The sequence below is a fragment of the Acomys minous genome, assembly GCF_964271855.1.
Source record: "Acomys minous genome assembly, chromosome: 12".
NCBI classification, from domain to species: Eukaryota; Metazoa; Chordata; class Mammalia; order Rodentia; family Muridae; genus Acomys; species Acomys minous.
In genome coordinates this window covers 49,171,188-49,459,545 of record NC_140493.1, presented here as the reverse complement: position 1 = coordinate 49,459,545, position 288,358 = coordinate 49,171,188, and the positions used below count along the sequence as shown (strand labels likewise).

General features: G+C 43.7%; 1 protein-coding gene and 1 long non-coding RNA gene across 7 annotated transcripts; one reads left to right on the top strand and one right to left on the bottom strand.

The window, feature by feature from the left end:
- Positions 1 to 55,837: 55,837 nt before the first annotated feature.
- KHDRBS3 (KH RNA binding domain containing, signal transduction associated 3) lies at positions 55,838 to 212,179 on the bottom strand. 5 transcript variants are annotated; one of them, XR_014773343.1, is made up of 11 exons: positions 211,993 to 212,179; positions 161,021 to 161,139; positions 142,064 to 142,180; positions 137,823 to 137,969; positions 130,954 to 131,093; positions 126,389 to 126,584; positions 105,315 to 105,397; positions 65,791 to 65,849; positions 64,015 to 64,163; positions 62,582 to 62,637; positions 55,838 to 56,109 (listed from the first exon to the last, which is right to left on the bottom strand). XR_014773343.1 is itself a non-coding variant. In XM_084751233.1 (9 exons), the coding sequence occupies exons 1-9, from the start codon at positions 212,078 to 212,080 to the stop codon at positions 64,072 to 64,074; spliced, it is 1,041 nt and encodes a 346-aa protein (XP_084607359.1). In that variant the 5' UTR covers positions 212,081 to 212,179; the 3' UTR covers positions 63,561 to 64,071. The 5 variants fall into 5 exon arrangements, 4 of the variants coding, with proteins under 4 accessions (XP_084607359.1, XP_084607362.1, XP_084607361.1 ...); XM_084751233.1 differs by lacking the exons at positions 55,838 to 56,109; positions 62,582 to 62,637 and having other exon boundaries at positions 63,561 to 64,163; XM_084751236.1 differs by lacking the exons at positions 55,838 to 56,109; positions 62,582 to 62,637; positions 211,993 to 212,179 and adding an exon at positions 211,813 to 211,948 and having other exon boundaries at positions 63,561 to 64,163.
- LOC311580058 lies at positions 164,283 to 188,483 on the top strand. Of its 2 annotated transcripts, none has more exons than XR_014773344.1 (3): positions 164,283 to 164,845; positions 172,751 to 172,858; positions 185,512 to 188,483. It is a non-coding gene; the product is annotated as an uncharacterized lncRNA (long non-coding RNA). The 2 variants fall into 2 exon arrangements; XR_014773345.1 differs by lacking the exon at positions 164,283 to 164,845 and adding an exon at positions 170,069 to 170,316.
- Positions 212,180 to 288,358: the final 76,179 nt, after the last annotated feature.

The following is a 288,358-nucleotide window of genomic DNA, read 5'->3' as shown; positions in this document are numbered from 1 at the left end:
ATCAAAAATGGATAAAATACCTCTATTTGAAACCTGAAATGCTGAAACTGCTAGAAGAAAACATGAACAGTGCCCTACAAGATACAAGTATAGGGATGGACTTTATGAGTATAATTCAACTAGCCCAGGAATTGAGGCCTACAATTGAAAAATGGAATCTCATAAAACTAAAAAGATTTTGTACAGCAAAGTGAACAATAAACCAAGTGAGAAGGAAGCCGAAACAGTGGGAAAGAATCTTTGCCATATATACATCCATTAAAGGATTAAAACCTAGAATATACGAAGACCTCAAAGAATCAAGGAGACAAACAACCTGATCAAAAACAGGCTATGGATCTGAACGAAGTGTTCTCAAAAGAAATGTATAAGACCCAGGAGAGGGGAACAGGGTGAAAGTGGGAGGGAGAGAGGAACAAGAGGATACAGGTGACGGGATAACAATTGAGTTGTAATCTGAATAAATTAATGTTTAAAAATTTACAAAATTTTTAAAAACTGCATTTAGATTAAAAAGAAATATCTTTAAATGTGTTCAACATTCTTCGTAATCATGGAAATTCAAATTAAAACTACTTTGAGATTACTTCTTACCTATTCTTAACGGCTGAGATCATAAAAGCAAGTGGTAGCAAATGATAACAAGTACAAGTATGTGGGGGAAGAAGAAGACCCATTCACTGCTGGTGGGATTGCAATCTGGCACAAACTAAAGGAGTCTCTGGGCTCCTACTCCACAAACATCTTCAGCTATGTTTGTTGTTGTCTTACACAATACCAAAGATATAGAAGCTATCAAGATGTCCATCAACTGCTGAATCAGTAATGAAAAAGTGGTCCATGCACACGATGTAATTCTATTCAGCTGTAAACAAAAATAAAATCATAAAATTTGCAGAGAAATGAATGGACCTGGAAAATATTACACTGTGTAAGGTAACCCAAGCCCAGAAATATAAACATTGCATTATTTTCTCTCTTATCTATGGACCAAACTCTTTTTCACTTAACATTTGAACACTAGGATAATTAAAGCTTGAAAATGATAGCATCTTGCTAAGTTGATATTTTATATGTTTACATTGGTTAGAAGTAGTCAACTGTGTTTGTTTCACTCAACTTACATTACTATAAAAAGAGATAATCATTCCCTGAGTCTGCCTTTTAGGTGTAGAAAGTGGGGCTCAGAAAGTCATCTGCCCAAAGCCAATTGACAGCGTGTGAAAGAGCTAGGATTCCCCAGCCTATTCCCACCTGAAGGTTAAGTAGGCAAATACTCTGCCTTTCTGCCTTAAGAAGTGGTATGTAGGCATGATGTCTGCCACATACATGTACTGCCTGATTCCATCCTAAGCAGCATGGGAAGCACACTAAGCCCCTTAGCACTACCGCTGGAGGGAAGGGAAATAACCTTGCTGCCTCCACCAACCAGGAATGATAAAGATCAGGAAAACAACCCCTACAACCACTCTGCATCCAGTCTCATGTGACCCATGGATTAAATTTTTTGTTGCATTAGCCTCCGTGTCCTACCTGGATTATAACTAAATTTAGAGTCGAGTCTGCTTGGGGAAAGTCCCAAGCAATTGGAGACCCTCACCTCTATACATGGAGACCCTCACCTCTATACATGGGAGTCAAATATTCACACTCAAATTTCCAAAATTTGCCTATGGCCACATTTCAAGCTAAGTGAATTGCCCAGAAATAGAATCTGCAAGCTGGTACATCTGTCTCTGATTATAGTCTAATGATTGCAAGAGGTGCCATAACCCTCTCAACTTTCCAATGTCTACTCTATGCCTTTACAACACAGCTTTGCAGATCCTCCTACCAAGAGTTGGCATTTATTACTCACATCCTAAATCTAGCCTGGCATGTGATATGATATGATCTGTGGCATGTAGTAAAAATTGTCACACCCTGTTTTAAGTCCACACCTGGCTGATGGGAAGAGAGAGATAATGTGGGAAATTGAAACTTGTCCAATCTTAGGCTGTGCTAGTTCTACCAACTAGCCAACTGATCCCTGTACACTAGTCCAGGTCAGATTAGTAGGGTATGTGCATGAAACACATCTCATCACAGGCACTTGCTTAAGCCCAGGAAAACCATTAAGAAAAGACACTGGATCTTTAAATCATTAACAGTAATTAATTCTTTAACATGTAGTTTGAGAGATTGGCATCATGGCTTAGTTGGTATAGTTCTTCATACCTAAGTCCAGTTTTCCTTAATTACATTTTTAAAAATCTGGGCATGGTGAAATCCTAGCACTGGCAGTACAGAGACAGGATGATTCCCAGTGTATGTTGGACAGACAGATGGCCTAGTGAATTTGTTGCATTCCAAGCCAATGTGAGACCCTGTCTCAAAGAAAAAGTTGTAGCACCAAGGAAAAGACACTTGACATTATCCTCTGGCCTCTGCCTCCCACATACACGCATGCACACATGTGCTCACACATAGAAGTAGACATGCACACATATGAAAATACACACATATACACAGACACACTGAAAACATGTGGTTTATAAATGCTTGTTATGCATGAAAATCTTACTGATACAACCTAGCAAACACCTTGGGACCTTCAGATGCTAACCCCAGGCCAGATGTCCACACACCATTGGATTTATTTTATTATCTAATCTATTTCATTTCTCATCAAGAGCTGTACTGTCTCTTTATCTCCTTGGCTCCCACATGAGGTCTTTGCAGGGATGTTAGTTGGTTTGGGCCTAACAGGTCATGATTTCCTAAGCCCTGAGCTTCCATTGGGGAAAGCACACGAAAGAATATACACTCCTACCTTGCAGAGGACTACTCATCCCTTGAAGAAAATCAACCAACAAGTGATTGAGCCCTCTGCTTGGTGTAAATTTTTACTACTTGATTAAATAAATATCCATTCTCTCAATACACTTGTGTTCAGCTTCTTGGGAGTACACGTCTAGATTGTCTGGGGAGTCCCAGTGACTAAGCTCTGGGAAGATTAATGTTAAGTGGATGATGGACATTTTCTGATGCACAGACAGCACAGGATGTAGAGTCACAAGCTAAATTCAGCTGTCTAAATAATATGAGGTCGAGAATTTCATCAGGTGGATGGCATAAGTGAGTGATCAATACTGCTGTAAGACACCTGCATGAATGCATGAGTGACCGGATGTACAGTATATACAATGGAAATTATCTGCCTATCTGCATGAACATCTGAGTGCCGAGTAGTAGAGGATGGTAGATAATCCCAGTTCCCCCATGCTACGCTTTCGTAGCATGCTCCCTGGGCTCAAATGAGATCTCTTCATTTGCCATACTTGTTCCTTTGTCAAAAGAGCAACATCCAAATGTCATGAGACCCTACTCTCTGGATGATCACTCGCAGACACTTAAACGATACCCGGCAGTCAGTACTTAAGGCCCGGATCAGGGCCATGAACCCCCGAGAGATGGGAAGGTCCTGTCTCTATCAGCCCCAAGGAAGGAAACTATAGTGAGAGCCAAGCCAACCCAGACAGTAACATTCAACAAAACCAGAGGCTGTTGACAGTCTCAGACAAACATGCGAAGAAGCTGTGATCAAAAACATGCTCACCTTATTTGCCTGGTAAAGTCTGCTCTGTTTTGTGCTTGCCTGTATCTTCTGTATTGGTTCTCATCTGTTATTTTCCACTTTTCTCTCTCTGTGTTTCTCATTTACTTTTACCACAGTCCATGGTGTTTTTCCATTATTTGGCTGCACAGGGCAGTCCTGAGTGTTCTAACCTGAGACCTCCAGTGACCCTGACTGAATAAGACGACACAAGCCTCTGACTCCAGCTGCCTATTAATTTTGGTCCTTCCTAGGTGGCCAGCTCAGATGCCCACCACATCCCTGACCTGGAGCAGATCTTCAAGCACTACTCAGCTTTTCCTTTGTCTTTGAGATTAGGCATAACAGGCTTTGAATCTTGGTTCTGCTGCTCATTCAGTGGTATTGTCAACTTCTTTACCCTCTGTGGGTCTCATTTCTTCATTTGAATAAGGAGACAATCAGATCTGCATCACTGAGTTCAGGGTTATAACTGCTTTATGAGGATTCCTGGGCCTTGCATTTAAATCAGCTTTTGTTCACATCCACATATAAAAGAAGATCTGCTATTTGTCTCTGTGACTGACTTATTTCATGTAATCTAATGCAAGATAGGACAGAAGGGAGAAAGGGCGACCAGATAACAAGTATCAAAATACAGTCAGAATAAAGTAGTGAACTCTGGTTACAGAATACAATGAGGAGCACAGTCCATGTCCACTTGTCATGTGAATTGTGGACAGCCGAACAGAGGTGCTCAGGGCTCCGAGCTCAAAGCAGTCGTGGTAATGGTGTGGACGTATTATACCGGTCTTATCAGTATATCTAGTATAGCAAATGCCACATCTGATATCATAAATATATCCAATCATACATGGGTCAACATCCTTAAAAGGAGATGGAAATATTAACTGCCCTGATTTAAATTATTACAACATATACAGAATGGTAGATAAAAATGATGGTAGATGATTGATATATAGATAGATAGATAGATAGATAGATAGATAGATAGATAGATAGATAGACAGATAGATAGAATTGTGTTGTACTTTAAACTTGTTTGTACCAATAAAATAATAATTTATAAATATTTAGGCCACTGTAATTCCAAAGAAATCTGCTGAACATTCCATAAGGTTATAATGTACATCATTTTGAAAATTGTCATGTGTTGTTTCAACTCATTGAGAAGCTGTCTTTTAAAGCAAGGCCATGTATTTGTCTCAAAATAAGCTCCAAGGACTCTTGTTTGTAGATTGGCCAGTCCACCTGACTCTATAATAGGGAGAAGATAGCAAGGAAGTAGCTCAAGAATGAAAGCACCATATCCTTGAAAACAGCTAGAAGTAAACCATTACAGAGGTCATTGTAGTTCATGCCACATGTAAAGGTGCCTGCAGTGAGGACGCGAAGCTAGAAGTTCAGCCACAGGACCCTCCTCCACAAAGAGACAGCGCAATCAGAAACTCCAGTTGGATGTATCAACTGCCTTAGTTGGAGTCTACTGAATGTTTTTGTGAGCCCCCGATATTATAATGTTACATTTCTGGTATTATTTGTTGTCTTACTTGGAGGCTCCAAGGAGGCCCTCTGCTTTCCTTCTGGACTCTATTTACGGAAACCATCTAGATGGCTGCCTTAAACGGCTTCCCCAGGCAGATGCTGCTAGATAGTTTAAGTCTGATTTGATCACGTTTTACTGTCTGTATGTCTTTCTATCCTGCTATTCTTTCTTTTTAACTCACTGTATCCTTAATAAATTCACTCATTCAAAACTTTTTAGAAAGGCAATTAGAGATCATTCGTAAGACTGACTGTTCACAACAAAGGGGCAGACTATTGTTGTTTTATTGTTCTTATTATCATTCAACCTGAAGTATGAACCATGCCAAGGCTGAGAATCTCTGTCCTTCAGCTCTTAGTCTACATCACATTCCCTAATATAGCCCAACTATCTATCATTTACCTTCACATTTGCCACACACTAACACATACTAGACAAATGAATCCATGCATAGATGGATGGAATCATTTTTCACTTCTAAGATTCTGTCATTTGAACTAGATACCTCTGTTTCAATAATGAAAAGATAGTCACATAAATGTTAGGATAAAACTCAGAGCTAAAAATACAAAAACCTGTGTGGGAAAGTGAGAAAGTGGACAGCTGTGTATATCATATGATTAAATAAAAAGAGAATATTCCTTACAACTGAAATGGCTCTATTCAAATAAGTAGCCTTTCCATTGTACAGAGATCCACCAAAAAACATCTTAAGGTACCATTAAGACCTTGTTAGTATCCAGACTGGCAATACAGATGAGTATTCAGATAAAGAGATGTTATCTGAAGCCTCAAGTGGTTAGTATAGTTATGAGTTGAAGATTATGAACCAATGTCTCAATGTGGCAGATAGGCACTCTTGATTGATTAGTGATACCTGTATGGACACAAAAAGGGCTTTAAATCACACATGATGCACCTACTGACATTACTGTAGTCACAACTGAAGACTTGAGTCACGCTATCTAGGATTGGCTTACCAAGAGAAGAGTGTTGTCTTGTATGGGTCAGTCTGTGTGTCTAAAATTCCATCCATGAAATGTATCTTTGTTTCATTACATGGGTGACATCAGTCAAGTCTGTTATATGTAATGAAAATGGTTATTGCTACCATGTGATTGAAATGAGATGTTCTATTATGATGGTGTTTGTTAACTTGAGTTCCAAGATAATATCTGGCCCTAGGCATTTTCTATGTTTCAGATTTTACAGTGGATAATAAGGTTACATTTGGATAGCCTCCATGCATCTCTGTGTAATGTACTATGTGGCAGCTTATGAGGTATGTATGTTGTTGATATTATGTTATTGAGGAGAGAAGTTATAGGTCACTCTCTAGGTTTATCTCAATGTTCTAACTCTATATATCAGGTGGGTAGTGTTTTTGATAGTAGAGAGTTTACTGAAGACTACGTTACTAGTGTAATTGGTTCCTTTCTCTAATATACATTAGATTGCTCTGATGACAGAGACAAACTTATACATTAGATTGCTCTGATGACAGAGACAAACTTTCATTGCTAAAGTGCATACAAAAATGAGCTGTCACAGTTACCTACCCACTCAAGGGGTCCTAAAGTGGTACTTCAATATTCACCCTCTTGACCCTTAAATCTGAATTGATTAATGGCTAAAACCAATAGAGCACAGAAAGAGTGACATCCTATATCTTCTGAGGCTAGATCAAAAAAAGATATTGCAGCTACCTCTTAGAACATGCATGCTTGGAGAAACTTTCTACACAAATAGCTGGAGACCTTGAAGCAGCCATAATGGGAGAAAGTCCAGGTATCCAAGTGGAGAATCCAGAGGAAGAAACAGGCACAGTTAGTCTCCAGATGTTTTGTGTCTCACAACCCAGGTCACTATATAGCTGCAAAGGTCACCACAATGCTTAGTGTAGTAAAGTGCTCAAGTAGCTCAATTCCAGATGCCACATGACTACAAACTATGGAAGACAAAGCAAGAGCCACTAAGGGAACTATTTCAGGTGAAGCTCACAAAACTGTGAAAAATAACAAATGACCATCCTAATCACAGAGGTGTGGAGTTTTAGGTATTGGGACTGGAGTCACACTGGCTGTGGCGTATAAGACAAGTTCGAAGATGTGGGGGTAGATGCTTTCATTTTCTAAGAGTGCCATAGCAAACTTCCGAAGTTTGGGTGATTTAATTAGAAAAAAATATTTATGTTTGACTGTTCTAGAGGCTATAACCCAATAGTAAGGTTGGGTGTTTCCTTCTCAGAAATGTAAGAAACAATAGATTCCATCTTGCCCTCCTTCTTCCACATACCTGCTAACTGCCTTGGTGTTCCTGTGCATCCAGAACATCCTCTGTCATTCATCACGTGGCATTCTCTGTAGATATGTGCCCATAGCCAAATTTCCCTTTTTATAAGGGCATGAGATATGCTAGATTAAGTGGTACTATGATTAGCTCATTTTAGCTTGATTTCTTTTTTCTTTTTCTTTTCCTTGTATAGCTCACTTAGTAGAGCAGGCTGGCCTTGAACCCACAGAGATCCATCTGTCTCTGCCTCCTCGAGTTCTGGAACTAAAGGTATGTGCTAACATGACCAGGTTAGATTACTTTTCTTAAAGTATTATTCTTACTAATTCCTTGAGACTTTCATACAATATATTTTGCTCATTTTTCACTATCACTCCTCCCACTCCCATGTGATGAGCCCACCCTTTCATACCTACCCAACACCATGATCTCTTTTTTATTTTATTAGGTGAGTCCTATCCGTGCTCCTCAAATACTCTTGAATTTTGGGGGGATGCCCTAGGAGTGCTGGTCAACATCCGTACCCTTAAAGAAAAGTAAATCTCTCCCTCACTCAGCAGATATCAACTTATAGCTGCTCAACTATGGGTAGAACTTTATGCCCACCCGCCTCCTCCATGCTGGGATTTTTGTCTAGCTTGAGTTTATGTAGCTCATGAGCTTACAATCTCATCCTCCACCTGTGAGTTCATATGTACAACTTCCCTGATGTGTTTGGAAACCACTGTTTCCTTGTACGTCATGCCCTGTCTCTGGCTCTTCCAATCTTTCTTCCCTCTCTTTCCAAGTAATCTCTGAGACTTGCCATGTAGAGATATGATATATATGTTCCATTTAGAGCTGACTATTCTGCAGTGACTTTTTCTCAGCCTGGTGGTCAGTTGTGTGCCTCCATGTTGATTGTCATCTATAATCAAGAAGCAGCTTCTCAGCTGGGCATGGTGACGTACGTCTTTAATTCCAGCAATTGTGAGGCAGAGGCTAGTGGATTGCCATGAGTTCGAGGCCAGCTTGGTCTACAAAGCAAGTTCAGGATGGCCAAGATAACATATAGAAACCTTGTGTCAAAAAACAAAACAAAAAGAACAACAACAAAAGAAGCAGCTTCTCTGATGAGAGTACACTTCCTAAAAACTAAGAAGCCTATTCATTGAAAGATATCTGTTAAAAAGTAATAAAAGAAACTATAGCGTGGCAAAATCAATATGACACATATAGCTGAGAAAAATGACTCATATTCAAAAAATATACTGGAGATAGGTTTGTAGAGTGGCAGAGTGTTTGCTTGGTATACATGAGGCCCTGGTTTTGAGCCAAGACAACACACATGCACACACACTATCAAAATGTTTGTGTAGCTTCTACAAATAAAAGACTCATCAATCTATTTTAAAATGTACCCAAAAGCCAATAACCTTAAGAGACTGCAAGCTATGGAGCATCTATACCTCTCCTACACAGTCATGGGTGCATATATTAGCTCTGCAATTACTCAAAATAGAGAGTTTATGACCTAGAAATTCCCATTTTTACTTTTTTCATAAAAGAAGTTAAAGATTTATACCCACCAAAAGACAGGTCCAAGATTGATCATAACATTATTTATAACCATTCAAAGGTGGAAAACCCTAAATACCCATCAATAATGGAATGAATAAATCATCTTAGTTATCTAATACATAATATTGTAAGATATAGATATTGTGTCTATGCTAATGCATATGGTGGATTATAAACATACTTCTTGGTAGAGGTTTTAGTAATGAAACATATCTACTAAGCACCTAGGTTGGATTTTCTCCATAGGGATGTCAGTAAGACCAAAGACAAAGAGTGCACAGAGTGTTTTCTCTGTCATTTCATTCATAAGATGTTCGAGAGCAGGTGGCAGTCACTTGATGGAATACTTAAGACTGTCATTCCTTCAGCTATCAATAGACATGCTACCTGGAAGAGTAGTGGTTGGACACTGGACTCTTCTCTATCATTATATGCAAGTTATAAGTGAAAACTCATTGTGGAGGGTGGTTGGTGTATGCCCTAATGAGGAAAGAGGTAAGAGGTGGTGAGCCTAAAGGGGAGGACAAGAGAAGTCAGAGGGATAAGAGTACAGGAAAGTAGTATTAACAGTCAAGGAGTGGTGGAATGAGTAAGGTTAGAAGCCACCAGATGGAAAGTGATGGAGGAGGGCGGGGCTCAAGGCTCAGTCTGATTGCAGCAACACAGGAGCAAAGAGAGAGATGAAGGGACCAGCCAGAAGCAAGAGCTGTCCTAAGCTCCAAAGGATGGGTGGGAATTTGTTTGGTAGGACAGGTTCTGAAAAGCAAGACCTGCAGGGCCACTCATGTCTCCTGGCCCGTTGTGTCCAGGCTAACGAAAGGGTGTTTGTTTGTTCATTTGGTTTTTTGTTTTGTTTTGTTTTGTTTTGTTTTTACCCACTAAATTCCTTCTGAGTTTTGTGGTAACAGTGAAATGTAATTTAAAAAAAAAAAAAGAAAGAAAAAATCACTGTGTCTATCTGGCAGAGGTAAAAGAGAAGACCCCAAAGTAGAAAAATAGCTAGTCCAGTCCAATCTTCCTTCCAGACAGGAAAGGAGGGGGCGGAAGGTGGTGTGATTGTGTTGAAAATGCACGCTGCTACATTCTTTCAGGAGCAGCGCTCTCTGAATCTGAAACCCACTTTATCACAGCTGTCAAAACAGACTCAGGCAGTACATAATTTATAACCCTGGGGTGGCAGCCAGGGGGAAGAAGCCTAAAAGATTGGTTTATTTTTCTTATTAATATTTATTGCCTACGAAACAACTCTACCCCCACTGGACAAGAATATGGGCTTAATTTGAAGCAGATCCATTTGATTTGCATGTTTGAGCCTGTGTCTAGCCCTTGGAGCCTCAACATAGTTAAAACAGTTAGGTGACACCTCTTCATCACAGGCCACAGAGCAGTGAGCGAGCTGGGAGCTGAGAATATGGAGATATTGTCCTAGCTATCTAAATTTCATACAAAAACTTGTCTACGACCAGGAAATGGACAGGTAAAGTTCAGACATCCCTTCAGAGTACTGGAAAGAGACTTAAAAGTCCCACCCAGCACAGATGCTCAGAAGGACAGAGTAATGTGGCCCAGCTGCACATTGAAGGGCTGATGGGACTTACATGAAGCCAAGAGAAGGAACAGTATTTGCAAAGTACAGAGTCAGGCAACTTGGGGGATTTTTCTCTCTTTAGGAACATTAAATATAAACATATATTCATATATAAATACTATATATACATGCACACATATGTGTATAATTTAAAGAATTTATAATTTTAAGAATAACCCTTTCCATTGAGACTGGGTATGGGTGTTGGTGGGAAGGAAGAAAACAAGGAATAACTATTGTTCATCCCTTTGAGAGGCCGCATACCTGTTGAGTCAGAACTGAAGCATGCTTGAACCCCTGTGTCTACATGACTACCCTGTGAGACAAAGTTGGATGGGTGCTCTTTACTCCCATCTTCTGATGCCTTCCTTACCTGGTGTACTTACAAACATGTTACTTAGAAACTATGATGTTTTGTGAACAGAAAGATCCCTTGGCTCTGTCCATAGGCTCTCTAAACCTAGCGCAGTGAGGGCAGGTGCTATCATGGCACAAGTGATGAGTAGGGACTCTACAAGTGAGCAATTGATGGAAGATACTAGCTTAAGGTCTACAGGACATGGAGTCTGGTTTCAGACTCCAGGCTCTTGAATCCAAAACCAGTTACTATGCTCTTTCAACACATTCTTGTCCAACTGTGCGTCAGTCTTGGTTATCCACCCCAACTTGACAGAAGGAAAAAAGCTCGAGGAAGTGCTAGCAGACAGTAAGACCAGAGTCAGCAGCTGTGGAGTCACATACTGTCTGTCTATGTGGATACAGTTCTGTGCCAGGCACCAGGCTCCAAACTTTGGTGTCTTGCTTTAACTTTTTTTCTTCTGCACTATCATCATAGGGGAGGGGAGTAAGGTGAAAATGGAAGGAAGGGAAGAATGGGAGGATACAAGGGATGGGATAACCATTGAGATGTAACGAGAATAAATAAATAAATAAATAAATAAATAAATATAAATAAATAAATATCAAGGATAGTACTGTGATAGCAGCTCACAACTACAGGCAGATAGCGTGGTAGCACGTACTCACAGAAACTGGTTGGTGCTTGTCTGCCCAGTTCAGTTAGAGAAGTGGAGAGGGAAAAAACACAGGGTCCTGACCAAACACAGAAAAGGAAGGAGGAGGAGAAGGAGGAGGAGGAGGAGGAAGAAGTTCCCTCCTAGGACCAACCTGGCGCAGAGAATCTATTCCGGAATGCTCTTTCCTCCATTTACACTGCTTCCTTTTACCTTTTTTTTTTTTTTTTTAATCTTTTGTGTTGCCAGGAGTCCACACGCTAGAGACGACGCGGCTTCTGCTTTTAGGTGTGGTTTTTGAGAAAGGCTTTTAGGATGTTGTTTTTAAAAATCTTTTCTGGGAAAACTTACTCCCAGAGAAAAAGATATCTTCTCTCAGAGCAAGAGACTCTCGGAGTGACAAATGGATCGGATGCTGCTGACTTCCAGGCGCCCTGTCAGGGCTCTCAGCCATGCTACAAATCCTCCCCAGCCCCGGCCAAGAATGCTGCACTGGGACTGTTAGCCACTCTCCCTGTAGAAAGCCAGGAAACAGAATTCCAAAATTGGACAGAATGTGAGGGTCAAGCTGGAAATGAATACAGCAGGGATAGCAATGGAGCCTAGGGGTAGGGAGGGGCAATCCGGAGCTGCAGCTTCCTCCGTGCTGTGCAACCTGCTGTAATGTGCTTAGTTGTGTCTCTAAGAGAACGTGTTCAGGTCCTGACCTCCATGAGCACCTACGAAGATGCTCTCACTTGGAAATAGTCTTTGCCAAGGCAATTAAGCTGAGAAATCTCAGTATGAAATAGAATGGATTGAAAGTTGGTTCTAAATCCAATCAAAAATGTCTTTATAAGAAAGGAGGGATGCATTTTGAGACATGGAGAGAAGGCCTGTGGTGAAGGAAGCAGAAATTCAGTGTGATGTATCTGAAAGCCAAGGAAAACTGGGGCTTGCTGGCAGCCAGCAGGTGCCTGGGGAAAAGCCTGGTGTGCCTTCTCCTTCAGAGACTGTGGGAGGATCCAACCTCACCAGCGCCTCCAACCTTTTAACTGGGAGAAAATGAGCTTACATTGTTGTTCTTTGTATTAGTTTTTTTATTTTTACATATATATTTATATTATTACACCTATATAAAATAAACTACATACAGCAAGAAGAACCACAGAACACTCAGGAACTACATTCATGTTACATTCATAGTGTTTTTGGCTGTTTGTATTTAGCAATCTTGGAAACATTTTCTTATCTCGATGAGTCTAAAATTCTAAATGTAATGCAGTATCTATGACATCACATCTCTATCACCTTAAAACATCTATTTTAACCTAAAGACATCTTAACCCCTAAATAACTAGGTTTAACTGTGAAACTCAACTATTTGGTCTTCAACCCCATCCGAGACTTGAGAAGGAGTAAAATTAATTACCTGAGCTTACATTGTTTTAAGCCACCTGGTGTAACCTGATCCACCAGGCTATGAAAACAGTTCCAGGGCTTTTTGAGGCTCCAAAGTAAGAGGAGAGACAGGAAGGAAGGTGTTGGCTCTTTAAGAACAAATTCTGTTTCTCACCCCCACCTGCATAAGAAGGGGAGCATCACCAAACTCAGGAGGCCTCTTTCCTCACCTGCAGGTTTGCAGGGCTCACACAGCCCTCAGGAGTCAGCCTTGCCTCCTTGTGCCTGCTTTGAAGACACCTTCACTGGTAGGTGAAGGAGTGTTCTGACACTCCAAGGTGTGAGAACAAGCCCTGGTCACAAGCCCTCTTCTATGCTGGAGCTGCATACCTTCCCTTCTGCCTCCACGAGCCACGATGGAGTATGGAATAAAGGATGCAGGATGTGACCCTGCCCACAGTCAGGAAGGAGATGTCCTGTGTGGTCTTGCTCTCCTTACCCTCTTCCTTCGTCTAGACAAACTAACTCGAGCAGATAAAACAGCTGCAGGCCCAACAGCTCCTAGATCCCACGGTCCCAGGCAGTGTTTTCCTGTCTCTGCCTACCTGGGGTCCCCCATGACACTTGTGATGCTTCTGAGCTTTACAATTCCAGGAAAAGATCCTGGAAACCTACAGAGTCATACAAATAGATGAAGCCTGTCTGGGTGTTGAGTGCTTCACGCAGGGAGCTGTTTCCCTTGGAAAGCTGCATAGTTCATGCTTCTATGTGTTTGCAAGTTCTGGTCCCTCCTCCGGGAACTCTTCTTCATCTGTATTTTTCAGCCTCCGTGTGCAACTCAACCTTGGACTGCTTTTCTTTTGTGCCCCTGTTCTGGTGTCTATGCCTTTTTATTATTAATAATTTATTCTTGTTACAGCTCAATGGTTATCCCATCCCTTGTATCCTCCCATTCCTCCCTCCCACCCATTTTCCCCTTACTCCTCTCTGCTATGACTGTGCCTGAGGGGGACTTCCTCCCCCTTTATATGATCATAGGGTATTAAGTCTCTTCTTGGTAGGCTGCTATCCTTCCTCTGAGTGCCACCAGGCCTCCCCATCCAGGGGACATGGTCAAATATGAGGCACCAGAATTCGTGTGAAAGTCATATCCCTTTTTACAGATCTCCCTGCTGACAGGTAAAGTTAACTTGAAGAGTTCTTTTGGCCAAAAGCACATCTCAAAGAAAGATGGGTCAAGGCCAGGAGCCACATCCTATGAGGACACAGCCTTGGCAGGTTTGTGCTAGGGTGGTGAAGGAAACAGAGATAGGAGGGTGCATGGGATGCAAGCCTGACTTTTCAGAAGCATGAGATCCCCAAAGTGTTCTAACAATTCCAGGAAGCCACATCAGGCCACAGAGCAGAGGACAACGGGTCATGAAGGGCCCACCCCCAATAGCTATATCTATAACACAAGCTCTACACCTAAGGCTCAGGGAAAATTGTAAACAAGGGGTCAGAAAGATTGTGAGAGCCAGTGGTCCAGGTCTTCAACTGCAGGATAGTGTCTTCTAAAGAGAAAGAGGAGGAGGAAGAGGAGGAGGAGGAAGAAAGGAAAAGAAAAGACATGAAGTGGAGGGGAAAGGCATGAAGAGGGATGAAAGGTCCTAGGGATAAATATGATGAAAATATGTTGTCTGAAATTCTCAAAGAATTAATAAAATATTATATTAGTAACAAGAGACCAGACCTCCCCCTGGCTGAGCAGGAGATGCTCAGGGTGCGGGAACAGAAGGACCTGAATGATTATAGAGCATTGATGGAAAGTCAGGACCTGGGACTCCAGCCTGCTCACTGGTGAGTGGTTTCATTCTGACACAACATCGCACACTCACGTCTGCCTGTCTGTGGCTGCTTTTCTGATTAAATGGCTGAGCTGAGCAGTGGCAGGCGGCCTCTTGACCCTGACTTCAAGGCTGCAAAATTTACTATCTGGCCTTTGACATAGACGCCTTGGCAGTCTTTGTTTTTAAAGTAAACGCAAATACCCCTTCCATTTACTCCATCTCAGGGGAGGACTTACAGCTTGTGCTCCTTCGAGTGGGAGCACAGTGTAAGAGCACCTCCCATCAGGACACCTTTATGGTGGGGAACTTCCAGTCCAGGTACTTTTAGGTGGGAGCTTTTAGTGTCCACCTTCAGGTCGTGCTCACACATCCTCAGGCTGATGAGAACTCGGCTATGTTTTCCTTGTTCTCTCCAGTGAGACAGGATGTACAGCATTCAGTAGCTCCGTCAGCTCCAAGCTCAGCCCCACTCTGAATCTCTGCTTCCCCACCACTGGCATTGACTCTCCTTCATATGCCCAAGCATGGAGTAGGCCTGGTGAGTAGAGCTCCATGACACCCATTTCCCCATTCTTGGCTACAGAGGCTGAACAAAGGTCAGGAGAAACCCATAATTTCCAGGGCAGCCAGCTCAGGTTCCTGCCAGACACACCTGCAGGTGCTTCCCAAGCAGGGGGATAACCAGCATCTCCATTCTACAAACACCTGTCACTTGCTCATCTCATATGTGTCTTCTGAACACCCACTGGGTGTTAGAAACTGACAGCAGGACGTGGTTACACAGGGAGACCCACAGAGCTTGTGGACTCACGGGGAAGCAACGCTTAACAAAGCAGCCCTAACCCAATATGAGTGTGGTGCTGAATTCCACTCACCCCAGCATTGTGCCTGTATTTCATGTCAGAAAAAGACAAGGATGTAGCCCCACTGGGTTGCCCATTGTTACTATCAGTGCTCTGACCAGCCCTCCGGTGTCTTAGCTGCTTTGCTGTTGCTGTGAAAAATACCGTGGCCAAGGGAACTTAAAGAGGAGAGAATGTATTCATTGGGGCTACAGTTCCAAAGGCATAAGGTACCATCACAGCAGAGAGGCACGGCAGCAGGCAGCTAGAATAGGAAGCTGAAAGCTCACCTCAGGAAGCAAAGAAAATTGAAAGCGGGATGAGGAGGATGTAACTTTCAAAACCTGCCCCTAGTGATGTACCTCCTCCAGCAAGGCTGCCCCACCTATACCTGCCCCAAACAGCACCACCAAACAAGAAACAAATGTTCAAATACCCAAGCCAATGGGTATTTGAACCTATCTCTTTCATAAAACAGCCCCTGGACTGCATACTGAAATCAAAATTTGGTACAGCCAGGTAAAGTGGGCCCTCCAGGCACTGTGAAGGGAACAACAGAGAGAGGTAACAAGGCCCAGCTGTGGTCAGACTTGCCTCCAGTGAGGACCATTGGGAAATCTATGGAAGAGGAAAAGGATGCAAACAGAGAGAAGGAGGAAGTTTCCGGTGGCAAGGCAAGTGGGGAGGGGAGCCAAGATGAGATGAGGTGTGGACCATGGCCATTTGGACATTCTGCTGCCTCAGCACCAGTCATACCTGCCCTAGGCTGTATCTCTCAGGTTAGAAACTAGGACCTAGTCTCCAGGCCCCTCCCTGAAGTAAGAAAGGAGCATGTGACCTAGCGCTACCATCCACACACTCTGGAATGGTCCAGAGATGGCAGGCCTGGATCATATGGAGAAGAATTGAAACCCATGGTTTTGTTTCTTAAAGCCCAGATCTCGAAGTCTAGTTCCTCCCACTTTCCCTTCCCTTTCACCATGTCCATCTCCTCCCTTTTCTCTCAGTGCTTTCTCTCCCGATTGCTCCTCCACAAGATGTTATTTGTATGATGTACAAAAGCTTTGAATGGATGTGGTTCCAAGATGACTCATTCATTTCTCCAGATTCAATAGATAACGTCAGTGGCCTCAGTGGAGATGTGGATGGGAGGAAAGTGGTCAGACACATCTACGCATGGCCATCTCACACGTGATCCAGTGAGAGTGTGGCCTGCTGGGAAACATCCCACAGAAGTCTGCATGCCCATGGGTGTGGGAGTCAGCAGGGTACAGGACATCCATTAAGGTGATAGAAGTGCAATAGAAAGAAGCTACCAGGCCTTGGAAAATACCAGCTCATCTCCCCATAGGAGTCCCACGGTCTTCAGTGGTCCTGGTTAGTGTCTGCATGCTTTTATCTATACACACAGAGGTGCCACACATACAAATGACTTAACAGTTTGCTGACCCTCAAATCCAAGGTAAATCATTTTTTTGGTTAACATTGGTCACCAGAGAAAAGAACTATAGAGAGTGAAATATAAAAGTATATTTTTATGCCCCATAGGCAGGTTCAAACTGAGGTAGAACAGAACAAATGCAGCTCTTTGGTACAAAGAGCCGAAACAAATTAAAGCAATAAATCTAGGACAATGACAAAAGCCAACTTAATAGGACATTCCAGCAAAGGTTCATTTGAACAGAACACACCACACACACACACATACACACACACACACACACACACACACACACCATACCAACAGAGACGATGTACAAATTACATACATAACACACAACACAGACTATATACATAACATACACACATACAGCATACAAACAACACAACACACAAAACACACATATACATCAAACACACATACCATAACACACATATCACCACATTTTTCTAGTATGTGCATGTATGTTGTATATATATAGTTTGTATATGTGGCATGTGAGACTTGTGTATATATGTTATACATATATATATGTGTGTGTGTGTGTGTGTGTGTGTGTATTGTGCATATAGTCTGTATGGTCTCTGTGTGTTTTATCTAGTGTTGGGGGTATGTTTGTATATATGTTGAATACGTATGTTCTCTGTGTGCTGTGTGTATAGTCTATATGATCTGAGTGGTGTGTTATGTATGTATTTTCTATATGATTTCTGTTGTGTATGGTATGTGTACCTATGGTACATTTTTGTTCAAATGAACCTTTGCTAGCAACTATTAGTTGGCATTTTTCAGTGTTCCAGATTTCAGTGTTCCAGATAAATATATATATTTCAGATATGCACAGATGACACACATGCCTTATATTCACATGTATCATAAACACACATAACATGCACAGTATTCTCATACACATGCCATACACACATTAGACATGTATGCCACATATACCTGTGTACATAATACATACTACACATACACATACTGTACACGCACCATACTTCCTTTGTGTACACACAAAATACATGCATACATTATGCTTACCACCATATACATAACACAACACATAGAACAGATATTACATATACATACCACACATGATCACCCACATACATACTGTATACCTATACTATGCATTCCACACTCCAAATACACAAACACCATACATGCCCATCACATAAACCCTATAAATACATACCATTTACCATACATGCACATATCACATGCATGCTGCACACACACAGCTCACATGTCTGTCCCTGTCACCATATCACCAGAGCTCCAGGAGGCAGACAAGAGTAAAGAACAACTGGGTGAGTCAGAGGAGTTGCTTATGATGTGCACAAAGTGTTGCTTGTGATACTCACTATGCGTTTTGTTTTCTCTCCATCACTGAATAATGCCTGAGTCAGTTTCTGCTCCCTACAGAGGACTTTGTGATGATAACTTTGCGATACACCACAGGCACAAGACTCTTAAGAGGTAGCTGTGACTCCCCACTTCATCAGTGCATGGCGTGGATCCTTTACAAACACCAGTGTTTTCACCATCACCATCACTTTTGACTATCCAAAACTTGATTAACAGCCACAGTAATAATAGTTGTCATTGCTTCTCAGACTTTGGGCTTAGGTCAAGTACAGCAACTGTTAATTCTCATGAACCCATATCTACAAGGACTCGATCATGAGAAAAATGCAGTGAGGTTCCAAAAGGCGATGACTTGCCCAGATCAGCTGCACAGTTGTGCATTGCCTCACTCTAGAGCTGCATCCATGTTGGTCCTGGTCATGGTTGTGGGCATTTCCTCAGCAGGTGGCAGTAAAAGGCTTAAGGGTCAGTGCTTTCTTGGTCACAGAGACTTGCTGCTTAAGTTTCATTCTGTATCCAACATATTACACCCTTTCTCTGCAGAATCTTTCTTCATAGTGCCCTTCCTCACACTGTCCCCAAGCAGGGCCACCTTTTGAGGAACAGTCTGAATAGCAAGCATTAGAAGAAGAGTGTGGGTACAGCTGTCCACTGCCTCTACCATGGGTGGGGCAACATCCTTCATGTGCGGGCAGCCTGGACTATAGCTGTGCTTGGAATCAGTTGATAGACCCAAGAGGTGAGGTTTATGTGTAGAACCAGTGTAAAGGACTAGAATTGGCTCATATGAGCCTTATCAAGGCTTGCACTCTGATACGTGTATTCTTTTTTGGACAGGGAGCTGCCTCTGCTTAGTAGGAAGAGAATCTTTGGTTAACTCACAAGAAAACCCCAGACAAATAGATGAGCTTCTTGGGGGAGAGAGAAAGGAAAGAAAAGGATAAAGCAGAAAGATAGGAATCCTTTTATTCAGTCTGCAAGCATGGCTTGTCAGTAAAGAGATGCATCTTATGAGTTGCGGATAGAGTTCAGTTATAGAGCACTTGCCAAGCTAAGCTATCATGTATATGTTAGTAAATTGGTCCCAGTTCCATAAAATGAGTGCAGAGAAAGAGGGGTGGGGTGGGGGTAATGGTCATATTTCCAAGGTCCTACCAACCACATAGATCCTCTATAGAGTGAGGTTGATGGTGTCTACCTCCCATGTCAACAAGAAGTTCACAACTTATCACTGTCCCCAGTACTTCATTAGAACATGCATGTCAATCTGGGACACCAACAATGGACAAAACAGTGTAGAAGAAAGCTGTTGGTACAGATGGCCCTTAGCTGCTTCAGGGCCCTGATGGGAGGCTCAATTAAAAAAGACTTTCACTAGGGTAGCAGCATAGAGTTCCCTCGGAAGATCAGATGAACTCAAGGAAGCAAGCGAACCATTATGCAGTCATACTGACTGAGGTCTGAATTGAATGGAATCTGTCTGCACATCACGAGCTCCACCCAGCACCATGTGACCTACTTTCCATGGCCCTGATGTTGCTTGGCTCCGGGATCCTCTGTACCCACGTAGACCCCTCTCACCCTGACTTTTTTACATGTCCATTCTACCAGGGAGAGCTTTTGTGCCATCTTTATCTTGCCTTAGTTTGTAGACAAACAAGTATCATTTCAAGTCCTTCCTCCATCAGCTTTTGGCTGATAAGTCACACAGAAAGGGCCCTTACACCCTGGATTCTTTTCCCACCGCACAGAGACCAAGCAACCCTTTCTCCAAATTATCAAAATAGGACTAAGAGGTTCGGCTCCGCTCTGTGGCCGGTGCTTTGAGGAAACCCGTCACTTCCTTAAGCCCAATTATTTGTCTGGCAGAGACATTAACAGCCAATAAAAATGGGCTTTAAAAGTGTTACAGCACTACTCCATGCACAGTTAGCACTCGATAAGCCCTGCTGCCCATGTGACAGGCATGGTCCAGCTAATCCTACACTCTCGCTTAATCCCCTTCTATTTGCTTCTCAGAAGATTACTCACAGATGACAATATCTGAGCATTTATTGTGGACAGACTCTGATGTATTTACAAGCATGGCCTTCGCCTTTGACATGCTAGATTTAAGGGGAGAGGAGCTCATAGACAAAGAGTCACTACCCAGCATGAAAATGATCTCCCAGCTACTGCCTTCATGGTGTTATGTAACAAACCACTTCCTAAGCCTCAAACTGTCATGTCACTATAAGCACTGTTGTCACACATCAGGTCCCATGGGCTGGCTATAGAGGTAGCTGAATTCTCCTGGGTATCATTCATTGGCTGGCTGAAGGCTCTAGATTGGAAACTTGTTAGTGCCAGTCTCTCTTCTTATCCTCCTTTGACCAGCGGTTTCCAGAGCAAGCTCTCCTCACTGACAGATAATCAGAGCTCAAGAAGGTGGATTCAACCAGGTAAGGGCACTTGATACTCCACAAAGGGCTTGTCCTGTCATCTCAGTGCCATAGGCTTGAGTCCAGGCTGAAGGTCTATGCCCATTGTATCTACTTGTGATGAAGTAGGGATACAGAATAAGGATGTGTCTAGACTGTGCCAGCTCTCATAGGAGTCTTGACTCACAGGCAGTCATAGATGCAATGGACACAGGGGACACAGGAATGAGAGCCCAGACTTGGGTTTAAAAAGCACATTTGAGAAGGGAGGAATTGGAAACAGAGGGCATTTGTCATGGACCGTCCAGGTGCTCCATGGGTCCCACCCTGAGCCATTGGAGGAAAAAGGAAGAGAACATAACTGGATCACGCACTCTAGTGCTTCCAGCTGGTCCTGAGTGCTTTCCAATAAATGAAAATAACTCCCTGAGGTCACTTGATAACATTGGTGAGAGAGGTCAGGAGGGCAAAACGATTTTTCTAAGACTCCATTAGTGCAGATCAGACGACCACCGGGATGAGCTTTGGCTTTCATTACTCACCAGCATGGGTTCCCCAGGCTCCTGAGGACGGCTGCCCTGCAAATGCAAATTATTAGTTGCCATTTGAGAAGTCTTAATTATCTGGATCCATTGGAAACTGTGTCAGTTATTTGAAACCCAGAGGTCGATCGCTCAGATCAATGCTGGGCCATTAAGGCAACACACAGTCGATAGAAACATCCCAACTCCCTACGCAAAGCTCCGGATGCCTGAGGATCTTCGTTTTCTGAAAAGAGAACAGAAAACTTCAGTCGGACAGCACAAGCACTAAGGAGGCTGACCCGAACAACCGCAGTCCTCAGGGGGACACAGAATTAGATTAAGAGCTTTCATTTCGGTTGCTTGGAAAGTTTTTCCCTTTATCCCTTGAAAACTTGACCAGCTTCAAAGTGAGCCAAACCTGAGGGGTCTTTCCACCATCTCATCACCACTGCAGCCCGGTGGAACCACAAAGCCCTGACAGAGAAGAGGAAGGTTGGGCACTGTACGTGATGCTGTCACCGCTTTGCTGGAAGGCTCCAGTGCTAGAGGGAAATCAATCATGATCTTGCCCACCCTAGATGTTCCAGTGTGACTCAGGCAAAATGTCACCAAGCATGTCCCTCGGCTGATCCCCTTCACCTCTATCAGCAGGATATCTGGAGCACAGGGTAAATATTTAGGTGCCAGTGTTAGTGTTTCTTTTTACAGAAACATCCACACGGCCATGCTCACTCATGCTCTCAGCAGAACCTGTCTTGTCTGCCACCAAATCGTGTCCTGGATCTACCCCCTGGCTCCTGTGGCCTTTGCTCCTACCATGGCCCAGATTCCAAGAGTCTCTTTCAGGAAGGACATTTGCAGGTCTGGTTGTTCTCCTGTGTTGCCAGCCCTATAGAGTGCAAGCTCTGCACAATTGCACACCCAAGCCACTGTCCAACATGAACTAAAGGAATTCAGCACAGTGGGTTCATCCTTGTCTCCTGAAAAATTGTGTTTGAGGTCATATGCTAGGTACTAGCAATTGTCACCTTAATTTTATCTTCTGTGCCTTTTAAATGGGTAAGTGACCTAAATCTGGTGACTAAGGTAGTCATTAGAAAAGGAGGCAAAGACATATCAGAGAAGGTCATGTAAAAACTCCAGTGGAGACTGAGGCAAAGGGCCTCTAGGACTATATGCAGCCAGCAGGAAATGGAGAAACACCCTTTCCATCAATGTACTGTAGTGGCCTAGACATACTAATTACTGACTCTGTTTCTGTTAGCACCTCAATTAATCTTCTTTCCCCAGAATATAAACCTTATAATACTAGAGATATCATCTATATACTCCAATTTAGGGTTGGAGAAAATGGTTCAGCTCGTTATGGTGCTTGCTGCCAAACCTGACCACCTGAGTTCCATTCCCAGCAGAAGTAGAGAACCCACACTTCTGACTTCCACATGCATTCATGGCATGCACACCCACACCCACACCCACCTACTCACACACACACACACACACACACACACACACACACACACACACACACACCACATTTATATATAAAAAACAAATAAATAGTCCACATCTATCACATTATCAGTGAAGTCAAGCCTGGTTTACACTACGGCAAAATGATATGTGTGGATAATGCCATAGAATCACTTTGATACCCCTTTCTCATCTCTGAGGACATTAAACTAACATGTTCACCTACAGACTTGTCTTATGACTGGCAGGACCAGATTATAGGAAAATCCTCAGCAAAGGACTTTGCACTATGGTCCTGCTCCTTCCAGTCCAGGCATCAAGCAGACAGCTGTGAACAACTGGATAAATAAGGACCAGTGACCTCACAAGACCTTTCAAGTCTCGTCCTTGTACTCAGTGGGAAACCCTCAGATCCTTACCACTGCAGCACACTCCATACCTCCTTGCTTCATGCATTAAACTGTTAGTAACCCATTCAGTACCCAAAGATGCTCTGGACTCATTTCATCAGAGATCTGGTAGTCTGTACAGGAAAGACATGAGCCAAGGAAAGGAAACCATATGGATGATATTAGCTGACTGATCACACACAACTTGGGGAACTCAGCAATCATATTCTGGGTGATATGAGAACACCATGGATACCCTAACCAAGGACATGCTTTTGCTGAGTGGATACGGCAAGGTGGCAAGGAAGAACAGTACACAGACCAGGTAGGAAAAGGTAGAGCCTGGATATGATGTTATGGAGAAGCCCAGGACTCTCAGGACATGAAAACAAAGAGCAGAGTGACCAAGGGAAACTTTCCCAATCACCCACCTTCTGAGGTTCAGTAAGGAATCTAGCCTGACAGATTGAGTTGCTCCATCAAGGCCCCAAGCTCCATTTTTCTCTCTTTGAACCAGCCGAGCCAAGCTTTCTAAACTGCCTCTCCCCAGGAAAATCATAGGAGTCTGTTATTCGTGGAGGAGATGGCTGATGGCCTGGGAGCTATCCCCAAGTTCTCCTACAGTGCCTACAAAATAGCAGTCATTGCTGCCTGTCGCTTGGGTGAAAATATGGCCACATGTATGGAGTTGATTTACTACCAGAGGAAGGGGCATTAATCCAGCTACAAATTCTCTCTGCTAGGACATGAGGTGGTAAATTACAGCTAGCTAGGCAGCAGCTCCAACTCTGTAGGGTGTGTGTGTGTGTGTGTGTGTGTGTGTGTGTGTGTGTGTGTGTGTGTGTGTGTGTGTATGTATGTATGTGTGTGTGTGTGTGTGTGTTAATAAAGGAAACTCTTTTAGTTCTTAACCTATAATCACATTTCCAGATCTAAAAACCATAGCAGATGATGAGATTGTATAAACACAAAGCATAGAAATGCCTCCTCCTGGCCTTTACTGACACTTGAAAACACAGTTAATTGAGTGAGCCCTTTTGTCTGTAGTCAGGACATTCCATGGTTTTGAGTATCATAAGAGAATTAACTCAACCAGAATAATTTATAGAACACCTATTGCATGCAAGGCAGCTTTCTAAGAACAAAGTGTCATGATCTCAGCCATTAATATTATTACCTTTATAACTTACTGAATACCTTTCATGAACTGAGCACATTACACACATATCTACACATTTTAAACACCTCTGGAAGGCTGTCTTTTATTTTCTCATCTACTGAGAATGGGCCACGGGCTTGCAAGAGATAAGCTGGCTGATTTTGTGTACCAACTTGACACAAGATAGAGCCATCAAAGAGGAAGGACCTTCAATTGAGGAAATGCTTCCATGGGATCCAGTTGTAAGGCATTTTCTCAATTAGTGGTCAATGGGGGAGGGCCTAGGCCATGGTGGGGGTGGTGTCTCCCTGGGCTGGTGGTTCTGGATTCTATAAGAAAGCAAGCTGAGCAAGCCAGGGGAAGCAAGCCAGTAAGCAGCACCCCTCCATGCTCCCAGGATTCTGCCCTGTTTGAGTTCTGGTTATGAGTTCCTCCAATGATGGACTATGATATAGAAGTTTCAGCCTAATAAAAGCTTTCATTCCCAACTTGCTTATTGCTCATGGTGTTTTTATTACATCAATAGAAACTCTAACTAAGACACTCGGCTTTTCATTACATCATACATATTAGATCCAGGTCTCAGCGTTTATAGGTCTCCTGACATACTGAGGTTGGGGGAGTTTCTGCTATTGGTTGTGTCCCTCTGTGTGACCCCTCCCCCCTCATTCAGCTGAACCAGCACCCATCAGTCCTCTACTTGTATGGGTTCTAGAGAAGACATAACAGGGTTTTGCCCCACGTCCCTTCTATCCTTTTATGAGGGTGAATCTCATGTGCTAATTAGCTGATGAAACATCCTTCTGAGAATGTCCTCAAGGACAGCTCTGTGTGCTTGGAAGAGGTGAGTGTTCATATCAGAAGAGTGAGCACAGATGACCACACGGCAAGCCTTTAAAGAAGTAATCAAATGAAAGCTAAGGCCATTTGAGGTGGTCTTTATTCCATCTGGTTGGTGTCCGTAGAAAGAGAACATAGCCAAACACATGTACAACAAAACAAAACATAGAAGATGGAAGAATGGAACCATGTGATTAATAAGCCAAATAATACAATATGGCCTGCAAGCCACTAGGTGCCAGCGGGTGTCAAGGAAGAGCCCTTTTGGTCTCTGAGGGAGAGCGGCCCTCCAAACATTTTGACATTGATCTCTAGCCTCCAGAAGTATGAGGTAGTTTATTTAAGGCACTCAGACAACAGAATGTCTTACAACAGCTCCAGAAAAGTTGCAAGAGACCAAAGCAATGTTAATATGTTCACATTATAAACACCACACATCCAATGTACCCAATTTACAAATGACAGGTGAGACTCAAAACTGTGTCTTCTCCCCTGTGGCTCATAAGCTAGAAAGTAGCAAGACTGTCTGTGAAAAGAGCAGAGCACTCTGGACCCCTCAAAAACACTGCATCAATACTTTCTGAGATCCAAATAGTTCTTAGCCTTCTGAATTGTGAGATCCACTCTACGAGGGGATGGCGTGGCCAAGTCAGTGACCCACTGGCTGCTTGTTGAGAAGTCACTGAACATTCCAGTTTCCTATTCTGAGAAGGGAAGAACAGATGTTGTGATCAGTACTGTAGCATGGAGTGATCAAATATCACTGGGAAAAAAAATAGAACACTAAAGAGTAAGTAGCCAGTGTTTTTCTGCAGAAGAATGTGCAATGGGTTGTCAGAGGGAGAATGTCTTTTGCACACAGTATTCTGTGCATCTACTGCACATACTCAGCAAGCACTCTGGCCATCCCAGAATTATCTTCATGGTCCATGGCCGGAGTCAGTGGAGTGGTAGGGATGGGTATCTGCATCCCAGTGTAAGTACAACTTGCACATTCCCAGGCTGCTGGCTGTAGAGTTTCATAAAGTAGAGAGGAAGAGGAGAGGAGAAGAAGGAGAAAGAGAAAGAAAGGGCAGGAAAGGAGCAGGGAGAGAGAGAGGGAGGGAGGAGGCACAGAGACTGAGACTGAGAGTCTAGCCCAGCACTGGTTCCCCTAGCAGCAAGATGAGCCTCTAAAGATGGAATCAAGCAATCCATCAAGGAGGAAATTAGGACACTAAAGGAGGGAATTGAAAATGAAGCTGAGACTGACAAGGAAGTAGATGAAGTATGAAAAGAATCTTTCTTTTTATGCATTTATACATGAGCACATCAAAACTATCACATCTAAGAGAGGCCATGTTTCCATTTGCACATGAACTTGTAGCAGTAAAATTCAATATGAAGGTTGCAATGGCAACGATGGTATGGTATCCAAGTGTGCCCTGAGCCTGTGCTGCAGATATATGTGTGCATGTGCACACACACAAACACACCCAGAGAGAGAGAGAGAGAGAGAGAGAGAGAGAGAGAGAGAGAGGGAGGGAGAGGGAGAGGGAGGAGAGAGAGGAGAGAGAGAGAGAGAGAGAGAGAGAGAGAGAGAGAGAGAGAGAGAGAGAGAGAGAGAGAGAGAAGAGAGAGACAGACAGACAGAGACACAGGGAGACAGAGAGAGAGACAGAATATGTGAGACAGAAATGGAGACATATAGAGAGAAAGGCAGAGAGAATACCTTGGGAAAACCATTGGTTCTGTGAGTTCTGTTTTTAGGGGAGGCATCAAGGATTCCCAGTGAAATAGGTATGGGGTCCTGCTAAAAAGTCCATCATCCCCTTCAGCCAAGCATGCCACCATTATTTCAAGGCTATTGCAATGCCCACTGAGACCAAAAGCAGAGTAGAGACCTGGCTCTGGCCTCCTGGCTATCACCCAGGCTCATGGCCCACTGTGGCCTGTCCTTGTAGCTCCACCGTGGGTCTGTCTTTCTCCCTATGCAGCATCCTGAGCCCCTGAGACACGAAACTTGTTACAGCATGTCACCTGGTCCCCACCTTGCACAAGTGCACCAAGGGAGCTGAATACATGAAAGAGGCCAGCAGAAAAATAATTGCCAGGCTGAGAGACTCGATAATTGCCCAGTGACTGAAGTCTGCAGATGCAGGAGCTTTGGAGTTCAGTTAATTGATGTTCTTGACATGGGCTACGAAACAACACGGCAGCCTGTAGTAATGATTGCAGGGCTCGCTAGTCCCCACGGGGAAATGTGAGCCTCTGTTTCTAACACCTTGATGTGTATAAATGTAAACCCATCCCCCTCCCAGCAGCACAGCCAGGAGGTTCAATTGTGGACCTTTGTCTTAACGGCACTCAACTGGAGGATTATTTGTGCTTCTTTAAAACGCGCTTCACGATACACATACCAGGTCCTTTGCCCTCTTTACTTGGTTACTGTTATTGCTTTTGAGCTGTCCAATCTCTGTACCATTTTGCCCATTGCAGCACTATTTATAACAGCTGAAACATGAAAAGAGTCTGTCAGTAGATGAATGGACAAAGAATTGTGGCATATATACAATGTTGTTTCCGCCAACTATGTTGTAAGACTGTACTGTATTGCCAAAGATGCCACACACTCTAGTTACAGGACATGGCAAAATCATTCTAAAAACTATGGATAAACCTCTTCCCTGCTAGGTTGCATTCACAGTGCCAGAAGATGCTGTGTAGGCTGCTGTGGGGAAAAAGGCAGCAATATTCTTACCCAGTGTTGGACTCTGTGTGCTAAAATACTGACCCATCAGGCAAGAGGCGCTCACTGCTGCAATAGTGCCAAGACTGTTATAGGGCACCCCACTGTTCTCTGATCAGATTGTATGCCTGCTCCATAGGAAGGATTCATGTTTAGTACTATAAATCTACTCAAAAGCCAGTGACTGGGAGACCATTGGCTCTAGGGGAGGAAACTAGGGCTGTTCTTTTGCTAAATGGCCATGTTGTCAAACTGCTCTCTAAATATTTATGTTTATAACCATAGACCTGGCTGTTCTTAACCATAGTAGAGGAATTTCTTATTGCAGTGGGCAGCAACTCAGTGCAGAGACTCATAACTGGTCAAAGTGCTCATAATGAGTGACTAGGGGTGTTCAGTCCTAAGCAGGATGTCTTTATCAACCTCCAAGGCTCAGGGAAGATTAAAAAGGAGACAGAGAAAATAGAATAGTCAAATATGGTGGCACACACATTTAGGACCATCTCTCAAGAGGCAGAGGTGTACAGATCTCTGTGAGTCCTAGGTCCACATGTTACTGCAAACACATGGTGCACAGACCTACATTTGGCAAACACTCATACAAATAAAATATCAAAAATTAAAATAGAATAAAAACAATGCACAATTCATCTCATTTTAGTGAAGCCCATATGTACATGGGTCAGGGGGCATAGATGACAAAATGAACACGCCACTCAAGGTCTGTTGCTTTGCCTTCTCCATTGCCTATCCGGTGGCAATAACTCCTCACTGAGCAGTGGGGTCTCAGGAGCTTCGGCCATGGCTTGGTCTATATAGCAAGTTGCAGGCCAGCCAGAGCTGCATGGTAAGACCTTGTATCTAATGACCGAGAGGAGCTGGGCAGGGTGGCGCATGCCTCTAATCCTAGCACTCAGAAGGCAGAGGCAGACAAATCACTGTGAGTTCGAGGCCAGCCTGGTTTACAAAGTGAATCCAGGACAACCGAGGCTACACTGAGAAACCATGTCTCAGAAAAAAAGGCATTTATTAATTATTAATCAATGCATTAAAAGGAGTGTGTCAGAGGATGGTGAGGAGTGCTATGAAATGGCTGTTGCACTCATAGACTCACAGTGGCTGCAGTTGCACACACAAGACCTACACAAGATTGAACCCATCAAAACTCCAGCATAGATGAATAGATTTCAAGGGGATTCATCAGTAAAGAAAAAACAACCCCGTGAGGAGATGTGCACATTAACTAGACACTATAATCACTTCACAGTGCACCATGTGTTAAAACATTATGCTGCATTCCTTCCATTTGTGTGTATGTGTGTGCGTGCAGGAGTCGTCTCCCAGGTAATTCTAAATCTACTCAAGTTTATTGCAAAATCCACTGCCACACAGAGAAGTGTTAATCACCCTCTTCTTCTAGAAACTACTAAAGTCCATGGCTATTGGGGAGTGATGTTAGGGTCACACCTGAGTTCTCAGTGTGACATAACCAAAGCACCATCTCAGATAGCAATTTCTGCCAATCCAGCTGCCATCTCGCTGTGGTGGAGCCCATTCTGTTTCTTGAAGTATCCGGGCAGAGTGAGGAGACTGACTCTTTGTTGGTTGTCTCATAGACATACTACTGAATCAACCAAGAAGCAGAAGACCTTCAGGGGTGTCACCAGACTCCACATCATGTATGTCCACTAGAATTCTAAACTCAGGTGTTCATAAATACAGCTTTCTGTTCTGCTTTCCCTTGGTCTCCGTATAAAGACGGCGTGTTCTCTAGTATGCAGAATATTGAATGGCACATATTCCAAAGACCTGCTTTGTTCAAAGGACCCCTAGCCTATGCCCTTCTTGTTGAAAAAGAAGAAAATGAGACCCCTGGGGAGAACCGTCTTGATTTAATCACCAGTGAGGAGTGCTGGAGCCTTCGTACTTACATAAAACATAAGCATGGGAAATAAGAAGCCAAGAGCCAAGGCAGGAACACTTCTACCACTGATTTAACTCTTCTGCCTGAGTGTGCAACACCTGGGGGGTTTGGGAATTTATCTATTCTTTCCTTCAAAACAACCTCAAAGCCTAATGGCTCTTCTCAGCACCCATTCACCATTTCTCATGTTTCTCCCTCAACAACGAACCAGCCGTGCATAGTGTGAACCCACTGTTGTACCTGCTACCAGACCTCCCAGGACTGGAGAAGAGATTCAGAATTTCTGATCTGGCTCTGGGAAGTTCCTTCTGGGTTGGTTGAGTGACACTAAATCTCTCTGTGGCATCTGCTGACCTGTCCAGCCGTGAGCTTGACCAGAATGCCTCACTTCCCCAGGCACCTAACTTTCTATGAGGTGTGTCATCATCTAGGGCCCCTACTGGCGATATCTCATGTCGATCAATAGCTTACATGTCAATAAAACTAGATGACAACAGAGAAAGGCTCGGTGTGCACTACTTAAAAATATCTTTCAGTTTTGATGATTTGGTACATGTGTACAATAAAATAGGACGAGCTATCCCATTTCCTCCTTGCAGCATTTCACATGTTCCCCCAGCACTGCTACCACCACCTACATGCTTCTCTTTCTCAGTTATTTATTTTGGGGGGGGTGTTGTTATTGTTTGATAACCCACAAAGTCCAGTTAGTGCTGTCCATATGCACATGCTCTTTGAACTCTGCATTCTGATAAGCAATGTCCTACTGGCAAAAAACAAAAAACAGGAAATGCCTTTTATTGGTTCTTTGGGAACACAAGCATTACTTCTGCCTCACACCCATTTATACCAGTGTGTCACATATGAGCACACAAGTCTTTCCATAGATGCAGTGATTGCCTCCCTGTGGTTCTGAGTTCAGGCTAGCTCTCTCCACCAGGACTGTATCCCTGGCTACACAGAGAAATCTTCCTTTAAATGGTGACGGCAAATGATGCAAGCAGCTGTCTCGTGTGTTCAATGCACTTGTCAAACTTGGGAAGAAACTGGAAGGCAGTGCCCAAATCATCCTTTACATGGCGGTAGCTGCTGTACCCTGATGAGTCTGAACTGCATGTTATAAGGTGGGATGCAGGTAGAGAGGAAGGCTGACAGGCAATTCTCTGTGAAGACAGAGTTCCACAGGATTGGAATCTCTCCACTCCCCGTCTGCCTTAAGTGTGACCTAGAAACAGAAAAAACCCCGCAGAGAGGCAACAGAAGCTTTTGCTGCTCCCACCTCAGCCCCAAGCACAGAGAACCAAAGTATCCCCTGGGGTCCATAACAGCATGTAAGCGCTTTCACGTGTTCATATACTCGATTATTATATTTAGTGTACTTTCAAAGACCTTGAATTAGTTGGCTGGTGTTGAGATAACAAAGTACTTTCGACATGTTTCTGGGCATGTGAACAAATCAATACTTTAAAAATAACTTCCAGTCAAACAGAGTAGAAATGTTCATACATTTAGATCCATTAAGATCCGGCTACTTTGTAATTAATTTTTTTTCCTAACAAAATAACTAATTGTATATCTGTAGGCTTTCACACACAAAATTATGACATTATTGTTTATAATAGAAATAATATTAAATTCACAAAATTCTTTGGTTAGTAAATTTATGACACATCCAGTTGGTAAATAGCATGCATGCAGTACCAGCGGTTTACTACATATCAGTTAATAGCTGGGGTATGAAACTATGATTAAGATCCAATTAACTCAATGAAGATGCCTACATGGACACTAAAACTGAATAAGAAAACATTCCCAAATTCTCATGGTTATTTCTATTTAGGAAGATGTTACATAGTTCTCTCCTCTTTCATACTTTCCTGACCTTCAAAAAGAGACATCTATTGTTTCCAAAATGAAAATCAATCACTTAAGCACGATGTCATCTTGTTTTATAGAAACCTGAAAAATTGCTGAAAGAGCTTGTCTTGCCTTCCTTCCCTCACAGAAGGCTAGAGCTCTGATTCTGAACAACATGTCCTCCTTCCCAAGATAGATTATATCTCCGAATCTCATCCATGTTCTCAAAATCCTGTGGGTTCTTGATCTCTGAAGAACTGGAAGCATTTCTGACATTGCTTGGAATAGGGTCCTCTCTTATCCAAACACTATAGTGGGAAACATGCTTCCTCCATGAGCACTGCTTGGCCTTGTAGTCTCCATTTGCCTGTGGAGGGTGTGCTGGAAAATACCAAAATGCCCCTTCCACTCTGAAGAATTTGCTGCCTGAAATGCTGAATATGTTGTAAGCTGATCATCCTTGTGGTGGTTTGAATGAATATGGATATGTCCATAGGGAGCGGAACTATTAGAAGGCGTGGCCTTGTTGGAGTAGGAATGGCTTTGTTGGAGGATGTATCTCACTAGAGGCCAGTTGTAGAACTGCCAAGCCAGTTGTAGAACTCTCAGCTACCTCTCCAGCACCATGTCTGCATGTGCACCGACATCCTTTTAGCAAGGATGATAATGGACTAAACCCCTGAACTGTAAGCCAGCCCCAACTAAATGTTTTCCTTACAAGAGTTGCCATAGTCATGGTGTTCTTTGCAGCAATAGAAACCCTAAAAGAATCCTCTTGTGGAATTATATTAGTCAAAGAAAGCTAGCTTGCCCGTATTCAAGGCATCTCCTTGGCTATTCCACATCCATTAGCAAGTCACTGGTAGAAACACAAAAGCACAGATCCTCTGATTCACCTCTAAACAACCATGAATTACTTGACTTGAGACTTCCAGATGGAATAAAGGCTCAACGTGGCTCCTTCACCCAATGATGAATCCTTCTTCTGATACTTAACACCATAAATGTGACCAGCAGAGCAACTACTAATAAACTTTTCACATGCTCCGATCCATCCTCAAGTTGTCTTTCCAAAAGAATGCCTCGTAGTACCTGCAGGCCCTTCCCATCTCCTCCTGAGATGTTGGTACCAAGGGCCCCATTCTGTGTGACATTGATTTGTTCAGTGTCACCACGTTCATGCTGGAGTCCTGACCAGTCCTGACCTCATTGGAGAGTCGGATCCCTACTCACAGCCCCAGTGACCTGTGACTCCCCTACTGGTCCTTCTGTGCTCATTCAATGACATATTTTTTACAAGCTCTTACAACTAAGCAAATACCCTGCTAACTTCAGGGAAAGAGAAGACAGGTGTCTTTCTTGTTTCCTTAGAATTTTCAGATCAGTAGAGGAAATAAACATTAATCAAGTTATCACGTAAATCCCTACATATTAGTTTGTGTGATATGAAAATACTAGTATTAAGACAGTTTAACTTATATATCCAGTAATTTGCTTTGGCTCAATGTGAAAATTATAAGTTGTGTTAAAGTCCTATATCTTATCTTCTCAACATGAGAAATAAATCAATACTAACAATTTTCTCTATTCATTATTAACATTTCCCCAGTACTCAAACTAAACATTCTATCCCGTTTTCCTGTTTCTTTCCTCCACTTCTGCCTTTTTCATTAAAAAAAATAAATAAAATAAAGCCATGTGTTCCTTTAAAACTCTGATTGGATATTGACTTTCTTTCCTTTATTTACCTATATCCTGTATGCTGCAACTAACATTCAGAGTGAAATTTAAAAGGGAGTTTGGGAATTAAAACCCAAGCGAAGCAAAAGAAAAAGCTCAGTAAATAAATGTCCAAGTGTTCAGGCCCATTTCTACTGGTGTGCTTTTTACAGATACTGTTTGGAGTTGACGGATGACTTCCTGTTTGCCCCTGCTCATCCCAGATCAGTTTAATGACCATGTACTGAAACCATCAGAAACATAAGCAGGACTGTGTGGTGACTACCCCCAATACTAAAGTCTGTTTCCAGGAGAACAACTCGCAGAGGTCTTAGGGGACTGCCCAGCATGTTTGTGTGAGAGACATGGAGACATTCTTGGAGAGGCAGTGAAGATGTGTACAAGAATCCATAGTGAATGGGCAGCGTGAGGAAGGGTGAGGCAGAGAACTGGTAGGGGGTAATTGCCAATGGTCTTCTTTGGAGAAGAAACTTCTTTCCCAAATTGGTACCAGCTTGATTCCTTCATGTCCTATTTCTCAGATGTGTGTTGACTTCAGCAATACAGTCTTACTATAAAATTATGGAGGTCAATCAACAGAAATGACAATGGGCACTAATGCTTGGGAAGGTCTAGGGAACCCCCTCTTCGCCACAATGCAAAGACAGATAATACATATCTGGCACTGGGATTTTTATCTGATAGTCGGTGGTGTCTGAGGAAGCATTGTCCTCTGTTATAGGTTAACTCCATTTAAATTCCTTTATATATTTGAAATAAAAAGCACGTATATTTTTTATTGTAGTAGATGGCAGGTTGATATAGAGACATAGTACAAAATTCAAAGTACTGAGAATAAGCAATTACCAGCGCTCAGCCAAAGGTGGGACATCTATAACAAAGCACCTACGACCAACACCAAAGACTCAGGAAACACTTCCGAAAATGAGGCCGACAAAAATGTAAAAAATGAGAGGATGGAAAGGGATGTTGTTCAATGTTGTCCTTTGGACATGATATGGCTACTATACACATGAGCTGGCAGCAACAGTGGTTATCTACATAAGGCTTGTATAAGATCAAGCCAGTTAAAAATTCCAACATGGGTGGGAGAGATCCCAAGGCCCCATCTCAAGCTAGAGGACTATTGGCAGCTGATGGCTGTTGGGGATAGAGAGTCATTTTTCCTTAGTAGTGCAGGCACTGTTAAGTTCCTCATGACCCAGTGTCTGATCCCAGGCAGCATTACTTGAACTCAGAGGGTCAAAAACTAAAAAGACAGCTCCATGAGTGGAAAAAGGAAGGACACCAAAATTAAAACAACTAAAATAAATAAATCCTTATAAAAAGAGGATATCAAGTTGAAAGGAAGATGAGATGGAAAACCCTTGGGGAGAGGAATGGCAGGAGAAGAATAATGGGTGGATATGCAGAAGGTAAATTTTATACCCGTATGAAGTTTTCAAAGAATAAATAAGCATAAAACTTAAAAATACACAAATTTACTTAAAATAAATATCTGAACAAATAGCTATATGTATCCAATGTTATTTATTTTATACACACATATACGCATCCATCTTTTGGAATAAAGAAAGAAAGAAAGTGCAGAGGTCATGAGCCTCAGAGAGGCAGGTGCTATTCCACGTGTGTTGAGTTTCCAAAGGCAGAGCTCGAGGAAGGCAGTGACATAAAGGGAGGAGAGGAGAGCGTGGGCCTACTGATGGAATTCACAGGTAGTGGGGATTCAAGCAGGCCTCTAACCTTATTTGAAATGCCCAGATCCTGCCTACTTGGGCAAGAAATGTGTCCGACATATTTCTGTTAAGACAGATGCCGATGGCAAGGGGACTTAGGTTTGTTACTTTTCTTTTGTTATGATAAAACATCAGGATGAAGGCAACCTGAGGAAGAGGGAGGCTGCTTTGTCTTATGGGTCCAGCCAGAGGGAGTAGAGTTTATGGTGGCAAAGTGGAGGAACCAGAAAGTGGCAGATATGGAAGCAAAAGAAAGAAACTGAGGCCAAAGCAGAGAGAGTGAGCTGGAAGTAGGTGAGGTGTTTTCTTTTTTTTAACTCTCCAAGCCCACTCAAGTGTCATACTTCTTCTAGTAAGGCCTGCATCTCTTAACTTACCCCCACCGCCACCTGGGGACCAAGTATTCAAAGGCTTAGACTATAAGGGACATTTGCCATTCAAACTATCACAGTGCTCGATCCCCAGTTCTTGGCTAGCTATATATCCAGAGACTATCCCCAGCTCCCAAGAGAGAGCTTCATGGGAGTTCCAGAAGTCAGAGCTACCTACTTCTATTTTCTTATTTAGATTAGTATATTATGGTTCATCCACATAGTAAGTATGCAGTAAATTTTGTGCAGAAGAGAAAATGATGCATGGTAGTTAAATACATCATCTCAGAGGAATGTCAAATGCAGACACCTTTAAGAAAAATGAGTTACAAAAAAATACTGACAAAGGTCTAGCAGGAGCAACCTCTGTACAAAAACATGCACTTGCAAAAGATCTCCTTCATCCCCCTCCAGAAGAGAAGAGGAAACACAAGAAAGAAGCACACAGTACAGAGCCTTGATCCTTACTTTGTGAATGTGAAATGCCCAGAATGCTACACGGTCTTTCACTGTGCACAAACAATGGTCTTGTGTATTGGTTGCTCCACTGACATCTGTCTCTCTACGGGCAGCAAAGCAAGGCTTACAGAAGGATGATCCTTCAGGAGAAAGCACCTGAGCCAAGAAGACTCAGAACCACCACCCAAACACACCTGGATATATAATAAAGATCACTAACAGGGGCAGATAAATGGTCCCACCATCAACCCTCCATCCGACACGCAGATAATAGCTACAGTGGGCAGTAGGCATAGGAGTGCAACTAAACAGGACAGTCAGGAGCATGAAGCTAGCATTCGACTGGCATGGGGCTGAAAAGGAGCTACTACTCAAAAGATATGAGAACAACTGTTTTCTCTGAACTGATTTTCCAAAATTCTCCAAGTTTTAAATAATTTCCATCTTGTCACATGCTATTGGTGAAAAATATTGCCATAATTCTCTGAGTTAATGAATCTTACTCTTACATCCTGCAGTGAACTTCTTGGAGGTTCCTGCTTCTTGGGCACACACCTAGGTCCTTCTGATGCCAAACAAAGGCCAGGCTATTTCCAGTTTGCTGCACGCTGTGCAATTGTACAATGCGATTGTCCTAGGCTTCCATTGTTTTCTTTGAAATGCTATTCACAGGTCTGCATTAACCTGCTGGCAACCATATTTTTAACTTATAAAAAGTATACCAAGATGTGTTTGAAGATCTTAGTTAAGTATTGTCAGAAGTGATAGATCTGAGTCCTCGTATCTAGGTGGAGACCCAATATTCACATGCTCAGCCATCCAGTTCAGAGCATAGGGGAAAAGCTGGGCACCTCAAGCACAAGGCTCCTGGTCTCTCAGTGGCCTAGAGAGTAATGGAAGAGAGAGAAGGCAGTCCACAACAGAGGACAGACAAGGGCAAGCAAGGGGCTCCAGGCCTTGAACTTGCCCAGGTGACAACAGTAAAATCTAAAGGGTTGAAGAGGCAGGAAAAGCTGCAAGAAAGAACAGCTAGACAAGGAAGAGTGTGATCAAGGGCAAAGAAGTGCATAGGCTTCAGTGCCTGACAAACTGTGAAAATGTATATTGCTACCTCTAAATCACAGAGTGGGGAGAAGAGCCTCAAAGGGACCAAGAAACCACACCATCCACGAGATGCATTGTCACCTATTAACTCTTTGTCTTCTAGAACAAAACGTTGTGTCATCAACTTCTCCAGCTCAGAGAACTTTGGATTTAAATCGCACTCTGCTACCTGCTTTTTTCCCTTATAGATGCCACTGCATGAGGCTTTATTAACCTTCACAATTATGTGGCCCAATTCCCCAATAAACCTTGTTCTATCTAGCTGTCTGTCTATCTGCACAATCCATATATCCATCCATCTTATGGGACCTGTCTCTCATGACAGCCATACCGACACAGTCTAATAAAAAGGCTGAGCCCAGGCCTACAATAACATCAACAAAGTCCAGTGTTGGAGAGGGTTGGCTTAAATGCTTGGGAAGAGCCCCAGACATAATATCTTCTTCAAAGGAAGTCATCATCTACAGGAGAGAAGTGGGCGCAGAAAGGGTTCGTGTTGTGATAATGGAGTAACTGGGCTCCCAGTAGAGGCCTTGGTCCATCTGCAGGTATCCCGTAGCACTAAGCCCTGGAGAGTCAGGGAACTGGAGAGATTGAGTTTCTGGATGAGTGACTAGCCTTGCATCCTGTCAGAACCGTTTGTCAGCTGAGTCCCTTTTGATGCACAGTCCCTCCATGTTTCAGTGACCTCAACTGGATAAACAGCTGATGGTAGAACCGTTTCAACAGTTTAAAGGAGCTGCAAGCTGGAAGCATCATCACCTGCTTGGTGTTCCCAGAAAAAGGCAAGGTACACTCACCTGAGCAAAAGCCTAAGGTTGGTCTGCATAGACAATGGAGGAAAACTGTTCTCCCTACCTACCCTCATCCTGGTCTCATATGCTGCTTTCTCAAAGCTTAAACTTTTCTTAAACCGGAGCCCCTTGCTGATGAGCTAGCCCATAACCATCTACATCTGACCACTATCCATCCAGCTGCGGATAGACAGGCGACTATTATCCATCCTACAAGCCCTTCAAGGTATCTTAGTTGCCTAGAGTTAAAGCTGCCCCCTCCACTCTTTGAGGCCTGCTTCATGGGTGACCTGATGGGGTTGGGGAAAGGCGATTCAGACAGAATTTCACCAGATCTCAAGGCCTTGATCCAACTCCCCGCCCTCAAGCTCAGAGTCAAGGGCTGGGTCATCCATCATCATTACAACCTGGTCATCCTGCCCTCTGAGTCACTGCCTGGGAAACTTCTGCAAGAAGCCAGACTCCAGTGCCCGGATCGATTCTAAGCCTTGCCTGTTGTTTCTAATCAGAACAGCGCTGCCTGACAACAAGTCCACTCTTCTCCGAACACATGGGGCTTTCTGAAAGGTGTGTGGATGATGATGAATTAGGGCTGAGGACCAGCCTAATGAAGCCCATGTGTCTTCATAAGCTGAGACTGGAAAAGTGGCTACAGATAGAGCCTGGGGAGGGGGGCATGGTTGTGTAGCTCCTTTGCTGGGCACCGAGCATACACTGAGCTGGGCCTTTGGTAAGGAATGTCGTATGCAGTCTTCCAGTGCATAATCAACCAGGGAGAGTGGGAGTGTGGGGTGATAGGGAAATACAGAGATGGGGGGATGGGATATGAATCTGAATCTAAGATCCCCACATCTTCCTTGTATGAAAAAGGATGTTATGCTTGACACATAGCATAATCATGATCATGTGAAGAAATTCAAAGACACTCTTAGGTCAGTGCTTGGTTTATAGTCAGGGATTTAACTGACTTAACAATCAACACAAGGCTAACACAGGCTTTGGGCACACACATCTCTCCCTTGCGTGTACTTTTTCTCTCCATTCAGTTATCAAGGCAGATGTTGGATATGATCGTGTGAGCTTTGACATTTGGTTCTCCCATCAATCTTGCAAGGAAACAGAATTAGTAACACATGAATCATGAAAAGACAAGCTCAAAAGTGTGAGGTGATCTCCCCAACTGTGCTGTGGTAGATACACCTATGGGGACAACTGAAGCATCATTCATGAGCGGCTAAGGCTGAGGATCAACAGTAAGAAACAGGCTCATTTTCGATATGCAGACAATGTACTTCAGCAAAAGAATTACTACTACCACCATTCCACCATATTAGCGACATCCCAGATGCTATCGTCTAAATACAGCCTTAGGCACATTTATGATTAGAGCGCAAGGAAACTTCAGGTCCTGTCCACATGTGCAATGGGAATCATAAGTGATCTCATACCCAACTTCATAAAAATCACCAGTGAGATGCTGTGGAGGGTCATCGGTCTTTGGGCCTTATGGTACCTTTGTTTCTGTAGGTTGCAAGCCAACCTCATCAGGACAAGCCCCACAAATGCACTTCAGTGACAGTGGCTCTGCTCTTCTCTACTCTGGAGCAGTTACCCTGCCTCGTCTGCTCCGCTGCTATTTTAGAGTGCAGTGCAGCTCTCCCTGGGAGCATGCAGCCTTTGTCTATGAGAAAGCCAGCAGGAATTTCCCTGCACTGGGCCGATTCTTGTGTTTCTTTCCTGCTTTCGGTCTCTAGGCGATTTTGAGAAGTCTGAAGCTAGTTTCAACACGATGATGCTAGAGGCAGGCATACTTGAGTCCTGAGCCATTGTTCAGGACACTGCAGTTTGGAGGAGGGGAAACAACAATATCACACTTCTAATAACTGGTTTATAAGTCAGCACCAGCCCCCTGTTCATATTCATATTTTCTCTCCCCATCTGTCTGTCCTTCCATCTTTCCCTCTCCAAAAATTCATCCTTAGCAGTATCCCAGATGCTATTGTCTAAATGCAGCCTTAGGCACATTTATGATTAGAGCTCAAGGTCCTGTCCACATGTGCAATGTGCAGAAGTAACCGCTGCTGAGTACTCTAATATACCTTCCACCTAAGACTCTCTTTGACCCTGGACCAGCAACATCAATCCTATCAGGCTCACTAAAACTGAAGTACTGGAGTGTGCCCAGCATCCTGTTATGACAAGCTCAGGTGATGCTGATCCACCTGAATTTGGGGATGCATTTGCTGCCAGAAGTGATTATTGTGTTTCAATCTGGTGACATAGTAGCTTAAGTTGTCATCCTACAGGAGAAGAGGTGTGTTTGGGTTCATGGTCTCAGAGGGATCACTCTATAGTTGCTTGGTTCTGTTGCTCAAGTCTGTGTTTAGGCAGAGAACCTCTGGAGGAAGCTTAGGGTGGATCATCTTATAGCAGGTAGGCTGCAGAGATGGGGCATTCCTCCAGTGATCTCTATCTCTCCCATCATGTTCCCTCTCGTAAAATCCTGCAATCTCTAAACAGCACTGCTTACCAGTGATGACTAAAATCTTCAGCATATGGCCTTTGAGGGATACTACAATGTAGAGGAATTTTAATCTAGCAACATGTCTGCTCTGGTCATATCCAAAGGCCTTCCAGGTCTGTGTGATTGGCTGGAGTGCAGACAGACCCTTAGTACACACTTTTAAAGCCAGATAATGACACCTTATTGAGGGACAGACAAAATGACAAGTCAGAGAAAGATTTGACAGAGTAAGGTACACTAAACTCTCAGGAAAACATCACAGAAAAGAGAGACTATTTAAGAGAGTGCAAGAAGAGGCAGTTGAGTTGAGTTGAGAATAGTCAGTTGGCAGTGAGTTGAGAATTGAGAGACAGTGCAGTGGAGTTGAGCTCTTGCAGGTCAGTGCAGATCAGCAGAGGCAGTTGATGCCAGAGAATAAGAAGGAGCCAGACGATTAGAACAAATTTCCAGAGTTAGTTTGAGGTCAAGCAGAGCAATTCAGTCAAAAGGTGAGAATTTAATCAGTCAGCTTGGAGAGGAGTTTGAGTCATAACAGCTGAGTTGAACCAGTCAGCCAGAGTTCAGAAAGAGCTAGAAAGCATGTGTTTATTCAGCAGTAAGCCTCTGAGGTAACAATTATATCTGGAGAATAGAAATACTTTTATGCTAAAACCTAAAGCATAACACATGCCTGGTGGTCCTCACTTACCTGTGGCTTCTCCTGAAGCTGAGCTTAATGTGTTTCCCAGCATCCCACCACCTCTCTGCTTGCTGACTCTAAACTTCAGTGTCAACCAGGGGTTGATAGCATGTATTGGGGTTCATACTCTTATGCCTGTCCATGCAGCCGTGGCAGGAATTTACTCTCTGTAGCTTTGCCTTACCCTCACAGCCCTGTTAGTTTGTAAGCAATGTTAGTGGTTTATCCATAGTGCTTGATCTTTGCCTAGGCCAACTAAATATCAGGCACACATGGCTAACCTGGATATGACTTCTTTGAGACACAGAGGCAATCTGGAGATGGAAACCACCTACTAAGGGCTACAGAGAAGTCAAACAAAAGAAGCAAGATTTCTTGACTGGGGTGAGGCTCCATTAATCTGGATAATATTGTGGGAGCTAAGACCTGCCTGCCTGCCTGCACTGAGATGCTCATCTCTGTTATGAAATGTTGGCAGGTCCCTTAAACTCACCAAGGTTCTGTTTCCTCGTTGGAAGAAGCATACTGTAAATTCCACCACCCCCAGAGGGATACTCATTCCCAGGAATCAATGAATGATCAAACATCAGACATTTGTCCCAATCTTGGCCAAAATTCAGTGTTCTCTGGACAAGCAACATCTGACACCCACACTATGAACAGGAGATATTAATTTGTTTGAACCTATTTTTTTTTTGAGTAGCCATGAGCAGGATCAGTGAAGTAACTGTCAGCATCAGGGGCTTGGCCAGTGGTCTGCACAGCATGAGAGAGAACACATTCACTGTCACTGAATAGTTTCGAGCTCCCCCCGAAAACACACCGAGGAGTCAGCATGGAGGAGTTCCAGCACAGCTAGACTGGTTATTGTGTTAACTCTTCAGCTATAAACGGCTGGCCCGATCCCAGTCCTGCTGAATAGAAAGCCTTCCAGACCAGAGCCCAGGATGTGCCTCGGAGTACCCTGCACAGCTGGCTGTGTTGTAGTGCCAGCATGGAAAACTCTAGCAGTGTGCTGGGCTAGGACCTGGATCTGGAGTGAGGGTGTGAAATTCTGTCTCCAGGGGGCTTCATTAGACTTTCAATTTTAACACTCCCTCCCCCTGCCATCTGCCCAGCACCTCACCTTTTACAAGAGGGGTTTCTGCCTACCCCAAGGTCATATGATGAAGGAATATCAAGTGCTTGGCACAAAAGCAGCCTTACAAAGCCTCCCTCTTTCTCCTCCTCTACCTATCAGGGGCATTGGAGGCATCCATTCTTGACACCTTGTCACCAGAGTCACCAGAAAAGCGTGTGTTGGAAACTGGTCTTCCCTGCATCTCCCCCGAGGTCACTCTGGGATGAGGGGGTGGGGGTCCCCGCCATCCTCTTGGGCCATTCCACACCTCTCCTCCTCTCATGATGCTCATGGAGCTCAGAGGCCTTAGGTCTCAGAATCCACCATCTACTCCTCCCACAGCCTCCTGTCTGCCTCCGTCTGCCTCTGCCTGCGGAGATGCTCCCAAGGCTGGTCTCAATTATCTTAACAAGGCAGACAAATCTACAAACTGCAGTATGTAAAGTACTAGCAGTCACCTGTTCTCTGGGGCTTGTATCCCTACAGCCCACCATGATAATTGAGAAGTGCTGGGCTAAACAGCTAACGCCTGCTGGAGAGCATCCTCCTTAGTAAATCGCAAGCCTCTGAAGGCAGCTGCAGGCATGGCACTGATGGCCAGCAGTAAAGGGGGCAGGGCCCAGGGACCCTGAGTGGAAGCATCCAGGTGAGAGTAACATTCACCCCTCCTGTGTTACCTCCAGGTAGCTTGGAGCTAGATTAATAGCTCAGAGGCAGAAACAACCTCAGCCTAAGTGCTGTGTATGCAGATATTTTTTTTCCTCTTTAAAATGATCTTTATTTTACAGAGTGTTTTTTTGTTGTTGTTTCTTTTATATGGGTTTTAATATTGTAAGACTTCTCAAGTCCTTTCTAAGGAGAAGACAGAATATAAATGATAAATGAATAAACATATAAATAAATAAAGAAGATATAAGCGTCTTTTCCAAAGCAATTTTTCATTTCTTCTTCCTGTCTGTCACTCAAGAGAAACACCCTGACTGTTGTCAGGCCCCTTTCATGCCCTTGTTCACCCCTGTATAGGAAGCTGTCTCACCAGGCCCTGGCATACAAATGTTGTAGATATGCCTCAGCAGACACATTAGATGAAAGGGGGCTCTGAGTTAGCAATGAGACTGTCCCAAAGGATGTGGCCCTCATAATGGGGTGTTGACAGAAGGATTAGATGTGGTAGAGACTCCAGGGTCCCCAAGTCTGTGCTCTACAAATCTTGATCAGCCCTCAGACATGCCCAAAGTCAAGAGAAGCTAGAGACCAGTGTGACTTGGGTAGAACGTGAAAAATGACATCGGGAAGGAGACAAGAGGCCTTAGGAGGTTTTGCTTTGTCTCCCACCAGGGTTTTCCTGGGTGGGTCACAAGTGAGGCCATCTCTTGTCAATATGGAAGGGAGGGAACTTAAAGACAGGGCTGACAGTGGGGGAGAGGGGACCATGAGGGAGTAGAGGGACTGGAGGAAAGTGGCTCAAAGCCCTGTATCAGTGTACGACAAAGGATGCTGTCATACCATCCCCCCCCCCCCATACACAGAATTCAGTCAACTCTGTGCCTTTGGCTTTGATCGTGACTCTTCATGAAAATTCTTGAGCACACCCTGGAGTCTTACTGAAACGTTTGGCATTCTGTTTAGCAGTAGTGATTTCCCAAATGTGGAGCTAAGTACTAAGACACCCTCTACTCATAAGCAGGGAACTCCATGAAGGACCCTCCCAGAAAGCTGCGAGGCCTTTATCTGACATTACATTGGTCCCCAAGCTTGTATCGGGGGTCTCAGAGCAGGGTGGGTCCCGTAAAGTGCACTGCTTCTTGCAGGCTTGGGTCTTCCAGGGTTTGGAGAGGGGGTGTATCTAGAGTGAGTTCTAGAGCACAAGTTCCACACGTGTGGGTGGCCCCAGTTTTGCCAGCTGTTCCCACTGGTAAGATTTCTTAGAAAAGGACACAGGCTGGAAGCCCCCCTCCCAGCCTGTGCAAACCTGCATCTCTTCATAGCTTCTGAGTGGTCAGGCAGGTGATGCAAAAACTGCAGTTCTCCATGTTCAAGGTCAGAACTGACTAAAAGCTTTGGAGTCGATGCTGTGGGGATCAATGCAGCATCTTCCACTGCAGTGGTTGTTGGTGTTCAAACAGTAGCCATTTTCTATTTCTTTCCAACAAGGGACTATTTCATGAAGATTACACACCCCTGTAAAAAACTACACTGTTGAGCCTCCCTTACAGCCAAGAGCGGTTGTTGTGCATAGCTCAAGAAGAAATGAAACAAAATGTCAGACTTCTAAGAAGACTACATATGGGCAGCTAGCTGGCTTTGCAGGGATGGGCCAGGCAAAGGAGGCAGAAGCAATGGCCAGGACTCTAGCATCGATCCTAGCCCATGAAGTAATTTACCAAGATGAACAATCTCATTGTGACTGATGATCTGTCACACTACCTTTGTTGTAGCTGACTGTTCACCACCAGCCCATCTCCAAGGCTTTCCCACCTGCTCTTCCATGTGACCCTTATATGACTCCGAACTCACTCTTTCATAGCTCATTCTACACATAAGATTGCAGAGGCTCCCAAAGGTGACATGGCCTCTGAGGCACTAGGGCTCATCTTGAATTGGACTTGTTCTTGAGGTTGAGCCATCTCAGTGTCAACTTTGTTCTCCTCCTCCTGAGGGACATAAGGTACAGGGGACAAGTGCTTTGTGCCAAGACTATCCCTGGGCCAAAAGAAGACTTGCTTTGCAATCTGGTCAGATCCAGTTTTGATCCACAGCTGCTAGGGGGCCAGGTTAGATGCCTACTTCATGACCCCTGCCATGACTACCCACCTTCCCTTGGCCTCATAGTAGGACTCTGTGCCCAGCAAAGCTGACCACTGCATCTAGGAGAACCACAGCTTCACAGACCTGTACTGTTATTGTTTATCCCTCATAGGCATCCTTCACTTGACCATATGGCCTGAGGCTACAGTCAAGTAGCAAGGTGTGCCCTTCCAGCACAGTTGCTACAGCGCTGCAGCACAGCCAATGATGGCAGGAGCTGTTGATGCTCTGGCCTATACTTCCCAGGCCTCTCACTGACCACAGGGCAAATTTTAGGTCCTGGGCATAGTAAGGGGCCTGACCAATCCTGGCCCTCCCCTGTTCTACAGTGTGAGTACTACCATTTCACTACACACACTTGCTCTTCACCAGGCACAGTTCCCTCTGCTTGCTGCTTGGATGGTGTTTCCATCTTCCCTACTCTCCTCCACCTGCCAGCTGGAGCTCAGGTCTCGCCTCTAAGATAGTTTCTCTTCCTGCCTGCCCCCATTTTATACTTCCTATAACCCTGAAAAAATCCTTCCCTGCGGGCTGATGGAGTGTTTCTGTGTTCCTCTGCACACTCTGAAGGAAAATAAGCTTTTTAATCACTTTCTTTTTCTTTTTCTTTTCGTTTCTTTTTTCTTTTTTTTTCTTTTTTTTTTTTTTCTTTTTTTTTGCCACCTTGACTATTGAACTGCTCAAGGGCCTGTTTCAGGCACATGGCCACTAATCTCACCCTCTGGCTATATGTCATTTCTTTAACCTCAGTAACCTTTCCACCACTTTTTTTCTTTCTCTTCTATCCTTCTGCATTATGATATACATTGCCAGAAAGCATACTAAATCCTTTAGTGGAGGTGGGGGGATGGTGAACACCAAACACAGAATTCAGTCAGTTAAAATCATAAAAGTCCACCAACTTCTATGAATTCAATTACACCACTAATAAGGGCAATAAATTTCTCTTGAGAGGCAATGAGACAGCATGCCTTTTTCCCACCCATGTAAAATGTTGTTGGTATTTTAGGGAAATGAAAAATAAATTGCCTTGCCTTCTCCCTACCATTTATCTCCTGCTGATGTTCCTCTTCAGCAGCCTTAAAAAAAAAATCTATCTGCAAATCCAGGTCAGAAAATTAGGAGTGACAGATTGCAGAGTGCACTCAGACTTTGCAGCTCATACACAGCAAAAGCAGGGTCATCAAGGCAGGACAGCCCAGCTCTGAATGGGCCTCTTCCCTATATATCCAGGGCTACCGACACCTCACAGATGTATGCACTTGTTTCCACTGCTGCTAAGCCTAGGTCAACACAGGACAGACCACTATCCAACTCAGCACGTTAGAAGTTCAGTATGAGTCTCACGAACTACAATCCAGGTGTGAGGAGTGTTATGTTGCTTTCTAGAGTCCATCCTGCCATTCCCAGCTTCTGACATTCTCCTTGGTTTAGGGTACCTTCCTCTACCAATACATCTCCTCATGGCTCCTCTCTCTGACACTGATATCTTCTTATAAAGATGCTTGCGATTACATTGGGCCCCAAGGTCCCCCAATGTCTGCCTCCCCAGAGTCAGTGGCTTTTTGTGGGGTTGCTGGGAATCAAACTCAAGTCTTCATTCTTGGGAAGCAAACACTGTACTGACTGAACTATCTCCCTAAGGCCCAGTTCCTTAGCTTTTTGGTAATATTTACTATAATTCCAATATACCCCAGCAAACAAGGTTGGCTCAAGTGGCTCCATAAGGGAACAGAGTCCAGGCCTCCACCCTGTAAGATTCTCCTAATTGCTGGTCTTAGTGCAGATCTTCATATGACATCAATTCTTCTTCAGGAAAGGGAGGCTGCAGACCCCCCTGATCTGCCTGTCCCCTGCCTCACACTTCCTCCTGTCGCCCAGAATGGCTCTGTCTGTTTCTGTGAAGCATCTATTTACAAAGCAAATCACAAACAGGCATCTAAAGACAGAAAGTCATTATGGATCAGACAGGTGTCTGTATGTGTCCCGCACAGGCCAATTCTCTTCTGCTTCCCCCTTTCTTCCTGCATCTGTGCCCTCCATGTCATCCTCCTTGTCCCACTGCCATGGCTTGAGAGGATTGTGGGGCACTTTGCAGATGACATGCTGTTGAGCCTCGGATAATGCCCCATCCCTCGCTGCTCTGTGAGGGCCTTGGAGAGGTGTTCCTTCATTTATTCCTGTTTCCCACTAAGCCAATACTGTCATTCCAACTTGGCCGCTGAGGGAAATTTCAGCTTGGAGGACTATGGAGCTGGCCCCGAAGCATAGGTCCAGGATGTGGTGAGCTGTGTCCATGTCCCCAAAGGATACCATCGCTGGTGGTGAGTGCTGTTGCCCAGTAACTGGAAGAACAGCAGAGAAGTGTTGGGTCCAGGCCTGCCCTATCCCAGTCCCGAGGCAGTGTTGTTGCCTCAGGGGCATTTCTGAGCTGAGATGCAATGCCCCCACCTTATCATGCACACATGGTATGAAGCCTGCCCATGCACAGTCTGCAAGTGGGCTCTGCAGCCCCAGCCCACTCTGCAGCAGAGGCAGGACACAGTACTCAGGTCAGTGGTGACAGGGACCAGCCAATGCATATTTTACTTGTAGGTTTTGCCTAACTAATTGCTAAACGTGAAGTCCGCTGTGGCCCCCACTCGTCACCTTGGCTTGTCCCTTCACAGCTGTCCTTACTCTACAGTCATGTGCTTAGAAAATGGAGCGTGTGAGTTTTGTCAGCTAATTGGATTCCCTCTTCTGCAAAGTAGTGAAAATAAGGCTTCAGTGCTTGAACATGGGGCATCAGATCCCAAACCAAATGCAGACACACCCAGACAGTTTCCAGTAAATGTGGAAACTGGGCCTCGTGGAGCTAACGGAGGATGGGAATCCACTCCTTGACACACTGCCCACAGCACCCCTGAAACTGACTGCCACAGAAGGCAGCCTACTGATGCAGGTCACTGACTCATGGAGGGAAATTGGAAACCCAGATGTCCCCGTGGACTAGGGAGGCAAACGGAAATGAACTTCAGCACTGTGTGAGCCAAAGGCAACGTGGCCATGGCCACATGGAAGGCAAACATAAGCACCTTGTTTAATCTCTGCTTAATAGGGGAGAACAGCTTGCCGAAGTGTCTACAACTTGACCTCAGTTGTTCAGTGTAATAGATTTGTAGAGCAAAGACCTGGGGAAGGAGCACTGTGTGGTACGACTACACCCTTGGGTGCAAGTTGAAGAAGTTAAAGGCTACAAGGAATGGCTCTCCTCAGTCCAGCCTGGATGGTCTCAGGAGTGATCAGCACGGTGTTTCTTAAGATGAAATAGCATGTAGATTCTATTGTTGTTATTCTGTTAAAACAGTGTGTTCCTCACAGACAAACACAGACAAAGAGGGATCTAGGTGAAACTTTCCTGGAAATTTCTTAGATGATGCTGTTCCTTCTTCCTTCTCACACTATACACAGCACTATGGCTAGAGACCAGAGGAAGCAGGGCTCTGCTGCCTGGCTTTGCCATCCTGTTGTCCTGTTTGGAAGCTTTGCAATTCTCTGTCTGTCTCTGCCTCTATCTCTCTCTCTTTCTCTCTGTCTGTCTATGTCTCCCTCTCTCTCTCTCTCTCCCTCTGTTTCTCTCTATGTGTCTGTCTGTCTGTCTGTCTGTCTGTCTCTCTCTCTCTTTCTGTGTGTGTGTCTGTGTGCATATATATGTGTGTGTGATGAATACATGTACAGAGGATAGGGGCCACGTTCTGTGTGGAAGCCAGGATCCAATCCTGGCAGCAGCAGCAGCAGAAGAGGCTCTTTGGCTCCACTGGTGCTTGGCTCCAGCTGCCTTAATACCTGAGACTGGGCCCAGCTGCTGTTTGGCTCCTGATGAGGCTAGGATCCCAGAGGAATGAAGAAAGGCAGAAGAGCCAGAGCCCCAGTCAGCAGGGGCACAGGGAGTCAGCCAAGGAAATTGAGACCAAATCTCAGCAAGAATGGGGAGGTTTATGCCATGAGTCATGTGGTACAAGTGTGGTGACATGAGCAGTGGTCACCCTCCTCTACCATTGGAGGCTGCTGCTTTAGAGGACACACAGCTAAATGGACCCATGTCATGCCAGAGTTGAATTGCAGCTGGACCACTCTCTTGGCTAGGTGACTTGGGGAGATACCAAGGACCAGCAGATACAGGGAGAGAGTGGCCATTTCTAAAAAGGCAAGGTTTCCCAGCCTCCCAAAGGGCCTTGGAGGGAGCACTGTTAAGGTCACCTTGTACCTCTGCAGAATGGCACTTGGACACTTTCCCCATCCTTCTTTCCGTAGAATCGTCTTTCCAGGCAGCTTGCGAAAATATGTTTTTAATTTATGTGAGTTGCTGTCCTACTTCCCCATCCTTTGATGTATCACCATGAAGAACCTAAGTGCCAGAAATGCCTCCTGTATAGAACATGACCTGACTTTCAAGCCAGTAGGCCAGTGGATAGCCAACTCTCCAGGCATGCTGACTATTTCGGAAGCCATTGTAAGCAGAACCAGCACTGGCCCAGGGAGTATGGAGGTGGGAGCTGGAAGGAATTCAGTGAAGAGGAACCAGTGGCCATTGTTGAATCTGAAACCACCTCCAGTTTTTAAAGTCAACTGCATGACTCTAAAATGCACCCAACTTGCACTGCGGTTGAGAACATTTCCCCCCTGCAAAACACACACAATAGGGTCAATTTGGTCCCATCTCAGCATCATTTCTATGTTAGGCCACTGGGGACTCAAGACAAGGATACTGGTGCACAAGTCTGTTCTTCAAGTTCAGGACACACACACACACACACACACACACACACACACACACACACACACTTTGTGTGGCTCTGTGGAAAGGCGCTCCAATTCAGTGGGCTCCAGTGTATAACAAGCACAAATTCCTCTGCTTACTATAGTCTGCAGTTAGAAAGCCCCCACCATTAATCTACTAAATATGGATGCTGGGATGCTGTGACCAGTGTCCACCAGATGCTAGGCTAGGGGTAAGGAAAAAGCATAGAAAGTGCCCCTGGCAAAGATAACTTACTTAGTAATGATGTCACACTCTTGGGAAAGAGGCTGGAAGAAAGGCAAAGAGTTTCTGATGGTGTAAACTGTAGGGGGGAAGGGTGCAAACTGCAGAGGAAGAGAAACCCCCAAAGACTAAGACAGGAGTAAAGTGTGTGGTTTGACTAGTGTTGAGCTCAATGCAGGCTAACTTACAGAGTTCAGTAGGGAGACTGAAGAGCCATTGGGAGAAAGTTGGCTCAGAAAGGAGAGGGTTCTCGGGGCCTACGGAGCTTGACCTTTACCTTAGAGACAATTAAACCGCATCAAAGAGCTTAGTGTGGAGATGGTTAGATATCCGGGAAGGCTAGTCTAAAGCCAGGTAAGGAGACATGATACAAGGTAAAGGCTAGAGACCTGGAGAAACATGGAGAGATGCTCCCAACGGGGCTAGCTTACAGAAATAGCATAGCTTCCAGCCAGAGCCCTGAGGCTGGCTAAACTCGCTGGCTTTATGTTTCCACTTGACACAAGCTAGAGCCACCAGAGAGGAAGGAGCCTCAGTTGAGGAAATGCCTCCATGAGATCCAGCTATAAGACACTTTCTCAATCAATGGAGGAAGGCCCAGCCCATTGTGGGTGGTGCCATCCCTGCGCTGGCAGTCCTGAGTTCTAAAGCAGACTGAGCAAGCCATGTGAAGTGGGTCCATGAGCAAGACTCCTCCATGGCTTCTGCATCAGCGCCTGCCTCTAGTAGCCTGCCCTGCTTGAGTTCCAATCCTAACTTCCTTTGGCGATGAATAGCAGTGTGGAAGTGTAAGATGAACAAACCCTTTCCTTCCCAACTTGCTTTATGGTCATGTTTTGTCTTGTTTGTCTGCTTGTGTTTTATGTTACAGTGGTATGGGAGAAGTACTGCCCTAAGTGATAGTTAATACAGACACAGTTCTCACTGTGCCTCAGGGCTTACTGAACAAGTGTGTCACCATTTTCTCACAGCCCCCATGAGACAGGCTTTGCTGTCCCATCTTGAGAATAAAGGTGATAAACGCATATGCAATGAGACCTGCCAGTTGGAAGCCAGCTTACAGATGGCACCAGTTGTCTCGTCCCCTGGTTCATAACCTTATGCTATGATCTCCAACCAGGGTGGCTTTTGACCAATAGCATGTACCACAGGTGATGCAATGGCACTTTTGAAGATAGGGTTGAAATGTCGGTGGCTTCTCGGTTTCCTTCTCTCAAAGGCTCGCTCTTGAACTAGCTGTGTTGGAAGAAGCTGCCACCAGGTTGTGAGGGTTCCGAGGCAGGCTGTGGCAGGATCCGTGTGCCAAAGAATGGAAGATGTGGGTAACACAGCCTTGTTGAGTTGTCTCAGAGACCCACTAAACCTCCTGAGCTCTGGGACAGAAGTCCCAGTTCCCAACCTCCGGAGAGAGGATCATAAATTATTGTACCATTTACTTCTGAAATTATTCCCCAGTGTTAGTAACTCATACACCAGGCCTTAATTCCAGTGAGGACAATGGGCCACCAGAGGCCCTCTCTGAGGTCTTCAAGCGAGTGGTGCATGTTGAAGATAGGCATTTAGGGGCAGGGGTAGCAATAAAAGGCTGGGCTTTGTGGGTAGAATGGAAGGGAACTTCTTACCCATATGGTTAGGTTTTGTCAGTATCAGGTGAAGTGGGGGACACAGTTGGCAATTAGGAAACAGCACAGAGCAAACTGCCTAGGTAGAGTGAAAATGAAGGATTGCTGTAAATCTTCACCAAGTAGGAATGTGACAAGCAGTTAGGGCCCATGAAAAACATCACTGTGCCAACGCATCTATCTGATCAGGCCAGACTGGTCACATTCAGATAATAAGAGGGAAATCTTTTGGCACAGCATCAGCGACAGCAACAGCAACTATTTTCACAACTCCAAGAGACTGTCACTTTGAACACAGAGCTTTAGGGTCTAAAGTAGTCAAATGCACTTGGAAAAAAGCCAGGAGCTGTTATTTTTAAAACCCCGGGGAGCTGCTGCGATCCTTTAAAAACCAAACAGGAGAAAGGTTATTTTCAGCCTTCCATGCTGGAGAGCCATTGATGAGAAGATGTCAGCAAGGGACCCCAGGTCTCTGAGAATTAACTCACCCAGAGAGAAGTCAAGTCACCTGCCTTGCAGATGGAGGAGCTTCTCTGCCTCCTCTATGCTGAGGAACTTCCCCTGACATCTTCCTCTTTAAAAAAAAAAAGGGGGTGGGGAGGGACAGGAGGCTGTTCTCTATCAGCAAACACTTACTAGAGGCCAGGCGGTAGACCGAGTTGGGGCACCCACCACCTGTGATTATCTATCTTGTCCTGTAGGCTGTTTTTGTTGCCAAGTTGGTGTCCCTCCAAAACTCAAACACCAGAACCTAATGCCAGTTTGGCAGCAGTGAGAAGGGAAGCATTTAGGAAGTGACTGGGTTAGGTCCTTATCTAGAGCGTAAGGCAGGTTCCCCTGGCCTTTCTCATAAAGATGTACAGAAAGAGCATGCTGACCTTGCAGCCTCCACTGTTTATAGTCAGCCTGGGGCATTTTGGGGTGAGATGTTGGAAAGACAGTCCACAAAGCCTTGAGGGACTGGCCAGTCAAGGAAGCAATGAATACTGAGCTGTGATTGGTTTCAGGTGTAGAGTTTATTCATTGCTTTTGGAGCCGGAAGTGGCTGGAGGCCTCTTCCACCCAGACTGCTGAGTTATGCTAGTGTCATTTCTTTTGTGTCATATCTATCTGGCTGGAATGACACACAAGAGACATGTAGGAAAATCCGGCCCATATGGAGATGTACACGCCATGTGAAGGGAGGTGGTGTGTGCTTGCACAGACAGGATATATAAAACTGAATTTTATGTCTACTTGGCGGCAGTAACAGTGGTGTTAGTTAAGATGCTGTGGGAAGCTGGGAGGTCCTCAGCTCCCAGCCATGGAGGGTATCAGAGGTACTGAGGGGAGGCCCTGTATTTTATCAGCTGCTGCCTAGCTCTGCAGATGCTACTGCATACACACCAGAGGCTGCCAAGAGCCAGCCCTCCCTATTCTAGTCCAGATCTAATGGTCTTCCTTACCAGCTCCTGTGTCAACAAGAAAAGTGGGAAGCCAGGACCAATATTTTCTTCTTCAAAGTAAAGTCTAAGCAGGAGCTAGAAGAGATCCTGAATACCCCAAATGTTCACACTAGTTGAAATTACTCATTCTATAAATGCCAGGGAAATCTCAAACAAGCAGCAACTGATGGTAAAGATGAACTCTGAAATTCCATGATCATTAGCTGAGCAGGAATTTAAGAAAGAGATAATAAGTAGGTAGAGGCCCACAACCACAAGGGGACATGGGAGATAAGGTGAAGATGTGCAGCTGATCGGGAAGCTGGGTGATCCTGAGGACTCTACACATGACGGGAATGTGAATTGTGAAGTCACTTGCCACACATCCAAGGCAGAAGAGGCTGAAGGCAAGGAGGCTGAAGCCTCCTCCATGTGTAGAGACCTATTGATTGATTGACACAGGGTACATTCGCTCATCTGGCTGCAGTTCTACCCCATCTCCATGCATGTACCTTTGCTGACATCCTTCTTCTTTGCTGGTATCAAGCCCAACACCGGAGCATAGACTCTGACTGTCAAGGAAGGCAACAGCTGTCTTCCATGCAGTGCTCCAAGCCTTGGTGAAGTCCTAATAGCTGACAAACTCACTCTTTTATGCTTTCTTGATCTAATCCAAGCTTTTGCTTTACTCTTAGGACCATCAATCCTGGGACTCACTCACCAACCCATCTAACGTGGGAAACAAGCCCCTTTCCTTGAGATCGTTTTGACTGGAGCACCACACCCCATTTGCTCTCAGCCTTTAGCAGCTCATCCTTGAGCCCTTGCACTTTGCTGACTTCGAGTGCTGCACAGATGCAGGGGGTCCCTTTTCAGAAGTCCATCCTCACAGCTCAGCATCAGACTCTAACAGCTCTCTGCCAGGCTTTTCTCGCCAGCTGCACTTGGTCCCTTTAAATACGCAGCTCAAACACCATGCATCACTGGCTCCTCCTATGACCAGTCTTCCCAGCTCAGGGAGACCATCCTTTTCAATGGCTTTGGACCTGAGTCTTTGCCTCATCCTGCTCATGTCTTCATCTCACCAGCAGCCCTAAGTGCTCTCCTTTCAAAATCCACCTGCAATCTGCCACCGTGCTGCATTATGTTGGCTTTCTCTTCCCTTCCAGGGTCTTTATGAGATTTAGCCACTTTTGTGGCTACCTGATGTATTGCCCTGTAATTAGCAGAGTGGGATAAGACACACTGACCATTTCACTCTTTGGTTCAACGTTTCTGCTCATCCTGGTAACAGCTCCCATGAAACTCAAAGGTTGTCCTCCGTGCTCTGTCTTCTCTCCCTAGCTTCATTTTTCTCCATTGTCTGTTTCGTTCTTCTACTTCTTACACTAGCATCCCTGCTGCCTTTTTAGCACGAGGACTACTTCAGCCTCAGGACCTTTCCACACACTAGCATGTCAGCGAATGGCCCTTGTTCACTTGCACTGGTCTGCTAAGGCACTCTTATTCTTCAAGCAGCCCGGGAGCGGCAGGGCTTTCTCTTGTTGCTATAACTCCCCCGCCACCTGATCTTCCATTTTGTGGCTGGTTGCCTGTCTCCACCAGAATGTAAGCTTTTCCACAATGGACTCCCTCTGGTTCATTCTCTGCTTTCTCTGTAGCTAGCAGCGTATAGTCGTTCTTAGTAAATACGTATGTGTTTAATGAAGGTGGTGAAGTGCCAGGCCAGAATTTATGTATCAGAAGTGCAATCGGTGACAGGACAGAGCTGAGCTGGGAGGCTCACAGCCATAGGACTTCAGTTGAGTCAGCGAGCAAGAAGGGGGTTCAGAGTCTTTCATTTATCATATTCTGCTCAGAGTCTAAGGTTTCTTTCTACTTTTCTAAATGGGCTAAGGGGTATGGTGAACTGCCACAGGCTTCCCTAGCTTGCCCACAGACCGCTGCTCTCACCAGAGCCTGCTGGCTGTAGGGTACTGCTGTGTCTTCTCTGGCACACACCTTGCAGTTCACAGAGTCAGCAGATGGAAAAATGTACATTTGATAAATATAAAGATCAGAACTTCAGGAGTAGACATGTGTGGTTTTGGAATGCATAATGAAAGGATAAGACAAAGTTAAACTATTCAAAGTTATTCTATGTTTAAACAATGTCCCAAACTCAGGGTGCCTCTAGGAAACATGGAAGGGGAGAGAGCAACACTTCAACAACGTGTGTGACTGCTCTAGAAACTCTAAGATCAGGAAGCATGCTGTGTCAGCTTCCAGAATGAAACACACGCTTCTTGGTATTATGCAATTAACATCACAGTGCACTAGCAACCGATGGAAAGAAAAGGAAAAGAGTAACACTACACAGAGACCATGACCTTTGTGCTCCATTTCAAATCGCAGGCAGCACCGAAGTCCCTGCTCAGTCCCATGTGCCCCTCCTACAGAAGCCCTTCTCCCAACCTGGGACAGGACAGGACTCTCTTGCCTAACACTCGCATTTATTGGCCCATAACTGAGATGATAAATCACTCTACATCTGCTGTCTGCGTAGATTTTTGATGTCTTGTGGGGAGCCATGGTTACACCAAGGTCTCAAGAATGCAAACTTTATAGAGCTGTACAGTGATAACTAGATTTGTCGTCTTCATCCATATTAAAATAGAAGAGATTTTGATGGGGAGCCTTTATTAGCTACATACAAACCATTCTTTTTGTTCGTTTCTGAGACAACAAAATAGAACGTTCTTTAAGATGAAGAAGAAAAAAAGACTTCTAAATTTTAAAAAGGCATACTGTTTCATAAAAACATTCCAAAAAGACAAATTTGGGACAAAACAACAATAATCAACTGGTGACTGTCAAGTTCCCGAGTGAGTTCATTCGCTGAGGAGGCACAACGGTGAGGTGACTGTCCCTAAGCAGCAGTAACAGAAGCAGTTCCTGAAAAAGAGAAAGATGAAATTCATTTGTACACATCAACAAAGCAACAATGATAACACCCGTGTCGAATGGTGAATTTCAGGCCAAAGAGCAGGTAGGCAGGGATTGAGCACACACAGGGCATGTTTGAGAGGCAGTCCAGCAGAGAATGGCTAAAGTCAAGGCAGAGAACATTTCTGGGGTAAAGACAGTGGATAGAAAGCAGCATGACTGAGCTCAGGGCACTGTGGCCTTCAGGGCTGAATTCAGAATGGTGATGCCATGTCACACCAACCATTGGAATAAACAGTGATATTCCCATGGTTCCATTCAGCACCATCCTTTCATCGTGGTCAAACATGAGCCTGCACTGCTGGGTGTTTAAACAACCCCTTTATTAATGAACACCAGACTGCTTCTTTCCATGGAAAAACTGCTAGTTCAAAAGCCAGGTGGGGTTGGAGAGATGGCTCAGAGGTTAAGAGCACTGACTGTTCTTCCAGAGGTCATGAGTTCAATTCCCAGAAACCACATGGTGGCTCACAACCATCTATAATGTGATCTGATGCCTTCTTCTGGTGTGCAGATGTACATGTAGACAGAGCACTGTATACATAATAAATAAATGTATATTAAAAAGTAAAAAGTCAGGTGATAGGCAGAAAGACCATCCCCAGCCCAGCAGCACCAGTGTGAGCATCCCTGCACCGGAGCTCAACTGCATAGACTGTGCCAGGGGACAAGGAAGTATATTTATAGCTTGCTGAGACCTAGCACCTTCGCATCTTTCTAGAGCATCTTGCTCCATATGTCTCCTGGCAACCCATGTTCCAGCAACATTGACTAAGTCCTCAAATACATAAGCTAGCCCATGTGGCCATCACCTGCACCACCTCACACCAAGTCAGCCTGTCAGCATAGTGTTTCTCTCATCCCCACCTCCTTGCATGACTGTCACTTTCACAACTCTGTTTCAGCCTCAACCCCTGCTGCTTCCACAGCAGGTGTGTTGGGGCCACCTGTACACCATGTATACCATACATGGGAGAATCAGATGCCAACTGCTTTTCTAAGGACTAATACATAGAGTTAAAACACTTTGAATAAGGCAGGTCTCTTGACCTTTAAGCAAAGATAATTTCTCTAATGACTTTTAATACTTCAAGTATACTGCACCTTGGGTGTATATAAACTGTAATGTCCTAATGAAAGCCTGCCTGAGCTTACTGAGGGATGAAAGAGAAACATGCACAACCAAGCCAGGAGCTCAACATCCATGCTGAATCAAGTGTCATCAGCTGGTAATGTCTAGCAGAAACAGCAGGCTCTTTTGGCTGCAGATGAGAGGGAGGTCTTTGGCAAGCCGGTGGATCCAGAGAAGCAGAGAAGAGGGGAGGATGGGCACAGACGCTGTGAAGCCAGTTTTCTCCAAGAGGTTCAGGGCCTCCAGTAGAGAGGCCCTTTACAGGCTGGCCCGCAAAAGGCACCTGTTAAAGTAAGCAGGCTCCCGGAAGAAGGGAACACGCCTGATGGGTGAGGATGTCACCCTTCCTGTAAGGCACACAGATGGGCACCCAAGGCTGTCTAGACTGAACTCACCAGCCGTGCCTCTCCTTGCTTATTCACATGCCCCAGGCCACCACGTGCCACATGCCCTGCACGTGCGCACTCTCCTCTCCATCCACTTCACAACCTGTTTATAGAATTGTAAGAGAAGACCAGAGAGATCCTGGTCCATTTCTAACTGGTATGACACGAATCCACCTCAGTTCCTCAACCTAACAGTCACAAGATCTGCACCTTGGGTGTATATATTTTAATGGTGGAGAGAAGGGCAAATGCCTAGTCATGGAACATTTGTGTCAGAATTCACAATGTTCCAAGGGTCTTTGAGTGGTGACTGGGTATGGAGACAGTGGCCAGGGCAGAAGGTTCCCTGTGTGTGGTGTGATTCAAGCCTTACTGAAATTGATGGGCAAGTGGTAGACTCTAAGCTGGACTGATGAGACAAGGGAGTTTGCATGTGACAGAGAATGGCATGGACAGGAAAAGGGTCACGGGGTGAAGGGTGGGCAGGTGAGGAGCAATCCCTCCTGCAGGCAGAGGAAGAGACAGCAGCAAGACCTTGCCAGAGCTCCACTCACAGCTGAGTAGAAGAACTGCAAAGAATTCGGCACTGAACTAGGAGTCCTAATGCAGAGCAGTGTCATCTGCAAGTGGCTGTAATTTCCCATTAGATAAAGAGGGTCGGATGAGGATAGGAAACTGATTTACAGCTTTCCCCCCCAGAGGCACAGAGACAGGACACAATACACCACTTTAAAGCTAATGATGAGCACTCCCCTTCCCGCCTTTGTAGAATGCTGCACAGGAAAGAAACATAAGCCTTATTTTATTCACTACAGATTTTTGAAAAGAGTAGTACAGAGGCAGTTGTTGGGTTTCTAAATACATTTTTAAGTTATCAGTTTTTATATGGGACCTTTCTCTAAGCATCATGATAAGTATCTTTATGTCATTTGGAGCTAAATTGAGAGCACTATATTACCTGCACTGTAACGATTCCATGACATTTCTTCCCCTACAAGGGGTCTCAGCTAGCCTCACTGTGCCTTGGGCATGACTCACTAAACCCACCCCTACCCAAGGCTGTGTGATGAGCCAGAGACAGGAGGCTGGAGGTGCCAGGGCACCTGGGTTATCCACTCACTGCTCACAGGGCTCCAGGAGGTTGGTACAGAGTTCTGAAGGGAGGCTAGTGCATGGAGGTGTGGGCTGTGGATGTGGAGAAGGCAAGTCGAAAGGAGATCCTGCATATGCACCGCATCCCCCACCTACCCAGCCGAGATCATCTCTCACTTTCACCATCTAACTTGGTTGAAGTTTCCTCCAGGATCACATGTTCTTACAGACACACACACACACACACACACACACACACACACACACACACACACACACAGCAACAGGTGAGAGTAAAGACCTGTTTTGGGCATGTTCTTCTCCACAGCGCTGTCATGTTGATTTTACAGGTGGGGACCCTACAGTTGAGAGGAGACACGTCATTTTTCCCAAGGTTACCATGCTGGGTGATGAGCGTTCCCACAAGCTTCTTTCATCTGGCCCTGAGCCCTGTTGACAACTTCCTCTTTCTCCAATCACCATGCCTGGATTTGGCATGCCTTTTCTGGCATCGACAAAGCACTTTACATGTATCTGCCAGAGGCCAGGCTGGTTGGCGCTTTGCTACTTTCCACAGAAGAGTGTGGTACCTGCAAGGGCAGAAACTGTCTTTATCTCTATAACCTTTCCTCCTGCTGCCAAACAGATGCTCAGAAGATAGTTACCCCAAGTGAATACTAAAAATGATTTGACTTGGAATACCTAGCGAACACAATGTTTAGGACCTAAAAGAAAAATCAATGCATCTCCTTATGCACGAATGTGGGGCAGGGATGGAGAAAAGAGGGGCACTGATAATCATAATGTTTGGCTGACGCCCAGTGGAACCTAAGGGAGCAACCATCTCCGCACTGTAAGAAACCTTCACTATGATGAGGCCTGTATTACACGGAGACTGGAAAAGGTGTTTTAAGACTCTAAGACTCTGGATCAAAGTGGCTATCTTCAAATCGTGCTTCCAGAGTTACAAGGACTTGGAGCTAACATCATCACCTCATCTTCTTCAGTTGTTTCCTCTAAACATGGACAACAATGTTTAGAGGAATTAGAATCCAGAGAGACAGTCTACAGAAAGAGCCAAGCACACGCTTGGCCACTGATACAGCTAGCAACTACTATCTAATGACATTAATACTGAAACGAAGTAACAGTCACAAAACCAGCTCTTCAAAGAGAGCAGAGGATGACAGTCTAATTAACAGCAGAGGGGACACAGGCTGAGTTCAGAGGACAATGATCCACTTATAAGCAGAGAAGACTCTGGAGTGAGTTCAGAGAGGGCAGAGGATGACAGGGGAGTTAACAGCAGAGGGGACAATGAACTGAGTCCTGAAGGTCAGGGCTGGTTCCCATGTGCAAAAGAGCAGAGGATACGGATTCACCACAACAATCAGATCTCAAATTACTTTATTAACCTGCATCTTTTAAGTCACTACATTTCTAACTTATATGCAGTACAGAACTCACACTGGGAATGTCATCACATGAGAAAACAGATGGACTTCAAGGAAGAGACAGGAATAGGACACGTGGAAAGAGCACGGTGTGGGGGGCACTATGGGGACTTCCTGTGGCAACAGGAGAAAGTCAGGTTTGGGAGAGTGGGGGCAAGGCAAGAGGATGTCCTGAGGTAGTGACTTTTAACCCTATCAGGGTTACTACACTGAGAACTGCCTGGGAGAGAAGTAAAGCAAACACACCAGAGAGGCTCCAGAGACTATTAGTGCAGGATGGCTCTGACAAATCAATTAATAGTTCAAGCCACCGAGAGAGATTCATACTGTGAAAGACTACCAGGAAGTGGTGGAATATAGTGGCAGGTAAGCCTGGTTGGGGAAAGTGTGTCTCTGGGGATGTGTCTGTCTGTCCAAGGATGTGTCTGGCTCCTTCCTGTTCCTGTTCTGCTCTGAATCTTGCCTGCTGTGGCAGAAGCTCCCCTAAGGCCACGGGTCACAGTGACACAAAGTCTTCCTAACATAGCAGCCAGTAGGAACACTCAGGACAGACCGAAATAGCTCTTGTCCCTAGAATAACCCCTTATCAATCCGATGAAACTATGGACACTGCAGAAACGGAATAGACCTAATATTCTTCGATTCCTGTCTGTTAGAAGACCACGCTCTGCCTACCCACACATCATGATTTCAGAAACGTATGTGAGCCGGGTGTGGGGGCACAGGCCTTTAATTCCAGCACTCGGGAGGCAGAGGCAGGTGGATCGCTCTGAGTTCGAGGCCAGCCTGTCTACAAAGAGAGTCCAGGACAGCCAGGGCTACCCTGTCTCAAAAAACCAATCCCCTTCCCAGAGAGAGAGAGAGAGAGAGAGAGAGAGAGAGAGAGAGAGAGAGAGAGAGAGAGAGAAGCCTATATGAAGATTAACTCACTCACTCTGGACTCAGCATAGGGTCTGATCCAGGGAGTGCAAGTGCTCTTCAGAGCCCAGCAGGGAAGGGGCTGGTATTCCCAAAGCCTGTACAATGGACCATTGCCAACATCCTGACTCGAGCCCAATGTCACAGTGTTGACCTATAGAATTCTATGATAATACACTATTTACTGTATAAGCCATGGAAAAGAAAAAGCTACACGTATTATTTGATATGCCAATTCCTAAAAAAGAGTACTACTTCAGAAAGAAAGAAAACCCAAAAGCTCTAACACTATGACATGTCACATTCCCTCCCTATAGTAGGAAAAACAAAAACAAACAAACAAACAAAAAACAACAAGCAAACAACAAACCCAATAAACATGACAATTCATTGTCTTTCAATGGGTGACTTAAGTGATTCAGTTAATTCTAACTATTAAGAAAAGTTTCTCCTTTATATTAGATACATGAACTCAATCCTGACCACCAACTTTCATGTGACTATATCACTGTCAGGTTAAACACGCTCACAGTATCACTGAAAGTTATAGACCTTTAAATATGATAGTGTGCACCATTTCCCTGGTAGTGACAGGAAGGGACACTGGCTCTGATGTGCACAGCTGAGTGGCAGAGCTCAAATGCAAACACTTGAGAAGATCCAGCCAGGCATAGTGGTATACACATGTGATGAGTTTCACGCCATCCAGGGCTACAGAGACAGCAAATCACAAAACACAAAAAGGAACAACTACCAAAACCCATTAACACCTACAAACGTCACACCCTAAAAGAGAAGTAATCAGAAAGGTCATGTGGCCCGGGACATGAGTGGTGGTGGTTATCTACAAAGTGAGGTCAAATTAATGCTACCATCCCTCTTACAGATATTTGCTTTACGGACCTTCAGATAAAAAAAAAAATTCCACTAAACACCCGATTTAACATTTATTTTATAAAAGCCCCAATTTTCAAAATGCAGAAGCACAAAGCACTGGTCTATAAGACCAGGTTAAGTACTTTGAAAACCTGCTTGTATATTTCTGTAAGTTTTTGCGTGTGTGTGTGTGTGTGTGTGTGTGTGTGTGTGTGTGTGTGTGTGTGTGTGTATTTAAATGTTCACATTTGACATTCAGTTTTGCAGACTGCTTTCTTTCACTTAAAAATGTAGAAAACCTTTGCAGATTATTGACTAAACTGCTCTATTCTCATTGAAATTTGTGGTGGGAATCCAGGTGCTGATAGCCTGGGCCTCCAGTTTCTAGCCTCTGGTCCATTCATGCTGCAGATGCCTGCTGACTGCCCTAGGAGGTCATTTAGGACTTAAGGATGTTGTCACAAGGGAAGCAGAAGTGGGGTGCCATGCCCCACACCACAGCATTAGTAGAACTGCAGCTCTTCCCTTCAGCAACTTGGAGTCATGGGACAAGAGATTCTTACCTTTGTTTGCTCTGTCACACTGAGCTCCACTGACAGTCCAAGATGTTCAACAGTTCCTAACAAAAGAAGAAATCTGTTTACTCAAAATAAATATAAAGAACCCCCAAAATAAAGATAAACATATTATATAATCTACAATTAAAACTTAAGCCAAATGATTAACAAATAACTTTATTAAAGCCTTGTCAGTTTTAAGAACGCCCTCAATTACTAACCAAAAGATGTATTACACACAACTAGTTATGAGGTTTTACAGTTGTTTAATAGGGAAGAATTGGCCCCAATTAAACTGGCTAAACTAAGGCTTTTTAGATTACTAAAACAAATTAAACTTTTTAAAATGAGAATTTAGGTGACCTTAAAGCCTTTCTAAAATGGATAATGAAACTGGCTAAGTTGTAATCTCCCTGGTTTTATTAGTTATATTAAGATAAATTAAGTGAGATTAAAATCTTATTTGATTTATTTACCTTTGAAAATGAAGACCGTTTAAGGGTTACACATCCTCAGCCTTGGCGAGTGCGACCTCAATTAGTCAAGTCAGAATGTCTTTAAAAGCTTTGTGCTTAAGCTTCCAGCACGGAGCGAGGTGTTCATTAAGGTACCAAAAGTCTCATAAAAAATCCAAAGTTGCACTAGTGAAAAAACGCTCGACAAGATGAAAACTGATCACATCCTTTTCAGAAAAATCCAGTAGTTATTTTTAAAACCAGTTTTAAAACCAGATTTGGTTTGCATGGGTTTAACGTGCCGCCTGAGCAGCTCGATACCGTGTGGACTCTTTAGACCGCTTCTGAACCTATGGTGAGTATATCATGGCACATTTAATTTTATACCACTTTTAAAATAAGCTGTACAATATTTAGTGTGACCCTTTTATGACAAGCGCTGCTAGAGCAACCCTTTCCCTGTTTACAGCTATTTATGAAGGCCTTTTTAAATAGAAAAAACATGAAATCGTTAGCTCACACACACGAAATTTCTTTCAAAAGTTTATTTAGTATCAAGCAAGAGGAGACTTTGCCTAACACTACAGAACAGAAGAGTCACTTACAAAAGAATCCCACATTGTTTGCACTTGTAATCGGCTCCCTTTTTACGCAAGTTGGCAAGAGAAAAATAAACTAGCATATGGCTGAACGATAAAATAACTAAATTCTATGGAAACCTTTAAAATGAAAGGTGAGGCTTATGTTAAAAGAATGGATTAACATATTTAGTAAACCTATTCTTTTGTTTAACACTAGTTAATCAAAGTTATTTTTTTTTCCTTTTCATGACCTAGTTTTCATATACAGACTGCAAATAACAAAATTTTACATGTCCTTCTCCCTGCCAAGTGGAGGCTTCAACAAAGTGGTTTTAAGTTCCATCCATTCAGATTTTAAGCATTTTGATTTATTTAAAAAGGGATTGTTCATAGAAAAAATTACTTTGAACAGTATACAGGACGGTGGAGATTGGCTATGTCACAACATCAGCCAGTACAATCAGTATCTGCCATACGGCTGGTCTCTGTAGACGCCCTTCGCCGTCCTCGCTGAAGGAGCCTTATGTCTTGAGTTTGTCCATTCCTCTTGCCCTAAAACCAGGAAGATGAATCATAATTAGGCCACTGTCATGGGGTCCCAGGAGCTTCATCTGTCAGAAGCAGTGGTGACTGTCATACTGGAGATACGGGTCTCCGATGTACTAATAAAAGAAACACAGGGGATTTACTTAGAAAATATTGTGAACACAATACAAAATGATCTTGTCACCAGCGACGTGATCGCCTTGAGAAGAGAGCGACCTTTGTCTTGAGAACAGCAACTAACTGGAAGAATTTCCTCACGGAAAGATCATTCTAATTTCTTCCTACAGCAAAGACAGGGAGCAAGAACACGGATAACTTGGGAGAAGAGAAAACGGAAAAACTAGAGATCAAAGTGGGAAAGGCAGACTGAGCACAGTCACTGCCTCTTTACAGGCTCTCCGCACGGTGGTGGGGACTTCGTGACACCACGTCATAGACAGCATACATGTTGGGCAGCTGTCACTAGACACAGGCAATTCTATCGCCTTTACCTCCTGAGATTCAACAGTGTCTAGTGTCTGGACTCTTACTGAGTTATCTCCAGGTCTCAGACAGCAAACAGTTAAGTCCCTGCTGCAACACATAGCAATTGAAAAGCCATGTGTCCTCAGAGACCAATTTAAAAATCTGTGAGAGAAAAACGCTTAAAATGACCTCTTCTGATACAAACATGCAATCAACGTCACTCCCTCACCAAGCCAATGCATCTCTCTTAAGTGTTTGTTATGAATTAAAAAAAAAAAAAAGCAACCCAAGAAAGAAAAAAAAAAAACACCACCCAATATATGACCACCCCAGCTCCTGACAGGTGATTCAACAAAATGCAGTCCAAAGTGCACCAGAAAAATGCATTTTCAACTTCATTTCAGGGAACTGTCACAGAGTCGCCTCCCCAGGAACTTGACTCTTGCACGGGACACTAGGCATTCTTGGAGCTGTGCCACCCCCCAGGGCCTTCTCCTTCCCGCATCCCCCTGCCCTGCAGCAAAGGCAATTCTCCCCATCATTCTGTTGCCACTGTCAGTTCTGTTAATTAAACCTGCCACCCTTCTGCATTTGGGGCTCCAGGTCATGGATTGTCCAGGACCCTTAGGAGCTCCCTCGGAAGGAAGAGGAGTTACTTCCCAGGGAGCCTACCAGACCATCGTGGCTCCTCCCTGGCACGGCCTTTGTAACCTGAAGCGGCTCTTACTAGAACCTTTCTGAGGCCCTGAGGTTAGGTGTAGGAGAAGCATGGGAGCTATGACCTCAATGGCTTGCCTTCCCTCACTGTCAGGGAGCCAAGACAAGTCAAGAAGACCCCTGCCACCCAGTGTCTGCAGTTTGGCAACCTACTCGGTTAAAACAGTGAGAAGGTCAGTGCTGGCCATCACCCCAAACACAACACCTAAGCTTGGGCTCTGAGCTCGCGCACTGTAACAGTCTGCTGTGGTCTCTCAACAGTGCACTTCACTATTACATGAGCCTCTGGCAAGGGCAACGTGTACACATAGGAAATGAGAGGAGGAGAGTCCACACACAAAATGAATTCATGAGTAAAACGAGTGTGGATCTCCCTTCCAGTCAGGATGTTTAAGGTCTGCCCACGGCCACTTGGTGTCTCTCTGTGTCATTACCATGGCCACTCACTCACCATAGGAATCGTAAGCCTCCTCGCCGAGTCCATGGCCGTAATCATAGTAATCAGCTCCGCTGCGCGAACAAAAGAAAACCCTGTTAGCACAAGATGTTTCTGCTGTGGGGTTAAATCATACCCAAAGAAGTGCTCACAACTAGATACACTAAAAATAGACGCGGCTAAAGTGGAATTAATTCCTCCTGAGATGGCAGAAGGCTGAGAGGAGGCAGACGTTTTCACCATCAAAGGCTCCCCTCGCAACTCCCGAGTCTGTCTTTCAAAGCACATCTGGACCATCACCCTGACAGTGCAGGAAAGGCCGGAAGGAAAGGATGGATGGAGTCCTCTGAGAACCCCATGCCAGCAACCAAGGCAGGGTTCACACCAGGTGCAGCGGAGGATGGGGCAGGAGGCAGCAAGCACTAAGTCTTTGTAAAGGATAGACAGGGTTTCTTTGACCCCTGCACATTTCCACAGAACTCAGCACCATGACAGTTGTGGGTACTTTACTCATCCACTGAACAGCAGGCCTGAGAGCTTTTGACCTTCTCCATAAGCATTACTGTATTACCACTGAAGTGGCAGAAAACTCTCCACGGGTGCCTGGACGATGTGCAATGCAGTGCGGATGAATCATCCTGGGGGGGTTACAAGGCCTTTTCAACACACAGGTGAATCTCGGTTCTAATCTACCACATCTTGACAGCAAGGAGAGACTGCTATCGCCACCACTGTGCAGACACGACAAAAAGAGGCTTCGTCTTCAAACCACATTTGAACTGTGTGTGATTCTGTTTTGGTTTTACAGGCAGAAGCTGGGTCACCAAACCACAAATGGTCTGCATTGCTAAGGAAAAGGTTCCTTTCCGTTTAACCCCCTTATGCCTTCTTCTTTGCCATCAGTTTTGTAAGAAACATGCATCATTGTTTCAAGTCCCAACAAGCAAGCATGAAGGTTCTAGGCAGAATGGACCCCACACCTCCACACCTCCAGCAGCATGGTGTCTTTTGCTGGCTGCTGAGATCCATATGCCCCAGAATCAAGGTAGGAAAGCTGTCACCCCATGTCACAGGTAAGGGTGGGTGCCAGGGATCCAGCCTAACATCTCACTGGTTACAGCATAGCTCAGTCTATAATGCATGGACCCTCGCTGCAGGCTGTACCTACATCGTACCTCTCACCCCCATGTTTCCTTTCTTGTATAAAATATACCTACGACCAAACAGCCTAAAGGCACCATGAAGTCAGCTAGGTCCCCTCAGACCCCAGCAATGAAGTGGTACTCCACTGAGATGCAGCTTCTTGTTACTGCCCCTTCTGCTTGAGATGCTCTTTCTCCCTCCCAGCTACTTTCTACTCAAACTTCACACTGGACGTTACTTTCACAGAAATCCTCCCATTCGTAGTCAAGCTGGCACCCAGCCTAAGATGCTGTCATCATTTTTCATCCTGGCCTGTACCAGAGGCTTCCACAGCAGGCATGGGGGGACCAGTATATGGGGAAGGATACACACACAGGCACAGACAGACAGACACACACAGACACACACACAGACACACACAGACACACACAGACACACACACACACACACACACACACACACACACACTGTATAGAGTACAATGCTGGGCAATGCTCTGAAGGGCCAGGAAGATGGACGTGAAGGAGGGCTAAGAAGGAACAAAGTATGCACAGCACAGAAGAAGATAGGCTGGAAAAATCCAAGAGTTTCCACTTGTCTTTCAAATAGAATTACAAAGTTCTCAGAGCATAGCTGGACCAGAATCTTCTGCAGGATAGGTCTCCCCTAAGTGCACAATACGTGGCAGACACCTTGTTAACCACATCCTTACAGGTTAGCTAGACACAGCTGAACACACTGGGTCCAATGTGAATCCTCTGTAATCGAGGTTCTAGAACATGCTGAGCTGAGTTTCTCTAGCTGTCTGTGCTGTTGGGTCCTACAGCAGGCACCAAAGCAGCTGGTTATTATATTCAATGCAATGAACAACCTTTCCCGGGAGGCATAGGTGGCTACAGGGCTTTAGACATGCTAAAAAACCTGGCTGGCGGCTTCTGGGCATATCCCACCTGAGCTAAACACCTGTTTTTCTTGTTATATGACAATGAATCTCAGAGATGCAGAGGGGCACTGTACTTGCTAGTGTTCCCTGGTGAAGTGACTCCCATGTATAGGGCCCAAGTGGTAGTCCAGTTGGGCTGGCTAGATCCTGCCCTTGGCCCCCAGTGCTATCCAAGGCTCAAACACAGAAACCGGCCCCGAGTTAAATCAAATTATTTTCTTGTTTTGTTGCAAGTAAAGTGACAAATAATGTCTCCAGGAAACTAAATTTAAGGAATCTTTGTTTTCTTTCCCAAAGTCAGGGGAAACATTATAATGGCTTCTTAGAAAACTTACCTTCTTGCGTCTTGAAAGTTTTACGTATTGCACAGATAAAGAGAGAGTACCCTTCGTGAAGCCGAAAGGGCTTCCTTTCCTTAGAGACTTCCCGCTCAAACTCAGGGCTGACATGGCAGACAGGCACTGAGACTAAAGAACCCAGAGTGCAACAACCGCCCCTTTTATTAGATGATGTCACACAGGCTGGAGAGTTATCTGGGAAGAGCACTCACATTGCTCAGCGTGGGGTGGGGGTCACGAATGTTTTCCAACGATCGGGAAGAGAAAAGGCAGCATCATTTGGCCCGGCATTGGTTTGGTGATAAGACAATCTTAGTTTTGACAAGTGAAAACTTTAAATTGGCATTCGCTATCATTTCACCCGGTTTCTGATTATTTATTGCACGACTGTCATCAAGCTGTGAAGCTGGAGCAGCTGCGCCCCAGTCGCCTACCTGTCAGCTTCCTCCGAATTGCTCTCACAGCAGTTCATGTCCTGTACCTCAAACGTCTATTAACCAACGCTCTGTCCTATTTCCCAAGGATAAACTAAAAGCCATGGCATGGCATGGCAGAGGGGAAACAAACACCAAGAAAATGACATTGAAGGGCACAACTTACAGTATTAATAAAAACAAACAAACATAAAAACACAACAAACAAACAAGAAACCATGAGGTTGCACAGTCCACACTCTATCACCAAAGATCCAGGTTCCATCCCCTGCCTCCCACCCTTTGCCAAGAGGCTAAGAATGGGCTTCTCCTGGTCATATCCCCAGACCTCCACACTCCTGCCCCCAATGCCATGATCACAGAAAGCCCAGATGCTCAGTGTACTTCCGGCCTGGAGAAGGTGCCAGTACTGTGATGGTCTAGCTCACCGAAGGTCCATCATGCCCTCTTCTCTCTCCAGTTTACTAGGAATGAACTCATTCATTCAAGTCAACAAACAAGCCCAGGCACTCCATAGTGGTGCGCTCCTCTGGCCTCTTCTGATGGAGTTCAAGGCACAGGCTGGACCCTCTCTGTGGCTTCTGTCCTCCTTCCAGAGGTAAGCAGGGGGGACATGCACTGAGCGCAGACTCCAAAAGGCCAAGCCCCCCTTTCCCAGATCACCCCCTGAGTAAGTTAAGAAGAAATGTTTGCCAGCTACTTCCTTTGCCCCTAAGCCTGCTGGTTAGAGGTTAGACCTTTCCCCTAATTTTTACCTTGAAGCTGTTGGGCTCATTTTCACTAGACCCTTGCTTATATAATATCAGCGAAGGAAGCCTGGGACATGACATCATAGCGCTGCTAGTGTGCCTTGAATTGTGTTTGCTCTAGCTGCCTCACTCTCTGAAAGTGCACTATGGAAAGCTGAGGGCTGTGCTTCCATGTAGTCCTCTAAGTGTTCACCCACCACTACCTAAAGCAGGGGGGAGGGGGAGGAGCAAGCCCTTTCATCACTAGCCCCCTGTCCCCTAACGCATATGCACAACTATGACACTGCACTACTGTGCAGACACTGTGCAGTGAGTCTCCCAGCAGGTCCCCACCCCAGGCGTACTGGTTTCAGGATGTGTAAATGTCACCCTTCATCCTGTCAGTCCTCCAAACTCCTCTTGTCCTTTAATTAGTCACCTCTGTGGCATCCCTGAGGATCACGTCATTAAAACACAAACTAACTCTGCTTCTTCAGGCCTTCTTTCTGTGGGTTCCTCTCAGTTTCTGGTAGGACAGGGAAGCCCATGTCACCATCTCCATGTCCCCTCACACTTTCAGCAAGGTACTTCTTGGCTCTTTTCTACCACTGGCAATCCCTCTTCCCTTAGACCAGTCAAGTTAGAGCATTTGAGTTCAGATGTCAGTCCTCTTTTCTTACTTAAACAAACCCTTTGGTCATTTCACATAGTCTCTTTAAATAAGATCTAAATACTCAAGCCTCTCAAATTTATGTAATCTTTCATGATGTTTCTAAGATTTATATTCATGCGCCAACTGCCTTTTAACATCTAAACATCTAACAGACACTTCAAGCAAACCCAACTCCACATCCCATCAGGATGCCTGTACCAAGCCAGCCAGGGTTGTGGGAAGATTACAGCAGCCCACCTCACCATGGCAACGCTGATCCTGCATCTCCCTCCTCTGCCCAGCACTGCCAACTGATACACACAACACTTCTGTGCCCTTTCTTTTCAGAGAAGGTAAGACCCATGAGAAAGGAATATGGGTTGGTTTTACTCAGTGATATGGCTAGACTTCCCTCAGAATAACGTCCAGGACAGAGGAGGCACAACGCACTGAATTTTAGTTGAATACACTGAATAAGTGGTGAATAAATGAATGATAACACTAGAGTTGGAAACACTATATACCCAGAGAATCTGGAAAGATGCAATGTTATTTGCGGGTAATGCTAAACAAGAGGCATCTATCTCCTCCTCCTCCTCCTCCTCCTCCTCTTCCTCCTCCTCCTGTTCTAACTGAATGAGATGGATAGGCAGAAAGCCCGTTACTCTGTGAATGTAGAAGGAGCCTGACAAAATAAAATTTGGTTCTGAGCCTGAGCAGAAGTAGGCATTCAAAACCACAAATGGGACCTTTTTGTGTGTGAGACACTGAGCTAAAAATTCAGACAAAGACACAAGGTGCCCAATCCAGTAGTTACTGCAGACAGGCAGGTGCCTGTCAGCAGCACAGGGGTATGGATGTCCCACACTGACTCACCTTCTGAGGTGGAAAGGAAGAGGGAAGAAGACTATTCAAGGCAGTTGTCTAAGAGAGCTGAGTGACAATGGAGGGCAAAAGCAGGAAGAGACAAATGAGGTCAGACTAAAAACCATTTCTTGGACTCATGTAGGAAAATTCTAATTTGGCAACTATATACAAAAGGCATTTTGGCTAAGTTATAACTGTATATTTAATTTATAATCATATTTTATATACCATATACTAGACATTCCACGTATCAGGCATTGCTCTACAAATCTATGAAGCAGATATTATTAATTCCTTTTTATTCTCCAAAAGTGAAGCTGTCTAAGGTTAACCTTACTGTGTAAGGACGGCTTCGAGAAGACCAAGGCTGGAAGGTCAGATGACTCAGCCTGGGGACCACACCAGGTTGCATCCCTCACATCTGCAAAGCTATGGAGTCTGGAATGAACCCTCCAGATAGCCAAGTGGCACACAGCCGTTTATTGCTAACACTTGTTTTTCTTCTTACTTCCTCTCTGTATCCATGGCTTATGACCTGGCCACTTCTTTAGCAGCTGCTGTGCTCTTCAAAGTGAATAGAAGACTATTTTTCTTTGGTTTTAGAAGTCTCTCATCTTTCTAAAAATTCTTGCTCCTGTCTTAGTTTCTTTCCCTACACTGTTATGATGAAATATACTGACAAAGATAATTTAAGGGAGAGAAAAAAAACTTATATGTCTTCTAGTTCAGGGTGGCAACAAGGTCAGAGGCATCAGGAGACAGGGATTCATGAACTCCAGTACTCAGTTCCACTTGTGCATTCTATATTCTGCACAGTCTTCAGTGCCCTGTCTACAGTTGAGATGGGTCTTCCTGTATCAGTTAACATAATCAAGGTAAGCCCCACAGGCATGCCCAGAGAGGCCCATGTCCCAGGTCATGCTAGACACTGTTGGCTGGTGACAATGAATCCTCTGAAACTGTGCTTTCCTACTCTGGTAGTCTTCCGAATTCCTTCTGAAATGGTAGGCTGACTCCTTCATCTTTTGGCCTCCGTACTTTTTTTTTTTTCTTCCCCAACCATTTCCATCCCACTTCAGAGCTGGCTTGGCCATTATGGGCCATGTCTTCTTATCCACATGGATATTAATTACAAAAGCACCCATCCTGTGAGAATTATTCTCTCAAGGTAAGCCATTTTTACTGTGCTGAGTCTGGTGTTTCATAAAGCTTTGCAAATTTTGGCAATGCATGAATTCGTGCCTTTAAGTTTCTCAGCTTGCTTGTCTGTCAACACACACACACACACACACACACACACACACACACACACACACACACACCACATACACACACACCCCTTACTTCAAATACTTTCTTGTGGTAGTACGGAAAAGGTCAGAGTATCCTAAGCACTGGGATGTTCAAGTTACTTATCTGTCTAGGGGTCCCATGGTTCCCCTGGACCATGGTTCTATAAGGCCCATGGCCTTGTGCTGTCATAACAGTCTCTTGGGCAATACTCGTCTTCATTGCTGATCACAAGAGACCAAGCCAGGCCTCTCTGCTTCAGAGACAGTTCTTAGAACCCAGAGAAGGTCCTCGCAATCATGGCTGCTCATGTGAGGGCCCTCTGTCTGGCTGGTACCCACCTCCTGATCCACCTGCAGCTTTATCTGCTTTCTTCCTTACTCTTTCCTTGGGAATTTTTCAAAACTTTCTTTCTTTCTGACAGTTTATGGGGCTGGATGGAAGGAAGGATGGTTGGGGGGAAGAGCAGATGGATATTTTGATTCAGTTCTGTATTTTTTTTTAATTAAATTCCTTTCAATTTCCTATCATTTAAGCCCTAATTCTGAAAGTCTCTGTGAAGCCGGCACACTGTTCAGTCGTCAGAACAATGTGACAGATGACATAAACCTTGTCACTCACACCGCTCCCCATGACTTCACCATCCCGAAGCACTCCAGAAGCAGAGATGCCTGCAGACAGACGTGAGCATGGAGACCGCAGCCAGGCAGTCCAAACCGCAACTGAGTCCAGTGAACTGGGCAACTACGCTCTGTCCCTGTGGTTCTGACGGCCTTGGCCTCCGGTGCTGCTGCATCCCCTCCTGCGACCGGACTACTGAGCACGACATCTCTTGAAATGAATTTACAAGGCTGATTCTCCCAATCATTTGACTTATCTCTTTAAGGAAAACCTTTCTGAATACATTATCATAAAATTAATATTTAAGCTAAGACTTGGTAAATTTTTATTATGTTACAGACACAAGTGATCTACGCCAACTTCCCTGTTCAGTGTTTCTATTCTACCAAGGAGCCATTAATTCTTATACTAACCATGAAGAATTTCTTTAGATAAAGCAGAATAAATGAAAAGTAATATTTCAAATGAAATTTTGAGAGTATTCTTATTTTCCCATTATCATAGATAGCTGAAGAAAATCTAAAATTTCTTCAGGGTAAATAACTAAAAAAATTTCAATCTACTTTCAATAAGAGCCTTCCTTACCTAATAGTGCTTTCATAATATTTAATGATATTGCTCACGAGGACATTGAATAAAAAGACACAAAATCAGGTTAGAGCAATTGATGAAAGAGGCTATAAGTAAAGACAGGCCAGCCTACTCACCCCAGCTATGCAGCCTCTTGGCCTTTCCTGGATTACTGCTCACCTCCCACAGGGACCCAGCACCCTATGGCTAATGGTACCTAGTGTGGGAAAGGAGATGGCGCTAGCCTTACATCCGCCTGTCTTCAGGGTTTTGCAAAATATGTTCTGGTCTGGTGAAACAGAAAAGCTATTCCTCTTCACTGGAGGATTTAGATTTATATGCATATTGCTCCCTGAGACAGGGAAGTAAAGCAGACATTTCTGGCCACCATGAGAAGTACACACATGTATAGCACAATTTAGACACCTTGCCCGACCCTGGAGCTGCAGGATCCAGGCATGGTTCGTCTTTCTCCTATGGATTACTATCACATCCTGAAATGGTGCAGAACCAAGGCTTTCAATGTGTGTCCTGAGGACCTCAGGGCCCATGAAGTAACGATGTTGTCACAGTAATAAAATTTTGAGATGTTATTAGTCTTTTTCACCTTGTTGAAGTGTGCATCAAATCATGTGGGTGAAGTTGTTGGTGCTTTACCAATAATTAAGACAGTGGTAGGAAACCACATTCTTCACTACTACCCCCCCCCCCACACACACAACTACAACTCACTGACTGCTCACATCAGTATTAGCATGTCTAGCACTGAGGTCCTGTCTAACTAGGGAAATGCACATGGTTTTCTATAGTCATAACGCTTCTGCACAGATAGCAGACTAGACTACAGGATCTGCATCACACACTTGCATGGGGAAAGGAAAGAGGTCCTTGTGGATGGCTTTATTGCAAGCTCTCTTAATTTCAGTAGTCTAAAACTGAATCCATAGCATCTCCATGGTATGTGAGCAATTCAAACAGCATTCCATTTCAAAGGCCAGGAAAAATTTATAGTCTAATCAGGAAATCTCCCTGTCTCTAAGAGAGCAGTGCAGTAACCCTATCAGTTCATGAAAATTGAAGGTCCAGTTTCTTGAATTTCACACCTTTCAGAACTGACCGTTAGCCTAGCTGGGAGCTAGCACATCACATACAACATCCACCATGGTGCTGATGGGAGGGAAGACAAAGGAAACTGTCAAATAATTTTATCATGTTGTTCTTCACAACAAAATAAAACTTGGTGAAAGTGATAAATCAGAAGTAGGTATCTTGGACATGTTAGGCAAATGGCCTACCATGAAATTATACTCCTAAACATCAGAAATAAAGAACTTAAACCCATCTTGATATTTAATCTATTTTTTTCTTTTTCTCAGACAATATAATTTAAAATGACAGGAGAAAAAACTCTTCCTTCTCAATAATAAATAGTAATTAACATACACACACACACACACACAAACACACACACACAGACACCACACACAGATGGCTCAGTCTTTAAGAGGACCTGCTGTACTTGAAGAGGATCTGAGTTTGGTTTCCATATTGGGCCACTTACAACTGCTTGGGACTCCAATGCCAGAAAACCCAATGGCTTCCTCTGGTCTCCAGGGGTACCTACATTCATGTGCATATATTCACACAGATACATACACATACTTACAAGAAATTAAAATCTCTTAAAATATAAAATGATTGTATTGAAAATATTTAATAGTTATTTTACTTCATAAAACAGACCGGTATTAAAATCTGACTTTTAATATGGCATTAGTGTCAGTTTATAATCTATGCATTTCTATGGGAAAAATCCCATTTATTTAATTTGTTAAAAGTCATGTCATTGCTCTAGAAAAACAAGGTGACTAGATTTGTTTATCCACTCATAGTCAGGCTTTTTAAATACTTTAGGAACTGAACAGGGCTGGGGAGGTGGCTCAGTGGTTAAGTGTACTTGCCACACTGGCACAAGACACAGGCTCAGTCACCAGAACCCATGAGAGGGGGCTCACAACTGTCTGGGCCTCCAGTTCTAGGGGATCCAAACCTCTTCTGGTTTCCTCAAGCACCTGCACTCACTTGCATATACTCACACTGACAGACAGACAGACAGACAGACAGACAGACAGACACACATACACACACACACACACACAGAGTACTTCAGAATTCTTCAGTTTCAATCCCTATTTCACAAAGGAGAAAACATTTGAATTTATAGACTTAGGGATGTCTTTCAAGTACCAAAACTGGTAACCTGTGAGACCAGGATGAGAAAAAAATCCCTGTCAATGAAAAGCAGCCTACTTATTTCCTCTAAGCCCAAGGCCTTATATTCACAAAACTAGCAGTATCTGACCTTTTCCGCATACTTCCCCAGAATATGTTTGCTGAGACCTTGAATGCCCAAGAGCCTAGCCTGGAGTGCTAACTCTGGCAAACACATTGGGTGCAAGCAGAAACAGGGAGTCTTCCCGCCAAAGCTTTCCTATCCCAGGGTTTTGTACCATGCACCCCCAAACCACTCCGTGTGCTGGCATTGCTCTCTCATAGTGTAACATAGACCCGATGGCTTTATGCATGGGCTCACAGACCCCAAAAGCTGTTCTGCCTGAGACTACTCCATCCCAGCAGCCAGACTCCAGGCATACTGTTAGCCTTCCCCACTCTCACTTAGATTTTCTATAAATTGTCCCTAAAGTTTGCCACAAGAGAACGTTTACTTGGATAAAGCTGTCATGTGGAAGTCTGACAAGCACACATGATGCACCACGGTTAAAGCACAGGCTGGAATCCTCAAGGTCCACGGTGGTCATTCCTCTTCCCTTGTGCCTCAGACCAATGCCTGACCAGCTCACATCTACCGGTCTCACAGACTCTTGGAGGATTAGATATAGTTATCACATTATTAGGCGTCAAGCACTGATGGACAAAGGCAAGACTGACAGAGCCCCAGCACTGCCAAGGACTAAGGGGCCTGGCTTTGGCTTAAAGGCTCAGTTGGGAGTGGAAGCAGCACCCCTTTGAGTAGGCGGCTCAGTCTTTGGAGATCTAACTTCTAAAAGTGCCTCAGACATTTAAAAAAAAAAAAACCTCAATCAAACACAGAAAGGAAGGATGCGCAAATGAAGAAAGTGGCTTGTAGTGCTTCATAAGTCAGCACTGCAGCTGTGGTTTAGATGACAGGCTGATGACGAATGTCGCGTAATTAGAGTTCACACATGCAAAGCACTTCCACTGGCCTGCCATTTAATGCAAAATAAATGCTGGCTGTTGTTCCTAACCCTATTGTTATAATTAAGTTTGTAAAGCCTCATTTCAGAAGTAATAATCGCTTTGTCTAATAAAAATGTTTTAAATGTCAATCAAAGATACCAGTTGCCTCCTACAGCCCCTTTCTACTCTGAAATACTTAAAGTGTCGCCTCTGCTACAAATAATATGAACTTGCTGGCTGGTACTTTGTCAAACCAGAGAGAAGAAATTGATCTTGGGAGGGTCATGTGAACTGCCCACTGGCATTCAGGCTACCCTATCTTAAATCAGTTCATAGAAATGATTATTTTGAAAGACTCCCGGATATTAAACTTAGATTGCTTGTCATAGCAACACACTCCAACACATCTGCCAGGAGGTTTTTACTCTGTTTAAAGTTCATCTCCCCCGAGAGGCTCCAAATCCCTTTCCTCTGTCTACCACAGAGACTAAAGTACCAGCTTGCACACTGGGAGAGACATGCCTCAGAGAACAGTGAAGACATCTGTGTCCAAGGCTCTTCCTTTCTTAATGGAGGGCGCTCCATTTCAAACCATAACTCTTTGATATGATCTAGAATCATCCCAGGGCCGGCACAGCTGTGAGGGATCATCTAAGGCTGAGCCTAGATGTGGGCAGTGACATTCCATGGGCTGGGGTCAGGGATGAATAAGAGGAAGGCGAACTGAGCACCAACACCCACCATTGTCTACTTCCTGACTGTGGAGGCCATGTGAGCAGCTACCACGATGCTTTCCCCCCAAATTAGGAGCCAAATTAACCCCTACTTTGTTTTTGTCAGGATATATTACGACAATAACAGGCACATAACTAATACATGTGGAATACAGAGGACAGTAGGCATGGAAGTAACCGGTTATAGATGATGCATGGGCTGGTCTTCTATCTGCCCTGGTGAGTTGGTTATTCCATTGTATCAATCTAGTTCAAAAGCAGCACCCGTCTACCACGTCCAACACATGCAGCTCCCACACTATGCTGTGCGAGATGATTTTGATGGCGCCATAAGCATCTTCCTCATTGGCAGCTCCTTGAAATGATACACAGCACCTACTTTGTGCCAACCTTGGGAATGCAGCAGCAAGCACAATTTGGCCTTTGCAATGAAAGGTGATTAGTCTCTCATGCAAGCCAGACGAGTGGGTGTGTGCAGTGTGGTGCTGTAAGAGTTGTGTAGATCATGGGGGGCGGGGAGGGTGTCTCAAGCAGTTTTAGGGGACACAGACAGGTTTGTAGGAAGAGGAAAGGTCTGCACTGACAAGAGAGAAGCTAACGAAGTGAGAGCATGCTAACTGAAGACTCAGAGTCTGATGTGGGATGAGGAAGCAGCTTCAGAGGCACAAAGTTGTGGGAAAGATTAAGCTTTGTCACAGGTGGAAGTAGTCTTAGTGGGCTTTACCCTTGGGGCAAGCCATGAATACCTTGTGACAGACTGTTTGGAGCCTTCCTGGGCTTGGAATTCAGGAAGCCGACCTGGGAACCCCACCGTGGCTATTGTTTTCCTAATTGACCCTCGAAGGGAGAAGGAGACCGCCCTTTGCTTGTAACTGGGAAGGTGGTGAGGAGAAAAAACAACCCGTGAGGAGAGCGCGCGGAGAGAGAGGAATGGATCGGACCAGCTCGCGGGACAGAGACACCTAAGGACCCGTCCTGTGGAACGTATTCCGGAAGGTTCACTCTTCTGTCCCTTTAACCTTTTTTTCCTTCTTGTGTATGCTAGTTGGGTTGTATAATAAAGTTTAATTGTTAATAAACAGAGCCAACACAAAGTGATCTATCCGAGGACCCGAGGCAAGGCTGCCACAAGCAGAGGAAAGCCCAGTTACTCTGACTTGCTTTTCACTGCCATCTAATTTAACCATCAATCACAACAGTCTAATCTGTGATATGTCTGAGTACTTTAAAAAGAAGGCCTGCCACTTCAGGTGACAGAGGAGATTACTGGAATTAAATCTCATGAGCAAATCTAGCAGAAAAAGCCAGAAGAGACACTTTGAAGGTGCAGGAAACAGGCCCATTTGGGTCACATACCCATGAAACCAGGCACTGTACTGACTCTACTGTGTCTTCCAGATAGGTATACATCTTTTGCTGTGTCCTATATGCATTTCTTCTTTATGGAAAAGTTTAATTTTATTATATTAGTATTAGTATGAGTATTCTGCTTGCATAGATCTGTCTGCTCTCTCTTCTCTCTCTCTTCTCTCTCTCTCTCTCTCTCTCTCTCTCTCTCTCTCTCTCTCTGTGTGTGTGTGTGTGTGTGTGTGTGTGTGTGTGTGTGTGTGTGTGTGTTACCTTCAGAGGCTAAAAGAGGGCAGGGCATCAGATTTCCTAGAAGTCACCTCTGCAGCTGCACTTCCTCTTCTCAATCGGTAGAGTCCTGAGGGCTGCACCAGGCACTGCGGATGGGAGCCAGTGACAACGCATCCCCCAGTCATCTGCTGAGGAAGCGGTCACGGAGATGGGAAGACTCAAGTCAAGGAGGGAGGCTTCCAGGAAGCACCCTAACCAAAAGCTGATCTCCCTTGAAGAGAGGTGGACAAGAGCACCAGAAGCCTAGACACCAGGCGCCCACATTGTCCTCTCACCTGCCAGGAACTGCTTCCATTCTGCCTCAAACAAAACAAACAAACAGACAAACAAACAACAACAAAAACCTTTTTTGGGCTGATTTGTGGAAACACAGAACTCAAAGGATCTGAGAGAAGGGTATGGGCGTGCCTCAGATCTGACCAAGCCCACAGCTGCACTTGTCCTGGAACAGAGGAAAGAGTCCTGTACTCCCTACTTAAAATATGCAGATGGTGCCACATAACCAGAAAAATTAATTTTAACTAGATCCCCAGAAACAAAAAACATGTAAAAGCTTAGCAATCCTTTGTTGGTAAGAACCCCCTCTCCCCCACCCTGCAAACCCCCCCCCCCCCCCCCCCCCCGCCACTGAGGTCACATTGCATGAGTCTTGCACACAAGCCTAGCCATGCTCCCTATGTGCGCTTCATAGGACACACACAGGTAGCACCACTGTGTAGCTAGGCAATGCCATGTGGATGCTCACACATAAGCAGGTCCTCATCTTAAATCGGGGTGCTCTGTCTTCCTGCACCCACTTCAGAAGATGAGATCAAGGGGCGGTTACCATGAAGCAGGCTTCAGAGGCAAACAAACAAGAATCTAGGCTCCAGGTTTCCTCATGTAAATTTAGGCAAAGTTACTTCTACTTTCTCATTAGGAAAGTCGTTTGGAAAATGTATCTTTCCTGAGACTGTTGCAAAAGTGAAATAGAGCAGCTACGCAGAGACACTGTTGACAGTCTTACAGCAATATACTATCCCTGGCAACACTTGATCACGTGATCTATTCAGCCAACATTCGGTGCTGCCTGAAAGCAAAGCACTTATACATAGTGACACAAGCCTAATGACAGTAACAACAGTGGATAACATCTCATACTGGCTGCTCCTAACTACACTGCATGCCCAGGAGGAGAAGTACTGTTTGAGCATCCCAGGATGCAGAGAGACACTGCACAGGAGCTCATGCTCACACAGCCAAAGGAGGATCCAGCACCCACAACCAGCCTTTCTGCACACAGCATTCGACCCCTACAATAGCATTTTCAAGATAGAAGCTACCAAAAGATATAAGCCGGAGAACTGTGACACACAGGCGTCAGAGGGAGGTGACCCTGAGAAAGGGTTCAAGGGTTGTTCTGGAGGAACAGGAGGCTGACAGGTTGCTAAGAATGAAGTTCAAAAGAATGGAGTATATGCTCAAGTTAAAAAAAACCATAAAATCGCTGTTTGGGGGGCAACCTCAAAGTTGAGGGTCTGCATGTGCACTCCATGGCAGAATGGAGATCAATGTTGAATACGTATCAAGACTATTTGTTTAAATTTCTCCTTGTGTTGGTTAGCCACACCGACCTGCAGTGGGTGGCGAGGCACACTCTTATCATTGAGTTCTGTGGCTGTTGCAGGGCATCAGCATCAGAAATACTCTATCCACATTTTATAGCTGGTTTACAGTGTTCCATTGGCTCCCTTGTCAACTTTGAACCTGTTCTTACTGGCAATCTTTGCATCTGCTGTGTTGGAAAGAACCACAAAGTAGCCTGCAGTTTTGATGTAATGATTTTACAGACAGCAGAGGGTGGGGTTAGGGGTTGACATGTAACAACATCTTCTCTTAAAATCCCAAACCGTGAGTTATCTTCATTTAATAGCTGTCAATAAACTCTATATAATGGTAACGACTGTCAGGACAGAAGAAATGTGCAGTTTTACCAAATGTTTCCTCTAAGAAGCTTTACACAGTCCTAATGAGAATTCTAAACAGCACTCCCAAAACAAAAACTCCCCCTTTCTAAGGTATGACCTCTATTATAACACAAACTTTCCACTTCTCTCTTCAGCATGAACCACCCTTTACATTGTGATCTTCCTCACTGCCTCATCCATATGCTAGGCCGGGAAGCATGTATCTCTGTGTACTGCAATAGCTGAAAAGCGTCTTCAAAGGTTAAACACCAATTGTTTCATGTACTAGTTTCAAAGTCCCTGTTATCTACAAACAAATCCACACAAAGATGAGCAAAGATACTCACGGTAGCATTATCCAATGACAGCTAACCTTGAGCACAGCCCAGTAACCACTACTGTCAAACAACCCAAAATTATTTGCCCATACTACGGAATATTGCTCAGAATAAAAGTGATATATGCGAGGGTGTAACGTAAAAGATCACACAGTGCGTGTTGCTATGTATGTATGTATGTATGTATGTATGTATGTATATATGTATGAATGAACATCCAGAAGAGTTAAAGCTACAGATATAAAAGTATACCAAAGCTGTCTGGGGCAGAGGCTATGAGAGGGATAAGAAAAATGGCTATAAAGGAGCTATTTGGAGAGATAGAAATGTTCCAAAGTGGCTTCATAAACTGTGTACATACCAAAAAACTACAATTTTAACTTAAATAGTGAATTTTAGGTCACGTTAAAAAGAATATGTTCCATGTATGACCTACACTTCTATGAAAATGTCCTTATGTAGCCAGACCAAGTACTTGAATAAATATAATGAAAAAATTAAAAAATATATAAAAATAAAATAAACTTTAGGGCTGGAAAGATACATCAGTGGTTAAAAGTGATGGGTATTCTTTCAGGGATCCCGGGTTCAATTCCTACATGGTGGCTCACAGCCATCTATACCTCCAGTTTCAGTTCCTGTGTCTGACCTGAGGGCACCAGGTACTCATGGGATGCATAGACAAACCTGTAGGCAAAACACCCATACACATCAATTAAAACTTAAAAACATGATGATTCTTTCCTAAGTATTTAGTTTTGATGCTCCTCATGCGGGTTATTTAAAGTACTAATATATTAACTGTCGGTACACAGAACTAGGGATTTGTATACCTTGTATCATGCAACCAGCAAATCTGTCAGTAATTTCACTCTGTCGCTGTGTTGGCAGTTAAGCCATTCTTTGTCATCTGTCTGGATCATTCCAGTCTGAACCTCTATCTTTTCCTCCTGCCCTTGCCAGGCTGAGAGACCTCAGCACCACAGGAAACAAGAGCAGCATCTGGAAAGGCAGCACATTCCTTTTAGCAGGAAAGGAGGAAATGTTTCACATACAATAATTCACTTGGCTGGTTTTTAAAACTCACTTAAATCTTTTTCTTGAAATTGAGCTTTATAAAGTCAATGGAAATTACCTTTTATTTCTTATTTGTCCTGATACCTACTTGTTATTGTCAATGTTCATAAACTTCTGTCAGATGGATTCTACCACCTATAGAAATGATGACGTGATCACTTCCTGTGGTGACATAAAGGACTCTCACTTTATTCAACCCTTTCAGTAATGAGGTAGATTTATTTATAGAGACAAACTTTTGCTTTCATACACTGCTACATTTAACTTAATATTTTGGTAAATGAGTTTTACATCTATGATCACAACACTACCATCTACAGCTATCTGGGTTTGTCTCTTTCTGATGTGGGGTCAGGTTTGGTATGGTGGCCTCAAAAAATAAGGTAGAAAGCTCTCCTGACTCTTTGGCTTCCAGAAGGACTGCATGGCATCAGACTGATGGGGTGTCTGGCAAGCCACTGGACTAGAGTTTCCTTTTGCTATTCTCACTGGTACCACATGAGCACTCCCTGTCAGTATCACAACATCCGCACCATGCTCCTACAATCTACTATAAGTAGTTGTCCATCCTGTAAGCATGTGCACAGACCACAGAGACCGCAGGTGATGCTGAGGTATGTCTTCTGTTCTTTGTAAATACACTTTTTACTCAATCAGAAACTATGCTAGTTTCCTCAGGTCAGCACTGTTAATTCTCTGCATCTGAGAAAAGAACATATGCCTTTCGTCTTTCCGAGTCGGAGGCACTTCACTTCACGTCATTCTTTCCAGATTTCCTGGCTTGGAAGAATGTGAACACAAAGCGAGGACTCACACATAGAAGGAAGTTTGCATCACTGCCCCCTCACGCGGCCACTCTACACATATGGATTCTCCACCAAACACACCACAATCAATAGATGGAACTGTTACTAGAATTACCTTGAAAGTCCTTCTCCGGAGGCCCTAATCCCACGGAATTGCAAATTTCTCATTGTTATTTGGGGATTCAACTGAAATCCATTTTCTTCCGCTAGCTTCATCATCTTCAAATAATATTTACAGAGTACTGTGGTTTTTCTACTCATGAATACATAAGGGAGGGGAACAGATCTAGAATATTTGATTCTAACAGAATTTTACTCGATAATTCCCAATATGTGGTGACCTCCGCACCTCTAAAATTTGAGGCAGTTATAAAAGTGATACCCAATAGGCAAAGTGAAAATGGAAGAGAAAAAAAGTGAAGGCCAGCCTTTCTGCTTCTAAGTGATAAACCTAAGATGTACCATCTCTGACCAAGGCTGGCTCACTGTCTAGTCTCCCTTGCCCTGGACAACCTAGAGCCCAGAAGAGCTCCGAACCTCGCTGGATTCTTTGGGAGGCTAGTTTGGAAGCAGGTGGATTGCAAAGATACAAAGTATGCTAATTTATCACCCAAGTGGGTGTTTCCAGACTTATCCTAAAACCCTTTTCATTGAGAAATATGATTTCTGGATTTTATCTTTTAGAATCTCATTATCCCAAACCTTAAACTTTCAGGACTGCGAACCTGGGGATTTTGACCTAAATAATAGAACACTTGGGATGATGGTGTTCAGGAATGTGTCATTTAATGTCATGACTGATACTGACAATCGAACAGTATATGTTGTCCTGCTCCAGTGCCTTAGCTTTGGCTACTGGAAGCTACTTCAGTTAACTCCTGTGCTGCTTCGCATCACTGTCAGCCTTTGCTGCTGGCATTATCTTACTGTCTGGCATTATAAGTTCTTTTAGATTCTTTTTGTGTATTTCCTATGCCTTTATGACGGTCATCTACAAAAACTCGATCTTTTTTGTATTGCATAGAATATTATCTGTGTTGATGGAAGCTCTATCTGAACATGAGAATAATGTATACTTTTGTTTTTGTGAATGCAGAGTGCTATTAGTATTAGAAAAAGGGTTTGACAGTATCATTCAATGTCTTTTAATGCTGATTTGCTATTTTCTTTTATGTCCTTACTTATTGATCAATTACATCAATTTTGGCAACTAGCAATCTCTTGAATATTGTATTTCCTAGTCTTAAATTATTTTTTTTTATTTTGTAAATTGACTGCTGAATGTTTTATGAGAAACAACCTGAAATTTAGAAACAGCTACAGCAGCAAAGGGCAATCCTTGCTCGGCATGTTCGTTGTATTTCTGCTTGTTTGTTTGCTACAGGAGATTACAACAGCAGCTAAATGCAGGGTCTGTCTGCAGCCAGCCACTCTATCTCCATCCTCAAAGTCAGCAGTGTTGGTTCAACTTTGAGTTTCTTGCACAGCCATGCATTATATGTTTTCTCTGCTGTGTGGTTACGGTAAACTCCAAGATAGTCGTGGCAATTTGTTCAACTCAATTCTGTGTTAACATATATACAAAGTCTCACCTGCAACTTAAGGTGATGTACTTGCCAGAGCCTGGGCACCATTGACAGCTACTACTCTACTGAACACAGTTGTTGTCACAGATGCTAAGTTGGTTGTCCAAACAACACTTTCCAATAACTCCGGTTAAATAAAAAAATTTAACTCTCTCTCTCTCTCTCTCTCTCTGTGTGTGTGTGTGTGTGTGTGTGTGTGTGTGTGTGTGTGTGTGTGTGTGTTTACATGCATGTGAGGCCAGGTACCTTTGGAAGTCAGAAAAGGGGGTTGGATCTCTTGGAAGTGGATTTATAAGCAGTTGTGAGCTACCTAACATGGGTGCTGGGGACTGAACTTGGTTCTCTTCAAGAGCAAAACACAAAGCCAACTCTCCATCTCATGGCTTTTGCTTATCTTTATTGATTTCTTTTTGAGGCAGGGTCTCTCTCACTGTCTAGCTATAGATGGCTAGCCTAGAACTCACAGCAATCTTCTGCCTCTGCCACCTAATTTCAAAGATTTAAATGTGTAAATCATTTCAATTTTATTGCTATTAAGTTTAGACAGAAAATTACTGTAACACATTCTTTAAACTGTTTAAAAACATTTCAAAGGGAAATGAGACACTTTCTATTGAGATGATTTTGGAACCATGAGTTCAAACAAAGAAACCATAGCTTTTAGGGTGGCAGAATACATGAACAATGCCATTCCTGGTCTTTTGCACAGACTGCTGTTCTCACAGATAGCCTTCATTCAGGCAAGCCCTGGGATGGCTTTCAAATCTTAAATCAATCTTTTCAACAAAGCAAAACTAGCCCAACTTATTTATAATGGTCACCATTAGAATTTAAGCTGTCAAAGTAGAAAGCTTTACACACTCTGTTCATCAACTCTTCTTTAGCACCTAGGACAATATTCTACAGAAATCTGATGGACAAACGAGCGGATGATGCTACAGAAATGCCAGTAATTTATTTTAGGGGAAACAAATATTTACCTGGCAACTATCTGCTAGACACTGTGAGAAGTTCTCTGAGTGTGTGCACAACCCCGTTTACACAGTGCACACTACTCAGCAGGAGTGGCCTTCAGCCATGGCTGCCTGTGGAAAGCTTCAGCAGAGTTTGCTGACCTACAGCAAGACCTGCATTGGAGGATAAGAAAGAGCTGTCTGCTCAGACACAAGCTCTGCAATTGCTGCACAGACTTCTGTGAAACCAGGTGGAGAGCATACCAGTGCTCACACTTTCAGTGACATTTCTCCCTATTCCCAATAAAGAAAATCATATCAGTAAACAGAGACCTGGATGTTACTACGTCCAAGAAGCCTCCTGTCAAATTATGCTTTCTTTGAATATGTAAATGAGTTCCTGAACAATTTCTCCTGAAGCTACAATGCTTCCACACCAGAACTCAGTGACTGGCCAATAGGTAGCTGCTGTTCTAAGCAGACAGCACAGGTGACATGGCTTCCCCAGTCACAGTGAGTAAACAGCAGGTCAGCAATTCAAACCCAAGCAGACAGGTAAAAGGCTCAGTTATTTTTAATCAATAAAGTCTGGATTCAGCCTTTCTTGAGACACTTTCATCCCTACTACTTGAGCTCAGTTTATATGCTTAGTAATTTTTTCTACATGTAAAAAAAATTCTTATCCAGCTATAAGGCATAGATGTTAACAATACAACTTGTCTCTAAACTTAGCATACTATACTTTTCAGTGATCATTTTTTTTTAAATCAAAAAGCAATTGGAGCAAGTGACTCTATCTTTTTAACCTCAGTGCTTCTAAGTGGAAGACTAAGGATGACAGGGGAGTTTTGTTTTGGTGAAAAGCCTACTGTTGCATACGCCCATGAGCTCTGGGTCTGTTACACAACATCAAATACAAACATCAGGACAGGAAACAAGTGGCATAACATACAGCCAATTATTGTTTTTAAATGTACAGTACACATCAAGTCATACAGAGAATGTGTATGGAGGATGACCAGGGAGGTGACCTGAGTGGCTCACCAGTCACCAGCAGTAAGCACAGGCAAACACCTACACACGCTACAAGAGTGCTGCACCACCCTGTCTTACGCCACACAGATAACAATAAATTCTCTGCTGCACTGCCAAACTATTATACAAGGTAGGTGCTGCCATTACTTATTCTCATTTTGTAGATGAGGATTTGGAGCCCTAGGGAAGGAACACAGACAGCTGCTTGACAGTGGGTGTGCCGGATTCCTAAGTATATGCGTTTCCACTTCACTGAGCATCCCACCTCACCTTCTCTGATGCTGTGGTACACTAACACAAGACAACGCCAAAAATAAAACTATAGCCCATTTACTTACAAACAAAGTCAAGCCTGTCATGAAAACATATTTGTAATTGATGCCAACTGGGATAGAACAATAGTTACCAGCACTGTGGTGAGCTACCACATACAAACTATTTTCTATCATGTATCATGTAATTGTTGCCCTTCCACCAATACCCTCAAGTCAACATGTCCCGAAGAAACCTTACTCCAGATTGCAGTAGCAACTGAAAGTAATTATATCTCAATCTGTCTTAACAGAGCAAGTAGCACCTAGATCGTTCCCTTAATCCTCTTTACCCGGAGGCTCTTCAGCCCTCCCCACCCTCCCAATCCCCCCCCGCACCCCCCGCACCCCATGTCTCTCACTGTGGAGTGCTCACCATGGCACTGGAAGTCTAGGTGCATCTACAAATACAACTCTCTTAAAAGGAAAAACCCTTGACAATAAAGGGGAAAACACAACCCACATCATCGCTGCATCAAACACAGTTTAATAAATGAGGATGAAATACAATTTGAAGAATTCAGACACTGACTTTTTTATAACTCACCAATCTCTGACCCTTCCAGGCCTAGTGACAGATTTGAGAACTCAGTAAATCTAACTCAAGAGAGTTTCCAACCATGTTTTATGGGGCTAAAAAGGCATGCATCATTCACCCTGACTTCGTATTTCTGTTTTTTACCCATCGGTTTATTTATTTATTCATTTTCCATCCTGATCACAGCCCCCTCCCCTCCTGCTTATTTCTTGGCATCAAGAGGAAAGACCATCGAAGGGTATGAACAGAGGCTCCTAGCAGTCTAAACTGCCCTCCATTCCCCCTTCATGAAATGACGTAAGATGCTCCCACCAGTGTGAGGTGTCTATTGCAGGTGGCTACAGTGGCTCGCTGGAGCACCGTACACCACCTGTCAGTTCATTTAAGCACACAGCCTCAAGTAAGTTCTGACATTACAGTTTGGTGAGAATGCTCAGAAGTCCTATCTTCTGGGCATATTTGTACACATAGGGGAGTAAAGGAGCTAGAATTAAGTCTAAGTTTGCTCGAATTCATAGGTGATAATTTCTTCACTAAACCATGATGTTCAATTGGAATAGTCAAAACTTCAAAAGTGAGCAACATTTTCTTTCAGTCATAAAGTGACTATATGGGGGACTTTTGAGGAGCACATGCCTAACTCCTTGTCCTTAGAATGCATAATGTCCTTTTTCCTTAGCTTGACTGCCTTCCCTTCCCCACCCCTCCCTCCCTTCCTCTGCCCCTCCCAATACTTAAATATAAGTATATACTATTTTTTCTTTAAAAGTCCTGCAAAATTACTTATTGCACCATCCCTTTTTTTGTAACCAATTAAACATCAACTTTGTTTAAAAAGATCTTATGTATGTAAAACTTACTAGGAAAACTCTTTTACAAATCAACAGAAACAAATTTAAAGACTGCATGAGATGGAGAAAGAGGATATGGAAAGATTTGCTAAGCAGACCTTTGAAAGTGTCCAGTAAAGGTTTAAAAGTTGGGGTTTGATACCAACACAGGCGCTGCTCAGAAGGCCCGCCACACACCCGCAGCAGTAAGGAGCCTCTTGTTGGTGTGTTCACCCGGCGTAGCATCTGCCACTGCTATGAGTGGCTGATCATAAGTGCTACTGCAGTCTTTCTCAGCACTATTAAGCAGATGGCAGCGCTAAATCCAAATGATGTCGTACATCTCCCTGGTGGACTCTGTTTTCATACACTACCATCATTCTACAAGTCCTCGTGATAAATCTCATGTATTCTCAAGAACATTAAACGGTGAACTGACAGTGGCAATTGATTTATTACCGCTCGGCTGCCTTTGCCCCTAGTGTGTTTCCATACACTTGTGGAGGAAAGGCATAAAGATGCCTCCTGTGAGCACTGTTCAGGTGGTCCATACATTTATTACAATGCTGCCCCACCACACACACGCCTCATATTTATCACACAGGCAAGCATCACTGGGCTGGGATCTTGAACTGGACAGTGTTCCAGTCTGAGTGTTCTCAACATTTCCTTCTTCCTAAGATTTAGGGCTGGCAGGAGAATCGAATTACAAGCACGAGAGCACCTAACCCAGTAACCAACAGCCAACTTCATTAGGAAACAGTGGGAGAAAATGCTTTTCTTTCATGTTTAATTTAAGTAATTTTGTGATAGAGCCTTAGAATTTCTTGGATCATTTTTCAGTGCAATGAAGGTGTCATGTTTACTAAGCAATGCAACAGAGGAGAGAGCTGACAGTCGCTCTGGGGCTCCAAGTTAACTACTGCACAATCGCTACTCCGTCACTGGGGAGCTGTGTTCGTCACATCTCAGCTCCTTGCAGTTCACTGACAAGAATCTGCCACTATCAGGGAGAAGCTCAGCAGGATTCTGTCTTGCCAGGGACAAGGGGTCCCATCCTCATCTTTGCTTCCGAGCCACCCTGCCAGCACCTGTGCACTTCCACGTGCTCTCCACTTCCAAGTCTCTTCAGCTTGGGCCGAAGGCAACAGCGGCCAAGCGATCCATCCGATCGCTGAAGTCACAGCTGCAGGAGGGCTCTGCTCATTTCCACCTGCTCTTCAGACATCTTGTAAAAATGACAGTCAGCTCAGACAAACACCATGAACCCCACGACTGGCTGTTAGGGGTTTTCCACTCATGTCCCCATCCTCTCTGCTATGTTCAGAGAGAAGCCCAGCCTGCCCACTGCATTGCAAAACCCCACTGGCACAGTCCTCCGATGAGTCCTGCCTTCCCTGGATGAAGCGTCCTTGCTATATTTTGGCAAGTGTCATTGATTTCTTTTCCTTTAATAGGTTTGCCACTGTGGGGATTTTTGTTTGTTTTTTTACCACCACCATCCACTTGTCTTCTCATGGAGTTTTCACTAAGAATTAAGGCATCTATTGGTCTGGGTGCATCAATTTCAGTTGGGATCTATTTTTTGTCAAGGTCTACCTCATACTGTGTTACAGTATGTGTTCCTAGTTTTTAGAAAACTGAGCTATGTAAAGGTGTGTCTGGTGGGCTGGCATGCTGCGCACAGTGGGTCTCACCAATGGAAATAACCACCATCATCATCATTACAATACAGCATTCGGCCACGATTTTAGAAAGCATGGTGAACAAACTCTAACCTAGCCCAGATCATTCCATAGGGCCCCTGGGTGTTGTAACTCGCTGTTATCAATCCAAGCGTGTTTGCCTGATGTTTAAATGTTCAATTCTCGAGTTGAACAGCAGTTATCACTTACAATTGCCTACCTATTCCCAACCTTCACAGGTCAGCTCTAGAGCTCATACTGTGCCATGATGCCAATGGTACTGACTGAAACCATCACAAAGTAGACAACAGGCACACAGGATAGCATCTGCCATCCAAAATACCCACCCAGCACTCTGAGCTTCTAACAGGCCTACTTATTTCATAACATGGGCTGTGCCGTAAAACAAGTCAATAATTTTCAGTAGAACTCTTCTTGGCTGGATGATGGTCTTAGAGTTAGATAAAAGGCTAAGCCTGAGGCCATTTGATGGACCTTCCCACAATAGTTGTGGAACCCCTCAAACCTCAATTCTTAAGTGGAAAAGTCTACCACTCACGTCACCATGATACTGGAGATGATACGCAAATGACTGATACCAGTTTTAGCTCACTGACCAACGCAGGATCCCATCTTTAATTGCTTTTTCTGGAATTTAAATATCTTCATAAATTCCAGAAATGAGTATCGAATGGCCAAGAAACACTTAAAGAAATGCTCAATGTCCTTAGTCAACAGGAAATGCAAACCAAAACAACTCTGAGATTCCATCTTATACCCATCAGAATGGCTAAAATCAAAATCTCAAGTGACAGCACACGCTGGTGAGGATGTAGAGAAAGGGGAACATTCCTCCACTGCTGATGGGGTGCAAACTTGTACAACCACTTTGGAAATCAATCTAGTGTTTTCTCAGAAAATTGGAATAGTGCTACAGCAAGACCCAGCTATACCACTCCTGGGAAAATACCCAAAGGATGCTCCACCATAAAACAAGGACATTTGCTCAACTATGTTCATAGCAGCTTTAATTGTAATATCAAGAATTTCAAAACAAGCTAGATGTCCCTCAACTGAAGAATGGATAAAGAAACTGCAGTACAGTTACACAATGGAATACTACCCAGCTATTAAAAACAAAGGAATCTTGAAATTTGCAGGCAAATGGATGGAACTAGAAAAGATCATTGTGAGTTAACCCAGACCCAGAAAGACATGCATGGTATATACTCACTTATAAGTGGTTATTAGCCACATGACACAGGATAACCAGACTACACTACACAGACCTAAAGAAGCTAAATAACAAGGAAGACCCTAGAGAGTATGCACAATTCTTAACCAGAAGGGCAAGTAGAATAGACATCAGAAACAGTTGAAGAGAAGGAACAGGACGGAAGTCTCCCACAGAGGTCCTCTGAAAGACTCCACCCCGCTGGGGATCAAACAGATGCTGAGACTCACAGACAAACTTTGGGGTGGAGTATAGGGAGCCTTATGGAAGAGTGGGAGACAGAAGGGCCCGGAGGGGACAGGAGCTCCACAAGGGGACTAACAGAGCCAAGAAATCTGAGCCCAGGGGGTACCCGCAGAGATCGATGCACCAACCAAGGTCCATGCATGGTGAGGACCTATACCCCCTGCTCAGATGTAGTTGATAGGAAGCTCATTATCCTTGTAGGTTCCATAATATGGGGGAGTAGGGACTACTTCTGCCATGGACTCTGGTGCCCATTTGTTGACCATCTCCCTATGTCAGGGTGACCTTGCCAGGCCACAGAGGAAGAGGATGCAGGCAGTTCAGATGATGGGGGAGGAGGGCTCCTCTTTTTTGAGGACTAGGGGATGTGGGGGGGGGGAGAAGGGTGAGGGAGAGAGGGACTGGAAGGAGCCAAGGGAGGGGATACAATAGGGATGAAAAGTGAATAAATTAAATTTTTAAAAATTGAAAATTTCTTTCGCTCCCCCCCAAAATAATCTCAGAAATATTAGAAGATAAAATGTGTCCTTATAGGTACTGTCAAAATCTGAGTGCAATAAGAAATTTGTTCATCAGTATAGATTGAACCCCCCAGAAGCTAAATGCTGTCACCAGAGTCTCTAGGGGCCCTTTTTAAATCAATTTTATTTATATTTGTGATCACTTCAGAGGCCAGATATTTCTTTGGCCATCTCACAGCTGCTTAGAAATACAGACTAAAGCATTACTATTGTCATAAGAGGTGTAGGTAAGACATCAGATGTACAGTAACCTGACTTGCTTCGGAATGGAAGGGATTATATCTGGGAGCAGGGCACGCAGGAGGCAAACCAGTGGGAGTATGGCCACTCAAGTCAAGTCAGGGCAGGGCCAGGGCCTAATGGCAAAAGCCATTCATCATCTATTTACATCCATCACTTACAACTACCCAGAAGCTGTGTACCCACAGGAATCAATCAATAACTTCCGATAAGTTATAATTGCAGATTACAAAGAACTGGTTATTCCTCTTCTCAGTAACTGCTGCCATCCCAGTTGTTAAATGAGTGAAATGAAATAAACTGTTATGTTTTATACTACAATATCTTATTCTAAGATGAGGCTTAAAAATTGATAGAAAAAATTAAATATATAACCTCCCTCCGCCAATAAACTTGTTAGTGTAATATACAGCAGATAAAGATGATCAGGACTCATCAAACTTAAAAGTCTTCTCTGGAGAGAGTCCTCCATTCAACAGATAAAACAGGTGGCTATGCCACCTCTTGTCTCGTTTTATCGAAGGCTGTCTTCTAATCTCTCTGTTTTGGCAAATCTAAGACAGCAGATGGGAAGTCTTAAGCAAGGTCTTCCTGCCCTTCAGTTGTCACTTGGCAACGCCTACCATTGGGTCCTTCCAGATTTAGGAAAGTAGGCTTCCTACATCCATACCCTTGTGAAATAAGGAGTACCTTGGAGCTGTGAAAGGAAGGCGGTGCACCTGTTCTCTCCACTGGTCCTCTAGCAGGCCACAGAGTGAATGATGAACAGCATCCCTTCCTTCCTGTCTCACTTCAGCATGGCTCCATCCTCCAAAGGAAAATCAATCATCTATCCTATATACAAAGGCTGAGAAAGCTTGACTCAACAGCCTGAAAGTGTGTGTGTGTGTGTGTGTGTGTGTGTGTGTGTGAGAGAGAGAGAGAGAGAGAGAGAGAGAGAGAGAGAGAGAGAGAGAGAGAGAGAGAGAGAGAGAGAGAGTTCTGTCAGAGTCTGAACCTCTATAGCATAAGTCCCCAAATAATACAGACAATGCACCTGTATCAGAATGAATTTGTAGCCACTGTGTGTCTTGTCTTGTGTAACACGTGCTAAGGACAACACATCAAAGCAGAAACTTGAAAACACTAATATGTGTGGTGTTCTACAATTCTCTACTCAGACAGTGTGGCCCCTAACAGGGCTAGAGGCAGTCAGTTACACTTTAGCATAGCAGTGTATAAGATAAAGAAAATGGCAGCCACACAGCAATTCAAAGCCATTCACCACTTCTTTGAATGAAGCAAAATGACTAGGAGATGGCTTTAGCGGCATGCCTACTGGAGTCTGTTGTGTATGCTCCAGCCCATGTCAGGTGGCAGAGGTTATACTTTAGGCTTCCACAGCTCTCATGGTGGTGGCTCCAGAGGACAGGGTATATAGTCAAGCTCTGATATATTATCAAGCTTGTCCCTTCCCTTAAAGGAGACCAAGTAGGAAAACCGCAACCACAACCAACTACAAAGGTAGCATGGAATGGGCTGCAGAGTTTAAGAAAAGTATTGGAGTATGAAATTAATTTTACAAAAACTGCAATGTGTAAGGCAAGACATCTGAGCCACAGGCACAGCATGCTCCCTGGCACTGCAGGTGTCACCCACAGTCTTGATCCTGAGGTTATGTGCTCTCCAACAGCAGACGCACGAATAGCTATTGGCCACAAGCATCTACCGTTAAGTTGGAAGACTTGAGTTCTTAATTTTGCTGTCTTAGTCTGTATATTAAAGATGTGGCTTAAGTGAAGTTTTGTTGATTATGATAATCTACATCTGATAAAGGCAGGCTTCGAGACACAATTCTTAAGATATCTGAATACCATTAAATACCAGGGATTCTCAATGCTTTATGGGTTAGGCTTTTAATCTCTGACAAACAATTTAGAGGAAGAAAGGATTGTTTTGGCAGACTGTTTCAGAGCTTTTGATCAACACAGGCTCTGTGATGGGCAGAACAACAGGGCAGCTGTAGCCTGTGAGGAAAAAGAGCCTCCTTCCTGGTGTCAGGGAAGCACAGAAAAAGACTGCGATCACAGGCAGGATGCTCCCAAGGACCTAGCCACAGTTACCCATTTCCTCCAGCCAGCCTCCACCTCCTAACGTTTTCAACACTTAAAAAGCTGCTTATAATTGGATACTAGCCCAACATGGATGTCCTCTGAGAGCCTTCACTCAGCTCAGGGATTGGGACAGAGGCTGGAACTTGCTATTGGGCCTCCAGGTGAAAGAGGTACAGGAACTATTTGGGGTAAACACTTATCCACAACAGGACATCATGTATGTTCAAACGGTAATTAGTCAAAGCAACTAAAGTCAAAACAAGGGTGAGAGGAGCAATAAATGGTGGCCAAGATGTCTCTGTACACTTGCTAGGCCCTGAGCTTTCAGATAAGCTCTCTGAACCTATGCAACGAAGGCATGTCAAGATTGAATTTAACAGTATTTAGGGGTACTGAGAAGGAAGGGATGATCTCCACACTGATACAATTTGATAATTGGGGTACTTTGGTTTATGTCAGGCTCCTATCTTTGAGACTTACATTGTACATACATCATGTGCCCTTGTTGTATGGGCCACATTATAGACTCCCCTAAAGTCTTATCTTGAACCCCTAGGCTTCCTAATCCCTGACTGTGAGTGTGATTGGAGACAGGACCTTTAAAGAGATAGTTAAAGTTGAAATGAAGCCTAAGGACAGGTATCTAATCCAATCTGATTACTGCTTTCCTAAGACAAACTCTGGATGTACAAGGATGTACTTATACAGGAAGTACACCAGGAGGACACAGGGAAACGGAAGCCACTTTCCAGTCAAGGAGAACAGGGCTTCAGGTGGAGGAGGACACATACTGCTGTGACTGACTTTGAGCCACACAGAAGCAGTATGGCAGTATTTTTTTTTTACAGCATCGCAGCATACTAACAAAGGAGCACAAAAATGTTTCTTCAAGCCAACTCTGCAAAGCAGAAATCTCATTTTAATTCACTATAAAGCAGCAGGTTAGATAAGGCTGTCCTATGCCATCCAGACAGAAAAGCCAAGGTTCACTGCTTTGCTTCTGTTTTGGGGTTGAATGATATCTGAAAAGTGATCTAAGTGTCTGAACCATAGTTTTCTTTTTTAAGAAGTATGCATTTCATGCCACTTGGCTCCTTCTGCACTGCGCATGCATGTAGTTCTCAGGACTTTGCTCCTCTGGGTGGCATCATCTATAGCCCTGAAAACCTCACTTCACTGCCATGTAAGCCCGTTTGTTTTAGCAAGTCTTTCCTGACACTTAACGGCTTATAATCTATAGCGTCGCAGCTTCGTAACTGCTTCTGCCTCCAGCTATGCTACGCATCTGCCAATCTAGCTCCTCTATACTATAAAGTAATTAATTTCTCTAAATTAAGTCTCAACACGTCATTCTCTTGGCTCCCTATTGCTTCCAGGTCTTAAGTCTCGGCTCAGAGAGAGAGAGGGAGAGAGAGAGAGAGGGGGGGGGGAGAGAGAGAGAGAGAGGAGAGGGGGGAGGGGGAGGGGGAGGGAGAGGGGGGGAGAGAGAGAGAGAGAGAGAGAGAGAGAGAGAGAGAGAGAGAGAGAGAGAGAGTTCCATCCATATCACATCATGAGTGCTCCTTTCCATGATCTTTTGCTGTTGTGAGCTGTCCCTTGTGCCTGACTCACCTTGCTATGTGGTCCTTTCCCTGAATATCATCTGAGGAATGCTCCATATATCCTTTATTCTCTCAGATATATCCATAAATTCTGAACTGGAATTTTATTGTTTTTTCAAATGAAAACATGAAACTTCTCAGGCTTCTTATAATACTTTAAAATTAAGTATTCACATTTGTTTCCTGGTAGTCAGTGAGCTTTACAACCATAGACTCTATGTTAACAGTCTTTGGGCATCAAACCTTAGAGCAGTGCCTGGCATACAACAGACATTCAAGAACCACTGACTGCGTGACGCTTCCCATCATATTGATGCATCAGCACATTTAAAGTGAGCCCATCACCAGCTGCATCCCCAGGCCTCGCTCTTACCATTGTCCTTTAGAATAAACGATACACGTAAGTAATGGCTCATACTCCAATCCTGATGTAAGGAATCCTCTCAGAACTTGCCTCCATTCTGTCTGCCTACCAAAGACTCACTGTGACATCAGTGTCCTAGGAGTAAGGGCTTTAAACCTGGTGCTTTACAGCAGCTGAAGCACAACATCATTTGGACTGGAGTCCTGCATGAAGGTGTGTTAAATCAAAGAGCAATGCATTTGTTTTCTCCTCTGCTACCTAGTGGAAACTATGTAGGATGGGACTGGTGCCCATGAAAACCAAAATCAAAACATAAAGCCACTTCCATCCCCTCCAGATGTGGCCTCCTGGTGCAGACGCAGCATCCCCTAATTCTTCCCTCTGCTCCTTGCAGAGTTTCCTTCTATGCCATCTCCATGCCTTTGTGACTCCTGCTGACCCACAGAACTGCTCTAACAGGGGCCCACAGGGGTCACGCTTGCCTAGGACCCACTGTGGCAGTAGAAACCATAGAACAGACTAGCAACCAAACAAAATGAGGGCAGTTTCTCCACCAACAACAATTCACACATCAGAACTCCAGATGCCTAAACCACAGCTCAAAAGAAAGAGATCAACAAACAAGGAAAAAGGTCTCCGCCGGAAACCAAAAGCCCTAATAGAATATGTTCTGAGAAAGGTAATTCAGCTGAAGCATAGGACAAGGACCTCAAAATAGCAAGAACCTTAAAGAGGATGTGAATAGATCCCTTAAAAAAAACCATGAAAGCACAAACAGGTGAATGAAATAATTAAAAAATTAAAGACATAAAAATAGAATTAACAAAAATCAAACAACAACAAAAACAGAATGAATAAAGAAATCCCAGACTAAGATAAAACTAGAAATGAAAAACTCAGTCTAGCTAACAAAAACACTCAGAGGCGAGCCTCACCAGCAGAGTACAAGACATGGAAGAGAGACTCTCAGGTCTTGAAGACAATGTAGAAGATATGGAGAGTACAAAAAATGTTAAATTAAAAAATCCACAAAATATTCATGATATCTAGGACACTTTGAAAAGACCAAACCTACAAATAATAGAGACAGAGGAAGAAAAAGAAATGCAGATCAAAGGCACAGAAAATATTTTCAATAAAATCACAGAAAAAAAATCTCAATATAAATAAAGAAATGCCTATATCAGGATACAAGAAACATATATAACATAAAAATACTAGAAAGGGAAAGAAAGTCCTCCAGCACATAGAAATCAAAACACTAAATACATTGAATAAAGAAAGGGCAATAAAAGTTGCAAGGGTAAAAGACCAAGTCATACATAAAGGCCAACTCATTAAACTTCTCAAAGGAGTCTCCCTGAGCCAGAAGAGCCTGGACGGATGTTCTACAAACTTGAGAGGCCACAGATGCCAAAGCTATCAATCACGTAAAGGGAGAAAGAAAAACATTTCACAATAAAAACAAATCTAAGAAAATTCTGACCACCAATTCAGCTCTACAGGGCACTTAAAGAAAACTTCAATCTAAAGAGAAGATTAACTGCACCCAAGAGGATGTCATAAATAAGTAATCTCAGAACAGTGAGTCAAAAGAGGAGGAACCTCACACTGTTCCTCCTCATAATATCAGGAGTCAATAAATAGTAGTTACTGATAGCTCTCAATATTTATAGCGTCAATTCCTCAATAAAAAGACACAGATTGACAGGATCCTTCAGCTGCATCCAAGAAACATACCTTAACAACAAGGCAGACATTCCCTCAGGGTCCCCAAACAAGGGGGCATGGGCTGTCTCTGACTCTGCTGTCTGCCTTTGGATCCCTTAGTCTGTCTTGTCTGGACTAAAGTGGAAAAAGATGCGTTTAGTCTATCTGTGACTTGAGGCACCAGGGTGGGGTGGTATCCATGGGGGCCTCCTTTCCTCAGAGAAGAAGTAGAGAGGGAAATGGTAGGGAGGTGTGTGAGGGTAGGACTGGGAAGAGAGGAGGGAGGGGGCTGGGATCAGGCTGTTAATTGATTAATTAAATAATTGGGAACAATTAATTATTCACAACAAAGAAAAAATAAAATAAACTAAAAAGCTGGAGAGATTTCTCAATGCCATACTTGAACACTCTAAAAAACAAGAAGAAATAATACCAAATGAGCAGCTGGGAAGAAGTATTCAAACTTGGGGTGAAAAGCAAGGCAATAGATCAAGCAAACAGACAACCAGACAAACAACAACAACAAAACACAAAGAATCAATGAAATGAAGTATTGATGCTTTGAGGAAACAAAAACAACAACAACAACAAATCAGGATGACAAATCCTTGGTCCAATTAATCAAAAGATAAGATCTAAATTAATAAAACAAAGGTGAAAATAAGACATTACAAAAGACACTCAGGAAATTCAGAGAATCATAATGACATTTTAAAGATCTGAATTCTACCAAATTTTAAAACCTAAAATAAATGGATGAATTCCTTAATATGAATTCCTTAATATCAATATTAAATGAAGTTGAAAAGAATAAACAATTTAAACAGGTCCTTAACCCATAGTGAAATAGAAACAATCATTAAAATTCTCCCAACCCAAAGAATCCCAGGTACAGATGGACTCAGAAGTCTACTGAACCGTCAATGAAAATCACCAATACTCTTCAAATTAGTCTGAAAAGCAGAAATGTTCCCTAATTCTTTTTAAAAACACACTGTTATACTGTCATGCCAAAATCACATAAAGAACTAGCAAAAAGAGAAAAGTATAGAGCGATTTCTCTCATGCAAAATCCTCAATAAAAATCTTGCCAAACAAATGCAAGAGCACATCAAAAATACATCCAACATGATCAAATAAATTTCATCCCAGAGATGCTGAGATAGTTCAATATATATAACCACATATAAAACAAATTGAAAGATAAATTCCACATAGCCATCTCATGAGATGGAGACAACTTTTGACATAATCAGATATCCCTTCATGATTAAAGTCCTTGAGAGACTAGGGACACAATGACACATCTCAACATAAAAAGGAAGTTTATAGTATGCTCATACTAAAATCAAGACAAAAGAAAGGTTGCCTGTACTCTCTATATCTTTTCAATGTAGGACTTGAAATGTTAGCTAGAGCAGTAAAATAACTGAAAGCAATCCAAAGAATTAAAATAGAATAGGAAAAAGTCCAAGTATCTTTATTTACAAATGGTGTCATCGTTTAAGTGAAGTGATTTTTTACATGAAGACATTAAAAACTTAATCAAGAAACTTTTACAGCTAATAAACATATTTAGCAAAATAGGATGATACAAAAAAATTAACAAAAAAATCAGTAACCTTCTTATATGCAAGTACAAATAGACTGAGAAAGAAATCAGGAAAAGAGGACCTTTCACAATAGCCTCAAAATGAAACAAACACTAAGATAAGAGACTTGGGATAACTTTAACCAAGCAAGTGGAAGACTTGTATAATAAAAATTTTATGATATTGAAGAAACAGAAGAAGACATCAGAAGATGAAAATACACTACATGCTCATGGATCAGAAGGATTAATACAGCAAAGTGATCATCTTATGTAAAGCAATCTACAGATGCACGGTAATCTCCATCCAAATTCCTACACAGTACTTAGCAGAATTTAAAAAAGCAAGCAAGCAAAAGAAAAACATAAAACAGAAACACTCCATAAAACTAAAACCATTCTGAATAATAAAAGAATTGGTAGAGGTGTCACCACCCCTGATGTCAAGTTGTACTGCAGAACTATAGTAATAAAAGCAGCATGGAATTAACACAAACCAGACATGTTGAACAATGGAATCAAACTGAAGACTCATACGTAAGTCCAACAACCTATGAACACCTGATTTTTTTTTTTTACAAAGAAGCCAAAAATAAACACTGGAAGTAAGACAACAGCTTCAACAAATGGTACATGTCCAATTGAATGGCTGCTGTTGTTCATCCTATACAAAACTCAACTCCAAATGGATCAAAGACCTCGACATAAACCCAGATGCACTGGATCCGGCAGGATAGATAGTGGGAAGTAAGCTTGAATTCATTGGCCCAGGAAAAGAACAGGACACTGATACCACAGGTACTAAGACCAACAGTTAATAAATGGGACCTCATAATGCTAAAAATAAATCTTCTGTATAGTAAAGGACTCCATCAGTCCAGCAAAGCAGCAGCCTACAGAATGGGAAAGGATGTTTACAAACTTTACATGTGGCTCAGGGTTAGTATCTAGAATATATAAAGAACTAAAGCAAATAAACATACATACAAAATGAACCCCGAAGAACAAGAGAATAAAACAGTTTTAAAAATGGGGTACAGAACAAAGCAGAGTTCTCAAAAGAGAAAACAAACAAACAAAAACTGGCTGAGAAACACTTAAAAGATGTTCAATATCCTTGGATACCAATGAAATGCAAACCAAAACTACTTTAAGATTTCATTTTATCCTAGTCATAATAGCCAAGGTCAATAAAACAAATGACAGCTCATTCTGGTTAGGCTGTAGAGCAGGAGGAACCATGCATCCATTGCTGAGGGGACTGCAAACTTGAACAACCACTATGGAAATCAATGTGGTGTTTTCCTAGGAAGGTGAGAATAATCTACATCAAGATATAGTTATACAATTCTTGTGCATAAATCCAAAGACTCTAAATCTTATCTCATCCATGTTCATTTGGGTTCTATTCATAATAGTCAGAAATTGGAAAACAGCCTAGATGTCAATCAAGCATTGCACGAATAATGAAAATGTGGTATACTTATACAATGTAATATTATTCAACTGTTATGAAAAATAAAATCATGAAAATTGCAAGTACTAGAGAAAAAAAATATCCTGAGTAAGAAAACCCAGACTCAAAAGCTGAGTATTGTCTGCTTTCTCTCATACGTGAATGTTAGTTTTTAATCTGTAGACATGTGTTTCAAAATAAATAATCACAGAGCTAGTAAGGGATGGGAGGTCCAGGGTGAGAGGAAATCTTTTAAGGAAGGGATATAGGATACAGTGTCATAACTAAGAGATAAAGCAGAAACTACAATACAAGGCTCAAGCGGGGAGGCCAGGCTAAAGGAGGAAGTACAAGGAGGAAAAGCCATATGGAAATATAACACTGGTAAAGTTTCCTATATATACGAAAGGAGTCTAAGTAGAGTCAGCAAATAATAGAAAAGACAATGCCCCAGTGAGACATCTTATGTCCCCAAGTAAAACCTTCAGTGCTGGGAATAAGAATGAGTTACATCTTGTTGATTCACTGGTCAAAGGACCCCATAGAAAACCCCAGACATCACAGACTATTGCCAAAGCTATTGGTTATGCTCCATGACATGATACTACAGTCATATTGCTATCAACACACACACACACACACACACACACACACACACACACACACACACACACATCAAACATGGAACTGGTGCACAATTCGAAGCTTCACTTGTATTCATTTATGTTCATGATGCTGTAAGATTTTGCATGTTGTCACCTACAACCTGATCACAAGATATACTGTTGAACTAGTGGCGCAAATGTTATGGAAGCACTCAACCACGTTTTGATTGGCTAAGGTCCACGGCATAACCTCAAGACTCCTGAGATAGAACTGATCGAAGTGCTATTTGGAAAGAACCAGAACTGGAAAAGACTAGAAAGTGCCATGCAAGCTTCTAAAGGAAGTATAAAACCAGCACTGTTATCTAGATATGACACCTATCAACCGCAATAATAACAAGTACGGTACAATAACCTAAGTATGTAGTATACACATACCTTGGTAGTAACAAACAGCTCCCTAATTGGACTTAAGATCCACTCAATAAGAAGAAAATCATGACTGGTACCTGTAACCATAGCAAACTACCTAGTGCTGGTGAAGTCATGGATCTTGTAGAAGAACCTACAGCCACTGCTTTACTAAAGCAGCACAGTCCCTCACTACACTCTAAACATTTGTCCTTATACACACAGACAAGTGTAGTTCTCACCCAGTACTAATGAAACTTCTCTTTGCAACAGATAGGGAGCACTACAGAAATCTACAACAAATGAAAATGCAGAGTTGTGAAGTCCAGGCCCAGTGGATAGATCTGAAAAACAACTTCTACATCTAAGGGGGACACTGCAGAAAATGGAGTGGAAATACTGTAAGAGCCAGAGCATCAGAGAGTTTACTGTGAGATTGTATCTCTGTAGAAGCCACACCCATAAGTTCCTACCAATATGGCTGCCTAAACATGACCCAAACAAGGACAACAACAATAGACATGCCAAAGTGAAGGTGGAGTAGAGGAGACCATGAATCTCAACCCTATGCAAAGAACTATATCCAACTAACTAATAATGAGACTGTGAGAAATTGTCTTTCTCAGGGAACAGCTCCACAACTGGTTATCGTATACTAAATTATCATACACGTAACATTAAACAGACAGAGCAAGAAATATTTAGGAATGAATCTATCTATCTATCTATCTATCTATCTATCTATCTATATGTGTGTATAAATACAAATATATATATATATATATATATATATATATATATATATATATATATATATGCATGTGACAACAATTAATGAAAAAAGAGGCCCTTATTTGGAAAAAGAGCAACATGACGTATATGGGATAGGTTCAAGCAAGGAAAGGGAAGAAATGATATAATCATATTATGACTAAAAAATAAAATAAAAAATACACCTACTGCATGAGAAGAATCCAATGCCTGACACTAGAAAACTGGCCACGAACCTGAGACTATCTAGGTCACTGGCCCTAGGGTATACCTACCACTATTATTCTGCTAAAGGAACATAGCAATAAAACGACTCCTAATGACATTCTGTTATACCTATGTATCAGTGCATCATTCAGCCCTCATGGAACACACTTCTTGTAGTAAATGATAATTTAGACAAAACTTCACAAATGAACAGTGGTCAGGATTAGCGGCACTGAAACACTCATTCCTAGATGGGTTGTCTTCATCAAACCATCCCAGCAAGGCTCAGGGATCTATGTGCTAGAGGAGGTGGGAAGATGCTAAGTGTCAGAGGCAGTGCATGACTGCAAGTAAACAGCATCTTCCAGACAGAAAAGGGCTGGCATACAAGTCAACTCACAGGCAGTATGATCCACACAGGTTTAAAGCAGAAAAAAATATTTCAGCAGTAAGGAGGGGAGATGGATACAAAGTCCCATCTACACCAAGAAGCTCATGGCAGTTATATCTGATGGGAAAGAGAAAGTCAGTCTTTCCCCATCCAGCGTCATTAGGTCTATAAACCAGAACCCGGGACAGGCCCCGTGACAGCAGTAGCTGGCCAACACAAAATGAACTCTATGCGTTTTATGTAAGCATGTTTTATGTTTCATTTTGCCTTTTTTTTTTTTACTTACTGGATTGATCTGTGTGTGTGTGTGTGTGTGTGTGTGTGTGTGTGTGTGTGAGAGAGAGAGAGAGAGAGAGAGAGAGGGCGGGGGGAGAGAATATGAAGTTGGGGGGTAGGGCAATGAGGAGGAGAGGGAGTTTAGAAAGAATAGAATCAAAATACATGAAATTTTTCTTAAATAAAGAAAAATGAATGCTAACTACAAAAGGCCATAAAAAGCGCTAGCACACTGTCTAGAACATTTACAGCTCAAGCAAAAACACAGTACAGGATCCTAGATCTAGATGGGTGTTGGCCAGGACTCACTAAAGAGTGCAGGAAGCCCAGAAGGAACCACCTCTCTGTTATGCCTCCTCTTGTGCAGGCACAGCATCCATCTTCAGGATGCGCTCACATGGCCTGGCTGATAGGCCTTAAGAGAGAGGACCAGACAGAAACCTCACACTCAGCAAGTGTTATGAGATGGACAGTACATGTGCTATACCAGGGTACTTCCTACTGAAATTTATAGACATTTCCGTCTTTCAACTAACCAGAGAAAAACGCCTAGTTGTAGAGAGTGGTCTTTGAGTCAGAAGATCCAACTCAGGGCACATTTCCCCATTCCACTTATTGCGTGATTTTGGACAAAAGACTTCTTCTGGAACCCCGCTCCTTGCTCCCCACAGTAGGACCCTTCAGGAAATGTTGGCTTGGCTATAGGAGGAACTGTAGACCAAGTGTCACACAGCTTTTGCTTCTCAGTTCCAATAAACTGTAGGAGTGACTCTGTTCCCAGCACTAAAACAAGGCATCTACTGAGAAAGACCACTTGTCTCTCACAGTCTGAAGGCTACTTGTCACAGGCTATACACACAGTAGTATGTCATGAGCAAAGACGAAAATTGTTTGATATTCTCACCTACCCTCCCCCATCAGAGTTTCCAGGAAGAGCACCCATGTATTTATTCACAGCCTGAGTGGCACCATACATACACAAGTGCCTGCAGGCTCTGTCACAAGAGCTGCCTTCTGAGGGTAGGTTTTGTAGTCACTGCAGGACCAGTATTTGGTGTATGTAATGTATTGGGGTGAGGGTCTGATCAGGACGAAGGTGTCATATTTACAGAATTTGTCTTCTGTTGAGAGACAGGAGCAGCACTGCTCAGAAGGTGTGATGCTCTGTGAATAGCAAGCCAGGCTCTGGTTTTACATCCTCCTGAAAGGCAGGATGTTCACAGTTCTTATAGGGCTTGGGGGACTTGGTTCCCCACATGGAGGCCATCATCCTTCATTAGATGACATTAAACACTTAGGTCAAAATTTCAGAGCTGATAAAATTAAACTTATTTCTCATGCCCAGATGCGTTAGCATGACAGCATTCAGGAGCGTCAGTACAAGCTATTTGCAAGTGCAGGCCCCATTTCTCTAGTCAGAAGAAACAACAACAAACAGCAGCAAGTCAGATCAGCCCCACTAGCTGACTGTCACACCTCCCTGTGGAGGGGCCCTGTGTCCAGCGGATGGCAGGGCCTGGCAGCATGGGGTAACTCTTACCTTTGGGCTGGGGTGCTGTAGCTGTTGTCATAGGAGTCGTAGCTCTGCTCATCGTATGCAGTACCGTACCCATCATCATAGTCCTGAAACACAGCAGAGAGCGAGACAGTCAGAACATCCTCTGGAAAGAAAGAGCACTCTGCTTCCGGTCACTGCGTAGCCCCAGTTGATGCTACACTGAGTCTAGCCATGGTGTGAGGAGTGGCTTCAGTGGCCTCAACAGAAATGCACACACCAACAAAGAAACCATGGCTAAATCCTAGTAAGAACAGAGCTATATGATGTTTTCCTTAAGCAGCAGCTAGAAGCCATTGGGGTGCAGTGAGGTAACTGAGGCCCCTTTGGAATGGTTCTCAGCGAGTGGTCTTTATCCAACCTGCCTCAGCATTCTCCTTAGTTCAAATGGCCTCACTCCCTATTGGTTAGCTGAAGAAACTAGTCAGAGCCACTTAAGATAGTAGCTGCTAAAGACTGTGGAGAATTAGTGGGGAAATGGGTTAATTAATAAGCATAAAAGATCAAACTATTCCCAAGCTCAATGCCACATTCCATGACTCAGAAAAGACCATGCATAGGTCCAGAGCTGTTTCTTTTGGCTAGTCCTGAGAGCCAGCACAGGGAGGAATCTGGCTTCTAAAACAGGACTGAGGGCAGACTTGCTGGGTGGATGTCAGGTAAAAGTGTCAGGAAATATAAGTACAATCCCACGGGAAGCCAGGCAGGAAAAAGGAGGAAGAGGAGACTAACGTGGCAACACCTGATGCACATGGACTTCACAGAATTTGTGCTGAATAGTCCTAAACATAATACAAAAACAAATAACAGATCCTGGAAGAATGTGATTCCTAGAGCCGATGAATTATTAATACGTTGTGTCTAGTTTAAAACAAGAAATTGAGACTGTTAAAAAACACAAAATTATGGTCTCTCCTATAAGAAAAATAGCTCTTAATAAAAATTGTCTCTAAGGAAGCTGAGTCATTGAATCTGCCAGGCAAAGAATTTCAGCCAGCTCACTGAACACAGCCAAGGAGCTAAGAAACTGTTATGGTTAAGTAAAGCCTGAGTAGGTAAGAGGAGACCTTCCGTGTACAGAGAGGCTGGGTAGATGCTTGACTTTTGATAAAGCAGAAACTTCACTGGTCTCATCAGCAGGAACACCAAACAGGAGTCACTGAACTTGAAGACAGACACACTGAGAACAGTGGACAGACAAAAGGACATACCATCAGAGATAGTGTGCAGCACCAAATGTGTGAGCACATGAACAATGAGACAGCCTAAAAGAGAGGAGGGGGAGAGGCAGAAAAGATTTAGAGAAATGACTGATTCAAAACTTCCCCAATCTGGTGCCCCATATTTGACCACCTCCCCTTCATGGGGAGGCCTGATGGCACTCAAAGAAAGAATAAGCAGGCTGCCAAGATGAGACTTGATAGCCTATGACCATAGAGTGGGAAAGGAGGTCCCCCTTGGTCATAGACCTAGGGGAGAGGAATAGGGTGAAAGTGGGAGGCAGGGAGGAATGGGAGGATACAAGTGATAGGATAACAATTGAGTTGTAATCTGAACAAATTAATTAAATAATAATAAAAAAACCTTCCCCAATCTGAAGAAAAACCTTTGCATACCCAAGAGGCTTAACATTTCCAAAAGTGAAGCCTCAGACACACACACAACCGTAAGTGCCAGAAAGGTAAAACCAGAACAGCACCAAAGACATGTGCCTCATGACCCAGGGAAGTTCCTAGAAGACTAAGAGAAAGCAAATCCAAACACAAAGGGAGCTTAGACAAGAAAAGCTAGCTAGTGGGAGCGACTGTCCAGCATCTGTGACCTGTACTGGGTGCAGTATTTGATATCCAGGAAAACTCTACTTTAGATACAGAGGAAAAAAGGGTTATTTTAGCAGATGAAGCCAGAAAGTACCTGCAGTAGATGTCTTTAGGAGACACCAAAGCAACCATCAGAGAAGTGAGAAGCCAACAGACACTTTCAGCTCCATGAGAAATGTCATATTTAATATACATAAAAAGCCATATAAGTATGTAATATTATTGAACATCTATGGAACAAGACATCCAATAAGAGCAAAACACACCTGCATGCCAATGGATTGCAGAACACACTCCATGTATTCAATGAATAATTACAGTAACAAAAGCCATACACCGCCAAAAAGCACACAGAAAAAAAAAAAAGTCAGAAATGACTATTCATATTTAAATACAATTCACTTTTTAGCTAAAGTACCAAGACAACTCACTGGATACTTTTCAATAAATAACACTAAGAATACCTCCAGACAGATTAAGAGACAACCTCACATCACATGCAAACATCAACACAGCATGTATCATGGCTGTCTGAGAGCAGAGCAAGCATGAAGAACTACACATTTCATGACCGTGGATCAGTGATTTCTCTATCAAAAGCCGAACTAAGGAATAGAGAGAAACTGGTGCTCAGAAGCAGTCAAAGCGCTTAACTTTCAAAGGACACTATTTAAAAGAAGGGAAAAGACAATCCACTACATGGGAGAAAATATTTACTAATAATACAGATGATCTGGTCTACTCTTCGGAATATCTAAAAAGCTCTTATGACTCAAAGAGGAGAAGACAGTAACTACAAGAGAAAATCCAGTCTTGTCATTCTGTGGGGGCCAAACTTTCTCTATGTTGATTGATTAATTTTGAGACAGTGCTTTACGTAGACCAGGTTGGCCTCCAAAGCACAAGAGACCTTCCTGCCTCTGCCTCTCACTGCTATTTCTAATACACTGCAAACTTCAAAACAGCCAAGGAAAACAATGTTTCTATAAAATGGAACCAGACTGGTAGTTAGGCCACAAAAGCAATGTATCTTGTCCTATAACTGGCTCCAAGTTTCCAGGATTAATTACACAGTGGTTTTGAATTTATTGCCATTTTAAAAAAATATTTAAATAGTCTGAACAACACCTTGAACAGTAGGCTCAGCTATTCAAAGGTTTTTAAGTATGCACACAGCCCCTAGAAGCAGGAAATAGTACCATATGGTCAAAGAAGAATTGGTAGATTCCACTATGTTCATATCTTCCAAAATATATCATTTTTATTTAAGTATGTATGCGTGTTGGTTTGTGTGTATGAGCATATGAATGCAGGGGCTCATGGAGGCACAAAGAGGGTATCAAAATCCCATGGATCTGGAGTTACAGGCAATTGTGGGCAGCCTAACGTGAGTTTGGGGGCACAGAATACCAGTCCATTCCAAAATAAATAAGTGTTCTTAACTGCTGAACCATCTCTCTAGACTCAATAATTTTTAAACTAAAAAAAAAATGGTTACTATAATTGTACAAATTTTGCAAGTACAATTTTACTTAAGGACATCAAAATGCTAACTATCTTGACTTGGTTATTGTGTACCCACTTTTAAAAAGCATTTACAGACTCACTTTATTTGATTTAGAAAAAAATTAATTATCTAAATAGAATGTTTCAAAATCTTTTGATTTAATAACACAAATATCAGCATAAGTGGATACTACCAACTTGCAGAAATGCATGATTACCATACACGATTGAATGTTTTGTCACAAAGGAAAAAAAATGAACACAAAATGGGGAAAAGTCATATAAAAAGAATAAAAATAACACACAAAGCAAGCCACAATGTGCTTTAGCATTAAGGAGTAACTTGGCTACGATCTTCCAATGGCCAATGCAAACTAGCCAATGTAAAAAAAGAAAAAAAAAGAATTCTGAGATGATTTTCATTGTCAGAGAAGTAGCAAAACAATAACAGGAATTCTGACCAACTACTAAGCTAAAATCTGGCAATAAGTAATAACAGGATTATTTCTAATCATTGTTTAAACTCTTCTGGTAGCACTGAACTTGTTGCTGGCCCTGTGCCAGCCACCGTGAGTGGAGACGTTCCAATATCTAATGTACTTGTGCTGACATACAGTGGCGTGGGAGAGAGGGAGAGAACAGATGACCAAAGATAAGATTCTCACAAGTCATCATGTCAGTGGTAAGCACTGAGGTGAGATAGACACGCCAGCTAAGAAAGGCAAAGGAAGGGCATACCAATTCACAGAAGAGCTGGGTTTCCTTCACAAAGGAGGGTCATTAGAAATGATTCAGAATGACCTGAAGGGGCAAAACAGTCCAGGAACAGAAACACAGAGACCCTTGCATTCAGACAGGCTAACAGCTGGAACGAACACTGTAAACAGGAGGGAAGGAATGATGTTGACAAGCCAGGAGCTGCATCATGGAGGGTCAATTAAGGGATGCACATCTGGATTTCGAGTGACATAATTACCGTGTACCAAGAAAATCCCAGGGTGGCACATGCCTGTAATCCCAGCACTCTGGGAGGCAGAGGCAGGCAGATCTCTGTGAGTTCTAGGCCAGTCTGGTCTACAAAATGAGTCTTGGACAGTCAGGGCTACACAGAGAAACCCTGTCTAGAAAACCCAAAACCAAACAACAAACAAAAACCAAAAAAAAAAAAAAAAAAAAATCCCTGTCTGGCAATACTGCAGAATAGAAAAGATTGTCTGTAAAGCCAAATGTACAAGTAAGTCCTTGTGGGGGTACTCATAACTTGGAAAATGAACAGGTTATGGCTTCTTTAATAGCATGCTAGTTCCCACGGGGTGGGTCTGCTATGCTTGTAGACAGGAAGCTAGCATAACTGTCTTCTGAGAGGCTTCATCCAGCAGCTGATGAAAACAGATTCATAGACCCACAGCCAAACAACAGATGGAGCTCAGGGAGTCTTGTTTTGTTTGCTTGGGTTTTTTTGTTTTTATTTTTTCAAGACAGGGTTTCTCTGTGTAGCCTTGGCTGTTCTGGACTCACTTTGTAGACCAGGCTGGCCTCAAACTCACAGTGATCCACCTGCCTCTGCCTCCCAAGTGCTAGCATTAAAGGTATGCGCCACCACCACCTGGCTTAAAGGTTTGTTTGTTTGTTTGTTTGGTTTTTTGAGACAGGGTTTCTCTTTGTAGCTTTGACTAGCCTGGACTCGCTTTGTAGACCAGGCTGGCTTCGAACTCACAGTGATCCACCTGCTTCTGTCTCCCAAGTGCTGGCATTAAAGGCGTGCGCCACCACCACCACCGGCTCAGGGAATCTTGTGGGAGCAAAGATTGAGAGAGCCAGAGGAGTCAAGGACACCACAAGAAGACCAACAGAGTCAGCTAACCTAGGCTGATGGGGGCTCACAGAGACTGAATCACCAACCAAAGAGCACGCATAGACTAGACCTAGATCCCATACACATATGTAGCTGATGTGCAGCTTGGTTATCATGTGGGTCCTCCTAATGATGGGAGTAAAGGCAGTCTCTGACTCTGTGGCCTGCTTTTGGATCCCTTGCCCCTAGCTGGCCTCAGTGTATGGGGAGTGCTAAGTCCTATTGCTGCGACTTGAGGTGCCACGGTGGGTTTAGTGTCCCTTGGAGGTCTCCCCTGCTCTGAGAAGGGGAGGGTGGAAACGCGGAAGGAAGTATGGTGGTGGGACTGGGAGGAGGGGGGGTAAGGGGGCTGGCATCAGGCTGTTAAGTGATTAAATAAATAAATGGGAAAATAACATTAGATATCGTAAAGAATGTGTAGTTCAAGCAAAGAGTTTTGACATACATTTAAGATTATAAATGACTAAAATTTAAAATTTTAACTAAAATGCTATGTGGTTGCACTATTTTCTTCCTATAGCTATGCTATTCAAAACTTACTCAATTATTCTGCCAGGTGATTGCAATACTGCTTAAAGCTGCAATTGTTTGGCGCGCTGAATGACTAACATTGAGGTTTTATATTTCACAATATGAGCCCACAGCTCCCTTCTTTCATGACGTCTTTGCTGGATTTGACTACAGGGTGTACATTTTGTGCTTCTTCCAGTTACAGCGATGGTATCTGCCCAATGGACAACATAAGGCAACATGGGACACACAAATACAGACATGACAGAACAGGGAGGAGCTGACTGAATCCTATGCTCCTGTACTGGTTTTACTGACAGGGCAGGGGAAGAGTTCTCAAACTGAGAACACGATTGAGCATTAATCAGAGAGTGGCTCAGCAGACAAGGGAATGAGGGTAGCTGAAGAATGGTGGAGCTTATGAGGCCCCTAAACATTAGCTTTTCTCCCTTATTTCTTTTTGTGAGACTATCACAAATAGCCCAGGCTGGCCTGTAACTCACTATGTAGTAGAGGGTGACCTTGAACTCCTGCCCCCTCCTGCCTGCACCTCCCAGGCGCTGTGAAGATAGGGGTGACAGCTTGCCTACACTGTCAGGGTTTTGTCTGACAACTCACTGTGGGCTGTTATCTTCACACGCAATTGAGTGAAATAAGACAACAGCACAGAAAAGACACTGCGCCCTTTGTTGAGTCAGTCATCCAAGCTACTCAGTCTTGCAGGACTTGAGACAGGAGCGCCCCACACTTCACCAGCACTGCCCTGACACATTGTGGTTGTCTTCACACTGGGGATCTCCGCGTTACGCCTCACACTTCTACATTTCTTCCTCAAGAGGATATGACATGACAGGCATCCACTTGTCTGCCTCACTTCTGAGCCTCCAGCGTAGAAACTAATCCAGCTCACCATGCGTCCCCACTGTCTCTACCCTTGCTGCCTCTTGGCCTAGTCAGCTTTCTAGGCTGAAGTTCAAGTAGGTGGCTTCAATTCGGTTACAACACTGCAACCACACAAGACAGTCCTTTGTGACTGCATCACGCCAGCATTTGGCACCATGTGTGCATCTCTGTGCCTGCCTCTTGGGGATGACCTGCCTGGTACCTCACCTACATTATGACCCGAGGTTGTCTTAAAAGATTCCTTCAGACCAGGCACAGACACACACACAATGAGAACTCAATAAAGCCCACTGTTTTGCTGCACAGGACACTGGGTAAATGCAGGACAATCCTCCTTTATTCTGCTCACCTAGTCCTGTGCTTTTTCAGCTTCTTCACAATCCTAGCCATTCCCCGGGTGACCATGTTACTTAACTGGGTGGGAGAAATATAATTTAAGCCAACTATTGAGTTGTTCTGGAAGCACCTTGGGAATCCCTATATGTTATCAGGAGGCATGCACAGGTCTGCCCTCACCTTCCTTGCACATCTATATTAGTGCCCCTGCTTTGCTGTCCTGGTGTTGTTCCAAACAGCCAATGAATCTGTTTTTGTGTCCTCCACCTCTCTCACACACCCACCTCCCTCTGCCTTCCAATATGAAACCTGAGGTCCCTTAGAACCTTTAGACTCTCTCAGAGCGCTTCTAAACCTTTCAGATGGACCAAACACGGAATCTGCATTTGGCTCTCTAGTGTATCTCCATGGAAACATCCCTCGATGTACCTAGCTAAAACGCAAATCTAGACTTGCTGCTTCCAGACTGAGTCCCACTCTGTTTCCTGTCTCCTACAGGATACAGACCAAACGGGTACCTGCCTGAGTACAGGAAGCAGCCCTGCTCCTGGCTGCTGGTACTTCTGTATATGCAGTCTCCTCTGGTGCCCTCTTAGATAGCAAATGTTAGCTTGAAAACTGAATTATCATTTTGGGCTATCATATTTGATACCTTACATATATTTGGCACCTATTGTTATTTCTCTCACTCCTTTCTTGCCCTCTGGTCTACATGGTTCCTATGAGTTGGGTCTAACCTCTCCTTCCCTCCTCTCCCCTCCACTTCCCTTCCCCCTAACCTGTCCTCATGCACACTTGGCTCTCCTTGGTACCTCACTGCCTTTCCCTGCATCCCTCAGCTGGTTCTCTTTCTTCTCCCAGTTAATCATACGTCCAACAAAATAAGTCAGGTTCAGGAAGACAAATACTGTATATTTTCTCTTACAGGTGAAAGCTAGATTTAAAATTAGGCCTGTATGTGCACATAAGGGTCTTTAAATGTGTGTGCATAGACACAGAACTAAGAGAGGTCATGAGAAAGAAGAGGCTCTACATGAGGTGAAATAGAGGGGATAACTGAGTTCCTAGAGAAGACACGGGAGCGGGGAGCAAACCAGGCCATGGTCTCATCTGACACAAAGCAGGCGATATGGCAACATCTACTGAGTGACTGAACAAAAGTAACTGAATGGAAGAATGAATTCATGACCAACTAACAGAAAATACAATAAATATCATGTTGAGATGAGCGAAAGTCAAGGCAGCACTACAGAAGGAAGTAGGCACAGGGCTTATTAAAGTACTAAAACTCATGATACACAGACTGCATTTCCACCATTCCTGGGAAGCACTCGCTATCAGACTTCTATTCTCTGCCTCGAGCAAATGATCACCTTTGGAACTCTATTTCTGGAAGCCAGAATAAGGCTATCAAAAACTGCACAAATGTATACTGGAATCAACTCTTCATGGCGCTCACTACAAAGCTTGCTTCTTCATCAAGCATGTATCTGAGGTTTTTGCCTAGAACCAGTACCAGGACAATGGGCTCTTGGGGACATAAGGAACATGTGCTCTGACACAGGTGGAAAACCTTCCTGTACCACTCCCTGCCCACCCCTAATGCGGCACATGTCCCGATGTGGAAATCACTGCCCCCCAACTTGGCACATGTCCCGATAACCAGAACACTTGCTTTGAAGCCACCTTCCAGGACAGAGGAAGCAGCATGGCCTATCTAGTTTTATTTCTGTCACAAGTAAAATCAAGCATAATATTTAAACCTGAGAAAAGCATTTTAAATTGAGAGAATTTAAAAGAGTGATTAAAAATCACTGCTTCAGTGTGGCATCCCTTTAAAGGGAGATAATTATGTTATGAATACTTCACTTTAACTAGGGTGACAACTGGCCATTTTGAGATGTGACAAGTTTCCACACAGATGCAGTGAGAAAAGCTTCAGCAAATTTACAGTTTATAATGATTATGTTGAATTTATAAAACAAATAATACAGACTTTTCAGAAGTTCATTTTAGCTAGGACATCCTTGGCAATGCAGCTTCAACAGTATCTTTAGTGAACGTATGCCAAGTAGTTTTGTATAAAGTCAGAGTGCAATACTGCTAATCATAAAGAAATGCCTTCCCATGCCCTTTGCATCATGTGTGAGGGTTTAATGCCATGGGATGCCGTGGGTAGTACTCGCCTTGCGGTAATAAGAGGTCTGAGTCTACCTGTGGCGCTGGGTGTTGTGCATTTCCATGGGTTTCTCACTAACCTCTCAGAACTCCAAACTTGGCAGCTTGTGAAGTGGAGTGAAAACACAGCTCTTGCTGCTTACAATGGCTCTATAAGATTAACCAAGAAAAAGAAGTAGGTAAACCTGTTTCCTTCCTATAGCTCTTTCCCAATAAAGATGGTCCTGGTTCATTTAAAGAACTACCCCCTTTTAACTCTATAACTTCTATGTCAGAAAAAAAAAAACTATCCAAGTCTGGCCTCTGTAGGAGATAAACTCTTACAACCTTGCCTGAGATGCAAGGTCTGCATCTCTACTGTGCAAACACTATGACATAAATAAAGAACTGAATGCCAAGATTCCCTCTGTAGGACCCCATACAGCCTTTGGAGCTATGCCTGCCAGCCACTAGCAGAATGTCTTCTGACTTCGTACCTAGCAGAAGTAGAAGAAGTACTTTGGCTGGATTTTCTAGATACTCAAAACACTGAGAAACAGCGAGGCACTTGAACTAGAAATCTTAAAAGTGAGGAAAAGATAAAACTATAAATGGTGGGAAAATTAAGTGTTAAATTAGCAATTGCATAATGACGGAAACGAGGGGAAATCATTCCTCTGAGTGTGTGTTAACGTGGCATCGTGATAAGGCTCACTGTTCCTGACAGGGTCTCACTGCATAGCTGAGGCTGGCCTCAGCCTCCTCACTGTACTATAGTGTAAGTTTCTCTACTGATCCTGAATGTGTATCATGTGTCCAACACTGTTGGAAAACCCGGTGAAAGAATCAAACAAAAGCCTCTGCCGTCATGGAACTGAGATTCTTGATTCAAAGAAAGCAACTGTCTTAGTAACTGTAGGGGAGCAACACTGCGAATGCCAATTCAAAACCCAGTGGATTTAGCAGCTGCTTCACGCAGACCCGTTGGACCTTCATTCTTCCCAAGCTCTGGTTTGTTTCAAGATCCCAGCTACCTCTCTGCCACCTCTTTGGGACTTGACACTTGCCCCAAGCTGCTTGCGCAGAGTTCCAGGGGATGAGAAACCAGATATGCTAAGGGACCAAGTGGACATAAGATCAGCTCTGCTCCTGTGCATCCGGACAGACACTCATCATAGCCGACCCTTGAGACAATTGAGCAAATAATCACACAGACAATTATATTCTGTGATTTAGAGGAGGAATGGCCAAGAAAGGATGCCACAAGAGAAAATCAGCCACAAGTATAAGCTTGTTGTTCAGACTTTCATTTTTGCCTATTAACCAGTAACTTTTTTTCCTCTCACTTCTTTCTCTTCTCCTTTTTCATTTTTTATGTGTTTAAACATTCTTCCTTGTTTGCTGTTTTTGTGTCATCTTCTGTACTTACAGCAGCAGAGCAGAGCAGCTTTTTTACTGCTCAGTACTAATTTCTGGTTGTCCCTGCCACTGTGCATGAGACCACAAGAACACGGAATCTTTTCCTTTTCCCAGTGTCTGTCACTACGCGAGCATCCAAGGAACACTTTCTGAATGAATACATGGCAGCCAATGGCAGATTTTATGGATCTACCCATTCTTCCACATGAACTTCCATCTGAATAATGACAGTGCTGTCCATTCTACAGAGAAAGGGAAAGGGCTCCTGGGCCACCAGTGCAGACAGAGGTGGAGATGAAAGCACCCAGCTCCAAGTTTTGTAAGACTTTTCCTTGCTCAATTAGAAGAGCTCGCCAAGCACCCCTGAGACCACTATCCAGTCCTGCAGCTTAAAGGACAATGAGCTGTTCTGGTTCCACAGGCAGGGTCAGGCCCAACACTTAAGCTCTCTTAATTCACAAGTTGATTAATTCTTTGATCTTTTATTCGAGAGCAAAATGAGTCATAAAATGAAAATCCTATGTACTCAGCACAGAGCTTGCCATTGAGGGGCTCAGCTGGTCGCATGGGAGTAACGAACACCCAGACAGAGCACTGGAGCACCCACAGGCCCTAGAACTACCCCATGTCATTCTGCAATTCCTATCTGCTCCCCAAACTGCCACCATGATTTTCAATACAACTGACGGTTTTAGTTGCTTTTGAGCTTCACGTAAATAGACTCAGAACAGCTAGTATTTTGGGGCCATGTTTCTTTCATTTGGTATGATGTTTTGTGGGAATCACTCACACTGCTGTACACAGCAATGACTAGTTCTCCCCTACTTTGAAACACTGTTCTGCATGATCTGGCTTCCGGTTCCTTGCCTAGTCCACCTGGTCAGCAGTCTTCACCTTGTTTTTGCCAAATGGTTTCCCACTGAGCCTCCTGGGGTAGCCCCTGTGTATTCCTGTTGGGAACCACTCAGATGCACCATGGAGCTCTGGAAAGGGAGGAGGATGGTGGAGGACGGTGCTGTGATCAGTGCAGAAACCTTTTCCAAAGTTCAGGTATTCCCACAGCAGTGCAGGCCACTCCTACTATTCCAAGTCTCAGGCAATACCTGAAACCCCTTTTTCATCACAGGTCAGTATGAACGGTACTGGTGCTCTTCCTGAAAGATGAGACTCACTGGGAAATGTAGCTTTACCTCTCAGTCAGCAACAACAGAAGTACTTAGCTATTGGGTTTTAGGTGACAGAATCCTGAGTACCTCTCACAGGACACTCCCATCTTCCTAACGTCCCCAGGTGATAAATGCGACTCTATTTGTAGGTGAGGAACTGAGGCAGAGCAAAGAGTCCAGTCCAGCTCGCTGGGTTCTCCGCTTTACTGCTGTGTCTCTGCCCCTGAGCCATTGACTAGTTATCACTAGCATGGCAATGTCTTTATATTTTAAACTGTTACCGAAGTTTGTAAAAATATTCACATGCAAGTGCAAGAGTTCTGAGTGAGTATCTTTTAGGACCCACTTCCTGTCACGTACCTCATGCACTATTTACCTAAAAATAAACTACACAGTGTAAAAACATCTCTGTGAGAATAACAATGGGAAGAAAGCTCATCGATGACACATTACCATCCAACTCCCAGTCTGCGGAACAGGGTCTCCTCTGTGTTTGGGAGTCTCCAGGGAAATCTCTCTGGCTACCCCAGGCTACCCCACCTCAGGGCTACTGGTTCCCTACTTGACGGTAATGCTACTTCCTTAGGAAACCTCTGTCTTTGGTCCTCTCTATGTACTTTTCGCACACAAGTTAGTTAGGTATACTAGTATCCTAAAACCCAACTGTGTTTTGTCACACACTGAGTCTTTTCCAAACACTGGGCCCTGGTGATAAAAAGGGGCATAGTGCCTGCCATCAACAACTTACAGGATATTGGGAAACTATCGGACAGGAAAGATCAAATCACTGTAAAGTAAGTTACACATCCACACAAGAGGATGACCACCTAAAGGAATCAGGGTTGTAAGCAGATTAAAAATGACGGTGGTAAGTGCCGGATGAGACCACACACACTAAGGCTAACCTCACAGTAACACAAAGATTAGTCTAAGCTGGAAGCAACCATGAAGGAAACGTAAGAAAAGCTGTCTGCCCTGCCCAACTTGCCTAGACTCATATATTTAACATATGGAATTATTTTGTACAATCTTCCAGTCCTAAGCTAAAAAGTAGGTCAGAAAGAGAGCTGACTAGTGAGCTACTTCCCACAAACCGTATACTGTTATTTCTGATAAAGTAGATCTAAGAGATTATACAACATTCATGTTTTTATCTAAATAAGGTGTCCCTGGGCTTTTCAAATCACAGTTGTAAAAGTGCATCTTCATAAATCACCATTTCACAATCTGCACTCTGTTTTAATTAAAATGCTCACTATGGAACATGGAAATAAGCTAGTTGAAGGAATCCCGGATTAGTTCCCTGTCAACATCACCCAGCAGCTGTGCTGGGGAAATGCAGAGGCAGTGAAGCCCTCTTGTACACAAAGTTCCAAAATCTGTTGGGAATCGAGTTTTAGGTGAAGCCAGGAATGGTGGAGGATGAACTCCGGAGGCAGGGAGGAGTAGGTCTCTGAGTTCAAGGTCACCCTGCTCTACATAGCAAGAATCTGTCTCAGAAACAACAACAATAAACAATAATCCCCTGCCCCCACAAACCTTCAGGTAAGCCTCAGTAAGAGCATCCTTCCTGTTGGACTCTTCACACACAATCTATGCTAAGGACTGACAGGTAAATTTCAAAGGCATGCCTGGCTTTCCCTAATGGCCTCCCTGACGTCCCAGCACTAGGGAGGAAGTGCTAAAGTACTCCCAAGGGACAGGGGAGGCTATCATTTTTCTTCAAAACAGCTTCCATCCAGTACAGCCTTAATGGGCCATCAACTAGGAGAACAGGCAAGCTGTGTGTCTGCTAAAAGAACATGGGGTTTGGGGCTGTGCTTTTATGCAAAAGCATCTCTAACTCTTCAGTGGGTCTGAGCCATAGCTGCTTGTCCTATGAGGAAAACTCCCCTGAAGCAGCAGCAGGCAAGGCAGGCCTGATATGCCTGATATGTGAACTGTGAACGGCAGCCACCTTTTCTCTCACTCAAAGCCGTTGTTGCACAGCACAATGGTCCCCTGAATTGGAATGGAACCCATGAATCAATGATAAGGGCTTGCTGTTCTAAGCTTTTGTGGTCATTCACAAATGAAGGTACTTCAGGTACCACCAGCTCATTTGTTGTAAACACAACAAATGACTGATGTCTTACTGACTTGACAGTGGCTCAGCATCACCTCCAGTAAGTTAGCAAGCCAGACAGCAGCAGCTGGGACAAATGGTGCTTGGCCAGTAATGCTTGGAGTTACAATAAGAAGTTTCCCTCTAGCTCGCTCTGGTTCTTGTAGGGTTTTGCACATTTTATTATTTATTCTAGCCCATGGCATCATATGAGCAAGAATATAACAAACAAAAGCACTAGCATAGGGACCAAGAATTGCGCCCCTGTCCTACTAGCTCATTCCCTTTTAGCTCTGTGGCCTTGGACTGGTGCTGACCTAATCAGGCTTGGTGACCAGGGTCCTTCCTTCCTTTCCAGATGAGGCACAGCTGGGAGTGCATCTCAGAGTTGCACAAACAATTGTGCAAGTAAAATTTATAACAGCCTGCTCACTTCTCCCCCAGATCCCTGTGAAGCCCTCAGATACCTGTGCACTACCCCCCGGGAAGGTAGGTGCAGGGGTTAGAGCGCTGGGCTCTGCCATTCAGACCTGTACAACCAACTCCCGGAGCCTTTGCTGTCTGTGTTGATGCACAGAGCACAGCCTTCGCTTAGCATTTATCCAGTAGGCAAGGCCACACCACACCAGGCAACTTCAGCACACTCTCCTGCTCTGTTCCCTGCATAAGCACACTGTAGCTGGCTTATAGAAACATACTCAGATCTGCACAGAGAAAGGCCTTCAATATTCTTCCTAAGCTGCAGGACTGCACACAGAATGCCCTGCAAACTGGGCAAGAGACTCATGACTCAGCTCAGCCTCACACACTGAGTGACGGCACCTTAGTAAGACGACATGAGTCACTCACTGCCCAGGCTTCAAAGCCGAATCAATCATAATTAAATGAGTCAGAGAATAAGAATAATATGCTTGTATTTCTAAGACAATGTAAGTTTACGCATCACGAAGGATTCAACGAATCTTACTTTTGGGGCCAGCACACTGGCTCAGTGAGTAAAGGCACTCACTGCTAAGCTTGACAACCTAACCTCCAACCCTTGGGTCCACAGAGGGAAAGGAGAGAACTGACAACCTGTCCCCTGACCTGCTGACATAGACAACTCTGTGTACACACAGGCAAACTAAACAATACTTTTTCAAAACTATTTTAATACTCTAATACATCAGTTCAGTTTTAGTTTGTTTCTATCATCATTAAATACTTGCTTTTTTGTATTCTGTCATTTCCCCTTCCAAATCAGGATTTTTACTTGCAACATAAAGGATGCTGAAAGGCCCTTTTAGACTCTTAGAACAGGTTCCTCATAAATTGCACTAGCATTTCATATCTCTCAGCTCACCAAATGAACCCCATAATGTTCACTACACTGGCTTAAGATAGTAATTTTTTCTTCATCAAGAAGGTGGGAAAGTATATGCAGGCCTGGCCATGAACTGAGAGTCAGAGAACACAGTAATGGCCAAGTGAGCCACCTTCTGTACTCTCAGGTGACATCCACAAACTGTCAGGCCCTGTGCAAGGCTCCTGCAAATGGAAATAAAGGCAAGAAAGAAACCAACAATCTACTGACCACAGAGCCAAGTACCAGAGTCAGAGGCAGCGCTAAGTGGTGGAGGTGAGGGCGACACAACAGCCTAGCGACCTGGGGAGCCCAGTGTCCTAGGAGAAACTCTACGTAACAATGCAGCCCCTCATGCTGCATGCTTCAGGCCCTGTGGCTATAACTGAGATGCTTACAAGGCATGTGAACAAACACCAAGTTAGGGAGACAAATAGCCATAGTTCCCAACTGGCCAGTGGCAGCCTCTGACCTTGCTCCTCACACAGCAAAGGACACCAGGAGTCAGCGCCTCTTCTGTCTTAGTTCTTACCTCACGAGAAACCTCCCCCCGCCCCCAGAAATGACCAATCTGCTCTTCCCTTTTTCAGCTCTTTGTGTGTATGTGTACAAACTTAACCTCTCTTGTTTGGCTCATGGAACATTTACTCTATTTTATGGGATAAAGTATTGTTCGGTTCTACAATTGAAAACAATGGCCATTCAGATCTTCAAATTCAATCATTTCTCCCCTTTGACACTACCAGCATCTGATAAGGACAGAGGCTCCAGTTGGAGGGGGGAGGGCAAGACAGGAGAAAGCATAACAGGAAAGGAAGGGCAGGGGGGAGGCATGCCAAGCTCACATCTCTGTGTTTAGGGACTGACCTGGCACAGATGGAGCCTTGCAGGCTGACCTGCTGGGGACAAAAGGCTGATGATGCCTCCACAGTCAGTCAGTGGAACAGGACATTCAACTTCATCCTGAGGACACTGGTAGAACTCTAAACAAGTTTCTCTCCCCGATGTGGCAGGGAGTGACAGCACATGTAAAGTCTGGCTGCAGAGGGTTTGCATAACCTTTGTGATTGCTGGGCGTGTCCTGCAGGGTGACCTGAATCCAACCTTCACAGCCATGCTTGCAGGGGCACAAGTATTTCGTTCCACATAGATGATCACGTCTTTTAAAGCAGAGTTGTTACTTAAGCCCAAAGTCACACCTTGGTAATTATAAATACTTGGTAATAGGCCAGCAAGTCAGAGTTGCTTTGACTATTTGAACACCTGAGGAGTTGACTGTGGCTCTTCGCATGTGTGGCCATGTCGGGCAGAAACTGTGGGGAGACACATTGCTTACTTAGGACTGGATGTTGAAATGGAGGGGATAGCGATGTAGGGGTAACCTCTTGGATCTGTGATAACTTAGAGAACTTGTGTAGAACCTTGGTAAACTGTAAGACACCAGTTATTGTTTGGTGTTCAAAGAATCCACATATATAGAGCAAAAGTGAAGTCTGACAACAGCAGGAACAAGACCCAGGTCAGGAGCCCCGCTCCCAGCACTTCACAGTGAGTGCTTGGCTTGTGCAAACATTAGAAATACTTCTCTAAAAGCAGCAGCAGAGAAAGCCTTTCCCTTTCACAGTCTGTCAGTTGCAGATAACTAATAAGGTCCTGCAGGGACAGAAATGCAGCTGCCATGCACACCAGGGGCGCACGCTTGCTCACATTCATGGTTTCTTTTACTGTGACCAAGAAGCAGCATGCCCCCCACTTTGCGGGAATGCCGGGTTCTGCCAAGCTGGTCTTCCTGTGATCACACTGAGAATTGTTAAAGTGCTCACAGTGAAAACACTGTATGTTACACTAATTAAGCTTTCAGTTATGTAATTATTTAGGTATAAGAAATAAGTTAGTGTCACTGGGAGAAAGGAACTTCTTATTCATCAGAAAAAGAGATGCGGGGTTAGCGCTAATTTTTCTACCTTGAAGCAGAGTGCAAGGCCCTGCTGTACACTCAATAACTGAAAACACACCCAATATCCATTTCCTGTATTTTTTGGTAAAAAAAATAGCAAAGATGGACTACTCTGCTCATCTGGAATAGTTGTTAAAGAAAAGTCCACTCAAATATCCAGATAGGCATTCTAAACAAAGCATTGAGTATATTAGGATTTCAAATACACACACACACACACACACACACACACACACACACACACACACACACACACACACAGAGCAGGATTCTTCCTCCAGGCTAGGTTTAAATAAGCAACATGATGATACCCTGCCCCCATATATACTCTAGAATAATCCCTCAAACAATAAATACTGAATCTTTTTAAAAAAATAATAAACTGGTATGGCTAAATATAATCAAACATGAGTTATGGAAATAAATGTTCTTCTTACTGAATACCTGTTAAGAACTTTTAAAAATTCTCACTCATTGTAGTGTCAGAAATCAAATCCAAGGCTGCATGGACCCTATGCAGATAGGCGAAGGCCCCAATCTTAAGGACATTTTTAGAATTTACATTTCTGAATTGCAGATGAAGCTCTCGGAGACAGGAATAGCCTGATGTCCTTAAAACAGCAAAAGGACCTCTCTTATTTATTTTGAGTTTTGGTTTGTTTTAATCCTTATCCCCATCCATCGTTCCTAACAGTTGTCCATTTCATTTACCAACTTAAGGTGCCATAAAACAGGTAAGTATCCAAAGTAGAAAGGGACACAAACAGTTCTTAATCAAGTCAGTGCAACCTCCATACAGGAAAGTTACCCAGCTCGGTAAGGCTCTTTAGCCAGCAAATCCTTAAGGGAGTGTACCAGTAACTGCCGCCACTGGCTACAGAAAAACTAATAAAGACATGGCTTCTCTTCAGGAGAGCAAACGCAGACATCTGTACTACACGGTTTGATGCTAGCTCATAAGACACAGCAACAGCAGTGTGTCACAGAGGCCTCGGCAGTGTGCTGCAGTTGGCAACTTTCTAAAACTTGGCCTTTCTCATGGTACAGATCCTTCCACAGTCCTCCATGTAGTCAGCAAGCATTAAAGGTCGAGGTGTGCCAGACAGGACATTAGTTGCTGGAAAGGAGAAAGTGAGTAGGGAGAGGGGCAGAAGACCCTCCCCTCGGAGTTTACAAGCTGGCTCAGGTTACTCTGCTGCAGTGCAACAGCTCAGCTGCACTGTCTTTCCTTGCTCTAAGATGAAAAACTACTTCTCTTATTATTCAGGGCTCTTGAGTTCAAAGTTTGGCATTTTGTAGTGTGCCATGCTAGCAGGGAAAAAAACTGAAAAAAAGAAAAACAAAGTTTAGGGCTGTTTATTTTGTTGTTTTGTTTTGTTAATATACCCTTTGCATGCAAGGATGCAAGCTAAACACTGGACAACCCATCAAGATTTCAAAGAGTTCAGACCAATGGCCAATGTACAGCCTCAAGTCAGAGACCACCAAGCTCCACTGGAGTGACTGAAAAGGGACATCAGGTTCCAGGTGGGTCAAGAGGGCAGGATGAGGTTAAAAAGAAGAGTTGAGAAACTGCTAAGGGCCAGCTACGATATGTGAGGGGAGGCCTTTCTCCCTGCACCGGCCATCAGTGGTGTCCCAGCATACAGCTGTCAAGCTGTAATCAAGGGATTACAGAAAGCTAGGCTAAATTGGGAAAATCCTTCAGCCTGGCTATTAATCTAAAAGGTAATGCAATGAGTAACAGATGTGAAAGTTAGTGATCACATTTGTAGCCTGAACCCTTCATGGGAGGAGTCACTTGGCCAAGGTGTGCAGCTATGACAAGGCTTTGTCTCCTGCATCCTGCTATTTCTCCTAACATGGCCTGGAAAGTGTACATGCATGGAGTTGGGAGCCGATGTCTCCCAGACAAATGAAAGCAAGAAGGAGAAAGTAGCTGTCAATTATCTGAGTGCAACTCTAGGGTGTGGTGTGAGTACCACAGAATCAGCACTGGCCCTGTGTGCAAACCACAGCTTCCAGTGTCCTGGAGAGAGCCATGTGTGAGGACAGGCCTCAAGAAATAATGGCAGGTGCTTTTTCTTTCACAGCACTCCAATCTTTGCTCCTGAAAATGAATCAAGTGACTTTCTGAAGGGTTACCATAGTAGTTGAGGCCAAATAGAGTAAATTCATTCGGACAATATTTATCTGTCAAGTCACCAATTTAATTGATCCAATTACTTTCTCATTATCAAAAGTTGAACAAAAATCAGAGAGCTACACGTAACCAACAACCCACTCTACTCCTTTCCCCACTCCCTGTTTGCTGGGCAAAAATAAGGGTCCATTTGCTTTTGTTTTTCTCATCTGGTCAAGAAATGTTTAGATTAACTCATCTAATTTCTAAGCTGATAAGCAGACACACCCGGAGGCAGGCAACAAGGATGTGGCTGCAGTAGAAGGCTCTTAAGCAGTCCTTATCGAGGACATGGAAAGATGACAATAACTTTCTAAACGTGTAGTATGAAACCTGCAAATAAATGGTAAATTGCCTAACTCAATTCAAACCAATGGTGAAATGAATTCCATGACCCACAACCCCTGTTCAGCAATTTCTAGGACACCATCCAGCCACGCTGGTCTAAGAGCAGTCAAGGTAAACCCAGTGGGAATAATGTGACTCATGGCATGGACCTACAAGGGCTGTGACAGCACTCCTTCTCTTTGTTGGCCCTACTCCTTTTGGAAGAGTCAGCATTTGGGGAAGAACTTGTGACATGGCCATCCCTGTCAGTTTCACAAGAACATAAAGAAACAGGAAAACAAGCAATTTGAGGAGAAGCGAGAAGAGCCGCATCCTCCTGCAACTGAAGAGCAAACCCGAGAACCTGGTGTGAAATGACGGCAGGGTTGAGTGTAAACCACAGGGCTCTCTGCTACATCAAAGGAGCCAAGTGCTGCCCATTCCTGCCCTGCCACACGGTCAGTTGAGTGAGAGAGCAACTACAACAACAGCTATAATGCTCAAGAGCTCAGCAGCTCAGTAACTGGCCCCACGAGTTTCTGCAGCAATAGCTGGCCTACGGAGCAGCAGAAATGGAGACGCACCATATGGGAAGGGTGGTCTGGACCAAAAGCAGAAGAAGAAACATTCATGCCATTTCAGTTAAGTCCTGGGTGAACAAGGCAAAGCAGCCACAGATGAAACTAAAGAAGATTCTGGTGACCATGGGATAAAGGAAACCTTCTAGAAACTGCAAAGAAGTGCCCAGCACCTCCATAAAGTAGGCAAGTAAAAGCCATTAGTGATAGTATCTTATCCCTGTCCCTGCCTTTAACAACTGTCCTCATACTTCTGTTCCATATCCACAGTTACTGGCAGGACCCATCCATCAACTGGCCTCCCACTTTCCCAATCTCTAATAAGCAATGAAGCTGTAAGAAGAATCCCAGAGGTTGGCACCCTTACTGAGTCCCTTCCACACTATCTATGCTTATGGTTGTACTTCCTTCTCTTGTCTTTAATACAAACCATATCTGAGAACTCAAGAATTGGTATTAAAAAAAAGATAATTGATGCAAAAATAGAGAGTTTTAATTTTCTTCACTAAAAAGAACTTTAGCTACAAACCCATGCTTTACTAAGCAGATTAAAATGACACATTTTAAGGCAATGCCATCTTGGTATATTTAGGAAGTCACTTTTCAAGTGACTGACTTACACAGAGGCAACCTGAGATGGAATATAAAAGGATGCTCTAGTTGGCTCATGGAAGAGTTATTAGCTATCTGCTGTACTCCACCTTGCATTCCCCACAGCTAAAATTCTTTTAAGTTGCCGGGTAAAACCGGTAATAGACTTTTGAATTTCTAGGCTAAGTAATTTTAATATTCGACAACTATTTGCTAAGCTAAGCAGGTGAACAAGAAAATACGACTATGATACAGTCCAGACCAGATCAGATCAACTTGGTCTCCAAAGCTGTCACCTTTACTTACATACTCTCCATAGGTCTCCTGTGTTGGGGGTGGCGGGGGAGGTCTGTATCCAGTTGGGGGGACACCTCTTGCTCTGGGAGTGAGAAGTCCTCTTCCCCGGCTCACTGGCCCTCGGGTAGAAAGGACTCCTCGGGGAGTTGGTGTCCCACGTGGTACCCCAACTGCAACAGGCCTGGCTGTGACTCCTCCTCTTCCCCTATAAGCAAGAATATCAAATTAGCAGCATCTGTCATATTTTCTAACATGTTATTCTTTACCCACATTGACATCTCAGACAACTGCCCATTCCATACTTCTGTAAGATGTAGTAAGGACCACACAAAGTAAATCACAGCAAATAAACATGTATCTAGGCAGCTAGCACAGTACAACATGGGAATATCCAAGAGCTCAATTTCTTCACTGTAGCCACAATGGGAAGCTCTGACTTTTGGGAGGTCACACAAACGATGCCCTTCTAGAATGACAGCGAATGTGATTCCAACACACAAGTGGCCCCTTTCATGTTCATCTATGGACAAGGAAACTTGAGATTTGGAGAGATCTTAAAATTGCTTGCAAACACACATGGAGCAAGGAAGGGATTCAAAATATATGTCTCAGTTCCACTAAATCCAACCCAGGCAGGCTTAAGGAAATGGAAGCGGCTATCCATGAGGGGTCCACGGCTTCCACCTCAGCCCTTCACAGCAACCTGCAACTGTAGAGCAAAGGCAAGAAGCAAAGGTGTGTGCCTGCAGTATGCACCCCTACATTCATGCTGCTCCCCCAAGTCTCTCTTTTGGGGTGTCCTGAGTAACAGGTGGGGTGAGGCAGTACGCAGGAAGACAGTGGGTAAAGAGATCTACTGCATAAAGGAACAAGCTTAGTTCTTTCCTTTGCAATAAAACTGTGAATGTTTTCTTATGACGCTACTACTTGCTACTGTAGTGTTTAACTTCAGATGCATTCAGGATCAGGAAAGTATCCTGAAGCAGTGATGGTGAGGCAACACTAGAAAACTCTGGGAGCCAGTGTGTTCTGCTCCGAGCTTCCAGAGTGGCCTCACAAGGCACATACTCTACAAATTTACTCATGCAATGAGGTAAGAAATATGCTAACGGGAGAAGAGTTTTAAGTGGTCAATGCTGAGAGACTACCTCATGGGACACAAGGGTTTTTATGAATTTACCATGTAATAGGGAATAAACGAGGGAGATGTAGATACAGTTACGTTCAATTTGATAAACAGGAGTAAGTAAAGGATGATAAGACCTAGCTCCCAGGGAAGCTCCCCGAAGACCTTGTAATGCCATTAAAATATTACCACATCCTTCTCATGACTGTCACATGGTTCCACCTGCTGAATGTAGTTTGTTTTATACATGTGTAATAACATAAAAGTATTAATAAAAATATTACCTTATCGTGACAGGGTTTTAAAGCAATGTTTATATTATTATTATTATTATTATTATTATTATTATTATTATTATTTGGTTTTTCGAGACAGGGCTTCTCTGTGTAGCCTTGGCCATCCTGGACTCACTTTGTAGACGTGGTTGGTGTACACCTGCATAAACCAGGGAACAGACCCTCCTGCACACTTAGTGACTGCTGTGCATGCTCTGCTTTTACAGAACAGGTAGCACAATCGGTGTTTACATCACTGTTACCATGGTTACCACATCACTAAGATATTAAGAATTTGTTTTAGCTGCATTATAATCTAATAAAACCACTCCTCCCATGCAGATGAGAGCTACCTCTCACATCTGTCTACCTGGCAGCACAGGAATGTCCATCTGGGAGGCTGTTTCTTATCTGTCTGCATATGCTGCTGCCTCTGGAGGGGAGATCTGAACAAGATATTCAGTCCACAAAGGGAAATCTGCATCTACATGTAACACGTAGCACAAAACAAGCTACCTACTCCACAGAAGAACAGGCAGCCGGAAGTGGTAACACATGGGCAGGCTAAGGTAGAAGACTTTCAAAAATAGCTACCAAACATACTATTTTGCATGTGACAGAGTAAATGTGTTAGCTCCTATCACATGAAGATAAGGCTGGATAATGTCAGGCCAACCACTCTTCCGCTGCCTGCATCCTGGGAACCTGTACAGGTTAAGTTAATTATGGAAGAAGGCCTGGAAATGATGGCATCAGATTACCAAAGTAGGCCTTCCGTACAGTCATACACCCCTATACAAAAGGGAGACGGAAAGGGATGACAAAGGACTAGACTCCCTGAAGATGGGTGGAGGGATGAGTGATGGGGCCACCGATCATAAAGCTATGACAGTCACCAGGAACAAGAGAGACTAGAAAAGGTTTTATTCCTTGCCAAAACCTCACCCTATGATAATGACACTGAATTTGGACATCTAGCTCCTGTTTCTGTGAGAAAAAACCAAAGCCAAATCGCTACCTGAAAGATACCAGGTTTGTGGAAATTAGTCATGGTGGCTCCAGGAAAGTAAAGAAAAAGTAATTATTTCAAGCAAGGCCCAAAGCAGAAGTGAACATTCCCATTTCCTGTGATCTGAGACTCACAAACAAATCCACAGCGATGCTTAGCTATCTTTTCTGGAGGACCCAATGTGCACGCCCAGGCCTGGTCTATAACACAATAGCCAAAGAACCACTGATTATCACTCTCAGAAAGAGGTTTCATTCCTCAAATGAAGAAGATGGAGATATAAAATGCTAATTTAACTTCCACCACCACATATTCTATCTGAAAAAGAAATTTTACACAGTTAGCAGCTTCACAGGAAACTTTAAGTTACCAGCTGCAGATGGTGGTACAGCCTGTAGACCCAGAACTCAGAAAACATCTGGAAAACACTGTCCCTCAAACCATCTTCATCAACTAGAAATTTCAGCACTTTCTCCACTGATTTTATTTTATTTTATTTTTATTAATTTATTCTTGTTACATCTCAATGGTTATCCCATCCCTTGTATCTTCCCATTCTTCCCTCCCTCCCATTTCCCCTTATTCCCCTCCTCTATGACTGTTCCTGAGGGGGATTACCTCCCCCTGTATATGCTCATAGGGTATCAAGTCTCTTCTTGGTAACCTGCTGTCCTTCCACTGAGTGCCACCAGGTCTCCCCCTCCAGAGGACATGGTTCTCCATTGATTTTAAATAGCCATCTCAGGTTGGGTTTCTTTTTGTTTGTTTGTTTGTTTGTTTGTTTGTTTGTTTTGTTTTATTTCTTGGAAATATTTTTCCTACTATAAACTTATCATGGATTCAGCGACAGGAATAAAAAAATGTGTCTACATGCCAGCTCAGTAGTTTTCAGTAGCCCTATGTCATGGAGAGTGGACTCAAAGGCAAAGCATTTTACAGCCTCTCACTGCCTGACACTGTTGTCAGCACTGGCAAGAAACAGCCCATATGGAGCACTCAGTACACACACAGAGTATCCTCAGTCAGTCAGTACACACACAGGGTATCCTCACAGTCAGTCAGTACACACACACAGGGTATCCTCACAGTCAGTACACACACAAGGTATCCTCACAGTCAGTCAATACACACACACACAGGGTATCCTCACAGTCAGTCAGTACACACACAGAGGGTATCCTCACAGTCAGTCAGTACACACACAGGGTATCCTCACAGTCAGTCAATACACACACACAGGGTATCCTCACAGTCAGTCAGTACACACAGGGTATCCTCACAGTCAGTCAGTACACACAGGGTATCCTCACAGTCAGTCAGCACACACACACGGTTTCCTCACAGTCAGTCAGTACACACAGGGTATCCTCACAGTCAGTCAGTACACACAGGGTATCCTCACAGTCAGTCAGTACACACACAGGGTATCCTCACAGTCAGTCAGTACACACACAGGGTATCCTCACAGTCAGTCAGTACACACACAGGGTATCCTCACAGTCAGTCAGTACACACACAAGGTATCCTCACAGTCAGTCAGTACACACACACAGGGTATCCTCACAGTCAGTCAGGACACACAGGGTATCCTCACAGTCAGTCAGTACACACACAGGGTATCCTAACAGTCAGTCAGTACACACACAAGGTATCCTCACAGTCAGTCAGTACACACACACAGGGTATCCTCACAGTCAGTCAGTACACACACACAGGGTATCCTCACAGTCAGTCAGTAACTAGTACACACACAGGGTATCCTCACAGTCAGTCAGTAACTAGTACACACACAGGGTATCCTCACAGTCAGTCAGTACACACACAGGGCATCCTCACTCATTCAGAACACACACAGGGTATCTTCTCAGAAAGTACAAACATGGGGTACCATGGCTAGTAACTGACTTAAAAACAAGCTCCATTTTAGTGCACTATAGAATCTATTAATAATATGTTGATAATTGCTAGCTAGGGAGTAGTACAGGATGCACATAAGTTTAGGTTCAACTTTCTCACACCAAGGTCAATCTCATGACTATGACATCGCAATGTCTGAATGCAAGTTTCTAAGAGACACTGACAACAATTTCTAACTATTAGTGATAGCAACATTCAAGCTGCTGCCATGGCACACTAACCTAAAACAAAAAGCAACTGCACCTACCTGGTTATTGCTGGGGTTGTTACACCTCTTGTACGCAAAGCGGATTTCCCTCGAACCACTGGGACATCTGCATTTTCTGAACCTCCATTCAGATATGTTAATTCCTGGAGTTGTGCTTGCCTGATTTCATCATTATAGTCCTGTACAGAAAAGATATTGGAAATATAAAAGCCCTTAGAATAGAAAACAAGCATTTTTTTTTAAGAAAATGAGGTCAGAAAAGCAGTTAAAATATAAATTTATTGGAATAAAAAAAGTTTTTAAAAAGAAAATCACAGGTTTTCCCTCAGACTGAAAGTACAGGTTAGCTAAAGTCTTTCCTGTTCTTATGCATAATTTCCACTTGCCATATCTGTAAGGATAAAAGGCTGCAGAGCTGTGCCATGGACATTACTATTCACAGCTGCATTCAATCATTACTACTGACCATGTGCCTACTGACTAATTGAAGAGCCTGAGGGAGCTGGTCATGTGCATCCGCACCAGGCAGGACAGCACTGAGCACGCATGCGCGTGTATGCTTAGTTCACATTTTCACACTTACCAACTCCAGGATCCCCCGGGCCAGGGAGAGTCCCACCCTCACAGTGGGTGGGTCCTCCCACCTCAACTAAGATAATTAGGATAAAATAACCCTAGCACAGGCATGTTCAGAGGCCTATATCATAGGTGATGCTAAATTGTGTCAAGTTGACAATTACCACTAACCATTATGCTGCCCTAACAAGGAGCATCCAGATTTATACATCTGACAAGTCAGCTAATCACTGAAAATTTGTACTTTTTTCTCAAGGCAGCAATGTCCACGCATTACACCATGAAACTAGGACTCCATTCGCTTCCTTCCTCTTTGCAGCTATTTGATAAGCAACAAAACTGCAGATTAAATAGATAGAACTGTATCGTCGCTGCTTTGTAGGAAGAAGAAAAGCTTACAGTCAGAGAAAAGCCTAACTCAGCTGTACAGCAGCCACAAAGGCATCTCTACGAGAGGGGCCATCTAAGGGAGAGGCCCAGTCATCAGAGGAGTGGCTCAAAGTTCCATAGAGGGAGACAAAAAGACTCAAAGTGTAGCAAAGTCCAGAAGACACAGACAGTAGCTAAGGCAGATGAGCTGCCCTGATCTGAAGAACAGCCTAGCCCACATGGTGAGTTCCAGGCCAGCCTAGAATGCATATAAGAGTATCACAAAAATGAATAAATAAATAATAAGCTAAAAAGATATATGGACAAATTAAAAAGATAATAAGAAGTCTTCCAGGGAGAGCGGAAACCACATCATGTGAAGCCATACATCACCTTCAAGGTATATACATAATTAGAACTAAAGTTGCTGCTGAGACAACTCAACAATCTTTAGGGAGCAAACCAGGCACTTAGGTGCATGTTCTGGAAAGGACAAAACAAACCTTCAGACTGCAAAAGAGGCAAGAGAAGGTGAACACCCCAGGGTGTCAGAGGAACGCACCACACAGTCTATGTTGCCCTACAGCCCATCACTGAAGCCAGTGACCTGAGCAGACAGATGGAGAAGGTGGGCCAGCATCCATCTCAGTGAGATAGAGTGAAGAGCCTGAAGAGCCATAGCGAAGGCGCGAGCTTCTCCTGGCATGTGGGTGGCTACAAGGAGACCGTCACTAACAGAGGCATCACAGGCCCATAGGCATTGGTGGGGGGCAAGGGAGGGGGAAATGGAAAGCCACAAGCACGCTTTAGTGTGACAGGGAATTCAGGTAAAGGATTTATAATCTCACTTAAAAATCTGAAAGAAATAGCACATTTACTATTAGTAAATGTTAGTACACAAACTAACAATTCATCTTTTCTTCCTGACATTCCCAAATATCAAACAAAAAACAAGGAGGCACCACGAAATTAGAAGAACCCCATGAGCACTGTCAAGAAAGCTGAGATATACCATCTGAAGGGGAGGGAAACAATAGAGAACGAGAGCCATGCCCTTAGCAGCCAGCTCAGAGTGAGGGTGGGGCGGCTGTGCACAGACCACCTCCCACAATTATCCGACGCCTGAGCCTCAGAGGAGTCCTCTGCCCCGTTCCGTCATTCCAAAGTGTCGAGGACAAGACTGCTAACATCTTATCAGCCATTTTGCTTAAAAGGTGTGAAGATTAATAAATAATTTGCAAAGCACATTCTAAATAAAATGTGCTCGAAAAATGCTAATATTCGCCCTGTGGAAAATGGTTCGGAGGTGTGATGCTTAACTATAGATGGCTGAAAATAGATGCGATTAAAAAACCATAGCTCGAGCACTGTTTAGACACCGGAAAAACTTCAGAAGAGTCAAGTTAAAATCACTTGCTCTAAGTAAGATTAGTTGTGTTTGTAGTGGAGCCCACTTTGTAAACTTATTTTAAAATACAGAGATATTAAATGGTTGAATTATAGCTATGTGTTTTTTAAGGCAATTTAAGAATGTTTTAATTAGTTTCCTCAAATAATATAAGATGGGCAGATATGATATAACCATAGTTACAACCAAGCCATGCATGATGGCTTATGGACTCAAACTTTAACTCTCCAGGTGAAAAATGAAACCACTGAAACATGTACACTTTTTTCAACAACTGAGAGTCGAAAGGGATTAGAACTGTAGGTATGTGTGTATACGTATGTGTGTGTGTCTGTGTGTATGTACGCGTATGTGTACATGCAGTCATGTGTGTATGTGACTTTTCTACCCACTGATTTTAGTCTGCTGTGTGATCCTGGAGAATGTGGGGAAAGTTTTTAAGTGACTCATTGCAAGTGGGCTGCCTCGGAGGATAAAGGTGCTTGCCATCAGGACGGATGACCTGGTACCCATATGGTGGAAGGAGAAGACTGATTCTTGCAAGTTATCCCATGGTGTACACACACACACACACACCTATAGTTCAAAAAATTTAAATAGAAGAATCATAACTATAAAAAGTAACATTAGAATCCAATGTCTTCTCTGTCTTTAACTTACTAGTCACAATTATTTGCCAAAGAAATCGCAATACTTATGTTCAAGTTTTTCCTGGGATCACTAAAGACACTGTATCTATAGAAAATAACTTTAATGCTTATTATTTAAAGACCAGCTAAATAAACTCTGGAATGAGAACATGATATAACACAGAAATAAAAATAGTGTCATAAAACTTTACATATCCTCACAAGAAAAAAAATGTACAAAAATCACATAAATTTTAAGAAACATAAAACAATAAGTAGAGATCTTATTTTTTAATAACTGAGGAAAGTGTCCTTATGAAGAACAACGAAAGTAAAATGGTTCAAAGACACCATGTAAAGAGTCTTGGGATGGATTCAAGTCACACGATAAAATGAAAATACAATAAAATCACTCATGAAAAATACCCAAATTGAGGGCAATTAAAATAGAGTCTGTAACATTCTTGCCTGAGATGCCATCACTCCTTCTCCTCAGTCCAAAGACAAAAAACCCTTAGCTCTGCTGAGGAGAAGCCTCACTTATTCTGGATTAAAGAATAAAGTACCCCATACCAACAACAACATCACAGCAGCAAAAATTTCAACAAGCCTGATACCGCCCCTTCCAGTAAGGCAAGCAACACCTCAGCTTAGGAGGGGCAAACATAGCAGAGCCCAGAAATGAACCAGGCAAGATCTTGACAGGCTCTTGTGCTTACTTGCCCAACAGTGAGTCTGTGCAGAGGAGACTCCAAGGAAAACCAGCAGGAGCGAAATGCCAGGGTAGACATGAAAAGGGGCCACTCTGCATTACACAGTGCACAACAACAGGGGAATCACAATAAAACAGACCCTGAGCACAGAGCCTCTGGCCATCCAGTGGTCACAACTAAGCCACTTGGACACTGCATGTTGTTTTCTAGAAGGACAGAAAAAGCTAAAAGCAAGCTAGGAAGACATAAACACACATGATGGCAGCTAGAAAACATGAAGGGCACAGAGTTTGTGGATTTAGTTTAACATAATTACAAGAGAAAGGGAAGATAAAATACCAGCAACAGCAGCTTTTTTTGTAAGCAAAGTGCTCAAAATTCATATTTGCTTTGGGACATTATTTAAATTCTAGCATTTTCCAGTACCAACAAATAAAAGGACACACAAAAATGTGAGCCATTCTTGTAGGGGAAAAGCAGGCAAAGGTAACTATGTTGAAGAGGACCCAAGTGTTACACTTGCAAAAGGAGATGCTAAGGTAAAGTCACTGCTGTATAGTGTAGTGTCCCCAGGGAAGCCACCAGCAGAACTGAGATGAGGGAACTAGGGAGCCGGAAACAAAAGCCATCTAAACAAGCCCCTCTGACAGACAGAGGAGGAGGACAGGAGTAGGCATGCCAAGATGCAATTAAGGGCAGGTCATTCTGTGTGGAGGGCAGGAAGAGAAAGAAAATTCAAAGAAATAACGACTGAAAACACCCTACATGTAAAGAAAGTGTACATCATCTTGCTGTCATGTGATGGACAAAATGCTCAAAACCAAATTCTAGACACAGGCAAGAACCAAGTGTCAAGACCAGAAGCAAAGGGACTGACTTCTGGGCTCATTACAAGTTAAGGGCCACAAAGTCATGCAGAGACACAGCCAAAGGATGGTAGGTACCAATTGTCAACCAAGATTTATAAAGTGCACTCTTCACGTAGGCCAAGTAAGCTCACTCCCAGAAAAATCAAGACAGAAGCTGATCTACATTACAAGAAAGACTAAAGTTAGTTCCTTAAGCTAAAAAAAATTACTGAGGGGCGTCTCCATTCACACAGAGAGTAACACCAGGAAGGACAAGTGTGAAAACACATCCTATAAGCCAGTCTCTCGGGGTTACTAATGTGCAAACTTTACCAAACTAACAGTGAACCATATCTTGCAACAAGTGAAGAGGACAGCATATAAAAAAGGAGTAAATGCTAGCTTAGCTTTACATAACAAATCAACTAATGTGATGTGCTATTATCAGTAGAATAAAGGAGGAAAACTACGGGATCATCCCAAGTAGGAGACCATGTCAGGGAGAAGGGCAAAGGATGCCAAGGAAAACGTCACAGGCACCTCAAATGCCAGGAGTGGTCTCTGGTAACAGAATGATAGGAATGTCAGAGAATCCTAATAATTCCATTAACTAGGATATTATTTAATCTTCCTGATGCCTCTTAAAAAAAATATGCTCTAGAAACTACAAAAATGTCCTGTAAGGTCAAAGAGCAAAATCAATATGAAGAAAATCAATTGTACCTCTAAATAAATGTTCCATTCGCAACCATATCAGAAAACATAAAAAACTGAGAAATGAGGCTGTCGAGATGGTTCAGCAGTTTATGAGTTTTTGTTGCTCTTGCAGGGCTGGATTCCCAACACCCTCCCAGAAGCTCACAATCTGCAGGATCCAGAGGACTCAACACCCTCTTCTGGCAACAGAGAAAGTCAGCTTTCGATTCTACCCTCATACCATACACAAAAATCAATACAAAGGGACTTAAATGAAAAGAACCTTATGATTTTTTTTTTGAACAGTATCTCACTATGAAGCCCTGGACGGCCTGGAACTTGGTATGTAGGCTAGAGTGGCCGTGAACTAACAGAGATCCTCCTGCCATCCACGTACAGAGTCGAAAGGCATGTGTCATCATCACACCTGGCAAAAGTCACTAAGTGAAAGAATACTATTAAGCATTTAGAAAGAGATACTAGTAACTTTGGTTTAGAGAGATGAATTTTTAGCTAGTCCAGATTCTAGACTAGAAAAATAAGATTCTACCTCCTAACGGAGGACTGTAAAGGCCATGGATGGAAAGTACCACCATGGCTATCTGCGGAAGAAGGAACTGCCCACTGTGCCACAGGTCCAGTGTAAGTCATCGATATGCATATAAGATTCCCATAGGCCTCTCTATCAAACTGCACATTCTAGTGGGAAGAGACTGTCATCACTGGTTTACAAGTGATGGTTTACAGCCTACCACACAGTGAGCACTGTTCTGAGACAAGGCTGGGGAGGTAGTTCAGTGGGGTAACCTGATGAGTGAAAACCAGATTTCATAGTTGGTTTCTTGACAGCAGATAGAATCATAGTTCAATTCTGTATATGTCACTCTCGCAGCAGAGGCCAGGACTTCTGAGGACAGTCTCAGTGTGGACAGTTGTCTGGGAGATGTGCCAGCCTTTCTATAGTAAGTGTCTGCAGCGTCAGAGTATTTAGTTTATTATGAGAATGCAAGAAACTGGTGCTTCCCACCACTAGCGCACAAACACTTAGATTACCTTTCAAAACAAAGGTAGGGACATGCTCCTTTTAAATCGTGACTTTCATGGCAATACCTGGCTTCTGAAAGGTGACACCCAGGAGAGGTCACCCCTCAAAGCCTTTGCACCCCGAGCATCACAGATGTGCCTGCATGCTACTCAACCATCCAACCAAGGTTTCTACTTTCCCATAAAAGACACATTCCTCAAGCGGACAGAGGCGGCTTTTAGTTAGGTTTTTATGACCCACAGCAAGCACAGGGCAGGCATAGGGAGGACACTAATGACTAAAGGACAGCATGAAGTTGGTATGGCATCGTCAGAATCACATAAAAACTTTTCTTGGACTTCCCAAATCTGAGTTACTGATTCTGCTCTTCCAAGGTTTTAGTCTTAGAAACTTGGTGGTAATACGTAATGTGTCTAAGACTCCATTGCTTTAAAAGGAAATGAGTTGAGAAACCACGTCAAGCAATTCTCATACAGGATACTGTGAAGTCCACGACACACAACAAAGAGGCAGCACTCAAAACAGAGCCGCACAAAAAAGAGGAGCCAGATCAGCAAGGATTCCGGTAAAGACTCAACCTTAAAATGCAAGTCAATGATTGGTTAAAAAAAAAAAAGTACTAACGGGGATGAGGAACTTCTTGATCTCTTCCAAGGCATGCCCCATCCGGGCATAAGCTTCTGCTGGGGGAGCAAACACTTCAATGAGCACGTGCAGGTCGTCATTGAGGTGGAAGTACTTCGCTTCTCCGCTTTTCCTCAGCTCTTCCTCCTGAAGAAGATAATGGCATTTAAAATGTGTCATTGTGAGACAGGAAAAAGCAAGCAAAAATTACCCAAAACTTATCTCACAGAGGCTTGTCATGGAAGATTCTATGACAAATAGCACCCCAGGATGCTTTACAACTACAAATTTGATCCTGCTGTTCCCAGGTTCTCAGGAACCCTGGATGGGCATCCTATTCTGCTGGGATACAGTCACTCCTGCCCTAAGGCTGCCCCTAAGGAATCATCTGCACTTGGCTACCTGCTGATTCCTGTCAACTCCTGCCTGCCCCATTACCTGCCCCAGCTAAGCACAAACCTCTGCTCTACATAGCCTAGTGCCCAGCTCACTTTGGCACTATGGATGCCTGCTGTTTTTAGGCATGCTGACACCAAGCATTCACCACAATCCTAAGCATCCAAAAATATTTCAAGCTCACTTCATTCTTTTTGGTGTTCTCTCCTTAGCAGGTGATTGCCAAAGAGCAGACCCTGTATGCCCATCTTGTCTGATGATGTGTGAAGGGCTGGTTTATGCTTTTCATTTCTATCCCAATGCTCAGCTGACTGGTGAAGGATGCCTTGTGATGGACTAGTCACTGTGCAATCCACAGTGAGTGCCAACAGGCTGTTCCGTGGCTTCATAACATAGGGGAATGTGCTGATTGGGGAAGGGTACAGACTCAGATTTTGTACTCAAATCTCAAATCCCACATTGACTGCTTGACTGTTGGTCAGTGCCTTATGTTATCAGAGAGGATTTTAACATGGGACAGAACTGGTGTACTCTCGTCTCCTTATCCTGCTGAGGTCAGTCTCCTCAGAATACTGCCTGGCAGGTTATCTACAGCAGGACACACCTGGACTATAGGTTGATGTGGGCAAGATGTACAGCACGATGCCTTACATCAACTGAAGGCCCATCAGACCAGAGCATCACTATAGTTACAGGAAAGGCAGCCACTGGCAGGCATCAACATGTGTCATTAATGAATGTAGCAAATAAATAAACATGAGTTTGTGTTAAATTTGCTATAGTAGTGAACACTGTTAGAATGTAATGTTTTTGTTTTTTTGAAATGTGAGTTTTCACACTAAGGATTATCTCTTTTAAAACAGATACGATTAGCTGAGAACTGATGCACGCTAAAGTTAAACTAGTAAAAGGAGCAACTGCAACCAATATTCAAACACCCAACAGGGAAGAGCTAGCTATGGGCCAGCAAATGGGATGCTGGTAGTACACACCCTAAAGGGAAACGTGTTACTTAAACTATCACCTGTGGCTGCTTTGGGTGATGCTTTGGAAGGTTTAAGTGACAGATCTCATGGTGGAGGCAGCTAGCATGACAAGGAGGAGGTGAGAGGAGGCTGCTGGGGTGGAGTGAACAGGGAGCTTTGAAATGAATTTAGCAGTGAGCTTGCTATGACGGGGACCTTGAGTGTCCCTCACAAGTCCATGTGCCCAGAAAGGTGACTGGGTGACTCTGGTCATTGGAGGTGACCTGGAAGAACAGTAAGGACCATTCCTATCCTCTCTCTTGCTTCCTGGCCACGAGGGAGTGCTTTTCCTGTTCTCCATTCTAGACATGATGTATTGTCTCACTGTAGATCCTCAAATGATGGTGTCAAGCCATCCTTAGGTGGTACCCCAAAATAAGCCATTACTCTTTCATAATCTGATTATTTCAAGTGTTTGCTACGTGATGGCAAGCTAACACAGAAGAGCCAGAAGTAACTGCAGAGGTCTCACTGAGTGTAGAAAAAGAGGGTACAAGAGCCAACACAGAGATCCACACTTCAGTCTTTTCTATGGGATTGGGGTTGATATCTGGGTAAGTCCCAGTGAAAAGCTGAGAATTGTCTTTGCAACATTTGGGAAATACAAATAATCCTAAATACCCAAATGCCAAAGCAAAACTGAGTTGTTTGCACTCAAGATGTCTATCTAATGAGCATCTACATTGCCTGAACACTGAGTGAGGCAGCCCCTTCAAAAGAGACAGTAGTTGTCATGGTTACTTTCCCCCTTGTTACCTCCTGGTCCATGCTCAAAGCCCTGCTTGCTCCCTGAAGCTAGAGGAATTGGCTATAAACACACAATAACAGTTATACCCCTAGTCCTCCCAGCCTCGATCTGGAACATGTTCCTAGAGAGATGTATGAGAAAAGAGTGGCCGACTTCACTCTGGTCTAATGCTGCACTCAGGCAGAGTCCATGAGATCAAGGGATATGAACTTCTGGTTCTATTCCATTGACAGTGGTTGAGTGGAGTGGAATTTGTACAATATATCCTCTTCCTCTAGTTACTCTGTAGCTTGACAGAATGATGAGCAAATGCAGATTCACCATACACATTTGGAGATGGGCCCGCATGCTTAGAGACAGAAATGGGAGAATTACTGAATGGGTGGTAAGTTTTCTGGGATAGAGGCCTGAGCTTGTAAATTGGGTCCCCTTAGAGCAAATGCAGAGGAGACACTTGGTGACAGGCATTCATGAGGAACTACTGAGGCAGATGTGTGGATGCTTCCTTCTTCAGGCAGCTCAGTGCTGCTCAGGCTATAAGCAGTCACCAGAGTGACAGGGATGGGGTGATTCATTCCTTCACTTATAGACTCTCTCTTCCTGAGGATGTCTATCCTTGTTGGATGCCAAAGATGCCAAGAGCAGAGGACAACCACAGCCTCGATAGCCAGAATAATTTAGAAGGATCACTACAGTTTGAGAGCAAGCTGGTGATATTCAGGATCCCATGTACTGCATGGACAGCCAGGCACATACCATGACTGAGACTGTATATGCATACATAATCGGGTGAGAATTGACAGCCTCACTTCTTTCCTTCTCTTTACTGTTCAGCTGACACGGCCTCTGCCAAGAACCTCCCTTGAATAACAAGCATTCCTGACACTGGCCCGACTGCCAAGCAGCCTTATTACACAATGAGTGAGTCTACTACCAAGTTTTGAGTAGTCTCCTATGAGATACACATCATTTCTACCCAAGTGACTAATACACAGTTTCATCCCCACCTGATGCCAACAGAGAAGTGTGGAAGAATCCAGGTAAGAACCCGGAGCAACCACACCTGGAGAAGTGTGAGGCTAACTTGTCTGCTAGGTTACATCTACACCGATACTGAACATACCCTCAATTTCTACCCTTAAGTTATTGGGGTCCCAGAACCTTTTCTTAAAACTTTCTGTGAGTCTGCTACACTTCCATTAGTGCTGCTCTGAGAGGCATATGGCTTCATTAAAAGTTAAGCCAGAAAATATCGCTGATTCCTCTGGTTAATCCAGATACTGACCCAAGTTCCTAACATGTGCAACAAGGAATCAATTCAGTAATTCAGTAATTTTCAACTTTTCAAAACAACAGGGCATATAGCACAAACATCTCTATGTAGAATAAATATATTTTGGAATGTGAAGCAATTATGAAAACATTTAAAATCATCCTTTGAATGTGATAAAATGAGTGTATCAAATAAAGGGCAGAAAAAGAAGTCGATGTGCACATACTGAAAGTCAAGTTCAGGCATGCATCACTCATGGCTAGAAGGCATTGTGGGAAATGCAAATTCTCCTGTGAATGCTGGGAAGCATCTCATAAGATAACATGCCACAGCACTGGGCAGCAGAATCCCAGACCACAGCCATACACAGTCCACTGTTGATCACATATCTTGTGTACTATGTGGAAGGGGATGGAAGTTGTATACAGAAAAGAAAAGTATAGGAACTAATTTAAAACACAATAGTGGGGTGACTACAGGGAACATTTCTTTCTTGTCACTATAAAAGGCTGCATTCAGACTAAGCAAGGTAAATAGTACTGTTTGATTTTTTTTTTTGCACATGAGTCTTAAATAGTTAAAAGTGGTAGGATACTATATATGTTGGAACTTGCCAGAAAATGTCAATCATTGACAGATCATCAAAATGTATCACTTTATAAAACATTTTCCTCTAATTCCATCTGAGCTTCTCCTTAACTCTTAGACACTAGGCACTGACTCAACAGGCAATAAACAGACATAACAGACATAACAGTACAGGGCCAATAAGGCCGCCACTGTCCATGGCCAATATTACCTTTGCCTTGTCTCTCATAGAACCTTTTCCAAGGATGGACATTTTTGTCAACGTTTCTTCTTGTAAGCGCTTCAGAGAGTTGCCACGTGGACCCAAAAGCTTCCCCACAAAGTTGAACTAGGAAAAACAAACCAGCCAGATTTGTAACATTCAAGTTTTAAAGTAGTTTAACACCAGCCTTGAATATTGGGAAACACTGCCCAACAGCTCTCATCAATAACAAGTATTTATGTTCCCGCCACAAAGGTCACACTGTGATATTTCCCAGACCACAAAAGTGGTGCCAAAGATGTAAAACCTTAAGAGGTATCCTTTGCATTTGCCATGTAAGTGACAGTGGTAATTGAGAATTTCCTACCATCTACATGCAGGAACAGGCTAGCGTAAAGGTGAGAAGATGCTACATGTCTGTCTCCTGGAGTGGAACACATGGGTTGTCCTGCTCTGTCAGACTTAGTTTTAGATGCCCAGTGAATGGACTGATTCAGGTGAATTCTCAGTCAGTGATTGAAAATGATTCACAACAAAATAATTCTCTTCGCAAATAACTAGGTATAAGAATCAAGAAATTCATGTGATACGATAGCTGTGCTTCCTAACTTAGTAAGCAACGGGGAGTGAGTTACTGGACACACAGCCTGAGGTTAGACTGCCGTGGTTTGCCCTGGGGAAGCACCCTGTCCTCCATCTTCCTGGTTTACTCTCCTGTACAACAGACATGAGGACAGCAGCCACCTAGGGTCATTTTGAGGACTGGGTGGCTGAATGAGAAGAAGTCATTCTAATAATACTTAGCATATTAACATATAACATACATGCAAGAAACACCTTGAAGAAAGGAATTACAATGAGAAATGCTGAATAAGTCACTAAAGCTTTCCTGTAATTGAGATACAGTACAAATATTTCTGTTTGCAAACCAGACACTTGACCAGCTTAGCACTTACTTCTCTTTGGAAAGATTTCTGAGTCCACACTGGCACAGCCTCTTGCTGTCTTGGTGCTCTATGCCATGGCTGTTGCTGTTTTAAGGGAGCTACAGTCTTTAGCAGTTGAATTAACTATGACATTAACTGACTTTCTTGAAATCAGTTAACACTTCAAAAATTAAAATGGCTTTTTTCATACTCATTTAAAATTTTATGCATCTTTAATCCAAATTCAAACTGTTTTCCCTTTCACGTGGAATTAGTTCAGAAGGGGCATCAGCATCTTCACCCACTCATGTCTGCCTATCCTTGCTCTGCACTCTCTCTGCTCCACCTTCCTAAAAGTTTCTACTGTTTGGACAGTAGATCCTGGATTTCCAGGTGTCTTTTATTTTTCTTGACTTGACTTTTTGGAGGGTGCAACTAAACTCTTTATACAATGTTGATTCTTTCATTTCCTATATCAAATGTTCAAGCAATAACAAGGTTTTCTCTTTTGAAAATTGATTTTTTAAATTTTCACTCATCCATCCTTCCCAAACTCAGTGACTCTACCTATTTATCTGTGTCTGCCTGCCTACCTGCCTGCCTGTCCGTCCGTCCGTCCGTCCGTCCATCCATCCACCCACAAAGACACACTATCTGCTAAGTTCATTTGACATTGCTCATATGTACATAGGTTTAGCGTTGGCCACTTGGGATTGAATAGCCAAATACTAGGGATTCACCACAGGAAAAAATTAATCTTTCCTCTCCCAGATGCCTGTAGTTCTTCATCTAGGGATGGAGCCTTGTGAACTTACCCCCATCGAGGATGGCACACTAACTGGTGCTGTCACTGTCCGGGTCTTGCAGCCATTTTGCTAATATTTCCCATACGCAGCTTCCCTGACAAGTCTATAGAGCACTGTCTCACAGACAGTGCCCTCTTACAATCTTACAGCCCCTCTTCCTTCATGTTCCCTAAGCATACATGTAGACACTGCACTGTGGGTGTGTCAGTTGATTCTGGCCTCTCCAGTCATGTATTCTCTTCATTTTGACCAGCTGTGGATCTCTATACTAACACCCATGTACTGTGCAAGAAAGATTCCATGGTGAGGGGTGAGAACCACTTAGGTGTGGGTATATGGACAAATATTTAAAATGCAGTTGGAAATTATACTGCTTTGTTTAGGAAAGTGGAAGTAGTAGATTTGCCTCTTGGGTCCATGACCTCCCTGGCCATGGGTAACAGTTGACAGTAACAAGCACAGATTACTTCCTACTGTCGGACTGTAAGTCTAACTAGACAACTATTGATTGCTCTGAAGATATGTCACTATTGAATCATTGGAGGCGCCTTCCAAGTGTGTCATTACCTCTGTTCTCAGGCGTCACAGCTGGGTAGGCTTCTTGGTTGTGTTTCTCCCTCAGCAGCTAGTGTACCCCCCTCTGACACCAGGAAAGCCAGTCCCAGGTCAGTTCAAATTCAATTCCTCCAAGTCTCTGTCCAAAGTTGTGGTGTCTTAAGCAATAGGGTCTGATCTACAAGTCAGAGGAGGTAACCAAGGGCAATGTCAACAGTCTCCATTTCTTTTGGAGTCTCTTGGACTTCCTTGACCAACATCTAGAAGGGAAGCTTCCCTTTCCTGGCACCAGGGTCTTTGTCAGACAGTCTATGACTCCTGGGGGAACACTCTCACCTTGTATGGTGTAACTCCATTTAAAACAACAAGTATTAATTTGGAAATTTATCTAGCACTATCTCAGAAAACTGGGAATAGAGCTTCCTCAAGACTGAGCTATTCCACTCCCTGGAATATTCCCAGAAGATGCTTCAGCACACAACAAGAACATTAGCTCAACCATGTTCATAGCAGCCTTATTCATAATAGCCAGAACCTGGAAACAGCCTAAGTGTCCCTCAGTAGAAGAATGGATAAAGAATCTGTGGTACATTTACACTATGGAATACTACTCAGCTATTAAAAACAAGGAATTCCCAAAATTTGTGGACAAATGGATTGAACTAGAAATGGTCATAATGAGTGAGTTAACCCAGAAGCAGAAAGAGTCAAATGGTATATACTCACTTATATCTGCACATTAGCCCAAGGGGCATGTCCCACGAAAGCCTTCACTTACCAGGAAACTGAGACAGAGGGAAGGACATCCTATTGGGACTCTAGGTGAGAGAAGCATGGGAGAATGGGGAAATAGAAGGATCTAGAGGGTCCTAGAAACCTACAAGAAGAACATTATGATGACAGATCTGGGCCCAAGGATCCTGCTCAAACTATGGCACCAGCCAAGTACAATAGATGCAGTAAACTTTGAACCCATACCCAGATCTAGCCAATGGACAGGACACTCTCCACAGTTGAGTGGAGAGTGGGGACTGACTTTCACACAAACTCTGGTGCCCCATATTTGACCACATTCCCTGCATGGGGAGGCCTGGTGGCACTCAGAGGAAGGATATCAGGCTACCAAGAAGAGACTTGATACCCTATGAGCATATACAAGGGGAGGGGGTCCCCCTCAGTCACAGTCATAGGGGAGGGGAGTAAGGGGAAAATGGGAGGGAGGGAGGAATGGGAGGATACAAGAGATGGGATAACAATTGAGATGTAATATAAATAAATTAATAAAATATATTTAAAAAGCAACAAGTATATGTACATTCATGCACGTACATATGTATGAGTGTTTCCCTATGGATTTTCCCTGCCCCAGGCACTTCTCAGCCACCCTTACTTTTATTGAACTCTCCATCCTACCTCTCCCTCTGTATCACCCTTCCTTCTCTGACCCACAATCAGGTCCCCCTTTCCCCATTTATAACACACATTCATAACAATTCTCCATCCTCACAGCCCCCATCAAGGTCCCTTTCTATTCTCCTGGCTTCTTCTATTACTTTTATTACATCTCAAAGAACTGGAGCAAGAAAACCCGCAAATAAGAGAGAACATACAGCATTTGTCTTTCTGAGTCTGGGTCACCGTACTCAGTACAGCCCATTCTAAGTTCTGTCCCTTCGCCTGCAAATTTCATGGTTACATTTCCCTTGACAGCTCAATAGACTGCATTGTCTATGTTCCACATCTTCACCACCCATTCATCCTTGCTGCCACGGTCCCTTTCTGGGTCTCTGCAATGATGTTTACCAGTACTGTCTCTCCTTACTGAATTCAGAGTTTAGTCTTTAGTACGCCAACGGTGTCTGCAAGATAGCTAGTAAGAAGGAATGCATTTCAGCACTCATTTCTCCAGTATGCCAACATGTACCTAATACTTTCATTTCTTCATCTGCAGTAACAAATGAAACTGCTACCATTTTTAGAAGCAATGATTTTTCTCCAGATGACAATTGCCCATTACACACACACACACACACACACACACACACACACACACACACACACACACACACTGGAAATAGGCAACATTCCACAACCACTAGGATGGCAAATGGACATTAGTGTTTCCCTGGAGAGTGCACAGAAGCTGCAATAGCCATGATCTTCATTGGTGAAGGCCAACTGCCCTTCTACACATGTGATATGAAAATCTTCCCTGGGAACATTTATATCCAACCCTCAAGTACAAATAGGGCTAGTTGACTAGCCCAACGCCTGGATGCATGGATGTCATCGACTCTCACTCAACACTTTACTTTGCTATAATAGTTTCAAAGGTATTCTTCAGAGCCTCAAGTCCAGCAAGGGACATCACCTCCATGCACCTCAGTGGCCCAAGCCCATGGCTGACTTTCCCTGAGGGTACTGGCCAGGCCTTCTGTGTGCACTGCTCTATCTAGAATGCCTGCTCAGAGCGTATACTAACTGTTTAAGGAACTAATTAATTAAATTCTAGCAAGAGTACACTGGAGCATGCTTAAGCCTGTCCACTTTTCTTTAGCCCTGCATTAACTGACCATCCGCCAGCCATCTTCTCTCATGCATAACCATAAGAGGTCTTTGTCTTAATCTTCTCGTTCCTTCCTTCCATCAACAGAAAGAGTTCTTATTGAAAGAGAAGGTTAGCAACAGCAGTCTCTGATTAGAACATAGTGGTATCACTATTCTTAGAACCTATATCCTAATATTTGGCATTAGCTGTAAAAGGCCTTCCTTACAGAATCAGCAAAGCTGTAGCCACCAGGCCCCAGCACAGCCCATGCACCTTGGCTATAGAGAGCTGGAGAGAAAGTTATTTCTGCCCTGAAAATGGAAAAACAGCTGTACTTGCTGCAAATGAACACTCTATCCCAGGAAAACTTTAACCCTATAGCATCCCTGGCACACACAGAGAGTCAAGACACTCAGACATCTGAGACAGCATGACAGGACCATTCATTCACTGAATTATAAAGATCGGCATGCTCTTAAAGGATCATCCTGTCCCCAGAGCCCATAGAGGAGAAAGGAGAATACTTCATCCATGATTCCCTGAGGAGGTGGGGACAAGTGTGAAGCCGGGATACACCCAGAACCATCTAACCCATCATTCACCTCCAGGAAGAAGGGGGTGCTGAGTGAGAACAAAAGCCCAGCACTGAGGTCTGCTCAATGACAAGTGAGGCATGCATTCAGATGATGATGTGTACAAGACAGAGGCAGGTAGCAACCACTGATGGCCTCCGGGACAGTTAGGCATGAGCTGTGTTGTTCGTGAGTCTCATGTCTCAGTGAGACGGCACAGGAACAGGCAATCCCTCAGACACTAAGGAGCCTCTCAGACAGGAATCACTAGGGGAATGGAGGAGAATTGGGGGGGGGGGGCGGCGGGGGGAACAGAATCACTGACTCTGAGACAGAACAGAGAAATACTGAGAAGAGCAGAGGACAGACACACCCAGGCAGGCCTTGGCCCACTGCCAGGAGTCCAGAAACCATTTCCTCAGTGTATCTTGGTCACTGTCTAAAATTTTCCACATTGGTATGAACTTCATGGTTTAAGAATGACAAATACATGAAAAGAATGAATGTTGTGTAAATCCAATGCATGTGCAGCCTAGGCACCCCCCCCCCCTTGGAACTCCTTCACTGTCCATGGCCCCACCTACTTTTCTAGAACCTTCCCTTGACATTCAGAACCACTTACTCCTGCATTTCTTGCTATGCGAACCAAATGATTTGAAGACATTTCCGTGGACTCTTGGTAACTAAGAACATATTTTATTCAACTCTTGAATTTCCAAGTCCATGCACTTCCTAACCCTCCATCCACTGCCAGAACGAAACAGACTCTAAAGCAAACAAAGTGTGGAAGAGGAACTGGAGGCAACAACAATAAAGTAATGATCTTAGGACCAGGAACCTGAGCGCCTACCTGTCTTTTGTTCTTTATGTTGGGAAAGCTACATCTATATCCATAGAGCCATAAAACATAAAAAAACTCTTTGGACAAGAAATAAAAAGAGAACTTCAGAACCAGAAGGTCCTGTCATTGGGGTTGATGCTCACAGGAACAGCACTTGTCTAACACGTAATAGTCTTGGGTCTGATCACTGACAGCACAAAACAGACAAAAAGTTAAAAACCCTAAATGTGCTTCCAGCATTTGGAGTCCTGTTTGCTCTAAGCTGCTCCACGGTGAATCGAACATTGGCTTCCAGGCTGTGCCTTGCCTTGAGTAGCTCACGATGGTGAGCCTCATGCTGTGAGAATAACTCGACATCGTGCTTGTGACGGTGAACAGCCATCTTCTGTCCAAAACCCACCACAGTGCAGACTGATAGCTACGGTGTTCACACAAGGAAAGCATTGCTACCTATAGCATACCAAATATAGTCAGAAGTCAGTGACCATATTAGAAAACTCAAACCTGAACACACCAGACAAAGGATGGATAAAAGATCATGTAAGGGGAGAGCCCAAACATCCGCCTTTTGTCATTTATGCCGAGAAAGCCATGTCTAGATATACTTAGAAGGAATGAACAGTTACTAAAGTTTTCTTTTGAACTTCATAGTTTCATAAGCACGCGCACACGCGCGCACAGACACACACAAATGAAATTTAAAAACTTAAATAAGAAGACTTAAGGGCACAGTGTAAGATCAGGCCCGTGTCAGACCACAGCAGTAGCCATGTACCCCTCACCAGACCATGCAAACACAGGTGCAACTTCTCTTGCCCATTCTGTACGCATCTTCCCCAGCAATGTTCATCTGGTCCCCTACTGACACTTATTCTAACATCTGTATCAGCTATTCTGCAGCATCATTATACACCACTGTATACCGCATTAAGTTAGCACTAGGAATGGGCACTAGAATGAAGAGCTTAGGGTCACCAGCGGCCACACAGTTGAGTAGAAAGAAGCTTAGCCAGCCAGTGAACTGAAGCTAACAACAGGGACCATCTCATGACCTCACTGGCACCTGCAGTTTCTGGGGCATTTCCTTACAGCAGTCACTGTACCAGCATTTGCAAGATCTGATGCCCTTTGGTCCATTCGGTTTGGAATATATGGTTGTGAATCACGAGACATGGCTACAGGGACCAGACCTCAGGTCTCAGGAAGAACAGAAAACACTCTTATCTGCTGAGCCATCTCTATAGCCCCGATCCATTTTAAATGGAACTAAAGCATTTGATTCAACACACTTATATACAATATGATGCTTATGTTTTACAGATAGTGAAACCTTTCCCAAGTTTATGAGAAACACTATAAGCTTAGCTAGAGATCAGTTTTCGCCTAGCCTTAATGACTTCACTAAATAAATTGGGGGAAAGAGCTCCATTTACTTGCCCACAATTCAGAGGTACACAAGGAAGAAAAGGGGCATCGAGGGACACTTGCTTGTTGATATAATGAAATGTATGAGGCAGGGTGGTTTTCAAAGGATCGAGGTTCTGGAGGCTGGCTGTTTGAGATCAGGCAGCTGCATCTGCAAGGGTCCCTTTCTGCAAACTGACACTGCAAGAACACCAAAGGATAACATACAAGAGTATGGTGAAGAACCAGCCCAAGCAGACAGCCCAGCTGTATAAAAAACCAACTCCCCAGGTAACTAATCCATCCCAAAGAGCCAGAATTCACTGTTAAAGATTTACCCTTTTTTTTTAAGGCTCCACTTCCCTACACCCCAGAAAAACAATCCATTTTCCACATGGGTCTCAGAAGACACAAACCCCACTGAAAGTGAGAGGCAAGAGACAGGTTGGCAGAGCTTGATGCAACAGTCAGGTTCATGGGGGTAAGCAGAGGCCTTATCCCCTTCGTTCATAAGCCAGTGCAGGCTGGCTACTGGGAACCACCGTGCTCCCTGGTTTCACTGACTGTCCTCTCTGGCTGTGTGTCCTGAACTTCACTTCCAATAGTGCGCTGTCTGCAATGCTGGTTTAGGAAAGCAGACACTGTCAGTTCTCCCAGCCTAATCTCTAACTCAGTTCTGCCCATGCTATTAGTAAAGGAAGCTGCAGATCAGAACGGACAAAGCATGCGTGTGTTGGTTTGGAGTCACGTGGCCCAGCTCAACATGCTTTACCAACACAGATAGAACTGATGAGGCAGCCGTGACCAACCAGGCCAACATAACCACCCCAAACATCATGGGGTTTTCTAAGACTTGGAAGTCTACCTGCCTACGTGCTTTGCTTGGTCAAATTGGGAACTGGGCAGCAGTCTCTCTGACATTAAAGGCCCTCTCTCATTTATCCTTGTAACTCAACAACAGCCTGGAGCAAAACCTTCAAATCACATGTACAAAACTGAGTGAATAACCCATACCAAACTTAATACTAAAAGTTCTTTCCTAACTACTGGGCCTTAAATACAACCAAGCATAGACTACACCACAGGCAGGTGGTAGTGAACCAGGTTTGGTTTACAGGTTCACAGATGGAAGGAACCAGGTTTCTAAAATATCAGTGCTACCAGGCCAAGAGGATCTTCTACCTGAGGATCCTATAAAATCTTAATGTGTATTTAAAATTCTTCAAGTGGAGATATATATAGATATAGATATAGATATAGATATAGATATAGATATAGATATAGATATCCCCTAGGACAATGTAAAACAATTAAGGTACAGTATCAGATAATGTAAATATTGTCTCTAAAGGTGAGGCTGAATTATGTCAAAGAACAAGAGAGTTTGTTTAATTTTTTAATGTTCAAGCATAGTTTAGAGTGCACATTGCAAAGGAACTTAAGAGCCAAGAAAGTGACAGACTGAGAGCTGGTGGAAGCAGGCCCATGGATACACGGCTTGGGGAAGGCCACCATCAACACCTGCTCATTACCACGGCCCCTGTGCCGTCCACATAAGAAGGTTTATAAACACATTTAGCTCTTTAAAATGCCACTGCTCTTCTACCACTGGTTGGAAAATCCATAGGAACAAGGTGTGTGAGACACACCAGACTCAATCAGATGCAGAGACTGTTTCTAGTGAGGAGACTGTTCTTAGCATGTTCTCACTGTACCTGGAAATCTCTTTCCAAATAACCTCCCATTCCTTCTTCAAATTCTGTCCCACCACCTCTCTTACATTACCACTTTTTTAGCCTATACTTTTTGGTGAAATGAATGCTTTCCACTGCTAAAGTTACGAATTTTCTTACTCTAAAGTAGAATGCACTTTGATTTTCTATCTCTCTTGCATAACAGCTTTACCATAAATACTTATAAAATTAAAGCTTGTTTTCCCCTCAAATTTAATAGCATTGTTCAACACTTTGTCAGTTTTCTTTGCTACAGAGATTATGGTAATATTTAAGCTGCCAATAAATGCTATTATTTAAAAGTCCTAATTTTCCTAGTAAATGTAACTATTATTAGTGGTAGATTATAGTGCTGTTCCATCAAGTGCTGCTTTCACCATGGAATTTGTAAATGGTAGAAAGTCCAATGCACTCAGACATTTCCAAATCCTAAAAAAATAAAATAAAATAAACAATGGAACTTACCAGGAACTCCTCTAGATTATATGAGCAGGGGTCAAAAATGTCGACAGGGTTACTCAAGTGATACACACTTTAGAGACTCTTATCTTATGTTTCATCACCAACTGATCAAAGTTGGGTTTGCCAGGGAAAGATGTAAGATGGCAAGGAAATGTTAATCCAGAAAATCAGAAATGATACCAGTCTAATTACAGATGCAGAGGATTAATTGCAGGTTTTTAAATCAAAGGCGAGAAACGGATATGGATTAAGAGGCTCTTTACCACTGTGTCGCTGAGGGATGACAGCATTCTCAAACAAATACTGACAAGAAAATATAAGCAAGAAAGATGAAGGAGCGACAAGGCAAGAAGCAGGCAAAAACAATTCCCTTAATTTGGGCACAGACACCTAAGTAGACTCTAATACTTAGTGTTTAAAACAAACAAACAAACAAACAAACAAAACAAAACAAAAAAACCCAAAAAACAAGAAACAGGAAACAATCTAAAACAGTCAAGAGGACCTGTGGAGTTCAGTTACTGTCATCGAGTCTGTCTAAAACACATCCACATGGAAGAGCTAGCAGGTGCTTGGCAGGATGTTTAAAGAAAAGTTGGCGTGCTAAGAGCTAATGAACACGAGAGCTACACACACCCAAGACAAAGTCACACGAGTTCCTAACACAAGCTTCTTTCCACTCTGCAAACAAGCTTCAGCATCGGTGCTTTCTGTGCCTCATGTTGCGTAGCTAAGAAGTCATGACTTGTTTTGGTGAAGGTTCAAGTTTAGTTCATGGCAGAAATTACAGAGGAGAAGGAGAAGCCATGCAGGTACACCGCCCCTCCATCTCTCTGTCTCCCTGTGTGTCTCTGCTTCTTTGCTGCACAGTGGGAGCTGCACTACTCCGCTCATCACGATGGATGGAAGCCACCTCAGTTGTTCCTCATCCCTACCACCCTATGCTCCAGGTTTTCAACACAGCACTACAAATTCTACTACAGATAGAAATGGAGTCAGCATCTTAATGACAAGTCTGTGGTTGCACATTCACTGCATTAGCTCTGACTGCCTGGGTACAGATATGACCAAAGTGCCCATCGAAGAATGAAGGATTTAAAACACGTGAAATATATAGCGTAGAACACAGTGAAGCATTTTTTAAAAATCACATCACTGTGACAGAGGTGAACATAGATTTATGCTAAATAAAATAAGCCAGTTACAAAGACACAAGTCCCATGATCTGTGTGGAATCTAAAAGAGGAAAAACTGGGTAGGGAAAGGGCAAGAAAGGGGAGATGTTCCTGTTAACCAGGAGAAATTAGTTTGTGCTATCAACTGTATAGCAAGGGGATATATTAAATGCATGTATCAAAATAGAATAGAATAGAGGATATGGCATGTTCTTAACACAAGAAACAACAGATGTTTAAAGTGATGGCCAAGTGTGTTGGATGTTAAGAATCATACTGTACGACTGTGGAGTGCCTGCATCATCAGTTCCAAAAAGTTAAATTCATAAAAACGGCACTGTCCCCACAAACAATTTAACTCCCAGTGACAGTAACAGAGATACATAACTGCAAGCCTTACAGCTTATTTCTATAGGTAAACTATCAGTTTACTGCCTAACATAATAGTTCACGCCAACCCTCTGTCTCTGGAATTCAACCAGGCGACTTGTAATGTGCTGAAATGCCAAATATTCATCATCTAGAGAAAGTAAACCAGCGGCCACTGAGTAAACGCCCAAGCAGGTGGATTTGAAAGTGCCTGTACTAAGCTCCACAGGAGAAGGAGTGGAAGAAAGTCAACCTTAAGTTAGTTGGAAGTTTATCTCAAACACAGAGTAGACACATTTTATGGATCTTTAATCTCCAAGATCCTTAGCCCAAGAGTGCCTGTGAAAACACCAACCACCTTGCATTCCCAACATGTAATGCTATGGATTTTTAATAAGATTTTTTAACCACAAATTGCAGTGACCACATGAGAATACTGAGATATGTTTAAAAGCAGTCATCAAGTTAATAAAAGTAAGAATGCCCCTTGATGGATTTACTTAGCCTTATTACAATTTCATATGCCATGTTTGGTTGCAATCTCTGGGAGGCCTGCCCCTTCCTGAAGTCAAAGGAGGAGAAGTTGATGGCGAGGGGGTGCACAGACTAGGAAGGGAAGAGAGAGGGGAAACGGCGCTAGGGATGTAATATATGAAAACATAAAATAAACATACATAAAATAAAATAAAATAAAATAAAAAAGGTTAAAACAACAACAATAAAAAAACCCAAACCAATTTTCCAATTACTATTCATTTTTACATGCTAGCAGTCCCTTAAAAAATCATTTAATATTCTGAAGGGGGGAGGTAAATTCCCTTCTTTTTTGTGTGTCTCATTCTGAAGGCTCCATTAACTCACAGTTGGCCCTGATCAAAAACAGTAATTTTTTTTTAAAAATCAAGAAATAAACCATTTGTAAATTTTAAGTAACCTTTGCAGCAGTCTATTGCCACAATCATTCAATTGTTGGTCACTGTTGTTGATCTGACTGGGCCTGAGCTAGAAGCCAAACTTCCCCATAGGTGCATGCGTGTGTCTGCATAGGGAAAACAAGTCTACACAAGCTGAGCACTCTGCGACCAGAGGCTCCAGCAGAATATCTTGCTGTGTGTCTGCCAAGCCCGAGGAAGGCCGACTGTGTAGACAGAGAGCCAGATGTAAAGACATTAACTCTTAGCTCAACTTTACAACTCTGCCTTTTCTCATGGTCTACAGCGTTCCCTTCAACATGACACTGCACGAACCACACACCTGCTAAAACCACTCAAAGTCACTCTAGTCTAGAAAAGTGTGCAGTCCCACTAGCAATTCTTCCACGTCTTCTATTAAAATCTGCATATCTTGAACTAATCTTCTGGAGCAAATGAAATAGCTTATGATTTCCCAAATGTGTCTGACCTACATAGCATGCCCTCAAATCAGGAGGAACACCAACCATCAACCTGTCTTCCTTGTGATCCTAACCCAGCTGGCCTCTGGAAGAGATAACGTCCTGAAAGCACCACTCTTTAAATGTGTCAAAATGACCCTCCTGTCCTTTTACAGCCAGGTGTGTGTTCTGAGCATTAACTAGTCACCTGTATTCCCTGCTCAAGTGAGTTTGAGACCAATAGCTGAATCCTAACCACTACAGTTTTTCCATAACAAACGCAGCTCAGACCAGTCAGCAGGAGAAAAATGATTCAATGATGTGAAGGCTCTTTTACTAACTAGAATTCCACACACAGTTCTCTCTTGCTGCAGCAGCTCAAAGGATAGCCAGGAGCAGCTCGACAGGGAACTGTACCCTCGCCACAGCTGCTCCCCTCCTGCTGACAGTTAGCACACACTAACAGGAGACCTTCTACAACTCACATACACACTCATATAACGCGTGACGTTGGCGATGCTGAACGGACGCAACCATCCTAGACACTGTAAGCAGATGCAGTGTGCTGGGATCTGCTAGTCACAGAAATCACACATCTTCCTGTCTCATCAGAGCTGATATTGAAGCCAGGCAGTGGTGGCACATGCCTTTAATCCCAACACTCAAGAAGTAGAGGCAAGTGGGTGTCTATGAGTTCGAGGCCAGCATGGTCTACAGAGAGAGTTCCAGGACAGCCAGGGCTGTTACACAAAGAAATTCTATCTCAAATAAGCAAAAAACAAAAAAACAAAAACAAAGCTGTTGCTAAAAAGGAATATTTGAGACATTGAGATTTCATGTATTACTTCTCCCAAGAACTTAATACAACAAAGTATTAATTTCAGGATAATTAACATGTACTAGAATATTTAATTAAAGACAGTTGCTGTGTCTGCCCATCTTTCCATCCACTGCACGCTGGGTACAAAGAATCCATAAAAAGGTTTGCCTGTGCCATCTTTGCTCGGTAATGTGTCTGTCCATGCAGTGGGCATAACTAGCTTTCTATTTATATGAAGATGTATCTGTCTATGTTGTGAATAAAGCTGATCCCAATCTGACCACAGGCATGAACCATAAACTGTCCAAGTCTGAACAAAACATCAAAGTCAACTATTTTCAGCCCTGGAAAGTAACAGAAAACAGGAAAATGCGGAAATACAGTCAAGACCTGAAAAAAACTGCCAGGTAAACACTTAGTAAGTTCAGAGCTTTTACACCGCAGAAGCAAGACCCAAGGCAGCCATAGTACTGAAATATGAAGGGAGGAGCCCAGAAAGCAGTACCACAGAAGGTCTGTCAGGATCTCAGGCTGCCCCTAAACCATATACCCCAGCATTAGATGCAAAGTCAAATTGAAAAAGACAATTCAATTCTTCTTAATACCTTACAGTCTGAATGTAATCTAGTTAGTTAGCTACCAGCAAGGCATCAGTGTCCTTCAGAGATCTGGAACAGAACTGAGGGCTGCCAGAATGGACATCTATAATGTCCAGGACACAACCCAAAATTAGCCTACATGACAGACAATACAACTCTTCATCAAGATAAAAGTGTCCAGCCTAATGCAATGAGATGATCAAGACTTCAGAATTAGAAGACCAAGAGTTTCACCGTCAGCTTTAACTGCACACTCAGTGGCACAAACAAAAGTGACACTTGTGAGGCTGGACACCCGACCAACACCAAGAAGCCAATTAAAGATGGGCACAGTAGCCTCCATCTGCAATACCCAGGGATGGGAAACAGAGACAGGAAATCCCTAGGAGGCTGTATGCCAGCTAGCTGGAGTAAGTAGCTGTGACCAACCAAAAGTGCCAGCCTGTCTCTAATAAGAACACACACACACACACACACACACACACACATACACACACACACACACACACAATTTAAATAGACCTATAACCCCTAAGGAAATAGAAGCAGTAATTAAAAGTCTCCTAACCTAAAAAAGCCCAGAGCCAGACAATTTTAGGGCAGAATTCTACTAGACTTTCAAATACCTAATACCAATACTCTTCAAAATCATTCCACAAAGTAGAAACAGAAGGAATACTGCCAAGTTCCTCTTATATGGCCATAATCACCATGATATCCAAATCACACAAATATTCAACAAAAAGACAATTTCAGACCAATTTCCCTCATGAACATTGATGCAAAAATATTCAATAAAATAATTGCAAACCAAATCCATCACATCACGAATCAAACACATCAAAAACATCGCCTACCATGATCAAGTAGGCTTCATACCAGAGATCCAGGGATGGTTCAACATATGAAAATCCATCAATGTAATCCACCATATGATCAAATTGAAAGAAAAAAACAAAAACAAAAATATGATCATTTCATTAGATATGAAAAGGCTTTTGACAAAATCCAACACCCCTTCATGATTAAAGATCAGGGTTAAAATGGACATACATAAACATAATAAAGGCAATTTACAGCAAGCCTACTGCCAACATCAAATTAAATGGAGAGAAACTCAAAGCAATCCCACTAAAATCAGGGATGAGACAAGGCTGCACACTCTCTCCGTATCTACTCAATATAGTACTTAAAGTTCTAACTAGAGCAAGAAGACAACTGAAGGGGATACAAATTGGAAAGGAAGAAGTCAAAGTATCACTATTCACACCTGATATGATAGTATACATAAGCGCCACCAAAGGTTCTACCAGGGAACTCCTACAGCTGATATACACCTTCAGCAACTGGCTGGATATACGATTAATTTTTTAAAAAAAAAATCATTATCTCTCTTGTATATAAACAACAAATGGGCTGAGAAAGAAATCAGGGAAACAACACCCTTCACAGTAACCACAAGCAATATAAAATATCCTGGGGTAACTCTAACCAAGCAAGTGAAAGACTTGTTTGATAAAACTTTCAAGTCTTTGAAGAAGGAAATTGAAGAAGATATCAGAAGATGGAAAGATCTCCCATGCTTATGGATGGGCAAGATTAACATAGTAAAAATGACCATCTTTAAAAAAGCAATCTACAGACTGAACAGTCCCCATCAGAATGAACTGATTTTTCCTAACAACCTTTAACCAGATAAAACGCTGGTATTTTCAAGACAAAGACTGAAGTGTCAAGTGCAAACAAAAGGAACTTCACTGGCCACAGCAGGCATCTCTGACCAACTGTTTCTCAACAGTGAGTGTCCCTATTTTTTAACTTAAGGACTAATTTGTATTTGTGGAATCACAGCCATTTAAGTTTTGACCAATCAGAAGTCTAAGTAAAATTATATAGACTATGTTGCATCTTAAAGGACTAAAATGTTTCAAGACTGTCTTAATCTGCTTATAAAGAAACATCCCCACATTATAAAAATGGAACACCTCACTTGTGAGAAAAGTAGGTGACAAGTGCGGCAGCAGAGAGCCAACAAGAGCATCTGACTTCTGTCCTGAGTATGTCCAAACCTGAGGGGCAAGATGCTGCTTTACAGAAGAGTGAGGGCAACAAGCAACTACAGGAAAATTAGAAACTCATATTCATTTGTTTTTATAAACATCACCAATAAACGTGAGGCAAAGATGAGAGGTAAAATAGAATCATGCATGTTTCTTCTTTTTGAGAAGCAAAGGCTCCTACCCCACCACCTATGTTGAGTAGTTTACCAAAAATATAAATAAGTAGGAAGTAAAGCGACTTATGCAAATAGTATGATTATATAACTAGAGATCATAACAGATTTGTCAAACAATTTAATTGAACTAGTAATTTAACAATACAAAGAAGAAACAGATAATAAGGATAACAAAGGTGCGGTACAAGCTTAGAATATAGTTTAAAACATCCCATTTCTGATAGTAAATATTCAGGCAGGCAGAGAAGACCTGTACTAGGAAGTAAGCAATGCTGTTGAGCAGAATCTGAGCATGTCTCCATAAACACCACACTCAGACACGGAAGAATAAAAGCTGGGAAGGGGGTGAAGTCCCCAGAGCAATCAACAGTCAACACAGGTGCAGCCAGAACACAGCAGGTTATTGTGTAGAAATCCATGAATGAATTTGTAAATGTATATGGAACTATAAAAGATGCAGAATAGGTAAGTAATCCCCCAAAAAAGAAGGTCAAAACTTGAGCGATTCGTGGCTCTCCATAGAAAGCATCAGTAACCAAGACTGTGGTCCTGGCACAAGGATCCATGAATACATGCAAAATACTTGCGCACAGGAAACTTACAGTGAAAGGAACTTTATTGGCTAACCGTTCTGCAGGCTGAGATATCCAAGAGCAGAGTACAAGAATTTGCAGTTGTGGTTTCAGTTTTATTTTTTATTAGTCTACACACACACACACACACACACACACACACATACACCCCTTCCCTACTCACCAATCTTTGTGTCTGCCTATTTTTTTTAAAAAACTCCTCAAAACCAATTAGTGCTGCCCAGATATCCTTGGTTGTGTGGTTTTCCAATGCAGAAGGGTCAACTTACCACTTTGAAGGACTTCATGCTACCATTCAAAATGGATGCAAATGTCACACACAGTGAGCAAACAGATCTCTCTTCCTCCTCTTTCTCTCTTTATTTTAGTGTGTGTGTGAGTCAGGTGTCCACCAGTGTCTGGGCAATGACTAATGTCTGTGTCTTCCTCAGTTGCTTTCCAGTTAGTTTTTGAGACAGGCTCACTTAAGGAATCCATAGGTCATTATTTTGGCTGGCTTCCTGGACCCAACCAACCACTGATAAAGTTACAAAGCGTGCTGCCACGGCCAGCCTTTATATGGGAACTGGCGATCTGAACTCAAGGCCTCAAGCTTGAGCAACAAACACTGTATTCACTGAGTCATCTTCCAAGTCTCTCTCTACCTGTCTTTATAAACAATTAATACCATCAGTGTGGCCTCACCTTCATCAACTGTCTAAACCTTGCACCTTCCAATGGTCCCACCTCCCAGTAAGGTCCAGGGTTAAGTGGACTCTCCAACAAAGAGAATTCTGGAGGACAGACCAAACTTCTGAGTCACACAAGTTACAAAACTCATTTGAAATGCACTGCCACCTTTAATGTAAAAGCTTAAATGATAATTTTAATTTTTTTCAGTTAAAAACAAAAACAGGAAAATGTATTTGCCATTCATTAAAGATTCTACTTTTTTTTCTGAAATTGATCAAGATTTCTTACTGATGGAAAGAACTATGAAACAAAATATTGAAAAAAAAATGACACTCCTTGAAGTAAGATTCTACAAAGAAAATACAAGCCAAAGACTGAGCCAAACATTAGCAAAGTACAAGCTTCAAGAAAGAATTGTACAGAGAACCTGTAAGCAGTTCCTACCCATCGACCATCAAAGCCCACTTAGCCCAGAGATAGAGGTAAAGAATGTGACCTTCTCAAGAGCAGACACAAACACACAATGCCATTACTCACAGGGGAATGCAATATAACAACAGAGGAAAAAAACCAATACAACAGAATGAATAATAGTAACAAAACTCCTCATAGTACGACATAGTGCACAAGAGATGGGGCACAGGCAGGCACAGTCCAAGCACTTTACCTATGGACACAGCATATTGGGCACCCACCACTTTGGGGAAAAAAAAAAAGAACAGGAATTCTTTGAAAAACAGAACATAGCTCAATTTCAATACTTGGCATTTTGCCAGACAAATGAAAACACCTGTCACAAAATGACGTGTAATAAAATATTCATGCAATATAAGGTATAATTTCAAACTGAACACCATCTAAACTAGCTCTAGTACACTGGGTAAGGATTATCAGCCTGCAGTGCAAAGGAAGTAACAACAAGATTAAACAAAACAGAACAGCATCGGCACCACATACAGGCACCTGAGAGTCTGTGCCACCAGGTGTTTCTTAGGCACGCGTACGCCCTAACGTGGCCCTGACTATCCCACATACACCGTTCCGTTCTAAACCATTCAATTTTACATTTTACATGCGGACACTGACAAGAAAGGCAGGCTGTGCGCGTGGCTGGGACGGCATAAGTACTCCACTATTTACTGCAGTCAAACAAAACAATCAAATCACCCAGGTCACTCTAAAGTTTTAATTAGCTTCAAGCGTGCTAAGGCCTGACTGAGCTTCTGTTGTGGCACCTGCTTCCTGGGGCGCAGGTTAGCAACAGGCCACAGAGCTTGCCTTACCTTGGGAAACTGCTTCACGGGGATCAACACTTTCTGTCCCAGCTTCATGTTCTTATTGATCACCACATCAATGTACTTCTCTTCATCCTTGCCTTCTCCTTTTTGAAACTTTTCTATTTCTGTGGAGGCAAAAAGATACCCATGAAGCACGGGACCCACAACACACGGGACCCAGACCGCAGGTGTGGACTCAGCTTAGCTCCACTGTGGAAGGAAATCAAATGCAGAGATGAGGATTCTTATGTTGACATGAGGTTTTCATTTTACCAATGAAATCTGCATAAATTAAAAATGCACAAAGTACGGCCATCAAAGTAGCCTTCAGCTACATGTGCTAACGATGGTAAACATGAACAAACACAAAACTAAACAATTAGACAAAACAATAATAATAAAACCCACAGGAACTGTCCCATCCTGTTGTCAACTCAATGCTGCAAGGCACCAGTCGCCTTATTTCTATTCTCCCCTGGCATTCTAAAGCTTGTTCCATCAAGAATTGGCTCCAAGACACAAGTCTTGAGAACAGGGGTGACGAGAGGTTTGAGGAAAGGAAGGGAAGGAGGGAATTGATGTGATTATATTTTTCTTTCCATCTTTTTTATAATTTTTAAAAGTTAACTCTAAGTTGGCTTTAAAAATGTAGATGTCCTTCAGTCAGCCTGCTCCCACCTGCAGTGCCCTGCCTCCTCACACAGCACCGTCCACTGCCAGTTAACACACTGCGGCGCCCTCGTTCCTCACACAGCACCGTCCACTGCCAGTTAACACACTGCGGCGCCCTCCCTCCTCACACAGCACCAGCCACTGCAAGTTAACACACTGTCTTCTGCTGTTCCTCTCCATTCCGCATGAAGCTGGTGATCTCAGCTTATTTCAAGGTTCATCCACGTAAAACTCCCTGACTCTCCTTCCTCAGAGAAGTAGCAGGAACAGGAAAATTAATCCCTCCTGGCTTGGTCCTCACAGAGCATGTACAGACAACTCTATTCCTGTAAGGGGGAAGGGCTGACGGAGGTAGAACAGTCACCAGTGTCCAAGCTCCAGAAACTAGACACAGTGTATGTTCTTACTCGCTTTGTGTATTGTCTACAGTACCCCGTGTGTGACAGATGCACAGTCAGGGGCTTCCCAAGCAAGGACTGTGGACTTTCACCCCCAACAAGACATACAGGCCCAGAGAAAGAGAAAGAAGTGGAGGTGGCATGAATGGACAGATGAGGACTGGCATACACTATTGCGCTTGTTTACACACACTCTCTCTCTCTCACTACCTATGTCTCTAGCTCGGCCCTGGGAGATGCAGGTGCAGAGTGTGGATGTGTACGTCCTGTTCCGACTCCATGTCAACAACAGGATCACTGGGCACCTGGCTGACATCAGGAAGACAGCAACAGGAACAAGAGTGGGGGGAGAGGGAAAGAGACAAAGGATAGGCTCTGAAGGTGAGAAACACTCAGGCATTTTCCATGCATAAACACAAAGTTAGAAAATTTCAGCATCAGTGGTATAATAGAGTATGATTAATATTTTCAGTCTTCAATAAAAAGCACTGAGACCTTTTGGGTAACCTGGAGGAAGGGTATATGGAAACCTACCCTACAACCCAATTGAAATGTAATCAGAGAAGAGAGTAGAACAAGTGACCTATGAAAGAAGAGGTGACACAGTGGGGGTTGAAAGTGTGAGTATAAAAGAGGATGGGGGTAGGAGGAGGTGGGTTAACCAAAACTAAAGGTGTGGGAAAACCCTTATGGAAACTTCCTAGTGGGTAGGATAATTTCAAAGTGTGTTTTTAAAGTAGCAGTTCAAATGGAGGACGCAAGCAGAAACAGGCAGGGCTGCTTCTAGAAGACATGTCTAGTAAACAAAAGCTGCCATGCTAGGCACAGACATCTCCCAGAGGTATCCAAAACAGCACAGGCTACACCACTGCTCTCGGTGCCCACAATAACCCTGAAGTAAGACCCAACTGCTGCAGACACCACCCATGTTAGTCAAAGGACATAAAAAAAAGTCAACTGAAACCCACTAGTCTTACGCAGCAATGGGCCTTTCAGGCTACAGCATCTACTGGCCAGGGACGCTATGTCACTTTTGCAGAAGGCACATGACTGTCATAGAGTCTGCTTTCTGACTAGTTCTGAGGTCTGCTCCACGGGAGGGAACTTTATGCCTGGTATGGTATCACAGTCCTTGTCCAAAGTGCACAGCTGAAGACTTGGGAGGAAGGTCACATATCCTACGGTAGAACTTACAGTTACTTTTCTAAATGACCATGTTATCAGATGCCTTCTAAATACTAAACTTATACCCAGAGGCCTGGACTGTTCTCAGCCTTGGTCAGAAAGCCTTCTTTTTGCATTGGGCAGCAGAGTGTTGAGAAAAAGAGACTGTGAGAATTCGGCCAAAAACAGAGGGCATGTTTATTAAACGCCATCCCCAACCCTCCATGACTCTTGAATGAGGAGGCAGAAAGCATGTAAGACACTGGATGGGAAGACGTGCTGGGGAATGTGTCCGATGGACATGGTGTGGCTATTGCCCTCATGAACGCACAGCTGCTGTGGTTACCTGTACAAAAACAAGCAGCCAAAAGTCCATTATGAAAGGCGGAGGAGCTCCCAAGGCCTCTTTCCAAATGGAAACACCAGTGGAAGTTTATAGCTGCTGGGAACGGGAGGATCACTCTTTGGGGTGTGGCCTCTGATAGGCTGACCACTCCAGGGGATGTCCCATATCCATGCACGTATGGGCAACATTACTTCCAGTCAGTGGATTTTTTTTTTTGAGAGAAAACCCATCTCAATCAACAAAGAAACATGGTGGTGGTGGTGGCTGTGTTCTTCTATCAGTCAGGGGCAGAGCAGATGGCAGTACTTTGTTAATTCTAGCTTGATGCCTAGCTTAAGGGCCAAAGCTGTCTTACGCCTAGGACTCATAAAAATTCCAATCAAATCAAATCAAAGCCAGGAATGTACCATAGTAGGAGAAGGATACCATGCAGTGTGGGCAAGACACCCATAGACCTGTCCTTCACCCCGTGGGCACTGGTGGGCCATAGACACACACAGCCCCACATACCACCAGGCAGCACAGAGGAAGACAGAGTCCTACAGACTGCCATGCCACCCACAGATTTGCCCTCTGGTACATGTAACAGGCAGGCCATAGATATCTGCTTGCCAACAGATGCATGTCATCCAGAGGCCTCTAGCCTTGTAGCCAGGCTGCAGTGGGAGTGAAAGATGAGTGGAGCAGCTTGAGCATTATGAAGAGAAATGGAACTGAAGACTCAAGGGTGAAGACGGGTAGCTGTTGTGAGTGGCCAGCCCTACCATCTGGGGCTATGGTGAGATGTCAGCTTGAGGGCCATGTCTGGGTCCCTGACTATGCAGGGGCAGGGGTTGGTGTCAATGTGCAGGCCTCATATTACCACTACAGAACACAAGGACCTTCCTGATCGAGGCAGCTACCAGGATCATCTGGATATTCAGGAACTGTACAGAACTGGCCCCACCCCTCACTGGCTGTGGCACTCTGGAAAGGTGGCACCACCTCTCACCAACAGCAGCATTTGAGAGAGGACCAGTGCCTTGCCTAGCACAGTGAAGCTGGCTCTAGTGGCAGAGTATGGGAGAGCTGATCCTGCCACCCATCTACTATGGTGTGGCACAGGTACAGAGGTCATGACTCTCTCCCATGTCCGGAAGTAGGAAACACTGACCATGGGGTCATGAGCACTGGAGAGCTAGTCCACTGGAAAGAGGACCTTGCACTTCACGTGGATATCACAGACAGCTGAGCCTGGTGGAGGGGGAACAGGTGAGCAGGCCCAGGATGTGAGTACAGAAAAGCTGGCCCAGCCACTTGTTTAACTTGAGGCAGCATGATTATGAAGGTGATGCTCCACACCTTTCTCCCCTTATCACCTATGGTAGTCAGGAGAGCTGGCCCAAAGGGCATGAGACAGGAAGAGCTAGGCCTGCCCCCTTAATGTCTGCAGCATGCAGGAGAACTGATGCTGCACCTCACGTGGGCAACACAGTTGGGCTGGCCTTGTTGGTGAAGGCATGGGTGAGCCAGCCCAAAGGAGGAGAGAGGCCCAGTGAGAGCCGAAGAGCTGGCCCAGCCCCTCCCAGGCTTTCCTAATGGACTGAGGACTGGGCAGTGGTGCATAGAGAACGGGAAGCAGAGATGTGGTGGATGAAGACATGGAATGGGGATAAGCTAACTCTTGGAATGAGCAGCAAATGGGAGATGAACTTGGTTCATTTAGGAGTGGACAGAGAACTGAGGAGAGAGATGTCAATGAAGTACATGCCGTGTTTAGAGAAGCAAGGAGCCCAATATTGAATGTCCTGTTGAAATCACCACACAGAGATACCTCCACACCTACCTCCCTTCCATTCTTCTCTGTGGTGTACCAGAGTGACCACTCACCACATCATTTCCTATACTGGAACACTGTGTGTCAGCCTTGTTTCCTAAATGAAACTCGATGCGCTGCATCTAACTGAAATTCCACTTTCCAGTAAGACAACCTGCAAATCCTTGCACATTGTTCTTTGACGATTCCTCAGCAGCTGCTTTGTATTTAAAGTCTGTCTTACCCAGCAGACCGCTTTCCCAATATTTGATCATGCCCACTCCTTCAGAGTACCTCACAGGTGGCTTTCAAAGGATGGAGATGACACTGATTTAGCACTCTAAGCATCACCTGCGCCTTGTGTACTGCCTCCGTGGCTTGTTCTCACCCCATGTCCACATCTCAGATGGATGTTAGTCACAATCTTCCATGATGGTTTATAAAAACCACGTAATTAGTAAGTAAAACAGAACTGAAATATCTCAGTCTCCTCAAACATTTGTATCAACAGCAGGTCAGTCACATGCTTTTATTGAGGGAACAATCAACCCGATGGATCTTGTGGTGTGTGTGTGTGTGTGTGTGTGTGTGTGTGTGTGTGTGTGTGTGTGTGTGTGTGTTTGTCTGTGTGTCTGTTGATGCAAGCTAGGATGGAAGGAAAGCATTATAGAGGCAATGAGTTCCTAGCTGAGTGCATACAGAGCTTATACTGTTGTATGACACACACTAGTTTGAAACTCTCACAGGGCACCCTGGCCTTCCTGGTGCTTTTTTCCAGTTAAATAACTGACCTTGAAAACAGGATTCCAGAAAGAAACAGATAAATTAGAGTCATCTGAGCAGGGGAATAAAGGGCTCTACAGAAAAGCGTGGGAATGACTCAGTGTTTAAGAGCACTTGATGCGCCTTCAGGGGATCTGGATTGGGTTCCCAGCACCCGCATGGTGGCCCATACTCATCCATTAAGTCAAGTTCAGGAGGAACCCTCACCCTTTACAGGCACCTGTGGGGCATCGTGTGTGCACTCAGTACACTTACATAATACACGCAAAACATACAAACACACAAAATAAAACTAAATCTTTATTTTAAAAACATTCAACAAAGGTATGGATAATCAAAGCAATAAAGAACGACCGCTGGGGGAGGAGAGGTAAAAAGGGAAAGGAATGAGGGAGGAAGGGCAGGAGGAGGACTTGGAACAAGTTGCAGGAAGGGACAGAAAGGACAGAGGGCAGGGGAGATGGGAAGACGCGCTACAAGTACCAGGCAGGAGCCATAGGCTTCCGTGCCAGTCAACCTCAAGCATAGCACAGGGAAAACAACACTGAAGTGAAATAATCTGATGTCCCTTCTTACTGCCCACTGTGAGCTGGTAGCAGAAAGCTCATGCTCATGAACATAACAAGAGGCCAGACGACAGAGGGCTTTGTCCACACCTGCCAAGAGGAACAGAGTGGCAGGGAAGGTAGACTGTAGAAGACATGTAAGAAAGGCCTCTGGCAATCTGAACAGTGCCTGCTAGCTCCTTCCAGCAAAGCTCCACTTGGGCTCAATACACATAGAGCCACAGAGCAAAGGCTAGGAGAAACCAAGAAGTGGTGGGAAATCACTTAGAGCAATGCCAACTTGATTATTATGACTTTGGGGACATTGGGTCGTCATGCACACGGCTGTGGGTTCTCTTTCCAGTCTAGAAGTATTCATCTCTTACATCATTTTACAGAGCAGGATGTCCATGCTTAGGAAGCCAGCCAAAGGCAGGCTAGTGAAGAGAGAAGTCAGGATTCCTGTGCAGATAGATAACTGAACATCGGAGGCCAAACCTTTCTTTATTCTCTTTACTTTAAAGAACAAATGGGTTTTTACCACGCTTAAGGATTCCACTTCTGAGTGTGCAGCCCAGTCCTGGGAAGCACATGCTCATGGGTACAGAACACATAACTTTTCTTCCTCTGGCAAAGATGAAACACTCTATCTGCGGTCATTCCCTGGCAGGCCCCATTTCTCTGCTGTCTCACATGCACAAACACACAAGAGCAAACTGTTGTGATTTGTGTGTGTCATGCACTACAAAGCCCTTGATGTTCATTCTTGCTGTATCGTGACATATGTCCCTCTTTACTTCAATGGCCTTTTTCTGCCATTTCTCAGAGTAACAGTTCCCGAGACCTTGGCCGAACTTATGCTGCTTTAGAAGCACCATTCTAACCACTGAAACCCAGCATGTTGGCTATAATACCTGCCAAAGCAGGAACAAAGACTACGTCGACAGTTCCAGGAAAGTCCCCCAGTGGAAAAGACCTTAAATGTACTAACCCTGCTTTTTGGCTTCCATACCTTTGCTTCTTTGGTTTTTCGAGACAGGGTTTCTCTGTGAAGCTTTGGCTGTCCTGGACTCGATTTATAGACCAGGCTGGCCTTGAACTCACATTCATCCACCTGCCCCTGCTTCCCAGAGTGATGGGATTACAGGTGTAGACCACCACACTAGGCTAGTTCTGCTTCTTGCTAACTACAATGTAATAACTAGGATGTGCTTTGTATGAATTAAGACAGAGATCAGAAGGGCTCGGGGCTGCAAGATTTGGGTAACTTCCCCATGCAGCTACCAGCCAACAATACAGATGTTCTCTTCAACTTAAAGAGAGTCTGTGTGTGCTCTCTGGTGTACTTACCTCATGTCAGCTACTGTGAACAACTCACAATTTCTCATTTGAAATGAGAGCTGTCACCCCCAAGTGTCCCCAGGCTCTGTGAATGTAGGCACATCTGCTCCTCCTCCTCCTTTACTCTCCTGCACTGCGGCTCCTCTGTGAGAAGTGCTGTTTCCATGTCAGGAGAAGCTCGGAATGGCATAACCTAAATCACAGTGGTTGGCCATGAACTTTGACAGTGGGGCTGAAGGAATTGTGTGTGGCATCAAGAATAGATCAAGACCCAAACCCAAATGAAAAAGCCCAGAAAGATTCCTCTACTGACAAAGTACCCTACAGAATGAAATAAAGACAAGGAATACAAACAGAAGCAGCCATAGCACCAAAAAAGGCAGGGACAGACAGACAGACAACACACACACACACACACACACACACACACACACACACAAGAAAACACAAACACACACACACATACACACACACACACACACCATGACATGCATGCCAAAGGCATAGGCAATTCACTCAGAAAGGACTTGCTGCTCTGCATGGTTCCCTCACAATACAATAGATCAATTTTGCCATTTTAAGGAAAAGCGAAGATTGATCCTGTGGCTCAGCATCCGCTGTAGGAAGAGTGAAGGCAGACAGGCCCCAATTCTGAACTCCAAGCCCCCTGAATCCAATGCAGAGTGCTAAATTCTTACCTAGGGATTGATGGGCTGTGAGGACTATTCTTGGATGTCAACTTGACCTTGACAAAATATGTAAGAGTTTCATGAAGTTAGCCTTCCTCCAGTGCTAGTGTTAACCGTTCACCTGTCCTTCCCCAAAGGGACCTATGGCCTTTTACAAGGCTTAACTGTACACTGGGTGAAGGGAACAATCAGATTTGCTGGGTCTATTGAATACTGATCCTGAATCGATGCTGTTTCTAGTGACCTGGTAAAAGGTTGGGCTACACTAGACCACTTCCTCCCACTTGTTCTTACTGAAGTAGAGACTTATTGTGGGGGTGGGAGACCAGATGAGAAAGATGAAACCAATGGTGAGGGAATCTCTGAGACAAGATGCAGACCTAAGACAGGGTAGGTTCCTGGGAGGCTATGGAGTGACTCTAGCCGAGACTCCTAGTAGCAGGGGTCATGAAGTCTGAAGAGGCCACGCTCTAGACAGGCCTCCTAGTGAAGGGAGAGGAACACCAACCAATCCACAAAACCTTCGACCTAAAATTTACCCTAAAAAATGTGCAGGGACAAAAATTAAGCAGAGATTGAGGATATATCCAACCAATGCCTGGTCCAACCTGAGACCGATCCCATGGGAGAGAGCCAACCCCTGACTTTATTGATGATACTCTGCTATGCTTGCAGATGGGAGCCTAGCACAGATGTCCTCTAAGAGGCTCTACCCAGCAACAGATCAAAACAGATGCTGAGACTCAGACTCAAACACTAGGCAGAGTGAGGGGATCCTTGTGGATAAGTAAGGAGAAGGATAGAAGGACTTGGAGGTGACAGGAATTCCACAAGAAGGCCAGTAGAGTCAAGTAACCTGGATCCAGGGAATCTTATGGAGACTGAAGTACCAACCAATGGCCATGCATGGACTGGACCTAAGCTGCCTACACATATGTAGCCAATGGGCAGCTTAGTCTTCATGTGAGCTTCCTAAGTAGAGGGAACATAAACTCTGTTGCCTGTTTTCTAATCATGAACCCTTGGCAGGGCTGTCTTGCCTGGCATCAGAGGAAGAGGATACGCTCAGTCTTGGTGCAACTTCATATGCCGGGACGGGTTGGGGGTGGGTTCTCCTTTTCTGAAGAGTAGGGGATGGGAGACAGGGGGAAAAGGGACTGAGAGGCAAGGAGGGAGATGACTACAATCAGTATGTAAAGTAGATACATTAAAAAAGAGAGAGAATATTAATTGTTATCCTATTTTAAGCTTTCAGATACCAAAAGAATGTATTTCAAGGGACATTGCCACCATGGTTGTATGAAGGATAGTTGTATCGATATAATTATGTCCTAGTTAAAAATCTAATGTGTTTGTGGTTATAGGTGGGATAGTTATATCATATTAGGCATAATTATGACCTGGTTATTGCTTTTATTTGGAAATTCAGCATGTCATAAGGAGATATGAATGTGTCAAGTTGACAAGAGGTGGACTTATGGTGGCTAGTCTTGGTTGTCAACCTGACTACATCTAGAATTAACTAGAACCCAAGAGGCTGGTTACACCTGTGGAAGACTATTTTCTTAAGTAAGTGATTTAAAGTAGGAAGACAACTTTAAACCTAGATCTTCTGAGGTGGAGAGATCCACCTTTAATCTGGGCCACACCTTCTGCTTGCAGCCTATATAAAGGCCTTGGAAGAAGGGAGCTTGTGTTCTTTGCCTGCTTGCCCTTGCTCTTGCTCTCACTGTTATGTCCATTTCTTCACTGACTTTAGAGCCAACTTCTTTAGAATTGCAGAGTGTACTGAAAGCCAGCTGAGACATCCATCCTCTTGGTCTAAACAACTATTAGGTTTCTAAACCTTCAATTGTAAGGTAGCCATTGTTGAACTAGCTGGACACAACCTTGGAAATCATATATGGAATTTATTATGTATGGGATTATATTACATTTATTTTATATGTTCTGTTCCCTGACTAATACACAAGCTCTCCAAGAAGAGGCTGAAAGACAAAACCAAGAGCTCAGAAAATAATTCAGCAAGCTTACTGAGTATGTCTATCTTCTAAAGGGTCACTAAATCTGTGTCGCTGATTACCCATCAAAAAAAAAAAAAGATTGAGATCACAGCACCTACCCTACACTGTCAATACGATGACTGAATGATGAAGCACTGCAAAGGTTATGATAGAAACCTGACACTGGCAATTTGTCCCTAAGGACTTCGCATTTACTAAATTAAGTTCCTCTGAGATAGCAAGTTCTTGAATGATAGCAGGTTTTTGGGTTTTGTTATCTCTTTAACTTTGTAGTTCTTCACAAAAAATACAGCTCCGCATATAATTCCCTGACCAGGCCTTCTAGTGTCCAGAACCTGTGGACAATATGTCAGTGTAGTCCGTGTCCACAGGCTTCTGGTCCCCAAAAGAAAGGGGCCTAGGGAAGAAGTCTGTTCCCTCACCTTTGCTGTCTTCCAGCCCCTAGCACTGACACAGGAAGGGCTCCATGCATGCTTCTAGATGGCTGAACAGCTGTTTGAAAATAGTTGAAATGCACTGAGTACATGTATATAGAGCTGGTAGCCACTTACTAAGTGTTCTTCTAAATGTTACCACTTAGTACGTTTGGGGGGGTGGAATTCTTTTTTTTTTTTAATTTATTCACTTTACATCCTGATTGTAGCCCCCCTCTGGTCTCCCCCTAGTCCCACTCTCCTTCCCTTACTCCCCCTCACCCTCCACTAGTCCTCAGAAAGGGGGAGCTGTCCTCCCCTACTACCTGACTCCAGCTTATCAAGTCTCGTCTGGACTGCCTGCATCCTCTTCCTCTGTGGCCTGGCAAGGCCGCCCTACCAGGGGAACGTCATCAATGAGTGGGCACCAGGCTTAGTAGTTGTGTTAAGAATTTGAGACACATGAGAGAGCAACACAGATCAGCAGCACCACAAAGGCCCTGCGTGCAGGTAACTGGTTCTTTCTCACTGCAAACCAGCCACACAATGAAGAACAGCGGGAACCAGCCCTTCCAATCACCCAACCAATGCTTTGAACTAAACATTCAATCAACATGCTCATACGGTATCAAGTCTCTCCTTGGTGACCTATTATCTGATACCGTATGAGCATATTCAGGGGGAGGAGATCCCCCTCAGACACAGACATAGGGGAGGGGAGTAAGGGGGGGAAGTGGGAGGAAGGGAGGGATGGGAGGATACATGGGATGGGCTAACAACTGAGATGTAATATGTATAAATTAATAAAAATGTATTAAAAAAAAAAAGAAAACAAAAAAAAAAAACATTCAATCAACAAATCTGTACTAGAATAAGGAGTTCGTGTACGAATGCAGTGCATGTTCAACAGTGAGAGAGCCAGGTCAACATCAGTGCATTAGTGCACGTGGGGTTAAAGACTGGCCTTAAACACACACACACACACACACACACACACACACACACACACACACCACAGCAGCTCCACCCATCAGAAACTCTGTTTGACAGATTATTAGTGTCTCTGCACTTGCTACTCTGAAAAGAACTTAACAACCATTGACTCATTCAGCTCATAATGTTGCAAACAGTGTTCCTTGAGATGAAGAAATGACATGGCAGAGTTGACACCTGTCACTGTCATGAAAGAATGCATCAGCACATCACAAACACATATAAACACATCATTAATGAAGAAAAAAGCCACACTCTAAGTAATAAGTAATCTTGGAAACCAACTAATATTCATTAAGTCAGAATGAGTATTTTTAGAGAAAATAAATAAGGTTAAAACCTACACATGAGAAATGACAGTCACATATGTCTAGAGAAAAAAGGACAAGGAAAGGGAAAAGAAAATGGAATTATTAATTGCACATCTTATGGCTAATTAAGAAAACCAAGTAGTGCTATGGGGCACTAAAAAAAATTTATTTATAGATTACTTCCCAGGCAGGATGTTGAGTGGGCTGCTGTGTGTTCCCTGAGTCATATACATGGAATAATTTGTGTGGTTTTTTCACACAGGCATCTGCTATTGGACAGTTGACTCCAAATCTTGGCTAACATCTAGGAGAACCATCGAAGGAGACATCTCTGCTGCGTACTGCCTGCCTTCTCTCAGATGGATGTCGGGTCAGTGGCAGTCCTCGTTTTAATTCTGAGATCTCTATATCATTTCTCATAGGGGCTGTACTAACTCACATTTTCCTCAAGAACAGGAAAGGTTTCTGCGCCATTGCCCACTTGTCTTTGCATTATTTGTAGTGTCCCCTAAATTTCTCTCTAATTGTACAGTTATTTACACACACACACACACACACACACACACATACACACACACATGAAATTTAAAAATACAAATATATGCTTGTTCACTGCACCAATGAAATCTAAGTGTATCCCCTTACTCCAAGGCCTTCAGAAGTTACTGTGGTTTTGAAACAATAAAGGCTAGCCAGTAAGCATAAACTGAGATGACCCTAACACTTAGTAGAAGGAATCTAACAAGTTCAGCAATTACTATACTCTAGACAATCCAGGTTCCTTTGTCCTTCTAACTTCTCAGAGGAGAAGTTATCACTGCCTGCCTGCCCTTCCTCTTAAACAACCAGCAGAGCTGCAGTTTGCCTCCAGGACTGTCTCACTCAAAATCGTGCTCCTTCCCAGAACACCGCCCTGCAACTCTAGGGAAAAGAAGTTGACTGCACTCTCTGACTGTCCACTGTTAACTAAGAAATAACAGAAGCAGGGAGGAAGTTACTGACACAATAGGCCATGCAGACATCTGCATCCCAGTTGTGCACCTGGAAGTGGGTCAGGGGCCGGGCACTAATTCATTGGTACTGATGATGACGGCTGGCCTGCCTCCCTTCTCCATACCCACTTTCATCCGATAATAAGAAAAGGAAGGTCTAAAATAAGCCTCTCTTGAATGAAGCAGGGAATGAGGATGGGCTCCATGATTGAAACAGCCAACCAAAAAAAAACCAGGCAGAAAGATGGAGCTGGGCCATAAGGACAAAGGCAGGGCTTGTCTTCCTGAACCAAGCAACTCCCCTGCCTACTCCAAAGTCGGAAGAGATTATCTTCAGTATAACCCAAAGCATGTGTCAAATATTCAGGAAGCCCACACACAGACTGCTTGGTTCATTTGAGATAGTAAGGATTTAAGTCAATAACTTATAGCAGAAAGTAAGAATTACTGATTAAGTCCAAGGAAAAGAAAATCTACCTTTTAGTTGTACCTCAGGGTTAAAACACATTTCTCACTTTTAATTGCAAACACCATTAAGTACTCTGCAGAGGGCCAGCTATCTTAAACAATTATCAGGCTCTGAGGTCACCAATTAGAACCCTGCAAGGATTTGAATTACAAAAAGTTTTATGATTAGGTGGAGTAATGATCCAAGAAAGAGATTAGTTCTGTTCAGACCACACTCATTATAAAACCCATTTCCTTTGTGTGAAGATTCAATGTCTTTCTCATTTATCCCGCTGGCATTATCACACGTTGAGATAGAAATATGACTGCACTAATAACATTCTATAACAACCATATCGCACAAGCATTTTACTCTCTATTACTTTCGTATCTATTAAGATTACAAATGAGTATTTTTCTATTGGTTAGATGGACAATAATACATACAGCCACCGAATTCAAAATAAAATTTAAGTAGAAATGATCATCTCATTACCGCACATGTTTAGGTCAGGTCCATAATCTGTCCTATTCACAAACAAGGGTCAGAGCCAATAAATGTTTGAAAAGAAGCCTGAGACACTAAGCATCTTTGTATGATATTACCTGGGGGCAGGGGGTCACTTTTATTTAAAACAGAACTTTAGAGATAAATATAATGATCAAAGGCTACAACTAGATCACAATGGAAACATCTAATGATAAAAGGCATCAGGGAATCTTTAAGAGGTAACACACACACACACACACACACTTTCCAACACACCTTAATGTTGTAACAAGACAAACACTGTTGCCATACACATATCAAGCTCGGTGATCTTAGCCACCTGAAAACTACCAAACAAATACAAAATATTTAATAGCAAAAATACAACTGCAGCATAAACATGCGTTCTGTCATTCATATTTGCATTAATAAGCTCAACAGAAAGTTAACATAATTACGAAAAATCAATTAGCATATGCTCTAATAGTCACAGCCTTGGAGGACATGACACGTCTTGGTACAGATGTATACAGCTGTTGAAAATGAGTGTTTCCACATGTACCCAAAAACTGCAGAGAGCTTACCCTCACGGGCAGTCCTCCAGACACACTTTATGCACTGCCTGCCTCTATTGACAGTGGACAACCAAGCTGGGAATTTCCTCCACAAGTGTCACTTTAAAATGTACAAATCTTAATACCTTAAGGTAAACTGAGTTATACCTTAAGCTTGTTTAGGGATCTCACAAAGAAAATAACATTGCCAGGGCCAGACAATGGCACTCATTTCTTTTCATTGTGTCCTTTAACCTTAAAGAATTTAGTTTAGTGAATGTGAAACCCAGAGGTTTCACTTGCCAAACCTACTGTAAGGCTGAATTGTATGACTCACTCGTTACTTACAAGGCCTGTCTGGACAAGGGACACAGAACCAGAGTCAATATGGAACTTTTAGTGCACGAAGGCAACAGTGACGACATTGGCATTTGCTATCATAAGTACATTTTGATGATCTATGAGACAGCGGTGAACTAAGTTAAGCACTAACAGGGCCTGGGATCCAAAGGTGTTACTTTAGATCAGAGGCTGGGTCCAGCACCCAGGGCAGCTGGCTCACAAAAGCCATAACACAAAGGCAGATGTGCAATATAGCTGAGGTATCACTGTTTCAGTAAGAGAGGACGTTGATTGGGGTGGGGCACGGGGAAGCCTACAACGTTCTACAGGGCAGGCAATGGTAGGGGAAGTTTGTCAGCAGATAAGCAGCCGAAATGGCGCAAAGTGCTTACAGTAAAGAGTTAACAATCCAGGAAAGAATAAAATATACACAAGTGCTTTGGTTAAGTACAGCCAGGAAGACGAGGAGTGTGAGAATCAGGACTAAATGGGAGCAATCGCAAAGGAGCATCAATCCCATCTACAGGCATGTCAGCATCCGGCTAATCTACAAGTGGCTACTTTAACATGTTTACATTCTCTAAGAGCCTAGTCCAGCATAGCCTCTCAGCAACGTTCTGGGAAGCATCAATCATCGGGCAGGATGCAAAGGGTCCTTTCAACCTTAAGATATACACACATTTTCACAGGCTGTCTCATTCACCAGCTCCTAGACACTTAAAGCTGTGCGATTCATCTTTGTAAGTCCAAAACCGCTTTCTTTACCTTGAGTATAGATGGCATGCATCAAAAAACACCTGCTGAACGGATGAGAGCAGATGAACAATGATATTCTTCTTGGAAGCACAATGAGGCTTGATAACCATTACAGAACAGCCAAGATTGGGATGAACAAAACGGCCGTCGCTTGTCATTTCATTTCCCAAATAGCCCTCTTGTGTCAGTTATTAAACACTTGTCCCTTAGCTCCATACCCACTGAGAGGCAGTGTTGTAGACTGATGTGCAGACGTTCTGCAAGCCCCACCTCACCAGCTGAGCTTTCTTCGGGCTCGGTCTGCCTTCCTCTTCTGCATAGCGCTCATGGTGGTTGTGATTTACAAGGGTGTCCAGAACTTCTGGCATGGAGTTTGGCATGGAAGACCCCAGCCTGCTCATTCCTGGGTGCTTTCTCCTTACCTGAAGAACTTTCCAAGTGGGTTTCCAAGTTGGGATCTAGCCAGGGAAACAGAAATCACACCAGGTGCTTCAGTAGATAGAAAGGACAAGGTTGATAGGCACAGGGTGTGTGAAACTGGAGGCTACTGAGCTCACTCAGAAACGGTGCCGTGGGGACGGTAGCAAGGCACCGGGTCAACAGAAGGGAGTAATTTGATGGGAATGTTTCTGCGGCTGGAATCAAGACTCACTGTGTGTTACCTCAGAATCTGGAAGAGGCTCTGACAGGGCCGACTGAGTGCTCTGAGAAGGCAACCATAGCTTTCTGAGGGTGTGGATGTATGGTTTGGTGAGTTTCAGTGCTCGAGGTCAGTGGTCACTACTGGAACTAGAAACAAAATGAAAAGAAACAAAACCTCTCCAGCCCAACAGTAAGAGTTTTCATTGTGTATTTGGAGTTATGAATAGATCAATATTTGCAAGAAATTCAGAAGAAAGAAAGAAAGAAAGAAAGAAAGAAAGAAAAAGAAAGAAAGGCAGGCAGGCATACTCAGAAGACATACTCAATATCTTGAAAGAGCTGTCTCTACCTAGGCTTAGACATTTCAAAACTCCTGCTATGCGTGACAGAGAAGCAGGTGAGATTTCCATAAGATCCCCAAATGCATATGGCCCTTCAGCCTCCTATAAAAACAGACAAGAGGAGTCTCCTTGCCCAGTACTCTAACAGGATGTGGCTCCACGGGTAAGGCATTGAGGCTTTAAGAAGTGACTTGGGCTGCTGGTGAGATGGCTCAGGGGTTAAGAGCACTGGCTGTTCTTCCAGAGGTCCTGAGTTCAATTCCCAGCAACCACATGGTGGCTCATGACCATCTATAATGTGATCTGATGCCCTCTTCTGGCCTGCAGGTAGAGAATTGTATACATATTGATAAATAAATAAACCTTAAAAAAAAAAAAAGAAGTGACTTGGGTCTCTCCGTGAAATGAAGTAACAAGTGCCTTCTCTTTCATTAATCCCAATCTTGGCTATTCTTTTGTGGTTATCAAGTTCTATTGTGCTGACATGGAAAACTATCAACTTTTGCTTGTCTCCCTCCACCCAGCCAGCAGGCATCTTTTCAATATATGAGTTCTAGTTTCTCGTAGGCATTTTTTTTACCTTCCTACTGCTCTTATGCCATCAACACCCTTCTGATTTGATTCTTCTAGTCCAATACTTCTTGAAAAGCTAAATAATTTCATTGTTTAAGATTTGTAACTTATCGATGGTAATGAGTTGCTAAAGAAAAGGCCCAGAAAGTGTCCCTGGGCACACAGCATATTTTCATGGTATCTCTAAGGGCTGCAGAAAATGCTCTCTTGTTAACCTATACTCCTCTGAGACTGGAGAGCGGAGGGCGATCTCAGCACTGCTCACTGTTGGTTTGTTTACTACCCCTCTTCCCCAATAGATATCATAATGATGGCATCAGTGTTCAGGAAAACGCAGCCTATGTAATGACCTTAGCATAGATGTTCTCCGTGGAATGGAACTAGAATGAATATTCTTGGAGGCTAAATGATCTGAGCTAAATTTCTAATTTCCCCTGTGAAAGGCACAGGAAGACAATACAATCTGAGGATATGCAACTGCAGGTGATGCTTACCCTGTGGAGTACACCCATCAGCTTCCTAATGTGAGCGGTGCAGAATACATTGCTATGAATATAGAACCATTCAGCACATTACTCAGGGAGAAAATGTTTATCATACTCAAAACATTTGCTATTCCAAGAACTAATTAAGTTTACAAACTGTGCCGCGACTAGCAGAAGGCAGTGGATGTACCAGTCATATTGTTAATTATGCCTCTGACAAAGGCACTGTAGTCCAGGTATTACATCCATGCCCTGCGACCAGACACATCCTTTAAAACCCTGTGATCTCAAGCCTGTGAACAAATGAAGCCAAAATGTGTGCAGAGATGAGTGCAAAATTAAGTTGTTTAGAGGAAAAGACAAAAAACGCCCCTAAGTGAATGCTTGATGGAGGTAGTCACCTGTTCTGCTAATAAGTTCTCAGAACAGCACATTAACCTACAGACAGCCTCCAGATAAGAACAGCTGTCTAGAATTTTGACACCTGCAATAAACGAGTATGAATTAATGATAATATGGAAAAGAATTTAACTTAGAAGACTCAAGTATTAAAAGTGGGTTCAAATTACAAATTGGTTCTTAGTACAAAAGCAAAACCATCATACAGGTGGCATCTAGTCACCTTGACTACTAGTTAGGGACACTGGTATCTGGATTTAGAGTCCTGACGATTAGTGATGCATCACTTCTGGTACCACACCTAGAATTAGCACATAACAACAAATTCTACCTTTAGCACCCATGTTTCTTCATAACCGAATGAAAGTGCCAACATCGGGTATTAAATATCTTCCTTATGAATTACTGGTTGATACTGATATTACCAGAACTGGTGGCCCTGGTGCACTTGGTGGCCCACCGGAACCTGATGGTAAGACCCACTGCTGAAGTCTTCACAGGCTTCGGCTGCAGGCTATAAAGGAGTCAAGCCAGAACTGAACTCAAAGCTCCCTCCTTAGTGGCTACTGTGCACAGCGCAGAGAGGTGCTGTACAGGCTGCTACGGAAGAAAAGATATCAATAGTCTGCAGCTGTGGACTGTGCATTTTATAACACCAGTCTGCCACACTGGTGCACCAAGAACACAACTGTTGTCAGGACAACCTATTGCTCTTAGGATTTGAGCCCTGTGCTAAAGTTAGGAATACGTGCCTGGTACCGTAATCCTCGTCAAAAATTCACAGTTGGGAAGATCATAGGCCCTACAGGCCACCTGTTAATTCCACAGTTCTACTAAATGGTCATGTTGTCAAACTGCCTTTTAACTATTTATGCTAATGCGCATCGATTAGTGATGTGCTCTCAGCTTTGAAGAGAGAAGCTTCTATATACAGGTAATGCAGGTGATGGTGCTCAGGGTGCTAAGAATCCATAACTACTGAGTGCTCAGTCCTAAACTGGACATATTGCACACCCTAAGGCTCAGAAAACGTATCAAAAGAAAGGAAAACACACAGGCACCAGATGCTAATGAAGAGGCTACAGAACACTACCTTCTGGATCTGGCTGGGCCATTGCAACCAAGTCTTACAGAGGCTGGGATGGCCTGCGTGAGACTGGGTCTACTAACAGTTGGTCCTAGAAGAGAGGAATTGGGGGGAGGGGGTAATGAGGTCCTAGCCCTCCCTGGGGAACTTCAGGCTGTTGATAGATACAAGAGGGAGGGGGTGTCATCCTCTTTATTTGTGTAGCCACTAGTGAGTCCACCAGAGTCCAGGGAGCAGACCCACACTCATGCTCTTGGCCATGTGGGTCCCAAAACAAAGCTTAAAGACACCAATGTGCGAAAAAGACTTGTAGGAAAAGAGGAGGGCTGACAGATTGTAGATAGAAGAGGGTGGTTGAAAGCAATCAGCGTGCATTGCATATGCACAGTTGGCAAAAATAAAATTTTAAAAATGTAAGGTGCAGGAAAGGGGGATAGTATCTAGTGTCTAATGATAAAACTGAAAAATAGGCAAGCGATTGGACAGACAGGAACACCCGCCGCTGTTTACCCTAAACTTCCTCTATGGCATGGCTTTAAAAATCTAGGGAGGCCATGCAACCATTTACTATTGAAACACCCCAATAGCACTCAGAAAGTGTAAGAAATGCTTGTATAAAGTACAATGAAAAATTCATACAATACATGCTAAATCTAAGGCCACAGACAAAAAGCCCCAAAGGGTGAGAATAACTACAAAACGGTGTTTCTGTGACTGCACGCTTCCTTTAGAAGATACATACGCAGACTTTGAGGCTAAAGAGGACAGTAAAGAAAATGTCAATACATGATGCAAAAGTATGAACAGCAACAAGGCTGGGCTGGGTGGTGGCACATGCCTGCAATCTCTGCAGTTGGGAGGCTGAGGTGAAAGGTTCAGCAGTAGTTCTTAGCTTCTACAGAAGCCCCATCTCAGAAGAACAAACCAAAAACACTTCCTCACTCCAAGCTTTCAACTTTCTCACAGGAAGAAACAGTAGAATACACGCTGTTGAATCACGGAGGCTATCCTTACTTAAGGGGATCAGCCACACCTCTAATCCTACCTGGAACCTTCACTAACTCCTCAAATCAGACCCCTCGCCTCTGAAGTCTCTGTCAGCTGCTGTTGGACCTCCAGTCCCAGCTTCCCCTGCGCTGAGTGACCTGGTGATTTGAGACCCCCAGCTGCCTCAGAGCATCTTCCTACAGAACCTGGAATTGTAATGATTTAGAACATATTTCTCGACAACTGAGAAAACAACGACAAATCCTTCTGTAGAGTGGGTTAAAAAAACTATTTCTTCATCTCAAATCTGTTGACTTTATTCTGTTTCTTTCAACTCTTCAGTTAATGATTTCTACAGACCAGAAACATCACACTCAAGAAAAAACTCTGCCCAGAACAAGATTCACTCAGTGACTGGGATCCTATGTGGCTTTCCAAATGTGGAGGCCAAGGCTTATGCCTTTATGAATTCTGGATCCAGCACCTGATGGGCTCAAAGGCCCTACATTTTAAGAAAGAAAACTAAAGAAGACAAAGAGCTCAGAACTCAAGCAGCTTGGCTATTTGTTGTATAAATTAAATGTCTAGTCAGCTGTAACTGTACCAGACGTAGCTGAAGGGCAGAAGGCAGCGAGAACCACTCTTTCCTGCGCACCTACTGAACAGCAGACAAACATTAAAGGCACTTTAAAACATGCTAACACACAGTCTTAATCTGTGAAGACAGTGACTGAAGGATGGTCCTTTCCTTATGCATCAGGGTGCTGCATCTTCCTGACTAAAGCTTCTGATCAGGGTAATGGCTACACATCCTTTAGTGAAAAATACGTAATCCAAGCATGACAAACTTACTACAAGTTTCTACTACCGTCTAGCTAACAATTTGACTCATGTTTCAAGACCAGTTACCGATGCTCCTTGAAACATTTACCATCACTTAGGAAGGTCAGTCTTGAACGGTCAGTTCTAATAGATTACTGTAGCAGGCACTGGATGCTGAACACAGCAGAACCTTCGGCAGTCCCAAGACCTGCACTCCCTTTTGTTTCAGCCATGAACTAGCCACATGCTCTCTCAAGTCCATGGCTCATTTTTAGGCAGTGTTTATGTGCCTGCTGGTGCTCTCCAAGAGGGACCTTGGAGAGCTGCTCGTCCAGGCACCCTCACCTATTTCAAAGCCTTTTCGTTATCTGCCAAGAACTTCAGGCCTCTTCATCTGCTAATGAATCAAGTTCTAGTTTGGGGAACCAAAGCAAATTGCTTCAGGGAACAGAGGACCATGAGAGACTCACAGGAAGCACTTTTCATAACTCTGCATGGTGACTACGCTTTTATTTAAAAGATTAGCCAAGCGGCCAGATCTTAGCAAATATGGCCTCACACTGGACTGAGTCTCCCAGCCTGGCCTCTGTACTCCCTGCTGACCAATTTGGGAATATTATAGGCTTAAGACCTTCTGTCACAGTTGTGATGTTTCTGTTCTCAGTAACACAATACCTGTAGTTACTGAGATGCAGTATCGCAAAATATGCAAAATTGAAAACCCGGTTTCTATAAAACCCTATATAATAATAAAATCCCAAAGGTTAACCTTAGCTGTTAAACACAAGCAACTGTCAGCTTTATCTTAAATGTAACAAAACAATTGTTTTACTATTTCATTTCAATTTAGTGGTAGCAGAGTGGAAAAGAGTACATAAAAGGGATTTTTTTTTCATTTCTACATAATAAAAAAAGTCTCTTTGATCAAATAAAAATCCACAGCAAATGCCTCTCCTCCTGGCAAGGTTAAAATTCAGAAAGATAAAGTAAATAAGATAAATGCACTGAGAACACTCTGATGTTTCCAGAGTAGAAATTAAGGACATCAAACAATTGCAATGAGGAGGAGCTAAGATGCTCAAGTGATAAGATGTGCGGCCTGCTGGCTACAGCTTCAGCTGAGAATTGAGAGTTTTGCAAGGGGTGAGGGGGGGGAGGGGGGAGGTAATTATAATGAGTATCAAGCTTCAGATGGAAAAAGGGCGTCACCTGCATCTCACAGGAATAAGAGCACACAGCCCAGTATTTTAACACATCGGCGTGCATTGGTAGAAAGGTTGCTTCAGGAGCAGGCAAGGTGTGGGTTTAAGTCTTAGCCCTTCAGCTGCCCCATCACCTCGGCCAAGGTACTTAAACTCTAACTCACTCTTGTGATATGACTGTAGATAGCAATGTCCCTGTGCAAAACCACCATAATGAATGGAAAAAGACCGCTAATATAAGCAGGCCATGCTGACTGCTCATAACAGGCATCGTGGAGGAGTATTGTCTTGACACTCACATATGCTCTCTGAAGTAACACAGTAAGAAACAAGGAAAAAGAAGGCCAGGAGAGGAGGGGTGAGGCTACACATCTCAACCTCGGCTGCAACTCCTAACTCCCTGTTCCTTTCGCCTCTTCTTTCCAATCAGACACCAGGCCACAAGGACGGGTAACCAAACTAACTGCCTGTGCTCGTGGGGTCAGAGAAATCACACATGCAGTTAGTTCCAGGAGAACAGTGAGCAGAAACACTACATAGACACCACACACACACATACACCCAGGCATATAGAGTGGCACACACCTACACAAACCCACACACAAACACACACACTGAGTGTTTAAGTACCCTATGTATACTTACTTGTATGAAAACTAGACATCAACTAAGCTTTGACTATCAGCTAGCAGTCTCCTTTGCCTATCCGCTCACTGGACACCTCCCAGCGCTAGAGCCTACACCGTCTGCAGAGGCCTCCCACAAACAAGACACATTTGGTATCGCATACCTTGGAGTAGGGAAGTCAGACTGAGATGTGATTTATACTAAAGGGTGATCCGTGCTGTGACAGGCAGGTTCACAGGGCTACTAAAGAGCACCTCGGGTTTTCTACAGCTCACGTCAGGGCTAAAGGAGGAGAAAGTAAGCGAAGAGGTGCTGACAGCAAGAGCTGTGACCTGAACGGACCTGGATGCAGGGTCAGGACAGCTCAGGAGGCCTCTTGCTGAAGCATTCTTTAAGTGATGACTAATAGATTTCTAGCATCCCCAAAGAAAGTGTCTTTGGAGAATTCCTGGAAAGAAGCTGTGTCTGCAGAGACTGCCTGATTGGTTAGAACCACGGTGACATAGAAAAGCTGGAATGGTTCAGGTCTGGAAGCGAATTACCTTATCTGAGGCTAGCATTAGCCCCCTGACTCACCATTCCTTGCCCTCCATTGTGGCAGAACTAACGTCCCGTGACTAAAAGATAAAACCATTTGGCACCTATTAACTTAGCAGACCCCTCAGTTTCCAGCAGCTCAAAAGCTGAGCGTATCATCAGCCTCGGAGGCCCTCAGAAAAGCTCCCCCATCTTGTGTCATTACCTCTCTGATGTACCCACCAATGTATCTTAAGCATGTCTTGCCTTGATAGTTTCTTTGTTCTGTTAAGCTATAAAACTTCATGAGACTGCTCTCATGTTGGAGCATGGAATTTGGGGTACTCGTCATCTATGGTCCTGGGCCTTGGTCACTTAAATATGGCTCTAGAATAAATCATCTTGTCTTCTCTTTAAGGTGGGAGCTGTGGTTTTAGCTCTGTCAGTACCCAGGCTCCAGTCCCTCAGAGCAGCTGGGTACAGCTAGAGCTGCGTGTTTTCCTGTGTTTGTGACCATTTGAAGCTGAAGCGCTCTTTCCCCTCACATGCAGCCAGCCCTTAAGAATCAAACCACAGGCAGCACAAAGGAAGGGAAGGAAGTCACACTACACTATAGAAACTCAGTGCAGAAGACACAGGGCCTTCTGTCTTACCATATATAGGCCACAGGATAGTGACCCTGTTATTAGCAGAACAGTGTACCTGGGGGAGTTGGATGGAATAGCACAAAAAGGACTTCTCATCTCTACTTTTATGACCACAGAGAAGCAACCTGCTCACTGGGTTAGCATTTTCTCCACTTTAAAAAGGGAAGAAAACAGACTCCAAATGTACCAACATGTCCGCCTAGCATGTACAAGGCCATGGGTTTCATCTCCAACACCACCAAGAAAAAACACGAAGCAGTTTTGCTTTATTTTTTAAGGATTGCGGGATACTAACTTGACAGCTTACTGACAGGAAGCTAGTCACTGCTCAAGAGCACCTATTGAGCAGATGCTGCCAGGCAGGCACTGGAGACCAGCTGCTCCTTGGATAGCTACATTACCATGGCCTCTTACCTCATTTGGCTGCACCACCTTATTTGTTCTTACATCTCCACAGGCTGTGCCCGTGGCTACGCCTCCAGCCTAGTCACCTCACCTGGTTGGCAAAAGATGCTTCTGTTAAAGGTAGTATGCTTGCATTCATGCAGAGAGCAAACATTTACAGACCCTGAAAGCCTTGACAGCACCCACAAAAATCTCATGACAAAGAAGAGAAAAGGCAGCTGATCTCTGAGTTTGAGGCCAGCCTGGTTGGTCTACAGAGAGAGTGCCAGGATTACAGAAAGAAACCCTGTCTCAAATTCAAAAACCAAAACAAACAATAATGATGATGATGACTACAAAGATGACAATAATAACACGGCCCGGGCGTGGTGGTATGAGCATTTAACCCCAGCACTCAGGAGGCAGAGGCAGGCAAATCTCTGTGAGTTTGAGGTCAGCCTGGTCTACCAAAGAAAGTCCAGTATAGCCAAATAATAATAATAATAATAATAATAATAATAATAATAATAATAATAATAATAATAATAATAATAATAAAATTATTATTATTATTATTATTATTATTATTATTATTATTATAAGGAAGAGTAATGGGCCATACAGGAAGAAAGCTCCTGAGGTCATAAAACAACACCTTATAAGAAACCCTCTTGCTTTTTTTTTAAACTGTATACCTTTATTTTTATTGTATGAATGTTTTGTTTTGCAGGTCTGTTCACCACAAGTGTGCCTGGTCCCTGCACGGGTCAGAATAGGGTATCAGACCCCCCTGGATGAGGATTAAAGGCTGTTGAGATCCACTATGTAAGTGCTGAGACTCGAACCTGGTTCCTCTGTAAGACCAGCCAGCATACTTAAGCATGGAGCTATCTCTCCAGCCCCCAAGAGTCCCCATTCTAAGTGCAACAGCACAACTTGTGGAATGACAGCAGAAATGTTTTTCTGAAGGCCCAAGAGGTGCTCAGAGCCAGGAGAACGTCATCATCCAAACCGAACAGCGTAATTGCCTGCTAAAGGACACTCAGTTTTGCAAACCAACAAGCCCAGCTTTGTACTCATCACAAGCCTAACAATGAAGATGGCCCTAATCTTTCTGTTACAGCACCTGATAGGTGTGCTCTTCCACCTAGGCTCACTTTAGAGCCCTGAGCAGCAGGGAGCAGGTGAAGAGACACAGAAGTGTGCTGATGTAATGCCAACCACAGCAATGCTTCTGATGGCAGTTGACTGGCCAATGACGCCCACAATGCCAGCCTCTTAGTTCCTGCCTCTGCTAGCCAGTGAGAGCTCTGCTGAGCACAGGCTGACAGCCACAAGGAGTCCAAGTAAGAATCTCTAAAGGCAAGACCCACAAACCACAGACCTCTGTGGGATAAGCACACACAGCTCTGCACACTTAGATTGGGATGGCCTATCATATAGAAGCAGACAACACAAGTACCAAGGTACGTGGATCTTGAGTAAAGAACTACCAAGGCAGCCATGTGCCAAACCCTGATGCTTACACAGAAAGTCTCCTCAGGCGCTCTCCTCAGCTCGCCATCTTCTTACCAGGACTCATTCACTTCTTCACCCAACATTTACTTAACTATATTGACTACCTATACACATATACATACACACATATATACACACACCTACACACACTCATACACACACATACAATCACACACAAAAAGGAAAACATTAAGCCACATCATAGTCAACCAAAACCCTATCTCCCGTGCTCCTCCACAGCACATGGCTGCGCCGTGGCAGGAGTCTTACTCAGAACACAAAGAGGGGGGAAAACAAGCATAAGCATCACTCAGTTTAGAAAAGGCAAGACTGTCATTATTCAGATAAAATGTTCTAGAAAGCCCCAAGTTGTCTACCAAAAAAAGGCATCGGAAGTAGCCTTGCGTTCAGCAGAGGGGCTGCATGTGGGGGCACAGCATGCATGGCTAGAGGACAAGAAGATTGAAAAAAAATGACAGTAGGATCAATTCGATAAAATGTTTGTAAAATCTATACACTGGGAACTGTAAGCACTCAAGTAGAAACCTAAAAACCTCAAGATAGAGATGCACAGCAAGGCCACAGGTAAGAAACGGAATATTGTTTACATGACCTTCCTGCTAGAAGTCAACCGTCCAGCCTGCAACCCCTATCACCAGCAAGCACAGTAGGCATTTGTGTAAATCCTAAGTCGATTCCACAGCTTAAGGATGTGTGTGAACCTGAATGAGTAGAGAAGAAAACCAAAAGAGAACAAAGGAGAGAGACGTGCACTGCAGCTGTAGACTTCCTAAGCCCCAGCAACGACCACACTGGGCACTGGTTGAAGGAGAGGCGTGCAGAGCCACCGAACCGCATCCAGAACTGCACCCGCATATGCACTGTGGACTGGGTGGTTGTTCTGTTTGTAGTGCTGGGAATTGAATTGGGAGGTGTACCTGCTTGGAAGCATCTTACAGCTGAGTTACAGTTACCTAGTGTTTGATAAACATCCAAGAACAGTTTAGTCATGACACGGCACTCGAACCCGTAGACATACAAACCGACCGTCTGACCCTGATCACGCATGAGAACTACCTTGAAGTAGAGAAGAGCCAGATGCTCCTCCCCACTATAGATGTGCTTTGCTAGATCCTAACACTTGACATCAAGCTTCCTCTGAGTAGATTAGCTCCTTAGCCACATGAGTATTTGAGTTGCTGTCTGAAGTAAATGTAAAACAGATTTTACTTTAAGACTCTCAAAGTTCAGCACAGAGCTACAAAGCAGAGTAAGAGCTACCCACCCCATTGGCGGTGCTAATCGCCCTGACACCAGCCAGACCAGCAGACTCACGCAGAAGAGGACTTCCCCTCTGTTGGCTGCTTATCAGCATCCCCTCTGACACTTTTCTTGAGACACCTTTCTACCACGGCATCCAAAACTATCGCACACTGGCATCTTTTAGTCACAGAGAGTACTGTTTAAATGTGTATGCAAGCGGTGACATTCAATAACATCAATAGTTGCTACTGCTCCACCAAGGACAATCTTAGGTGAAACCTGCTTTGTTTTTGAAGCTCAAAGTGTCTGGCAGTGAAAAATAACATTACCACTGCATGCTTTGATGCCACTGCACGGCGTCTGCTAAAGGGACTGAACTTAAACCTCCAGACGGTATCAGTACAAAACATCAACGCAAAGGAAAAGGTTTGAAAGACATCATCGCCTCAGAAAACTCCACGCTGACCCATAGGCCAATGCCCCGAGGGTCTAGGGAACCTCCAGGGCTTCACACCTCAGCCCACACTTCTTACTTTAGAGATCCATTTCTGCAGCGATCAACGCCTCCCATGCGCCAAAGTAACCTCTGCTGCCCAGACCTGATGGGCCCTTGGCACTGCAAACATTACCAAAGCACCCAGCTTTAGTTCAAAATGGATCTCTCCACTCTTCAGCCAATCCGATGCAAGCACACACATGCATGAACATGATTAGAAAAGAGTCCCACCACCCAAGATTAAAAATTCTAGGATTCTGAGTTCAATGTGTTATTAACGTACAGGTGCACACATCAGATTCACCTGGCCAGAGAGAAGCTGTCTTCACACTGGACCGGTCTCCATCCCTCTCCTGACATCCAACTCTTATCTTCTTCCTTTAATTATTGTTTTAAGAATCTGAAAATGGTCTTATAAATCCTATTATGGGAGGAAGCTTCAGAAAAAAGAAAAAATTTCTTAAATCCAGAAAGAAATCCCCCTCCTCTGGCGGTGAGGGTGGGGGGCATGGGGAGGGCGGAGGAGGAAGGAGCCGTTAAACATCACTCCACATTGGAAATTCACACTTCTCTGCACTATTTAGGGAAGCAGACATGTAGAGGTCAGCTTAGAAACCAATTCTGCATGAGTACTTATAAGAACTGATCTCTTTATGGCTCCCAGTGGTATTTCACAGAACTGACGAGTGGCAGATTGCTGCTACACATCCAGTGTCAACTCCAAAGCTCACGTGACTCACACTTTAGGAGTGTTCATAGAAATGACTGACTGAGAACATGGCTTTCAACCTTTCTGTAACAGTAGGAGACAGTGTTTTAAGCTTCAAGAGCCATGTGGTTTCCGCAGAGGACAGCTACAACGGGTACACCGATGTCTCTAGTCCAATAAAACTTTATTAGTGGCCGCTGTAATTGAATTCCATGTAATTCTGAATGTCAAGTAATATTTTTAAGGCAGACATGGTGACACATGTCTATAGTTGCAGCACTCAAGGGAGCAGAAGCAGGAGGAGTTTCAGGACAGCTTGTATTATTTAGCCACATCAACCAACTGGGTTAACTGACACTTACAGAAGCCCCACCCCCACCCCAAAGCAACACATAGGGCTTTCGAAGCATCAAGAGCAGTCAGCAAAGCAAAGCTAGTCTGAGCTGCGCAGCAATCCTGGGCAGACTCGGAACACTGAGCTCACACAGAAGACAGTCTTTGATGGCACTGGAATTAAACTGCAAGACTGTGATGGATCAAAGGACATTCTTTAAACTCAGAAAAAGTGAAAAGCTATACTTACAAGTAATCATTGGTCAAAAAGGAAATTACAGACTATTTTACATTTTAAAATGGACAGAACAAAATTTATAGTAGGCAGCCACAGAGGGAAATTTTGCTTTTCTATTTTTATTAGAAATGTCTCAAAGCCACAATCTAAGACTCACCTAAAGAAACCAAGAGAAAACAAAAGTAAACCCTGATCAAGAAAAAGCTTCTGTCAATTAAGATTAAATTCCAGTAAAACCTAAAACCAGCCCAAGAAGACAAAAATAAGTAAGATGAAAGCTATTCTTTGAATTGTTCACATTCTAGGATAACAGAAAGGGCAAGAAGGGGAGGGGAGGAGGGCAGGAAGGAGGGAGGGGGAGGAGCGCAAGAAGGGAGGAGGGGAGGAGCACAAGAAGGGGGGGGAGGAGCGCAAGAAGGGAGGAGGGGAGGAGCACAAGAAGGGGGGGAGGAGGGCAAGAAGGGGGGAGGGGAGGAGCACAAGAAGGGGGGAGGGGAGGAGGGCAAGAATGGGGGAGGGGATGAGGGCAAGAAGGGGGAGGGGAGGAGCGCAAGAAGGGGGGAGGGGAGGAGGGCAAGAAGGGGGGAGGGGAGGAGGGCAAGAAGGGGGGAAGGGAGGAGCACAAGAAAGGGGGAGGGGAGGAGCACAAGAAGGGGGAGGGGAGGAGAGCAAGAAGGGGGGAGGGGAGGAGGACAAGAAGGGGGGAGGGGAGGAGCACAAGAAGGGGGGAAGGGAGGAGCACAAGAAGGGGGGAGGGGAGGAGAGCAAGAAGGGGGAGGGGAAGAGGGCAAGAAAAAGAAAAGGGAAGGAAGGGGAAGAGAACAGAGGAACAGAATGTACATTATCAAAAGTGAGAGGGTGGCACCCCAGACTGCAGACCCCAAGACATGACAAGGACAGTAAAGAAAAGCTAGGGACACTATGTATGTAAATTCAACAACTTAGAAGAAACCAAACAACTAGCTTGAAAAACAGAAACCACTACCCCAGATCACTGCGGAATAAACCAAAGAGTGCTTAGCTGACCTGCAGACACCTCATCTGCTAAACAACCCAGCTAGCTTTACTTTTAAAAATCCTACACACACAGTTAAGAAATAACATTTCAATAAAACAAACACTTTCAATGTGGACCACATTTTGGGGGTAATCTTGACTACTCTCACCACCTGTCTGAACCACTAAGTTTGGGGGCTTGAAAGCACTGTTGCTGGGCCACACTCCTTTCATGAATTCCAGACCCCAGTGTCAAGTCATAGCAACATGTCTGTAACACCTCCTGTGCTCAAGGTTTACAGCCACAGTCTTATTTAATCTTTACAGCTAGAAAAATGAGCTAGTCATTGGCCTTGATTTCCTCGCTTCCACCCGCAGACACAAAGCCTTGGCTTCCCTCTCTCAGCAAAAAGCTCAAAAGCTTTGCTTTCTCCAGGTATAATAGCGCACTGCTGGTATTTGGAGTAGGGGGAGACACGTGATCTAGAACAAGAAAATGTTAAACTCTGCACCTATAACTTAGGTTCATAATAATAGCATTCAATCTCTGTAAGAAAAGACATTTAGATCTCTGACCCGGAAGAGAAACAAAAGGAGCCGGAGCCGGAGCCTGAGCCTGCGTCTGACTTTTTGTTGTTTTCATTTTGGCCTAAATGTTCCACGAGCCAGTGGAACCAGGAGAGGACTGGCCTAAGCACAGACTACAGGAAGCACCAGCTAAAGTGGACAGGAAGACAGCAGGAGGAAGCAAATTTTAAGGTTCAGGGTTGGTTGGGGGAGTGTGTGACCAGGTCACTGAGGCCTTCAACACCAGTGCCCATGGCTGCAAAGGACGGAGCAGTGAGTGCACAGTCTGGAAATCCAGGGGATGCCAGTGCCAGCCTGCCAAGCTGAAACCCTGCATCTGGCCAGCACTATGAAAGAAACAAATCCTCTTGGGCATCGAGCTGAGCAAGGAAGATAAGACATATAAAGAAAGCCATGGGAGGCTCTGGACAGAATTACCAAAGGGAAGAAGGCCTCTAAACATGCTACTGGATAGACTGTAATGGGTTTAAAACAGTCATCATAGCCACACTGCAGTTTGCAGTAATGGCTGCCTGGCTTCAGCATCCCAAGCTTTTCCTTCAGCACCAGCTATGAACAGGAGTTAGCTTTGTGCTCAAGCTACAATATTCAAGACTCAACCCCTTTCCACCTCAGTTACACTGCCACATAGAAAGTGTTTACAGCCTCAACCTCAACACTGGCTCTTTCCGGTTTGGTAATAACCAGACTCCAATCAATTACAGTATTCACTACCGATACATATCAACACTGTCAGTATACATTAATACTATATACTACATACAGTAGTTACTTATATAATATATGATCTATTATATATGTTAATAAGTGCTGCTTCCTCAATTTGTCCTTTTTCAAAGCATCTCCACTGTGAAGGATGTCATAAGTTTTCTCAAGGATGTCTGGAACAAGGCTGAGCTTTGCCATTCGTGGGTTTCTCTAATCCCTGGATGCTGAAGCCGAACACTAATACAGACAGATAATGGCATAAATTAAGCCCCACTAAAAAGCATTTTTTCTAGTACGATAAATCTGGAGTAGGCGTCTCTAAACTACTCTGCCTAGCAGTAAGAACTACTCACAATTACAAAGCTATCTTAACAGCTCATTAACTGAAAGAAACATGGCTCCTCTTGCAGCCAGCCACATCTACCTGATAAAGCTACTTGCTTCATAATTTGGCAAGAATTAAATGATCTATAGCAACGTATTTGCCCTTTTATATTCTGTCTCTGAGGCCAGGGTGCTGATAACATCCCTGTGAGCAAAGAAAAACTAGCCTTGAAACGTGTGCAAGTAACATCAGAAAGTCAGAGATGACACAGACAGACAGACAGACAGACAGATGGGTAGAGAGAGAAAGAGGAGGAGAGGTAGTTATTGCACAGCACTGGCCACACTGTGTAGTTTTCCTATATATGCCCAGGCAGACTACTTTTTCTAAGGCCAGGTACTATTCTTTAGTGACAGCTACGGTCCTGGCGATCAACATTAACACATCAACAGTAGTGAACTAATAACAGTAACAGATAACATTTATTGAATGTTGCTGCCTGTCGAGCAATAATGTTTTACACGTGTTAGCATAGTTATTCCTCACCAAGAGTCCTCTAAGGTGGCTACTTTTACTATAGCCATGTCTTGAACCAAATAAAGAAATGTAGGGCAAGGGAGTTAATCTGGTCCCAGGACACTCAGCCAAGGAGCAGGACAATGAGACAGACTAAGCTTCAGATCCAATGCTAGTCACTATGCAGCACCATCTTCCAAAACCAGGGGACATTGCCAAGTGACATCAAACAAAATGGAATTCTCCATTTACACTCTACAATATCCCTGTTAGTGTTCTGAACCCAGAAACAGTCTCTGGGTCAGGAGAGAATGAGATGGTCCTGACTGTGCTCAAACATCAAGCCCTTGGAGGTGTGAAAGGCCCCTGAAGGGTGCTTAGCTGATGGGCAGCAGGAAAGCTGACTGGCAGAGACGGGCCAGAAGCAGGATGCTTTCATACCAAGGGGCATTGGTTATGAAAAAGGAAAGAACCATGGGATGGAGTGCAGGACCCTCTTCCATGTGCATTAGACCATCAAGTCCCAAAGGCTAACCGGCGACCAAGGTCCCAAGACACAGAGAATGACATATTCTCCGCACCACAGCTACCATGACAACAGCCAACTCTCTCACAACCAGAGGGCAATTACATACTGCCACGGGAGCTGCAAACCACAACAGACAATGGCATTGAAAACATTTCACTGCTGTCCACTGGCTTCAGGGTCTGGGCTGCACAAGAATGCAACTACAGTAATTATTGGTTTAAGAAGGTATTTGTAGTCAGGCCTGACCATTGTACCATGTGTTTGATGTGGAGCAAGAGTTCATAAATGCAATTAGCAAGTTCCAAACACGGGCCAGGACCAGAGTGTTGAATTAGCACACACAGCACTGCACAGAGAGAACATACCAGGGTTTACCTTCTTTCAGTGCTAAGAAGGCAGAGGCAGAGGAAGGAGACTGGTTGTCTAAAAACACTGTGGAAGGAGGGGAAAGCCCCAGCATGACTCAGCACAAGAACAAGACTGGACAGGTGTGCCATGCACAGAGCTAAGTAAGCACTAGCTGCCGCCAGCTCTGGGAGCTTATCCAGGATGCTATAGGCCAAGCACATTTTACCTACTTTAAAACGCACATGCTTGTGTTTCTTCAGTGTTTTTTCTATATAATTACCATGTTGGGCACTCTGAGTTTCTCTCTCTAGAATTCCCTGAGCTTTATGGAATTGTTTCAAGCAATAACGTTGACTATGCTGAAATAAGATGCACAGAACAGCAAAAAGAACACAGGTTTTCCATTCCAGAAGCAACCTGCTTTTCACTTAGGCTAAAACCTAATGTCTCAGAGGCTCAGTGGTATTATATGTAAGGCGGGGATGCTGGTACCCATCTGCGGGAGGCTGTTGCGAACATTAGACGAAGTGATGATGTGGAGAACAGACTCGATTGTACAGAGGGTCGGTGGGAGCTACCACTGACACTGTCATGTTCTGATTATGCAATAGCCTGAGCTAATTACTTGAAGCTAGACAAGAAGACCATTTCCTTCACAGGTCCTCACTCAGCACTACAAACTGAAGACGACTTTCTCCTGAACTTCGGCTTTACCGATGGCTGGCGCAATCCAAGTAACACCACCTTTACCATTTCTGCAGCTATCATCTCTGAACGGCCTTTACTTTTTTTTTTTTTTTCTGGTTCTAGTTTTCTATCTTAGTCACCCAACTATGTGGGAAGCCAGAGAGCTTTGAAAACAAACGGGCACAAATCAGAGTCTTGTCCCATCACTGCACTTGGCAACCTTGTTCAGCCTGCCTTTCTGACGCTCGGCTCCCATCTGCCAGTTCACAGATGAGAGTCTCATTGAAGATAAAGACAACGGTTTCCACTTCACGGACTGCAGAGCATCAGGATTAGAAGGAACTACTTTAGGAGAAAACAGAAGTAGTAATTAAGAAACAGCACAATAATAAACTTAATAAAGTAGGTTCGACACACAGTGGATGAGACGCAGAGTGGGAGAAAGAAAGGAATGGGGGGGGGGGGAAGGGAGGGGGTCTTACCGAGTCAGTTAGCTCCCTGGGCGTTCTTCTGATATATTATACCAAATCTCTGGCAATCGCCCTGGCAGATGCTCTGAGTATTATACAAATAAGGCCTCGCTGTGAAGTGGAAAGGAGGAGAAATCAACTCCTTAACACCCTTCCCTCTCACTTTACTGTAATTATTTGAAAGGAAGCAAGTGAATCAGCCTGCCTTCCACCTACACTGTATTCAGTTCCACACCAGCCATGAGACCTTAGGCCAGTCCCACCTCCACGAGAGCCTCTTTTCCTACAGGTAGGATGGAATTTATCTCCATCTCAGAAGATGGTTCTGGGGTTTAGGAGACTGCACCCTGTCAATCTCCTGGCACAGCCTGATGCTTAGCAGGAATTCAAGCTGTAAAAGCCCAGATTTAGCCGTTACAGGTGTGAGCCAGAACAAGCACAAAGGCCTCACAAATGGAGACACAGAACAGAGATGACGGCCTCATGGAAGGACCCACAAGCCCACCCCATGCCCAGTTTTCAGAGGTCAGAAGAGGAAAGCCAGATTCTCTACAGCGCATCCAACCTACTCGAGGGCATTCACAGCCATCTCAGCCCAGGACTGTGAGGTAATGAAGCCGCTGTATTTGTAACAACTTATCACAACAACCACAGAAAAGAAACACACTATCAGTTTCTTCAGACTCATTTTAAGTAGATCTTAGAGCTCTGAATCTGAAAACTGAAAAAGAAAACAATGTTGCTTCCTCTATACAGTCATACCGCTCATTCACATAAATCAATTAAGGATGTCAGTTTTACTGAACTACAGTGAATGAGTGATGTTAACTGTGAGGACTCCGGGCTCTGTTCGTAAAGAACTCAGAGGATGTTAAACTACACAAACACTCAGTAACACTGAGCAACGGTGCTAAGTTAAAATGCCAAGAATCCAAGCAAAGAAATACCCTGGGTCTGAGGAAGAGCCAACTCAAATGAGGGCACAGTTTTCAGACACTAAGCAAGACTCCCCACACTTGCCTCGCCCGCCTCGCCCGCCTCACCCCCTCCCCCACCCCGCGAGCTTGGGCCACCTTTAAGCACACTGCAGTAGGTTCCGCTGTGTGTTGGATTTGGTTTGTCCTTTAAATTTCATGCTGTGAATGCTCAGTCCTTAGTGCTGCAACTCCCTCAAGGTAAATGGGTCCTAGAAGAGCCATCCCATGCATGAAGTGATGTTGCCCCACTAGAGAGGTTTAGGTCTAGGCTAGCTCTTTAAGAATGCGCAGATTTCTGGCTCCTTCTCTATGCAGTGGGTTTCCCCTCCACTTCTCTGCCACACTGACGCAGCCAAGAGATCCACACCATCTCAGGAGGCCATGCTGGTGGAACGATCCAGCCACCAGAGTCATGAACCATATAAACCTTTGTATAAGTGAACTGGCTTCAAGTAGCTTATTACAGCAATACCAAAGGAACCGAGGCAGGTTTCAAGCCAATGCAAGATTTGAAATCTGTTATAAACATTAAAAAAGGAGAAGCCATATTATTCTTCTTTGTAGATCTATGGACTATCAGTTGACACTAACATTTTCTCTTCATGTAAGAAGGCCAAATCAACTTGATTGCAAAGGTTTATTGTTGACATTTTCAAACAGATCAAAAAACATTCTAAAAAGAGCCTCTTACGGGTCACTGGAATAGACATACTTTTACTAAAGTGCATTAAGTGAGTTATGAGACTGCCATAGCTAGTGTCCTCACTTCACTAATTCACTAGGAAGTAACAGTTCACTTAGGCAAAAGAATTACCAACTTCACTCAAGTCTATAGAATATAGCAAGGGTCTGCCTTCTCCTTAGCCAAGGCTATATTAATCAGCTCCTGTACATAGCAATACATCTGTGCCAGAGGGGCAAATAATGGAGCTTCTGTACAGAAAACACAATAAATAAGTAGATAAATTAATAAATTAATAAATAAATAGATATTGTCCACAAAAAGACCTTTCCTCCTCCAGCTCTCTTTTTGAGCAGCTCTTGTCATGTGGCTTCTTCTTGCAGTAAGAAAGCTCTAAAATACTACGCAGTGTGGATCAGGCCACTGCCTCCCTCAAGAGAGCAAATCAGACCAGAGTGAGAACCCATAAGAGAGACAGCAGGGAGGAAGGTGCCACATGTGCTTTCTACTGAGTCCTAAGCGCTAAGAAGAGGAGCTGGCCATTAATCTCTCGTGGCTCCTGTGCCAAAGGTCTGTGGCCTCCTCCGGGAGTCAAGCAGGCCCTAGGCAGGCAGAAGGATTTACATTCAAGGATCTCAAGATCTCAGCCTAAGCATTCTCAGACAGCGTACTCACATACATCAAGAGCACCCACAAACCAAGTGCATATTGCATGGTGCCTACCACTAAATGTCAAGTCAACCGGCATGGTGTGAGCCAACCCAAAGTCAGAGACGAAGAGAAGCTACAGGTGCTGCTGAATCTTCTAGAGGGTGAGCCTGTGCTTTCCCCCGACCCCCTTCCCCCGGGCTCTGTCCCATGGCACTCTGGTCCACTTTAGCAGCTGGAGTTCAAGGGTCTCGAGATCAGGATCAGCAGCAGCAGCAGCAGAGGTTAAGATCCCATCTGAAAAGCAGCGTGCCTATAAGTGTAATTCAGCTCATACACTCTTATGAAGGTAGGAAAAGGTGACAAGAGAGGCTTGCCCTTCGGCCCAGCCCTCTCCTGTCCCAGTGCAGCCTCAAGCATCAGGCTTCACAAGCCTGACGTAGCTGTCTGAGAGGTGACACCTCTCCTTAAAGCCAGTTGCTGGACACTCAAAAGGAAAACAATCTTCTGCCCTCCCTAACCAACACAAGCTGAAGGAAGGAATCTTAAGTGACAACCCTGAAACCTCCTACTTCTCCGCTCTGCCAACAGCTGTGCTGCACCCACCCTCCCCAGGCTAAGCTCTGAGGGCCCAACACAGCACAAAGAAGCCACATTCCCTACGTAGAAGGGGCTTAGGTTTTCCTGGGAGTAGGAACTCCAAAAATCCATTGTGACTGACACGGTAGGATCAGTACAAAGCACTGTTAAAGAAGAGGGCGCACTCTGGGCACTGGGAACACAGATGAAGAAGGCATGAGTCCGTTCTGCTACATAGCAGACACAGAGCCTGGCCTGTAGCCTTCAGGGAGGCCATGTTTTGACACTAGGGAAAAGCCTTCATCGTCTAGATTCAGCAGTGCCCAGGATGTCCCTGCTCCCCATCGGGGTCACTCTGGAGTCCCTCTTCCCACCCCTGACTAGAACAATGTGCAGCGTGCGCCTAAGCTGGGCCGCAGTATCCAGGCTGTCTTTATTACAGCACTTACCACCATACAATATAAATGTCTTTTAATTTGGCTGCTTCCCCACTGTGTTGGAAACTCTTTAAGCAGGGATAACATATTAGCCAGCTCCGTGTTCCAGCACTTAGCCCAGCCTAGCCATGCTCCCAATACAGAAGGACGGAAGCCACCCCTAGCCTGAGGAGACTGGGGAGGGAAAACACATGCCCTGCCTGCCTGCTAGTGGTGCCCCTGAGAGGAAGGCTATAGTTTTCGCGGTGCAAAGCCATGCTTCATCTTTGTTTAGCTCCCCAACCCTACACTGGAAGTCACCCTGTGTGCTACCAAAACAGGTCAGCCAAGAATTCTTAGGCTGTCTTCTAAGTACCTCAAAAAAAGCACCCAAGAGCCATAATCTCCGGGCCTAGTACCCTGTGCTGAACTCCCTAAAGGAAGGAAACGGAAGCATGTGTGCTGCTAGCTCACCAGACTTGGGAAAAGGAAGGTTGACTGAATTTTAAGGACCTAACGATATATTTATTATCATTTCATACACATTCACCCAAGAGCATTTGGGGGGACTAAGACACTAAAGTCATCTGCGGTACTTATCACCAACAGAGTACAGAGCTTAACTTACAAGGGCTGAGAAAAGGACAGAATTATAGAACTGAACCATCCAAGACACAACCTAGCAACTGGTAAATTACACCTCTTAATTCTTTTTTTTTTTTTTTTTTTTTTTTTTTTGGTTTTTTTGAGACAGGGTTTCTCTGTGTAGCCTTGGCTGTCCTGGACTCGCTTTGTAGACCAGGCTGGCCTCGAACTCACAGCCATCCGCCTGCCTCTGCCTCCCGAGTGCTGGGATTAAAGGCGTGTGCCACCACGCCCGGCTTACACCTCTTAATTTTTATCTCTGTATTCTTCTACGTCACTGGAGACTGTGAAAATACTGAGCAAGGCTTTGGCCTGGTGGTGCATGCCTGGTAACCTCAGGACTGGGAGACTGAGGCAGAAAGATTGAATTCTAGATCTGTGTGAGGTGCTGAGTGACCTGATACCAGCCTAGGCTGCACAGATGAACACTTGAAATTCTGAATCTCTATTGGTTCTGTTTAGCATTTTGCTAAATGATGGGCATTAGGTCAAAAAGCCAAGAGAGTCTTTTCCCAGTGTGTGATGCAGACACTGCATCTGGGGATGCAGACACACTGAGGAATAAAGCCTCAGGCTTTTCATGTAAAAACAAAGAAAAGCAGTAAACAGTTGCTAACTGAACGGGATCCTCAGAAGGCCTAAGGTACCTCCAAGGGCAGCAGCCCCATGGAGGGCAGCAGTGTGCTCAGTTCACCCCACCACACAGTGGCCCTGGGGGGAACTGTGCACCGATCCGAAGACAGGACTGAGGTCACTTCCTGCTGCTGCCAACAAGCCAGAAGGCCTGCTGGTGGACGGAAGACCTGCTCAGGCACGCTCCAAACTCACTTTAGATGTCTAGGAATAACAATAGATACTAAAATTAAATAAGGAGACCATTTAGAAAAGCCTAGTTTGTTCCAGAGCCACTGGAGATGTCTTATGTGGGTGCAATCACATTTCTGTGTCTAAATACTGCTGTGTGCTGTGGCCAACAGGGCTCCACTTCACTGTCAAACACTGCTCCAATGCAGACAGTGTTTCAAGAGGTGACGATTCCTGGTGGCATTCCTTCCTCCGAGAACAAGGTCACTCCAGACAAAACCCTCTTGTCACCGCTCTCAAAAAGTCCCTTTATAAATACATTAAAGTAATACATTACATCAAGAAAAATGTGAGGGGAAAAAAAAAGATCTATCTTGCAACAAGAAGAAAAGTATAATCCTGAGATTGTTTTTCACCCAATTGACTGGTACTAAATCTTGCCTCTCTGCTGAGCCTGAAAAAGTCATCAAAGGCCACAGAAGGGAGGGGCCCGGGGCCATACCCCACAGTGCAGTTGGCCTTTAGCTGGGCTTTTACTAAGGAAGAGGCAGTCTGGGGAGATGGCTCCGTTTGTGTTTGCCATGTAAGCAAGAGAAACACAAGCCAAGAGCCAGCTGCAGCAGCACATGCAGCACCCTAGCAGTGGATAAGCGGACAACCAGAACCAGAACCAGAACCACGGGGCTCGTCAGTTTAGCTGATTCAGCACAGTCCAGCTTCAGTGGATGCTCCTGTCTGAAAATATACAGCAGAGCACAACTGAGAAGGACATCTATCTGATTTAGACCCCTGGCCTTTGTATGTGTGTGTGGTGTGTGTGCACATGCATGCATGCATGCATGTATGCACACATGCACACATGCACACATACCCTCTCTACCCCGCGCACAGAAGGCAACTCTCTTATTGTGCCACAAAAACTTACTCTCCTAACTTTACAAAATCATTTCCCCAATATAATAATACATAAAAAAGGGCTTAAAAGACTCTCATATTGCAAGTACATTGGCAAATTGTACGACATTGGAAAGACGTACATGAGAGAAAGAAGTGGTCCGCAGTTGATATAGCTCACAATTATCATTTGTTAGTTCAGACAAGCAGCGTCTACTGTGCCTCTCCTGGGGGTGACAGCAAAACTTTTACCTAATCTTGTGTTTAACCTTTAACATGAGATGAGTATGGGGTGGGCTGACTCCATGGCACACAGCTTGTTTTTATAAAGCCTGATCGCAATACACATACACGCGTACTCATTTATATACTGTCCACTGTGCGCTCTGCTCTCCCTATACTAATGGGAATCTAATAGAAGGCAAACCTCAAAAACATCTAGCCTTTGGTTTTTCCACAAAAACAAAACAAAACAAAAAACAAAAACCTGAGTTCCGCATGAAGACAATACAGACTTGCCTCAGACCTCTGTGTGCCAGACTGCTGAGGAAGGGGTCTGAAAGCAGTGTTACTGCAGCAGCCCAGACCCTGGTGTACATGAGCATTCCATGCTGAAAGAAACCAGGACACAGCATAAGACAGGGCTGACTTCAGAGCAAAGCAAATAAGCCCTGGCACAAGATGCTGCCCCAAATACCCAAATCCACAGACGCTCAATCCCCGTGTGTAAAACAGTGTGATGATTACTTACATTAAGCTGTTTGCATCCTCTCTGTCCACTAAATCAGCTCTATAATATGTATTAGTACCCAATACTATGTAATTGTATATGACTCACATAACAAAAAATATGTGCACGTCTAATAATGACTCTATATTTTCAAATATTTCTGATGTATCTTTGGTTAAAAACACTGATGTGGGACCCATGGACAAACCAGCTCTCTTCCCAAATGAAAATTCTTTCAAAAGGACCAAGGGGACAGGGCAAAGGGCTCCTAGTAACCACATGAGGGACAAATGTGAGCATCAGTTTATACAGTAAAGGCTCATAACTCATTGATTAAAACAATCCATGAATGCACAAAATAAGCAAGATAAAGTGAACAGAGGGAGGTAGGGAAAAGGAGTATGGAGAGAGAGAAAGCAAAACAAATGTCCTGTCCTGGAGAAATGCCAGTTGATAAATGTAGCTGGAGCGGCAGAGTTAGAAAAGTGCCATTTTATAAACACCACGCCCACAGCCATGCATCAGGTAGGAAGCATCAGCCAAAGTCTGTGAGGGACAGTTTGACAAGAGTGGAATCTTTAGCCTTAAAGTTATCTTCTCAGTAAAGCACAAGTAGTTATAAAAGGAGACAGTTTATTTTGGGGGAGATGACAGCATAACTACCACAGGTCACCAAATTGATCACCAGTGCCTTGAAGCTTCTGGCACCATGTGTCCTCATGCACAGAGGACACACCGTCTCCTCTGCAACAGGGCAAAAGAATGGGACAGCCCAAACTTAACGATGCTATCCCAGGAACACTGGCATGGCCTCAGGGGTCGGGGAAGGCAGAGGGCTGGTGACACTAAAACACTGGGAACAGGACAGCTGGATGCAACATATGCACCGGATCTGGACCCCTCGTGGGCAGAAATGGAACAAGTGGCAAAGACAGGTATGGAATTGAGTGAGAGGCCAGCATCACGTATGAACTTGTATAGTGCTGCAAGAGCAGGCCCTTCCTGTTAGAGGAATATGTAGAGATGTTAAACAATCAGAGCCAATGCCGAGTAACACATGCATCTCGCCATCAGGAGAGTCATGAACGTACAGCGAAGACACCGGAAGAAACTACAGCAAATGTTAGTTAACGCGGTGAAGCCACACAGATGGTGTAAAGGAGTCTTAGCACTATCCTTTTAATATAAATATAATATAAATATTAAAATAATATAAACATAAACATAAAATAAAGCTTATATATAAGCTTTAAAGCACTTCAAAATAAATCTTTAACGCCAAGGGGGAAAGAAGTATATTGAATATTGGAGGAAGAGGAGACAGATACATAGCTACAAGGTAGCATCAAAGGCAGGAACATGAAGATGTGGGGAAACAGAAAAGTCAGAGAAGTTACATGCAATGCGGCTGGCACCAAGTCACTGACCGTACAGTTCTCAGCATCTAGCTCAAAAAGCAACCTGGTCCTGAGAAATGCAGAGAAAGCATCCTAACCCTGTGAGCTCTACCACAGCACATAACCCTCTCTGTGAACAGTCTTTAGCATGTTTCCCTCCCAGACAGGGTCCTGACCATCCAATGAGATACAATGTGAGGGTAAAAGAGGAGGCTGCAGAAGCCAGCTCTGTGGTTAGGAGCTCCTGCTCCTCCTGCTAAGGCCACAGATCTGTTCCCAGCACCCACAGGGCAACTCACAAGCCAGCTTCAAGAGATCTGATGCCCTCATACGGACTTTCCAGGCATGCACACAAACACACACACACGAAATAATAATATCTTTAAAAGGATTTATTGATATATTAAAAACGATAACGAAGGCAAGGGCAAGGATGACGGCAGCAGCCATTTTTGCTCTATGCTCTCTACACACCCAGTGTGCCACAGCGACTCCTAGTGGCACCACACTGACACACCACACACACACACCAGAGCACATGTATGTGTTTATTCATCATTTTCCAGACAGAAAACTGAGGCTAAGAAGAACTAGTGCAGCCACAAAGGCAGAACTAAGACATGATCCCACATTTGCTGACACAAAACTATCCTGTTCTGCATAATAGTCTGAGTTTTACCCAGGGATCATTTCCGCTAACTGTGGCTTACAAGCAGCATCGAGCTAAGACAAAGGTTTTTTCTAAGTGGGTAACTTCTGTTTATGCTCCCTGGGCACAAATGGACTTTGAAAGCAAGAGACAAGGAAATGAGGGCAGTAAGAAAGCCCAGGCCCTCCCCACAGAAAGCAGGGAATCAACTTTGCACTGGTCAACTTAGGCAAGGGCTGGGGAGTGATATAAAAGCCAGCTCATGGGGACCAAAGAAGACCAGGTGAGGACCCCACGTTAGGTACCACTGTCCCTTCATCTCAGTGACAACAAACGAGCTAAACACAGAGACAATACTGTCCCGGCTCAACTTAGCGGTATTAAATATTCACAATTCAATTCAGTTGTTCAAAGTGCCCCAATACATACTACTTCCAGCAAAGAAAACGAACTTTTGGAATTCTTAACAGTCTCTAGATATGGTGACCCAGTAGTCAGTCCAGTTAAAAATCACTTTAAAAGAGAGCCGTGTTTGTTTTCAAATCACTGCGGCGGCTCTGTGCCTACCCCTGATGGGCCCTCTAACTTACCACTCAACCCCACGGCCGCTCATGAATCATTTTCTTTCTGTCACTTGCTTACACACTGTCATAATGACATACCAACTAATTGTGAAAACTGTAATTCCCCTTCCAAGAGTGTGCAATGGCCCCTTGCCACAAGGCAGACCATCCTGGTATTTCTTTATAAGGTGTCCACCCTAGTGTTTCTACAGTCTTTCACTGGGTCACAGAGCCCTCTCTAAGTTAGCCTCATGGCTCACTCAGATGATCCCATGACCACTCTTACTTTATCTGTAGAATGAGATGGACAAAACCAACTATATTCAGTAGTACCAAGACTAAAAGAAATGTGGGAAAAGCACACTAGCAATGGAGCACTGCACCTCTTAGGAACCCAGAAACACTAGCAACTAGACAAAAACACTCCACTGTACCCTGAAATGCTGCCCAGGAAATAAACCAAATCTGAAAAAAAAAATAGTATCAATGCATGAAAACCCAGAGAAAGACAAGCTTGTACATCAACACTCATTTCAGTTCAAAAGTTAGAACAGGTGGAAGAAGGATCTGCAGCTAGGTGGAGCGCCATCTAGTGGAAGAAATGCAGATCACAGCCATATATCATGTACAGAACACCAGGAAAAGGAGAGTGAAAATTGCCCCTTCTAATTTCTCAATAGGACCTCAAACCAACAGTGACCCCAAGTGTAGGATTTATGCCGAAAGGAGATACAAAGAGGTTGCTCTCTCACAACTACACACTTTGCCATACCAAGGAAGAGCATCACTAATATGCCAGAACACCTCTAAAATCCTAAAAATAGCAGCAGGGGCTCCTTGGTAGAAACCATGGAAATTTACAGCCTCCCTCCTCAGAGCAAGCTCTCTTGTGCTGAGGAAGCAGTGCCCACACATGCCCTAAGCTGTGGTCATAAAAATGTTTATGCAACTTCATTTGTTAAATTAGGCTTTGGCACTCCAGGAGGCAGAGGCAGGTGGATCTCTATGAGTTGGAGACTAGCCTGGTATAGAAAGTTAGCCTAGGACAGCCAGGGTTACAAAGAAAAGCCTTGTCTCAAGAAAAACAAAACCAACACAAAACAGAACAAAATTTAGGCATCCAGTGCTTTGCCTGGACTAGCATAATGAAACCTACCCTTGCTGCTGATTCTGGTGGGGATGAAAGTAGCTTCCTAAGCCAGGATTTTCTCTTTCCGGTACTGTGTCCAGGGCTGGAACACTAAAAACCCTCTCATATCATAACACTGCTGCCGTAGGCAGCAGGGCTAAAATCAGTGTGTAACCACTGGACTCATATACCTGTCTTGGGCCAGTCTACAAAAACAACAGGGAATAATATAGGCCCACCATATTCTGCACTACACATGTATAACACAGCAACCATACACACATGGGGTCCTCAAGCTGCAGATGGACAAACTGAGGGTGTGACAAACTAGGCAATTGGGCAATCCTGAACGGTGTCACCTTCTGTAATCACAGGATTCTTTCTGCACAGTTTGCCCCTGGTTAGGTTGCCCATTCCCTATGTAACAATGGCGCCCACCGGTCTCCACACTGGCAGCAAGCAGTCTACCCGCTGTACCACACAGACTCTCTTCTGCTCAGCAGATCACCTGGGGAAAGCTTCGCACTTATTAAGGAGCTGTAGTTACCATAGTCACATTGCTGTACCCAAACTACCTGAGGCTCCAAGTGCACCGCAAGCAACCTTCATACCATCTCACCTGCTTTACCTCGGTTTCTCCCCCTCCCCCCTCCCCCCCTCCCTCCCTCTCTCTCTCTCTTTCTCCACTCCCCCCCCCTCTCTCTCTCTCTCATGGAACTATGTGATTTTGTGTGTTAACATTCTTTTTCTTCTTCCTTTTTGAGCCAGGCTTGAAAGGATGAGGACTTTCCCTACACCACAGACCGAGTAAGAATCTAAGACACTCTGAACCAGTTGATCCCCTGGCAGACCAAGAACTAAAAGCAAAGAGCTCTCCAGTTCCACAGGAGTCCTTCCACACAGCAGGCCCTGAGAGAAGACTTCGCTCACATGTTCTCTATGCCATGCTGGCCTGCTTCCTCTGACTCCCGACATGCAAGCCTAAGCCAACCTCCTCACCTTGAACACCCAACAAATGCTCAACAGTGTGGCTGGAGAGCCCAGAACACAGTGGGTGGCCTTTCTTTTAGAGTACATTTTCAGACACCTCTTTTAAAAATTCATCATCACCAATGGAAGTTCCTAATGGGCTTCTACCATAATCAAACTTTTATTTAAAAACAACACTGAATAACAGCCTTTTATATCCTTTCTTAAAGTATCCTTTCAAAGACTGAGGTTCCAGTCTGAGCGTGGGCACCATTTCCACTGCTTTTTCCATTTTGGAGCAGAGATGCTTCATTAGGGGGCAAAAAAGGAGGCAAGGTAAGGATAAAAATACAGACCTTGCAGGACCCTGTGTGGGTCAGAGATAGCGCACAGCGAGCACAGGCCACTAAAGAGGCCTTTCATGTGGTAGCTTGTATTTTAACCATTTATAACCACTGCGACAGAGCTGAGAGCACCTTGCTTACCGCTTTGGTTAAAAAAAAAAAGTATGTCATTTTCTGTTCTTTCAGTCGGATGGATGACAAGTGACAATGAGGTCTTTAGATACTACACTGGCTGGTTTTAGGTGTCAATCTGACGCAAGCTAGAGTCATCAGAAAAGACGCCTCAGTGAAAAAACACCTCCATGAGATCCAGGTGAAAGGCATTTTCTCTATTTGTGAGCCATGGAGGGGAACCCAGCTCATTGTGGGTGGGGACATCCCTCGGCTAGTGTCCTGAGTTCTATAAAACACATGCGCAAGGCAAGAGGAGCAAGCCAGTGAGCAGCACCTCTCCATGGCCTCTGCATCAGCTCCTGCCTCTAGGTTCCTGCCCTGCTTGAATTCCTGCCCTGACTTCCTCCAATGATGGGCTATGATATGGAAGTGTAAGCCTAAAAGTTAAACCCTTTCCTGCCCAACTTGCTTTTTGGGCCATGGTGTTTCACCACAGCAATAGAAATCCATGCTAAGACAGGCACCCAAGTTGAAGCTGGCATTCACAGCAGTTCAGTTGGTCCTCTGACTTCCAGGTTCAGGGCCTCGGTGGCACACACCTTTAATCCAAGTACTCAGGAAATGAGGCAGGAGGGTGGATCTTTATGAACTTAAGGCCAGCTTGGTCTACTTTATGAGTTCTGGGACAGGCAGGGTTACATAGTGAGGCCCTGTTTAAAAAAAAAAAAAGAAAGAAAAGGAAAGAAAAGAATGAAGGAAGGAAAGAAAAGAGAAAAACAAAAGAAAGAAAAAGAAAAGAAAAGAAAAAGTTTCTGGTTGTCACCTGGAATAGCAAATTCACTCCTTCAGAATTATAAAACAAGTGCTGAGAGCTTCCAGGAGTCTAGTTTGACTGTCTTTTTGTTTTTACGTGTGTGTTTTTTTTTCCCCCAATCATTTCTTTATGGATTTGAGAAGGAAAACTGATTGCTCTGGAGTGCACTGACTTAACAAATCCTCAGGAAAGAATAAAAGTAAATAAACATCTGATTCGAAGCAGAGCTGACAATATCTTCTCATTATCTCCTGAAAAAGACCCCTACTGTTCCTCCACAGGTAGGACACCCCCACCCACCCACCCCCCACCCCCGGTATGCTCTCCTGCTGCTGTGCTTAAAGCCTCCCTTCCCTCCTTCCTGCTGTTGAGATAGAGACCTCATCCCCACCCCCAGGCCTGGTGCTCCACAGACATTAGGAACAGAGTTCCTCTGTGGCTCTGCATTTCCAGCGCACAATCACTCTTCCACCTGTATGCTAATTATTGCACAACTGTGAAGGCTGGAGGTCATGGCCCAAGCATGAGACTTGATGCTATGACCTGGACACAAGGACCGGTTAAGACCAGGTCGTCTCGCACAGCAACCTGATAAGAGCTAAACAGCATCATCACTACAGGACAAAGGTAAGCACCAGGAGAAAAAGGTAAGCATCACTGGAGCCAAGGGAAAAAAGCAATGAGGCCCTCCCCTTCAGTGGAGAGAGGAAAGGAGACAGGAGAACCAAAGCAGAAATCTGAAGGGGAAGAATAAAAATAATTAAAATAGACACCATATCATGTACCTTTCAACCCAGTGTGGTCAGGGAGAAAAAGAAGGAATGGCACATCTGGAAGCCAAGCTTTCCAAGTGTCTGCCAGCTTTAAGCAACAGGACCTTCACTTGCCAGACCTCCAAGGGTCAGAACAGAATGCCACGGCAAAACCAACAACCAAGCTTTGCCTTGAGTCTCACGTCCTGAAAGTGTACCACTTCAGACTATTCTACACTAAAACCCCGGCCCAAAGGCCTCTCCACGCCTGGGTATCGGCAGTAATCACAACACAAGCATCCCCTGGGGCGAGAAGGGTTTCAGAAACGTTGTTCTAGCCCCTCTGCGCCTTGAGGTGACTCAGTATCCCAGAAGATCATCTAGGGACTAAGTTCCTGAGGAAAAGAGATGTTTATAAAACTGAAACTCGTTTTCTCCCGCCGTGGAGCACAGGGCCCTCAAGTTCTCCATCTCTTCTCCGGTACCCAGCACAAAAAGCCAGGTACACAGGCTGGGCCCCCAAGGTCCATGCGCTGGAACACTGACACGCTCTATAAGATGCATAAAACTCAGAAGTGGCTGACCTCCAACTGAGTCACTGCATCCATTTCCTACAAAAACAAACCACAACACTCACAACCAGAAGAGAAACAATTTTAAACACACACACACACACACACACACACACACACACACACACACACACACACAAAATAACGGCAGGTTCCCCTGGATGGAGCGGAGAATCACACTCCGAAGCATATTTGTACCACACCTAAACACCACTCTGCTACTCTCACTGCCGAGCCCCCACTGTACAAGTCTGAGCACATTTAACCCAAACAAAAAGGTTTTTTCATTACAAAGAAATATGGGCTAATGGTCCTCTCTCTGTACATACATAGCCTAATTAATGCAAAGAACCCTAATATTTGAGAAATTGAGGTAACATGAAAACCATTATTTTGAAATAGCAACAAAGCCTCTATCAGTGTGGACACACAGACTGCCTCACTTGCAGCCTTCACTCCACTTGGCCAGGAATAGCCACCAATCCATCTATTATCAGGTAATTAAAAACACGGGGTTGTGCCTTGGACAGGGAGCCATCCAAACCTTCACCAGAATGCTAGAGTAAATCAGCACACAAGACATTTGGAGAGGGTTTCCTAAGTGGGAATACCTCCTACTGACAAATGCAACACAAGTACGCAACACCACTCTCCTCTCCAACTAACCTCCCGAGCAAGAAGCACAGCAGCAGTTCACTGGGTAGGCACAACTGTAGGAGCAGGCGGGGAACAGTGAGAGAACACCAGAGTCGGACTCTGGTGTCCGATTTCTTCCATTTCTTACCAAGCCTGACTTCCATCTTAATGTCAATGAGACACTCTCCTTACTTTTGTTGGCAGATGAAATTTTACATTTGGGGCAAAGAAAGGGAAGCAGCTACCTTTGGAAATCAAAAGTCAATTCAATAACTCACGTCCGTCATGAAACACGGTCCTGGAGAAAAGGCTGAGGCTACCTACACTAGCTGAGAGTGTACCTGACAGCATATCCACCCAAGCCCTTACTTAAAGACGGGAACAACAGTGGTATCTCAGCCGGGGCGCTGATCAATGTTTATGAATACTGCATTCTGAAATGACTTCGTCTCATTTATAAACTGTCTCATTATCCTGCGGTGCTGATTATTAAGCTAAAATACTGGTCGCCTGAGGGCTTTAATTCACAGGTGCCTTGGCCTCAGAATTAAATCTACAGTGAAGGTCTGATTCTTCAAGGAAGTACAGAAAGAGATCACTGTCTTTTACAGAAGAACATCAGTCTTTCTAAAGGACCTTCTATTTCCCTCTCTTACATTAAGTTAAACAGGGACAATCATATTCGCTGTATTGATTTCAACAGTGTTTTAAATTAGCATGCAAGAAGAGTTCATTTCCTCTTTTTGGGGAGTCACATGTAGAAAGAAGACTGCCTCTCAAATTAGAAGATACAGGTTCAAATCAATTCTCAGTGCCTACAGGCAGCAGCGGGGGCCCCAGCAGCCTCCCAAGAAAGCACTGACTGTCTTGCCCACAGGCAGTGTAAGGATGGAACCAGGTACCAAGTGCTTGGAGAAACTTCGTAAAAACTGTGTTAAACCATAAGGGCTGCGAGCTTTGGAGATATTAGTCTCTCCGTACGTGTCACACCGTGGTAAAGGTTCACAGTGCCGACCATTCCCTACTGTGGGAAATTCCAGCATAACCTCTAAAAAGAGACTTTCTTCACAGAAAAAAAAATACCAAAATAAGAATAACAATGCTTTCATATGACCAGGAAGAAGGTGGCTATCAGATTTCAAATGAAACTTTGCCAAAACTCACCCAAATGCTGACTTCAGACGTGATTTTTTTAAAAAAGGTACTTGAAACATTAGAGTTACATAACAGACCATAATTAATATTTTAAATGGCAGAGTTCTGTGCTCTGGGTATCAGCCTCCGTCTCAAGTCATGTAAAAACTCACGGTGGCAGAAGCACGCTAGCAGCAGGGCTTCCTTCATCGGTAAGAAGTGTACTTCTTACAAGAATTACGCTCCTGATGAAAGGCAAGGCAACCAAGTTCAACACAAAACAAGCCCTAAATAACACCTCCTGGTATCTGGTTCAGGAGACGGAGCCATTATTAACACCAGCAGACACAGGAACCCACACATCTGTGAACATCTACACAGCACACGGCTAGGACTTTGAGAATAACTCATTACCCTTTAAACCCGGTTTTCCTGATTGAGTACAACCCAAGTTTGATTTGGTCCCTCCGCTCGGCAAACTGTACTTGGTTTCACAGTGCAGGCCGTTTCTAGTCCACGGATCTCACACAATGTACAAAGAAATTTCTTACAGAGATGACAGCCCAGCAGGCAGCAAAAGATATATGTAAATCATAAAGAGTGAAGAGTACAAATCTAACTGCAGGAATCTAACTACAAAACTCTTCACAAGGACCAGGCAGTAGGACTTAAATTCTTTTCCACTAATTGAGGAGTGAATGCCCATTACTCACAAGCCTGTTATATTAAAGAAATCAAAATAAGCATGCCATTAACGGACGGGGCTGGCAAACATATTTCTGTTCAACAATTCAAAGACGCTTAAAAATCACGACAACAGCCGACTCCTGGCAACTGTCTACAATAGGCAAGTAGCAGAGGTCGTGGTTCTAAAATATGGGTATCTACACGCAAATAGAACATGTCTGCCTCATCTTTCTCTCACAACAATAAGAGTCGGGGCCAGCACCGAGAGCAGTATACGCCTAAGAACCACTACACAGAGTGATTCATAAAATGGTTACAGATCTGACCAGATAAAAAGACTCTGTCGTTTCCTTGAAGGAAAAACAAAACAAATAAAAAGCCCAGGGGTTCCCAGCCCATCTGCCTCTGAAACGTTTATCCTAGACGCGGGTGTGTAGTAAGCAGATAGCTCCCGGGGAGGCAGGCTTCATTTACCTTCCATCCCAGCAGATGATTCAGGAAGCCAGAGGAGAAGTAGACCCGAAGAGCACTGGTCCTAGGTAGGCGTGCCTCCATAAAGCCCAGGGTCCCTGTCCTTGGCACTTCCCCGGTTCCTTTCCCACCCGCGCTGCTTGGAGGAGTGTAAAAAAAAATAATGGCACAGGCGGGTGGTTCCTTTGGCAATGTGCTCAGCCTCAAGCCTGCCACCAAAGAGGGGTCACCCGCCCAGCTTGTCTCAAAGAGAGGAAGGACGAGCAAGAACTGGCTCTCTGGCGAGCCTCCTCTCCCAAACTGAGTCCTCCAAGGGCCGCCTGACTGCGAGGCTAGCATGAGTGCCCGCCCCCAGGAACGGCAAACTGCCCAGCCGGTGGCTCACACACACACACACACACACACACACACACACACACACACACACACACACACACACGCAACCGTGGGAGAGGGGCTGGGCTCCTCCCTTGGTGCCGCTGGGCTCCTCTCCTCTATATCGTGCCTGAAGGATCTGACCCTAAACCTTTTCCAAGGTCCCCAAACTTCACTAACAACCCAAGCACCTGTTCCCATCACGTCCTACGCAACCCATTCACTCAAGCCCATCCATTTCCCTGCAGCGCTTTTTTCCAGCTCCTTGGACACCCTAAACAGCCCAGGTCCCGGGGCGCCCCACTCTCCCTCTCCAGTGGGCTCACCCAGGGTCCGCCCAGACACAGGCTCCTACACACTTGCTGTCCTCCGCCCAGAAGTTTCCCCTGGGTCCACCAGGGTCCCCACGGGTGCGCCTCCAGTCCGGTGCAGATGCCCGGCCTCCGGCCTCCTCCCTCCTCCCCGGAGCCGGCAGCGCGGGTGCCGTTAACGGCTGGCACGCTCACCTCGGTTCACTAGGCGCAGGGCGTGCGTGAAGGAGGGGTCCAGAGAGTCCTTCTCCGCCATCAGCTCCGGCAGGTACTTCTCCTCCATGCTCTCTGGCCGCCGGGCCCGCTTCTCCGCCCCGCGGCGCGCGCGCGCCAGCCGCCCCGCAGCCCGAGCCGCCCGCCCCCGGCGGCGCGGACCCCGCCAGGCGCCTCGGCGGCCAAGCCGGGCGGGCGGCCGGGCGGCGGCGGCGGCGGCTCGGGGCGGGCGGCGGCCGCTCAGCCCGGCCCCGTGGAGCCCCAGATCACCGCCCTGCGGGCCACGGGGTGCACGGCGGCGGGATGAGCGAAAAGAGCTGGCCGGCGAAGCGAGGAGCGCTCGCCGGACTCGTCCGCCAGCCGCGGTGATGCTTAGGTCTGCTGCGACCCGCCCCGCGCGCCGCCCCGCGCGCTCTGAGCTGCCACCGCGCGGTGTCCCGCGCCCTCCCCCGCCCCGCCCGCCGCGCCTGCGCGCTGTGCCGACCGCCCGGCGCGCGCCGCCTCGTGGGGGCACTGGGGCTGCGCGGGCTCGCGGCGGGGTTGTCATAGGGGTTCATATGGTCCCCCAGACCCGGGGTCTCCATCCCGAGCTCCCCGATGAGCGCCTCTAAGCTGTCCAGCGTTTCCTTGTATGTGAACAGTCTGGGAAACTGAGGCTCACAGGTCAAGTGGAGCGTCCAAGGTCACTCGTCCTAGGGAGGAGGGACAAGGGCAGAGGCTTGGGAGCCCAGGTTCACCGGGGCCGACCATGGGAGCTAGCAGTACAGACCAGGCTCTTCGTTCTGCAAAGCTCCGCGGACTTGCCTAACTTAGCTCGCTTTGGCGTCCTCTGACACTTCTACGAAAATAACGCAGGGCCGGACTTGAAATGCCAGCCTCCAGAGACCCTTAGCGCAGAGGTCGGTTATGTAAAAGCGCCTGCCCTTCAGACTGTCTTTGTCTTCCAAGACTTGCTCAGGGCTGCCCTTCTTACCCACAGACAGGATCGTGCCTGGACATGGATGAGTGAGCCTCTCTAAACTGTCCCCAGTAAAGACCCTACCACGGCTCACAGGGGTAGTGATGTCTTCTGTCTCCCTTGAACCACCCAACCAAACCCCAGCAAATGTTGTCCTAGGTACCTTCCTTATCCCTTGAGGACCCCTGGAGTCTTTGTTCAGAGGCTATATTAGTCCCGACAATGGATACCAGAGTCCCTTGACAGCCCTCAAGACTTCCCCAGAAAAGCCTAATCGCTTCATTTCCCCTCTCCCCGTGTTCTGAAACCATTCAGAGAACTGCAACTCTGCTCTGAGGCACTGCAAATGTTGTCTGAGGGGGAGGTCTCCAACCCCTGCTGCCTAGGATGGATGTGGGGAGGGCACCAGAAAAGTTTGCTAGAGCAATCCCCCAAGCACCTGATCCCTTGTTGAGCCCTGCTTAAACTTGGTTACAGGCAAGATGCCACTCCAGAGTGCCCTACAAGGACCTCCCCCATGACTCTCTTTAGGTAAAACTGACAAGAGGCAGTAAAAATGAACCAGTTACTAGTTGTGACCCTTTAGCAAAGTTGAGTCATCTGTGCCTCAGTTTTCTCATCTCTCGGGTGGAGATGAGAAGAAATTATTTTATAGGATCCTCATGCACCCAGCCCATAACAAAAGCCTTGGTCGTTCTGTAGCATGACCCCAGGAGAAGAAGCAAGGGATCATAAGGGTAGGTCCTGCTTCTGCCCCCAGAGCCCCATGCTGGTCTGGTCAGGCAGTGTGCCCCAAGTCTGAGCCTCACATCTGGACCTCCGATACCTATGTCAGCAGTCCCTAGGGGCATTGTGGGGTTCATGAGGGAAGGTTTTCACATCTCAATGGAAGCATATGTCTCTTGCTTGGTTTGGGGGTGTGTTGGTTGGTTGGTTGGGATTGTGTTCCCTCTTCTCCCTAGACTTGAATTACAGTGATTCTCTAACCACCAATAAGGAATAGGGGAGGTAAGTAGAGTGCCTGTTGAAACAGCACTGCTTCTTGTCCTGTGCCTTCCATTTTATGCCTAGGTAGTCTAAACCTTCACTGATCATTATCTTTATTAAACATTTGCTGAGTATCTTTATGACACGTTTACTAATTACCTTTATTAAGCATTTACCAAGTGCCCAGGTGCTCTGGCAGCTTTATGCATAGTCCTCTGGACACCTTCAGGAATGAGTCTGTTTATCCCCATTTACTCATCAAGAAAGCTCCAAGGCTGAGTAATCGTCCTACTTTGCCAACTGCCCCACGACTGTCAGGCTGAGATTCCAGGACCTCGTATTCTAAACCCTCTCCACCCTACCTTCCCAGATAATGATCTGAGACATGTGACACTAGATCTGTGTTCCATCCTAACCGAGCATTTTGCCAGAGATGGCCCGCCAGCAGCTGGGGAGTAGGACTGTATACCACAAGGCTGACACCAGAGTATTGTTTTAAAATTACACGTACTACCAGTATCATCTTTAGGCCTGGCTAGCAATCAATCAAGACACAGACACTTGTTATACTTTAAAATAGCCTTGGTTAACCTGGGGCAGGGCAGATATCAATCCTTTAAACTACCTCCCATAGTGGGGCAGGCATGGGATCCCTGTCTCAATCCCATGCCATCTGCTTCCAATAACTTTTATCAAGTTACCTCCCATCCATAATCCCAAATATTTGTTAATGTTCTTTATCTGGCTTGGATTCTCCATCCATGCTGCCGGCCATGTGCTTCTTCTCCAGCTAACTCATGGCAGCCTTCCTCTCTTTCCTTCAGGTCTCTTATTTCCTCCTGGCAGTCCTTCTTCCCAGAATTCCTTCCTCTCTTTAGCCCCATGTATTTCCTGCCCTGCTCAGGTGGGATGGTTTTTTATTAAGCAAAAGATCAGTCACAGGACACAGTAAGCAGTAATTAACATCAAATTAAATTAGACCATCCCCTAACAGCAAAGGTGCTGAAGCATCTGCTGGGGACCCTCTCCCTCTCTCAGAACCTTCCAAAAGGGCAGGTGCCCAGCAATGTGAGTGCCCATGTCAGATCCTCCAGGGAAGAAGACTGATGTCTCTGTAAAAATCTCAGAAAATTGTTTCCACCTACCAGTATGCCTGGACATTAAGGCCCACCACAGGGCACCTCCGTGTCTCGACACATGCTCCCTTGTTCTTCATGAAATCACCATCCTGTCCTCTCTAACTCTCCGATCCTTTAGAAAATAAAGGATTTTGGGTCTTGTGGAAAGTTACAGCTTCCCTGCAAACATCTGCAGGCAGTAATTGAATTCTGGTCTCTGGCCTTCTAGCCTAGAGATCTCTCCAGAATACTCTGGCTCGTCAAGCCCATCCTCCGTGCTGAGATTGCTCTGGGTTTAGAAGACAGCACGGCAATAGAGACCTCCTCCAGTGGCACCTCCGGCCAAGGGGATCATGCCCCTGCAGACCTTGCACAAGGCTCCACGGTTCCTGTCCACACTTCATGGAGTCCCTCAGGTGGCGAACAGAACCAGAACCAGTTCCTAAGATTGAGGTCTTGCCTCTCAGCCCCAGAGATGCAAGGAGAAATTTCCAAGTCAACTTTACCCATCATTCCAGGCTACCAGAGGGAGTACAGCCAGTCTCTGCAGTCCCACAGGGATCGCTGTCATCCCCTAATCTCCACCTGCTTCTAGCCCTTCACTCCCAAGGAGAGGCAGATGATACATCCCTGGCCTCTTGACATTAGTTCTGGTGAGTCGAACACTGCCATAGTGCTTGACATCATCAGAGCGTGCACCAGTCATAGAATCTGTGTGTAAGGATCATTCCCCACACTACAAACTTCCCTCTCTGCTGTTTAAGAGAGATGAGCACCATGTTGCATTATCAAGGCTGGAGAAATCCAAACCAGGTCTCAGTCTGGCTCTCACAGCCCTTGCTTACTAGCTACCGGTCTGTCACTGGCAGTCATCATCTCTAGCAGGTGCACTGGGGAGTGCCCATCTTTCAAGGTCAGTTAAGAGTTATACCTCAAACTGGGCATGGTGGCGCATGCCTGTACTCCCAGCACTCAGGGAGGTAAAGGCAGACAGATCTCTATGAGTTTGAGGCCAGCCTGGTCTGCAGAGTGAGTTTCAGGTTAGCCAAGGCTACACAGAGAAAACCTGTCTCGAAAAACAACAACAGCAAAGATATATACCTCACTAACCTTGTTATAGACATAGTGCTAATGCTTCCCAGCTCTGTCTGCTCTCCCCACCAGCGTTATCTTTGCTCTTGTGCGTGCTTACCACACCGAGTCTTTGTCTTCTGTGTCCTGGGAGCCTTTTCAGCTCCTTGGCCCAGTGTCTGGTTGAGTGGTCAGTTCACTGCAAGCAGACATTTATTCAGGGGACCATTCCTCCTGAAGACCATTCGCTAACACCACTGCTGCTCAGATCTTTGAGACGGTTGCTTTGTCATGTAAGGAGGGCGCCAAAAGATGGCATAGCCTCCCCTAGAAATCAATCATGAGCATGCGACAGCAAAAGACGCCAAGATGTTCCAGTCTGCTCTCAGACTGCAGCCATTGCCATAGAAAACAGATTTCACAAGCTGTGACTATCACTGAAAGGGCAGGATGCAATCCTGGAAGGGTAGGAGAGATTTTGGAAGGCACGAGGCCTCAGAGTTCGGCGCGCACATCCACAGATCAGGAGTGACTCCTTGAGGCCTCCCAGACTCAATGCAGGGGACAGCTGAAAGGAAGCTCAGAGTTTAAGGAGGTGGGTAAGAATGTTGATTTAGCCCATAAGTTGGAAGGAGAACTGGATACGTTTTCTAATGTACACATGCATACACATGCACACAGAGAGAAAAACACATACACACATATGTACATGTTGAGCCAATCTCTAGTCCGCTAAGTCTAAAAACAGGAAAGCTCATGGCTTCCAGCTCTATCATGCACAGACCTAGAGAACACCTAGCCTGCTTGCTCTGTATCCACATGCTTTCAATTCAAGTCCTTTTTTGATCTGGTGGATGGCAAGTCCAGGTTCTTTCTAAGGCACATTTTTCTTTACCACAGCAGAAGCCATCCATCCAACTTCTGTTCCAGCAGGGATCCCACAGATATTGCACACACACCCCCTCGTGGCCAAGTTTGGAAGCACATGCCCTGAAAAGTCAGTGTTGTGTGAGAGCCACTTACTTGGGTTTTGGCGGGTCTCTGCTAAAATGAACTCCAAGTATGATAGTATACCATCCCAAGAAGGAAGATGATAAGTTCTGATTCTAATGTGAAGAAAATGGCAAGGGAAGAAAGTAAGGAAAATGGGGAGTAAGGAAAAGGGAAAATGTAGGAGAGGGCAGAACGACCAGAAGAAAGAGAACAGTGCATCCAGAAACAGAGAAACAAGAGGGTGGGCAAGCCTTCCTGTTTTAAATTTAGACACACAAAGAAAGGCACAAGAATCCTCGTGTCTTGAGTCAGTAGTGTGGCATCCGGGAGTGTGCAGATAAGCCATTTGACCCCATCCAGACCTGACTTGAGAAACTTTCCAAATTCACAATCCTTCTGTCTCTATTTCTAAGCCTGAAAAGTATAACAAGTAATAGTTGTTTTTCTTTTCCTCAATTGTATTATAATCTGACTAGACCATTGAAGACTTGCCGAGAAGACCCTGGAAATCGCCATGCCTTCTCTGATCCCGCCGTTGTGGATGGAAATGCATTTTTATTATCTCCTTTGACGTGGAAGCCACCCTGAATCCTTCAGGTCCTGTTCTAAAAGGGTGATATGTGATGGTAGACTGCACCAAGTTATCGTCAACTCTGGTGCTTTGTACGATGCTATGATGGGAAAAGCACAGCTGAAATGTAAAATATTATTGCCATGATAGTAAAAATATCCATGCCCATCTCCTGGCCCACTATTTCTTGTCAGGTTGCATAAAGATACACACAAAACAATTTTGTCTACATTAGGAGGTAGGGTTTTTTTGTTTGTTTGTTTGTTTTTGTGTTTTTTGTGTTCTTTTTTTTTTTTTTTTTGGTAGTGGAGGAGGACAGCAAAACTGCATATACTGAGTTTAGTAAAATCATTAGAACTAAAAATTATTGCAAGTATCAGATTATCTGTACATGAACAGCTAGAAGGGAAGGCGGTGAAGCCTTTAAAATCCAGCATATTTGGTCATCATATAAGAAGAGACTTGATACCCTATGAGCATATACAGGGGGAGGAGGTCCTCCTCAGTCACAGTCATAGGGGAAGGGAGTAAGGGGAAAATGGGGGGGAGGGAGGAATGAGAGGATACAAGGGATGGGACAACCATTGAGATGTAATATGGATAAATTAATAAACTATATTTTAAAAAAATAAGATCAGGCTCCAGGAGGCTAGTTAAGAACACTGGAGGCTCTTGCAGAATACCTAATCCTGTTCCCAGCACCCAAGTCAGGGGCGCATAACTGTCTGTAACTCTACTTCCTTGTTCCGGGCCAACTGGCACCCTCTTCCGGTCTCCCCAGGCACCTGTATGCATGTGCACATACCAACACACAAATACACACATACACATGCAACCAAAACTAAAATAAACCATCTTTAAAAGAATACAAGCTTGTACAAAATTTTTGCAGTTGAAGCAAGATGAGATCAGCTTATCAAAAATGGCTGTGGGAAAGAGCAGACGTAAAGCTAAAGTTATTTATTCACATAGGGACACTGAATTCCCAAGGAATATATTTCAGAAAGAAAAGCAGATTTTTTTATGGTAACTATGGTACAAGCAATGTGTGGCCAAACATTTCATTCTTCAGTTTCTCTACAACGTCCTCCTAGCTCAACCACAAATCGCAGGTGTCACCCCTACTTGGGCAGGAGTACACTCCTGCACAAGTTGATGTACACTCCCCAAACCCCTGCTTGCTGTTAATGGAGGAGGGAGGCAGGGCATCCTTAACCAATTCAACTTCCCTCTGCCTTAGGTGCCAGTTGGTGTACAGTACTATGCCAGCTTCCTCTAGCTATTATCATCTTTCCAGTGGATCCTACTTGGTCTTCCTAGCTACACTTAACTGGAGTCTGGTCTACAATCAATCACCATTTCCATGTACAAAGCTTGATGACTTATGCACAGTTATGCTTATTATACCAGGAGTCCATACTGGGTGAAGATACCTCCTAAACTGCCAAACACAGCCAGCCACCTCCGCCTAGTTAGCTAAGGACTTTGGGGGTAAAGCTGCCTCTTTAGGCTTTAGAAAAATGAAGCAAGTGTCACTTCCTACAAAGAGTTGCTTAACTATCCTCATGAGATAAATGTGAAGCGCTGATCCCAGCCCCCATGATCCCAGGAGAGATGACATCTCAGTAGAGCATCACTGTTCCATGGTAGAGGGAGGGATGATGTGAGCTATGTGCATAGCTTTAAAATGTCTAGAATCAACAATGTGAAAAGAAGCAAATGTTAATGAAGACATTTATTCAACTCAATATAGCCACAATGTTATTTCAATATTGTAGTCAATAATCTAAAAATATTAATGAGATCTAATACTCTTTTGGGTAATATTTCTAGAATCTAGGATTTTGCATCCATAGCACATCATAATCCAATTTAAAAGTTTCAGTGATTAACAAAAAATGCAAAGTTGTGATTTATGGCAGCATGGGCTACACTCTATTTAAAATTTTAAATTCAATTGATCAAGTAGCATTGTTAGTAACTCCTTACTAGTAATAACACCCATTCATGTGCTAATTAGCCATGTACAGGTGGACAATGGCTTTGACACTGGACCTAACAGAGTGACAAGAAGTGATCCTGAATCAAAGCCCTGCTGTCAGTATCTAAGGAGATAAATGTGCTTTGTCTCATCCTTCATGCAGTCCCAAAGTATATGTGTACAGCTGGTGTGGTGGCTACAAGATGCCATTGATATGCTAAGTTCCTTTCTTTTACCATCCTTTTCCACTTTGGGCATCCATCAGGACCTCATCCCAGATAAAAGGACTGATGAAAATCCAAGGAGGAAATAGCTAGCACTTGTCCATCCTGTTCTGCTGATGAGACGCTTCCCTGAAGCCCCATGGAAGGTCTTAAATATGCATACTGCAGTGGGCATCCTTGTTTGTGCAGGGCACAGTGCTTGCATGGCATTCTAGTTAGGGTTCTCTCTTGCTGTGAAAAATAACTGGCCAAAGCAAACCAGGGTCGGGGGAGTGTTTATTTGTCTTGCACTTCGACCTTATAGTCATCTCTGAAGAAAAGTCAAGGCGGGAACGAAGCAGAGGCCATGGGGGAGTGCTGCTTACTGGTTTGTTGTCCATGGCTTGCCCAGCCTGCTTACTTACACAACCAAGGATGTCCTGGCCAGGGCTAACACTGCCTACAATGCTCTGGCCCCTCCCACATCAATATCAATCATTAAGTAAGAAAATGTGCCCCTTCCGTACACTGGCCTGGAGGCCAGTCTTCCCAAATGATTCCACCTGTTTCAAGCTGACAAACACACACACACACACACAAAAAAAACAAACAAACAAACAAACAACAACAACAACAAAAACAAAAAACAAAAACAACAACAACAAAAAAAACACCTAACCAGTACACGTGGGTACATTTCCATTGCCAACAAAACTGGAGTTCCTCAGAAAGGAAAAAGAAGATAGTGGACGCTTGGTGAGCAACTGACAGCCTCCACGAGAGGCGGCAGCTGCATTGTCATGGCTTATGTCTATTGCTGCTAATGCTGCTACTGCCACCACCGAACTACTACAACTCCAAGCTCTCTCCAAGAGAGGTTCACAATCTTCACTCTACAAATTTTAAAATAATAGTATCATGTAGTTTTCACTATTTAGTAACAGTAACACCAGCACCACCCTCCAGCGCCGACCCCCTGCCCCCCGCCCCACTTAAGGCTTTAGATCTTAGAATCCGAGTAGAGTTCATGGAGAATGTGGGATAAGAAGAGAGGAGGAATGAAGTGACTTCCTGTGAGGACTGCGGATAACAGGAGAAACAGAATCTTCTGGATATGGTGCAGGCAGGAAGGACCTACTTTATAGGAATGAGGTAAAATCTGGGGCCTGAGTTATTGTTTGATGAGGTTTTACTTCTAGCCTCTGGGAGAATAACTGTGGGAGGCAGCTGTATGCGACTTGCTGAAGGCTGTCATTTCTTACAAGCATCGGAGATTACTGTATGGGATCAGATTCAGCTTTGAGACTTTCTAGTGATGCTGACTTTCTATGTCCTGTCTCCTTAGCCTGCCCCTATTTATCACCAAGCAGAGACAGATGTACTGTCAACCTCAATATCATGCAGGTATAACCTGGTTTGCTCTCAAAGAGGTGCTTAAAACCTAAGTCTCATAGTAAGACAAGTAATATAATCACTTCACAAACCAAATGAAAGGATGAGATGAGCAAGTGCACGCAGATTTAGCTTATATCCTCACATACAGAAAATTTCCATTGTAATAGCGTATTGTGTTCTCTTACCATGTTATCAAACAGTGAGTTTTCTATTTTCTTTTTGCTTATACTCTCTTTCAATTTATTAGAGTCCTGAGAGGAAAGAAATGGTGCACTCAGAAAGGGCTGTAACAAGATTTACAAAGAGGTTATTTACAAGGTGAGGGTGGAGAGAAAGAAACTAAAAGGGAAGCACAGCAGTGTAAGACATCGGCAGAAAGCTTGGCCATCCTGCCTCTACAGAGAGAGAAGGAAAACTAGGTCTGTGCCAGATGCAGAAGTAGAACAAAGCCTTCAACAAAGTTTTGCCTAGAAACAGAGACCATGACCCTTTCTAACCAGTGGTACACCTAGGAATGATCCGGGGGACCAAGCACCCTGACCTCACTCCTCTACTTCAGGCCTCTAACTGGTGCCTCATTCTGGCTGAGTCCAGGTAGAAGGCAGAGGTCAGGGGAGTCCAGCTGGCGCATTTCGACTGTGACCTTCCAGACAAAGAAGCAGGTTGAAGTGGGTACAAGTAGATTCGGTGGACAAGATGAGGATGCTGAAACTCCTGCGTCATATGCTAGGATATAAAGACTTTCTTTTTTTACGTACTTAGCTTGTATATATTTATCTTTTTACTCATTTATATATCCAATACTTGCCTCAGCCTTCTCTGGTTGATTCACTTTTCCATTTATGTTGTTTGGGAATATTGTCCAGGATTTGCACTCACATGACTTCTCAACAGAAGTCCACATTCAGAGAAACTTCATGTGCCACATAAAATGTAAAGCTTCTGCACTCACTCAGAATTTCACACCATGCCTGTCACACATGCTCACCATGTATGTAGGTCAAGGAAACTAGTTCTCTAGTTTCACAGGAAGAAGAAAACTAGGTTCTCAGCAGAAAATGTGTGGATTAAAAATCCAAGCTCTCTCATTCTCAAACTGTGACTGTGGGTTACTTACCTGTTTAGTTTCTCACAGCCTTATCCACAAAATGGAGAAAAATCATCCTACTATGTAAAACTGTTTTGAAGATTAAATGAGGCATCAACCATGAAAAGTGTTTGGGGCAATGCATAGCACTCACCACCTGCCATTGGGGGCACAAGGCTAGGTGAGCTTAACCCTCTCCTTCCCAAAAGAATGGTCAGCACCAAGGGCATGGACAGCGCCCTCTCAGGCCTCTTCCAGTGCCAGGATTTGACAGGAAAGTGTTTTGTCATCTAGCAGGTGTGGAGGATACAGCAGAGTCCTCAGGAGAATAAACCACAGGAACCACAGTTGCATACTCTGCCTAAGAAATACAGGGCCATTTAGCAGGCTCATACCTTAAGGAGCCAGCTTCCCCATGCCAAGGCGATCTTGCGATAGTTATTTAGCACCTACTTCACTCGATTATTGTGAAGGTAAAATTAGTTAGTATTTGAAAACACAGCATGACCATGTACACAGTAAGTGCTTTACAATATGACCATGTACACAGTGAATGCTTAACAACATAACCAGATACACAGTGAGTGCTTTACAACATAACCAGGTACACAATGAGTGCTTTATAACATTACCATGTACACAGTGAGTGCTTACAGCATAACCAGGTACACAATGTGTGCTTTACAACATAACCAGGTACACAATGAGTGCTTTATAACATTACCATGTACACAGTGAGTGCTTACAACATAACCAGGTACACAGTGAGTGCTTTATAACATTACCATGTACACAGTGAGTGCTTATAACATAACCAGGTACACAGTGCGTGCTTTACAACATTACCAGGTACACAATGAGTTCCTTATAACATTACCATGCACACAGTGAGTGCTTTACATTACCAGGTACAAAGCGAGTGCTTTATAATATTACCATGTACACAGTGAGTTCTTACAATATAACCATGTACATAGTGAGTGTTTTACAATATAACAGGTACACAGTGAATGCTTTACTAAGGTTTCTTAGATAAAGAGAATATCCCAATTCAGTAAATAGAATTTGCACAGCTGCTTTTTTGTTTGTTTGTTTGTTTGATTGGTTTTTTGGATTTTTCTTTTTTGTTTTGTTTTGGTTTGGTTATATTTGATACTGCTCTGCAAAAATGCCCTCCCTTAAGTGTTGATGTCAAACAAAAACTGTTTGTCTGTCCAGGAAAGAGATTAAGGTCAGCAAAAATCAAGCAGAGATTTATTGATACAAGCCATTCACATTCACTGCTTAGCATTCCATGGCCTAAGAATGATTTGACATTTTCTTTCATAGACAAAAAAAACAAAAACAAAAAACAAAAAACAAACAAACAAAAAAACCAAAACCAACAAAAAAACCCAACAACAACAACAAAAACCTAGAAAATCCCCAACGATACACCCTGGTGAATAGCATTGGACTTCGCATGTTAAAAATGAAATTCTTTCTCCCAGATTCCCAGCATGTTAGTCTAGTTGTTTCTCCTTCACCTCACTTGTGAAATGGGGTCCATGATTCCCATATCTAGGGTCCCTTCAACCACAGGACATCCACTCAGTAGAAGGAAGAAGTTCCCTTGTCTTTCATCTACAAGCCTGAATAATGAGGAAGTCTAGCAAAGAGCTAATTTTGGAAACCTATTTCATAGATAGCATCATTAGCTGATGTAACATCAATAAGTTTGAAAAACTGTGTCCAGAGGGTTTGTGTCCAGACTTTTCCCCCTAACCTTGCTTATCAGAAAGAAGATTCTGTTGTTCTACTTTGAAACAAAAGGCTAGTACCAGGAGCCTGTACCAGTCTGTTTTCAGTCTCTATACTAAACAAATTCTAGAAGAAAGATTTTATCTGGACTTTTGGTTCCAGGGGCATAGAGTCCACAAGGCCTGAGAAGCATGGCATAGGCAGCAAGCTTGGCGACTGGGACAGGGGGCTGAGAGCTCACATCCTTTACAGTAGTCACGAACAGAAAAAAAAAAAAAAAACTAGAAGAAGGTACGACTCTTTAGTGTCAAAGTTGGCCCCCAGTGACACACTTGGTACAGCAAGGCTTCAGGGCCTAAACCTCCCAAACAGCACCACCAACTAGGGATCACGTGTTCAAATGCCCAGGATTATAGATGTTTCTCATTCAAACTACCACAGCTGCTTACGAAACCAAAGATCCCTATAAAATACATTTTAAAAATCTATATAAACTGCTCCTGTGCTGGTTATTTGTTTTCTGTTTTTTTTTTTTTTATAAAAACTATAGAGAGGCATAAAATGTTATATACACCAAAGGGGGGAAAACACCATTTGTGCTGAAGAACCTGCTGTCATAAAAGGGAAAGGGCGCTTCACAGAGCACTCAAAGGAAACCCAGTGCAGGGGGTGTGGCTTCTGACTCGGGCCTTCAGAAGGAGCTGAGGATCCCAGGCTGCACACAGCAGCAGCAGCGGTTGTTAGTCATTGAGCAGTTCCTCCAGGTTGTCAAATTTGCTTTGATAACAGGCCCCTCAATTAGCCCGGAGAGTCCTTAAATCAAGTGAGTCTCTGATTAAGGAACTGCTGTGGTCTTGTTTTGCTTTTGTGTTCCTAAGTCTAAAATAAAATAGCTGTCCTTTCTCTTGCAAATAGCTCCTATTTTTCCTCCCAACCCCATGCCTATTTGGTCCTCTCTTTATTCCCCCCATTATTCCAGAGGTCTGGAAGCCTTGCCCCTTTCCCTGCACCCCCAGTGGCTTGGTCTGCAATTCCTATGGCTTTTTCCTCCTAAGAGTCCCCAGACTCTCCCATCCTCCACCAGCATCCCCCCTCCTCCCCTTCTGTTTCATAGTCCAGTCTTCTCACTGGGGCTGTGATTGCTGGCATCCCCCTCAACAACCGCCCATACTGCACCGCACCAATCTTTAAAAATGCAAGTCTGGTTTTTCTTTCCTCGCTTAAAGCCCTTCAGGGTCTCCCACACTGTTGGTTCAGATGAAGGTCAGATTCTTTATTCAACCAGTAACAGGCTGCAGAATTTGGCCCTTCCTACTCTGATAGTTTATTCTAATGTCACTGCAGCTACACAGACCTTTGAGTTTGGGGACTATACCATCAATAAGTTGGATGGGCATGTCTTAATGTAATATATAGTGGCATCAACGGTTAATATTAGTCAGACTCTATTAACCTATTTTGCCTTGTTTTCATTCCTTTTCCACTTCCTTTGCAGAAAAAAGACCTGTACTGTGGCTAGCCTCACTCTCTCTCTCTCTCTCTGTGGGTGGGTGGCACAGGTAAGTAGAGTTTCAAGTCTTGATTTCTCTTTCTTCTTTTTGCTAGCCAAGGATAAAGCCTAGGGCTTTGCATATACTAGGCATATACATGACCTCTAAGCTCCATTTCCAGCTTGCTGCTGAACTAAGTAAGATATATTAAATGGCTTCTCACAACTTCGGCCCATCATTCCATCACATGCACACAGACATGAATACATATGTGGGCATGCATGCATTTACACATGAATGCACATGACCATTTGTCTTTACACACAGATATGCACCTCTGAACATGTATACACACACACACTGTTACTAAAAGTAAAGGGCCTCAGCTAGCATCTCAACAAATTAAAAGCATCCTTTAAATCAGCTAGCCAGGAGGCTGGAGAGGTGGCTCAGCAGCTAAGAGCACTGGCTGTGATTTTGGAGGACCTGGGTTCAATTCCCAGCAACCACATGGCAACTCATAATTATCTGTAACTCCATTTCCAGGGATTATGACACCCTCACACAGACATACGTGTAGATAAAACACCAATACAAAAAGAAAATAATCAAAATAAAATCATTTAAATTTATTTCTTAAAAAATATCAATTGTCCAGTGATTCCACACAACAGAAAATATTCTCACTACTTCCAAAAGCCCTCCAAGCTCTGTGCTCTGTGCTCTGCTTTTTGTCCTGTTATTTATCTCTGTACTACCTCAGTATATGTTGTGTATATTTCGTGTCCTTTACTGTTTTGGAAGTTGGAACAGGGTTTCTGCCTTCATAAAGCTTAAAGTCTACTGGAAGAGACAGAAATGCCAGCAACCATCTCTATACACTAGAAGAAATGACTCGGCCTCTCTGTGCCCCAGACCCAGTTTCTATAAGATGGAGCTATGAATGCCATCCTCACAGTGTCATTATAGACTGAAAATAAATAAAACGTCAATTTGTAAATGCCAATCTCATAAGGTCAGTATGAGACATAATAGAAGCATACAAGACTAGTGCTTAGAACAATGTAAAGATAATACATGTCTTCAATAAGTGGCAGCTTTATATTTTGTTATGTGAGCAAAGGAATGTAGCAGTATTTCTCATTGAGATTCAATTTTCTCAAAAGACAAATCAAGAGTTAGTGATGAAGAATGACACTGGAAGATGGCAGAGCACACCAACAATCCCAGCAGGGGGATCAGGAATTCAACACTGTCCTTAGTTACATAGTAAGATTAGAGCTAACCTGGGCTATACGAGGACATGATAGATACAGAGATTTACCAAGGGGGGACCAAGGATGTCCCCTTCAAAGAGGTTCTGGGAAACTGAACTCAGACCTGTACATCTGAGTAACATTTTACTCACTGAGCCACCTCTCAATCCCCTTTGTAAATAAAATAACTCATGTGCATGCTAAGCAGTAACCCTCACTCAAGACCAGCTGTTTCTCCATTTGCTGCCAGTTGTACGCATTCAGCACATTTGGCAATTCCAAATCCTCAGATTGTTCACAGCCCTGTAAGTCACACTTCAAAGCCATGATAGACTACTTCCCAACCCTGGATGCTTACACATCACCACGCAGTCACACCAGAGTCATAGCGATGAGCTGCCAGCTAGACGAACCACTTGGGTCTTGCTGGAGCCTTTTCCAGAACTTCCCTAACCACTCATCACAACAATCCCATGTGACCGCTCATATGAACTGTCAACTTAATGGGACCTAGACTCAACTAAGAGGCAAGTCTCAGAGTATGTCTATGAGATGTTCTCTAGGTTGAGTTAACTGAGACAGGAACACCCACCCTAAAGGTGTAGACAATGGGCTGGAGGATTGGAGTCTCCGGCTCTGCTCCAACGAGAAGGTGAGCGGGGACATTCATCTCTCTCCACTTCCTGACAGCGGGTGACAAGTGAGCAGTTGCCTTACCCTCCCATGCTTTCCGCGTCTTGATGGACTTCTTCCTCAGACTGCAAGCTGAACAAAGCTCTTTGAGATGAAGCATCTCTGCCTGGGGTTTTTGTCACAGCAGAGAGAAAAGAAACTGATACATTCAGAACAGGTTTTCACTTTTCCCCCATTTTATGGATGTGGAGGGAGGGAAGGAGAGAAATCCTTGAGGATGAGGTAACTTGTCTAGCAATGGAACCCTCAGTTTGGGTTTCATAATTTGGCCCCACGCCTGCACTATTTTTCCTTGCACTTTCTCTACCTATGGTGCCAAATCCTTCTGAAGGCTCTTGTAAATTTCTTCAAGGAACATTCTGAGGGACTACATGCCTTGGTGATCTGAGAGATTTGAGCTTATCTGGAAAAATCAGTCTCTAGGCCACCTTTAGTCTCTGATGCCTCCAGGGGCAGAAATAACACCTATTCCCTTCCTTTCTGCCTATAGTCTTCTTTCCTTCTTTGTCTTTCATTCACTTACCCCGTTGTTGTCTCTTTTTGTATGCTGCACAGGGCTGGGGACTTGCTAAGTTGGCAAGTCCTGACACACTGGATGAGAGGCAAGGGAGACTAAGGAAAGAAAAATGATCCCAGTGATTCTGTTGCTAGTGAATCACACTCTTTCTTCACAGCTGGAAGCAGGGTCTGAATAATCTCTGAATTAAGCACTTTCCCTGAAGAAGCCACATTTTCTCCAACAAGAATTAGGCCACATTTCTGATAAGCAAGCTGAGGCTATGCAAAGAGAGGCCAAAAGACTGGGGGCCTAGGGAGGAGGTAGATAAATTCTCCCCGTGCCTGTGTGTGTGTGTGTGTGTGTGTGTGTGTGTGTGTGTGTGTGTGTGTGCACGCGCACATGCTCCAGCGCAGTATCAAGAATGCATGGCTCCTATTTCACAGATAAGGATATTTTGGTCAAAGTTTGCTCTGTTTTCAGGTCTATGAAGCACAGAACTAAATGGTGAAACCTCTTCCAAGGATAATAACTGTGTTGTCTTCTTGGCCTATTGTCAAGAGGTTTCTATAATTGCAAACCTGAACTGGGTCTACACATGCAATGACCTTGTCACTCCAAAGTCCCTCCCACGTGCACAAAATTCACTGTGCCACCTCTGACGTGGTGTCCATCTTGGAAAAGTATCTTGGTTACTTTTCCATTGTTGTGCCGAGACAATGACCATGACACTAAAGCCATAGCTAGGGAGAGAGAGAGAGAGGGAGGGAGGGAGAGAGAGAGAGAGAAGAGAGAGAGAGAGAGAGAGAGAGAGAGAGAGAGAGAGAGAGAGAGAGAGAGAGAGAACTGGAGTGCAATGGTATGGGTTTTTGAAACCTCAAAGCCCAGCCCCAGTGACACACATCTTCCAACAAATCCATGCCCCCTATTTCTTCCCAAACAGTCCCACCAGCCCTGGACTGAGCACGCATAAAACATGATCCTATGGGGATCCTTCTTATGCAAACCACTACACAAAGCAGGGCTGTTCATCGTCCCCAGCTCATCTGTGCTTGTAGCAGAATGCCATTGAGAGGTTTTCTTTTTTTCTTTTCTTTGTTTTATTGCTATGTTTCTTTAACAGAACAGGAGTATTGTGTTTTCCCTTAGGTCCGTGGCCTATCTAGTCTCGGGATCTTGACTTCCTGAGCAGTGTCAGACATGTGTTCCATCTCACGGAGTGAGCTTTAAGTCCAATCAGATAGCAGTGGTCTTTTTTTCTTTCTTTTCTCTTCTGTGTATAAAGAGGAAGGGTTTTTTTTTACATGTTTAAAATTAATTTATTCAGATTACAATTCAATTGTTATCCCATCACTTGTATCCTCCCATTCCTCTCTCCCCCCACCCCACCTTATTCCCCTCCCCTAGATCCATGACAGAGAGGGATCTCCTCCCCCACTTTATGGTCACAGGCTATCAAGTCTCATCTTGGTAGCCTGCTTATTCTTTCTTTGAGTGCCACCAGGGCTCCCCACCAAGGGCAGGTCGTCAAATATAGGGCACCAGAGTTCATTGTCAGAGTTAGTCCCTGCTCTCCATGTAACTGTGGAAAGTGTCCTGTCCATTGGCTATATCAGAGTAGGGGTTCGATGTTTACTACTTGTATTGTCCTTGGTTAGTGCAATAATTTGAGCAGACACCCCTGGGCCCTGATCCACCCGTTACAATGTTCTTGTAGGTTTCTAAGATCCTCTGGATTCTTCTATTTCCCCATCCCCTATATTTCTCTTAGATAGCAGTGCTCTTTGATGCCACTATTGCCCCAGTGACATGTCCTGGCCTGCGGGATGAACTAAACCAGGGTTTACTTGGAAGAGGGAGTGGGGATTGAAAGTGGGGTACAGAGACACAAGAAGTAACAAGTCAAGCCTGGAAATTTCTGATCAAGACTCTCTTTAATGCGAACGAGTAAGACTTTATATAGTAAGGTCAATAGGATCTATTCTGATCCTTCTCTGCCTAGCTCCTAAGGAAAGAAGAACACAATAGCCTGAATAGCTCCCTGTAAGAACTTCCTATCACTGAGTAGCTCTCTGAAAGGATTTCCTTAACCCTCTGTGTGTTTCTCAGTAGAGACTTCCCTACTTCTTCCAAAGGTAAATAGTCCAAGGATGGTCTGGAACACAAAGACCTCCTCCAGCAAAGCTCAGCAACTGGAAGGTCACAGCATGCAGCTTAAGCACGGGGCTTCTGACTTGGCAGAATTTAGCACATCCCAGCATGCCATGCAGGCACATGGTCATTGTAGACCAGCGGCTCTGTAGCTGCTTGGTGTTCACCTTTCTTCTCTGGAGGCATGCACCCCAGAAACATAAACCCCAATGAGTACAGGTAAGGGCTCTAGATCGGCACTAGCTCAACTTCTCCTTGTCTGATGAGAAAAAGAAAGAGGAGAAAGAGAGATGACTCAGCAGTTCAGGGCACATACCACTCTTTCCCTTCCAGAAGACTGGTGTTCAGTTCCCAGCAGCCATGTCAGGTGGCTTGCAACTGCCTATAACTCCAACTCTAGGTAACCAGATGTCCTCTTCTGGGCTTTTCAGGTACCTGCCCATCCGTGCACACACCACACACAGACATATATACTCATACACATAATTTATAAAATAGAATTAATCCTTTACAAAGAAAAAGAGTGACAATGTGTCATTATTTGGCCATATGAGTTAGTAGCACACTCCTGTTAGAATAGGTTAAAGATCTGTAAGCTATTTAGTCTGTTAACATGCATTTCATATCCAACCATTTATACTAGGATGATTTGTTCTGAGCTTTGGTAGTTTTAAATACAATAATGACAACTAGTTTGAGCATTTAGTGGGAAAAGAAATGTCCTGGAACTGTTATCTAGAGAACGTTCAAGGAGGTGGAGGTGAGAAGGCTTAGATACAGGGCATTCTCTTCTTGTGCTCAGGAGAAGCATCATATCCACAGCTGACCCAGAAATTGGTGTGAAAAAGAGCATTAACTCACTTAATGGTTGGTCATGTATGTGTGTACGTATAATTACACATCAAGTTTAGAAATCCAATCACTGTTTTAAGAATACACTTCATTAGAGTAAAACTGAAATCCCTGTGAACCAAAAGGCTGCTCTTTTCCTTCTAACATCCAGTGTCAGAGGGTCCTTGCTACCCTCCCTACCCGTCTCTACCACAAACCATGGAGGACCGCATGCCAGGCACTGGGGAGTACATGGAACCGTCTTCTTTCCCAGCCTAGGGAAGGCACATATCAAGCAAGACATGGAAGGCCAGGGACAGAAATGGGGTGCCACGGGACTTCTGTTCTGCAAGCCCATGCCATCTCCTGTGGCTGTCTGCCCTGACTCTCCTTGCCTCATCTCTCAGGCTGTAAACATCCAAAAGTCAATGAGCTTGCATTATTAAGTCCACTCAGACACTCTGAATCTCATTACAAATTGTGATTTAGAAAGTTTTGATCTTATTATAAAATGATTCCTAACTTTTTTGAGAGGGTCTCATTGTATAGTCCTATAGTCCTGGCTGTCCTGGAACACACTCTATAGATCATGCTGGCCTCAAATTCACAGAGATCCACCTGCTTTTGTTCCTGAAGTAATGGGATTAAAGGTGTACACCACCACATCCAGCACTGAAACAATGATTTTTATCCTATCTAGTTACATACATCTGCATGTGTGTTTCACAAGTGTTTAAAGACTATGTTCTTCTACAATATAATTTGACCACCACACAAGACAATTGATTGAAAAAACTATGAGTATGAGATTAAAGAAAGTACAGCCAAATAGTCTATGTTTAATTTGATATCTAAAAGCATCATTGATATGCAAACCACACTTAAATATGGTTTGAAATAATCTCTTTCTCATTAGGTAAGAATGCTAGTAAAACAAAGTTTCATCACAGAATAAGTTCTATGCAATAATGAGTTAATTAAGCAAAGGGACAAAATATATTTAAAGATCTGTTGACAGGACATCAAAGATATTTTTCTAATATAATGTGCTTTTCTCATAATGCATCTTCCCCCTTTTTTCCTTCTGTGGCATGTGGCTGTAAAGAAACTGTTACAAATGAAAGGAAGGAAAGAAGAGGAGGAGGAAGGAAGGGGAAGGGAGAGAGGGAGGGAGAGAAGGAAGGAAGGAAGAAGGAAACTCCTACAGCAGGAAAGGTGCTTATACCACAATTTTAGTTTTAGTAATTTCTGGGTTGTATCTCAGGCCCCCACACATGTCTTCTTTGCTAACAGTGCTCATATGTTTCCCCATTGTAGTTTCATCCTTTGTGTCTAAGTCTTTGTTTTAAGATGAACAGAAATTCCTGATAGGAATAATGCAACTTCTCTCTCTTACCTCCCCCTCCCTCCTTCCATTCCTCCCTTTCTCTCTCCCTCTTTTCCTCTAGCTCACCCTACCTTCTTTCCTCCCATTATTTCCTTCCTTTGATTCTTCTCTTTGTCTTTAGTTTTCCATCTCTGTCTCCCTCCCACTAAAGAAATAGGGCACATCAATATGTGTGGATGATGTAGAAGTAGGAAGGGGACATCCACTCCCACCTTGGTCCTCGCCTTGTCTGTGCAGAGATGAATGTACTTAGAGGGCTCAGGGCAGACAGCTATCAGCCCGCACTCACCAAGATAGTGGAGCAAACATACAGGAAATCCCAATCTTCCGCTGCTTCTGCAGAGCATCGTCAGCTCTTCAGTACAATGAATGGAATATATCCAGTCCAGACTTGCTCACTGCAGAGTAAAGACTTTCAGTCTGGCCCTACTCTCACCTGGCTAGTGTGAAATATTCATTCCAAACAGGTGAGGCTTTTGTTTTCATGACGGGATGGAGTGCATGAGGCAGATATGACTTCACATTCTGACTTTTGATTCACAGCAATGGTGAGACTATGGAGATAGATATTCCTCATATTTCTACATCTTCATCTTAAAGTAAGGGTAGCATATATTACAGGAATCCTGTGAGGGTGGAGATAAAACCACAACGAGGTCTCCTGCAAAGCCGGATCACTGCATTTTTGCTGTCAGCAAAACATCGTCTCCTTCCTCCTGAACAGTGAAAGCTGTGAGCTGTAGTAGTTCCCAGGCTTCCCGGGGCTCTGACTTATTTGTGGAATGAGCAAAATTCTACTCTTATATTTGTTAAGAACCAACTCCACCTACAGGCTTTCTGCTCTGTAGGATACAAGGAAAAACTAAGGGCTTTCGCCCTTAAGGAAGTAACCATTATGTTGGAATAGATCACTGAATCCATCTCATTATTTGGTAACAAACTGAGCCAGCTGCAAGCTCCCCTGGATGCCAATGAAAAGAAAGGTGTAAACAGTGCAGTTCAGCACCTGCTTTCTCTCTCTCTGGAACACTGATTAAGGAATAAGAACAATTGCTGCCTTGTCCTCATGGCTCATCTCCATACAGGGTGGACAAGAAATCCACCACGTCCTCTCGTATTTTCTTACAGGTGCACCATCCAGGCAGTGCACCTTGGAACAGAAATTGCCTCAACTGGTAGCTAGAGTTTCTGGCAAGCTTCATATGGTTTCAAATGTGCTGTAGGAAGATGAATGAGGAGACGACAGACAGACAGACAGACAGACAGACAGAGGATATCATTTTGGCCTTTTCAACTTAATTATATAAACATGTATTTAACTCATTTGTTTATTCCTTCTCTCTTATTAGGCACTCGTTCAGCTCACATTTACCACACTTCTCCCTTGTGTCAGGCACCATGCAAGAGGCTTACTGTCAACCGCTTTATCTCCAATGGGCATCAATTACTCATATCACTATTCTCAGCTCCGATCTTAGCACATGCTGGGAAAGGCATAGAGTAGCCTCATGGGCTGGGGGATAGGTTCAATATCAACAACGTTAATAGAACTTAAATTGAAGCAAGCATTAAAATGGTTTGGGCTACAAATGTTGTGGCTTTTCATGTAAATTTGACAGTGTAGGGATAGTTTCTGTTTTGTTTGGTCCTAAATGCCTGCCCTGACCACGTCCAGCTTCTGGATTGCTGGTGGCCTCTCAGCCCTTCCCTCCCAGCCCATCTCAACTCAGCTCAACTCAACTCAACTCATCTAGATGCACAAACATTCAGAGGCTAGCAGGAGACAGGACTCCAAGTCACTTATGAGTGGAGGGGCAGCCAGCTTCTGTTGCCATCAAGATGACTCTGAAGTGACCCAGTTAAATGATCATCTCTGAACTTATAGTTCACTTTTCATCTTCCCTCAAATTAGGGCTAATAACAGAACCTTTTTCATAGATTGCTGAAGATTGAATAATAAACGGCTCGATAAATATGAATGATTATTATTATAGTTTTGAAATATAGCATTCTGCCCTCATTTCTCTCAGCCTTCTTTGTACATAGTAATTTTGTATCTCATTTTGCTGTCCCGTCTCTAACCTTCCCTTAATGCTCAGTCCTGTGTCATGACTCCTGGGGATTTCATGTCATCGTGGGCACCATAAGGTCAGAAATTGGCTGGGCAACTGTTTCTTTTTATCCAGACATGCAGCTTGAAGGAACTTGGAACACCTGATGCCTAAACAGCCCCCACTACACCACACACAAGTATGTACGTGGAAGTGTGGCCATCAAGATGACTTTGAAGTGACCCTGCTACAGGCTTGTTTAAGTATCATCTCCAAACCTCAGTTTCAGTTTCCATCTTCTCTCAAATTAGGGCTGATAACAGAAGCTTTCCCAGACACTGAGCCCTCAAGCCTTGGGCAGCAGGGGCCTCCAGGTTTGGAAGCAGGTATAGTGTATTGGCTAGGAGTCTTGGGAACCAGGCTCTCACTTATTTGCTTTAAGACTTTAGAAAACTTACTTAACTTTTCAGGCCTTGGTTTTCTTGCCTGAAAGATAATGGTATTGAGCTACATATTTATAGCAGGTTAGACCAAGGCAGTGTGGACCTTGTGTTCTGGATAACCCTACACTATGCTCCCCATGTGATATGACAGGAACCAAGGTCACATTATTCTGAGATCTTCTACATCTGCTTCCAAACTATGGCCATCTCCAAAGCCATCTACTTCCAAGACTTCTGGGGTTTCTTCTTCTTGGACATCCTCCTGAAGGCAGGCAGTGCTATGAGACCTTTGGGTCTGAAGGGTTGTGACAAAAGGCTTTTTTTTTTAATGTTCTGTCTACATGTACACCTGTAGGCCATAAGAGGGCATCAGATCACCTTACAGATAGTTGTAAACCACCATGTGATTGCTGGGAATTGAACTCAGGACCTTTGGAAGGGTAGGTGGTACTTTTAACCACTGAGCCATCTCTCTAGCCCCGACGAAAGGGTTCTTGAATTTGTAGCTAAAGGGTCTGTGCATAGAGTATGGCCTCTGGTGATGAAAATCAGACTAAGGAAGAAAACGGGGAGTGGGGGCGGGGGAGTTTCCTTTGTTCTTAGGCTCCAGGTGATGCTTCTTGGGTTGTAGTGAATACTAAGTGAGTTAGTTCTCAGGAGGATGCAGTTACCCCCTTCCTGTGCATTAGTAACATCCCCAGGGATGATGTGTGCATTTATTTCTCCTGGAGGGAGCTTGCTCAATTGACTTTCTCTTTCAGGAGCCTATGTAATTTGCCTCCTGGTGAACTCCCCTGAACATGACTTACCTGTCTTTGCAAAGACCATCTTGGTCTGTTGAAAGGAACTAAAAGATTCTCCCATCAGGAGCCCATTTTAGGATGAGACTCAGATTCTGATCTCCTCATGAGTGATGCTTCCTGTATTCAGTATTGATTTACTTGGCAGTTGGCTGTTGTCCCTTACACAGCAAACTGTCCTGCCCTCCTCCTCCTCTTGAAACATCTTATGCCCCATTCAGGCTGACGTTTGCCGATATGTTGACTTGATTTCCAGTAGCCCAGTGGGCTGCCTAGGGTACCTATGCCCAAGATACACTATGGCTCCATCCTCCATCTCTCTGTCTCATTGTCCGTGAAAAAACCTCATGTACCAACAGTTGTTGTTCTCTTCTCTAGATGCTGCCTTCAGCCTGTTAGTGGACTTTCAGACACCTTCCAAGTGATCCAGACTCCAAGGACTGCTTCGCCCAGAGCAAGGGGGCCAGCATAGGGGGAAGAGTGCACTGAGATGATGGAAGCACCTGCTTCGTGCAATGCTCTGATGCCGCTAATGCCTCTTGCAGTGCAATGTCAATGGGATCGTGCTTTATAATGACCAGGTAATGACCTGCAGAAGCTCAGACAGAAGACTTTCCCTTATTTCTATGTTGCAAGCATCTGGCACGGTGCTGGCAGAGTGTGTGCTCAGTGAGTTGGCTGAGTGAGTAAAGTAATGGAGACAGCAGGTGGAAACACAAGTTTTTCACGGGAAGATTGCAAGGCAGTGTGTGAAAAGAGAAAGTTATTGGGACCCTCTGAGTTCTGCTTTAGGTTTTTTTTTCCACATGTGTTGGGATGCCCAGGTTTGTGAGGACATAGGGAGGATGGAGCCGAATGGTTCCACATAACAGAATAAAGAACATTTGAAGTCTGCCTGGCCAATTGGGGGTGAGAGAAGGCAGTGGGGAGCCAAGTGTCAAGATGGATGATGGAACACTGGCTACCCTAGCCACTAAAGCTTCAAAAAATCCCCCCAAAAAACTCTCATATATGTGTGTGCATGCATGCACACATACATCAGGATTCCACAGAGATTCAGAACCAATTGTGTATTTGGGGTATAGAGAGGATGGTTCATTCTGAGAACTGAATCCCATGATTATGGAAACCAAGAAGCCTCACCATAGCTGCCAGCTGGACAACCAGAGAACTTGGTACCACAACCCGGTCTCAGACCTGAGAAACCGGAGCCACTGGTTTAAGTTCCTCATGTCCAAAGACCTGAGGACCAAGATCTCTAGTGTCTGAGGTTAGCAGGGTGCAGGTGCCCCAACATAAAAACTAAGGGAATTCCTCATTCTTTCACTTTCTTGTTCTCTCTGGCCCTCAGGAGGTGGGTAATGCTCTTTTATGCTGGTAAGATCTTCTTTGCTAAGTTTATTAATGATTCAATGCTTACCACTACCAGAAACACTTAAATATGTAGCTAGAAATATTCTACCAGCTAGCTGGGCACCACCACTACCAGAAACACTTAAATATATAGCTAGAAATATTCTACCAGCTAGCTGGGCACCACTTATCTCTGTCTAGTTGGTACGTACACACATACACACACACACACACACACACACACACACACACACACACACACGCACATACACACACCACCACCAACAACAAAATCGTATGCGTATGTATACAAGCCTTTTTTGTCTTCTGTTATAACAGAATACCCCAAAATGGAGCGATGGAAGTTAATTTAGAACAGCTATTAAGACTGAGAGCCCCAAAGCATGTCACCATCCAACGAGGAACTTCTGGGTGCACCATGTATAACAGAGGGGCAAGCAAGCATGTGCCCAGCGGAACACAGCTCTGTTAGAAACAACTTGTCCCTATGATGATACCGTGAATCCATTCACGACGGTGGCACTCCATGAACAATCACCTCCTCAAGACCCTTCCCCGTTTTACAGCCCTAGGTGGGTGATACTGAAGATGCTGGAGATACTGAAGGTGATGCCAACTGTCACTGTCCCAAGAGCTTTTCACACATAAACGTATCGGTATTCACAACTTATGAGATGTCTTCCTAACACCCAGATGGAGCAACAGTCAACACCCAGCGTAAGACCTGCCTCAACTATGTCTGCATCCATGTCCTGTTCCGATAAGCTGTCTCTCTGTGGAACACTGCAGTCTTCATCTATAACCTTAAACTCCATTGTAATTGGAGATTTGATACTCAGAGTGATGCTATTTGGAATTGGTGGAATCATTGGGGCTGTGACCTAGGGGAGGTATCTTTAGGTCACTGGTTATACGGCCTCAGATGTTTTTCTCTCATGAGAGCTCATTTGACTGTTTGCCTGTATCCTGAAACATTAACCCAGAGCCTTTCAAATACCCGGAAAGAATGGTCTTAAAAAAAAAAAAAGAAAAAAAAAGAGACAATGAAATCTATCCTGTTGAGTTTGGGGGTGAACATTCAAACCATAGCAGTGCATATGAGCCTGGATGTAGAAATGGGAGTAAACTTGCTTTCACACTGTATGTAGAAATCAGAAGAAACTTGCTTTCACACTGGTATAGAACAAAGTCAGCACAAAGGACTCAGGAGGATAAAGAAGCTCCGAGAGAGGTGACTTCACAGCCCCTCTGGACAGTCGCGTTGGCAGATACTGGATTTCCAACACGGCAAAAAGTAGGAGTGACTGGTAACATTGTCTCCAGGTTTCTCAAGCACAAGGATCAGCTGATATCCAGTTATTTTTTTTATTTCTAGTACTAATGCTCAAGAACAGTCTGAGCTTTTACAAAGAAAGTGAGAACAAGCTCCCAGAGGGGAGATTCAGGGCGGCATGAGTACACTCAGTACAGCCTGAAAACAGAAAAAAAAAAAACTATGGATGACTTGATGTAGAAATGTGGTGAGAGGCTTGGTCCAGGGCAGGGAGGAGAGGATAGTGCCTTGTCATTATGTGCCTTCCTTGGTGCTTCACTTTCCAGAGATGTGTGGGTCTCAAGATAGAGAGCAAGTCACATTCATCTCTGTGCTGCAAGCAAGGTCTATTACAGTGCCCACTGGCATCAAGGCACTAATACATGCCTGTTGATGAACAACTTAATGGAGATGGTTTTGCACTCAAAACAAGATATGTTGCTCAAAAAATGCAATTTGACCCAGCCTTGCAGATGTACATCTGTTTTAATAGTTGTTTATATTAATGAAATTCAGCTCTTTTCTGCATAGCACTTATAAAGTTGCCAGTGACAGTAATATAATCAGACTAATCAGAATAAAGAGTAAAATAAGATTTCCAAGGTATGTCTTGACCCTGAGTTATATGATATAACTACAGTCATTCAGAACATATTAAAAGGTAAGTTGGTCTAGTGGGATGATTAAGTCCTTAGAATAAACTATCCCAGTGTGGTTCCTAGCCTCGCCCCTTACCATGTTTGTAGTCCTGAGCCAGAATCACATGTTTTCCTACAATGTGGCTCTGTGGTACAATGCTTTCCTACCTTGGAAGGAAAAAAATCAAATTTTTACTCTTTATATGAAGAAAGCAATATCCATTGCCTGGGACGGGATGCTTATGACTGATAACATACATGAGCACATAAGTGGTACTGTCAGGAAGATGACTCTAATTTCAAGTAATTCTATTTCTGAATCCAAATCTCTCATGATTGTGAGCTTGAACTGGAGACAGGTAAGGTACTTGAGGAATCAGTCTGCAGATCTGAGTCCAAGTACTGTGAGTGACAGGAGACTTGACTCTGCCTGGCTTTAATCCAAATCCCGTGACCCCGTGTTCACCTAGATTCAATATGAAGGCTGATTCCAGCACTGAAACAATATCTAATATCAGCCTACTGTACCAGGGAGTTCTGCCATAATCTGTTTTCAGATTTGCTGAAGTTTTCTTTCTGATTTTATCAGCAATTATTTCAAATGCAATTGGCACACGACAATTGTGTTACTGGATCGTTGACTCCCATATCCTAGTAGATGATGAAAAGCAAATGCAATTTTCACAGTTTTGCGTCTACTCCTTCGTGTTGCTATAGGGAGAAGCAGCCCTGGCTAGAGAAGCTTAGTGGAAGAGCCTGAGTAGAGCAGCCTGATATTCAAGCTTCTGCATCACCCATTGCTTCATGAGCACAGGTCTACGGGGCCTGGGAGCTTTACAAATTACCTTTTAGTTGGTTTTGCAGTATGTAGTTATAGCAACCAGATTTTCTGCCACTATACCAGCTTTTACCCAAAAAATAAACAACAATATTTTTTTTAATGTTAGCTGCTTTTTGCCCCTAAGAACCCTTTAGTGAAAAGATATCAGATGAAGGCCATGAACTATAGGACCAAAGACAATCAGACATAATACGTACCATAGTATAATAACTTATTTGTAAGATAGAAATTATGAGCATATCCTGGCTAACTTGTTTTGAAGATTAAATAATATAGTAATAGACAGAGGTAGCCAGTCCTTTCCAATTTGCCCCTTTTATACAGATCTGGATCATCTGGATCACCTGTTCATACATTCAAGAGCTAACACTCATTTGAAACATGAATGTAGATGGAGTGAATGTGATTATTCTCATTTCTTTTCTTTTTTTCCTGTAAGAAGATCATACATCCTGACCCTGTCTCGATCTTTGGGTTTGAAAACATGCAGAACACATCTGAATTCAACCTGTATCATTGACTGAAGCATCACAAGGCACTGGCCTATGGGAGCTTGTTTTACCTCATGTGCTCTTGATGTGAACTGAGACTCTCGTTTTATGCTTTATGGAATTTATGTCCAGGGGAGAGATAGTTATTAGATAAGTAATTATAATTAGTACAAACTTCAAATACTCACATATACACACATACACACATACACCATATATACATACTCACATCCATACACACATACATGGACATTCTCTATCCTGTGAGATCAGGAGTTGCCAGCAAGGCTATAGGTAAGCTGGGCAGTGAGTTAAAATTTCCAAGGCACAGCCTGTGGGACGAAGCTGGGATCTTTGTGATGGTTTGTCTCCTGATCTTTTCAGGATGCCCGTGGCCTAATTTCTGGGATAGGTGGATATTTACTTTGCAGAGAAAGGGCAGATTGCATATAGAAATAAGATTGCTATTCAGCTGGCCTTAAATTGTCCTATATTATATGGATGATCTAATGTGATAACAAAAGTTCTTCCAGTGCAGAAGAGGGAGGCACCATAGTGAAAGAGAGTAAAGAAGCCACACTATGGGCATTAAGGATGTGTGAAACAGCCAAAAGCAAGGAGTGCTGTAGATCCCAGAGAAGGTAGGAGTGCAGTAGGCCTCTGAAGAAGCTGGAAGGTTAAAAAAAAAAAAACCAGTGGCTGTTCTTTTAAGAACCTTTAAGAGCCTTGAATTCTGCCAAGTGAAACCTTTTTGGATTTTCTAATCTTTTAGAGCTGTAAGATAATAAATGCTATTGCTTTAGGCCACTAAGCTGGTTCTTAGTTATGGCATCAATAGCAAACTAACACAGATCTCGAGTGCCTCTTAGCACTGTGCTTCTGAGTAACCTCTTCCTGTTTCATCTTCCCTTGCTCTGAACTCTTCCAGGCTACATTTTTAATTTGCCCTAAAAGCTGAGCAAGGCTGGTGGAACCCAGCTGTCACAATACCCAATCACTGGTACTGAGACAAGTCTGAGAGACTTACTAGGGTAAGAAGGCCAGAGACACTCAGGGATCACTTGACATACTTCCCCATGGGCAACTAGGGCTCATAGAAAGGGATGTGGTTGCCTACAGAGGCAGAGCTCAAAGGGAACTAGGTTTCTAGCTCTTCAGCCCTCAGACAACGATGGACATGCCACCTATGTGATAGTGATGGGCCCATTGGTAGTTTAGACCAACCTACAGCCCAGGCCTTAGAGCAAGTGTATAGTCCAAAATGATGGTAAGCCTAGGGTGGGAAAAGGGAGTCTGAGATGTCATCTTCTAATTCTGGGAGACTTCCCAGCAAGGGCAAGTTCCCCAGGGGTCTTGGAAATGTGAGGTGAATGTCTCAGCAGGCAATGTCCCCTTTGGGAAAGAATACCAGCAGTGCTGTCCCAGGAGAGGTTACAGGATGAAATTCCACCTCTGGGTAAGAAAAGGCTTGCACGAGCCAGCTTCAAGGTCTTTAATCTCTGTGTTTGCAAGCCTCAGTGGAGTGTGGGGGTAGGAGGATCAGCCTTCCTGGTGGGCCTTTAAAGCTCAGGGTTGCCTCTTACCTTATGCCTCCTACCCTCCATTTTTCCAAAGCAGTGGGAACAACTCTCAACTTTGCGCTTTTGTCACTAAGTCTTTGTACCTTTAGATCTTCTGTTCCTGGCTGCCGGGAGATATATCTGTCTTACTTCAAAAAGGCCCTAGCAGTGGGGTGACAGGCACCATGCTAGGACCTGGCTCATTTGCAAGTGGCCCTCTGTAGTTCAGACCAGGTTTGCCGAACTCCAGCTGCAGCCTCCCTCCACTTCTGGTTTGACTGTCAGGCAGTGTTCACCCTACCCCTCATCTCCTTCTTTCTCAACGGCACAAGAAAGAGTCCAGGCCACCCCAAGACTGGGGCTGGGACAAACTCGTGTGATCCTCACTCCTGGGCTGAAAACAGTCATCTTCCAGCTCAGTTAAAGCCTCCAAGTGACATCGGACAGCCTCTATGATTCTCTCCCTGGAAGAAGGGCATCCCTTGGGCCCTGCAGGATTAATACAGAATGTGCAATTTGCATATATCTGCACTCTTTATTGCCCACACACTAAATCTTTTTTTTTGCCCCAAATACCAGTAATACGTCATAATGTTTAACTTACTTTAGGAAAATGATTATGTCCTATTGTCTCTCTCTCTCTTTTTTTTTTTTTTTTACAGACGAGAAATCTTTTGTAGAGTCATGGGGAACAACAGTAGGGAGACTAATTATTAATTTCTGGTACTCCAGAGACAAGAGCAAATTTCAATAAGGCATCTATCTCTCTCAATACTTTCCCTCCCTAGAAGACCCAATTTGGAAAAGCCACTGACCTTAGTCTGGGTTTCAGTGTATCTGTTTTCTGTTTTGCATTCAAGAGCTCTCTCAATGTGTGATTTTCCTTCCCTTTGTGTTGCCGGTGTGAGAGAAAAGAAGACAGGAACAGAAGGAGGACACAGCAGGGCCTGGTTCCTTCTTGTTCTTAAACAAAGTCTCTGGTGGGAAGCTGGGTGGGGCAGCTTTTCACATTTGTAAATTGCAGCTGAAAAAAAAAGTAAGTCCTAGTAAATATGGCTCAAGAATAAAAATGAAAGAAAGGAGATTTTTTTTCCCTAGATATTTTGAGTAAAAAGAAGAATTAACCTGGGCTTCTTACTTGTTTGTCCAAGATGAAGAAGTTACCCGAGACCTGAACATTTTCAATTTTACTTAGAAATTGCATTTTATTTAGGATATTATTTTTAAATGGATTATTTTGACAAATATAATATAATGTTTTTTTATGTGTCCTATTTCATTAATACCAATGGTGAAGGTTCCAGGCTTCAGTCTTAGGGTTTCTCATGCCATGCAGGGAGGGAGGAAAACAGGAGCAGAATGCACTTACCTACAGCAGTATTGGTTCATGTGTGTCCAAGCCTTCTCCATTGTCAGAGAACTAATTACCCCACCCAGTGGCACCTACCAATGTAGAATAACTGTGTAGATGGGGCAACTGGACACAGTCATGTCTGTAGTATGTGCCCAACACCTTCAGTCTGAGCCCAGCAGACTAGCAATGCCCACCATTTCCTTTCAATGTCTCCATAAAGCTGGCTCCACCTTGGCTTCTCTAGTCATCTGGTTGTCTTAATTTTCTTCTGGCTTAATGAGTTTTTCTTCTCACCAAGCACCCTTTGTCCCTCAAGATACCCAATTCACTTCAGTATGATGCTTATCTATCATGGTGAAACACACTGGCCAAAAAAAAAAAAAAAAAAAAAATCACTGACTTAATACAACCCTCAAGTTATTATATCTTATTATACAAGATTCAGCTGAGTGGTGTATCTTTTCCCTGGAGGTGGGAAATACCCGTGACTAGACTATAACCATTGAATAGACAATGCTGGATATAGAGAAGTCCCAGAGTCTGGCATTTTGGTGAGGATGGCTAGAACCTGGGCTTCATGAACCATTGACTGGGTACAAATGCCTAGCCTCCAGCATGACGTATTAAGGTCATCAAACCTCTTACCTAGCCACAGCTGTATGCTCACATTGATTCCATAGGAGGGAGAGTCCAATTTCCTCTCTGTTGTGGTCTGAAGGTTTGTGACTTCCCCAAAGTTTGTTGAAATGCAACTCTCAGAGATCAGTATGCAGAGCTGGTACCTGCAGAAGGTTATTTCATGAAGGCCCAGTCCTACTGCATGCAATTAACACCTTATAAAGAGACTGGGGGTAACTGTTATATACCCTCTTTTTTTTTGTTTTTGTTTGTTTGTTTTTTTTTGTCTATGTCCAGATTCCAGAGCTATAGGAACTAAATGTCTTCATCTATAAATTATTCAGTCTAAGGCAGCTCAAGTGGGCTCAAACTCCTCCCTTGAATATGAACTGATCTTAGTGCCTTGATTCTAATGAATACAATTATGTTGTATAATTTCAGGAACAGGTTAGAAAAAGTAGTACAAGTTTGACCAGGTTCTTTTTCCCAAGGTACAACCTAGACTGTAGTAGAGTTAGAGGTATTTAAGGAACTAGCCACCCCACAATGTGAGGAAGAGACTTTGGGTCAGCCTAGCCATCAGTGTCCATGTCACCTGATGAGATTTCTTCATTGTGTTGGGTATGGGGTTCTGATCTTCAGAGTTTCTCAACCACCAAAATTTTGTGTACATTGCTCTGTAGGCATAACTACCTCAGCAGTGATGACATGGGGACTCTGGAATGTGTGCTACAGAAATTGAGGGTAGGGATCCTTGTCTGCTGTGACATGACCTGGAGCATCTTAATCATTTCTGCTGTACCTCAGTCAGCCACTTGACAAGAGCTGATGAGGAACAACACAGAATCCACTTCTTGATGAGGGGGAGGTAAGAAGTTACAGCCACATTTTAAGTCATCTGCACCCAGCTTTCTTCATTCCTACAAGTGACAGTCATTGTTCAACGTCATTGTTCAGGACAGAAGCCTGTATATCACATCTCATTACTCTCTCGTCCCCACATCTAGTTCATCAGCAATTAGGACCTGCTGATGCCCATTTCAATGCACTTGAAAATCTCCATGTGTCTCCTCATCTATTTTCTACTCCTCTGGCCAGTATGACCATCACCTCTTGCATAACCCGTGTCACCCTCTACTCTACCTTTATCCCAGACACTAGTGATCACACATCACCAAAGGGATATTTTAAAATATTTTGTGTGTCTTATCTTTGCTCTCCTGGAGTCCTTTGGTGGCTTTGTTCTTTGTGAGTGGTATCTGAACTCATTAGTGTAGCTCCCAAGGACCTACATATTCCCTTTGTGTTTCCCTCTCGAGTCCAAGCCATTCCAATATCTTGCTTCCACCTACTATCATTCACAGAAAGCTCCTTCTAGTCCCCAGGACCATATTGCATGTTATTCTTTTTGCCTCAAATCTTTTTATTAGTTTCTTTTTTATTATGTAAGTCACATCTTAAATGTCAGCATCCCATTCAAGCCTGTCCTAATTACACTAGCCAACGTTTCCTTTTTTTTTTTTTAGCCTCTCTCTCTCTCTCTCTCTCTCTCTCTCTCTCTCTCAACACCTTGGTATTGCTATTGTTTATGCAGTGAAAGTTAAGTTTACACACTAACCTTCAGCTGTGTCAAAATGACAGTGTAATATTTTTCTAGGCATGTAATATTATCCTGCCCTGTGTAACTTCCTCACTATAGCCACTAGAGACAGTAATGGGTAGCTGCTGGTGCTGAAAAGACACAACTTTGAATCTTCTGAACTAAAACAGTCAGACATAAATGTTAAGTCTATTCAGTCTCTCATGGGGGAGGGTGTATTCTGCCATCATTTTTCATACCAAATTGTACATCACAATTCTTCTTCATTTGTTTATTGAGATATGGTCTGCCCTAATTTTCTTTTATTTCTGTGATAAACACCACAACCAAAAACTACTTGGGCAGGAAAGGGTTTATATAATTTCACAGCTTTATTGATTATGAAAGGCAGTCAGGGCAAAAACTCAAGGTAGGAACCTAGAGGCAGGACCTGAAGCGGAAGCCACGGAGGAGCACTGTTTGCTGGCCTTCCATGGCTTGCTCAATTTGCTTTCTTAAATAACTCAGGACTACATGCCTAGGGGTGGCACCACCACCTTCCTTTATCAATCATTAATTAAGAAAATACCTCATAGACTTGCCTACAGGCCAATCTGATTGATGGAGGCCTTTTCTCAATTGAGGCTCTTTTTTCCCAGATGACTCTAATTTGTGTCAAGTTGACAGAAAACTAACCACTACAGAAAAGCTTTGTTTTTCCTATTGTTGGGGAAGGCACACTCTGTGGCCTTCCCATCCTGGGTCTCTACTCCACTACGACTGGTCTGGTCCAATTCTGGGTCCTAATATTCTCTGAAGTCTGATTAATCCTGCCTGGCCATCACAGTGGGTAAGATTTAATATCTTTGTTATCTCTTCTTAGCTAAGATGTTTCTACTCCTTTTCAATTTCTGGCCTCTGCCTGTTCATTGTCTACTCAAGGGCATTACTGGCCAGTCCTTCCCCTAGCATATATAGAAACTTCTGAATATTTTAAATATTTAAAATGAAACAACATCTCAATCATGCATTTGCATTTTCTGATCCTGCTGCTCTTTACTGGTCCCGTTTTGTGATGAACCTTGAGGAGGAATAGAGAACATTGTGGTGTAGGCTCCAAGGTACAACTGTGATGAGGGTGCTTCATAGAGACCAAGACAAGAATCTCCACTCTAGACAAACACTCTACAGAACTCTTTGACACCAAATCAGGGAGGGACTCCATTATTTTTTCCACTGGACAATGAACTTCATGACATGATGCTTCAGCTTCCATGTACTCTGGGTACCTTTTGGTACATGGGTACATTCTGCCCTTAGTCTCTGTTTCAGCTTCTTTTTTGTTAGTATGATAAACACCACAACCAACACAACTTAGGAATTCAACTGTGTCAGGGCTACTGGCTACCCCTAATTGATTCCATTGTACATGATAGTATCTCAATGCACTGACAGCTCTGACAGTTCAGACTGGGTGAGGATGGCTGGTGCCACTTAGTGATGCTGTGACCCACTGCTGGAGACAATGAATCTTTTATTTAAAACTTTAGGTTACTCTGATTGTCTCTATGGTCAAGCCTACACATGATATAGACTATATAAAACCCTACATATTCTTTATCTAATAATTTTCAAGTATATTTGGTTTTAATACAAAGCAATGGTATTTTATGTTCTTGTTTCCTTTCCAGGGACAATAAACTTAACTGCAAGATACAGTACTGCATTATGAGGTGGAGAAGGAGAGAGGGGGGGGGGGAGAGGGGAAAGAAAAACCAAGGATCTATTCTCAGTAGCATTACCCTGTATGTATACACAGCTGGTTTTAACTATGTCCTTTTATAAATTTAGAATACCTACCAGTTTTCTTCTTTCAAAATCTTCAAAAAAAAATTTTAATGTCTTAAATGAAATAGAATCACACCCCTTTTCCTTCTCCCTTTCTTCCCTGCAGTCTTTTGCAGATACCACCCCTCAAACCCCACCCATGTCCCCCTATCAAATTGAAGCCTAATTTATCATTACTACTATTGTTTCACACATAAACACACAAATGTGTGTGTGTGTATGCACAATAAATACACATACAACTTGCCAAATCTGTTTTTATTGTTTACATGCATATGATGTTCAAAATGGCTAAGATCAACAAACTAGCCAACAACATGCTGGTAAGATTGTGGAAAAAGGAGCCCCCACTTACTTGGTGGGAATACAAATTGGTGCAGCCACTCTGCAAATAAGTATGGAGTATTCTCAAAAAAAAAAAAACTAGGTATAAATTTATCACACAGTTACACTGCTCCCTGGCCTAGGCCCAAAGTACTGAACATCCTCCTGCACAGCTGCTTACTCAGAAATGTCCATTGCTTCTCTATGCATTATATCTAGGAAATGGAACCAACCTAAATGCTCCTCAACCAAAAAACGGATAATGAATATGTGGTACATATACACTATGGAATACTATTCAGCTGTAAAGATAAATGAAATCATGAACTTTACAGGTAAATAGCTGGGCCTAGAAGAGATTATATCAAGTGAGATAACCTAGACCCAGAGAGACAAATGCAACATATTCAATTTCACCTGTCCTTCCTAGCTCCAAATCTTCAGATACAGCTACCACTCCTCATCAAGGAGACCACTCTTCCCAGCAAACAGAGACCATCACAGAAAAACCACAACTAGACACAATGCAGAGATCAACAGGTCATGGGGATCGCAGTCCCAATAGATATATATTATTATATATTATTACAGCACAAGCAGCTATAGCTCAGGGAACATCACAGAAGAATGAGCAGAAAAATAATAAACTGCTATGGAACAGTCTTTCCTAGCAATGGCAGCACAAACAATGCCAATGTACATGCTACTGTGGAGGCAGTAAATATCCTGAAGTCCTACTCATAGACAAAGAACTACAGCATGAACACTGAGAGAAGAATTACCTTCTCCAAGGAATGAGGCCTTTGCTGGTTGTTCAACGCAGACTGGTCAGCCTTGAAACAAAATACACACAAACAACAACAACAGACACAGCAAGTTGTGTTGAACATCTTAACTCTCAGTCTTAGTCCAGATTAAGTGAGATCTGTTCTCTTTTTCTTTCTTATATGATCCGCCTTTGCCTACTTTGTATCCTACTTCAGGCCCATATACACATAAAGAGCAAGGCAGAGTTAGCAGCTGGGGATCCCAGAACAGGCTGGATGATGGGGTTTGGAATATCTGCTCTGCTATTTAGAAGGTACAAAAATACTTGGCTTATGTGGATGAGTCAGAAGAGGGTTCCCCTCACCCAGGGAGAACCAAGGCCTGCTGTACTTTGAAAGTACTCTCTGTGCAGAGAACAGAGCAAGTATCCATAGGGAAACTGGAAGCAAGAGTCAGGTAAGCCCTGATGCTGACGCAATAGAGAGGAAAGTCAGAACGGAAGTGGCTGAAAAGAGATAGCAGTGGAGGTGGGGGTAAAGAGGAAAGCTAGCGAGAAGCTGGTGGTGACCTGGTGAGAGACCTCACACCTCAGGAATCCCAGAGCTCTTCTCTGAGCAAGCAGCAGGGAATGTCCTATGTTTGCTCATCTTTTCCAGCTCTCCATGGGCATTAAACACAGTTGTGTTAGCCTAACACAATTACCTTTGTATTGTGGGTTGTCTAGGTTGAGCAAAGACAGCAGGTAGCTCATGAAGAATAGGGGCCAATTAAGTTATTAAAGGACATATTTACAGGCCATTGAAAGAAAAGAGTCCTACTTTTCAACTTCAGACAACCCAGAGGGAAAAAATTCGCAAAGTTGTAATGGATGTAAACATGTTTTTGTTTTGATCCCAAGTGTGGGATGTGAGAGGCCACTAGAAAGGGAACTGCCTCATGCAAGAGCATGGTCTTTGCCAGTCAAAAAACATCCTGTATGGACTTTGAAAGCATATCAATAGGAGCCCAAAAACCAGAGAGGCATACCTTGGCACACTTTGCATTGATTCACATCACTTGGCTGCTCATTGCTTCACTTTGAGGCACTCCTTGTGAGAAACACTTAGGAGAAAACTTTGATGAGGCTGTTTTTGATTCTTGCTGTTGCTCCCACTGGTTCTTGTTCCTGTTTCTGTGTTTGCTGTTGAAATTCTGGTGACAGGCGTGGTGGCATATGCTACTTTAATCCCAGCACTTGGGAAGCAGAGGCAGGTGGATCTCTGTGAGTTTGAGGCCAGCCTGGTCTACAAAGTAGGACAACCAGGGTTGTTACACAAAGAAACCCTGTCTTGAAAACCGAGAGAAAGAAAGAAAGAAAGGAAGGAAGGAAGGAAGGAAGGAAGAAAGAAAGAAAAGAAAAGAAAAGAAAAAATAGGAAAAGAAAAGAAATCCTGGCCTGGAGAGATGGCTCAAAGGTTAAGATCACTGGGTGTTCTCCCAGAGGTCCTGAGTTCAATTCCCAGCATTCACATGGAGGCTTACAACCATTTATAATGAGATCTGGTGCCCCCTTCTGGCCTGCAGGCATACATGCAGGCAGAACATTGTATACATAATAAGTAAATTAATTAATTAATTAATTTAAAAAAGAAAAATAAAAAGAAAAGGAAAAGAAATACTATCCTGGTGACAAAGAGTGGAATGATCCCAAGGAATTGAGTCTAGAAAGGTCTACCTCCACTGTCTCTACTAACCTTAGGAAGCGAGGTAGAGGCATTAAAGAACACCAAATAAAGTCGGTTTTTAAAAGACGAAAGCCTACACAAAGTAAATCCAGGAAAGCCTGTAGCTTGGAGTCATGGGACAAAAAGGTGGAAGTTCACAGAACAGCAGCCACCCTCTCCCTCCCCCAGCTCAGGGATATATGTGTCTGAGGATTTCAGCCAAATGGGATGGATGCTAAAAGCTTCAAGGGCTGCTGAGTGTCCCCTGTGCTGTTCAACCTAAACACTTTATGTTTAAACATTTCACGTTGTTTTGCTCAAATTCTGCTTGAAAACACGGACTCTTCTGCTGCTGCAAGAAATGTGCATACCCCCTCTGTTGTGCAAATCCACCTGTGTGTAGGGGAAGACAAGGAGGCTCAGGAAGTGGGGTGCTCCTGCTCTCCAAAGGCAGCTCTCTTGAGACAGAAAAGACACTGGAGCCCTCCCCTCTACCCTTAGTGTCCAGGAAGAAACACATTAGCTGAGTCCCTTTTAGTAAGAAATTGATGTCCCCCTGTGGCAAGTACAGTTAGTCACAGGCTGTCTCTGGCCGCAGTCAGTACCAAGACACCCAGGCACTCTGTCTCTGCTGAGTGGTGTTTCAATCAACCCCCTGGGACTGGACCATGCTGCTTCAAATACTCATTATCTCAGCTACGGAAGTCCTGACAGGTATTCGCACCAAAGGACTCTCCAACTCTTTATACCAGAGATGCTTTTTTTAGCCCAAGAGCATTCAAACCGTTCTGTAGTTTGGGGTTTTGGATTTTATTTGCAAGTTCTTACATTGATAGACTATAACATGCCCAGGAAGTGGGGACATTCTGAAAAGTTATCCAGGGCAAGCTAAGACTATCCCACCTCTGGATACAAGGGGACCTCTCTCACTTTTTTTTAGGGGGTGTGTGTACCCATGACCCAACTTTGCTATATAAGGCAGGGTACTATATAAGGTTGGGTAAGGGAGCTGCTGGCATTCAAAGACTACATGCAAGGCTCCAGGCAGTGCTCTGGGTGGTATACATAGAATTTTCATCTGATCCTCATGACAGCCTTGAGAGGGGTGATCTGTTGTTGGAAAAGTGAGGGTCTACTGCAGCACGACACAAACCCTGGCATCCCAAGGCCTTAACATAAGGAGGTATATTGAGCAAGCTGGATTGCAATGTGGATACGGTATATCTTGCTTTTCCACTAGGATGCTTCTATGTCTCTTCTACTGTAACTAAAATCAAAATGCTCGTGATAGCCACAGAATGGTTTCTCTTAATACTGGTTCTATGCACACATTTATGATTTTCCCATTAGTCAAACTTTTATTCACACACACACAAACACACACACACACACACACACACACACACACACACACACACACACCTCATATCTTAGGAAAAGCAATATAATGGCATTATGATGGTTTGATGAACAGCCTTTGTCTGCTGTCTTAGATGACAAAGCGTTCTACATGTTAAATGGAATTAAAGAACAGGTCAGTAGGGTTTCTTTTTAACACTAGAGAGAGATTAAAAGTGTCCTTTTACCCATCCACAAATATAGCTGCTTCATGAAAAAAGATGACAATACTAATTTCATTCATAACATATAAAAAGAGTGAGAAACAAATGTTCTTGAAGCACAAATTATGAGATTTAGTTAGTTTGGTAAAACTTTTATGATCAGCTATAAACAATCAGTTTTAATGAAGCAATACATCTGTTCATAAAAATATAAATGATTATTAAAACTGTAGACAAACATTTCTACTCATGGAAGACCTAACGGAATGAAAACAATAATTACAGTGCCAAAAAATATTGCTAAGTGTTAAAATTGACACTAGGAAAATGAAACACTTTGCTTAATTTTTGATAACATTTCCTGTTGAGACATGGCATGTGCAGTGTTTCAATTGACACAAAACCTTGGGTTTTTTTTAATTGGTGGTGGTGGTGGTGGTGGTATCTTTTCCCCCATTTTCACACTCTGCTTTGTGGTATTGTCACATAAAATTTGGCCTGGCTCCACCAGATAGTTTTCAGAGCACAGAAGGTTCACTTACATTTCCTTCCTTCTTATACACTAGCTAAATGGAAGAGTGTGGTTTGGTTGGTATTGATATTTTCATTTTAAACAGTGGTCTGAAATTATGCTCAGAAATACCATTGCTTAAGTATGTTACACCTCTTCCTAGGATACTCACCATATTTAGGGACAAAATTCAGGTCTTGGGACCCACAGTGAGCCAGCGAACCCTGTTTCACAGAACTCCCACGCGACACTGACATGAAATAAAATGTACAGAGCGAATCAGTCACTTTGCATTTTGTCTGACACTTTCTGGACAATCAAAAGATTCCCTCACAATGGCTTGTATGTTCTATTTTAATATTCTCTCTGTAATATATGCAGACTGCTACAAACAAAAGGAACCCCACAAATTTCTGCAGGTCGACAGTGTGAACGGGCCATCTCCTCAGAGCGCTGAAATCAGCAGCATTTTGAACAAAGCAACCTGTTCTTTTAAGAAAAATCGCTCTATAGAAATGCTGTAATTTCCCTGTTACAAAGGAGCCTTTTCCCAAGCACGTAAAGTGCCAGTTTGTTCAGTGTGACCTCTGCTTTCATTCTATCAAGGTTGTATCTGATTACAATGTAAGACAGATGAAGGGGATGCCGTGCTAAGCAAAGAAGAAAAAAAGTTTTAGTCTTGGGTCACTTGCAAAAGTGGTTCATCACTTTTATTGGCAATGTTTTCAATATCATTCTGGGGGGGGTCTCCTGTGTCATTCTGAAAAGACCTCTCTATAATGCATTTTTTGGACTCTTTGATGTGTTCATCGAAGGCTGAGCCACACAGATGAACCCTGGAGATCCACCCACACAGCAAGCTGGAGTCTCAGCAGACAACCACACCAGCCTCCTCCAGTCTGCATGGACTTTGAGTCCTAAGCCTGAATTTATTCTCGCTCCAGATCCTACAGAGGTTGATACGATTTCTGCAGGAGTACCCAACATGGTGAAAAACAATACAGACCCTATAATACAAATTCTAATAGAACATCATGATAGTAGGTCACCTAACAGAGCTGTGGGTTCCAAACTTGGTTCAACTACCTAGTGATCCTTGAAGATTATCTACCCTATTTGTACCATGCCAGTACAATTGTGAGTGACTTTGCGGGAGTTAACTAGCTCTCTGATCCTCAGTTTCATTCCTTCTTACACAGAGTTGTTAAACTTGCAAGCTGTGGGCTGGTAAACAGCATTCTGACTTTACATGAAATGTCAGGTAAGTTTACTACCTGTGATTATAGTACGTTAAGGAAGAAAATAAAGCTGGAGTTTCTATCTTGCTGAGATCCATCACAGGGGATACAGTTTATCACCATCAGAGTTATGCAGAGTATAAAGTCCCACTGGCATCTACGTCCAAGTTCAAAGACTTTGGAAAACTCCATTTGTGTCATGGAGCTTCTCAACCAGTGAAATGAGTCCTTCCAAATACCGGCTGTATAAGATGAGGCACCAGTATTTTATAAATGAGAGGATGAGATAAAGAACGTAAAGCACTGGCATGCAGTAGCTGCTCGACAGATGGCATATTGTGCTTGGGCATGGATTGTCCTCACCTCAATGGGAAGCCAGGCTCTGGTCAGCTTTACCTTAAAAACATGTTACAGCTTCCCACAATGCCTTCCTCTGAACCCTCTGCCTCTGCTGATCCCTCCCTTCATGTCCCTGTGGGCTCTGTCAGCCATTTCCCGCCAGCTAATCTGAAAGTTTCTTTCTAAAACTATGAACCAAATCATGTGGCCCCCTTGCTCAGTCCTTCCAGTGGCTGCCACTCTCCTAGGAGTAAATCCACGGCTTGAGCCCTTATCTTCTGTTGCTATGCAATTGCTTGTTCCATTTTGGCACCGTGGTCCTACCTGATTTTTTTTTTCTTGCATGAAAGGCTGCTCCCTTTGCAAAAAATCACCAAACCAAACCAAACTGTTTTCGTACCTCTCTTTCTTCTTGTTCAGTTTCTGGTTCACACGTCTTTTCTCTGAGAGGCTCTTTGGCCATCTACTTTTCCCTCCACTCCAGTTCACCAAAAGCATGACCATGTTACACTTAAGCTTGCTCTCCTTTGATTCTAATGGATTTCTTAGAGGAGTGTGAAACCTCCCCGAGATCAGGTGCTTTGCATGTGTCACTGCCGCTTGTGTCATCCGTGCCTAGTACAGGCCCTGGCATATGGCAGGTGCTCAATCAATGTTGGATTAATGAATATTGATTGCTCATTTCATGCCGGGCACTTGGTTAAGGTGTCTGGGATTCAGAGATGAATGGCTGTTTTGTTCTCAAGGCAGATAAATATTGCAAGTGAGATAAGCTATGGATATTAAGTGAGAACAAAAGAAAGACAAAGCCTTCGAATGAGGTAAAGGTGGTAGTGGTCGGAGCACAGAGACTTCCCAAGTTGGCCAACACAATCTGAATCTCAAAGGCTGGACACCAGGTACAATGCTGCATCTCCAGTCTCTTGTACCAAGTAGAAATGCATTGCATCTTATAATGCCACACAAATAAATGTTGTTATTCATGTCTTTGTTGCTTTGGGTCAGGACATTTCTTTGTTCTTGATCCTTTGAGCCACAAAACCCCTAGCAGAAAGTTTTGTCCATTTTCTGTACACATGCAGTGAGGGGAGACTAGGAATGGTGAATTTAAAGAGCAGAGAAGACGACACAATCCCAGGAAATTCCTCTTGCTGCTTCAAGAAGATGATTCCTGCTGCTACAACCCTGAACAGTGCCGTCAGGGGAGATGCTGGTGAGAGGCTCTCATAGCAGCGCACAAGAAGAATTGCTGTTAAAAATATTGTGACAAGTTATATGAAGCACTGAGGGATACTCCCCGAGTCCTCAAGAGTGAGGCTATCGTTCCCAGAGTCGTAAAAGTGCCTTGGCAAGCAAGGACAGTAAATGTAATAAAGGGGGGGGGGCAGGTTGTCTGAGCTCATAAAGGAGGAGGGTGATTGTCTAGTTACAGTCCTTCATAAAATCCTTCAACATGGTAGAGCGAGAGAAATTGGGTCAGTGGATGATGCTTCCATCACTCTTTCTAACATAGACAAGATTGGTTGGCTACAAAACAACGAGATCTTCTTATTATTGCAACAAATAAAGGCAAGCCATGGGGAAGTAACTGGTCACATTAGATTTGGCACAGGATATATTCCAAGACCGGAAGACTTGCTGGATGAAGGTCAGAAGACATGGCCCCAGGGTCTGTACCTTCTGAATTGGTATGGGTGGGACCTAAGCTTCTAAATCAATTAGTTACTCAGGGTAATTAAATCTAGTGGCCATAACAAGCAGATTAATAATCTTCTCACCGTTCAGTACTAGCTTATAGTCTTTCAGGGGTTCAGTGGTCAATGCCTCCTTGATTGCATGATTTGGTAGACATATCTTTCAGCCAACAGATGGGAAAAGACATGTTGACCACGTTGGGTATCTTATGGGGTCCAGACACTTTAAAACTAAAATTATGCATTGTTTTCCCTGTTATATACAGTAAAGGAGTAAGGAAATATCAATAGTTAGGGTACATTAATCTCTTATTCATAAGGAGAGAGAAATCCATACAATTGAGGATTCACAGGAAGGCAGGAATCCTGCAGTGTAGACCTCATGAGGCATTCTTTCCTGACCCAGCAAATCCCCCAAACTTTGTCCTTCTCTTTTGCTTGTCATCATCTTCCATGAACATATTTGAAGTAGGTGTTGGAAAGAGTCTAACCTTGTCGACCACAGAGTCTCCGCAGCCCATGGTTTACCTATTAGAAGATTGAAGGACCAATGCTTGCTTTAAGTCTCAAATTATCAAGTTTCTGTTTACTCTGAAATTGTGATATAGTTCTTGCAAGACCTCAGTGGACTGCTGATCTCTAAGGAATTTATTTTTATTTGTATATATGGTATGTGTGTGTGTGCGCACGCGCGCGCACGCACGCCACATGTATGTGGTACCCTCTGAGGCCAGAGGAGGGCATACAATTCCCAGGACTGGACTGATAAATGCTTATTGCCACCACCATGGCTGTTAGGAATCAAATCTGGGTCCTCTGGAAGACCAGAAAGTGCTCTTAACCACAGAGTTGTCTCTCCAACCCCCACTGGTAATGTTTTCAAACCTATCATTTCTCTGCTTTCTCTCCACTTGCTGTTCCCTTCCAATTTCATGGTACATTGATTGACACTTTCAGAGTTAAGTGGCAGACCACATTTTAAACTTGATCTTTGTTGCAGTGTTAGGTCAGACTGTTTGCCTTTTAGAGAAAAGATTTTGTCAATATTATCTGTTATTTGAATCTGGAATACACTTTTCTGATCCTCCCAGGCCCTACATTTCAGAACTCTCTCCTCCCTTCCATTTTTGCTTATAAACCAATTAATGGTCCCGTGAGTACATCTTGTTTTTGCAATGCCTTGTCAAAAGCCAATATTAGCCAGGAACTCCCAACATTCAATTTGCTGGACATGAAGCCACTGCTATCTTAAACCTAACACATGTCATATTCTTGGATCCTTTTTAGTACCAAATACTGAAAACTGGGTATGTTTCAGGAAAATAAAGTCCCTTAAGGGATTATATCAGGAAATAGCACAATATACAGCAGCAATCTTGCTCACTCGTTGGAAGAGCTGAGGAGAAAAGCCACGGAAAGCTACTGTACCTACATTTGCATCTTCAGAGATGGAGACAGACATATTGGCAATGGTGTGCACCATATGGGAGACTCTTCTGAGGATGCTCATATGCCGCTGGTAGCCCAGTGCAATCCAGCAGAGAGAGTTGTGCTCATGGTAGCACTTTCCTTAAGCATAGGCTTCTACAGTGTCCCACAATGTCGGGGCACAGTGGCATTGGGACAGTCGGTTCCCATAAGCAACATTATTAGATCCTAGGTAGCAAAACACTGTGTTCTCACTGAAGGACAGAGTCTGGTTTCAAACTGCACAAAGAGAACACTGTCTTCTCCCCTCCATCATGACACATGAGGGTTCTCAGGGACCAATTTCTTGCCCCCTTAGCCTTTTCTCCGGTTGGTAGCAGACAAGATCAATCTGTATGCTGTGAACATGGCACATTGTGTTCTCTTACTCTGCCTTCCCTTTGCCAGGCCACGTCCTTGACCCACAATTCTCCTGTATGACAGATCCTCTCACCTGAAGAAAAAATTTAAACAAAAAGAAAATGATCATCTAACTTGTCAGAAATTTTGGATGCTGCAGAAGTAATGCTCAGGAGGAAATTATAGCATATGCATTATATAAGAACAAAGACTTCATATTGAAAATGTAGATTTATGTCAGGAAAAAGTAAAGAGAATAAGCTTAAATCAGCAGAAAAGAATAAAAAAAATCGATGAGCTTGAACTCAGGAAAATAATAGGAAATAAAGCAAAATTTAAAATGTATCAATACACTATTTAAAATTTTCTTGACTGAATAACAAAAGAGAAAATTCATACTACCAATAAGAGAAATGAAAGTGAGGTCATCACTACAGATGTGGTAAATGTTACAGAACAATGAGGAAAAATTAAGATAATTTCCTTTAATAATTTAGATGAAATAGAATGATATCTTGGGAATGACAAAAACTTGTAAAATTCGGATTCTGAGAAATGGATGATCTGAATGGACATACGATTATAGCCACTAAGTAATTTCAGTCAGTTAGTAATACTCTCATTGCTAAATTCTATAAATGCCTCATGTCACCAATTTTCTTTCACAGTGTCAACAGAGAATGACCCCTTCCTAAATCCTTCTGTGAGGTCAGCATCAGCACAGAGGCAGCAACAAAACTAGATTAAGAAATTACCACAAAGGACAAACCAGGATTTCCCATACACAAAGACACACACACACAAAGCTTCAACAAAACATTAACAAAACGAGACCAACAAGCAGAGCACCCCAGTCCCCATGTGTGAATTATACTGAGTGACTTCTTCGTGAACTATGTAATACAGAAAGGGGCATGGCGAACAACCTTAGAGCAAAGAGACTGGATGAACACCAGCTCAGCAAAGTGATCACAGCCATTGGCAACAGTGATGAGTCATACTGACACCCCACTCCCTGATCCATGAAGGAAATGCTGTTGTGCCTCTGCGGATTTCCTTCCCAACCACAGCACCCTTTGTAACCAGAAAGAAAGTATCAGACATGTTCTAATGTCTAAAGACAACTCTACACATGATGGGAACTGTCATGGCCATCTCAAACACAGTAAGTATATAGAACTGTTAACGTCCAGGAAAGTGTGAGGGAACATGTGGAATCAAATTAGTACGGGACCCTAGAAGGCATCTGAGATTTGGGTCATTAGGTTAAAATTAAAGCCTGTACTATGAACTCCCTGCAAGCCATCCCTTCAAGGGATTGCATGGAATGCAACTACACAGAAAGGAATGAGAGAGCAAGGGGTTAGTTTTGAGGCAAGGTCATGTGAGAAGGCTGGGTAGATTCCTTGGGAACCTTGAAGGACAACTTTGTGTGTCTGGACCACGTGGTTGCTTTCATTCCCTTGGAACCTTGCAAATTACAGAAGTCATCTGCCAGTTTATCTCCTGCAATTTGTTTCTTCTGCTTCCTGGGGAAGTGAGAACACAAAGGCATGACCAGAATAGTTCTTGAGAACAGAGCCCCTGGCATTGAGTTGTGCAGGGTGGGACGTAGAACACACAGAAGCCCTGGTAGGGTGCACAGCAACATTCTCACCTTTCCCGTTTTATGAAGAACAACCTTTATCTCACTTTGATTCTTTTTACTTTCGTGTAAAAAAAAAAAATGCTGAAATATCTTACTTCTGACTTGATGTGGTAATGTTTTTTTTTCCCCAGTGTTGGTCTTCAATGTTTTCACTTTAAAAAAAAAACATGATAATACTGGAATCCAGACATGGCACTTGCTTCCTAAATATATTTTGACATATAAGTGAGCCACCAAATTTCAGAGTTTAAGACTGTCCAGCATACGGTAGTGACAATATGTGCTTCTGGATGCCTTGCTCCCTATAGCGTCCCTAGTGGTGATTATTCAAGTTGCAGCGACTATGGCACAACTCTCTCCTTTAGGACAAGGATTATGTATTCTATGAAAGTTGACCCTGGACTAGAATGGTTCCTGTGTGTAATTCAGAAAATCAAAGAAGAAGAGAGATGAATGTATATAGTAAATCATCTTTGGCCTGAGGGGAGAAAAGTTGTCATTATGATTCTAGATTTGTAGTCTTAGAAATTAAAATCCTCCCAAAACTGTGAGAAGGAGCGGTGACGGCAATGTTGCCCTTATTGCTGTTGGAGTCTTTCTGGTCTATTCCAGGGTCAACTGAAGCTGAAGGGCTCTCCAGAGCAGACACATCACTCCCACCAAGGTCCCCTGAAACTGTACTCTGATTATAAGACCCACTCAGTGCCCTTGTCTCCCCTTCTGCAAAGTCAAATGTTAATATGCTGAACTCCTTTGTGCTCATTGTTAATAGAAGTCCTTGTCTTTCAGCAGTGGCCTTGCTTGCTGTCATCCGAAAGGGACATGTGGGGACATGTTGCATTACTCCAAGTGACAGGCTGGGAGCATATCCCTCCCCTCACTAGCCTTGGGTTTACTCTCTGGCAAGAGTTGCTCAAACTGTAAATTTCAAGATTTCCTACCCCCATTCGCCATCATTGATCCATCTTTTGATCACATAGTCTGGGAATATGCTAAGCAACCAAGTAAACAACATAATTATGGTGATGATGATGACCATATACCCTCTTTAATAAAAGGTATAGGAACTCCTAGGCAGACCTAAGCGATGACAAGAAACCCTTTCCCAGGTAGAGGAATAATGCTGCAGAATAAAACAAAACACATTCTCTTCTTATTTCAGACAGGTCTTTATTCCTCAGTGCATGGAAAATCAGGGCATTTCTGTCTTAACTGAGTGTTAGTGAATTTTTTTTTAATGTAGAAAAAAAAAACCACTAATCACTTGGACATACATTTACTGGGGCCTGCCACATGCCTGCACATGCACAGAGTACCCTGTGGACCATCTGACACTATCACCAAGGTCTCACTAGGTAGGATTCACAGATCAGCCTTATGAAGTCTGAAGCAGGGGATTTATGGCATGGCCAAGGATCCTCAAAGGGACCACAGAAACTTGGGCCCACGTGTTTTCATCTCACTGTCAGTCTTTATATCGTCACACTTGTCACCTCATGTCTGTGATGTAGTGCATGAATCTATGTAAAGGGCACTTATGTTTAGAGCAACCGAGGAAGAGAGAGAGCAGAGGTAATGTAGAAAGACAAGGGCCCTTTACATAGAAAAGCATGAGCCTTTGCAGAGGGCTCCAGTGGTCCTCACTTTACGTCCTACTGGCCAGACCACATCATATCAGCTGGGCTGTATTGAGTCCACATGGACACATTTCCTAGCACACGGTACACAGTCTACATTATGTTAAAGATTAACTTCAAATGGACAACAAATAACTTTTTACTGAGAGTAACCAATGTAATAATCATCATCTGAGATTCACATGTAACCAGGTACCCTACATTTTTTTCCTGTTTTTTTCCCTTCATTTTTCATATACTATATTGTGGTCATACTACCTCCCTCCCCCACATACTCCCGGATCCTCCCTACCTCCCTATCCACCCAACTTTATATTTTTTTCTGTCAGAACAACAACAAAATACCTTGTTGGGTGATGGTCTTATGCACTGTGTACTCAGATGCTGATTTCTGTGCCCTGAGATCTGGTGGCAGTCCAGGACATGGACATTGTCACTTTTATGAAGACTCTCCTGTATCAATGTTGTATAAAATTCTTCTCCATCAACTCTGATTGGATAATAAAGAAGTTGATCAACCAACAGCTGTGCGGGAGAGTTAGGGATAGATTTCTGATCTGAGTTAGGGGAGTCATAGGTAGGAGGAGAGGGGAAAGAAAAGGTTGAGAGGACCAAAAGATCTACGGAAAGGTGGTCATGAGGAGGTCACCATGAGGGGCAGTGAGGGAGAAACTAGATGACAGGTAAAAGGGCACGTGGCTGGGGAATGGTCCAGACCAGTGTAGACGGGCTAGAATAAATGAGAATCTGCCATGCTTAGTGTTTTAAAGTTTATTGATAATAAATGTAATAGGTCTCCATTTCATTATGTGGGAGCTGGAAGGTGTAGTAGAAAGACCTGTACTTTATTTTTACAGACCCTCAACTAAAAACGCACAGAAAATAAAAACAAAACATCAAATTATAACAACAAAAAGCACACATAATACAATGTGGAACCTGTTTTGTGTTGGCCAATGACTCCTGAGTATGAGGCCTTCCCTGTAGTGTGGTTGATATTCCTGGTGTCCCTTTGTTAGAGAAAGCACATTTTCTCTCTCCCACCATTAGTCAATTGCCAATGTCTTCTTTATGCCTATTTTCCCTTCTCTGCCCTAAATTTTTTTCTGGTTTGAACCTATGCAGATTTTGTTCATGGTGTCATAGTCTGTGAGTTTGTGTTTGTATCAGTCTTGTATCTGGAAGATGTTGTTTTCTTGGAGTCAACCACTATCTCTGGTTCTTACACCCTTTCTTTCTTTTTTTAAAAAATTTTTAAATTAATTTATTCATATTACATCTCAATGGTTATCCCATCCCTTGTATCCTCCCATTCCTCCTTCCCTCCCATTTTCCCCTTACTCCCCTCCCCTATGACTGTGACTAAGGGGGATTTCCTCCCCCTTTATATGCTCATAATGGATTACGTCTCTTCTTGGTAGCATGCTATCCTTTCTACTGCCTTTTTCATACAGGTCCCCAGGGCTTGAGGGGAAGAATTTGATAAGGAGATCCCATTTAGGACTGAGTGCTTCAAGGTCTCTCGCTGTCTTCACCTTGTCTACTTGTGGGTTAATCCCCATCTATTGCAAGAAGAGGAATGAGTAATGCTCTGATCTATGGGTAGAGCAACATATCATGAGGAATCATTTTATGGATATAATATAATAGTATCATAATAATAGTAGTGGGTTTTCCCTTAGGCCCAGAAACTAGCTAGTCACAGTTTCTTGACCTCATTAACCATATTCAGCATGAGTTCCATCCCATGAAATGGCCCTTAAATCCAATCAAAAAGTGGTTGGTTACTCCTTAATATTTGCCCCACTATCACATTAGTACATCTTGCAAACAGGTCATTGCTGTAGATCACAAGGTTCATAGTTATGTGAGAGTGATGGTAACTTTTAACATTGCCCTCCAGCACTATGAAAGCTAGTTAGTAGGAGTAAAACTTCTAGTTTGTGTAATAACTCAATTTTTTTCATGTTCAATGATATAAGTAAATGCTTCAGTAATAGAACCTAAATATCAAGCTGGGTATGGTGGCTAACCAATAGCATTGGCGATAGCATACAATGTTAAGTGTGTATGAGGCGAGGAAGGAGAGTTGTGGGACACTTTTGGCCAACCACTCAACCAGATCTAGCTCATTTCTGGCACTGAAGGCTTTACTTGTCATATGATGCCTAGTTGTGACATTATATCCCAATTATAGAACACCCATTAAAACACACACACACACACACACACACACACACACACACAGACTCGCTTCTACAGTAGTAAGCTTCTATGTGGTTTTAAAAAGAACTTTAGAGTTCGTTGTTCCTCCCCGTATTTCCTCCTTTGTCCTTCTCTCCCATCCCCCACTTCACTTAATCTTCCTCTTCTCTTTCCCCCTTCTCATTTTTCAGATCTCACTGTGTACTTATTCCCTGCTGAGTCTGACACTTCTCATTAGCTCCCCCTTGGGCATCTTCTCAGATGCAACCATCAATCTTGTTACCTCTCAATATCCCTCTATTCCGTGCTATCCCTCAATAGCAACTATACTACGACCCCAGGTTTAAATAACAACTTATTAGGGGAAGATTGTCTGGCTCTGTCCTACCTTTGAAGGTTAGTGAGTGGATTGAAAAAGCAAGATCACGTGGGGCTAGAAAGCCAGAAGCAATGCAGAGCATCCTTGATCTGGCCTTTGTCCACATGGGGCTTTATGATAAATGCATCGAAGAGTAACGGATGGCAACAACTAGTTCTCTTCTTCTTCATAGCGAGAATGTGAAAACTGGTAAAGGATTTAAAGGGATATTTTGACTAAAATATATGCAAAAGCAACTCCAAAACCCACAGGGAAACATACCTGATAAAATTAGCAGTCAGGGAAATAAGCTTCAAGACCACAGTAAGATTCCACTGCACACCAAGCGATGTGGCTGCAATGGACAGAACAAATGTGAGTAAGGAGGAGATGATGCTGTGACCATCACACATTGCTGATAGGTATGGCAAATCAATAGAGAGGTAGGGACTTATTTTACTAAACCTTGTTTAACATGACTCAACATTTCTACTCTTAGATACATACCAAGCATAGTTTAAAACAATTTAACAAAATGTGTGTATGACTGTTCATAGTAGGAATATTCTTTGTTAATTTAATTTTATTAATTTATTCTTGTTACATCTCAATGGTTATCCCATCCCTTGTATCCTCCCATTCCTCCCTCCCTCCCATTTTCCCCCTACTTCCCTCCCCTATGACTGTTCCTGAGGGGGATTTCCTCCCCCTGTATATGCTCATAGGATATCAAGTCTCTTCTTGGTAACCTGCTATCCTTCCCCTGAGTGCCACCAGGTCTCCTCTTCCAGGGGACATGGTCAAATATGAGGCACCAGAGTACATGTGAAAGTCGTACCCCACTCTCCACTCAACTGTGGAGAATGTCCTGTCCATTGTCTAGATCTGAGTAGGGGTTTAAAGTTTACTTTCTGTATTGTCCTTGGCTGGTACCATAGTTTGAGCGGGACCCCTGGGCCCAAATCTGCCTATCATAATGTTCTACTTGTAGGTTTCTAGGACCCTCTGGATCCTTCTACTTTGCCATTCTCCTGTGCTTCTCTCATCTAGAGATCCAATAGGATGTTCTATCTTCTTTCCCAGTTTCCTGGTAAGTGAAGGCTTTCATGGGACATGCCCCTTGGGCTAGTATGCAGATATAAGTGAGTATATACCATTTGACTCTTTCTGCTTCTGGGTTAACTCACTCATTATGATCATTTCTAGTTCAATCCATTTGTCCACAATTTCGAGAATTCCTTGTTTTTAATAGCTGAGTAGTATTCCATCGTTTACACCATAGTAGGAATATTCTTAATAGCCAAATTCATGACTGTTTATAAAATTCCCCTGTGTTTCAACTAACAAATGGCTAAACATTTTTGTATATGTATAGGATAGACTATTACTAAGCTATAAATAGGAGTGCAATACTACTTTGATATAAAAAAAATCTGGAAATGAACATAGACATAAAATACACCCAAAATAATCTATAGTTTAATTTACATAAAATGTCCAGAATTATGCAATTCTGTAGAGGTAGAAAGCAGGTAAGTGATAACCAGAGGATTATGGGAGGGAGACATTGGGCTAATTACTAGTAGGACTTATACATATTTAGGGTGGTACAATTTTTCTAGAATAGATAACAGTAGTAGTTCATATGCAAAAACTTCTAGCTCTACGCTTTAAAAGGATGAATTTAAGTTGGCAAAAAATGGCTCAGTGGGTAATAGCACTTGATACACAGCCATGAGCACCTGAGTTCAGAACCTAAAAACTGATGTAAAAAGCCAGGCTCAGCCATGTAAGCCTGTGACCTCAGTGCTCAGTGGGGATTAGGTGAGTAGAGACAAGTAGATCCCTGGGGCTTGCTGGACGCCAAGGTCTCTTACAAGTGGTGCGCTCCAGATGCAGTGGGAACCAATGTCTCAAAGAAATAGGGAAAGAGCTCAAAAGATACACAGCTGACATTCTCCTGTGGCCTCTTCACATGCATACAGATCCATGTACGTACACACACACACACACACACACACACACACACACACCAGAGAAAGACATAAAAAATTAAAGGATGAATTTATAATATGTGAAGTAATTGTAATAATAACTGCACGGCAGATGCTGTTGAGCAGATACTATAATGCCTCCATGATTTCAGGAACATTGGGATCAACATCATAGGTTGATTTTTTAAGAAATGCTAAATAATCTTTTAAAAGAAAAAATTACTCTATTTCTAATATTGCTTCTGGAGGCTGTTTGGGGATGGCTCAGTGTGGAGGGCACACTTTCAGAGTGAAATTCTTTGTGCTAACTCAGCTTTGCTTTATGAAACACTTAGTATTCATCAATTCATTCTAACACCGTTGACAGCATATTTGGTAAACATCAGTGACCACACTTGGTGGTGTGTTGGAAACACTGTTACAGCCTGCTGATCCTAGCAATGGGACCTGTCACTGGTACACAGAAGCCATGGTTTGTTTTGGACTCACAGAAATGAATAGATTAATCTGGTCCTTTTCTCATAGAGAGTACCGTTTTGTAGTGAGATATATGTTAAATAAATAACCTACACAGAAATCTATAAAAGATTTTAATAAATGAGCTGAAGGCTAAGAATTGGAATAATAAGATATATTTAAATGGAGGAAGCAGCAATGAATACTCAAACATGCAATATTTTTCCTTCTTTCGCTCTGAACTGCTGAAAGCTTCACTGAGCTATGCTAACTTAGATCTGAGAAACACAGGGGAAGGTGAAGGGACTCAAAGAGAAAAACGAGCCAAGCACCAAGTGTCAGAAAAGAACTTGAGAGAAAGACAGAAGCTGCTTGCCCTGACTCACATAGGTGTGTCTTTGTCCTGCTCTGCCTGCTGGGAGTCTCTCTGAGACTGAGAAGACAATCTGGTGGGAACAGTTGGGCCAGACAGTTGGATCTACAGACTTGTCACAATTTATGTTACTGTCCAAAGGAAGCCAGGAGACCTGGTCTAATAGCCATTTCTGTCCTCCAGTTGCCCATTTCAGCAAGCAATGTTTCCTCTGGGTGCATAAAATGAAGGGACGGGAAAAGGTTGCACAGTGCTTCTGTGTATTAGCTACTATGTCAGACTCTGCGCCTCTCTCGCCTGTACTGAGTTGAGCCCTATGGTGGCCACACAGAACAGGGTGGGCTGTGGCTTAGAGTTCAAAAGTGGCTTTTATTTCTTAGAGTTGAGGCCTTAGCTTAGGGTTGATTCCTGAGCAAAAAGACAACCTAAGGGTTGCAACATAGGCCAGAAAAGCTTAAGTATTGGATAAGCATGGAGAAACCCTCCTACATTTTTTTTTTAGTGGAACTATCTGAAGTTCAATTAAGGAGTTAAAGTAGATGGACCTTGCTCACGCTTAAAGAAGGGTAAATGAACTGTCTACCTAGCTGCCTTTGTGTGATGAAAAATAAATCAATAAGAACTGGTTGATCTTATAAAAGCAAAAGGCAAATAACTGAGGCAAGGAGTTGACAGAGTATGGCCCTTGGGTCCAATCAGCCCACAGTGTGTTTGCACAGTGTTGAATGCCATCCACATCCACTCATATGCCTATTGCTTTTCACCGCTCATGTGTAACTCTGAGTGGCTCTGGAAATCTATGGCTCATGATGCCTAATATCTTCCTAATCTGATCTTTTACAAGCCAGTTTTGCTTTCTTGGGACCTAGGAACTTGCTGCATTTAGTTGTATCTATTCCTAGATGCATTCATTCATTCATTCATTCATTCACTCATTCAATCAATATTAATTGTAACTCATTCACTCACGTGAATTAAAGGCTTACTGTAAATATGCCAGGGGCTTGGACAAAGACCTAGAAGGCCTGGTTCTTGCCAGCACACAGCTGTATGTTTAGGGGGCAGATACAGATGGCTTCTATACAGGTGGCAGTCACTATGAAAATAGCAAGCAGAACAGGTTGCTAGCCCTGGTGGATGGAGAGAGGAGATAGTTCCCGATGCCATGAATAGTGTCCTTAATGACCCATGAGTAGAACTGGTCACAGCCTGTGGTGATTATAGGAGGTAGTGGAACCTTTAAGAGGTGGAGCTTTTGGGGAGGAAGGTAGATTTGGGGTACCATGCCTTTGAAGGTGATTTGGGACCATTTTCCCCTTCCTATATATCTTAGGCTTTCTGATTGCCCTGAGATGAGCAGCTTCCCATGTCACACGTTTCTCCACAGTCTGTTGCATACTGGGTCCAATAGAAATGACGCAGCTGACTATGGACTGACTCCTCCTAAATTGTGAGCCCGAACAACTTTTTTCTCTCTTAAGGTTACTTATCTCAGGTTCTTTGTTATAGTCATAGAAAATGATCAATACATAGGATGTTATGATCTTTAAATGAGCTTTCTCAAAAATAAGTTTGGGTGACACCTTCTACTCCAAGTGAGGGCCCAGGATCACCAACACTGAAGTCTCTTTGGTGCTCTTGTGAAAGAGTCACAACTGGCTCTTCCTCTTCCAGATAAGAGGGCATTTTAACAAGCTTCTTGAGTGATTTGTTCTTAAATTAAATGTAAGAAATTTTGACTTAGGAGATGTGTATGCCAGTTACATTAATGTGTGTCCCCATGAACTATTTCATGCAATTGTATTTCTAGCAAGGCACTGAGTTGGTGCCTTAATCTTTCCCCAGTCGTCCTTCAGTCTTGAAGAGCCTAGCAAGTCAAAGTCAGGGGAACTGATGTGTTGGGAGAGCTCAGGATGTAGACTTACCAAGGAAGGAAAGAAAACAGGGTGTTGTGTATGGGTCAAAGTCTTTATGCATTTTCAAATGTGAACAGAGTAGACACCAACCTACTATCAAGGTTACTGGCCAATGACAGGGCCTAATATAGGTAACAGAATGAAAAATAAGGAGCCTTCAGGTCCCATTCAGGCACAGAAAAGAAAGCATGACAAATTAAGATATAGAGTCAACTAGTTATAGCTGCTTAGAGCCTTTGTAATAATCCTGGATAATGCCCGGTAAGAAGTGCTGATGCCTTAGGAGAAGGTTGAGTAGGGCGAGCATTGAACTTGGTTATGCATCCATGATATAGGAGCTGGTCCTCAACAAGACTAACCTAGTTCACACAGGACCTCTGCCTCAGGGAAGGTCCCAGAAGACAGCATATGCCTAGCAATTCTTCCTATCTTTTTAAAAACTCCATTGCCTGCTGTGGCAAGTTGAGGTGACTGACTCTTTAGAGACAAGCCATGGGTCTTAGGTCCTGGAAGGCTTTGAGAAGAAATGGAGGGCCAGATTCTCTTTCATCTCCTGGCCTCTGCTCTTCATTTGTCTGTTTTTGGTCTCTAACTCCAGACTAACAAAGGTTCATTATTTCCTTATGATTCCCCAAGCTCCCTGAAGATAAGAATCACCCAGAGCCCTTGCAATAACTAGCAGGCTAGTACATCCAGCAGCCTGCAGGTCCCCAGCCGAGACCTCCTAGTAACCTGTAGGTTTGACATGCACTTTGGGAGGCTTTTATCAGGGAGCCCAGGGAGCAGCAGCCCCCAGAGTTTAGTGCTGCAGGTGCCTTAAACCAGATGCCTGGATCACAATTGAGTTGCAGTCCACTGTTGAGTCCCATGTGAGTTACAGATACAAACAAGCATTAGCTTCCTCCCCTATAGAATAAGGGTGAGTATTATGCCTCCCCTAAGGCTTCTTTTGAAGACAAAGTGAGGCATGGAAATGGAACACCTGGCAGAGTATAAGGCACTGAGTAACCCTTACTAGAATATTATTTAGCTTTTAGATTCTTCTAATGAGTTAAGAATAACTGGACATCAACAGTGCTAACTGCTGTGCACTGAGAAAGGAATGAGATGCATACTTCCCCAGCCCTTCCTCATAGTCTTAGGTAAGCCTTCATTTAATAGCCTCGGACAATGTCCTCTGGCTTCACTCAACTCTGCACTCTCAGTTCCTGCCTAGCCTTTCCTAAATTGTCTTAATAGTTTTGGGCTTTTTGCTAATACACCTGACTCACCTCATTTCTGACCCTTTAGTAGGAAGCTGCTTCTGTCTAGAATATCCTAATCTTTTTCCGTGCTCCTAACTGACTGGCAGCTCCAGGTAAGGTGTTACACATAGCTTGGCTCTGTCATTCTCCAGTGTGAGAACACAGAGCTTATCTTGCTCTTTTTGTGTGTGACACATTCAAGAGCTTCAGGGATGGAAAAAGGGAGGTAAGGACACTCTTGAAGTAAAGCATGCTTCAAAGACTGACAGATGCATGAGCCTGGAGGGCCAAAGTTGGGGCCAGTGCATGAAGCCTTACATTCCTCGCTGTCCTTTGGTACTTTCTTTAAGAAAGTACTGGTAAGGACAAAATGGAAACCTCCCATTGTGGAGCTTCCACACAGGGAAGATGCCTACCTGGGCAAGCCTTCTCGCAGGGGTCTGTGATGTCAAAAAAAAACCACGATGAACATTTGTTAAAGGTGTCCAGGTGAGTTTTAGCCAGACAGCTCCAGCAAAAGCATGCCTGCAGCTCAGTCATATATGACAACAGCTAGTGAGGGGAGAAGAGAATAGAGAGAAAGAGAGGGCTACAGGACATACAGGGGGTGTGAAAGCGGACTCGTGGAAGTGCTATGAACTAATGGAAAGTTCCAGGTTTAGGGGAGGAGTTCTGGCAATATGGATGGGGACAAGGCACATTTTGTGGTTTGGTCACTTTACATTTTCATGAGTTCCTACAATTGCCTTATTTCTGAAGGTCTTCATCACCAGTATACTGTAATAAGACATTAGATCTGTATAAATAATACTTCAACTCTTAGCAACTCTCAACAGTAAGATTCTTTTCTTACATATCCCACTCACCTCTCCTGTTTTGGTTGCTCCTCTTTTGTCACGATGTGTGGCCCTGAGATCACCATGAAGACATAGATACTCCCAGGCAGCAGAAGAGGAGCACAGGTCAGAGGAAAGAAGGTTCTGGAACCTTTCCAAACAAGTTGACCTGCCCAAGATTAGCACCCATCGGCCAAGCCTGATGCCAGTGTTGCGAAGTTCCTTCCTCTTCATAGTGAAGCTTACATACAGCTGCACATATGGGGACCAGGTATTGCGGGGCTGCTATTGACTGCATGGGAAGGGTTTGGAGTGAGTGACTACAGTGCCAAATAGCTCATTTGCATGTCCAAGTGTATAGTGACCGATGTGGCACTGAAAGCCATGTGTGGTGTACAGATGCAGGAAACTTACATGCTATCAGAGAACTACAGAATTTGGAGCCAGGTGGCCTGATGCACACCAGCCCCTTGACATTTCCATTCCCCATCTTCTAGCTACTATTTTGCTTCTTTTCTTTCTCTGTTCTCTTCCTCTGTCTCCCTCTTCCTATTCTCTTCCTCTTCTAAAAAATGAGAGAGAGAGAGAGAGAGAGAGAGAGAGAGAGAGAGAGAGTGTCACATATAGGGCTACTGCTCAGTGGTAGAGTGATTGCTTAGTGTGCACACAAGACCCTGGGTTTGATACCTATTACTGACAAAAAAGAACTCCAAAAGCTACATGACTTGCCCAAGGTCGACAACCAGAAACAGTGTTCCCATTTCCCATGTTGAAGTCGTTTGCAGGGCTGCAATTTGAAGAGCATTAAACAAAGTCATTTATAAAGCAAAGTCACCTCTGGAAAAATTAATCAAAACAAATCAAAGCAAAACAAACAAAATTCTCAAAAAAACAAAACAAACCGTACCAAAAAAAAACCCATACAATTAAGCCTCCTATAACAACCCACTTAGCTAATATTTATTAATTGAATTTCAATATGTACCTGGCAGGGTTGAACTTGACATCCAAAGGTCTGAGTGTGGAGGTCAGGGCTGTTACTGGAAATTCTACCCTGTCTGGGTGTTACAGTGGCAGCCATTGCACTGGGTGAGAGCACTAAACACATTTGATGTTTGCTAAAGGTAATTTATGCCACAGCAGCAGTTATTACAGAACAATCGCAATTTCTCTAGGATTCAGAGAAAAGATAATTGAGAAACCGTGCTTTCAGTGAGTTCATTAATTGTGTGTATGTCTCGGGAGGTGACAATCAAAGGAATAAAGAGACAGGCATCTCTTACCACAAATGGCTTTTCCTTCCATTATGCCGCTCCTGTTGTATTCAGGAAAAGTTGGAGAGTGTATCCTGTGTGGCAGTGAGTGATATGGAAGAATGGAGTGGTGCTGCCTCACAGCCCGGGCGGGAAAGTCCTCCTAGGGGAAAAACTCAGGTGACTGACTGTGTGACCCAGATTGCCTTTCTCATCCTCAAGGTCCTCAACTTATGGAGATAGGAAACCTTCCTGTCTAGATCCGAGTAGGGGTTCAATGCTTCTCTCATGTGTTGTCCTTGGTTGGTGCAGTCATTTAAGTAGACACTCCTGGGTCCAGTCCCGCCTGTCATGATCTTCTTGTAGGTTTCAGGACGTTCTCCACAGTTGTGTGGAGAGCGAGACCTGACTCTGACATGAACTCTGGTGCCCCATATTTGACTACTTCCCCTTGGCGGGGAGGCCTGGTGGCACTCAGAAAAAGGATAAGCAGGCTACCAAGATGAGACCTGATAGGCTGTGACCATATGGTAGAGGAAGATGTCCCCTTCTGTCACAGACCTAGGGGAGGGTAATAGGGTGAAAGAGGGGGGGCAGGAGGAACGGGAGGATACAAGTGAAGGCATAACAATTGACATGTAATCTGAATAAATTAAAAAAAGAAAGAAAGAAACCGATCCACGTGGTGGCACACGCCTTTAATCCCAGCACTTGGGAGGCAGAGGCAGGTGGATTGCTATGAGTTCAAGGCCAGTCTGGCCTACAAAGTGAATCCAGGACAGCCAAGGATACACAGAGAAACCCTGTCTCAAAACAAACAAAACAACAACACAAAAACAAACAAACAAACAAACAACAACAACAACAAAACAAAAAGAAAGAAACCTTCCTCTTGGGATTTGATGCAAAATAAGAGTTGTTTGTGTAAAAGTGTCTCCCATGTTTGTCACCATAGAGTCAACACAGAAGAGAACATCCAGATTTTATTGTGATAGCCACTGTGTCTGACCATCTCCACTCTGAATGCCTGCCCGCTACCTTCTCTTTTCTTATATCTTTATCCTCCTGGGTTGGGCTGGGAGTGGGGGGTGAATGCAGAAAGACAAGAGTCACCCTGGCAAGTGTAATGTCCCATCATCACAGAGAGTTAACAGTGTTTCCCACGCTTAAGTAATGAGCATCAACTAACTGGTCTTGTCACATCCTCGGGCTGGGAGGGTCTTTAAATGCCTTCTTCTTTAATGATAATTCAATGCACAGCTGCTTGGCCCAGCACCACGACAAAGTGGCATATGCCATTAGCTTCAAGACTCTTTGCTGACTAAGAACTTGAGCCAGGCATGGCAGTGCTCTTCTTCCGTGATACCAGCATTCGAAGAGATTGAAGCAAGAGGACTGGGGATTTCAAGGCCAGCCTTGTCTCAATTATCTTAAAAAGAAAAAGAGATCATATACAGGGGGAAGAGATCCCCCTCAGTCACAATCATAGGGGAGGGGAATAAGGTGAAAGCAGGAGGGAGGAAGGAATGGGAGGATACAAGGGGTGGGATAACAATTGAGATGTAATATGAATGAATTAATAAAAATTTTAAAATTAAAAAAATAAAAAGAAAAAAAAGAAAAAGAGAATTTTCTGAAGCACCTGGTTCCTGTTTGGTATTTTCAACCACAAAGAAACTCTTCTCAGTGACGAGTGGAGGTGTGCTTTTCTGTCTCTCCTACTATCGATCGGTGCCCTATGCAGATGAAGTTTGCAGCATGTTTTCTGAGACTATGTAGATTTCTATCTAGCTGTAAGTCAATATCACCAAACCCTAGGGATCTCATTTTTCTCTTAAATTTAATATTTTGAATGACAAATTAAAGTACTTTAATTCTAAAGTACTTTGAAAACCTAGTGTTTGTACTTTATTTCCCTTAATATTCTGTGTGTTTTGATAAGGAATATAATGCTGCACTTAACAGTGTAGGCTCTGCAGGTTCCCAGTCAGTGTCCATGTCCCAGTTCTACCACTTACTGGCTGGTAACCATAACACAATATGCCTAAGTTCCTTAGCACTATCTTCATCCGCAGAATGGAGATAATCATAAATCTTGGAAAATTTGCTGTGAAGATTAAACAAGTCATCTAAACATCACTGTGAACATGCTTGCTACACAAAGAGTGCCCAACAAACACACATCCCTTTCCTCAAAAACCACACACTGGGGACACATTAGGGCCTGCTGCAGGGTGGATATGGTTTAAGTTTTTCCCATGAAGCTTTCTGATTTGAAAGCTCACTCTCCCACTCAACCATGTTCAAGTGTGTTGTAGTCATTAACAGTGCCACCCTTGGAAGGTATGAAGATATTTCTCACCAGAGCCTAACAAAGACACCATGAGACAGTAGATTGTTATAGAAGGAGAAAGACTGGTCCCTCTCATGGCTTCTCTACTTGCCATGTTGCCTCTTTCACATATTCTCTATCAGAGTGATGCCATCTACCGTGAAGTCCTCACCAGAGCTCACCAGAAGCTAGTGCTCTGCTCTTGGATCTCCATACTAGTGAGCTAAATGCACTTCTTCTCTTTACTAATCACTCAGTCCAAATATCTGTTACAGGGATAATAAACCAATGCACAGTTTTATGACTTCCTCTTCTGAGACTGAAATACCTCATCTATCTATCTACAGCATCACTCACTTTCTGATACTGAAATGAGCCTGGAAAAGGGTTTTCTTCAAATTTTAATTTATTCACCTTACACGGAGAAATGTAGCATCCCAAAAGGCTAGGAAAAGCCAGTTATCTATACACTGATGTTGCCAGGTCCCTTGTATACCCCAAGGCACATAGACACCACACTGACAGTCTCTATTGTAATACCTTGCTCATATTTAATTGCTTTTGGTGAGAAGACACAAAGGAGTCTCTGAGAGATGTAAACTAAATGAGACTATCTGACAAGCTGAATACCTTGATGCTCTACAGTCAAGGGTTAACAAGTATCTATCTCCCTCACCTATGCATAAAAGGCAGAACATTGGGAGGTTGGGGCCCTTTCACAGCCAAACCTTGCTATGGACATTAGAGTTTTAAAGAAGGATAACAAGACCACTTTGTGTGCCATTCCAAGAGAAATAATAAACCAAAGACCTGTTTTTGTGTAACCCTCCTCTCAAAACAGAGGCTTAAAAACAACTTTCATTAATTATCTGTCATGACTGTGGTTGCAACAAGTTCAAGCTGGTGGCTCTTCTCCATGGGATGCCAGTTGTTGGCTGCAGTGACAGGAGGAATCAATAGTGCCACATTTTATGAGGGTATCACTTGCATACTCAGCAAGGGCTGAAAATGGAATTGATTCTCTGTTGTGGCTGATGACAAGAAGGTCTCAGTCTTCCTCTATATGACTTCTTCATGAGGTGTGGGTTTCCTACACTATGGTAGAAAGTTCCAAGAGAACTTTCTGGAAGAGGGCAACTGAGGCTATTTGGATGCCTAGCCTAGGAAGCTATACAGCATCACTCCCATAAGCAGTTTGGGGGATGGAGTTATTCAACAAAGAGAACTCTGGGAGCTGGTGACCAGTGTGGCCTTCTGTGGAGTTTTGACGTGACTCGGGGTGATGATGGTCTCATGGCCTGAGGTGGGAACGAATGTGAGACATTTGTACATGGGAGCCAGAGGCATGAGACCAGGCTCCTGGGATCCCAGGAGCATGAAGCTGGGTCCCACTTGGAGTTGTCTCCAGGAGGCAAGGGTGTTTGCTACTTCTCCTTGTCTTGTTTGCTTTGCTCAACAGAGAAAGGAAATGAGTGTCTGCTGAAAACTGAATCCGGTACATAACTGATGAAGTTGTGGGTTAATTGACAGTGTACCAAGCTGGCGTTGAAGTTGTTTTCTTTTTTTCCTTTCATGAACTACCCAAGGGTTAAAGAGAAAGTTAGGGGCAATGATGTTTTGCCTTAGACACAGATCTCTGTTCATTTAAACAAGGTTTCTGGCAACCTTTCTCACTGCATGGAAATGAGTTCAAATTCTAATTCTGGAACTGGCCTGTGTGCCTCCACCTGAAAGAAAATAAACCATGAGTGCATTCTACTAGGAAATAAGTTTGTGGCCCAACTGCAATAATCCTGCTGAACTTCACAGCTTGCTTTTCTGTTTGACAACTTTCTTTTATTTTGTTTTCATCTTGTTATTCCAGCTTATTTTTCTTTGTCCCAGTTTTTAAATTTACTTTTATTTTTTATTTTTGTCTTGCTGTGCTATGTGTAAGGACTTCCTCAAATTATTCTCAGAATGAGGCTGAGTTTAAACAAACAAGTGAAGTGTGTCCTGAATTCACAAGAGTGAGCCTTGGTTTGTCCTAGGCCTTTCCCTTCATTGTTTCCTCTCCATTCTCCTCTGAGTCATTAGCTCACCTATCCTTGTCATTCCAAATAATGTCTAACCTCCCCCAATGTGTGTGTGTGCATGTTCATGTGGAAGGCTGTGTGTGTATATATATATGCATTGTATGTGGAAACCAGAGGTCAACCTTGGGCGTATTTACATTTTTATTATGTATTTATTTATTTTTAAGATAGGACCCCCTAGTTGCCCAGAATTCAATGGTTAGATTAGGCTTTCCATCTCTGCCTTCCCAGCACTATAGCCAACCCCTTCCATATTATTTATGGGGTTTGAGCCAGGTTCCTATGCTCATCCTGCAAGTACTATATTGACTGTGCCATCTCCCCAGCCCACACCAGGAGCTCTTTATTCCAAGATCTGTTATGATAGATTGCAATGTCTCATGACTAAGGGTTAGCTTTTGACTACAACAAAGTTCCTATGAGAGTTGAGTGTGCTTGTAGACAGAGTTTTTAGGGTAAAAGCCACATAGTTACAAGTTCTTCTCAGCCAACTGTCCCTATACATCACATAAAGAAATAAACCAGGGGCAGGGAGATGGCTCAGTGGGTAAGAGTGCTTTCTGTGCTTTCGTGAGGTCTCCATCTTGCACAGAACCCTCCCCTCTATGCCCAAACCTTATTCTGGAGCAATGGTCATGAACTCTCTGGAACCATCTTATCTACTCCCTCATCATCCACATAAAAAGCTGGGCAGAGCTGCATTTACTTGTAATGCCAGCATTAAAAGAACAGAGACAGAATGTCCCAGAAGGTCATGGCTAGCCAGCCTTGTCTAAACAGTGAGCTTCTAATCAGTGAGAGACCCTCTTCCAAGGCAATAAGGTGGAGCACAACACAGGAAGATACCCTAGATACTGTTCTGGATTCTGCATGCACACACATAGTGAGTCCATTTGCACACTCACATGCCTACATCACATGCACACAGACATACATATGAAGGTCCAAAAAGACAAGTAGTGGCAAGCAACAAGAAGACATCTGTTTAGTTCAATGTGGCTGCACAGAAACGGCAAGAAATGAAGGGGTATAGTAGCTCTAAGTGAGTCTTGGGATACTAATAGGAGATTCAGGTTAAAATACAGGGCAAGAACTAGGCATGTTTATGCAGTCCGGGTAAAAGGTGCGCCCCCATCGTTGTCTCAGCTCTGGTTTGGCAAGGTTATCTGAAGATATCCGTGTTGCTTGGGGAGATAAAATGGTTCCCAGGAGGTGATGAGCTCTTCTGGAGAAGGCTTGGGTCTCTTGGACAGCTGTTTCATAGTTTCAGAGGAGGGGCATGTCCTTCAGAGTTCTTCTATTCCGGGAATCCAAGGTGACTCCAGAGGAAAGGCTAAGGGTAATGCCTTACCTTTGTGCCTTCAGCATTAAAAGAGGGTGAGATAGGTTGGACAGCTCCTCCTTGATTAACATGCTGACCTGCAAGGTAAGCAGATGAAGTAAAGGAGATAGTCACAGAAAAAAGACAGACAGAGATGTCGAGCTTTTGTGCTTCGTTTAGTTACCTCGTGAGTCTAAGTGAAGAGTCAATACTTTTTTTTTTTAAGCAAAAATAGCCTTTATGTGTCCGCTTTACGTTAGCTTCTGAGCATTTAGTCCTAGACACCTGAAGAAATTATTCATTTGGAAATGCAAATAAATAGACTTTTACTCTTCTTTTTACTGAAGAAAGATTCTAAAATTTTTCTCCATCAATTTAACAATATGCTGACATTACCTATGAAATAACGACATCATCTGTTATTCTTGTAAAAATGCGTTTGATAGACTTAAGAAGGATTTTAGGTCCAAAATAGTTGCCTAAGATGACAGTGTTGGTGACAATGTCCTAGACAGAAGGACTGTGACCTGGGTAAACAAAAGGATTGTTATTGGGTAAACAATATCCTACATTCAGAATTCCTCAGTAATCTGTTTTCTAGGAAATTGAAACCTCCCTTATCTGCCCTAAGGTCAACTACCTCAGGCAAGGGCATCTAGTTAACCAGAAAGCCTGAATCAGCCCAAAGACCCCCACCTGTGGACTCATATAAAATCAGACTGTTTTCCTGACAAGTTGCTGGTCTGTGTACCCAAGAGAAAGCTTTGGCAGTTTGGTCCTCCAATAAACCTTTCTTTTACCTTCAGAGTGGTCCAGTTTGATCTTTTCACTGCATCCTTACTTACAGAGGAAACACATGTCTGGCACAGTAAAAATAGTCAAGAGTCTACAGCTGGGGAGCTCATAGGCCCCAGGAGTAAACCTGGTTATTCTGCTACAGGGACAGATTACCAATCTGCCTATCAATTTCTATCTTTCTATTAGTAGATCAGTTCAGTGTTCACACCTCATCAGAGAAGTTCTGATGTGCGGTGGATGATATCTAGAGCAGAAACTCACAACTGGTCAACACGCCAAGAATAAGTATCAGTGGAATGCTCAGCCACAAATAGGATGTCTACACCAAACTACACCTCCAAAGTTTCAGGGACCATCATCAGGTGATGGTGGAAAGAATGTAAGAGCAAGAGGCTAAGGATGACTGGAGTGAAATAGCATCTTCCGGACATGACATGACTGCTGCTTCCCTGAACTCAGAGCAACTGTAGTTACCCACACAAGACCTGCACACATCAAGACGTTCACCATTCTAACACGAAGTAGGCAGCATTTGAGCCCCCACCCCTAACTAAGGAACAATTTACAACTGATGGCTTCTGGGGAACAGTAAGGACTTTTTAAGGGTCCTTGTAAGTCAACCATGTTCCAGTGGATGTCCCCACGCCCAGATGTATAAGAGGAGCAGCAGAAACTGGATTTGATGGATTACTTAGAAAGAGAAACAAAGTTGGGGGCGGGTGTAGGAAACCTCAAAGTTGGCTCAAGACAACACAAAGACCAAGTTCGAGGCACAAAGAAGACTTATTTCCCCAGAGGGACAAAAGCCAGAGATAAGGGACAAAGACAAGATATAGAGGAAGAGGAGGAAGAAAGGGAAGGAAACAAAGGAGAGGGAAGAAAAGGGGAAAGGGGGAGGGGTAAGAGACAACAGAGTGTCTGGATAGGGAGGGGACAGACCCAGCACATAGGAAAATGACAGTTTATAAAGGTGAAACAGGAAACCGCGTATCAGGATGAAGTGTTTAATTCTAATTACGCATGTTATTTAGGTGAGCCAAAGGGGGATTTTAATCACTGGACTTCAGTACTTTGATACCTGGACCTTGGCATTCAGCCATAGGAGGAGGAATTGCCCAAATAAGGGAATAAGCCTTGGTGGCTAGCCAAGGCCTGCCTTGGGTCACGTGCTCTAGTGGGCTGGTATCCCTTCAGTGAGGATGTGGGGATGAATTTGAGAAAACGTAGGGGAAGGAGTTGGGATGAATATGGTGAAAAGGTATTACATGAAATTCTCTTCAATTAATCGAAATATTAGAAATGTTCTTGAAATCAAAGCAACATATTTATGGTAGTTAGCAAAGATTATTGTTGTTTCTTCCACAGCTTCCACCTTTCCCCCTACTATGCAAGAAAAGGTCATTGATCCCATAATTCAACAATGTCCTGTGAAGCTGTCAATGGTACATAAATAAAGAACCAATTTTCATTTGTCAGGACAATTTTTTTTCACTGGGATCTCCCTTTTCTTCCTATTAAATCCTCTAATCCATTGTAACTCTTGATTCACTTCCCTAAGTCTCTAAAATATTTTATTATTGACAGGAACTTGTCATCCATTAGCAAGCCTAGAAGAAGATCAGGTCCCAGTACCAGAACGTATTATGCTATTCATCTTGATTTTGTTCTAGATATATGAGTTAAAGGTAGTTTAACCTGATGATAAGCCCCTTGGGTGGTTGTGCAGTTCCAAGTGATCAGCTTTGGAATTGTCCACATTCTAGCAACCCTGAATGGATTCTGAAGGTTGTCTTGATATATTTATGCATAATATGCATAATATATAAATATATAATAATAAGTACATATATAATATTATTCATATGCATGTGAATTGAAGACAAAGAGGCCATAAATTTAAGAGGAAGGAAGGGGATACTAAGAGTTGAAGAAAAGAAATGGAAAGGGGGTAAATGGTATAATTATATTTTAATTAAAAAGTCTTCTAAAAAGGCAATCAGACTTCCCCAACATCCAGATAAACCTTCCTTAGCAATGCCCTTTGTTATGCTAAAAGTCTTTGTGTCTCCTTTTGTTCTAATAAACTTTGTACATGAAAAACAACAGGAAATATCAAAAGAAAAGAGAAGGGAAAATCTATATTTAAATTTTAATTTCCTTATCTTTGATAATTTGAATATTATTATGAGCTTTTTAATTAAAAAACCCATCTCAGACTCAATTTTTGTATTAAATAGAGTAAGGGGAGATGGAAAGAGCGTAAAAGGACTTAAACTGAGGTAGATGTGGTAGTCATTAACCAGTATTATTTAAACTAAATGATGGTAAAAGACACACATACATACACATATGCAAACATACACACACATACACAAACATACACACAGATACACACACGCATACACACACCCATACACACATACATACATACATACATACATACACCACACACACACACACACACACACACACACACACACACACACACACACACACCACGGCAACATGGAAGGAAGGAATTCAGGGTTTCTGTGCTCAGGCAACTTAAACGGGAGATCAGTTTGCAAAGAGGTATGTTGAACTGCTACGTACATTGAAAGGAAAGGAAAAAAATTAAACCCCAGAGAATCTTTTGCATCTTCTCAGGAGTGATTTGGGAGTTTCAGCTTCTTCCATCCCTTGTTTGCTGGCTCCCTCCCTCCCATTCGCTGGAGGGGTACACCTGAGGGTACCAAGGGCTCCTGTTTGCCCTTCTCCTCATTGTGGCTGGTTTTAATGTTACGTCGCCTCAGAGTGACTGGAGTTGGGAGCCTTAGCTGAAGAACTGATTGCCTTAATGGAAGCAGGAAGGCCCACTCTGATGTAACAGGTCCAAGTACAAAGGGCACTAGAAGGAAGATGTTTTGTCTTTTGCTCCCCTGATCTTCGCTTCACTCTGTTGCTCCTGCAGCTGCAGATTTCCAGGCTCCCAGAATGGATTATGGAGCATCAGCTCTCCAGGAACTTCTCAGATTGGATCAGCTGAGGCAGCCAGCTTTATGGACTAAGTGACTACCATGTTTTTGGTTTCCTAGTGAGAGGCAGTCACTTGGAAGTACTCCAACTGCTAAGGCACATAGTGTCAAAAAGCGAGCAAGCCCAAGATCTCTGCCTCTCAGCGGTTTTTATTATTTTTAAGAGACTGACTTTATTTTCAGGCATGTGTGTATGTGTGTGTGTGTGTGGGGGGATGGTATGTGCATGTCAAGAGCATGCTTTAGGAGATTTGAGGCGTTTCTCCTGGACTGGAACTCCGTGGTTGAATGTCGTCTGACAAGGGTACCAGGAACTAAACTTGGGCCCTCTGGAAGAGCACCAAGAACATGTAACTGCTGAGCCATCTCTCCGGCACTGGTTGTTACTAACTTAATCTAAGCTGACTTACCCCATTGGTTCTTTTCCTCTGGAGAATCCTGACTAAAATACTACTTTTTCCCCCTGGGTTCCTCTTACCTCGAGTGCTTTGTAGCTCTCTGCTATTCCATGTTCCATGGTATGCCAACTTCTCTCTCTCTCTTGTGTTTTCCCTGAAGAAGTCTCTGCCTTGCTGGAAGCGTCAGCCTTCCTTGGCTCAGTGCCCATTAGGAAGATAGAATGACTCTGTTTCCTTTAACCCAGCATTCTGAGATGTGTTCCTCTGTAATGATTGGGGAGAGCCTTTCCACAGACTTGAGCGTAACATACGCAAATCTCAATTCGGAAGCTCTTGACCTGGCTAAAGTTACTTTAATATCTTCTGTCAGAGCTTGTCCCATGCTTTTCTTGAATTCAGAGCCTTCAAATCAACCACTTCTTGTCCACTTTCACTAAGCCAAAGTTAGTCTTCCTGCCTATAGCACCTTGGAGGGACATTGAAAATACCTCTATCTCTCGAGAGGACCAAGCTCTTCTGTTGACTTAAGGTTTTCCTGAGATGATTCTATTCTAGTGTGCCCAGAGAATCCCACTGCTTCTGCAGGTCATGGCTCTCGTCATATGAACTTTCCCTCCATCAGGAGTATCTCATCAGAATCTAGGCACCCCACATGGCACAAGACATCTTGTAGATGACCTTTGGAATGATTTCCATACAGCATGTGGACATAAGCAATCTAAGGTGAGAGCATTGCAGCATCTCTCATGGCTGCATGAGATGGCATTGGCTCCACACGCCATCCCTGTGTCTCAAGCATTAAACAGTTTCTGACGTCCTAGGAGAAACTGATCATACAGAAAGGCAGGCAAGTAGGAAGACAGACACACAGACACAGACCCACAGATACCACCTTCCCCCTACACACACTTAAGTGATAAACAATTTCTATTCTAAATGCTGTATAAAAACACTCATTTCCTTGAAAAAGAAACATTAAACACATTTATCTTTGCCCAGGGAAAAAAGCAACTTTTGTTCCAGATTGGAGTAGCTTTCACAATGCAGAGTGGGTATTCATTTAAGAAGAGGGTCTTTGCTCAGTGTCTGTATGGCTGTGGGAAGGAAGGAAGGAAGGGTGTGTGTTGGGCGGGTGGTAATCTTCTTTTTCCACATGAGAGAAAGTTTCCCTACAACACAGCAACTATCTTCTGCAAAGGTGAACTCAATCGCTCACCTCTTATAAAAGAATTTTTTAAGAATTTGAAGTAAGAGACTTCAAAGACCTTAGAACAGGGATTGGGTCAAAGTTCAAAACACACATATCTCTCCTACTGCACACCACAGACTCTGCAACATGGGATCTCCTCCCTACTACTGGTCTAGGAGTGGAACTAGGACATGCGCAGCAGGATGCGAACAGGTGCATGGTGCCCTTCTGCTCTCCCTGATATCGCCCAGGGACTCCAGCCTTCCATCCCTTCACCCCGCCCCTCCTTTCTCAATGTGAGTGTGCACGTGTGAACATGAAGGCAGACTGAATATAATTTGCATCAAGCACCCAGCTGTTTTTCAGAAATCTGTCATCACATACTTGATTGAAAGACATTTTAACTCAACACCTGATCTTTGTTGTACCAACTCAGGATAACATGAATCAGATTTTTAGAATTGGAAGGGAATATTTTTGCTCAAATACTTCTCAGGTCAATCTAAAATCATTTGCCACATATATTGGGTCAGATCCCTCATGGCCCAGCTTGAATCACCTCTTAAATCCTGGCTATGCTGGGTGGACAGTGCGGACAGAGCTCCTGTGTCCCCCATACTTGTCCTTCTCTTGCCAAGCTCACACCGTGCACTGTTCTTATGGACTCTGATGAGCAAACGTTCATGAAATTCTACCCAGAAAGCCCCATACTGGAGATTCAGAGCTTTCACATACTCAGTGAGTGAGAATCTTACCCCCATCCCCCGACCCCCACCTCTCTCTCTGTCTCTCTGTCTCCACCCTCTCTGTCTCTCTCTGTCTCTCTGTCTCCCCTCCCCCCTCAGCAGGATTTTTCTGTGTAATAGCTCTGCCTCTCCTGTACTTGCTTCATAGACCAGGCTGGCCTCGAACTCACAGAGATCTGCTTGCCGTTGCCTCTGCTGGGATTAAAGGCATGCAGCACCCCCACACCCTTCCCACCACTGCTCTCACTTCTTTTTCTTTCTCCTGGTTGGTAAGTCACCCAGCACACTCTAGCCTAGCTGTTCTCAATCTGTGGGTCACAACCCCCTTGGGGCTCACATATCAGAAATCCTGAATATCATAATGATTTATAACAGTGGCAAAATTACAGTTTCATTGTTTTCATAGCAACAATGAAATAATTTTATGGCTGGGGGGTATCACCACAACATGAGGAACTATATTAATGGGTCCCAGCGTTGTTAAGACTTAGAGCCACTGTTCTAAACACTCTTCCCAAGGACATGGGAGGGATGTATGTCTCCAAGTGTTCAAGACACTCACCCTAGCAATGCTCTTGTTATGACACACCTCCTTCCTCTGTCTCTCACAGATCCTCTTCCTGTATGCCTGCTTTAGGCCCTAGTTTTCAAGGAGTTCAACCTAAAAGAGCTGTTTCTAAAAGTGGTCACAGGATTCTCTCAGAATGGGACCTTGGAAACCAATAACCCACTGGTGAGGGGAAAATATAGTGGAGATAGAGAGTGAGACACACTGGCCTGCTGGATCATGGGATTCCCCAAAGTCTTGGCATCCTGGTGACCAGCTGGAAGCACACAGCATGGCAGAGTATGTGAGGCACTGGGGCAAAGGTAGGTTTAGGTTCTAGGAATAAGTTATGTTTCTTGATGGTTTTAGCAGATGTGAAGGAAGCAAATGACCACCAACCTGGGATAGCTACCTATTGTGGTGAATTCCCGAAAGTCTCCAGCTCCAGTGAAAGAGACCTTCATCTCTTATAGCTGTGGAGATTGCTAGACTGAAAATCAGACCCATGATTGGACTGTAGGGGCAAGAGCTTGAAGGCAGCGTGCCATCTGTAGCCCCACATGTCTCCCATGCTAATCTCATAAGCTGAGACCTAAATTGAGTGGAAATGCCTTAGAGCTCAACCTTCTCTTTTACAGAAAGGAGACCCCTTATCTTTCATCTAGAGACCCCCCAAACCATTACACTCAAGGCAGGTATTTCACAAGCCGTGATCCTCTTCTCTAAGATATGTGTGTCTGTTTCCATGTCTATTATGTTAATAACTAGAAATTTCAGCCTGGTATATGGCTAAGAGGACATATACCTGCAAGCTGAATTAGAGGAGCGAGCCAATCTATATCAGTGGGCAGAGTCCTGGAGAAAGGGAGCAGGGTAGCAGGGGAAGAGAAGAATCTAAGGGTGATTGGCAGAGGATTATTTATGGAGATAGGAGGGGTCTTATGACCCTGGGTTTAACCTCTGGGCAAAGGCATCTGGAGCTGATTGCCATATGTTGCTGGAATAACTCCATGGCACTAAAATGGATGAAAAACAGGGAAGAAGGTGACATAATGTGCATAGCTTCATTCGGTAGGAGCAGGGAACCCACCGCCTTACTACATTTCTTGAAAGAGTCCAGAGGACACTCCTTCTATTCAAGTGACAAGAGGGACTTCCAGTAATAATGTTCCTCTAGGCTATGGTTCCCTATGGGAGATGATATCATGGAACCTCCTGGTGCCAATGGTGATGGTCAGCTTTCAGGAGTGTTAAAAATACCACTTTAACAGCAGAGGCAACACAGTCACTATTGCTGTCATATGCAGTAAAAGCAGACTGTACACACAGACATCTCTGGCTCTTGCGGGTGTGAGCTGGTGATTAATAAGTGAAAGGCGTCCTAGTCCTGAGAGAGAATGGCAACACGTGACTTTTTGCTTCATTTATATAAGTCAGAGAAATCAAAAATTGACAAGCACAATGGAAAAACTGTGACCCCTTACCTGGTTTTTAGATCTAGGCTGGTTCATAATTGATTGATCCTCAATTGGTTCATAACCTCCCTCTCCTTTTCCTCCACGTCCCTGTTCTTCTTTCCCTCTTCCCTTGCCTTCTCTGTCTCCAAGCTCCTCAATGTTACAATGTCATTACAAGTAAATATAACCAACACGTTCCCAATCCTTCTTCAATTCACTTCATAGCACGATAGTTGGCTACTGGGTATCTAAACATTCCATATGGTTTCAAGAGCTATACTCATCCCAGGAGAACCAAAACACCTCCACATTCCTTCCACTAGATAAATAAGGGGAGCCATGGAGGTACTACCCTTGTCACTTTTCTTGCTATGAAAAAAAATATTAGACAAATATGCTTGTGGGAGGAAAGTTTTACCTGAGACCATAGTTAAATGTAATGCTCATGGCTGCAGAACGCTGAGGCAGGGGGCAGCATCACACCCACAGTCAGCAAGCAGAAAACAATGGATTCTGGTGCTCGGTTAGCTTTCTCTTTTCAAGGCAGTTCAGTGTCTCATTCTAAGGAATAATGTTACCCAAATTTAGGGTGAGTCTCCCCACCTCAATTAACCTAATCAAGATATTCCCCCAGAGCCTTGCCTATGTAATAATTCTAGACAGTGTCAAGATGACAAGTAAGAGGCCAGTACTGCAGGAGACTTGGCAGAATCTATTTCATTACAGAGCTGTAGGTCTGGAAAGTCACCTTCTGTGTTATTTCTCTGTCTTTTCAGTGTGGGGTGGACATAGAGGTCCTTAGCCTCTGGCAGAACTAAAACTCTCATACTCATTTTCTGACATGTGTTTTAAAAATCCATTAAAACAATAAAGGTAATGTCAACAAACATAAGATGTTTTTCCCAGAGTAGAGACTCTTAAAATGTCTCTCTCAGGGAATGCTTATAAAATCATAATCAATCCTATCTATAAGGGTGAGCCAGGACTATCATCTTGCAGATCACTTACAGCATTATGCCACTATCAGAAACATTGGCAATGCGAGGAGGGTCTTCTGTATCAGATATCAGGTGGTACTCTACATTCAACATGGCAGCAAAGTCTCTGTAGAAAAACTCTGTATAGATACAGGGTTACTCAGTTTAAGGAGGGGTAGTCACCCACCAGTACCATATCACAGACATTATCTTTATTGGGACATGGGATCCCTGACACTTACTATGTGGCTATTAACTTGACATACATTTTTAAAGCCTGTTTAATAAGGAGGCCCAAAAGCAATTTCTGCATGGGCTTCTTTTATCTTGGCCATCTGTAGAACACAGTGTCAGTTTTAGTTTTCCCATATAGGTCAATATTCCTCATGCTGAAATATTAGTAGGAGCCAGGAAGGGTTGTCAATAATCTTGGCTGCCCTTCTCTGAAGCCTGGCACTCTCTGTACAGTGTTACTTAATTCTCACATGAAACCCAGGCAGATAATTTTACCGTATCTATTTTAAAGGCTGAAAAAGAAAAGAAAGATTGGTCAACGTTTGCAGAGATCCAATGGAGATTTCTGAGACTTAAATCAGGCATGCATGTCATCATGGCACTGTACTTTGTAGTTTTTAGTCTGGAGGTCAATTTAATGTGACACTACTTGCCATTCGTTTGCTATAAACAATACTTTCACAGAATAATCTATGTTTCATGTTTGTATGCTGTTGTATGTTTGTTTTTTTGCTTCATTTTTGAGAACCAGGTCTCATGTAGCCTAGACTAGCCTCAATCTATCTATGTAGCTGTGGCTGACCTTCAACCTTTGATTTCTTTGCTTCCACCTCCTAAGTGCCGGGACTAGAGGTACATGCTGCCTACAACTAGTTTATGCTTGCATGTGGCAATAACAGTGTTTTTCCTGAACTGTCTTTTTAGAAGCTCATGGAAGTTTTAAGAGAAAAGTAAAATTGTGGGCCAACGTTAGCAGGTGAGAAAACTGAATCTTAACAGATAAATCACGTGCCCAATGCCATTTGGATGTCTAGAGTGTAGCTCTCTAGTTACTAAGCTATACTATATTATTTAAAAGGTATTGAGGGCAAAAAAAAAAAAAAAAAAAAAAAAAAGACCCAGCAGTAGAGTGCCTGGAAATAAAACTGAGTCCAATGCAGAAATATGAAGCCACATTGACCTCATGAAATATGTGGCTGTGACTCACCTATTTCCATATGTTATGTTGCCCACTCTGTGTCACTAACTTGTCATCCAGGGTTCCACCAGGAACACAACCGTTAGTTCCCAATTTCTACGTTCCTATATCTCATTGTCTGAGTCCAAACAGATAAGAGGCGGGAGAGTTCTGGGGAGACTTCAGCACATTTTGTTAAGCGGACAGCTGTAGTTAGAAGTGACATGTATTAGAGGAGAGACATATTTTCTGGCTGGAACATTTTTTTTGTCACTCGTTGTTCAAGGAAAATTACAAAGTTGTGAAAATAAGACATCTGGCTATTTCACCTTGCTGACAAGTATTCAGAAATGATTGATGGCTCCAGCTTGGCCTAAAAAACACACATGCAATGATGTTATAAAATCTTTTTTCCTTCATACGTCTCAATTAAATCCCCAACATTACTGATATACTTGCTGAGCAAATACCAAGCATGAGGTTTTAGTGAGGGGGCTGAGCCTAAGAGAAGGGAATTGAGTTGACAGGTGAGTTAGGCAGATGTTTCAAAGATGGGACCAGCTCCCCAGTTCCTACATAAAATCTGGGTTTAGAGGTGCACATTTGTAATCCCAGTGCTGAGAGCAGTGAGAGGTAAATTCCTGAAACTTGCTGGTAAGTGAGCGCTAGGTTCAGATTAAGAGATTTTGTCTGTCCCCCTCAGTCACAGTCATAGGGGAAGGGAGTAAGGGGAAAATGGGAGGGAGGGAGGAATAGGAGGATACAAGGGATGGGATAACAATTGAGATGTAATATGAATAAATTAATAAAACATATTTAAAAATAAATAAATAAACAAATAAATAAATTGATGAGAAACTATGGAAGATACCTAACATTGACCTCTGGCCTGCACACACACACACACACACACACACACACACACACACACACACACACCACACTTGTGTACCTGCATCAATATGTGCATATACATTTTCACATATACATAACACACACATGTGCGTACACACAAAAGAGATGCTATATATAAGCAGAGTAAATATGGTCTTCTTTAAGCTCCTGTAGTTTGAATCCCGGGTACTAGTTTTGGAGAAAGT

Excerpts from the sequence above, each read along its gene's own strand:
- KHDRBS3 (XM_084751233.1), bottom strand. The coding sequence starts at position 212,080 with ATGGAGGAGAAGTACCTGCCGGAGCTGATGGCGGAGAAGGACTCTCTG. Across the intron at positions 142,181-161,020 it reads CCGTGAAGCAGTTTCCCAAG|TTCAACTTTGTGGGGAAGCT; the intron begins GTAAGGCAAGCT and ends TGTTTTTCCTAG. Across the intron at positions 65,850-105,314 it reads TACAGCACCCCAGCCCAAAG|CGGAGCTGATTACTATGATT; the intron begins GTAAGAGTTACC and ends TTGTTCGCGCAG.